Source organism: Lonchura striata, chromosome 1, assembly GCF_046129695.1.
Source record: "Lonchura striata isolate bLonStr1 chromosome 1, bLonStr1.mat, whole genome shotgun sequence".
NCBI lineage: Eukaryota > Metazoa > Chordata > Aves > Passeriformes > Estrildidae > Lonchura > Lonchura striata.
In genome coordinates, this window is record NC_134603.1 from 135,342,755 (window position 1) to 135,631,112 (window position 288,358).

The following is a 288,358-nucleotide window of genomic DNA, read 5'->3' on the forward strand; positions in this document are numbered from 1 at the left end:
AGATTTGCTTTGAGAACAGTAGGCCCCTTCTCAAAGATTTGAGAAGGTCACTGAATAATTTTCAACCTTGGAATTTGAAAAATAACATCTATATTCTTCTATTAGCCTTTTCCCATGCATGCAGCATCTTTATTTTATAGAGATCTATAAAACAGAAAGTGGTAAATACAGTCACTTGGAAGAACAAAATACACACAACAGTCTTTGTCATTGAAAGTCACTTTACTGATGTTACAATATGTCAGTAACATTGAAAACCACAGGCATTTGTATTAAATACTCTTGTAGAAGTGGATACTGTGACGCTGTTATTATTAAAAGTGAGCAGGAATTTAGAACCCCAAATTACAATGATTTGATTTTATAAAAAGCAACGTTTTGTTTAGCTACATGAAAGCCAGATTTATTCAACAGCCCAATGCCTGTAATGTTTATGACAAAAATACCACACTCAAAGCTAGAAAGTTGTAAACTGCAGTGCTTCATTTTGATGTTTGTCAAAATCTTACGCTTTTATTACATCAGGTATGATTTTTAAGGAATTTTAACTAGCAAAGACAATGATATGATACAAATCATTGTTTTTGCCAATACTAGCCCAGCCACAGTGGTGAAACATGATTCTCCTTGCCTCTTTCAATAATGGCTAGTATGAGTGAAAAAATAGCTTTTTTTTTTTTTTACAGCAATGCCCAAGTTAAACATCAGCACAAAATGAAGCTGGCAGAGCCAGTTGGTATATACCACCCCAAAAGCTTTGCTGAAAGAACTTGTCATACAGTAAATAGTGTTTTGTCCAGCAGATTAAAAATTCAGTAATGCTTTGCTATTCTGAAAAAAATATTTTGCATTTATGCAACAATAAAAATAAGTACTGTATTCTATATAAAACATTACCTATTTTAATATATTTTTATCCCTAAGAAAAGAAAAATTAAGTTATATATTCACAGTTTGAGTATGTTCTGGACTGTATTTCCAAGCATAAAGTATGCAGAGTCTACACAGGCAGTGAGCAGAAGTTCTTGTAACAATAATCAAACTAAATGAGCATTTGCTGTTCTACAGAGCCTTACAATATTGCATGATTAGCTGCTCGCACCACTCCACTTACAAGGTCAGTCAGGCCTATATACAGAATTTCTAACATGGTTGTAAAAATAGACTCTTCATGCTAAAGTTAGAGTATATAAGGTCTTAAGGCCTCATGTTCATATTTTTTAAAACAAAAGCTTTATCTTTTTGTTCAGAGGACTAGAGAAGCAGAAAAATAAAAGATTGCTGCTTTGACATTTTATGCTCTAGCAATTAAAAATTGTGTTGACACCTTTACTTCTCCCCTAGATAACATGTTTCTTTTTAACTGCTCTGTGCTTATTTTTCCCAAATTTTCCTCATTCTGAGTTATATGGCAATTATGGCCCCTGTTAAGTAGCAGAAATTTTTAAACAGTTTAAATCTGGTTTAGCTGAAGTGATTTTGAAACTGGTATAGACTGGATTTTAAAGAGCTAGAACTGCCAGACCTGGCTAGGTGTGCCAAGTTTAAAGCCAGGCACATTATCTCAAGTGTTAGCAATATCTGTGTTCCAAACTTATTTTTACTGCTTGTTTTTCTTACTTGTCTGAGATAAGATAGGAATGTTGACTGTTGTAGTGCTTTTCTCTAAATACTTGCAGAAAACTGTTGTGGAATGACAAGATACCGTGTGCACAAGCTTCCAAAGCTGCAATTTACATCAGCATCCATACTTGAGACACCAGAAATAGTTTTCATAAGCTGACTTAGAAACTACTCATGTCAGAGGACATTTTAGCATATATGATAGAAACTATTACTTCCTTTCTTGTTTCTGACAAAATCACACTTAAGAGAGTCCTGTCTGTATTGCAGCTGTGTTTACACAATTGGTTTCACTGTTTTATTTTTTCTTGCCTTATTAGGATAATAGTTATGTGCACACAGGAACCTCACTCCACTGTCCAGTCATGAGATCACAGCCTGCACATATTTTTGCAGTTTATTCAAATTTGTCTTCAGGAAGCACAGAATATTCTGGGGAAGGGACCCACAAGGATATTCCAGTCCAACTCTTAAGGGAATGGCCCATAGGGGGATTGAACCTGTGACCCAGGCATTATTAACACCAAACTCCAACCAACTGAGCATGTCAAATGTGATCCAAGTCAAATCCCATATTGCTGATACATAAGATTTGGGAGCCATGCAAATAGTGGCTCATCAGCTATTCTTGGTATTTCAGTGGAGACTCTAATGCTCTAGCTCTTCAAAAGCGAGGCAAATAACATCATATCGTGGTTAAAAACAGTGGTCCATCCAATCAACTGTTATCCCATGACACAGATACTCAATTTAGAGAAAGAAACATGGGATTTTCAGACTTGGAGCAAGAGAAATGGGAAACAGATCAACTGTTAGGTTCACAGACTTAGTGATTTAAGAGGCTTAGCCTTCAAAAATGCTAGAAGGTGAGAGAGACACAAAATGGCTGAGTCATCAAGTGATTTTACCAGTAGTATTCTGGTTTAACCATAAGTAATTAAGCCCCAAAACAGCTGCTTGCTCAGTCCCCCCCGCAGTGGGATGGCAAGAGAATTGTCAAGGTAAAAGTGAGAAGACTTATGGGTTGACATAAGAACAGTTAAATAATTAAATAACTGTAGTAATAATAATTTAAAAAATTAATTGAAAAGGTAATTAACAGAGAGAGAACTAAAACCCAAAAAAGACAAGTGATGCAAATGAAAACAATTGCTCACCATCAATAGATCAGTCCCTGAGCTGCAGTTCTTCACTGCCAGCTTTCCCCCTGGATTGCTGCTGAATATGGCATCATATGGTTTAGGATATCCCTTGGGTCTGCTGTCCAGGCTGTGTCCCCTCCCAGCTCCTTGTGCACCCCAAGACCAATTGCTGACGGGGCATGTGAAGAGCAGGAAAGGCTTTGGCTCACTGCAAGCACTTCTCAGCAATAACTGGAAAAATCCTTGCATTATCTAAAGTGTTTTCAGCACAAATCCAAACCACAGCCTCATACCAGCTATGATGAAGAACATTAACTCATCCCCAAGCAAAACCAGTGCAAAATCCACAAGACATGAGGCATCATCACCTGATTATAGCACAAGCAAAAGATCACAGAATCATTAAATAGTTGGGTTGGAAGGGACAATAAAGATCATCTCATTCCAACCCCCCTGCCATGGGCAGGACTTTCCACTAGACCAGGCTGTTAAGAACCCCATCCAACCTGGTCTTGAACACTTCCAGGGATGAGGCATCCACAGCTCCTCTGGGCAACCTGTGCCAGTGTCCCACCACCCTTACAGTAAAGAATTTCTTCCTAATACCTCATTTGACCTACTATTATGAACAGTATAGGAAAGACCCTATCCATAGTGTGGAAAGGTGACCAACTTAGCAGCTTTCTGATGTCAGCCAACTCACAGAGCCTGCTAGTGGATGAATGTTTCATGAAAATTCTTTTCAGTAGAAGTGAAAAGGGGATGGAAGAGAACAGGAGCTCACTGAGTTTTATACTGGAGTGTGATAACTTTGCTTACAACTAGCTACAGGATTCAATGTCAAAGCAAGTCCTAAGGGCTAACTGAAGAGTATATCCTTTATTATTATGGAGTCCCATGATTCTTTCACACTACATTCTATCCATTAATCAATTCATTAATTAAGTTACAGCGAATTTGGTCAGAATTTATAGTATATGCATGTCTATAATAGTGTATGTAGCCATTCTTACCTCTGGTTTTCAGTTGTTGCATTAGCATTGACATTAGCATGGACAATCAATCCAAAGCAGCAAAAGGGATTTGAGTAAGAGGATTTCAGTACACTATTGACACAATTTCTTTCTGATTTTAATTCAGGCTATACCTCAGAGGTTCACTTCTTCAATAGCACAATAAACTTATTTCATGAGCACATGAGCTCAGCAGGTTCAACATCTCATAGATCAGGAACTCTGTAAATCATTTGGAAGAAGCCATTTTCCAAGTCAAGTCACACTTAAGGTGACTGGCAAGTTGTGACTTTAGTCACAATTTAAGCAAAGATAGGCTCTATAAAATTAACAGTATTCTTGAATCTACATAATTAAATATAAAAAACTATATATAAATTATCAGTCACAACCATTTCTGGTGTATTGCCTGATATTACTAAAGTTCTTAAGTCAACAAATCCAGAATTAGTAGGTAAATCTTTACTTGTTAAATTGTGGCATCATTGTGCACCATTATTTTTAGATATAATCTCAATTTTCCAGTCTCCATCAGTTAGTCACATTAATTTTATTATAAATTACACAAGATTCTTCTCCCACATTGAAAATACATAAAGGTAACTTAAGTATATCTCATCCTGCCAGTCCTATGTTCATATAAACAATTACTTCTAGTTGAGAACTGATGGCTTCCTCACTTCAACAGGCATCTACAGCATAGTTGGCAATAACTAGTTCATTTATTAAAATAAAACCAAAATAAAAGCATGAGTCTCAATAAGTCAAAATGACTGAGCTATATTAGTGACAAGTACTCTATTTCAGTCTGGATGAGGTATTATGCAGCAGTTTATATTGCTATTGCCAGCATAACTAACTACAGTGGATAAAAATATTTGCAATCTTCAAGGTTATTAATCTGGCAGCTTTCCAAAATACTACATTTTAAAAGTAAGAAATAACAGCTTTGTAAGCAAACAACTTCTCTATCCAACCTCCACGGGCTTGGGAGGCTCACACAGCTCTGCCAGTTCAGGTCTCCCAAGTTACCAACCTGATATAAAGTTCTCTGCAGAAGAATTTTGCTAGAACATAAGTCCTGTGATATTCTCATGCTAGACCACCAAAGTGAAAGTCAACATTTATTTAACTTTAACTTAGTGCCCAGAACTAGACTTCCAGTTACTACATATCTCCAAATGTGAGGGTGACTGTTAAAGGTACACTACACACAGAAGTGTATCATCATATGCAACAAGTGAATTATACACAAAAAAAAAAAAAGCTGGAAGTACATACTACATTGAAAATACAGTCAGGAGGGCCATTTGTTTGCAAAAGAAGCTATGAACATAGCAGAAAGAGCCTGTATGTTATGTCCAGTTCTGTCTGCCAAATCTTGCTGCTTCTTGATAAGGCAAAATGGAAAGGGAGGGGTAAACAGTGGTAAACATAAGATATGCACAGAAATTAATGGGATCATTCAAAACTACATGCCAGTTTGTATCAAAAAAAAATACCATAAAAGGCACATAATGAACAGTCCAGTTGCTAAAGACAAAATATGAATATGGGAGGGAAAACCAGCTTCCAGGTGACAGAGTAACACAGTGATGACCAAGTTATCATAATGTCCTAATGTGGGTGAACCTCTTACGGGTCCTGCTCAAAGTCCAGTGAAATCAACAAAAGACATATTGATTTCAAGTTATGGCTCAGACCCTAATTTCATAAGCTACATGCTATCAACTATCTTTAATCCAGATAGCTACACTCAAAGTAAATCTTTGCAAAAAATATTCTTCAGTGCTGATTGATATATTTACCTTCCACAAAAATGCAGAATCTTTCCCTAAAGCAGTTACAAGTGACTCTTTCCAGATGGTCAGTCTGCACCCAGTTGTGCTCACTGATATTTGTCTTTTTTCCAAATACTTACCAGAACCTGTTGACTGTGAGAAAATAATTTGAATGCCAAGGCCAATATTTTTTCATAATCCAACATACAGCCTAATCATAAAATATAGTGCTTCTAAAAATCTTACATATTTTACAGCTGCCGACATCTTTAAACATTTCTTAATTTAATCTTACATATATCTGACTTTATTGAGAGACATAAAAGTTAAAAAAATACATTAAAAGGCTGCAAGTGTTGGATTCACTTACTAAAGGAAATACATGAAAGAGGTAGAAGATTCAGAAACACCATAGATGTTCCCATTACAATAATATCTAATTAATCATACAGTTGTTGGGTAGGGTATTCAACTGCACCACAGAGTCGGTTTTGGAAAACTAGAGAATTATAAACTGATTTAATATGGTCCAGTTTCTCACTAACTGAAATTTCCCAACCAGAAGGCATTTGCTTTACAACAACCTTTAGAAGTCTCAGGTGTTAGAAATACAACCATCAACTAACAGGCAAGATTAACATGGTAAAGAGTTGTTCCCCCCCACCCCATACTTTTTAAGCTAAATTCATTTGTGCTCAGTTTAATGCCCCAAAAAATTATCAAGGGGGCTTCAGGGGCAGCAAGCATAGCATTCAAGTGCATGGTAAATGCGATTCCAGTAACGAATAAAAGTTGAAAGACAGCAATGAAACTGGCCACTTGCCCAGCACTGTTATTATCTAGTGCAGTGAAATTGTTATGCTTCTCATAAGCCTATGCCTTGCCATCTAAAACAGTGTCTGGAATTCTCTATCAAAAATACACAGCGACTCTCACAGACAGACTTCACATCACCACATCCTGAATTGACTACTTAGAAGTATTCCCAAATGTCCAGTAAGTTTGAGCTGCACATGACTTAAAGACTGTTGTCTGCTGAATCATTCTTGATTACACCTGTGAGAGGATATGGTGGTTATCTAACTAAACAAGGAATTTTGGCTGGTTCCTTTTATGATGATTTAAGACAAAGTGCTGCTGTACTGGTTTCCACAGTCTGCTGTACAATTGAGATTGTCAAGACAGTATAAGATGCTGAAAAAGTTGTATAGATTTTGGTCAAACACCAGTTTCTGAGAGACACAGTTTTACAGTACTGTCCTTTCTGTATTTCCAAGGATGTCTGCTCATAACATTAGAAAATCTGAACTGTGATGATGTTAGTCATGACTGTTTCTTTAGGCATTTGGCAAAATACACATACGTATAACAGCTAATTTTGACATTATTGAATGTTTACATATATACAATCTGTATACTGAGATTATAAACATGTAAGGTAAAAAAAAAAGATATAATCTTTGTTTGTTTGCCTTTTGTGTCAAATAGTTGCCTTTCAAAGCTTGAAATCCTGTCACCAAAAAAATTCCTATATTTTTTACTCCTGCATGCTAATCTCGACTACAGTATGTTGTTTTTCCCTTACATGTGGAAAGTAAAGAACACAAGGTTCATGCATACAGCATACAAGTTTACATCAGCTGGGCTCTCCATGAGGCATGTTCCCAATTCCATTCTGGTCTGACTCAGGAGTGCAATAAACCAGAGAAACACCTCTCTTATACAGGACTGGCAAATGGACTGCAGTTGGGATTCTAGGTCACCATGTGGAACAGCCTTGTCACATCTAGGTTAATTATTCTCTGTCAAATGGTATGATTTTGGTTGTTCATCAAATCCATAAAATACAAGTCAACAAAAAAGAAAGAAAAAAAAAGACTGTTTTTTTCCTTTCCACATGACAGGAGGCTATCACTGCGATATCACGAGCACCTCTGTTGATCTTTCGAATTGTCTGAAGAGCAGATGAATGTGCAGTGACTCAGTGATGCTGAGTTTCTATAAAATCCAAAGTAAACAGTTCTGATGTGACCCCAGGAAAACACTGCAGCTAGATGGATGTCTCCCATAGCTGGAGAGGGGGAAAAGGAACACAGATACACATTGAACACCAGGATAAAACAAGCTGTCGCCCAAACAGTGCAGGAGCTTGTTTGGGGAACTGCATCTACATCACTTGGGTTATCAAATCTCCTCCCAGCCTCTGGTGGGTATGTGTTCACCAAGTGAGCAGACAGTCTTGAGCATTTCAGCACGACTTGCAGTCAGCATAGTAAATGCCCATGGCTGGGAGTTCACTTTTCTTTTTGAAAGAGAAATGTCACTGTAGCATCAAACTTGTACTAGATGGCTTTCACCTTAGAGTTACACTAATATTAGTGGAGAGATATCTTCCCATTTTCATCTGCCTAACTCTGCTTAGAGCAGCATGACTTCCTGCTGTGGGTTTGAGCTGCTGCCAAAGCAGCTCTAGGGCTGAGACACATCACTACAGCCCAGGCTCCAAGCTGCCTTGGGAGACCCTGTGCTGCACCTCACACAACCTTCTGCCCCAAGCAGCACTGGGGGAGCAGCTTGCAGGTTCCCTCAGCAGCACTCCATTCCTTTTTTCTTGGGAAAAAAAAAAGGACAGAGAACAGTGATGAGAATTTCATCAGCATCAGCAACATGAACCAAGGGTATTGCAAATAAAGCTCCTAAATGTCAGGACTTTTTTGCTTATTCAAATACCTGCTATGTCTGAATTGACACAAAGGAAATAAAAGCTTTTTGGAGCAGCTGAAAATCTCTGTATGAGGTGTTACTATCCACCACACATTCCAGGAGCTCCTGGTCACTCTAGGGAGACCAGGGTGGGCTCAGGTCACAGAACAGTGAAGTCCCTCCAGCCCTGCAAGCACTCCACGTGCTGCATAACTGGAAATGTTTACATTTCCATGAAGCTGGGAAGTAGCTATCCCAGCCACCTGAATGAGAGCTGCTGGGAGAAGGGGCAAGAAAGGAGAGCCCAATACATCACTTGCTCCAGGGCTGCCTCTGCTCTGCAGACCAAATTGTCCAGGGCACATTTTCAGCTTGAAATAAGAAAAGTAGTGAAATCTGGGCTTCAAGGCAGCTTTATGAGCAACCTGACAAGCTGTCTGTAAACAAAGCTGTCAAGGCCTTCATTGCTGCCAGTGGCTCTGCAGCTTCAGAACTTCAGGGTGCAAAGGAAATGCCATTCCAGCTCTCCTTGTTGGTCAAAGGTGCTCATCTGCCACAGTTTTCTTTTGAAAAACTACCAGTAAATCAAGACACTGGTGAAATGCAGAGAGAAGAGGGACACATACCCTGGCACTTTGCCTGTTGACTTTTTTCTCTTCATCAGGAAGTGGTGGCATCGGGTAAGGGTATTTTCTGCTGGAAGCAATAGATCCAGTGGATGAAGACGGAGACTTTGCAGGAGACAGTGTCCTGAGATGTTGAAACACATAAAATAAATGTGATGTCTTTGCATTCTAGCACTGCAACAGCAACTGCCATTACTCTGAAGCTTGGTTCAGAGCCAAGAATATAGCTTATTATTAGCTCAATATCAGCAGGATAAAATTGCTTGATCAATAGTCTTATAATTTCATTATATGAATAAAGGTATTTAGAGATTTCAGGAACACTGGAAGAAAAAAATTTGATACTTCTTATTAGAATTGTATAACAAAAATTACTTCTTAAACTGTTTTATATGGTAATGTAATTAATCATTATTAAATTATTAAAAACCAAATTTGCAATTGAATAAATACAGAACTAAAAGATAAACATGGCATTATAAAGCCTAAATAGAAACAGAAATTGTATAAATACAAGCTGAACAAATGTCTTCTCCCAGTGACTAAATGGCAATTATGTGTCTTTATGCATATCTTACACATCTCCTGAATTGATACAAACATAGCAAATAAATCTATTATTGTTGTAACATTAATTTACACAAATGCATGCATTTGGAGGCCAAACTGTTAGTTGTGAAGTAACAAAGGCATATACAAAGTGCTAATAACAAATTGTTATACATGCAAGCATCATACAGTGCATATTGTTCCAGCCAAAGAAAGAGTCTGATGAGAATATACAAAAATGGACTGATTAGTCAATGGCAATCAGCATTTCTGTACAAGGTGAGTAGAGTAAGCAGGAGCAAGTAAATGTTTGTATCACATGAAAGGCATTCTTTTCATGTCAATAAGGCAACAGCACATTATTGACTGAAATTTTATACCCAAGAAAAACTCTTATGCTTCTGTTTTGAGAATCTGCACTTTTCCCACTTGAGAGGTTCCTATCAGACTCTAAATCTGGGCAGAGTAAAATGAAAAAAAGGCCTCAAAGTAGAAAAATTGAGCTATCCTGGCCACCTTGTTCTCTTGTGCAGACCAAGGGCATTTACCACAGGAGGCCTCTTAATACTGCAAGCACATCACTCAGCCCTCCCTGAGCACTGCAATCTAGTATCTTCTGAGTTAAGGTGTCCCTGAAGATGGAAAGTTCCCATAATAATAAGTGAAATTTATTTACCTTTAAATAACTGTACTTTTATTTTGGATTATTGTATCATTTTGTTGTGTCTGTAGCTCCCTACAATAGCAGATCCTTTTGCCCCCCATACAAACAATGACTGATGGTAGCCACAAGAAACAAGGTGTCAATGGAAATTATATGATGAGAGCTCTCCACTCTGGCTCATGATCCTCTAATGCCTCATGTGGTAGCCTCTAAGTTCAACAGCACTTAAGACATCTACATTTATACAATTATCCAAACATGGAAGCATACATCTTCAGTACCTGCACATTGATCACCCATTAAGATGAACTGGACATACACCAATGTTTTCAGGAAGAAAAACCCTGAAACAGTTACTGCAGTATAAAACAACGTTTTTATATGTCCAACATCATAGATCTGGGCATCAAACTGTGCATGGAAGAAAACAGGTTAATTTAAAAAAATAATTCCAGGGAAAGGTTGTCAACAGTGCCCTACTATTCACTGTCCATACAAGTCCTCTCATCTCTGCCCCCACTTGGACTATCACTAACAAACTATTTGTGGATCAAGAATGAAGAATATAAGGAAAAGAGGGAAGGGGGAGAATAAGGAGAGCAGATTTTACATATTATTAGTAATCCAATTATTCACAAATTTTACCCCATTGCTGCAGTAGAATTTTACATTTTCATTTTAAAATTTGTAACAATGCACTTGGAGGTCAGAAACAAGGAACTGAGCTAGTGAAATCTGACTTGGCAAGCCCTATCAGAAAGCCATTTATAAGGTAGCACTACCTGGGGAGTGGCACAGAATGAAGGCATCTCCCATCTCTTTCACCACACTAGTCACAACACTTCCAACATAGCACAAGCTCTTCACATTTTAGATACTCTAAGAGAAGGCCACAGTGAGAGGAAAAGCCACAACCAATTTTCCTGTCCATCCATCTGAGCAGGTGACCCTGGAAGGAGTAATAATCCCCTGAAGGATGGGGCATCTTGAATATTTTCCCTGCACATGCAGGTCCTCTGAGCAGGATCCCTAACTAATCCTTTCAGCCAGGAAGCTTTGCACCATAACTCAAACACAATGCTGCCTTTTCCAAATATTTTGAAGGCCAAGCCTCCAGTGTAGCTGGCTACGTATCCTGCTTCTCAAATGCTCTTTGCACTGCCTGCTCCCCTGCAGTTTGCACACCTGACTGATGTGAGCTCTGCTGCACAGCTGCACCTGCAACACTGCAGCCAGTACATGGAGAATGCAGTTGCACACTTAGAGAAATGACCTTGCCCTCCCCTCACAGGGCCTCACCACTCATTTTTTTAATAGAGTTAGGTGCTGGTTTTTGTCATCTTTAGTGCCAGCTACTGACACTGTGAGCATACACGACTCAGCGTATGCTCACAGATCTTACAGTGCGTCTCCTCTGATAAACAACATTGTTTGAGGTGGTTTTGATCACCTTTCAGGTTGTGCCCTGCAATTGTGTATGTGCTGTGTATCCCAGATTTACATATACTTTAAATGAGAAAGGTCATGTCTGGCTCTTTCTCATTTACAGGATGGAGAGACAGCATTCAGGGACACTTGCAGGTAATGCTGGGGTTAAAGGTAGGAAAACTTGGCAGTTTTGGTCAAGGGTGGGATCCACTTAGCTTTCGCTAGGGTTTCAGTTCTCCTACAATCAAATCCATTAGCTTTCATGCCAAATGTTGCTTCCAGATGAAACTTACACAAGAAGCCAGTACACACCAGGACAGAGATTCAGAGGTTTTACTGCCAACCCCAAATGAAGCCATGCACCTCACCTGCAAAAAGTCTAATTTTTGAACAGAAAGCAAGATAGAGCAACCACTTTGTGTCTTTCTGTCCTGAAAGCTAAAACTAAGAGTGTGTGGAGACCATTCTGTGATTCACAACAAACACTATGGCAGCAAGAAGACATCTGGAAGCAGTCCCTGCAGCCTTGACCTGCTTGGCCTCCTGTCCCTAAACAGCAATGTTGGCACACAAGAAACAGTGCAAAATGTGGCACCTGGTCACACAACTAAACATCTTGCAATTTTGAGTGTCATTTGAACTGAACTCAAGGCAGGTGGCCCTGACAGATCTGAACTGCTCATGAACTGTGAGTGATTCTCTTTTGCAGACTGAAATAATGTAATGAAATTCAATTAACATTCAACTTGGTGAAAGTGTTGAAAGCTCAAATATAGACCCTATCAGCCTAATCTAACCTTTGCTGCCATGGATTCAACTCTTTGTATGACATCATCAGCCTAGATCCTACATTAGGAAGTTAGGATCTTCTAAAAACACTGGTGTGGCTAACCATTTTAAAGTAAGTTCCTTTTAAAGCCACAGATGTGCACACATGTCCTCAGAAAGAGCAGCAGCAGAGGCGAGAGGAGGCTCATGGAGAGGCTGCAGAAGAGACAATGATTATGGCTTGGGGTGTCACTTGGAGCACTGAGCTATGCCTCAGAAGCAGCACTCACATGCTTCAATGCACCCTCCTCCCTAACTCTTGATCCTGCTGACAGCAGTAGGCATTTTTTCATTGCCTGCTAACAAAAACAGTATTTTGCTTTGGTTGTAACAGGAAAAAGGCTTGTTTGGTTGGTTTTTTTACTTTAAACACAATCTAGAGCTGCCTCAGCAAGAGCAGCTTGCCTATGGGCTGGTCACACCTCTGCTTCAGCTGGATGCTCACAAAAGAAGGTAATGGAGATGGTCAGCTGAAGAGGAACTGAGAAAAAATCAAGGACACAAAAGTACATTAGAAATAGGAGGGAAATGGCAGCCTACTGTGTCCTCCTTCCATGCCCCTTCTCAATGCCCTTCTGATATAGGACAGCCATTTTCCTTCTGGGAAAAGTGATCTGGGTCTCCATCTAAAATAACCCTTTGTTTGTAAACTACTTTTGTGTTTAAATAACTAATAAAATATAACTTATTGTAAATACTTGCATTAAATCAAATGTAGGTGGCTCAATGCTTTAGAAGGTGCTTTTCTAGTCTTTTTTGTTTATAATTATCTCCAGAAATGTCATGTTTAGGATTTCTGGCAGCTTGTTTTCTGATTCCATCATGGCTCCATCAAGTCTTTCAGATTCAGTGAGAATTCTGAGTAATTTTTAACAATATATCAGAAGGTCAGCCTGTGCAGTGGACATTGTAATTGGCAGTAACAAGAATAAGCAGCAGTAGCATATTCATAAAATAATGTTCCATACAGTAAAGCTAAAATCAAGGTGAGGCTACCTGCCTGATTTTATTGCTGAGGTTATGTGGTTATTGCCTGGCACACAAAATTAAAATCTAGACTAGGTTTTGAGCAATAAAATGAGAGTTCTCTTCACAGATCTTATTTTCTTACAGATAGGAATCCCACACTAGGGAGATTTCTGGCGCCAGAGATACCAGCTACTATTATTACTATCATAATAAAAAGTAATTATATAGAAATACCTATCGGACTTGTAGACTAGAAAAAAAAAATTACTAGGAAGTCAGATATTAGAGAGACAAATTATGATTTATACAGGGTTTTTTAAGTAGATGGAAAAAATCTTGGTGATGACTAATATCCCTATATTCTGAAAATTTTCACCTTTCCTAGAAAGTGTTTTTTGTAATTTTTCCTTATTCTATTTCAACTCTTCCTACAACATCACCAGTCATCAGCATATTATTCCTAAAACTACAGGAAAACAAGCAAAACAGCAGTATTACTTTCAGGACACATTTAAAAGAACAGAGAAATCAAAGACAGCAACATGAAAATTACTCAGCTAAATATCTGGTGTAAATGTCTTATCCTGGGATTCAGACTCATAAAATAAAGTACCAGGTGGACAGTCTGAATTCTGCCTGATGTTCTAGTTTATCAAGGAGGATCTGTTTCATTCTGTGTGTGAATCACTTCACAGGCCCAGATTCAAAACCCAACCACAAGATGTTCTGACACACCATTCTTAAGAACAGTCTTTTTCTGTCCATGCTATCATTAATCAAAATTGCATCTGATTTTTGTGGAGAAACTGTTAGTTCAACCTCTTGTAAACCCACAGAAACTCATCTCAGGAGATCTGATCTTTTCCCTTCTATAATGTATCTGCAGAATACTTCTCCATGATTGCCTCATTTAATTAGGACAATACAGATTTCTAAATTTATTCTAGTTGCTCTCTGATTTCTAAGGGTAACTGCTGCAGGCAGTGATTAGTAGGCTTCTGTGGTGCAAAAAATTTGATTTATCTCTGCTGATATATAGCCTTTAAAACTCACATGGGTCAGCTTAATCCACATCTACATGCCAAAAATGCTTGGTTTATCTCAAATACAATTAGAAATGTGACTCATTCAGTGGAACAGCTAAATACCCTCAGGGGCAGGACACACTCCCATTAATTTAATCTAGTTACTAAATAAAAATATACTGATATTAAAAAATGAAAACCAAATTATGAGTAAGAAAACAGATTTTTAACTCTGTTTAACTAAACCATTTCAAGTAACCTGTATTAAAACAGTGCTATCTCCATATTCCATCTATGTCTTTGTTTATGGCTACCACAGGGCTTCTGATACAAAAACCCTGAAAGATAGCTATGGGGTTATGTTATGGTGGGCAGATCTTGACCTTGCCTGAACAATAAAGGTCAAGTAGCTATATTTAGAAAAGATTTTGGTAATAACACACGCCTCAATTCTTATGTGAGTTTGCCTAATTTCAGCTTCCAGTGACCTTTGGTCATTATCAGTCTTAGTTTCCAAATCTAAAGGAACCTCCCCACACAGAGATTTTGCTCCATATGCAGTTATGTGGACTTCATGATCAGGTAAGTGCTCAGCTGATCCCTTAAGCTGAACAGCCTGAGTCTCTCAGTCCTTTCTATGGTTTTTCTGGGCTTAGATCTGCCCAGGTCTAGAACGTGCTTGCTGAACTGCAGACACCAACCTGGACCCTGTATCCCAGTGCTGAAGCAACCAGACTCACAATAAACCCTGCTGGAATGTCCAAGTACCAAGACCTGTCTGATACCAATGGGCACAATCAAAACAACCTCCTGTAAGCCTTGGATTCTTGCATCAGGGATCTCTTCTCCCTTTTCAGGACTGAGATCAGGGACTAAAGTTTACTCATTTTTCCTAACTGTTCACTGGAAACCTTTCTCGGTCTGTGATTTACAAGGTGTTGAAAACAAACAGAAATGGTTTTTAAAAGTAACAATTTTATGAGTTTTAAGACTTTGGGACATTTTTAGTTCTAAAAATTACAGAATTCCTACTCTGCATGTAATGTGTGCCAGTGTTACTATTGGAATAAAAGTGTTTCATTAGCACCCCCTGATACAACTCCAATCACATTTTTTTCCCAAATGCACACTGCACACATTTAGTATGTTTCTGCCCTGTTGCACTATAATTAGGTCTACTTGTGTAGCAAAATTATTAAGATGCTATTTACTTGTTCTTACCATCCTTCACTGTTTTAGGTAAAGATTTTGCTTATTAATATTTTGATTTGTGTTTCTGCTACTATCTTCTTTTTTGATAAGTGAGGTAACAGCTTAATGGATTTTGTTCATACTTTATGTTATTTGTCATAAATTGTCTTCCATTCCCTCCTATGCTGGTTCATTTCTTCAGCTGATGCAGAGATCTGTCTCAGCTGTGGGACTGTATCTTTTGGGAATATACTGCAACATTCTCAGTCTCTTGACTCCTGTCCAACAGGAGCCCAGCCTCATGCATGCTTTTTCTCTGTAACTTAGAACATACCAGATAATGCACACTTTTCCCTTTCAAAAACAAGTTATATTTTTGGTTGAACCCTACCTCACTTGTAACAGATTAATTAGCATTTTGACAATTAGAGCAGAGAGTATATTCTCATACATTTAGTTTTCCAATGACAATATATAAATTATTTCATTGCAGGCTGAGGTAAAATACCACTACTTTTTAGTCTTTTTTCATTTAAATTTTAGTATGCACTATATAAGACAGTAGGTAGAGTCAACGTGTTATGAAACCACTTGCTTCAGTAAATTAACATTCTATTTAAGTTAATACTATTTTATTAGTGATAAATATGTCTCATGCCCATAAAACATTATTTGGCATAAAATGATGAGAAAGCTACTACAAGCTATAGATGATGGTGGGAACGCATGCACTACACACACCCTTTTCAATGGCTTCATCAAAACATTCAGAAAAAGAATTGTAAATTGCACATGAAGCCAAAAACAGACATCAAAATGCAGCAAAAGAAGAGGGGCCCTTTGCACCTAAGTAACTTGTATTGATTTATACAAGATAGGAGTCCCAATATATTTGTATATGCTGGAACAGCTCTAAAAAATGAGAATTATAGAATTAATTTACAAAATACCTAAAGTATGGTCCTTCTGTGTTTTTATTCACATCTTCTACCCACTTAGCTACATTATATTCTCTTTTGAACCATGGGTTTAAATACCTGCAGAAAGCAATGGAAGGAACAGAGAAAGCAGAAGAACAAGAATAGAAAATCTGAGAACACACAGCACAAGCTTAGCAAGGATGTCTTCATCCCCAAAATGCAAGTGAATATGGCAAATAAATCAGTATGGATTTGGGTGAGGACTAGGTAATGTGTACAACTGCATGAGAAAATCTGACCTACAACAAGACTCATGTTTGATTAATCTGGAAACTCTTTGGGATACATCATTCATTTAATGTCTTAAGGGTAAAATTCACTCCTGTGCAGAGGGCCAGCATTAAGCTCATGGTTTGAACTCCCTCATGATTGCAAAATAAGGATGAAGGGGCATTTTGGCTTCAGTCGTGACGTTTGCTTGTCAAAGACACACTTTTGCACCGATCTAGATAAATTGTAAGATAATGGCTAAAAGACCACAGAATCCTGGGCTTGACCCTTTTTACAGGAATGAATTTCAGCCTCATTGTTTTAAAAATTTGAATTTTTTGCCACTATAGTGACAATTTTTACACTTACAGGCAAACAAACCTCGAATTTTTTAATGTTCATTTAGTTTGGCTTTAATGGAGGTAGGCTGTAGAGTTATCTCACATTTTACAGAAGCAATATTGACACCAAAACCACATTTTTTAAGGAAAAAAAGTCTGAGTTGTATACTCATATTAATTACATGAAAAATTATGAAATAAAGATGATGTTTAATTATCTGACAACAAATTACCAAGGAAGAAGAAAACTTTTTTGTAACGAATTTTTCCCAATAACAAGATAAGTAAATTCCTCCCCCTCTGTCTTGTCAACAAAAAAAGGAGATGCAGAAAACTGTAGTCTGCCTGGACCAATTTAAAGTTTGTTCTCGTCACATATGAATGGCAACAATCAAATGATTATTTGTGACCACCGTCTTTATACAATAGAAACTAGCACAATGACATAGGAAACAAATTTTAACCAAGGAAAATGGGAAAGAAAATTCCTCTATAAGTTATTTTTGATACTTTTGGTCCAGTTCTTGCCACCCGTATTTATGGGAGTGACTCCAATGACCTCACACATGGGAACAGGCCTTGCAAGTTATTGCTCAGATGAATAAAGGTTGGGCCAAATCATGTCATTCAACCCCCTCCATATTTCAAACAACAATGACAACAAAAGCAGCAGCACTTTTTCAACTTCTTTTGCTCCTTTTTTGCTCTGGAACGTCTCCTCCCCGCCCCGCGCAAGCACAGCCACAGCTCTCAGAAAGTACTCGCCCTCAGCCACAAGTGCTTCTAAGTAGCTTCCTCAGCTTGCTTATCTCTCAGGAAACGGGAGTGCTTTATGCTTTCCAGCTTGGGGTCTTAGAGAAAGAAAACGTCAAAAGCGGTAGCGCAGCAAAACACATGAACCACAAGTGAAGCAACAGGCTGATGCCAGCATCACCAGGAGCTAATAAAGTTCTGCTTTAGCTTTAATTGTACATTTTCTTGTACTTGCTGCAATACTTTAAACTTGCAGTTTTTCATTTGGAAGGGTCTTTTGGTAACCATGAAACACTCCCAGTCTGGCTTCTTGCATTAGAAAACAGTGTACGGTGCTATCAAAGCATGCAATTGTTGCACAACCATGTTGCAGGGATTCCTGGGTCAGGGTGTATTACAGACCATCATTCACCACCTCAATCCATCTGTTACAAAAAGGTTAAACTCAAGTTACTGCAGACCACTACATGACACCATTGGAAAAGCCCTCAGGCTGATCTTTCTGGCCACATGTTCATTAGTAATGGCCAGAATCCACATATTCTTTGGGTGAGAAATTCTGCTTTGAAACAAGGTGTCCTTACGCATAAGCCTAGAGCTAGACCGACAGCTCAATTTGGCTCGTAGCGCAACATGCAACAAGGCAAAAGACCTGGGCTCAAGAGTACTTGTACTCCTCAGGCTGGCGAGGAGGAAGGGTAGCTAGCGCTGCATCAGCAGGAGCACCTCCAAGCAGTCACAGTGTTTTGCCACAGTGAAACTATCGGATACTAGGGAAGGGACTTTTCATGGGACAAAATGGCAGCCCAGAATGCAGGGGCAGGTGAGACTGACCTGTGATCCCGACTCCCTGTTTGGGGGTGGTCAGAACCCCCTGGGCTTATGCCTTGGGCAGAGATTTGGTGGGCGAGAGAAAGCCCAGGCTCAGATGCATGGGTTACCCGGCTGCAAAAAGACAATATATAATAGAAAGTCTAAACCAAAGATGTTTGTATCAGTTACAACAACGAGGAAGACAAATGCTTATGGGAAAAGCAGTGAAAATTAACAAAGGTCTGAATTGCTATCTGTTCCTGGGACCTGTTTTAACACAAGATCCCAATTAAACTGTCAACTTATTCAGGAAACTCTCATCATTCCTGGATAATTCTAATTTATTTTAATAGAGAACTATTTATCAGGCCATTTCATCAGCTATGTTTCTGAAAAAGCATTTGGCCTGTTGGCATTCCTCCCACATGTAATGAACCATCTGCCTTTAGTAAAGAATAATTATTTTGTTATCAAACATCCAAAAACCATTAAAAATGTCTCAAAATATCTTTAGTAGTCTCCTCAGAGCTCTGTGCATAGCATGAGCCTTGTTCATGTATGCTAGGTCTAAAGGTCATGCAAAGGTGTGGGCAGGATATTTTTCAGGAGATGCCCAAAGTGTTCGCAATTTCCTGTTCAGTGCTGCAGGCTGCAAACCTTGCTCAGTCCTTAAGAAATTTTGTTTAAATGATTAATGGCACAATTCCATTTGATTCTTGGCTGTATACAAAAAAAATCCCTGTGCATAATGTTAGCAGTTACTGCAGACCCATGCTTACAAGTATCTTTGTAGGCAAGCACACCAGTGTGCTCCTGCTTAAAAAAAAATTGAATTCTGCACAAAGTGTGCATAATAATAAACCAAATTTTAAAATGGTTAACTACAGTCTGCTAATTACAAGAGACCGACACTGTTATCCTTTTTCTTCCATATCAACAAGCATGCTTTACTGGACTCCTAAAGACCACACAAGCAGATTTTCTAAATACTGCTTCAGAACAGATTCCAACATTATTCTGTATTTCCCAGGCAAGGTAGAGAGGTAAAAAGGGAAAAGCCTCCATGTATTCTGGAGCATCCTCAAAGCAGCTAGTGTCGCTTTTTTTTTTTCCTTAATGACTAGATGCTGGTCACAGTTAGATCATTCTCAGTCCACTTTCTCTCCTTGCAAAACAAGCTGTCCCTCTAACCAGAGAGATAATCGCCCTCTAACAGCCCTAGCGTTCTCTCCATTCCCCGCTGAACTGACACAGCATGAGGATCATTCCGTGGGAGCTCTCCCTCCAGCTGGTGACAGGACTGCCAAGGAGACTCGGACAAGCCATTCAGGCCTGTGCAAGCCTGATCAGGAGAAAGAGCATTTCCCTGCCTGGCAGGCCTCTCCCAGGAACACACACACTGTGCTTCATCCCCAAAAGGTTGCTGCGTGGCCCTTGGGAAGTACAAGCCTCCTCCCTCTAGCATCAGGGCTGCTGGGTTGAGAGACCACCATAACAAGCAGCAAGAAGAAATGCAGAGAATTAGGTGGAAATTCAAGGGCACCTTTAAAAGAGGGACAAATATACAGGGAAAAATATTTCCAACTCACTATATCTCTGCTTATTTAATGCTCCAAAGTTCTCAGAGCAAATCTCATTTGTGTTTTTGGCAGTTTGGCCAGACTAAATTTGATTTTATCAAAATATCTCATGCAAGGAGAAAAGAAAATAAGCAAACATTTCAGAGTTTATCAGCACAAAGGCAAAGAGCACAGAAACTCTTGAGATAAACTCCTCCAAGGGCTAAAATTTCTGATTCCATGATGCCATTTTGGCCATGCAATGTTAAAATTGCAATGTGCACCAAAGTATTGTTTCTGTAACTTGTAACCTAAGGTTTTCTCTAGGAACCCTTTTTGAGCCTACTCACCTCAAGACAGTGCACTGCAGGTGAAAGAAAAGTTTCAGAACTAACTCAAAATCCCCAAACCAAAGAAAAGGGGGCCCAGAGAGCAGTTAGCATTATCAGTTTCCAGCAGGGTTGGTATCAAGCCCATTTGCCCATCAAGGTGCAAAGTTAGTAGTCATGACATGGGGAAGGACACTCACTGCCATCATGGTCAAAGAAGGGGCCATTCATGTGGGGTGGAAGTGCTGTAAGGGCAGGCCAGTGCTTTTGATAAGCCCAGAGGTTTCCAGCCATTCAACACTCATTCAAAAGAGGGGCCTGAACCAACAGTACATAAGAAAAGCTCTTTCTGTGTGGAGAGCCCTGCACACATGGGCTCTTCAGGAAATGTAACCAATAAATCAATAAGCCAACAACTCTAAGCTGTAGTGGAAAAGTCTGGGGATCAGTCAGTTGGTAGAGACTTTAATTACCCATTTATCGCAGGGCTTAGTCAAGACTGGCTGTTTCAGGCTTGCAATGGCAAACTTCAAGGTACTCTCAAAGCAGACAGATACCTCTCCTAAAATCTCCAGGAAAGTATGCAGAGATACAAATCTCTAGCTCTGCAATGGCCCAACCCAAGGTGAAGACAAGGATAGGAAACAGGTTATCAGAAACTCAGTATTGAACCAGGATACACTCAGCAATGGCAGTTTACTGTAGACAAAAGCCTGCAGTGATGGTGCAGGCTGCCACCATCAGTGGGAATTGCTATGGGAACGACTGTGAGGAAGCCTACATAAAAAAAGAAAATTAATAGTTAATTTTTAAAGAATACATAAAAAGAGGTTGAAATACATTAGCCAAGCCATTTACCAGATTATCAGTCAGCAATCAGAATGGGCCACAGAGCAAAAATGCAGCTGTCTACTTTAAGTAGTTTTAATTTCCATCTACAAAACACAAATATGAAAACTACTTTTTGTCTTTGCTTTTTTAAATTCAGACTTACTCAGTTGAATTAGACCGTGGCCTAAATCTTTTGCCTCTGACTTTCTTTCTGTTTCCTCCTATATTACCTGAAAGAAATCAAAGGACAAAGACAGTAAAACAACTTGAAACTCACCTGCCCCATGCCAAACCGTATATTCTTTTTGCATCCATAGCAAAATACTTGCTACCTTTAAACCATTAACCTTTAGCCATTTAAATCTCACAGGTCTGATTCTCTTGAATTACCTCAGACACTTAGGTTACCTTTCTCTACTTTTTGCTACAACTGTACAGAGAAAAAACTCCTTTATTTCAGCTGTTATTTGACAAAATCACTACACTTCAAGAAAAACACTTAACACTGCCTGATAAAATCACAGAAGCTGGCAATAGTGAGTAGATTTCTTTCTCTTTTTCATGTTAGCTCACACTGGAGGGAGAAATTAAGTGCAATTTCTTTGTGACAAAGCACTGTGCAAAAAAGGCACTTATGTAGGGTGCTGCTAAATTCTAATTCCAAGTTAATAACAATTGGCACAATTTTAAGGCATCATGCTGCTGTCCTAAGATCAGCTAAACTTTCAGCAGAGCAGCAGTGGTCCAGAGGCTGGTTTCCACCGTGGCCAGCACAGTGGTTCACACTTACCTTGCCAAGAATTACTCCTAGGCCTCCCATTTTCACAAATGTCTGAAATATGTTTTGTGTCTGGGATCCTTTCACTCCAGGAATGAGATAATCCATTTGACCTGGAATAGGAGGGCTCAGATGCGGTTATTGTTAAGGGTATTGTCTCACATCAATGTTAGCTCAGTGGTTTGGTCACATTCCCGAGGCCGGTGACAAAACACAGCCTAAGGTCTGTCTGCACTAGCAGAGCATCTAGGATTTCTGATTAAACTCTGCACCTTGCAGCTGTCCCTGCAGTGGTTCCATGTGCCCACATTCAAGAGCCAGGCATCCGCACTGCTTTCTCACTCGTCTGCTGTGGAATGCACAAACACCGGCGCACACCAGACTTCCTTTGGATTTGCAGCTCTGCCTCAGTTCCTAGATGGAAGATGTTCTTACTACTGTGCTCATTTCAAGGCTTTTTCATCTCACAGTCAAGCACATCCCGCCTGCAGGCTGCCCACTCCCTCCTTATGCTGCTGCAGGAAAGCTGGGACAGCTTCCCTCAACCCACTGCTACCAGTCTCAGGGGCCCAGGAATTGGTGACGAGCATCCTCCCACCCAGAGCTGGTAGCACCAGGGGAGAGGTAACTCTGCCTCATTTTTGCTAATTTTCAACGTTTATATTTTATCAGCCAATTGCTGCAATATATACTTCTAGTCCTAAACTCAAAGCCAAAAATAGTCTTTTTATCTAGGTGCTTAGTGCAAACTATTTTTTCTTTCCTCTTGCATTCCTTTTAAGAGCCAGAGATGTATGCGGTGATGTCCAACATGTAAGGTTTTGCAACAGGCTGCCTCTTGCTGAACTAGAGCTGCTGCTCAGCTGTTTGCCATGAGATCTACATTTCCAAAAAAGAAGAGGAAGTTGAAAAATCCACAATAGATGGCTTATGTATTACAAACTCTTGCTTAAAGGAACTATTTTCGTAATTTTTAAGTCTGGATACTTGCATTTTTCAGTCTCTGCTTTCCTTGGGGGCATCTGAGAGATATTCTTCAGTTTTCAGAAGCTCAGGCTAATCACAGCCACACTGAGGTGAGCCCAGGGTTTCATTAATTCAAACTTAATCACATCATGAAAGATCTGACAAACAACAGATCCACTGTTTTCAAACACTTCCTCCTCCTCCTCCTCAAGGTCTGTCAGGTTCAGGCTTTGTTGTTTGCTATTTCATAATAGCAAAGTTACCATGAAGTTATGTCTTAATCCTTGAACATCCTCTGAGTACCAGCTAATATTCCATAGTGCTTTCCAGCATGGAGAAGCCCAGGCAGCTGATGGCCCAGTCACTCTAACATCTCCCAAGAGATGCCATCCACACCAGCACACAGAGCAAATCAAAACCCGCTTGGAAGGTAGGAGGTAGCACTCTGGGAATTCAAATGGAAGGACTATGTCAGCTGTATCACAATGTTAATGGAATATTTGTCAGACTTACTTTTCCAGACTTGACAGTGGCACAACATACCTGAACTGGTGGTGGGAACAACAAAACTCTCTAGTACAGACAGACCTTAGAAACCATTAGCTTTTTGGAACAAATAATAAAGAGAGACACATGAAATAAATGAAGTATGAAAAGAAACACAGATACTGTATGAAAGAAGAAACACATTAAATTACAGTATTTAAAAATAACTTCTTTTTAACGGGTATTTAAACCTGATAGACAGAGCTACGAAAACTTGCTTTCCCAAGACTTTATTTCAAAATTTTAACCAAATTAAAAAAGATTCTCTAACACAAACAGTGCATAATTAAAGATTAATGCTTGCTTCTTAAAAAAAAACAAAACAAACAAACAAACAACACACTCATCTAAAAAGCTGAATTTAAATGTTAGAGATAATTAAGTAATCGCACTGGAGTTTCCCTAATAACATAATCATTAGAACAAACTGAATGAAGTTGTCTATAAGATGAAGCTGCTATACCAAAAGATAAAATGTCACTACATATGTGCCCCTTCCATACGTTTTCTTAATTTTCATTGAAATAATAGCAAAGAAAATGGCTTCATCAACTGCAAAGTTGTAGGCTGCTTAGTGGGACAAGAATTAAAACTTGCAGTTTTCCTGTGAACCAGTTCAACACTGTCAATTCCTCTAGGACACAGTGCTTCTCATAGTGCTCTTTTAGAGTGATAGCTGAAGATTTTCATATAAAGAATCTTTAACTGCAGAGGAACAGTGAGCATCATGATCTTAGCAATTACAAATGGCTCTTAATGCTTTTAAATTAATCTTTCCTTTTAAAATGTTGAATTTTTTAGGCAACTGGAACAATAAAGGAATTAGTGAAATTTGATCAAGGGCAAAAGCTATTTCTCTCTAATCTAATGACAGCAAGCAAAAAACTGCAGAAAGTCTTTGTAGAATTATTTTATAAGATAACACTTGGTGACCATTTAGCATACTAGTCTAGTAAGTGGAATAAAAAGCAATCACTATCTTCTTTAATATGAGACAGCAGAAGTCTAAGTCAACACACTGGATTAATGACACTGACAAATAAAGATATAAAAATAACATTTATATTTAACATTTTATGTTTATAACTATTATTGAATAAAGACAATGTTCCTTTTCTTTGATTACATGACATTGATTTAAAAAGTTGTTGGCGTTCTATTTAATTTTTTTTCAGTCAGCAATTATTATTACAGTATACTTGAAATCAATTTTCAAGCAGGGATATTATGAAAATTTTATTAAACAAAAATTGGTTTACAATGCAAAATTTTTTTATTCTGGCCTAATCATACTAATTAGCAACTAGGACACAGGAGAAAAATCAGTAATCAAAGCAAAAAGGATGCTATTTCAAACATTCCACAAAGAAAGAAGAAAGAGTCAAACCTGCTGCAAAACAATGAAATGTTCTGACTAATGGAATAATGGGTGATGGAACAGGTAGAAATCTGAAAATGCGACAGAAAAGCAGACCTCTTCTTAGAACTAGATGCAGAGTTTGTGCTGACTCCAGGAGGCATGTCGCTATAAAAAGAGTCGGCCTCTCCCGGCTTTTTTACATAATCTCCCTGGGGTATTTGTCTGAAGTGTAATAAACATTGTAGAGTCAGAAAACATGACAGGAACTAGAATGCACACAAACATGCATGAACGTTAGTTTAAAAGAAAGAGGCAAGGATAACAATCCTTGAGAAAACCTGTTAACCACACACCATAAAGCTATTAAATAATTCAACCATCTGAGAGAAAACTCACACACGCTTCTGTTATGTGCAGAAGAGTGGATTATGTGGTTTTGGAAAGAGAAAACAAGGAAAAACGTTAACTCTGACCACAGCTTTCAAAGTGAAGAGTTAGGTGATTCATTAGACACTGGATAACCAGTCCAGACATTTCAAACAGCTCATCATGCTGGTTGCAAAAAACAATAGTACTGAGCCTAAGCTGAATACATGCCTGCATCAAAGAGGAGCTCAGGAATAGTGAATGCTTTTTTTCTTCTGAGGTAGATGCTTACCATTTAACTTTTGTGATCATGCTAGAATTTAAGAGTAGCAATCTGTTGAGCTGTTTAAATCTCAGGAGGACAAAAGCCTCCGGTTTGTAACTGAATTCTTGTGTAAAATAACTAACGCCAGTGTCAGAGATTCTCAGCTACTCCTGATTACCACAGTAGTAGACTCAATCTGCCAAGACACATGACAGTAATGTAATAGTTTATCCTTTTCCAGAATTAGAAGCTCAGTTATGGTAAAAAAAAAAAAAAACAAACCAAACAAACAAACAAAAATCTATCTGTGCATTAGAAAGTTCTAATCAAGTTATGCAAAGTTTTTGCAGATGGTGAATTCATTGCCAGCAGAGAATACCTGCCATGCAAATATTCCAGTTATAACTCCACCAGGTTTAAAAATCCTCCCAAGTACAGGTAATTACTTTTACAGTTGACCATTTCATAATATCAGCATCAGTATTTATTCAATCTCACACTTTCCAAGACATTTTTGCTACAGTCTGCTCCAGGTTGATTAATATTCAGATTGTGTCCAACTACAGACCTAAACTGGGACCTCTCTATCCCATATCTGGAATTCTACTGCTTCTAAAGTATGTAAAGTATACAACTATATGGCACATAACTCATTAGTGCAATGCAGTACGTCAATTCTTCATCTTCTAACACCTCTGGAGTTTCAGTTCTTGTCCCATTCCTCAGCTGGCACATGGGTGTGTTCAGAGTTGGCTCAGCGTGGGCAGCTCTGCTCCCCAGGGTTCCTCTACCAAACTGCTCTCTTGCTACTCCATCAGCTATAACTTCTCCCATGTAGCTGTGCCCTTTAAAGCCACACTATTCCAGCTGGCAGAATCCTTGCTAATTGGCTCTACTTACTTGTTTCAACTTGCTAATCCTTATGTCATGTTCAAAAATATTATAATGGCTTGTCTTGTTTTCATTGTTATTGAAGGAGTACTTTTTTTTTTTTTTTTTTTTTAAGGGACTGTCTGGACAATCTGGTGGGTATGTTTTTTCATTTATGGAGCACACCTTGTACTAATCCACAAGTATTCTATTTTGAAGTCAGCCTACAGAACTTCATTTTATGCATGAAGGAGATTTAGTTATTAAATATCTTCCTCATCTTTAAAATGATGGAGTCCTCCATTCAGAAGCCTCAGCTTATGTTGGTTCCCACTCTGCCTGTGCTCTCATATACAGCTGCAGACTGGCTGCACACTCACAGCTCTCTGGCCATAAAGCAATTTCTGGAGATGAAGATATATGAAGAAGTTACATTCTCTAATATTACAATACAAACATACATGGGGGTGGACTCTGTTTCGATGTTTTTTCTGCTCTGTCCTCAGCCAATACTGAAACATCCACAGCAGAATGACTTGATGGCCATGTTAGTCTCCATTTGTAGATACATCAGTTTCCACTAAGCAGCACCAAACCCTTAAATTCTGCCTTCCTTGAGCTCGGTGGCATTTCCTACCCACCAGCCTCTGCATAAAGCCTGACTTCAATAGTGTTGCCTTTTACTTGTTACTGTACCTGTGGCCTATCTGACCCTGTAGCACACAACCAGCACTTGACAGGGCTTTTCCACTTTTTACAAATATTTTGAGCCTGGCAGAGAAAGCGCTACACAAAGGGAAATGGAGAACAAGCACAACGGGTAGCAGCAACAAACAAAGCAGCAGCTTGGAGCAGAAGGCAACAATACAGGCAGAAAACAGGGGAATTCGAGAAATCCGCTTATGTGTTGGGGACTGGGAGAGGAAGGAGCCAGTTCCTTCCCACAAGACCCATCTGCCAGGCAGATGCCTAATCAAAGGGAGGTGGTCTTCCAGGAGCCAAACATAAGTCACTAGGAAAACGGTTTATTTTTGGCCACAAGTTTGAAATGATGAACGCTCAGCCCTGTGCTGAAGCCAGTACTGTGCTTTAGCTATGAATCAATGGAACAGGGTGACAGGAAAGAATGGGCTCTTTGTCCACATAGCAATTTAATTGCATTGTATTTTTAACTGCAAAGAAGCTCCAGGAATTAATTTGTCTCAAAAGGCTCCTGAACATCATGTTAATATTAATTATTCAGTTCTTAGCCTCCCAAGAACACTTTCATCTCTAATAGCTGATTTTCAGTGTCTCTTACTGGAAATATTCTCCTGTTTTCCTAAATGAAACAGTCTATTGCAGAAGTATAAAAAACATTGGTTTTGCTACTGAATCCAGTGAAATCAGGATTTCAAGCAATGCATTATAGAATACTGATTTCACATATTATTTAAAATATGATAACCCATCTCAATATTTTCTTTGTAGCATGTAAATGAGCGAAAGAGAAGAAAAGCTATTTTCAGAGACTTCTAAGATCCATTCCACTACTTTTATCACATACCTCTGTCTTCTGTAGTTTCTTTCCATATAAACAGAAGAGAAAGGAAGAAGAATGAGTTTTTAGTATGCAGGTACACATGGTCAATAAGACCAAAAAATGTAAAAAGAAAAGCACTCTATACAGAATGAAATTTTTGCTCAAAATATTTCTACAAAATCACTTCTGAAATAAGCACATTCACAAATATACTATATCAGAAGTATTATACATTAGAATTAAATAGAAAAATATATTCATGTAGACGGTTCATCAGCGCTGAGTGTAAGGTGCAGTTCATGCTGGGTTTAAACCTGTTCACTGTGAAGCAGTTAGTGAGAGGTGCACTCTCATCCTGAACCTCCAAAAATCAATCCCACTGGCTAGACATGATCTCAAAATGAGCCCTTAACTTTTAGAGTCCAGATTTTCAGATACTGCTAGAAGTTGAGGGTGATATACCAAGACAGTATATCCTGTTTTTCTACAATCCTCATTTTCATGGTTTTTATTCCAAATGCTTCTTTCCTTACGTATTTCTGAGCTGCCCTCAGCCTACCTCAGTCTGGCAAACCAGCAGAGGCTGTGCCCCAGGCACAGCACTGCCTGAAGCTGAGCCTGCAGCTGAGCCTGCCCTGCCCTCCAGGCACAAGGACCTAGGGACAAACGACTTCAAGAGACAGTCTCATCCAAACACAGATGATAAAGTCAGTACCTTGAATATTTTTTTACTACAAGCAAACAATATAAATACCTCTGTTTTATAAGAAATTCATAAAATAATTAAAACAGGAAAAGACCAATCAGGCTAATGTAATCAATTTTGCCTCTGAGTGAGCGGTGACATCTCTACCCCAGGAGAGAATTTGATCCTTATTTGCAAATTGCAGATCTTTCCTACAAAAATATGTGCTTGAATTATTTTCAGGTTAAGCTGACTAAATATAATCATCTATTTAATGAATCCTATGGTTAAATGCTTTGCTGGCTGACTGAGAGCTAATCTTGCTATATTTACTTCATCATGAGGAAAAATTTGTAATTTAATCAGATCATATTCTTGCATTTCCTTTGTCACATACAGCAAAATCATAATCTGATCATCTAAAAAAAAAAAAGAAATTACTAAGTGAGAAATAAATTTCAAATTTGGATCAAGTTCTCTAAAACCACATACAAATGTAAGAATTGCTTGTAAAATGTTAATATGACAAAAATGTTACTGTATAAATATTGTTGAATTTGGATTTTTTAGATTTTTTGAATTGTTATTTTCAAAATATAATCAGCTATCACATGAAATACACATATTTTGAAACTCAATTAGGAAGAACAAAATGTACTTACTTGTAACCCCAAGCAGTTATTCCTAAAACGAGAGCCAACACTAAAATGGTGCCAGCAATAGCCCCTATTATTATATTTGTGCTAACCACACCTGGAAACACAAGAAAGACGAAAAATATACATGGTTTTAGGAGAAAAATATACATGTTTTTAGGACAAAAATATACATGGTTTTAAAAGAAAAATACACAAAAGCAGTAAATGCACCATCTTTCAAAAATCAGCTGGAACAGCTTTCACTAGGCTGATTAATTGTAACCCGTGATAAACTCCTGAAGCATAGCTTGGACATAAAAAGATCACTTTAAAAATTATTTACAAGATCACTTGCAAATCAAGCTTTTACTTCTGTGTCTGTTTCAATTAACTGAATGCTTGTTACATGGGAAATCTGTGCCAGGTATGCCAAAACAGTATTATCAGCATTAAACTGCTGTAGATTACATCCTTACAAATACATGCTTACCATGGAATAAAAGTGACTACTTGTTTGGTTTTTCTCAGATGCCTTCCATAGCTGAATAAATTAAGCAAATGAATGATTCTGGAAGTTTTCTAACGACCAACATTTACAATCTCATTTTCCCACAATATATCTTTCTTTTGTATTCAAGACAAGCGGAATAAAAACTTCCACTCCAAAAATATAAAAGTCAGGCATTAGCTTTCCATCTAGATATGGAACGTCCCAGTAACCTTTTGCTTGTCCTAATCTATCACTATGCCTAATAAGGCCACTCAGATGATTGGAACAAGCATGGGGGAACTGAACCGACTGATACCAGTTCCCAAAGATGCACAGGCTGAGGCTTCATCTACAGACACTGAGTGCTTCTGCTGTGGAAGGAGAGAGGGGAATGAGGCTTCTGATGCTGCATGTTGTGTACTAACTGAAAGAGTAGGAGACCTAGTTTTGCTTAATGAACTTTCTTCAAATCCCAGAATTTTCAGTTGTTGGTAAAAATTTTAACAACATACCTTTATTGATGGCATTTTTATCAAAAAATAGATCGTCTTTGATGTGAGAACTGCAGTCATCTCCTCCCCAGAATCGGTCACAGACACATTTTATTTCATTGCTACAAACCTGCAGTCAAGAGTGTAGCTCAGAAAAAAATCAGATTATTCATTCATTCCCATAATTAATACCTCAAGTATAGGTACAGTGATAAAGCCATGATTTTACTGCTCACAAAATTTTGCTAAATAACTTCTAATATATAGCAATTTTTAATTTATGTTAGGTATAAATGCATTAAATGTGCTATTCTATTTATATAAATAGATGTAATGTTTACTCAGTACATACTTTAACATAATCTGTATTTAATAGAAGCATTTATAATTGCTTTGGGAAACTGATCTTAATGACTTTTTTTTTCTTCAAAATATGAAGAAGTGCATGATTTCAGATAAATAAGGAAGTTTTAATGCGGTGTACAAGATAAAAGATGTTAGGAGAGAACAGCTTCCTTGATCCCAGCTCAGTCACAGGGCCTTGGATGTTGTGTTAAACTATGTCAGGGACAAGGTGGCTCACCAGGGCCACAGTGAAGCCACAGACTGCACACAGAGCAGAGAAACTAGCCAAGAGCCAGCTCTCTGCCCTCTTTTCCAGAGTAAAGGAACTCTCAGCCCACAAAATCCAACATCATCAACAACTTCATGAAACTTCTTGGCTATTTATGTGATAAAGAGGGAATTGAAAAGAACAGGTCTCTGTAAGAACAGAGACCCAAGTTTCTCAGTTCAGAAAACCTCTGTATTTATTCTCCAGTGCATTGCTGAAAAAAATACTAATCAAGTTAGTAAAAGTGAGCAAAATCATTGATTGATACAATTCTGTAAAACTAACACTAACTATGATTCATTGTTTAAGATGCCTGGACTGGAATGCGTTATATTTACTTATGTGCCTCTTTCCCTTTTCCTTTTCAAAAACTTCTCCAGTTTTATGACTTCTAGTCAAACTGCTTGCTTTCTGAAAGGTCCAGCTGGTAGACTAGGCCAGGCCCAGCAAAACCAGCAGAAAGTGTTAAAGAGGGCAGGAACATACGCCGTGTCCGGAGCAGATCTGGCTGTCGGTGGTGCCGGGGCAGGTGCTGAAGTTGAAAGCCTCGGTGGGGAGGCAGCGATGGTCGAGGCACACCATGTCCGGCCCGCACGGCGTCCCGTTCTCCACATAGCCCAGGTCCGTGTCCTCATCCAGCTTCACGTGGCCACCACTGCAAGACAGTCAAGAGGACCCTGGGGACTTGTGCTGTGATTAGATGGGACTGCTTGGGAATCTGGGCCCAGGGCTGCTCCCTGCATTTTGGTACTACACAGTGCCCAGGACAGGTAAGAGTGAGGATTGCCTCAGTGAGCTCATGAAAGAAACCAAAACAGTGTATCTACACCAAAAAAATGAAATCATGAACACAAGGATCATTTTTCCTGTGAAACAGCCTGAGTTAGACAAAATTCAGTTTACTTGTTTAGGACATAATTTCATCTTATGCTTGTGTGAAGCTATCAAAACATACCACGTCTATAATTAGAATTCAGCTACAATATAGCAGTGAATTAGGCTACCAGTTAAGTTTGGCAGTGCAGGCATATGTCTCAAGTATTCTGGGTACATGAAGCACTTCACAAATATTAAAGAATGTAAAATCACAGAGCCTGAGAGGTGCATTACATCTCTACAGGCAAAATTAACTACTGAGGGGACTGCAAAACTGCCCCACAGGCAGTTAATTTTCTGAAGCCTAACAAAGGTTGAACTGAACTAATGGCTATGTGTTAATAAGAAAATAAATTAATGGAAACAGTTTCTCTCCACTTAGAAATGAGAACGCTGCTTTTTCATGCAAGATGGATATCGATTGTTCTGTTTTCAGGATTTCCAATTACCTGCAATTGTACACTTTTCCATAGTGCAAGATTGATGTTGTGATTTCACCATCCAGTTCTCCAAGTCTGGGTATGCTGGATATATTGGAGCACAGAAGGTATCCACAAAGCACATCCCTGCATTGAAAGAATAAACAGATGCTCATAAAAAATAAAATTCAATGAAAATGGACAATCAAAAATATGATCACTAGCTTGGTAACCTATTTGTTATTCCCTGATTTTCTCCCACTGACAATAACTCCCATATGTGATGGTGTTTCCCAAGAAAACTCTTCCCTTGGAAGTTAGATTGGGTAAACTTTTTATAATACATAATCAAAAATGCCCTGAGTAATAACAAGCAGGGAGCTGTCAAGAACACACCACACCAAACTGATTTAATGATCTATTAAGATACAGTAACTGGTCCATAGGGGAGCAATAGATACTAATTCTAAATACACTCTCATAGGACACATATGTAAGAGAACTATAGACACCAAGTTTAATTCAACTGCTGAAGGGACTTCACTACTCATGTGTGGAGACTTTTGCACTGACAGAATAGTAGGGTCTAACATCTCCCATATTACTGAATATTTTTTACTTATGAATTTGTAATGGAGCAGAAGTAAGGTTAGCAAATCTGTATTTAAAAAGTGGGAAGGAGCATTAGTTCACCTGTAGGCAGAACTAGAAATCAAATGTCATGGACAGAATGGAGAAATCTTAAAAAAGAGTTTCATAAGGTCTGGTGAAAGGTTGAGAAATTGGCAGAAATAATAAACTCCATATATGCACAATGTGAAAAAAATGCTTTAGGCAGCGACTTGCAGGAATATACTTGGAAAATTACAATACCATGAAAAGTGAACAAAACATAGCAGTGCAATGGCACAGCATAAAAAGTGAACACCACACTAAGATGTGAAACCAAAGGCTTCTCTCCTCTGCACTGATAACCCTCACTGAGGCCACTTTTGGTCCAAGCTCTCCCAAGCTTAGATGATGCTGTCTTGTCAGGGATCATCTCTTCTTGGCATCCTACTCCCTCCAGGACTTCTTGCACAAAGGTCTGCAGAAATCTGATCCATAGAGGGGCTTTTTGAGTCTCTTCATGGCAACTTAAGAACTGGATCAGGGGTAAGAATCTCATCTAGTAGCTTTCTAAATGGATCGACTTACTGTTTATTGCACTGTATCCAAGAGTCCTTGTCTCTTCCACAGTTTCCTTTCTCAGTCCCCTCAATATTCAGCTTCTCATAGCAGTACCTGTCAGCAGCTGTCACTTCTAAAAACAGAAACAAATCTCTTCTAAGATGATGACTTTGAAAAGCCATGTCATGAGAAATGGGGATACACAATCAAAGCAAGCAGAGCTTCCCAGTTTGTGAACTGACACACTATGATCTGCAGGTGGCCCATGAAACCCTGCACAGTGCTTTTCTCCGTTAAAAGCTTTATGATGCCACCACTGGACTTTTGTTAAATTTTGTTCAGATTAATGAGAGTTTATTGGTCAAAAATGTCCCCACTGAAATAAACTAATGAACATGAGTACATGCTTCCTAGTTGTTATTAATGAGAACTAAAGTTTCAGATTTCAGAACAAATACCAGTAAGTTAACCAACACTAGAGAAAGAGCAGGAAAAGAGGATGGAAAGACAAAATTATGAGTGAAAGAAAGGGAGAGACATACTGTTCTAGATGTTTTCAAAAGTTCTCAGTATGTCCCTTCCATAATTTTTCCTAGCCAAGATAGTCTTTCAAGTCACATGTATTACAACCAACTTTGAAACAGAAACATTCACTTACTTTCACCCCAGATATATTTACATTGCCGGTCCCTGGTTTTACATCTTCCTCCAAAGCAAATACCCTAGAGAGAAAGAAAAAAAACACAGAAAATATTTCAAATTACTTTATTTTCCAAAATATGTATTTCTATAATAGAAAGATTAGTCACACACTTTGAGGCAAAGAATATGTGATTCTATCTTCTTTTTATTAGAAATATGACTAACATCCAAAAGTCATGAATGTTAGCTCAACTGTCCCAAGTGACTTCCAAAGATCCTAAAACAAAATCCATACAAAGCAATCTATAATAGAAGAAAGAATGTAAAACAAACTGAAATCCTAATTACCTGTCTGTTATCACATGAATATCCATCCATTTTATGAATATTAGGAGAACACTATAGAAAGAGAAAATAATTAATAGATCATATATCAGATGAACATGAAAGCAATTTATACAACAAAAGTCATATGAAAAATCATTTCAGTATCATTCTGGTTTTTTTCAGCATCAACTGATTTAGCACAATTTTTATACACAATACTGTACAAAACATTCATAGTGATTTTGAGATTACAAGTGGGGTTCTTTTGTTTCATGAATAGGAGACATAAAAATCACCTGGCTGGAATTTCCTGTGCAGTTCTCTGCAATATCACAATCATTCACTGCTTCTCGACACAAAACTCCTTTAGGTTCAAACTGGAAAAAGAAAGCATAGAAAATTAGTGTCTTAGTTTCTCCATATCTTGTCTTAAATGCAATGCTTCCTTACAGTTCTATCTAAAATAAAAAATGGGAAATATTTACATACCGACTGAAGTGGGAAGATTCTCTTTCCTTGGTGTGTATGCTGCACCACTCAAGCCATTTACTGGTGCAAGTGGTACCCCTCACTCTCTGAGGCACCCCCTCCCAAGGGTGTGGATTGTGGGGCCAAGCAGGAGAAGACTCTCCTGGGACAGAGGACCCCTGGGGGTGTCCAAACCAATACTGCAGTGGCTGGCAGCTTTATTAATTTTCCACTTTTCTCCAAGGAAGTCTTTTTCCTGAACTAGCTGGGGGAGGGGCCGATTTAATCTGCTTTCTACAGGAACCCCTTCAGAGGTTCTCTCCCAAATTTGCCCTAAACCAGGACAATTATCCTACCAGATCACTGTGCCTTTTGTGACTATTTTACTCTTTTTTACAGAGCAGAAAAAGTCATCCTGATCTCTCTCTAGGGATGAAGAATACCACAGAGCTCTATGTATAACACTTTGGTTATTTTAATCCCCCATTATTGTTGCAGAACAGGAACTATTAATAAGTACACTGGATTCTGTACATTTGACACCATTTTTTAAGGGACTGGATATTTAACAATGAAAAGTGTACCAGTAACCTAATACAGACATTTTGGCTAAAGAATTATGTGCTAAGTCTCAAGACCTGGAAAAGAAGGAAGACATCTCATTTGAGGCAATTTTTAATGTTTCTGGTCATAGACATATTACAGATTCCTTATTTTTCCTCAAAAATTTTCTTAAGACTGTGAAACCCAGTTCATTTTGCAAGCCTGTGCCTGTGATTTTTTTTCTTTTTTTGGATCTGCGTGCACATACGTTTTTGGGGGGACAACTGCTAATTCCAAGCTGGTGTGAACAGGCACACATCAGTGGAAGAGCTAGGCTACAGTACTTTCTCAACCCTCAGCTTCTTTTTTCCACCAGTCACTAGAAAAATGCAGACACAAATGCTGTCAGAGACACTACAGGATTCTGGGACGTATAATTACCATGTATTGCTTGTAACCCATTCTTCACTCCTGCTTTCAGGCAGGATATTACAGGGGAAAGTAACCCCAAGTTTGGGAGTTATTACATAGAGTCTTTTGAGTTGTTCTGATAAACACTGTAGTAAAATTCTACTTTTCTGTTCAGTCACTCATCCTTGCCACTCTGAAAGGAGATAAATCCTTCTCTCATTTGCAAAAAAATAAGATAGGTATACAAAAGCTTTGTTTTGTTCTGATAGTCTTTAATGTGGTACCTATGCAACTTTGATTCTTGAGCAAAATTCACCCACACTGGCAATCTGCTGATTTTTAAATTATTACATTTAAAAAGGGGAATGTGCTTAGGGAAATGTGATGTGTTCCAGCATAATCTGTGCTTTTTCTTTTTTTTAACATTAGGATGAGGACAAAGTCAAGAATGTGATCCAGAGTTATTATTAATGATTCTCCTAAGGGAATGAAACCCTCAAATGTGTAGAGACAAAGATAAAAATATCACACATAGTACACCACAGTTTTAACTACATTAAAACTAATTATCTTTATTACTAAACTAGTACAAACAACTATTTGAAGTCATATTTAACAGGGCTCCCTTACAGCCATGATCTGGTTAAATCTCCTTTTACTATTTACTGATGTATCAAGAAGAATAATTTACAGTTTACATAGGGCTTGATTCCCTTTACTCAACGGGATTTCAGTCAGTCCAAACATAAGGAGACACAGGCAGACCAAACTGAAACTGAAGTCAGGTGTTGTTTAGATGAACCTTTCTGAGTAATTCTGCTGGCTGCGCTTTTGTGTTTTTTACTCTATCCTTCCCTCAGACACTCTGTGGTGTGATTTTCCCATTCAGTCTCATGGGGCAAATCCAGAACAACACATATGGATGGCACTGGGAGTGGCACCTGGATAAGGATGTGCATGTTCACAGAATGACAGAATGGTTGGGGTTGGGAGGGACCTTAAAGATCATCTAGCTCCACCACCACTGCCAGGGGCAGGAACACCTTCCACTTGCTCAAAGATCCATCCAACCTGGCTTTGATCACTTCCAGGGATGGGGCATCTGCAGCTTGTCTAGGCAATTTGTTCCAGTGACTCATCATCCTTATAGTGAAAAAACAAGGACTTCTAATGAAACCTTTATGGTTAATTTATTCTTTAAGCAAGGATGTCTAATGAGATCTCATAGAACTTCAATCTGATTCAAACTTGTCTGAAACTGGAAGGATTCAATTTACCTCTGCATTTGATGACAGTCCCTGCCCCAAAAAGCCAAGCCTAAAAGACAGAGTACAGCCTCAGAAAAATCAGATTTCAGCCAGTTTTAAAAGGTAAGCTTTCAGAAGAGTAATCACAACGTCTGCAAGGGAAAATACAAGTGCTGTAGTGCCTGCAGCCACCTGGATGCATTCCCACCAGGCTGCTACAGTGAGGGTCACTGCCCTTACCCGGCACTTCCGACAGCAGAGCCCGTTGCTGCACTGGGAGCCCGCGGTCAGGGTGCAGGTATTGCAGCACTCTCCTCCTTCACTGGCACACTCCTGAGGAGCACATACAGAACAGAATACATGGGAAAAGCACATGAACCCCAAGCTCTTATTACTGCTCTTAGCATGCTACCTGAATGGATTTTTTTCATTCCTTTAGGCACCTAGAGGCAGAAAAAGGCATATACTTGTGGAGCATGAAACTGCTGCTTCCTGTGCAAGACAGAAAATAATTTTTCTAACTTTATATTGTCATTAAATACTAACAGCACTGATGAGTGTTTCCACCTAGGAAAATGCTTTCTTTCTTGCCTCTGAAGGTCTGATTCTGCACAGGCAGCTATTATTATGAATCCTTGGGCACACAACCTTCACCTTGCTTGTCTTCCTTCACTTATCATGAACAGCAGCAATGTGCAGTACCAACTCTTGGACAAATCTAGTACATCACACTTACCGCTATTGTCCCACAGTCACATTCCTCCCCATCTTCCACAAAGCCATTGCCACATTCTGGAGGATCCAGAAGCTGCATGGAAATTCAGAAATCAAAGGACATGTCTCTTTTAAGGGAATTATTGTCATATTTGCTCAGTACAACATGGTTTTTAAGCTAGCTCTCCAAATGCATTAACTGAAAAGCAGTTCCCACAACTCAGGGACACACAGAGTGACACAACACAATTGAAACATATAGAGAATGAGCACTCCTGAAAATAAATACAGCAATGCTACCGAGTCACATGGTATCTTCTGTGCATAGGTGTCAACTTAACAGTAAATTCTGTTTGAGCAGAAGTTACAGTGAAGAAAAAAAAGCTATGAAAATAAAGGAAAAAGAAATAAAGATATGACAATTTCATTATCTTCATAGTGGTTGCAATTGGTGTTGTTCTAGAGTTCAAGAGACAATGACCAAAAGGTTAAAGACTGTACTGTAAGTTCAGAAGTAATAGCCATAAAAAGCAGTCTTTTTAGTGGCTCAGAACTGCTTGGGAAGCAGAGATGCTCAGTTTCTTTGTTAGTTTCTTTTCTTGCAGTTGGATTCTTCTTTCCATTTTCCTCTACCACAGTTGGGAACTTTCACAGTTTTCTGTAAGTATGTATCACACACAGGTAGATATGCACAAGAAGGATGATGAGGATTCCTCCCTTTCCTTTCAGCCTTCCCACTGGACTCTAACTTAAAAGATCAAAATCTTTATATTTTTTATATTTAAGGGACACTGATATTCTGTTCTTTCCAGTCTAATTTTATCTGTCTTCCTGAAACTTTTAAAGGTAGTTCTTCTAAAAGAAAATATTTTTTTTTTTCCTTTGGACATAAGAAAACATAATAGTGTGTCACCAGACTAACATTTTGCAGCTCAGCCTTCAAGTTCTCCAATTAAACTAGGATCATTCCAAAAACCCCTCTGCTCCTGAGCCATCTGCACAAGTACATTGTACATGGTGCAGAGCATTTCTCACCAGCTGCTGCCTTTCTGTCAGGAGTCCACAGGATGGAGCATCACCCCACGTACCTCACTGTGCCACAAACCACAGCCTGGCATAGGCTGATGTGTTATTATTACATCCCCTATTAAAATGGAAATTTGACTACAGCATGCAATGCATACGTAGAATTTAACATAAAATGTATGCAAGCCTTTAGAATTACTAAAGAGCTGCTTAAACTGCTTGTTTCCTATGTATTTTTCCAGAAAGCATAACTTCTTCAATATCTCTTGGTGTGTTGCACAGCAGAGACAAAGAGATAGCAGTAACAGAGAATTCTGCCTTGAAATACTGGGCCAATGTGCTGCAGTACATAGGGACAGCTAAAAATGAAATTGAAGAAAAAAATCCGAACATTAAAAGCAAATTGGATAACCTTTCCCCAAAGTCATATCATTCATCCAATCATTTGAAAAGTGCATATGTTCAATTTGCTCCAGCAGCCATTGATATGATGTTTGAGATTATAGCTGATCTAAGAGTGGAGCACTGCCAAACACTGCATCTTGTCACATCAGCTTTCCTTTATCTCATAATGCTTGAAAAACAAAAACAAGTTTGTGTCTCACCACCCTTGCTAGGAAACACCTTTGACAGCATTGTTAATTAGACAGACATCCATTGACAAAACATTTCAACCAACCCAAACCACAATGCATAAAAGAGACTATATCACCCTGGTTTCCACATCTAACTCACATTTAGGCATGTCATCAAAAAAAAAAAAGCAACCAAAAAAACTAAAGTGCTGCCAAACTAAATTGAAAGGAGAGTAATTGTTTTTTCCAACTCACAGATGTGTAAATGAACACAATCACTAAAATAAACCAAGTAAGACACACTACACTATATAAACAATAAGCTTGGCAAGTAAATAAGTCTACCAGTATTTCTCTCCACCTTTAACGAGATAGAAAAAAACAAACTTCTAAAACTCAGGTACATTTTAAATAAGAAGTTTTACATCTAATTAACGAATTACAGTGTTTTCTCTATACTTTTAATAATATATTCTTTCATCAAAAGGGACCTTTAAGAGATAAGCAGGTTTAGCTTGTCCATATTTGATGTTTTCTCTTTCCTTCTTTAAGTTTTATTGAAATTCTGTGGTTATCAGAAGATGCAGTTTTTCTCATGTTCACCAGAAGGAACATGCATCACTCCTGAAATTACTTTCTTCTCTTTTACATCTGTGACCACTTCAGCTACCAGATAAGTCTTTTTTCCACATTGAACTATCTTACTGCCTTAGCCTCTTTCCCTTTGCTTGTTGAATGACAGACATTAAATACAGGTTAACATTAATTATGTATAGAAAAGAGTCAAGATCATTATCCTGCTTGCTTTACATTTTAACACATGCTTCAGCAAATGGAGCAGTAATATACCAAAACACTGGGGCAAATCCTGCATTGCAGACCTATTTTAAATAAAAAATCATATTGTATTCACAGTATTCAGAACAAATTGTGTGAGGGATGAGTCTTGATCAGAGGCTGTGAATACTCTACTGGATATGAAACCACTTTATCAGAAATTTATTTTAAAGTAATTTCTAAACTATTATGGACTAAAATAATCTACTTACACCCATATGTTACCAGACTAGTTAGAACTTAGAGAGAACCAGAACTATCAAAACTACAGGTTTTTTTCCAACATTATAATTTTCATTTTTCTTGTTTTCATCAAAATCAGCAATAGAATAGAAATCATATTAAACATTAAATTAATGCTTACTTTGGTTGGTTTATTGAAAAGGCAGGCTCCACCTCCATTGTTTAAAAATTCATGATACTCTTCAATATCACACTCAGAGAACTTGCTTGGAAGATAGTACCTAACAGAATAAGGTAGAAGGATTACTTTCTCTGGTGCTTTTTACACTGTTGTTGTTTTTTTTTTTTTTTTTTTTTTTTGAAACAGAAGAAATATAATGTTATACTTCATAAAAATAATGAAAACATGCTGTTCAAAATCAGAGTGACTGTAAGTCTATCTGACTTTTCTATTTCTTTTGATTTAAAAATCCTTCCACTAAATAACAAGGAAATTTCAACAATGACACAAAGCTCATGGCATGTGAGAAGTCTAGAATATTTCACTAAGTTTTTACATGCTAAACAGCACAAATCTGATTAAAGTGTGTAGTTTGCAGAAGTATGACTTGTTCCACTAACAGGCCTGATCCCAGAAATACATTTATTTCCTCCCATGCAAAGTGCAGGAGAAAAAGACAGCTTATAGTTTGTTTCCCTCTTAGAGGAAATGGTTCCCCTGACCCACAGAATTTTTATATAATAGAATTATGCCATTTTAAACATGATTCTAGCAAACACCACCTAACATTTCAGCTTCCCTCTGTCATATGTCCCACTCAGTAAATTTCAATTGAGTACAGAGTGCCCCTGAGGCACTGTGCCCCACCTAAAAATATGTGATGCAGAGAATATTTGCATGGATCCTATTCACAGGGAAATAACTTTTCCCAAGGCAATTGCAGTGATCTTTATATTCAGGTCCATAGTCATGAAAGTACTTATGCTTCAAGGAGATTTTGGAGTCTCAAGGGCTTTCCTCTATCACCTCACCACTGGATATAAAAATATTAGCCAAAGTGCTATCCTGCACTGCTGAGAGAGATAGTTTCCAAAACATAATTGGCTTTTCCACCTGCAATGCTCATTAATTTGGCCTAAACACTACAGAGGCTGTAGATTTCACCAAAGTTCAGCAATAAGCTAGGTAAATACAAGGCTTTTTCATGTACCAAATTATGTGAAAGGTTTGAACTTCAGATAAAGAATTTAAAGGCCCTAACATGGGAATTTATAACTTTTATAAGAATCAAAAATGCCTCTCAGACTGGGTTTTTAACTTACCAAAAACCAGAAAAATCCTACCAGGTATGTTTTCAGGTATTCTAAGATGAAAAGGGCACCATTCACAATTTCATAGAGGTTTGAATAAGACATACTTCTTTGCTCAAAATTTTTCTGATCACAATGCTATTGTGAAAATGTGTGGATCCATTCAAAATTAGTTAAAAACTGAGCCCTGTCTACATCTAAAACTAGAATACAATGTAACTCACATCTAAAGCTAGACTACAATGTAATTCATATGCCTGATAATAGACAGGCCTGTAATAAAAACTATTAGGGTTCAGAAAGTATCAAATTTCATCAACCAGCAAAAATTTGCAGATTCACCAGTCATTGTGTTAAAATCTCACAAGTGACACTACACATGGGTATGAACATACTCAACCTCCAATGGGGGCAGTTTTTCTAACAATATCACACAAACTGTGTGATAAAAAGTGACAGAGATAGATGAAATATTCCAACAAAAACACTGAAAATGAGACATGCCTCAAAAATTTGATTATAGGATTTCAAGAATTAGGGTGTGTCATTGTTTTGGATCTCAATAGCAATTTGCATGAGAAAACAAGCCTGTTTCTGCTTCTCTGCAATGACCTGGCTTGACTGTTGAGCCTTGTGCTTTCCAAGTTAAATCAGCATTCACCAAAAATCCTCACATGGCTGTCTCATGAACTCACTTATTCTCACATTTCTTTAAAGGTGTCTCTATATGGTATGTACCTAATACTTTACGATCTGAAAATTGAGTCATCAAAAATATTCTGCTGAACCACAAAATAGAAAATTTTCCATTATTTCACTGCATGAAAACCATTACTTTTCTCTAGTGAAATGCCTTACCCCATATCTCCCATTATGCATCCAGACCACATGTCCTCACATTTACATTCACCTGCCCAGAAAAATAAAAAGGATAAAATAACAAGTTACATCTTAAGTCTTGTGAGTCCAAAATAATACAATTCTTATAATGAAAAGCACACTGTACTCAATTCTATTTCGTATTTCCAGACAAGTTGAAAAGAATAATTTGCTGGCTTATTGCACACTTTAGTTTATCAGTGCATCTTGCCAAAATTTTTAAAAACTCTACATGATTTTATGCAATCCTGAGCTTTGAAAATATGTCCTGTTTTTCTTTCCTTCTCTTAAAGGAAAATGCAGTGTTTGCCTTCTGAACTTGCAAATCATGAGTCAGCTTTCTTGTCTTCTCCTTTGTGATAATACTCATTTCCCAGATTTTCAGAGCTAAAAAATTTTCAGAGTTTCTATTATTTTTAGTTCTCTTCTTCAACTATGGTAAGGTGATTCTGAAAATCTTCCCTTGGAAAACCCCAAACAATAATTCAGACCAAAAAAAAAAGCATGGAATGATCAATAAACACAAAATAGTAGAGCAGGATCTATCAGCTTCTTCCTCTGCTCTTACTCCCTCCCTTCTTTCCTCCCCTGCTTACCTCCCTTCCCCATACAACTTCCTTCTGTCCTGCCAGCTGGGATCACTTTGCTCTGGTCTCAATCCTCCTTTTTCAAACCTGTGTCTTGCTTTAATTTCAGTAGAAATGCTTTCCACTTGTATGTTCCATAACTTCTCTTACTGTATACATGATCAGTTTATTGCTTCCATTTTAAAAGTACAATTAGAAAGCAAACAAAGCTCTAACAACTGCATTCTCCTCTCTCCCTACCAAAACAGTGCCCTAACCCTCTCAGCCATTAAGAAAGGGAGTTGCCACTATTATAATTTTCACTTTTACCCTGCCCCTACATCCACTCAAAACTATGTGGCTGGAAAATGAATACTGAGCATGTCTGTATGATAGAGCATCGGTCCTACATCTCTGAGTATTTTAAAAGATAGGATTAATCTGAAAAAAAAACCCTTTAAATGCAGCTGTATCTCTGCATTATATATTGTCTTTACAATGCCTGAAAAAAAATTCACTAGTCAATAGAGTAATTTATCTTTTGAAACATAGGCCACATAAGCACACACAGTCCAGTAAGTCCATATCCCAGTTTATTTTCTAAATTATTTCAAAACTGTATTTTTATTTTAATCATATCAAGCTGGGACTTCATATAACACGGAAGGGGGAAGGCAAAGTGCTTGTTCTGGGCACAATGGTGGGGATTAAAGCATTGCAGGTAAACAGGCATAACCAAGGAGCTGAATACCGAGGTTACAGCAGAGAAGTGGAAGCAGTAGGGTAGCAAATACTGGATATTTGGGTAATCTACAAGAGGAAATCAATCAAGGAAAACAGATAAAAGCTGTATTGTTTGAACTGTTCTATATACCAGTACTGAGGAGGTTCCTCATCATACCCTGATCTCATAATGTATATTCCCACACTTGTGTCATAAGATGGCAGCCATTTGGTCTGTAGGTGGGACACCAGTCTCCCTGAAATGAATGGAAGTGGCAGGCACTTTTATGACTTTTATTTTGGTTGAAATGGCGACACCAGTGCCATCAGCAATTACAAGCAGGGGGATACTAGAGCATTCAAATAGAGGAAAATTAGTATGTCAGACCCTTCTCGTGTTACTGTAAGAAATAAAAATATTCCAATATTGTAAGAAACTGAAGGAAAAAGTACATATCAGAAAGATGCTGATAAAACACTGATAAGGTCCTCCACTTTTTAAGATTTTTCTCTTGAGACAGAGTGAAAAAGCAAATAAAATTACCACTTAGAAGTTTTCTTCTGTCTGAGAAAATGCCAATGTTTTGGGCCAAGGTCTGTGCCAGGGTAACTGCCATTAAGTCTGGCTTTCCAAACTGAAAGAAACAAGCAAGGTGGGAAAAGCAATCAGTAACACACAGGTATCTCAGATTCAAGTGAAGCTTTTCTCATATCAAGGCAAAAACATGCAAAATCAGATACACAGTGTTAGAATTCTTGCTTCAGGGTAGCTAGAAGAAAACTAAACACTGGCTTATAGACAAGATAAGTAAGAGAAAATCTGTTTCTCTCTTGGCATTTTGGCTGGAAAGATGAATGACACGATATTGCAGAATTTGCTTAAAAGTGTATTTGAAGTGCATTGGCTTTATTCACTCATCACTCTTCATTGAAGTGTCCCTTCTATAGAATTGCAGTAAGAGTCTACATCAGTAAAAAACAAGCAAAATATTTTGAGGAACAGATCTGCACTGATAAATTCCCTGCAGAAAAATTTCCACCACTTTTTGCTCATACCAGTATCCCCACCTACCTCATTCACACCTCCGCCTTTAAGCAAGGAACAGATTCCACCAGTGTGGGCTACACCACTTCGACTGCTCTGAAATCGACTCCCCCTTTGACAAAAACGAAAAGGAAAAGAAGTTTACCCTGCTCAGTCCACGAGTTTTGCACCTGCCTATTCCAGTATCTACCCCTCTGATTTCCAGATGAGAAGCTGACATTTGCAAATGCTGGATGCCACCACTATGCTGCAAATTATGTAAAACCAAATGGGAAAAACAGATAACCACTCACAAACCTCACATAACAAGTTATCTCCAGAAAACTTCTAACATCTTCCCTCCTCCTTTTCAGATTACCTAATATAAGAAGAAGGGGACTACTTTGCCAAACCACCTGGATCTGCCCAGCCCCTTGTTTCTTGACATTCTACTGCAGCAAGTGCTTTCTGCTGGCACATGCTCCAGGTAGAGTTCAGGAGAGGCCAATGCAGGGGACTAGTGAAACGACACATGTCTAATTGGGCACTGCTGATGTGGTAAAACTCAAGGGGAGATGCATTAGCAGAAGGTGCAGAGGTAGGTGAAAACTCCCTGGAACTACAGCCAATCTCATCCAAGGAACAGATGCACTCTGAGCCTAAATCTAATCACCTCTTTGGTGCTGACCACAACAGTATGAATGACTGCCAGTTACTGGAGACAAAATATACTCTGCTCCACCTGAGAGTGAGTAGTGATCCATCCAGCGAATTATTTTTCTCAGGTGAGAGGAAAAAATATCAAGAAGGGTCACAGTGGGCCTACTGTGCTAAAGGTGGAAGCTCCTTTGTAACCACTGAACCATCACACCAGTTACCCCCACCTCCCTGCTTAGCTGTGCTTCACTCACAAACACAATTTCAGAAACTGCTGATTCTAAACAATCCATGAATGCAATACCACAATAACCATTGCTGGTGGTGCTACGGATAGCACTGGAATTAGTACTACAGTGGGATCCAGAGTCCCAACCACAGGCCAAATCGGGCTTTGTCCTAGTCCATCCACGCACATTCACAAAAACCAGACTTCCCCCTCAAAGACTTTACAATGTCACCAGAGGAGATACACAAAGGATATGAGAAGACCTGATTCCCATTTAAGTGATGAAGATCTGAGACACAAAGAAACAAAAATCTGCAAGCACCACTTGCAGATCTTACTAGCTTTCTTCAAGGCAGAAATCAGTGGCAGTAATTAGATATGTGCAAAAATTCTGAGGGTGGATACCGGGCTTGGGTATCCCAAAGTCGTGAAGTGAGGTGTTTAGGTTAAGTTTATTCTTACAGGCTCCTAAAACAGTCAGCAGAAAGAAAAAAGTACTCCAACAGAGATATTCATCTGGCATGTCATGTGTGGATCAAAAATCTCAGCCATGTATCTCTCCTGTATTTATTATTTCAATCTTATTTTCAAAACAGTTAAAATACTTAGAGAAAATAACATCTTCTCAGTTTAGTATACTTATAGCTCAAATGTCTTGGAAGAACAAACTGTTTTAAGGATCTGAAACACTTCAGTAATCCTGCAGCATGCAGGTCATTCAAAAAAGTAAAGGAGGCCATAGTGCACTTCAGCAGAAAACCTCACTGCTTTCAAAACTAATGTTCTGCCTTTAAATAATCTGTGCTCTACTGCTGAAGAAGTCAACCTCTGAGATGGAACCATGCATGACTCTTCAGATAGCTGCACTTGTGGAGTAGGTGGTTGCACAGAATAACAAAGGATTACCGCACATGCAGCTCAGGATTAGTATGTTAAAACTAAAATAAGAGGCAAACCTCTAGTTTCACTGGCAGTCAGTTTGTGCATTAATTTTTTTCCCACCTCCCCATCCAAAACTTTATTTTCTGAATTATTGTGGATTACACACACAACAGAAAGGAGATGCATCAGCCACTTGTGAGAAGCAACCCCCAAGGAAAGAAAAAACCCCAGTAATATAACATCACACAAGGTTACGTACGAAAAAAGGTGAACTGCGTCACTTTTCTCTCTGATAAAATCCCTCCTATATTTCATAAACTCACGTAGAGTCACCAAGGGGTTTTCAGATATGGTGAACTTGTTATCAGTAGCCCAGGTTTCCATGGCAACCAATACTATCCTCGTGTTAAGTTGTTCTTTATATATCTAGTACATTAACAGAATGAACAAATATGTCAAATAGAACAAAGAGAGGTTTACCCCTTTTTTTAATAGTTTGCATTTTTATATAACTAAATATTTCACACATTCTAGCACACTTTTCATTCTTGCAGGTGATTTTATTTCCCTTAAAACCAACAAACATGAAAACCAGGTTAAACCAAACTTTTAGGCTTAATTCCTCAATCATTTATCTTAGTCTTCTCTCAGCCTACACAGGCAGAGGTACATAGAAGAAAAATGTGATTTTTGAAAAATTGCTTCATTCCAAATAGATCAAAGATTTGAATTTAATGAGTCTTTTATAACAGCCACCTCACCCAATGACACACAAGGGTCCCCTTACATGGAATAATGATCTATAAAGCCATAATTTTTCATTGTTGTATATGTCTACAGGAGTATTTCAACTCATGCTGGCTGAATCACAAAAAAGGGGACATAATTTCAATGTTGTGTTAACACTCCACACCAAATACTTTCAAGCATTTTCTTCTTCCAGTAATACTTTTCTTTTTCTAATATTTTGCTGCGGTGAGATGCAAGAGCCAGCAGCTCATCCGATTTAGCCTATAAATATAATCCACATAGTTCACCTGTATGTCCCTGTATTCTAACTCCTTTATTCAAGTGCACTTTTTCTGGAGAAATTGTAATGCATTAGAATTTCAGGTTGTCTTTTGGGTTTAAAGTTGTCAAAACAGGGATCCTGCGCTAGAAATTGTCCTATCAAAGGTGCTCTTTAAAACTCAGACTCAATCCAGCAGGATACTTAAATGTTTAAAGCCACAAAATAAAACCCCTCTGATGCTTTATGTTAGACAAAGGCTCTATAGGTGATTGATTGCGGTTCTAGATGAAAATTTGTAATCTTCACATATATTACTATTGTTACACTATGAACTGACAACTCCTGCATCTAACACCAGGAGGACAAATAGTAAAAGGACATATAGTTGAGTGATACTTACCAAATCAGCCATGTTCACAACAGATTTGGCATAGCTGTTGGTATGGCCGACTGACAAGCGGTGCTTTTTACACTGTGAAACAAGCACAGACCACTGACAGGTACAGATTTCAGAAAAACAACATCCATTTCCAAAACACCATGAAGTAAAAAGCAATTATATCAACAATAAAGCCCCTGCACAAGGTTTTGTCTCTTGTGCTGAGTGTAATGCTAATAACCAATAGTAGAAAACTGGTCAGAAATGAACATTACTGATCTACTTTACAACAGCTGTTGTGAGGATGTATGAATTCCTCTTTAGAAAGTAGCCTAGACTCTTTACTGGAAAATTACATAAGAACAGAAACATTCTGCTAGTCTCTTCATTATCATTATTGTTGGCAATTTTAAAATTAATCACAAAAGCCAATGAAGAAATTAGCAACAAAAATTTCCATAGCTGAGAGTCCTTAAGATGTGTTATACCAGAAGTGCCTGCATCCATGTTTTAATCTATCAGATTCCCTTATTTTTCCTAATTTTCTCTCTTAAGCTGTTTTCTGGTTTTATTCTTGTATAGTTGTACACACTATAAAGCCATAGTAACTGGTTCAAACCACTTCCGTAATCAGACTCCAATGGCACCTTTACTGAAATTTGAAATGCAGTGTTATAAAAATGGCACTAGAAACAGCAGTCCATGTACTCCTATTTGCAGAAAGAAAAACAATTATGAATGAGCATCCATGGGCATGAAAGCCACATGTATCTCAGAACAATTTAAGACAAAGTGTACAAGATTTTCAGAAATGTTTTGCCATCTTGTGCCCCATGATGCTTGATTTTAGAATGAAAATTGTCCATATTTTCTGGAAGTTAGGATCTTTTAGTGGGCCAGAAGTTTCCCACAACTAGGGCATAGGACAGGCACCCTTTCAAGCAGGAATGGGGGAAAAACCACCAAAAACAAGGAAGTTAAGCCCACAGCAAATCCTTCTCACAGGAGGAAATTATTTAGCTTCTTTGATCACTGGCACTCAGAGAATAAACTCCTAACTGGACTGACTCTTGCACTAGCTGTGATTAGACAAAATTAGGAAACATTGTCCTTGAAGAAAATCAGCCTGAACAGATAAGAGGATCCCAAGAGAAATGCTGTGGCTTCAGGTCTTTATGATTAAACACAGTTACACTGATTTAAGGAATTTTCATCCAATATTATTAATTTTAATCCAAGAATTTATTCCTGTGTTCACCAAACTGAGCTGGTGGAGAAATACACTGTTCTAAGGACAGCGGCACACTTTTTGTACACTTGTACACTCTCATGTCTATTTTTGCCAGTTCAGGTATTGCATGAGAGAATTGCTGCACATTACAGAAGAAGTAGACAAGATTTATAGAAATATTTTGATTTTAAAGCCATAAGGGATCATAAAAACATCTAATGTCACTAGTGGGATGGGCACCACCAGGCTGAGCTTTATCCAGTTACTTCAAGAGGAAATCCATTGTTTGTGTTTGAAGCTACCTTTGAAAACTGCAAGTAATGAAGAATTTGCCATTTCCTTTGATATTTCCTTCATTAGATGATTCATAAATCATCCTCACTGACATAAATCTGTGCTTTTTCCCACTTGAATGAGTTGAATGCATCTGGTTTTTCTTCAATACACTGTTATTATGTGTCTTTCCACTATGTTAAAAACTCTACTGTATTCTCCCAGAGAAAGTATAAAATATTAACAAAATAATTTTTTACTACATTGATTGGGATATATCAAAAAAATCTCATCACTGTTAATCTCCCCATTTTCAACAGCTGCTGCACAATTTAAATAACTGCACTATGGATTGCTGAATGCCTGTAACTAACAGAAATGCTCAGGAAAGCCAGAAAGGAAATCATCAGCTTAAGTTACACTGACATTAATTACTTTCTGACCCTTCTTTCTGATCCTCAGGCCTAGTTACATTCTTAGTGAAATTAACTTGCCAAAATGCAAAACCAACTTCATCAATGAGACCATAATCTCTTCTATTAAGGACATACTGAATTTATTCCTTATATATGCTTTATACTGTTCTTTATTGTTATGCTGTCTGGATAAATTAAGACAATTTGATGCTAATTGTAAGATGTTGAAATGTGTCAGTCTTACCATTAGATGATCATTTACAATCATCAACTCAATGTATTTTGTTTCCTCTTCAACTTTACGTGGAATCTGACGAACCTATGGAGAGAATATAACTCTTAAAGTCTAACAATACAGAGAGAGTGTAACTGGTAACAAACATATGCACTTAGTGGCTTCCCCATTTTAATAAACAGAAAATGAAATCTCTGTTTCGAATATTTATTTTGAAACAAAATAAAGTGAGGTAAAGTAACTACTTGTCACTATTACAACATAAAAAATATATAGGTTTAATTATGGGAGTTTCTGATAAAACTATACTCAAAATTAGCAAGATTATTTTATCTACTTTTTCATTTGCCATGTAACAGTATTTAAAAATGTTCTAATTCTTCAGGTAGGTAATGTCCAAGAGAACCCATCAACGTTCAGCTCACATTAGATACCTTTTTTTGTATTAGCTGTATTGATATAGAGACCTCATGCCAAACCAGCAGGAGCAGCAGGACTCCATCTGGACAAATTAACTCAGCAGACATGAAACAAACTTGACAGTGTGTTCCTTATAAACAAGCATATTGGCACATACCTGCCTTTTCCTTCTTTTGTGTCTTGGCCTTACAACAAAATTCTGTGATGTAGTATTCATCTGCCAGAACTCTAAGTGGAAAACACAGACAAATGCATGGAACGCTTACAAAAATATAGCCCAGCAATTAGTGACCCTGATGCAACATGACAGTAGTATGGCACTCTTCAGCACTTCAGATGCAGCAACAACTCATTTTTTCAAGTTTCCAGATAGAAGGCAGGCAAGACTACAGATGCTTCCCAGTAACAGGGCTCTTATTAAAAACTCTACTAGTGATAATCTGGGTCTGTTGAAACAGATGATCTGTGGGTGTCACGCTTCAGAAAGCACAGCAGATGTTCTATGCCAAAACTTCACCAATACTGGGCATGAAATATTATTAGCATAGTGCTTCCATGAAGTGAATCACATTTTCGGGAATTCAGCAGACATTCACAGAGCTCTTGCAATAGCTACCAAAATTAATAAGAAGAGCATGGAAGGCAGAATTAATGCTTTAAGACGATTATATCCCCAAAGAAAAATATGTCAGAGCTGGGAGAAACCTTACAAGATTTTGGCAATGTTCACTTGCCAACACAATATTCCTCCCTGCTAATCCCTCTGTGTCTTTAACTTCTTAAATCTCTAATCATAAGCATCAAGTAGTCTATTCTTTTGCCAAATCCTTTTCACCAAATCTATTACTTGCCCCTCATGGAAAAGGACACATCATAAACTAAGCAGAAGATAACACTTGCTCTGGCCCTTTCAAATGTCCAAGAAGTAATTTTCCATCTTTAATTTTAGATTCATAGTCCCTGCCTCTCTTTTCCCTATACAAAATAAAGCTCTTTTGTTATCTTGTATAAATGTGTTTGCTATTCACATAACCCTGAGAAGATCTTTTTGATTCATGCAAATAAACATTTCAAGTTTCTGAGTTTGTAATAATGTCTTTCTCCTTTCACTGCTTTCCCTCTTTTGTGCTTTCTGCAGCTTTGGACATCCTTTCAGTTTCAAGGAACTGAAAACTTCATTCAGTGTACCAGTGATTTTACCAGTCATGCAGAGAAGTATATAGTTCTACAGTCTTATACGATGCCCCTATAGTGCTACAGGATTGATGGAGCTGTGTAAATTAAGGGACTTCCAGTTCACATATCTTTGTACACAACTTCTGCTTGTTTTACAAATTCCTGACCAGTTCAGTCTTATTGGTGAGACAGGCAAGCTTATCACAGCTTCACTTCCTGCCGTACTTAATTGTACAGTTTCTGCATAAGGTTCAAAAATAGGACTAAAAACCATGTTGATAGGAATTTGATAGGAATTAGGGCTGCCATATCAGCAAAATCTTAAAACACAAAGCTGAGTTGCCCATCTGACAAGACATTGCCAGGCCTAAGTGATAATCTTAACCAGGAGTGGCAAATTACTAATAAAACAAACCAAAATTAGGGACTATACTGTCATTTTGGTATGTGAGGTTTGCAGATATCTTTTCATGGAGCAACCTGGACAATTACGGGTTCTCTGCTTTAAAATGTTTTCATGGTTACACCAATTCACTTGAGGACTTCCATGAGAAAAAAGACCAAGGATAAATTAAATTACACCCAAGCTTCTCATTTATTGCTTAAAGACTTGCAGACTCTTGAGGTTTAACAATGATGAGAAACTAAGTCTTGAAAACCTTTTTACAATGTTTTTGGTTATGCTTTATGTATGTTAATTAGTTTAGACACAATTAGTTTAGACACACAACTGGATCTCAACCTAGCATTTTTTATTTATAACATGCTTAATGAAACTGGTAAAAACAACACTTTTCAATTAATAAAATAATAATTTATAGTATGTATATAGGGTCTCAGACAATTTTACCAGCACATGTGATTATTTTACTCACAATCAGAAGTCAGTAATCTCTAAGGAAAATGACGCAGCCATTACCATTAACACATTAACACACATTAACACTGCCTTATAACTCACAAGATGGATAAATGCACACAGGTTGCATTTCCAGCCAAGGACCCTCAGGCAAAAGAACATGACCAGCAAAATCACAGGGCATGTTTATAGTTGAGAGAGCCTAGCAGATATTTTGATGGGAATATATTACCTCAAAAAAATGTAATGAAAATTCACAAAATCATAGAATCATCTTGGTTGGAAAAGATTGTTAAAATCAAGTCCAACTGTAAATCTAATACTGCCAAGTCCCACTAAATCACGTTCCTAAGTGTTGTATCTACATATTTTTCATGTGAACCCAAAATAAAAGGACATCTGTTATGTATTATTTGAAAAACAGCACCTTTGATAACATATTGTTATCTAAAACCATGCCAGGGCATTGTAGATCTCAACAGAGAGTGTGAGAAAAAACACAGTCTAGTAAATACAAAGTCAAATGCTCTAAGTGTGCCAAGTCATCTGTCCAAGCTTCCTTATTTAAAATCCTCATTATTCCTCAGACTATTGCAAAGTACAGTACAATAAATTCTTTTCTGCAGCAGCTTGTGGGTTTTTTTAATACACAGGGAGCAAAAGAATGTATAAAGTATATTGCTATTTAACCGTGATAGAATAGTGTGTGCTTTTTCTATCACTGATACTGAGTAATCTCTACCACTTGAATTTTTTCCCTTTCTAACACCAGTATTGAAGCTGGTGATTATCCAGTTCATTCCTAAAGCAGTGAAAAGGCTGAGTGGAAATCTTACCTTACACACACACACTCTTCTAAAGATAAGAGAAAAATCTTGGCTTTGTGCAAAATCTAGTTAGGCCAGTCAAATTGATAAATTATGAGAGTAGCTATGATGATATATGCCAGCACAGTGCTTGCTATTGCTAATAGTAATTTTGTTGTAGTACTTCCAAAAAATCAATCACAACAATACTATCAGTAATTAATTGCAAATGTTAATTAAAGAAAAAAAAGTCAAGAGAGCAGTCTGACCTCTCCAGACTGGCAGGGAAGAAGTAGAGATACTGGTGGAGCTCTCATCCTTCACTGGAGCTGTGACTATGCATGGAGGATGACTTACAGAGAGATAAATTGAATAATCACAGACAAAGAAAAATGGTGGATGTTCTAATGAGGCTAATATTATATCTGTACTGTAATTTTCACTACAAACATCAGAAATAACTTTAGAAACAATTTTACAAAAATAAGTATGGGCATGTCGGAGAGTAGACTGTGAATTGAGTCTATTTCTCTATACATCGGATCCTAAACATAAAGTTATGGAAGATTAACACCTTGTACCTCTCATCTACATTACAAATACTTGCATAACTGAGAAGACTAGCACTCTGCAACTGAATTTCCTTTTTAACCTTTTCTACCATCCTGCGATTCTAATTAAATCTAGATGGCAACCTGTCCCATTATGTCATATTTTTATAGCAAAGCCAGCAACTATTTATTTGTTATCTGTAGTAAAATCAAAACTGTACAAGCATGACTGGATTTTTGAGGGAAAACAAATAAACAAAACAAGGCCATGAAACCCTAGTTCGACAGTTTTTTGAAAATCAAGACGCTTTGGTGGAGGTGAAACTGGGGCATTTACTTGCAATTAATCTCTTCTCATAATTTTAAAAGCAGAAAACTATTTTATTTCATAATTTTGTTATGTTGAAAACATAAAATTCACTATTAAGAAATCTTATAAAACAGTTTATAGATAGTAAGTACCAACACTGGCAGTGTCTTAGCTTAACAACCTGAGATAGAAGATTTATTTTAAACTCAGCATTGGTTGCAGTATTTCCAATCTTTTGAGTTATATGTCCTCAAGAAAAGGTGATAAATGATAAATTATTTATATAATATTTATTATTATGTTCAATCAATTGCTCTCATTCCACTATCATCTCTGCAAGCACAGGTATTAAGCATGGCACGTGTGTAAGGCACAGGAAGTTCACTGACACAGAAGTCGATGCCTTGCACAAAAGTCATGAGCCTTTTGTGCTCATGTTCCTCCATCCCAACATTGCCTCTACCTTGCCAGGACAGGAGGCACCAAGCTGGGACACTGTTTTTGTTTGGATTCAGACAGATTCCTTCTTCAGGACTGAAATAAAGCAAACCAAGTAGCAATTTCCTTTTTTTTTTTTTTTTTTTTTTTTTTTCTTGTTCTTTTCTCATTAGTTCCCTGAATGATTCTACTTTGCTTAACAACTGGCAAACCTGCACAAACTGTGCTCCAGGGATGGACCCATCTGTGTGCAGTACTCAGCACCGTAAGATCTCAGATCCAAATGTTACCACAGGACAAATAGTTTGCAACAAGATAACCAGACATCTGTAATTCTCCTGAAGAAATCAGACTGGAGGTGGTTTCTACAAAAATGTCAGTGTCTACAAATGATAGTTACATTTATTTAGGATATGCATTGTAGGGCAGGAAAACACAACTGTAAAATTGGCAAATCCTTGACAGAATGGGGATATGTCACAACTGCTGCAATTTCAGCTTCAATTAACAAGCCAACCTCTCAGATGAAAACCCATTTTTTTAAAACAAACTTTTCTCCCTCCACATACAATATGGGCATTCATCACTACAAGCACTTGAAACCACTTCTGCCTCCAAATTCATCTGCACTGAAATGCACAGCCCTCATCATAGCCAGTACTGTGAAAGATGCTGATGAGACTGGAGATCAGTCACTGAACAGAAACTACATTGGGCAGCTTCTTGTCTCCCAGACTCATGCCCACTCCATGGTACTCTCCTTGTATCTCAAAACAAGAAAAACCCATGAAGAGCTTTCAACCACCATCAACATGGTGTTTATTTTCATCACCTCTAGGCTACTTCAGTTCTTTCCTCTCTACAACTACCAGCACATAATCCAGCCCACAGACTATATGACCTGTTAAGAGAAACACAGATCACACCATGATGGTCTAGAAAAGGTTTCATTAATTGGATTCAGGTTTTTTCATAATTTCAGATTATTTTCCTGTGCTTTTACTTTTTCAAAATGGGTTTTTTTCAGTGATTTTTTATTTATTTGGGTAAAAGAAACTATAACAAAACAATATACTCTCAGAAGATGATCTATCAAATACAATCAACAAATTTGGCCTTAGACTAAAACATCAAGTCATGAATACTAAAAAATCATACCAGATGGCAGGTCGACTGAAGGAAATTCAAACAACTTGGATTTGTAAACAGAGTGGAAATGGAAGTCATCCTGAAATAGTAAATAATTGCCAATATTACATCAGGAAAAATTAATCTATCTCATGAGCATTAAACAGACAGTTCCAGTTTTTACCTAACACATACCGCAGAGAACATGTTGCAAGGCACTATTACTCTACATTCTCCTTCTCCCAACTGCAATGTGATGGCCAATGCCACATTTAACCACCTTTTATATCTGGGTACCTCAAACACAGCGGCTGAGCACACAGAGCTAGGCCTAAATTAGGCTCCCAGAGCTGCTCAGGGAGAGTCAGTGAAAGTCCCAGGAGCTGCTGAACTGGAGTCAAGGAGGAACCAGGAGGAGAGGGATGCAATAAACCCAGAGCAGGAGGTGCCAGGGAAGGGGACTGGGCTCTCACAGGCTCCAAGGAACCCTCCTCTAGTGCTGCAGTGCTCTACAGCCAAGAGCTACAGACTGCACACGTATAGACACTCACTGTCTAATCTTTGCAGGTCTGCTTTTGCCTGTGCAGATGGAGTCTCACATTCAAGGTAAATGATTTGGGAATGAGAGGGTGACCCTTTGGTCCCACAGCCTTATGCCTACCCTGCACCCACGGGTGACTGTATTCAAAAAACACAGAAGGACTACTTAAGTTCTACTTACATCTGACGTGTAGTTTTCATCTGGTTCAATAAGGTAAGTATGATTTCCATCATAGAACATCCCACTGTCAAGAGCAGGAAATGTAAATACAGATTTAATAAACAAACACTAGTGCAACATAGAAGTAACTTAAAGTTAATATATTTTAAAAATTTAAATATTTGAGAAAGGAAGAGTTTAAAATGGTTTCAGGAACTGAATGCAATTTGGGATCAGTCTTTTTGTTTCTTTACTTCAGAAAGATTTTCTTCTGTGGTGAAGCAGACTTCTTTCTTCCACAAACCTCTACAACACATATAAACACAAATTTAAACTAATTTAACCAACTGAAAATCCAGTCCAAAGCCCCCACTCCCATGCAGGAGATACTACCTGCAACAGATAAATAAGGGACCTCTCTTTAGGAACACATATTTGTAACATGTGCATAGCTTTCCCCAAATAAAAATTGTATTGAATTGAATTGAATTATCCTTAGGTTTTGATGGGTCTTTTATTAACTCTTTCCTTAGCATTTCATTTAAAGAAAGTGTTGATACAACTATTATATATCTGTAAGAGCAGAAAAACAAATGTTATTTCTTATATCAACACATTCTGATCTCCAACCAAACCAGAATATTTTTAAGTAATTTTGCCTTTACTGCAGTGGCATTCACACATGGCTGGGATTAGGCTGTATCAGCACGTCTTTTTCAAAGGGCCACTACTAAGGTGTTTAAGCTTGGTCTAAATATGAGCTGCAAATTCAAATTTGGCACACAGCACATAACAACAACAGTATGAAAGCAAGATTATTTATTTACTTACCTTACGGTTAAAACACCCAAAACAAATGGGAATTACAAGCAAAAAAACAGATCCTTTTCTTTTTTCTTATGCAGCATTTTTTATCAGCAATATTGACTTTCACAGAAGTAACCTGGGTTACTGACTGTATAACATATATCAAGTATGAGCATAACTACAATGTAAAGCCGCTTCACCTTTCAAATTACATGTGCCTATTCTTTAGAAATAAATACTGCCTATATAGTTTGAGCAAAATATTCTAGCATCTGCTAAAGCTTCTTTGCTTGGAAATAAGATGAGATTGGGGAAGATCCCGTAGATCTTTATCAGTCAAATCTTCCTTCTCTCTAATTGCAGCTTTAGTTAAGCAGGGTCTGCAAGTTGAAGTGCTGCCAGCAAAGAGCTTCTCATGAGACTGCCGCTCCCAGCAGCACTGACCTCTCATCAAGTCACTCAGCAGTGACAGAATAAGTCACAGCTGACCTCCAGACCTGGCTTTCACACTCAAGGCATTCATGGCTCTTTTCCCACCAGCTACCACAGACCTAGCGCGCTCGGAATAAACCACACGCTCACGGGTGTGTTAAACAGAAAGCGAAACATTCCAAGAGCCTGCATTTGGATGGTGTGCGTTCTTGGGACAATCACGTCGGTACCGTGGAACCCACAGCAGCGAGGCAGTGCTTGCGCTGGCCGCCAGCCGGCAGCAGGACCCGGCCGTGCCCGCTGCGAGCCGGGCTGCGGGCGCAGCTCGCTCCCAGCGCAGCGCCGCCGGCCCCTGCGCAGAGCGCTTCTCGGGCCGGCTCGCAGGGAGCCTGCTTACTGCACAGCCCACCGAGAACAAACGAAACAAAAATACAGGCCAAATGGCTTGCTCGAAGTCAAGTTTGCAGAGATGTATTTGTCATTAGCCAAGTCATGAAGAAGACATCCGTAATTTCAGATATTCTGTCAGCCAGATGTGATTGATTTAACTAATGGAAGGACGCAGACATTACTAAAAGAAGAACTCGTAACTTATGATTAAAAATCCTCAATATTTTTTCACATGCATGAATAATTCTGCTGTTACTGTCTGAGATCTAGTGGTACTAATATGCAAAAGAGAGATTAGCATGACCTTTAGAAATATAAACCTTGTTATTATCTTAAAGGCATTTGTTGTACTTCCTAAAATTCATTAAAGCAAAGCCCCTGCCCCGCAGACAGAAGACAACTCTGCTCAGCTACCCTTATTCCAGCAAGATACTCCAAAATGTGGTTTTAGCTAAGAAGCTCTGATTGCCAGTGTGCGTAATTACTTATAATTTAAAATCAGCTGTATAGGAGCTAGTTGCAATGATGGAAGTGCAGTGTCAGAAAATGTGAGTTTAATACAGCTCAGGAAACATTACTTTCTCATATTGGATGTTTGAAATACCAGCCTGATTAGAGTAAGCTTGTGTCAAAGAACTCAGCTGAAACTTTATTATATCAGAGGAAAAAATGAAGGGAGGGATGGAGAGAGGAGACAGGGAGATACTTCTCAAGAGTGAGCTGAACTATACAATGAAAAAAATGCATCATCTATCATGTAAGTGTAGAAGTGACCAATTTGGATATCAGGCCATTGAAGAATACAGAGCTCCAGAACAGTCAGTTTTAAGCATAAACTCACAGGAAGAGAGCAGGGAAAGACATATGCAGGCTCTCCTTTGTCCCTGCTTTTTCTCCTAGGAGTTAGCAGGGGCCAAGACTTAATGGATCACTGCTAATGGAAGCCATGCAGTGGCTCAGGATGCATTAGGAAGCTACTATTTTTAGGCTCACTGTCCATGCTTCAAACTGGGCTCAAGTTTCTTGAGCTGCACATCTGTAAATTAGACAAGTGCAAGGATGACAAGTCTTCTGCATGCATTCTCCCCTTCATACCAAAGAATACACAACTATAAAAGAAAGGCACTATTCAAATAAAAGTACTTATATGACTCAAATAAAAGTACTTCTACGACAGAACTACAGAATAATTGCAGATAGACTATAGGCTGAAGATTTCCATCAGCTAAACCCTGCTTCCACAGCAAAAAGTAAAGCTCACGTGACCTCCACACGGGCTCACTTGGTGCCATGACTTTTCAAGCTGATGTCAGCATTAGTAGTGCTGAGATCCTGTAATTCCCAGATGTGACAGCACTTGGTTGACCTGAAAACCTGTCTAGCATCATTCAATAGTGCCAAAAGTAGATAGGTCCAAAAGCTGTACAATCCATACACAACTTCATGTAACCTTCACTTGACAGAGGCTTTAATTATAAGTAAAATTATGCACTTCAAATAGAAATTATTTCACCCTCTTATACTTTTTCTTCTAGATTTTTCAAGATTTTACTATATGAAGGGTATTACTGCATACACACAGCTTAAGGCCAGAAATTCTTTTAACAAAAATGGATAATGCAAGATAAATTCTAAACTGACATTTTCTTTGTAAAGAGACTAGAAAAAAAATAAAGTATACATCATTATAGCAACAAGAAAAGAACACAATTTCCAAATAATTCATTGGCATTGTTTTTATTCTTCTACAATAGGATGTTTTCAACTACTTCTACTCTGCTATCTCTATAATAAATTATCTTAACACAATACCTAGTTACTGCCATTAGTCCTCAGCTTAGAAAAAAAAGGGAAATTTTGAAGATTTTTGATTACTTAATATTGGTGACAAACTGGTAGGAAAATAAATAGCACTTATTTTACTATATACATGTATTATTTTACTATAAACAACTTGATTTTGCTTAAAAGAGTGATAAACAAAAGTCATTAAAAACAAAACAGCAGACTTACTGTAATCCATGGCATGTTGACAAGGCAACAAATGATACAGAATTTCCTCGAATTTTTCCCTGATAATAGCAATGTTCTCCTCCCTGAAATTGGAAATTGAGATTGTAAATCCATGGGACATTCCACAGTATCACACTTCATCCTGTCAAAGACTGCTTTTTCATAAACATTTTGCCAAGCCATTGACATGGCACCAAGGATTGACTATCACTCATAGGGGTGTTCATCCCATCTTCTCTGAGCCTTGGGTTGATACTCAGATAAACACCATCATCTTGACACTGTACACCAAATGGTATATTTCACAATTTCAGTGTGAAATCCCTGACATCCTGAGATGGATTTCAGAGACAAATTACTCCAGAAGTGCTCATCTTTCTTCATTGACTAAAAAAGAGTTGGAAGTAGGGGGTTTAGACTCAGCATCTGCTCTGCACATGACTGCATCAGACAGGATGAACTCTGCTCTGAGGGTAAGGCAATTTCCTTCTTCTAAGGAGAAAGGTATGCTAACAAAATAATAGCAGTGCTTGATTGAAAAATAAAAAAGGCCAAAGCAGAATAGTCCCTAGTACTCCAAAGCTAAAGGAAACTCTAAAAATAACTAAGCAGTAGAGGAATACAGTGAAAATGAATATTTGCCTCTTCTCTTCTACAAATAAAACGTAAATCCTTCAAATAATATCCAGCTGACTCTACTCAAAAAAATCCCCCCTGGTTTCACTGATAGGGCTGTAAGCCCTACTGCACATGCAATAAATTTATTCAGTATTGCACAATATCAATATTTGTATGCAAAATTAGAAAAACAATTCAAACATCCCTTAAATTCTCACTGACACCTACTCTTTATAATAACTTACCTGTAAGTGTCTCACCAAATTCAGCTATGCTGTAATGCACTAACATTGGTTAAAGGACTATGAAGGAGATTTCAGTGCTTTTCTTTTTTCATAGCATTTATTTGCAAATACTTCTTTCAGCAAATGAATGAATAATCTACCTACACTAATGTACCCAGCCCTGTGAATATTTATGTCCATTTACCAGAGGGAGGGAAAGGCATTACAATAAATTGTAATTACAGTCTTTTCAGAAGCCAGCAGTCACTTGCATGATGCATAGCACAGTCATTTTAGACATCTGACATTAAATGCTTTTGGATTTTATTTTTCAAATATGAAAAATAATTAATCAAGATCAGGCTACAGTTAAGAAAATACGTAGGCTATGTTGGCAGTTTTGTGTTATGATCAAGAAACCCTGTTCTGTTTTCTACAAGTTGTGGAAACTATTGTTGAAAGCAGGTACAATGTATGGGTGCCTCTGGTTTGAGGTGCACTCCTTAAGAGAGTACAGGAGCCTGTTTGTCAGGGCACAGCTGCTCACAGGGAAACAGCCTTGATTTCCTGGCCAAAAGAAATCCTTCACACACTGACCTGCAGAGCAACCACCATGCTGCCCAGCAGGGGCACCTCTGCTCAGATGTCTGAAGGGACACTGGTGCCACACAGGTACTGTTTGACTCCTTGTCTCATGTTGGTAAACTGAGGCTGACTCATCCCAGGCTGCACCAAGGAGTGTCTGACAGCAGGTGTATGACCCATCGCCCCTGGGTCAGCTTTCCTCATGACTATCAAGAACTTGGGACACAGATCAAGTATCAGTGAAACAGAGTTTTAATTTCTGCTTCGCACTCACATACATTTTAGTCACCAATATCCTAAGTTAATTTTATTTCAGAGAGACTATATCCTTCTTTGTTTTTCCTGAAACCTTGGCTCATTTTCTTCATTTTATCCTCCTTTTCTACACCTATTTACTTCCTATATTTTGCTACTTTAAGCTCTCTTGACTTGAGTTTTTCTTTCTTTCAGTCGGTAGGGTGTCCTCCACTACAAGATCATGGAACTGCTTAAGGCTTTCAGGTCCCAGTAGCAAATAACAAAGCTATCAATCAAACTATATGGATGGTCTAAAGCTTTATGAGCAATAAAATAGTCTCTAAAGAAAATTCTTGAAGTAGTATTCCTGTTAAAGATATAACTGGAATAAGTGCATGGGTATGGAAATAATACTGAAAAGACTATCAGTAGGGAGTTGTACAGACTCCTGGCAGTGGCAGGAATTTGGAGTAATTATACAAATTGGTTTGTTCTCAGAAAATGTAGTTAATATGTACCAGAAATAGAATCTCAGGCTCCATTAGTTTGCAAAACCATGTCTTTTCAACCAGGAGGAACATTTTTTCATACTAAGAATCCAGTCTATGGCTCAAAAGTGTGTTTTGATCTTCCAAATGAGAATCAAATAAATGTCCCATGACAGTACCTCCAAATTAATTTATTCAGTAATAAATCCATGGGAAAAAATTATGCATACAGATCTAGAAAAGAAAAATATAAGAAAAACAGCTCTAAATTCTTGTCTGGGAAAAATACATTTGAGATACACGAATTCTACTCTATTTAGTCAAATCAATTCAACTCAACAATCTGAGTTCATGGTAATTCTGGTGGAGACAGAAACACAACTATAATATCAGTCTCAAGGACCAGTTCTTATCACTACAAAACATTCCTTGCTATATGCTAACATCCAGGAGATATTTTTATGTATGTACTCATGTTCCTATCATTATAACATAAGTCACTTCAAACCAGTTAATAGAATTAACTTAAGCTAAAAAAAAATTATTTGTGCTTCATTAAATGAAGATAGTATTTTTCCAAGTACTCAATGCATGTGATTACCTGAGGTGGTTAGAGCATGGTGCTAATAACACCAAGGTTCTGGGTGACCCCTGTCTGGGTACTTAAAGCTACAAATTCTGAAAATTGAAGTGCTCAGGAAACCTCTGGATGTGGTACTCAGTGCCATGGTTTAGTTGGCATGGCAGTGTTTGGTTGAAGGCTGGACTTAATGAATTTGGAAGTAATTTCCAGCCTTAATGAGTCTATGATTCTATGGCTCTGTACTGAGAGTCACGACATGAAGGCACTCTACAGGGCAGGTTTTTTCAAGCATGTCTAATTTTGGGCATGAAGTTCAGTGTTGTTGCTTCACTATAGTGCTGAGACTGAAATTTTGCTGGCTTTGACATGCACTAAACCTTTTTTAACAGGTGGTGCCATAAAATGTACTGTATTAGAGGAGAAATCACAGTATGTGAGAGACATAACATCACCAAACACTAAATATGATTATCATATCTATCTTCTTTTACTCTACTCTTGGAAACACTCCCTGAAAAACTGGGGTTGTTGCTCTTATCTACTGGTATCTTCAGCAAAGAGACAAAAGCTGGGGAAAAATAATCTTCATTTTTTTCCTAAACATATTCTGGTCCCATATGATAATTAAGACTTCTCTTAAAAGCTGAAAAGCACCAACTACAGTTCAGTCCAGAACATCAAGGGTCTTTTGTGAAGAGCTATTGGCTTCCCGTAGCTAACAGAGCGTCTCTCTCTGTTCTCTCAAAAGCAAAAATTGCCCATCTCAGCAAATCCAACCTCCACACTGGCCTTTGCCAGCTACTGAGAAATGGTTCAGTGTACGATAAGAGGAAATCAGACTGCTCTTCAATATATGCCAGTCATAAGTCTGAGCAGCACATTTACCCACTTCTGCTCTAAAATTGAACCTGGTCACTCTAGAGTCTGACAAAAAATTAGGCTAAATGTCATCTCCTATGACACAAGGTCAGCTTGGTGATAATGACTGTGACACAAACCTGCAACACACACAGGCAGACCTTATGCTATATCTAAAGGTAGGCTAAGGTAGCAAAGAGAAGTTCAACATTTTTGCCTCCACAAGGTGCACAGCCACTGTTCATGCAGTGGTTTGCATCATGCTAGGCACATTTTCTGCCAATCCCCATAGCACTCTGTCGTCCATTTCCTTAGACCAGTAAGTTATCCTTCCTGCATGAACCTCCTCAATGTGAGGGACAATTTACTGGTGATGTCTGAGGGCAGTACAGAAATAGAGATTTTTAGAAAGAAGTTTATTAATTTGGAGAGATAAAAATATAATAACATCCTACCAAAAAAAAAACAAAACAAAACAAAACAAAAAAAAAAGAAAAAAAAAGAAAAAAAAAAAAAAAAAAAAAAACCAGAATGATTCCAGGGTCAATTAAAACAAGTTAATCATTATGATAGTTGTCAATTCATAACATAATCTTCATCTTGATGCTTAAGTTGGATAATTACAGCAAAATCCTGAATTAGGGCTATTTACCCTGTGAACTGCTACAGTTCATCTCTAACCAGATGCAACCCTTTTGCCCATGTCAGTACAAGTCTTCTTGCAACCTGTTGGGTAGCGTGGCAAAGACACTAAAAAATCGTAAGACACAGGTGTCAGCAACACAAATAAAAACTGTTCCCATTTTTATCCTTTAATATAGTTTGTCCCTGCTTTGAGAGGCATCACCTGCTGAACAGACACAAAAGAGATGAAAAGAACATTAACCAGTACTCATAATAAAGGGTGAAATAAGTAAAGCGAAAGAACAGCCCCAACAGTCATTAATGGCAGCAGTTCACTCTTCTCTGCAGCCACAGTGTCCAAACCATCTGCTGACCATACACTGGCAAGGCTTGTTATTTGCTTCAGAGACACTCTGACCTTCCCAGGGGAGGAAAATAAGGATGCACATTCATCTGTTTTCTACATCGGATATCCAAGGAAGCTATTTTCTGCAATAAAGAGAGGTGCTGGCCAGTAAAACACATGCAACAGTCAGGCACTGGCCTTAAAATGAATGTAAAAAATAGGTTAGAAACTGTTGTAAAATAGTTTATAATTGTTAAGCATGTACTGTTAGCTTGGTTATGATAAAAGGGGTTTAAAGGGGTAGTTGTTAGAAATACAGTACTCTACATACCATAATACACCTAAGTAAAGTGCAGCACTCCCCAGGTGAAACCAGCCATCCTGGACAGAACTGTAATGGGCCAATCAAGCTCCTTAAACCTTCATGCAAATTAAAGGATCCAAAAAGAAACCAATCCAAAAGGACAAAAAACAGGATAAAAAAGGGCATCTGGCCCACTGGATTTGTGCCACTCCACCTGGAACATCGGGGACATCGCTGCTCAGAAGACCCAGCACCGGCGCTGCAGCATCCTCAACAGGAATGCTCCTGCTCAGCCCACGGGCCTCTTTGCTTTAAGCCTTTCTTTTTATTATCATAAATGCTGAAATCACTTAGTACTGGGAGTATGGTCCCATTTTTAACAATTAATACCTTCCTTCTCCTACATATTCCTATTTTAACACTCTTTAATCCAAAGGAAAGAGATTGCTAGTTTAATTCAAATCCTAGTAGCATATCTCCCTCTTTCCTTGCAGCAGAAAGTTCCCAAAAGGCCAGCTAAGGCTCAAGGCACCATTCTGAAAATGCTACATAATGATGAGCTGCCAGATAATGATTAGATATTTAAAGAGCTAACCATTGTGGGGCTACCAGTTACAAAAATACGTAACTAAGGCTGCACGATCAACAGCAAAAGGAAAATGCATCCTCGCTCGCTGACTTCTATGGCAGAAAACAACTTGTTATGAATGGGTTCCTATTAGTAAATAGAAGAGTCAAACGGCACTTTAACCTGTGTAACTGCAGTGAGAGAAAACATCTTTTAATTGACACGTGTTTCAGCAATTGTCAGGGGCCCTGCTGTGGGGCTGTGCTGAGCCCTTAGTTCAGGTCTTACTCAGCTCAGTAACAACTCCAGGGACCTGGCACCACCTCTTTGCAGAGTAGTTCTGGACTGCAGTCTCTTTACAGCCAAATGTTCTGAAATTGCCAACGGTGCCCTCCCTCCGTAGGAGGACGGCTGTCACATGTGCTCACAGAGCTCAGAGCCGACACGCTGTGGTGACATTAGATTACAGTGCTGTTTCAGATTCTGAAATCAGAGATATGATTTCCAAAATTAGGATAAGGCACAGCCTTATCCACAGCCTTCTCCACAAAACGCCCATGTTTAAAGACTGTTGGCAGCATTCTTAACAAACAGAGACACACGTGTATGTGACAGGATCCTGCACGCAGGCGACTCGCTCCCACTGCCATCAGCGACTCGCAGCAGGAGCCTTCAGCAGATGGCACAAGATATCAGCCCAGCTTCCCAGTTCAGAGGCCAAATGAGGGCTGTGTTTACTGCCCAGTAGCTATGAGAGAAGATGCTCCACAAAACACTGCAGGGTGTGGACAGAGAGCTCATGCCAACACAACACCATCTGCTCTGGAAGCTGCCTTGGCATCTGCTTGGGAAACAGACTCCTAACTTGCCTTGACTTACCTTGGTGTTAGGGGAAATAATTTTTTATTATCAGCTGCCAGGCAAAGATGAGGCAGAGGAGAAAAGGTTATCTCTTCCTGCCTACTTTTTTGCTGTCTTTAAGACAGCTCTTGTAGCAGTGGCTAGTGTCTCTTAGCCGTGGCATACAAGCCATTTAAATAACAGTAATTTTCCCTTCTCCTGCATTCCTGTTCCAGGAAAACAGAAGCAAATATTTTAAAGGACAGTATAAAAATTCCTTGTAGTCTATGCATTCTAATGTGCCACATAAGCTCATCAATTTACCCCAAGACTGAACATGCAAGAATGTGATTTACAAGATTTCTATAAACACAACGTAACACCTACATGGGTACAAATCAGTCAGCAGGACATAAAGTTCTGAGGAAAACATAAACAATAAAACTGTGATGTCCTTATTGGCTCATTATTTCTGAATGACAGAACTTTCTCTCTAAGTGAAAATTCACAGAGCTTGAGGCTGTGTCTAGAAACATTAACCTACTCTTTATAATAGAGTGCCAGTTGGGTATCCATAGGGAACAACAGACAAGTCTAGGCAAAGCTACTTAGAGAAGATGAAGAAAGATGTCAAGCTATAGCACAGTGAAGCCTTGCATGGAAGCACTCCTTCAGAAGCAGCTTCTGTTTGCTTAGCTTAATTCCCCCTCAAAGGGATTAAGTTAAATCCAAAAATATACTTTAATTTTTTAATAAGGGCATCTACAAAGTGATTTGATGTTTTTTAATGTTATAGCAGTAATTAATTTCTCTTAGCCACACCCAGTCCTCATATGGACTGAGTCCTCGTATGGTCTGAGATTACAGAACACTTGGTTGCTACCACTTTGGCTGTGCCGTATGTTGTTTAAACATAATTATAATAAAAGCTCATGAAAATAACTCATGAGGTGCACAAAGTCAGACAAGATTTTTCTGCAAGTTCAAGCTGTCTTCCTTCTGGAACAAGAGAAAACTGCAGCAGAGTACTCAAGAGGTGACTCCTGATAGTCACACAGTCGCTTGATTTGTCATTTCAGCAGAACCACCCACCATCACTGGGGTCCACATCTGCAGTGAAATGTACTTTTTAAGCTCTGGAAGACTTCCACTTTCTGACATTCTTCCTCTGCAGGACTAGTTAAACCTACAGGATTATTTTTTTTATGTCACAAAGAAAAGGGAGACAAGATAATTAAACCTGCAAAATCCTACACGAATCATGATCTGGGATTCATTCTAGTGTAGTATATTCAAAATCATGACCTGGGAATGACTCCTAATATGGAAAGCTGTTACTTTTAATTTTCTTCTCCTCAGTAACAGAGGGTATGTAAAAAGTAAGCTAGTAATAACAGGGAGATAATCAGATACAAAGAAAAGCTACTGTAAATGTACATTAAAAGTGCCAGACTGCAGGATCATTAGGTCAGGCAAATGCACTATATATGAGGGCTGATTATCTTGCCCTGGTATTCTATAGAGGACTCTATATTTTCTAAACCCCAAAGGGTGTGCTTCCAGAATTCAAACAATGCTACTACAGGAAAGTGAGGTATTTCTCAATGCCTATCTACTTAGTGTGACAGCATGACACTACTGAAAAAAAGATGTCCAGAATAACTGAAAACACATAGAAATTAAAAATCTTGTCAGCTCTTCATCACGACACATTAATTCCAGTCAAAACCTAGAAGAAGCAATTTGACCAGTATACTCTGGGATCAGTTTGCTTTCATCCTGCCATTCTGTTCCACTGCTACACTCTAATCTTCCCCTTTTTGTGGAACTTTCAATTTATGAACTTCCATTGTACAGTACAAACACCTATAATTAGTCCCTAAGTGTAAGAAGTTGCCATTTCTTCTATTTGGTTTTCTATTTACTTCATTGGTCAAAAGATAGTCAGTTTTCCAGCTGATAATTCTCTGCACTGTAATGCTTCTCAGTTTTGCACTGTTGGCAAATTTCATTAATATACACGTACTTTTTTTTACATAAGTCATTAATGAAAACATTTGATGAGAGCACTCTGAAGATCAGCCTTGCAAGAACCACCTGCTAAACTGCGTCAGACTCAAAGACTCCCTGTCAGCTCTTCTTCAGTTAGTTTACTGCTATCACTAAAAAGTAGATTATGGCCTAGATTTGTTAGTATTTTGCCATAAGGCCAAGAGAGCTTTGTTGAGGGCACAAGAGAGAGGAGATCTGACAACATTACAGGAACCCTTATTCAAAGTCTTCTATCAAACAAGACAGAGAGTGATAATAAAAGCTTCTCTAGTCTCTGGACACAGCCAAAAAAGCTCTGCCAGGAACAGGCATATATAATTCCTGCATTATTTATGATTTGTTCCTTTTCAGTTTTCATCAGCAGGTTGTGCAAGTTCCAGGTAGATGCACACAGAGCTCCCCACCAGCCCCAGGCTCCAGCCTCCCAGAGCTGAGTCTTCCTGAACTCCCATTCCATCCTCTTGCACTCCAAAATTCAGGAGAAAATGCAATCACTTACAGAAAATCCTATTTAGCATACAGACTTCCCTGGCAACTGAAATACCTTCCCCTTTGGTTAAAAAATGGTGAGTTACCAAAACCTGAAGAACAATAAAAAATTATTTTCAGACAGTGAGTGCCCTAACTGGAAGATGATGATTAGAAGCTCCTTGCTATAAGAATGGAAACATAGCAGTCAATTATTAAAATGACATGCTCACTGGTTAAGTGTTTCATCTGGCTGCACCACAAATTATTGTAGACTTATGATCAGTTTGTACCTGTGGAGATAACAATGAAATGTTGGAATGCTACTTGGATAAGGTCTCATCAAGCACAGGCACAGGTGTACACAGACCCACACTGCCCTTGGTCAAGGGACTGTACCTTAACTGCTCGAGCAGACCAGATTTGAAGGAGAAAGTTTAATAGAAAAAGCAATATTGACCATATTAAGGGTATTCAGACTCCTCTGGTCTTTCAAGATTTTAATATTTTTCTCCCTTACGCATGATTTTTCCTTAAAAATGGCATTTAAAGAGCCCTTCAAATAGACATTATGGCACACACTAGCCAAGGCTTTAAGCATAGCAAGGCAATGAAGAGCAGTCATTTCCCCCCTTGTACAGAAGCATTATTGTAGCTCTGTAAGCTACAATAACAGTCATCTTGCTCCTAGTCAAACAATGCACACAACATAATGACCATTTTTGCAAGCTAACAGCTCTGCTTGCTGTACAGCACTAAAATGCATTTTCCCCAAACCCCCCATTGGCCAAACTACAATGATGGCCCCTCTGCTGGGACCGCCACAGAGCAGGAGTGCTGGGGCCCCCCAGCTGCACAGCACAGCTGTGGGTGCTTTGAAGAAAGCTCAGCGGGCACAGTCTGAGTGCCTCAGCACAGCTTGGGACACACAGCCACACAGCACTCCTAACCCACAGGACAAGCCTGGCCAAAGCTCCTCTGGTAATGCTACAACAGGGAAAAACACTGCCTAGCATTTGGTATGTCTCCATTCGTGCTGTTCAGTGCTATCATATGAACATGATGCCAGGCTGAAGCAAAAAGCAGCAGCTTATGCTGTAAGCATTCTCGCTGTAATTTTGTGCCCATAATACACATGCTGTATTTACACCACCACACTCAAGAATTTCAGACTTTAAGGTCTGCCTATGAAATATAATTCCTTCTAAAGTCATATGTAAACATCAAAATTTTCTGGTATTTATCTACCACATCTCTACCTGTGCAAGTTTTCTGACTGAATTATTTTCATGGCTTAATCTTTTTCATAAAGCAATTTCCTAAGAACTTGCAGAAGTGTCCATTGTTTTTGGGGAATACAAACAGAAACATTTATTTCTACACACTCTGAAGAGGAAAACAAACATTTTATTGAGAAAATATCACTGAATAGATATCAGTTGTTCTTTCTGAGGTTGAAAAATCCAGCACTGTGAATTACTCAGCACTATAGCAGTTTTTTGCCTTTCATCTCATTGACAGCATCAGTGACAAAATGACAACCAAAAAAGAGGGAGAAAGAGAGATAAAAGGACACACAAATATATTGCAACAACATTAGGTCTACACAGGTTGAGTATTGATGTGCTATGAGCATAGGATGGTCTGGAATGACACAATCAGGAAAAGGCAATGCCAAGAAGGGTTTTCTCTTTCTTATTAATTGATTATTCTCTTTGTTACCAGAAGGAATTTAGGCCAACTCTCCTGCTTTCCTAGTAGAGACATGATGTACAGTAAAAGAGGGTGTGGGGGGAAACACTGAAATAATTCAAACATCTAAGCTCCTTTTGTTTTTCTGAGGCATTGCACACTGCTGCTGGTTTAATAAGAATGGTTTAGGTGCTGCCTAACTGTGCCAAATTAACACAAAGCCTCTCCTTTGCAGCAGCTAAATGCTGGAACCCTGCAAAAACATGTGTAATATGTTTCACCTTCACAATGGTCAAATGTATTAATAATTATGCAGAAATCAAATGTAATGGAACATCTTATGATAAAAAGGTATGTTAAACTAAGGACTCTTCTCACAGTAAAAATCCCTTTGCTATTAAAAAGTGGTATTTTTTTTATGGTATAAACATTTTTCCCTTCCCCTGCCCCCCTCTCCTCTGTGAAGCATCCTCAGTAATAGCAGAAGATCCATATGTACTTTACAGCACAGGAAGTTCTACTGGGAGGGAAGGAGAGGGGGAGGAGTGGCAAAAGTAGTTATCAACTCCACATCACATATGAGCCAAGGCAGGATCCGCTTTCCAGACGCATTCCCAAACTGCTGCATGTACCTACAGCTGCCTCCACCCCGCGGCTCAAAGCTCCTTTCTTCTCCCATGCTGCTGATGGCACAACAGCAGCACCAATGGTTTGTGTGTCTGGGCAGCCTTCTTGCACAGAGAAAAAGGGGGAATGTGTACAGATTTTAAAGTACACCTCCCTGGTAAGAAGGCCAAGAACAGAGGAGGCCATTTCGCTGTATGAGCAGGCTTGCTCAAAGCCTGCAGCTGGCAGTGGATGGCAGATGGACATTTTCTTTCTCTCACCGCTTCTCCCACCAAAGCAGCAAGAGAGATGTTGCCAGGCCGCCTCTGTCTCTGCCTACAGCCCAAGATAAACTGCACAGAGGTGGGTGAAGAGCAGCACGTTGAAGCAACTGATAGAAACCTGTCTCCTTTCTGAAATACCTCTTCAGCTTCTGCTTTGGAATATGCTGCATAGTGGGGTGCATATTCTGTGATTTATCCTTAAGTTGCACCTTTTTACTGGCTATTTTTAAATAAGTATCTAAGCAATCTGCACAGTCCCTAAAATCCAGTATAATAATTATGTTACCAGTTATGGTAAACAATTCCCACAGTAATCAAAGGTAATAAATCACCATCATGGAAATTTCTTATAGTTGCAATAAGATTTTCAAAACATTTGATGTAAAACCAAAGCAAACAGATATTGCCAGTCTTTCCAGGAATTGTTCAACAGACAAACAAAGCTCTCAAATGAACTTACAGGTACTCTAGAAAATACTGACTGGCCAGAGGGAACCAGATTTATTTTCAAACAGATATTGAGTACTGAAATCAGCCTCACCCAGTGTCTGGTATTAAAGTGCACTCAGTAGCCTGCACTTTTCCAAAAATCTTCTGATATCTGAACTTTTATGAAAATGTTCCCATGACTATGGCCACCAGGCTCTTCTGACATTTTGTCACAGCAGCTGCTTCCCTCCCTGACAATCCCACACACTCAGATGCAACAAAACAAGCAAAAACCTTACATCCCCTCTACTAGCATGCTTCCATAGGACTGCTGCCTGCAGAACTCCTGGAGCAGTGGAACAGAAGGGGCAGAGGAGCCCACCTCTACTGCCTGGCCACCCCTGCACCCCTGCCCATGGTACAGGGCAGCATGGGGAGGGAAACCCACCACTTGAGCAGCAAGCCCTCTCCTTTGTAGTACAGCCTTTGCAGCCCCTTTCACCCCCAATTCAGCTCACCTCAAGTATCAAGCTCAATGCAGCAATGACAGTTCTCTGCTTCAAGCAGATTTGAGAACACTGAGCAAGGCACTGATAGCCATCCCTGAAAGTACCCCCTGATCCTGGCTCAGCATCTAAATCAAGGGGAAAGAATCTCTGTGACCCTGGAGACTCGCAGCTCTTTTACCCAGAACATTTTCTGACCCTTCCTCTGAAAGGCCTGATCCTCCCATCACTTTCCCATTCAATTAAACAGTACTTAGATATGAAGAGCTGCTGATTTCAAACATTTCCTTGCTTGATTAAGGCTTGTTCATCAGAAACAATTCAGTGACGGGCCTTGGATGGATTAACTTAGCTAACTTCCATATATATCTTAATACAGACAAATGGGTTGTTTTTCTCTTATTAATATAAGCTATTATCTTTATTTCTGCTTTGAGTCATACTCTGAACCTCAGTCAAGCAAGACTTCTTGACTGCAGAAAAGAGCTGACTGAGGAATTAATCTTTACAATTTAATGGAACACGTATGTGTTTGCCTCAGTCTGATAAAGTATGCAGACTATTATCTTGATAATAGTGGGAGAGCAGACTTCCTATTTGCAAATGACAGAAGGGAATAAACCAAAGGAAACTTTCATCTTCAGCTATCCCATGCATAAAGGACTGCTTTCCCCATTTCCATTTCCACTTTCACTCTGCAAAGATTAATGTATTTGTTTTGAAGTATTTAGATTATCTCAGATTTAGTAAAACAATTTGGGATATTTCTTTTAATGAAATGTAAACTTCACACAAAACTTTACCTAATATTTACCTGATAGGCAAATTTAGAGTTTGCATTTTGTGCCATAAATAATACATTTCTGAACACTTTATGTAATCTACAGTAATTGATATAAAAATTACAGCTGACATCTACAAAATAAGTCCTAAGAAACAGAGGGTCCTGAAGAAAAATCTCCCATGTTGCATGCAAACAACAGAACACTTCTGCAAAGGCTATGGGACATTTCACACAAGACAACAGCAACAAATAGCATCTTGTAGTCACCATGCCAACAAACACACAGAGAAAGAAACACACAACTGGTGACTAAATATTTGGAAATATTATACAATAAATATTGCTATTCTCAAATATACAAAGAAGCTCATAACAAAAAAACAAACTTGGGATTTAGTACAATGAGAAAATGCTAAAATACTATATACCAAAACAAAAAATATTTTCTTCAATAAGTATCAAAAGTGAATTATACTTACTAGCAAAAAGAGCTACTATGAATACATTTTTCATGGATACCATTTTGATATAAGCATTAATATACCAAATTTGACAATGTAGTGTATTTGCCTTGTTTAAAGCTGAAATTTAGAAAACATGAAACATGCTTCCCTCAGAGTAGTAAAACAAATAGCTTGAAAAATCAGTGTTCCCTCCTTTCACAAAAATATGTGAGTTTTCATGAACATCAAAACCCAAGCACATTAAAAAAGAAAAACATAAATAGGAAATTCTTACTTTAACTTCCACTGTCTTCCCACCTTGCTCGATATGCCTCTCAAGATATTCAGAAGACAGCAGGTCACTGCAAGAAGACAAAAAAAATGAACCGTAAGCCTTGTGCATGTGTTGTACTCCTTCTCAGCAAGCACTGATTAAACATTTACATTTGAAAGGGTCAAAACCTGCAGGATACTTTTCCTAAAATGTTTATAAAAATCACTTAAACAAGCATCTCCAATAGAGTTACACAGTGCATGGGATACACTGATTTTTAACAGCAGAAGGTGGGACAAGGAAAACTGAGGGGAGTTTCTTCATGGAAGGTCGAAAACCAGCCACTGACACCGACTGTAATTCAAGAGATTCTTCTATTTGCTGCTAAAAGTGACCTGCACAGAAGTTAGGTGAACTTCAAAAAAAGAACAAATCAGAAGGATGGGAAGCCAGTTGGAATCTGAGGGAAAACAGCAGCTGTGTAGGCAGGTTTCAAAGGACGCAGTGGCACAACAATGCCATCACCTTGTAAGACCAAGACAGTGGGCTCAGGTCCACACCACACATGCTGGCAAAGCCATAGGCCCCAGGAGCTGCAGCCCAGGCAGGCTCACAAGGCAATGCCAGAGGAAAAGGCTCTGGGCAATAGCAATCCCAGCCTCCAAGTACTCAAGGACTTGGAACAAACACCAAGGAGAAAAAACAATCAGACCTGAGGCAAACATATATAAATTAAATGCAGGCTGTATTTACTAAGCCATTCAAATGCTAAACCAGTCAAATTATCTTTCTCATAGTTATTTTCTAGTCAGGCAAACCACAGAATCACAGAATTTGTAAGATGGAAGAGACCACATTATTTACATCATAAATTTCACTAAGCAGGTTCACAGACTACAAAACTTTACTGAGATTAAATCAGGATAAAGTCTTGCTATTGTTCCACCTCAGTGACAATTAAGCTGGAAGAGATGATGCCTTGGTGAAGAAAGCCTGACAAGAGGCAAGCTGGCCAATGGGGCAGGAGGCAGAGAGCACAAACCTGCTCAGCAGAAGAGGCAAAAATTTAGTATTTCTCCTTCAAATAGCAAAACACCTTTGTGATGAGGGAGGGCAGGATCAGCAGAGCAGCCCCAGGGCAGTGGCTGCTCAGCTTTCCAGAGCTTTGCCCTGGCAAAAAAGGCAGCAGGACCATGGACATTTTTGCTCACAGAGACATTGGTGACTGCCCTGAGTGAGCCCCAAGTAAGACAAAGTTGAAAGAACAGATCTTCCAATATCATCCCTAAAAATTGCCAGCTTGATATTTGCATTAATTTCCTAGGCACAAAATCCACAAGCATTCCAATGAAATATGCTGATAATGTTAAATTGGAAAGCACGGAAAATAAAAAAGATTGAAAAAGACTCCCATAGGAAAGACCTGGATGATCTTCAGGATTGGTTATTAGAAATGGGATCAAATTCAATTGTATAAACAGCAAATTTATGCACTTAAGGGCTGGAGGGAATTTCTATTACATTTTTTGGAAGGCCTGGTTTATAAGTAAGAAAGACATTACCATACTTGTTTCTGGCAAAATGATTTGGTAGATCAATAGAATGTCTTCCTGGAAAACACAACTGTCATCCCAGAATACATCAAAGATGTATTTCCAGTCAAACTGAGGTATGATTAATATCACTGCCCAAAGGAGACCTCTTTTCAAACACTGCAGACAGGTACTGGACAGCTTTGCTTACGAAGTTCCATTACCTGGAAACACAGAGGGATTCCTGAAGTCTACCAAAAAATTGAGTTGTGAGGGAATGCGAATGCACCTCAATTTACACACCACAATGCAGGAGCAACTAATTGGGCTACAGAAGATACTGGCAGAATCTCAATGGCAAAAAGACTGTCAATGAGCCAATGGAAACTGGATGCTAAAAAAAATACTTTGTATCAAAGTCTAATGGATAGAGGCAACAAAATGAGGGATGCTACCAAATTTCCGAATGGAAGCATCCATGGGACACTTGTCCATGGAGGTGGGGTTTCGTCTGACTCAGTGAGTTCATAGCTGGTCGCTGCTGAAAGCTGGAAGTCTCAATGCCCCCTGAGGAGCAAGCACTGAACCTACCTCGTGTCAGCACTAACACTCATCACAACACTCTCAGAGCCAGAGCTAACACTCATCAAAATACTCTTGGTGTCAGCACTGGCACTCATCAAGGTACACACGGGAGGGTTCAACAAAACCATGCTTTTGCTGCATTAGGTACTGAAATCCCTTGAAAAGAGGTACAGTCAGCTCCAGAGCTGATGCAAAGGAGGGAATGAGCAGCTCTCAATAAGGGTGAAAGAAAGAATAAGTGACTCCGTTGGCCACTGCAGAACCAGCACGAACCCCTTTAATTCTGGCCAGTCCCAATATCTACATTGATGCCTGGCACACTGCCTGCAGATGACCCATTACTGAGGAGCACCTAATAGAGATGCTATTGATTCCTGATTACAAAACTCTGATTCCTCTTAGAAGCAAATATTAAATATTTAGAATACTCGTGTCCTGAGGGAAGCTCAAAGACTTCTATAAGGTCTTGTATGCATTTTCCAGATTTAGTAATTTAGACAGATGTTCTCTTAAAATGTATTTTGTTTAGCTTGCTGAAGTTAGTGCTATAGTTTCTTGGCATTGACTACACTCTTTCAGCAGAAGTTTATTGTCTCCCTGATTTTTTAAGATTTTCTAAAGCCTTCTGAGTTTACGTTCTTGTAGCAAACTTTCTCACACAACTTTCTGTAAATAACTTATTGTTTTTGCATTCTTTCATAGAGGAATTAAAATTTGATGTACTGGTAGATTGTCCAGTGTCATTGGAGAGGTGGCACTTTCACCCTCCAATCCACTATCACCTTTGGAAAACTATAAATGTTAGAGTCAAAAATAAACGTCTCTCTTTTACCATCACAAGAGCAGAAGCGTGCATCGTGTTTTCTTGTGTCCTATAGTGACATTTTATGCTTCCATAACTTCAATAAATATTCATTTATAGCTTAAGGCTCTACCTTTACTCTTTGTTATTTCAGGGGGACTCAGTTAAACTAATGTCATCCTCTCTATTGGATGGACACAAAGGTTTTCATGCCAAGAAAGATGCAAGAGATTATAAAATGTAAGATAGTAAAGTAAGTATATAGTACAAAGACTGACATCAAACAGAATGGCTTAACTGAGGAAGACCTTAGAGATGTATTTGGAGGGATGACAAGGAGAAACACAGGTTCTTCTCATGTGGGTCTAGCAAAATTATTTCTTTTTAAAAGACACTACTGTTAATGTTTTAATGTTCTGGAAGATCATGTTATATTCTCAAAAATCTTGAAATTGTGTTTGGCATGAGAAATAAAGACATTGATCATTCTCTGCCTTGTACAACACAAGAATTAGAAGGTAGCAAAAGAGGTCCGTAAGCTCAAAACTATGTAAAAAGAGCCTTTTCTGGCACAGCTGCTGATTACAATGTTCAACATAGTGCAGGAAAGCACTATGATAGAGGTTTGTACTGCTTCAAGCTGGGAATGGACAAGTTAGTGGACATAACTGGGAGCTGCCAAATACACAGACACTGTACCCGACTCCAAGTGTTGGAGGCCTGGAAAAGAGCTCTGGAGAAGCCTCAAACATGCTTGTTCAGCTCTCCCACTTTTCCCTCACCACCAGCCCTGGGCCACTGGGCCTGGGCAGTTGGCCAAACATCCTCTGACCTGGCCTGGGCTCTGCCTGCACCTTGGAAGGGTCCTGCTTCTCCTCAGGGTTACCCGGTGTCCTGCATCTTCCAGCTCCAGGACTGCTGAATGGTCAGTCAGCTGCTCTTCTCCCACCCACCACCCCAGTGATGGGTATCCTCAGACTGTTCAAGTTGTATTTACTTTCAAAGTAGCCAAAAGAACAATTTCTAAACTGGTCCATCAGTTTTTTCCTCCTGTTCAGTCCTTACTTTGAGGACAAAAGGGCTGGAAACAGTTGGGGAGCTGCTGGCATTCCCACCCCTCTCAAGGTCTGTCACAAGTGCCGTGATTCCCAAAATGAGCCTGTCTGGAAGGGAAACACCACAAGGTCACCTGCCTGCACAGCTCCTGGGGACTGAGTCCACAGCTTGCAAACAGACCACAGATTTGAAATGTAGAGACATTTCTAAAACCTATCATAAGTAACATGGCAGGATATGTCTGAGAATATTTTATCAGTAGAAAAACCCATAAATTAAGCCATGTCATGCTTTTTTATTATGATTTACAGCACTGAAAATATCATAAAAACCACAACACTCTTGTAGATCAAATAATGCAACCAGTGCTATTAAAAACTAAGCTACAAACTAACATTATACACAATCTAATAAACTCAGGCCAGAAGGTATCACGTCCTAGGTGGAGTCATGTTCTGTCTGCAGCAGTACAGGCACAGAACTGCATCATTTTAATAGAAGGCCTTCCTTTAAAACAAAAATCTAGATTAAAATACTTGTGAAACATGATTAAAGTTATTTAAGCAATACAAGACAACAACCATTAAAATAATATGCATTTCAACATAAATAAATACACACTTTCCTATGGTAGAAATGAAACAGGAATAATTTAGCTTGCCTGCCAATCTATCCTGGAAATTGTCTTTGTCAGTTTAAGTGGTAGTTTTAGTATAAATTATAAAATAAAACTGACACATTAAAAAAATAAAATTAAAAAAAAAGCAGATTGTGAAAAAAAAATCTTGGAAATGCGAGGGATGGAAAAATTACAGAGAAAAAGCACCAACACTATAATTGACAATATTGCAGAATGAGATTTTCAGAAATATTTGCTGAGGCATTGGTACAAAAGTTTTCAAAAGGCATGGAAAAAACTGCATATGTTAACACCTAAAAAGAAAATATTTCACAGGAAAAAAAGCACATGTGATCTGTTGCTTTTACAAGGAAAAACACTGCTATGCTAATAATGGAAATTCTGTTGTCAGAGGTTTGTTATTTCAGTGTACACAAATTAAGTAATGTCATTTTGTTTACAGCAGCAGCATTTTTTAAGCATTATCTAAAGTTCATATGAGCCTATCCCATACAGATTCAATAGCATAAGGGCCAGGAAAAAAAAACAAGCAAGCTCCTCTTTGCTCTTCCAACCTTCCCAGTCACAACAGTACACAAGAGGCACAAGCTGGGTGAATTTTATTATTTTATTTTATTATAATTTTATTCCTTAGCCCCCAGCTAAGGAAATTATCCTGATCCAAGGTGATGCATATACATGCACTTAAATTCTACCTTGAATCCAAAGCTGGGATTGGGAATCCATGAAAACAGATTAGCTTTGGATACAGATGAGTTCCCCAGTAGAAAGGGGCTGCTCTATGAAGGAAATAGGTTAAAAAATGTGGTGGCAAGACAAAAGAGGACAGAACAGGTCAAGTGTTTAAAGAAACAGAAAGAAAAAACAAGAGACTACAAAGCCTAAAGTCAAAACAAGAAAAAAAAAAAACAGTGATTAAGGATGTTTTAAAAAGGAAGATGTTTGCATTTGAATATGAAATTGAGAAAAACCTGGGAAATATCCCTGCAAATTTAATACAAATTTTCAAACTGAGAAGGAAAATGCTTATCACCAGCTTCTGAACAAAAATTAACTCTCCATATTTAAGAGACTGAAGAACCTAACAGTTACAGAACAAAAAGAGCAGAAATTATAGGGTTCTCTTTAGAGTCCATAGGAAGAATTAAAAAGTTAAGAAAGGTAGAAATAAAGGGAGTTCATAAACATAGTGCTATGAAGTATCCTTATCAGCATCAGTGTTAACAATAAAAGAAATTACTGGCTTCATGATAATATAATATCATTGCTGTGTCTCCTTGAACACTGTAGAAATTCTTTATCATTTATTCACCCTCACTTATCTCCACAACTCTTCATTATGTACACCTGAAATTTCAGATTAAATATGATGCCAGAAAAGAACATCTAGTGAGAGATCTGAGGGAAGATGCATTACTGAAAAGGAAGTCAAGGTTTTAGCTGAAATCAGCAGAAAGGTCCAGATGGGTCGATTGCCAGCAGGAAATTATCAACAGACATATGGAGACCTTCAAGAGAAAAGAACAGGCTCAAGGAAATGATGGAGACACTGGTAAGAGATAGGTGCCATATCAACTGCACAATTAATGCTAGCCCCTGGGGCAGAGCCAGCTGTGAGAAGGAAGCCTACTGCAACATCATGCTTGAGAGGGCTGCAGTAAGAGGAGTGGGCACTGTCAGGGTACCAGGCACATGAAGATGAGGAAGCTTCCCATAAAATGAAATATTTTCCCCAACCCAGTGGTGTACATCCTCTAACAACTATTAACAGAAATATTAGCTATGGAAGAAGTGACTATCAGAGGACATTTTTATTACCGCTCATCTTGTACACCAAGAAATATAAGACAGGTTGATTGTCATACAACAAAGAGCAAAAAAGTGGAAAACTGGATGAAGGGGAACAGAATGGATGTTTCTATCTGCCAGTCAGTAAGAGTATAAAGGACAATTTGTATTATCTTGCATTACACTCTTGTTCTGGAATATTTTCAGTATCAGCCATGAGCTAACTAAAACATACAGCAAGATAAACTCAAAAAAACCACTTAGCTGGCAGATTTCTGTATCTCACTACATGGGACACTTTAATTCTCCTTTATCCTCATGCCTACCCAGAAACCTCCTCTCTGCTCATACATGATTTTCTTTTCACTTCAGGGGGGGATTAGCAATCTCCATACTCCATGAACCAATCTGCTTTAATAGCCACAGCTCTGAAACTTTCATTTCCTCCTTCCCATCAAAAGAATTGCTGAATTTCTTTTTATGTGGATGGTTAATTTAATTAATGACTGTATCTGTTAAGTTAGCCAAATGGACTAATCAATCAGAATTAGATAGCTTCTCATAGATACAGCAACAATTCTCAGTGTCTACTCAGAGGAAGGAAAAAACAACTGAGAAAAACAGCCATTTCTTGTATACACAAATTGAATTTTCACTCCTTTTTAAACTCTTACAGTACTTTTATGTCCTTGTTGCAGTTAATATGAAAGGGAGAATGAAGTAAGAAATTTCTTCGTTTTTCTACTCCTACTAACTGTTTAAGGCTTACTTCGAAAAGAAAATAGGGACTTAAGAATGGGTTAAATTCTCAAAGAATTATACCCAACTGCTGAATAATACCCACTGTAAGTCCCTTCCTGAAGCTCAATCTCACATTTCACAAAATTACACAACTTGAATCTCTGATGATGTTTCTTCCAAATACTAACATTTGCCCACCTTTTTTTCCTCTTCAGGACTTCTCACTTAGACCCCTAATGCCATCTGACTTGAAAATGCACTTTGTCCTTTTTCCCTTAATAGCTACTTTGCCTGCAGGAGAGGATGGTGACTGCCCGGCACCCTCGCACAGACAGCAAACTGCAGAGCAGCTCTGCAGCCCTGAGCAGGGCCTCCACCTCTGGCTTTAGAGAAGAAGTCTCACAGTTCTGGCTTACAAACAGCATGTGTTTCATTTCTGAGCTGGCTTCATTTTGTGATGGGAAGAGGTTTAAGCAGGTTGAAGACATTCTTTTCCTTAGTTTTGCCAGATTCCTATTGCACACATGGCTCTCATTACTACCATAAAAAAGGAGAGAGTACACAACAACAGTTGCAAGGAAAACCTATGAAGCAGTGGTTGGAAGGCTGAGGCTGGTATGACCATATCCTGCTGGACATGCCCCGTGCACATGAACTGCACCTGAAGTACCTCCAGTGCCATTCCATGGTGCCATTCTCCATCTGCTGTTACCACACCATCAACTTTTTGGCCTGTCCTTTACTATGGCTGCAATTCAGTTTGAACTCCTCTATCTAAATGACTGTACAGGCAATTTTGTGAGAATGTAATGATTCTGCTTGCATTTTCAAGGGGAAAAAACTTAAAAGCTTGTATTTCATCTCTGCAGCTAGGAAGAGACATACTTACAAACTATTTACTCATATCACCACAAGTTTCTTACCGCTCTGTTTTAAGGAAATCTGAATAAAGCTCCTTACCACACCAAACTAAGAGCAAAACATACCTAAAGTAGCTCCAAGTCATAATTTCATGTTCTGTTTTTTATGGAAAATTAAGTATTAACAATATTTTAATTCTATTTCTTCCATTATTAAAATATAGAAATTGGAAAATAGCATCTGATATGCTTTATAATGAACAGGTTTTTTTTTTTTTAATAAGGCATAATAAAATATTATGTGGTACAAGCACTGCAAAGGGCACAAATTCAACATGGCAGTTAATTCATGCTGCTGGTGATGGAGGAATGGTGATTAGTCTCTTTCAGACAGCAGAGAGATTTAATCTAGTGTACTAACAAGGAATCTGCACACACACATACCACACACACACACACAAAGCCTTCCCAGTATGCATGGGAAGACATTGCTACTCAAGGTACCCTAGTGCTAAACTAGAGACATTAACAAGCAGAAAGAGCAAACAAGCAGTGTTTGCAAGATTCTTGTCAGGCAGAAAGGTGAAACAGGATTTTTCTAGCTCTAAACTTCTGTTTCACAGGCAGAGCTGAGAGCAGTCTGGGCAAGGTTCACTTTGCTACTTATCCAGGAGCTTTCCTGACAGTAATGATGGCAATGCAAATGTCAATAAAACCTCTTTTTTTTTTTTTTTTTTTTGTGCTGATGAATAATTTACACCAGTATTTCTTCAAGCAATTACTTCTTTTTTTCTTATAGAAACGTCAGAGATCCTATTAAAATGAACAGGTATTTTTAGACCATGTTCATACCCTTACTACAAAGCAGTTTCCTCAATGTTCCTCAATGCCTTTCTGCTCATGCTCATGTTACTTAAAAGTCAGGATGAAAACAGTTAATTTTAATATTTGAAAGGATGGTAAATCATTAAGAAAGGCAAGAGGAATGCACACAAGAAGCACAGGCTATAAATTTCCCTGCACAAAGGTGCTAGTGAGGTCTAATCCTGGTTTTTAATATGCCCCTTCATATAGTCAAGTTGTTTTATACTATATGGAAAATGATTTCTCAAGTAAATTCACTTGTGATTTCAACCACATTTCAATCCAACCCTCTGTGTATTATCCATAAATGCTATCTTGAAAGAGAAAAACTGAAAAATTGAATGTGTAAGTAATATACCTGGCCCCAACAGGGCTATTAAAAACAAGCACACACATTTTGTACAGGACACCTGTTATCATTTAGTGAAAGGACTTTATTAAATATTTGTATTTGGTAGCTTACTTCAAGATTTACCCTCACATTCTAGTTACTGTATACATGGTCTTGCCCTGGAGCAAATTTACAAATTATTCCTGCGCTCACAAACATTTCCATTATTCTCTCTCAAAGTATTTGCACAACACAAATGCTGAGTCCTCCACGTACAGCTCCTCAGGAGAGTTAGCACTTCCCTCACTACTAAATGCTGTAAAGTATCTGTTTGGTTTGGGTGCCCAGCCTGAAACTTGACAGCACATATATTGCAAAAATCTTTTTGATCTTAACACATTTCAGATGTGTCCTGCTCTGTGTTGCAGTCTGGACAGCTCTGGAGCTCTGGAAGCTCTTCAGAGCTGATCCCAAGTGTCCTTCTCATGGCACCTGAAGAACAAGGAACTGTCACCACGGAAAAGGATGAAAGCTTCAATGTGGGGGATGTTTGTCCAGAGCCGTGCAGAAAACCCCAGTCAAAGTGACCAGGCATCACCACGTGCTTTGCACATACACGATGTATAGCCCAGTAACAGGCAAACTGGGCTGTGCAGCAAACTGCCTCATTGCCAGCACAGCCTTGCTTCACTCCAAGACTACTTTACACTGACAACAAACAGTGCATAATTGCAGAAATAAAATTTTTAAAATTAAGATGCAGAAAATGGGAATACAAAGGAGCCAAATTATGCTCTGACTCAGCTTCTGCCTTTCATCACCTTCTTCCATACCTACCTCCCTCTCCCTGGTCACATTCCTTTACTCCCCAGCCCTACTTCCTATTATCTGTATGATGCCAAGAAAGACCAGAAAAGGAGTCAGCATCTCTTCAAGAGAGATACAGTTTGGCACTAACATTGAACATACGCATCTTAACATGTGCACCCTTAAAGACAGCAAAGCTTTCCCCTGCTGTGCCATCGTTTCTTTTATAAGCACTTAGGACAATCATCTCCCTAAACACTCATGGTTACCTGCTGCTTGAACTTTGCATTTTGTTCTGAATATTTGAAAGGTTGCATGCCCCAATAATCTTTTATGTAGTAGTCACCAAGAATTATTTATTTTAAACATTGTGGGTTTTATATATGGAGTACTCACATTAAAAAATTATAGAGATGTTAGGAGTTTTTGGTTAATCTAGTGATTGCATCAACTGTTGAAGTACCTGAGATGTTTCAGTGAAAAAAAGACCAGAAATAAAGGTTACCACTACTTTTGTTTGCTCACAAAATATGTTAACTATAGAAAAGGGTATACCTGAAAATAGTTTCAATTTAGAACATTGAAAACATTAAATCTAGGAAATAGATTTGTTTCCAGAAACTATTCTGAAGAAGAAAATATGTTAGAATTTCAAAAAGACAGAAATGCGCTTGAAACTCTAAAATATTGAAAAAGCCTCTTCTTGGTAGAGGGGCTTAAAAAAAATGAGTCATGACATGAAAAACATCTTCAGTGACAGGCAATTTAAAGAGCAAGAAGCTGAAACTACCCCCTATAGCACTATCATGTCTCTATTTTGATAAAAAAGGCCAATTTTAATAGCATGGGTCATTGTATGGGTCAGAAGTCAAAGGTCTCAAACTTCAGTTGAGGGTGAACCAGGATTTTAGCCTGAAACTAAGCAAAAAAATTAAATCCCACAGAGAAACAAGTCTCTTGAAGAAGCAGGCTGCATTACTGGGAAAATATCCCAAAATATCCACACATGACAAATGACACAAAAGCTTGTGAAATAAAATTCATGGCACATCTTAAAAATGAATGAAGAGTGGGAAGACAAGAGTCCCTTAACCACCAAATCCTCAGGAGCCAGATTCTGAGACAACACTAATCACTTAACCCCAGTCCAAGGAATTATCACAGCTCCCTCAAATTTACAATCATCAATCTTCATTTAGGATACACAACTACAAGAATGCAGCTAGCTTCAGAGAAGCAAAAAAATCCATTTCTTAATGCTGTTCCATTGTCTGGCTTGCCAGATGGCCCTGGCATTGCTGATGACCCAGCAGGTTACTTTGCCTCCCTGTGTGTTACCTACCAATAAATCATCCTCTCTAAACTCAAAAGACTCTTGAGTTTGAAGAGAGGATGAGGTGAGAATGGAGTGAATATGATAGAGGTTTACAATATCATGTGAACCATAAAGTAATGCAAAGCTGTTATTCTCCTAATTCCACATTAGTAAAATAGGGAAGTACTTGAAGAAATTAGAAGACCAATTTAAAACAGGTCAAAGAAAGCACTATGTCACACAGGAAGTTGTGAATCTCTGCACCACATTGCCACTGGAGGCTGCACAGGCTGACAGTCAGAAGGTATCTCTGAAAGGACTGCAGTAATGGACAAGGAGTTCACAAACAGGTGCTTTATAAAAGCACACACAGGGATGTGCCCTCTGGCATCTCCAATCAAACAGTCATGGATGTTACAGGGGTGAGGGGAATGGAGCCTGAAAGTTCCCAGCACATGTGCTCTTTCACAGCACTTCCTATTTCCAATGCCAGGACAGATGGACCACTGGAATGATGCAGTTTTATTTCTTTTGTGTTTCATCACTGTCACTGTTTCTTAGGGTGAAATAAACACAGTAATTTGTTATTTTAAATTTACTTTTCCATCCAAAGTCATTTTCTGAAACTGAGAGAAAATACATTTGTGCTTACAGGATGTAAATTATTTTTTGTATTAGCACAAGGTTGCTTTTAAATACAAAAATAAAATTCTAGAGTTTGCATCTGGTTCAGTCACACAGCATCGGTAGAAGTTCTCATTTGACTGATGCTCTGCTGCCACCATCAATTTCTTCTACACACACGTGCATTTGAATATATATATATATGTCCTATATACATACACACACAGAGCTCCTCTATATGCTATATATCCACATCAATTTATATAGGATAGAGTTTACATCCCTAGGAGGCATCTGTCAACAATACACTATGCATGAGACATCCAATCTGTTTATTTGATTTCTCTTGCTCCTTCATCACACCTTTTTCCTATCCCTTTATTCTCATCTTTCACGTCATCTTCTCTTAATCAGGATCAGCCCACAGTCCTGCAGAACTGTCTGTTAGGAGAATTCTAGCTCAAAATTCTAATGATTAGAAAACCACATGTTCTCTTTCCTGACTCAAACACAAACCAAATTGTTTTATCCTGCATACCTACCACTGTATCTAATGTGCTAAACAGACATTTTCAGCATTTGACATGATTTATTCAGTCATGCTCAAAAATAAACCACCTCTAACTTTTCATGCTTCCACCTAAGCCATGGTTTAAGTTTCAGAATACATATGCCAGGATGGAAAAACTGGCAGGGTCAGAACAGATCAAAGTATACTGAATACTTCCTACTGAATTTTAAATCTGAATCACCACCTCCTTACATCTCCAGAATGCTTGCCACAATGAAGCCGGCTTATGATTCCAGCAGAGACTCAAAATTTTCTATTTTGTGATAATGCAAATCCTTACAACTATTTTGTCTTTTCCTGTACTCTCTCATGTTCCAGCTATGGTATGACTATAGACAGAAATATTATACACCCATATATAATGAGAATAGAGTTCTAAGAAATATCTTATTTAAAATTATCTATTAATCTTATCTATTTTTATCACAAAGTATTCTCTTCAGGATGAAAAGGGATCTTCATACTTGAGTGTGCCAGTTCCAATAACTACTTTTCAAAGAAATAACTTCAATTAGAGGTTACTTATGTATTCCTTTTTCTGTTCCAGGACTGTCATATTTTCTGTAGTTCAGCCTGTGCATCTGACTTTTCAGACCTGGGCATTCTTTGCAATCTGGCAACTATCTGGCATCAAACAGTTACATTTTGAAGGTGGCACAGCAAAGCACTACAGTGATGGTGTAAAGTGCATCCTACAGGAGCAGATGAAGTGTGCAATCAATTCCAGCAGATGCAGAAGTGAGAAGGAACATATTCTGCCATTCTGGCATATGTCTTTTTTTCCTTCAAAGGGCTCCAAGTTAATGTCTTTCCAAACAGTTGAATAAAATCAAGATGAAAACTTAAGTCTATTTAGAAAGGGTTAATTTTTACAAAGCAACTGCATAGCCAGCTTGTCCAGTAAAAAAAGAAATCTAAAGGTGCAGAACAGCTGCAGACCCTTTTAAATGCTACATAGCAGTGTGTTATAAAGCCTTGAAAGAACACAGAACTGCCCTGAAGAACACAGAAGAATTTATTCCCCCTCAGATCCCTTGACTCTAATCCTGAATGACCCCTTCCATGCAGCACCTCATCACAAGTCCTCTAGCAGCCTCCTCAGCAGAGAGACAGGGGATAGAGACCTCAGTGTCACTTCTGAAAGCCACCATTCCTCTTTGCAGTCCTGTCCTTTTGCAAATCCAGAAGTGGGATGTGAAACACAGCTGGCTGCTGGGAGCACACCCAGCATCTGCAGAGCCATCCCCTCAGCCAGGACATGGTCACATGCAGATGGCTCCAGCTCTCATCTGCCTCTGCACGTAGAGCTGCCTCTAATTAAAATTTTAATTCAGTGAATGACGAGTCTGAATTTGAGCAAGCATTTTTACAATAAACCTACTTTCAAATCTCCTGTCATCTTTGCTTGGCAATCTCAGAGATGTGCTCACACTGTTCTAACAAAAGAACTGCTCCAGCTCCACACTTGTCCTCATCCTAAGGTAACCCAGTGTCCTGAAGGAACCTCTGCAGCAGAACAAAAATATAGAAGGACCTTCCTAAAAAGACAAGGAAGCCATCCTCCCCTTGCTTCTCTTGGCTGAGCCATGGGGGACAGGGAAACCAGCTGGGAGGTTGGTCCCTCTGGGATGCCCCACTCCACAATCAGCAGAGAGACAGAAGTTGTTCACAAAGGCAAGACATTACCCTCCCACCAGCCGCCTGCCCTGACCACCCTCTGCAGGAGCTTATGCTCTCCCTGCTGGCTACAAATATCCTGGGAGATTCCCTTCCTAATTTAGGCTCCTCTGAAAACCAGGCAGGGGAATATGCTGGGAATGCAATCCAGCACCTCAGTGGAGAGATCAAGAGCCTCTAACAGTGCTCATCAGTTCTTAGGGAACATCATGTGTGGTTTTGACAACAATAATTTAGATAAAGGGCACCACAGGTTATACCTACAGCTCACACTGACAAGCACATATTCAAAACTGTACTCTTCTTTTCAGCACAAAAATGTACAAGGATATCCTTATTATCATCTTTACTACATATTTATAGAATCTTGCTCAGTACTTTAAATTATTTATGTTTCTAAAAATAATTCTCCTAACATGTCATGTGTTGCTTATAATAAAAGCTGGATTTAAGACTCAAGTTCTAGAGTGCAATGAATTTGATAAGCAATCATCAGGGACACTAATGTGGCTTACAGAACAAGAAAAACCTTCCAAAAGCCCCACATAATACTGTAAAATTTAATTCTGAGCCAAAATATAAATTAGAGCTAACCAACCTCCACAAATTCTAATGGTTTTTAAGTTAGAAAACATACAGGGTTATACATGTTTTTATACATCCAGACTTCTTTTTTCCCCATAAAAAAAACCAGAGCCAGATATATTTACAATTCTACTACCAATTAATCATTTCTGTATGCTTTTTCATGGAAGTATTTTCAGTACATCTGGTAACACTGCTAGTACAACTGAAATCTGAGCACTCATTTTAATATTTGGAGATGAGCATTAAACTGCAATTCACAAAAATAAATATAGTTGTTTCTTAAATGACAAAGACTTACGCATGGATGAATATTTTCTTCCAAGCTTCTTGACTCTGCACATAGCTATCAGTGTTTGGGGAGGGGTTATGTAATCTCAAACACTGATTGCCATAATCAGAAACATACAAAAAAGAGAATTCAGAAGTAAAGTGACTAAGTTTAGGCAATGCTTTTACAGGAATAAATGCATTTACCCTTTATATTTGTTTTCCTTATGAACCAGCACTGTGTGAAGGTGGAATCAACTATGCTGTACAACAGGTAGAGAACTAGAGTGTAAGGACAGATAGCAAGATGTCTGAGACACCTCAGATGCTCTGAAAACATATCTTTCAGAAAGTGCTGGCCAGGAATTTCCAACAAATGGTTTTACACAAAAAAAGTTCCTCCAACTTTTCCAGTGTGAATCCGATATGTAACATTAAACGTTAAAATAATTTTTCCCCCCAGAAAGTACCTCCATATAGCCAAAGAACCAACTCTGTACACTCACATTCAAAGCCCTGATTTGCTTGATTTGGATCAAGGAGTATAACTGGAGTATCTCTAAAAAGATGTGTAACCTAGTAATTGCTTTTCAGACTACACTTGGATTATAATCAATTCCATCATTTCTACTCTGTGCCATGCAAGTGATTCATTGGACCACAGGAAGCAAAAACAAGACTAACTGGAAAATGTTGGCATGTCTGAGATACAACAGGCTTTGCTTTAAGTCTCCTGGACTTACTGTCAGTTCTCTTCCCTTTTCATTCCCAAATTGACATTTTCTCTCAAGAACTTACATGAGATATTTTGAGCTGCTAAGCATTTGTTATATCCATTAACAAAGCACTTTTGAAAACAGCACTTTTGAAAATCAGTTCATTATCCAAAACAACATTGTGCATTTCAGGTTGATATTTTTGGCCAAGAATATTTAAGTGTTGAAACACTCAGAAGGAGAATATAATGTGTAGAGGAACCCTAAAGATACACCCAAGTTTAAAGGAAAGTTATTTTGTGGAAAAACATGGTTACACCAGTGGCAGATGGGTGATGCACTGCAGAACAGGCAGATTCCAGCTCTTCCAACATCTGTATCATCACCTTACTGAGTTCAGACTTCACACAACAGTTTGTATTTTGGTTAGAGTGCAGAGCAAAGACCTGCTACACCTTCTGCATTACAAGAAGTGCCTGCCATCACTGAAATCTACTGATATTACACTTTCTTATGTAATTATTTTAAGAGAGACAAATCATAACAGAGCAGAACCCTTTTCTAAATACAACAGGCTTTCTCTTAATTGAGTTTCACAGTCTCTAGGGTATAGACAAATTTCTCACTGAAAATTCCACCATTTCCACAGCTTATTTTATTTTGGTGCAATAAACCCTTCAGTTTTTTATTGTAAAAGACATGAAAAATAACACAGAATCCATCCAAATATATATGGGTTTGTTTTTTGTATTGAACTTGAGTTTAAAATCTCCTCAAATAAAACTCAATTTAACACCAGAAACACATGCAAACTCCTGAAATGCAATGATATATTAACTAATAAGTCTTCAGCCATATATACAAATAGCATGAAATTAACATTATTTAAACAAATTAAAAGTAAAGTAGATGTGTTCTCCCTTAACTCAAACATCCATTTCACTTTTTAACAGTTTGCAGACTAAAATGCTCTCTGAAGTTCAATAACGCATTTGCAGAACTAATATATAATATCAGCAGGAAGCACACACTAAGGACAAAGTGAAGAGAGAAAACATTTTCATCTTAGAAAGAGGTAACTGAGAAGCAGGAGATGAAGCAATGCTATTCAAGGTATTGTAAGCTGTTTGAGAAATTTTCTGAATACACAGGATGATGATATTGTTCTGAGACATGAAGTTCATATTCCATTCCATTTAATTTGAGCATGCACAAGGTGAAGCTGCCCAATTCCCACTTAAATGAGAGGGAATCAAGGGCACTCAGGCCTGAAAGACCTAGGCCCTCTGAGATGAGGCAACACTCATGCCATCTCAACTTCAGAACACAGTGATTGGCTCTATGCCAAGCATGCTTGGGTATGCCTGCCTGAACCCATGTATGTGCTTTAGCTTGATTCACAGAAAATGAAATAGAAGGTGACACTTATTCAGAAAATGTAGAATTAGACTTGCTCCTCAAAAGCACTGGTGTGCAGCAGAGCACAGGAGTTGCTCCTTCCAGCAAGGCAGAACCCCAGCATCATACTCAACAGAAATGACAGTGAAATAATGATAATTTATACTGTACTATAGCTATTCTCTATATTTATTCATGCTTATAGATTCATTATTATATTATTATTACTTCTGTTGTACTATAATAAAGTAGTATTATTTATACTAACACACCATCACCTCAGAAAGGTGACGAGATGTGTAGAACTGCAAATAAACTAAAATGCAAAAGACAGGAGCAGAGAACAAATCCCATCAGTGTCCCAGGGGTGACCCCGTTCCTGAAGCCTAAGGAAGCCCCCTAAGCTATCTGACTAGCATTCTCTGTCCCCACTATCTAAACACAGCTCAAGTTAAAGGCCTTTCCCCACAGTACACTGATATAGTTCTGTGCAGTATCATAATTTTGTATCCAAAATCCTTTCATTTTATTTTCCAGTGTATCTTAAAACACAGAAAATAACATACAGTAAAAGTTCAGAAAGCTATACTTTGTTATCATCTTTGCTATGCCCTAAATGGACCATAAAATGGCACACAAGCTTTACACTTTTATCAGTTTAATCAGGAGTTTCCGTTCTCTAGTGGTAATTCAACATACAAATAGCAGACTTCTTTGTCTAATGAGAAAGAGCATATGAACATTTTTTCCAAATCAGTTTTCCCCCCCCAAGCAATTTCTTTTTCAGTCTTCAAAGATACTTAAATAAGAGAAAAACATCAAAATAGAATCTTATTCATCTTTTCTAAATGAGCAACTTGTTGTAATGAATTGGAAAACAATTAAAAATAAGCAATTATTCTTTGCTACTTGGCCACTTGAGCCCCAGTAATTTATTCAGGATGCAAATGCATATTTTAGCAGTACCATTTATACGGGTTTATAAAAGGACATGGAAAAAAATTGTGAGTTACTATCCCAGACTTGCACAATATCATTTCCAAAAGCACAATAACACCCTTGTCTTACACTCAATTTTTTCGGAGCTGTACAGCGTAGAACCCTAGACTACAATCAAAGAGACGGCAATGACTGGGTAACAACAACATAGTAATCAGCAAATGAAACACAGAATGCAGTACTTCTTCCAGAGAGAAAAAAAAAGAAAGCTTGCAGAAATAGAAAACAACCAAAATAATAATAAGCACAATAATAAACTAGTTTGTTAAGTCAAAGTTGGTGAAAGTGTTAAAATATTGTATATTTTTTTGATGTAAGTCAAGACTTGAAAAGCTTTTGAAAGATTTTTTAAAGAATGTTTTTGTTTGCCTTTCCTCCTACTGTTGCTGTTTCTCACCCATCAAGAAAAAAAATAAACTATTGCCCAAAAAAAGCCCAAGTTCCATTATTGTTGTTGGTTTTGTTGAAAAAACTGATAAATTGCATGGTATATGGGCAAACGTGCACATTGTTTTTCTAATAGAAAATATTCTCTTTACAGCAATTATTTATTAAAGTTTTGATAAGAAAACAGGTTATCAGTGGCAAGCCTACTGTAGAATTTCACAACATAGTTCTCACAACTCCAGAACCTAATTGGACAGATTTTCAAATGAAATTGCTGAGACTTTGAAACATTTGTCTTACAGGTGGAACATTTCTACCATGACAAGTTCAGAGCTGGCCAGAACTGGGAGGCAGATTTGTACCTCTCAGATCTTCAAGGACCAGAAGGCTTCCCATCTAACAAAAATAAAGACATTAAGAGTAGTTTTTAAATTATTAAAATATTACAAATAACATACAATCTGGAAACACAGTTCACCTGAACAATTTTTAGTGCTCCACGTGAAGTCAGGCAACCTGGAAAAGCCAAAGTGGAGTGTCAATTCTTTATACAGGCCACAGGACGGAGACCACAAGATTGTTGTGTGTCACTTCACCTGTAGCAACAAGCTTGAAGAGAGAGGAAACCACAGTGCAAGTCTCTGAAAGAATCCAACATGAGACAAAAAGGGGCAGGAAAAGGGGGAGAAAAAGCAGAAGTTCTGGGAACAGCTGCAGACCAGCTGGGCATTCTAAAATACAGCCAAAGCTGGATGGGGAGCACTCACCAGCTCCTGTGTCCTAGGCCTTCAGTGTGAGGAAAGACAAGGAAGGTCTCTGTGGGACTGTGAAAGGCAAAACCCACCTATGCCAACTGTTTGAAGCTCCTAGTTGTATATCTGGGTAAATACTCAAAGGAATTTATACTTGCAAAGCTACAAAAACACTACAACATATTTTGCAAGACAGAGTCAAATTGATCCCTTCTTTCCAAGCTGTAAAAAAATGCTTTGTACATAATTGACACATGGATTTTTAACTAGAGCCCTCATTCCTTACTGTTACTACATAAATGAAAGAATATGTTCTCCAATGTTCCACTGAGATTCATCCTGAAACACTTACAAGTTCTCCCCTTGACACTAAACCATGAGCAATAGCCTGAAATTCCACATGTACTACACCCACCACTTTATGCTGGTGGGTGTAGTACATGTAATTTTTCTAAATTAAACAGATATCACAAATTGTCACCCCTGTCAATGACACAAAAGGAAATTACAAATATTCTTTAAAGAATTTGCTGTGCTGGCATAAGGTTGATGATTATTTTTATCTTTTACATCAATTACTGGACTATAACTAACATACTGGTACTACTTTTATTTCTTTAATAATAATCCCTTCATGTCTTATAAACAGATATTTATTAGTAAGTCTTCTCTACTGAATGCAATCAATAGTAAAATCTTATATATACAGATTCTTAAAAATTAAGGAAAGAGATAAAAAAAATAATTCTTGCAGTGAAAGAGTTCCAAATCACTAACCATTTCACCCAAAATATCTCACAAAGCATTAAAATAATGTATTTGAAAACCAGCACAGAACTGTAATTTTTCAGACAACCAGAGTACAAATTATTTCCAAATGTACTTGGGGAAAAAAAAAGAAGTGCTATCTTTCTACCCACATGAATATTTATTACTGTCTACAAGATAATATAAAAGCATTTGGCAAAAGTGAAAGGGAATAAAATTACATTATTGATAATGGATCCCTAAATACTCTACTTCTCCCTCTTTTCCCTTTAAGATCATTAGAGTTCACTTTTTAGGAAAAAAAGGAAAACAAGGATTACTGGAAACTGACATTATCCCTTTCCTTCCGTTAGAGGTCTCATTAGCAAAACTAGATCTGGATGACATGAAAAATGCAGCAGACCCAAATCCCCTGGGATCGCTCTTAATTTCACAGTCCGGCTCCATCTCCAACTTCACTGCTTGAGCCCCTGCTGGGCAGAGCAGAGCAGCTGCACGTCTCCAGCCCAGCCCAGCAACCCTTGGAGGCTGCAGGCAGGAGGGAGCAGAAGCAGCAGTGCAGTCCCTCCCTGCAGGCAGGAGGGAGCAGAAGCAGCAGTGCAGTCCCTGCCTGCAGGCAGGAGGGAGCAGAAGCAGCAGTGCAGTCCCTCCCTGCAGGCAGGAGGGAGCAGAAGCAGCAGTGCAGTCCCTGCCTGCAGGCAGGAGGGCCCAGAAGCAGCAGTGCAGTCCCTGCCTGCAGGCAGGAGGGAGCAGAAGCAGCAGTGCAGTCCCTCCCTGCAGGCAGGAGGGAGCAGAAGCAGCAGTGCAGTCCCTCCCTGCTGACAGGAGGGCGCAGAAGCAGCAGTGCAGTCCCTCCCTGCAGGCAGGAGGGAGCAGAAGCAGCAGTGCAGTCCCTCCCTGCAGGCAGGAGGGAGCAGAAGCAGCAGTGCAGTCCCTGCCTGCAGGCAGGAGGGAGCAGAAGCAGCAGTGCAGTCCCTCCCTGCTGACAGGAGGGAGCAGAAGCAGCAGTGCAGTCCCTCCCTGCAGGCAGGAGGGAGCAGAAGCAGCAGTGCAGTCCCTGCCTGCAGGCAGGAGGGCCCAGAAGCAGCAGTGCAGTCCCTGCCTGCAGGCAGGAGGGAGCAGAAGCAGCAGTGCAGTCCCTGCCTGCTGACAGGAGGGAGCAGAAGCAGCAGTGCAGTCCTTCCCTGCAGGCAGGAGGGAGCAGAAGCAGCAGTGCAGTCCCTGCCTGCAGGCAGGAGGGAGCAGAAGCAGCAGTGCAGTCCCTGCCTGCAGGCAGGGCTCACGCAGGCTCCCGCTGAGCTCCTGACCGCAGAGGTCACAAATCTCTGAGCTGCCAGGATAATTAATCTGCCCGGCGGCTCAGGCCCTGCAACCCCTTTTTTCTCAGAGCCATCAGGGCCAGATAAATTGGTCTGGTGGTGACAATGTTCCCAGCCACCACTTTCCCTTGATCCTTCTCCATGGATGCTTGCCAGCTAAAGAAACCACTGTGTGACCACTGGAAAGTGTGACCACTGCAAAAGCCGTGTGGATGTAACCACCCTGCTGGCCACCTTTCCTAGGCTTCCCTTTTCCACAGGCAGCCATTTAGTGCTTCAGGTTCATGGATATATGAGCTGTGCTGCTTTGGCTGCCTGTGCATGGGATAGCCAAGGAGCACATGCACCACAGATCCGATGTTGCTTGCAAAAAGAAGAGCAACTGCAGTTGCACAGCTCAGCTGAACCATCCATGCTATTCCCAGAGGAAAAGGCTTTTTGCTGCACTACCCATGACATACAAGGGTGCCAAGGTACTTTCACAGTCAGACTGGGCTGTGCTATGCCAAAATATAAAGCCCACAAAGTGGCGTACCTCTCTCAGCAGAGGTTTTATTCAGTTGTTTTGACTGGGAAGGCACTTTGCAAATGAAAAATCTCAGTTCAAAGACAGGAGATTTGCTCTAAGAAAGGAATTTTGCAAAAGGAGTCTGGAAATTGAAGAGACAAGCATGCTCTGTTCCTCCCAGAGACCCTTATGGAAGCAGTCTGGGTAGGATTTTCTGGGTTTTTTTAAGCTAACTCATGTGGTTTTTTCCAGTACTATAAGTCTCTATTGTTAACTTATGCATTATTTAAAAGATACTGAGTTTAAAAATAGCTCTAACCCACCAAGGGAAAATGGAAAAAGCAGTGAGCTGAAAGCCACTGTGTTTCTCTCGCTGATTGTTTCAGCATGCAAGACATCACAGTTTTCTCCCATTTTAATTTCAGTTTAGTAGCTGTTTTTGACATATGCCCACCCATTTTTACCATCTAAGTATCAGATAATAGCTCATTCCTGAGGGTGCATATTACAAGTCTCTGTACACCACTCAGACAGCAAATTAGTACCACACTAGGTCCTAGGAATATATAGAGAGATATACAGATAGATAGATAGATAGATAGATAGATAGATAGATAGATAGATAATTTCAGTTAAAGCCTTCATGTTTGGAAGCTCTGCATTCAACTCCCATGTTATGAATCCACCTAGTAGGTGAGCAGCTTATACTCTTTAACATATTAAAACCCACAACACCCTCTCAAGTTACAGATTGTCTACTCCTCTGCTGCACAACATGGACCGAGTCGCATGAAGTGATTTCCCAAGACTGTGGCTGAAGCAATGGCAGATCTGGGGACCGCCCATCCCAGGGGTGTTTTGGCTACTGGATCACCCTTGCTCTGCTGCAACTGCAAACCATCACTAGACATGCAGGATGGGGGGGCTCCCAAGGCAGCTCAAACACAGGAGCTCTTGCACACATTAACTGTACACTATGCAAACAGCTGCCTGAGGAAGGCATCAATCCTTCCTCAGAGACCTGAGACAAAAAACGTAAGTGGGACCAGAATAGGAACATTCTGGGGCATCAGGAAGGCATTAGAAGTATCTGAGACTGACTTAAAATCAACAATGATCCTGACTCTCTATTTCATTTGTAAATCAAAATCCAGAATAATACAGGTCTGGAAGTACTTAATGATCTTCTGTTTATAAAAGTAGCAGCACTGAGCTCCACAACAAGAAAAGAGCAATCTTCATATGTAATGTCAGAACTAGAAGACTGTTCCACACTGCAAGAGAAACATACATATGTTGATTTTAGTCCAAAACATTTGTCTGGAGTTTAGCTGCATACTGAGCTTATATGCTACATTAAATGGTATTTGTGAATGTTTACTCCCAAAGAAAGGAGAAAAAGGAGAAAAGGAGAGAGGGGGGAAGAAGGCAGGATGGGCTACTTTGTTTAACATAGCAGGTTGTTCACATACTTCAAATTTCGTCATGTGATAGGTATTCCTTCCTTTATGTATACGTAATAGTTGGAAACCTGTATGGGCAAAAATCTGCATGACAAAGGTACAAGAAAACAAAAAAAGCCCATGGATAACAAAAGTTCTAACAGTTCAAGCCATCAAAATAATCCCAAATGAACCCAAGTTCCTGACACATATCTTGGGACAATTCCAGAGAGGTGGTGAGGATTAAAGCACTGGGGCTGCTGCTAAGAAAATTACTTGGTACTCACTGAGCAGAGTCTTAGAGAGTCCTTTCCTTACACAAGTTTTCAAGCTTGGAGACTGTTGCCTTGAAGTAATAGGTGATTTATTTTATAAGTCACCCCTTGTTATAGAGGCAACCCCCCAAATTGTGAGGGATAGCAGAAGTACTGAGCATACAGTGAAAACACCATGAGGCTTCTAAACATAACAGTAGCTAAGGACAAACCAGAACAGAAAAAACAATGTTTGTGTATAAATATGCCTGTATTGTCACCTTGAAATCTCCCTATTTTGAACCCAGAAATATGCTCTGCAGTATTTTGGCAGAATTGGTACAAGACTAAGATCCATACAGAGCACAGTAGCCCCATAGTTCAGCAGATACGACATAGTACCTGAAAATTTAAAAATTAAGAGAATCACATTAAAACTTAAAGCAAACATTGAGGGCAATACAAAAAACTCCTTTGATTACTTAGATCCTTATGTCTCCAGCATGGAGACAGTTCATTCTTTCTAAGTACAAACACAATTTGAAATTAATGTGGAATAAAATTAAGGGACACAAATGTCCTGGACCTGATGTCCTTAGCAAAAATAACAATATGTGAGAAGAGAATCCAGCACGCAAGCTAAGGAGACAGTCAGGCAGAATCCCAAGGGAAAGAGGAGGAGAGAGGGATTGCTGAAAAAAGTCACTTGTGGGACTGCAAGAGCAATGTCATGCTGCTCTTGATGTCAAGCCAAGTAACTGCAGCACTCACACTGGAAGGGTACAAAGGGACACTTGATAAAGGGTATACTTTCCTGCATCAAGTATTCTCATGACACTTGGAAAGTGTCTAACTCCACAGACCCTTCACATTCAGTATCATGGAGTAGAAGAAAAATTTATCACAAAGAATGCACCAGTGACACACTGAAAAATAATGCATTTCCAGGTGTACAGCTCAAAGTGTCACAAAGTGTTGACTGTTGACAAGCAGAAAACAGTGCCTGGGTTAACAAAAAACAGCCAGACTCAGTGTGATACCAAGAGAGTATGTATGTATGTATACATTGTCTCTCTCTAAAAAAAATTAAATCATACCAAATGACTAATTCAGTCAATGGGAGCAACACAGACATAGAAGGGATGCAATGGAAAATGCAATAGCGGAGATAAGTTAATGCTTGCACCAAGTTACAGCAAGGACAGAAAAAGCAATCAGCCATTTTCTAAACTTTTTGAGATCTAGCAATACCAGAGTGAGAAGGCAGATGACAGTATCAATAAGGCAGCACCAGCTGCCTCCTCTGCAGCACAAGTGCACTGATGCTGAAAGAGATCAAAAACTGTGATATTTTGGCACATGATGACATTTTCAAAAGTTGTTAAGCCTCTCCTAGTTTCTTATCAGACATTTAGCTTGAGATTTTGGGGGTGTTGGTATTATTTTAATGCTGTTTTTTCGTATCTGTATTTTGTGTTTAGCATCTTTTTTATTTTAAAAAAATATTGTAAAAAACTTTTATAAAATGCATTGCAGTTAAAACCTCCAATAACCCCAAAGACATAAGTTTGTTCTAAGGTAGAAAACTACCTTTATAGAAAGGGGACTAGACAGGACTACTCAATCTTGAACTTCATGCACACAACTAAAGCCAGCTGTGGAATTATATTAACATAATCTCATTACTCATTTATTATACAAACTGGGAATATGACCATTTATTTGCAAGTTACTAAACAGTTATTTCACAGTTTGAATAAAAACAATTATTTCAAGTCATAGCTGTTGTATCAGTAAGGAAAAGCAAAGCAATAAAAATATAAATATAAACATTAACAGTTTATCTGTTCACACCCTCCAATGTAATGCAACTTTTGTTAGTCACTAAAGCAGAAAATTCTTGTTGTTCTTCAGACTGATGCTAACATCAGCTTAATCATTAAACAGCTTCCAAAGATTCCTGAAGCATTTCTCCATCTCAGTTCAGCACCTACCCACTGTCAATTCTCACACAGTAACAGCCACCTAAGGAAACAAGACAGCTAGCAGACCTGTTTTTAAAATCCCTACTTGGGCTGATTTGCTGAAAAAACCCTCAAATTGGGTTTCTCACATCCCAGGTAGAAATTCTAAAGACTGGGTAGTTGAACAGCTTTTGTTTTCTATACATGCTCAACAGCCATGGAGCCCAAAAGGCAAATTCCACAGCCAACAACTCTGGTCCCCCAGTCAGGATGGCAAAGTCGGTCCAAGTTCCACATCAGACACTGGGAATTCTCTTTCCCATTGATGAAGAAACTTGTAGAAACACAGAAACATTTCCTATTCCAGCTTCAGTTTACTGACAGCTGTGTCTCCAGTTTACAAGCAAGCAGGCAATCCCACTATACTCATTTAAAACAGCATAAAAATACCATCAGAATCTGCTGCACAATACCTAACACAGCTTCAGCCTTTTAACTTCTCCAGGGGGTTTCTCTGTATATTGATTATTCCTAGCTCTGGCTTAGTCTTTCACTGGCAATTTAAATTCCTTTATCTTATGGCTCCTTTGTAATGAACTGGAAGATTTTGGTTGCCATATGGTCTAAGTGGAGGGGAAAGGATTCTTGATTTCTAAAATGCTCCTCTGCCAGCCTCACTGCTGACAGTGGTGAGGTGCCTCCCACAGATTGGTCTTCTGCCCCTTCCTTAAGTAACAACAATAAGCCAGAGCAGAGGCTGTCAGCTACATTCAGAAACCCCAGGGAAAACTTGACTGCACAGTTACAATGCAATAACAATAAAAATACAGCTTAAAAACCATACAGGCATTTATGGTGTCCCAGTAAGCATATCCACAGCTGGTGTTTAAGACCACTGTGCTCTGGTTAGAAGGTTAATTGTCCACACAGACTTACAAAATCATAAATGCTTTGGTAAGGTGGCAGTGGATTTCAGGGCCTGGGATCTCAAAGGTGCTCAAACATTGGCCTCTTATACCCACAGTATTTAGCTCCTTCTCTATGGCTTTCCAAAGAGAGTTGTTAATAATTCCTGTATTTCTGTACTTTGAAAGCAGGGAGATGCACATTCCTGGAATATGCAATGCATCAAAAGATGATTTAGGTCTAAAGTAAATTTTTTTATTAGGATGTTTGCTTGCAGCTCCTGCTGAAGTCAACCAGAACTACTAATGTTCACCCAAGGGCAAAATTTGACATATAACATTATTTTAAGTTATACACAAGTCTAAATAGAGATAATATGAAATCCATAACTGAAAACCAGCAACTAGATTTGGATAAAGCAAAGCTGAAATGCAGCAGTTGTTCAAGTGCAGGAGCATCAGTTGTTCAAGTGTGGGAGCATGGCAGTTTGCCATAGCCCTTGTGCAATTCCATTGCCATTCTCTTTTTCTGCTGGGTGACACAGCTGAAACAAGAGTATTAAAACATCTTTCAGTGTATTTTTTTCTTGAATAACACACACAGATGAGAAATATTGAAGGAGCAGCGGGCCAACAGTACAGAGAACAACTCATGATTTGTTCATTCCCCAGCCATTCCCCTAAGACCTACACTATCAATTAGACAGCAGCATGATGGTCTCCTTTCTCCCTGTGTGTGTAGGAAGGAGCTTATGCTATCAGCAACATGAGGTGAAAGGATTATGTCCTCAGTGGTTTACCTGCAAACAATTCTGAAAACAGTTTAAAGCTGCTTCCCATATAACAAAAATATTGAAAATGACCACATAGTTTCCTTGCTGAATGTCAGCTTGAATACTTTTCTTTTTTTTTGCTGGCACAGTAAAGCATCAGCATGTTGCTGCTTTCATTTCTCCATAACAGAAGGAGGTGCAGAGAGAATTAAAAATAAATCTCAATCATATTGTGCTAAACTATTGTACTTAAAGGCAAGGGCAAACCCTTTTTTGACAGGCTTTGTAAAGACCAAGCCATAATAGTCTTCTTTAGCTCATGTTAATTTAGTGAAATTGTCTGCATGATTATCAAGGTGCAAAAACTGAAACCAAAATAAAAGCACAGTATTTAATTTTAAAAAGTCCCTCTAGAATTCATCTGCAAAAGCAATAAAAGTTGCAAAGATCTTACTCCTCCAAAGTGCCAAAGTGCCTCTTGTTCAGTCTGGTGGGGAGTGGGCCAGAAATGGAAAGCAGAAAATTTGAAAGAATCCCACTAGGAGGTAAGTGTTCGAGTTCATCTCCCATATGAGAAGCCAAGTCCAAAATTTGCATTACCTACCTTACTCTACTGTCTGCACACTCAGACAATGTCTAGACAATTCTATTGTAAGTATCAGCCTTTCTATGCTGCTATTAGGAACACGAGCCACACATTAATTACTTAAAGCCTTAAATGCATTCCTACCTGTGGAGAGAGGGAGACAGGGCAGAAATATCTGTATTTATGTATGTGTGTATATGTACCTGTATGTGTGTGTGTGCGTGTGTGTGTGTGTCTGCACATATTAATTAAAACAAAGCACAGAGAGAGTTACTACAGATACTGATACAATTCACTGTGCTCTGTGTGAAGAACTGTCCAATAATAGATGCTTCTTTGGACTTTCTGACAGCTTCCACCCATTGCAACTGAATTATACCATTAGCTAATAGTGGAACTGTACTGGTGTAATCCTGTAATCCATGGGCATTATACCATGCACCAACATGAAACCTATCACAACAATTCCAGTATATATATATATATATATATATATATATATATATACACTATCTACATTTTGCTTTTTCTCTTTGCTTGAAGATAATTTTCTGTACAAAGTCCAAAAAGCCAACAGAAGCAGCAAGTGCTCTGTATCCCTGAAATTTAACTTAGGGGACAGTTTAAGGGGACATTAAGTGAAGTTTTCTCCCTTGTTTGTACTTACACAAAAACCATGTTTTAGTGGGTATTTATATGAGATTTTAAGGAAGGAGGAAAAGAAAATAAACTGTACAAATGTTTACTGTCAAACACCTATTGCTATATTTCAGCAATGAGTTCACCCAGGAATAAGAGTAAAAAAAAAAAGTTTGCAGAAGTTTGCAGAAAAAAAAATTGAATTTACCAAGCCAATTGGGAAGAAATGCAACAGGATGTCAGTGAAATCTGGATTTAAAAGGCAGAAGTGGCATCAGACAGGAGACCTATATGCCTGGGCCTAAAATTCTGTTTCTGTCGTGCAGACAGAGCAGGACGAGCTTCACAGCTGAAAAGCCCTAAAAACACATGCAAGAGCCTGGTCTCCAAGGGAAAGGCAGAAATTCAGAAGTATCAGCTCCTAGTCTTTGAGATTCCCAGCTGCAAAATTGTATCAGTCATACCACCAAATGTGGAAGACAAAGACAATCCATAAGAAGTGATGATTTGCATCTCTTGAATTTCCACAGTCTAGCTAAGAGACAGGCAAAGGGGAAAGCAAATTATGATTACAGCATAGCTGCCTAATTCAAGAATCAGTACATTACATATTTACAGGCCATTGGAATATAATTCTATCTGGCTATTGCAAAAATTCTAGCACACCAGAAATCCATTAGCAGTGATGTTCTGGCAAGCCACCAAAGAGAAATACATCCTCTTATAGCAAAAAAGAAATGAAGATCAAAGAATGATTATGGATAAGTAAGGCTAAAGATCAGCAAGCAGGCTCAGAAAATACATTGTAATGCAAGATTTAACTACTCTACCAAAAGAAAAAGACAAAAGAAATCATCTTACTCTGTACCAAAGCAAAGGCTGTGCACATATATATTAATAGTTCCAGCCATCATTTTTCATTAACACTGGAAATGTATTTATATTAATCTCTTTAGCTGGACTTGGCAGCTTTGTTACAGTATCATATTCAGCTTGATCTTGCTATTTCTCTACAGCTTCACATTTCGTTATTGCCACTTAACTGATGAGCAGCTTTCTGGAGTGAAGTACAATATACTAAATTTATTCCTTGCTTAATTTCTAGGAAATTTCCTCTGTAATCAAATTGGCCACCTGACATAGGCAGAAATGGATTGATAACCTGATGCCTTTGGATGGATTACCATCTCTCAAGTCACTGGGAGAATTCCCCTGCTTTTATAGTTAAGCAAAAATAGAGGTGATGCTAAAACACATGGCTACAAAACAAAAAGCTTTTTGTCCCTTCAATGATATGTGGAAATAGCTGTTCCTTTAGGAAGCGGAGCTACATCACAATTTCCTCACTTCTTTGCTCTGAAAACATGCATAATTCTATTATAGAAATCTTACATCAAGCTCATTTTTTCTCCTTTCCCTCATCAAAACTTCATTGAACAGTATCTAAATCTGACAGGCCAAATGGAAAGTGTGATTCATTACAAGAGCAATAATAAGCAGTTGGGCAATTGTAACTTCACTGTCGCCACCAAGGCTGTCCCTGTGAAAGGAAGGCTGAATGGCTGCCACAGGGAATTACCACATTTACAGTCAGAAAGAGCACAGTTGTGTTCTAACTGAACTGCTTTGTAGAGAGAAAATCTTTAGGATGAGGTATTTAGTTATCTCTACCACGATTTAGTCTCAGAAACCTCTTATCTGATAACACGCAACCAAGAGCCAAAAATCTGTCATGCCCTTTGGACATGAATGCTGTAATGTTGTTCTTTTGAAGCAGATTTCATATCTTTGATTTTTAGGCCAACCTTTAGTATCTCATCAGGAGGGGTTTTTACTTTGGGAGATGGGTACAGTCCACAAGCTTGCAATTCTTCCTGTATGTTTATACCCTCCCCAATAGATTCTTCAGCAAGAACAAGGAGATTTGATATGAGGTAAACAACACTGGGTAAAAATAAATTCAGCTATTATAAAAGCTAGATTTTATGTGGGTCTGTTTCTCTGGAGAAAGAAGTGAAGAAGATCAAGAGAAAAAATTCTTTTTCTTTTCAAATGACCTTTTACATCTCAAAAAAGGGCAGAAGCCCAATTTAGAAGAAATATGTCTTTGCAGGTCATCTTTAATAAAAATACAAGATGATTCTTCTTCATCATCTCACTGTATATCTCACTAGATGACAGCATTTTATTTCCTTTGGGATGCTAGAAATAAAGTAAATGGAACAGGAAAAGGACAAAGATAAATACTTTTTTAACATTGTTTTGTCATTTATTTTTTTAAATAAATAAAGCTATTATCATATAACCAGTACTTCAGTCAATTGACAAAGGGGTTATTTTTGGCTGACATTAATTTATTTTTATTTCACAGTAATACAAGCAGATTCCATAATCCTTCATTAAAACACTTGAAAAGAAAGAGAAAAGCTAAAATGGAGCTCTTTTGATAAGGTGTACAAGTAAGGTATTATCTCTCACTGCTTTATTCATCTACTACTATTTCATCATACAACTTGGGCAATAAAGAACTAAAATCAAATAGGAAACAATTAGATACTTGAAGAATTTTAGAGACATAGAGAATTCTGTTCAAATCAGAAAATTATTTAAGAGGGAAATTTGAATTTAATGTAATTGAAAAAACAGATAAATAGATAGGCCTTTATGGAAGAATCACAATAACAATGAATTACAAACTGTTAAGTACAAAGACCTCAAAGTAACAAGACTCCAGGGGTCTGAATTGTGAGAGTATCAGGTTATCAAGCAAACTCTCATCTATAGTATGTAAACAGAGTAGTTTTTGGTCATACTGAAGAAATAAGAGGTTTACCAGTAGAATATTTGTCTATCACAAGCCAGTCTATAATTCCAATGCATCCTGCAGGGTGAAACAAAAGGCCATGTCCCTGCCCCAGCCCAGCGAGCTGCTGGGAGCAGTGGCACCAGTGGGACAGGACCCAGCCCCAGTGGGTGAGGGGAGCTTCTGCCTGCCTCAGCCACAGCATCCCTGGGAAACAGGCAATGAGCAGGATCAGTATTTCCTGCCAGATTTGCATTTGAGAATTGGTGCTTTGGGGGCTTGAAAACTTCATTTTTGTGCATATTTTGGAAGAGGAAAGAAGTCTACCCACATAGAGGGGTTATTATGCTGGGGTTATTACTTGCTGCTTCTCATGCTAATATAGCCAGGGAGAAAATTGCAGCACTGCGTGCAAAGCCTTTCAAACCAAAGTGCAGAATTTGATTTGCTTGTGGTTTTCTCCAAGGAAACTCTTTCTGCACTAAGGTGACACAATTGTCTGCAAATGCAGTTTTATGCACTAGCAGGCTCCAGACAAATACAAACAATTACATTAAAGACCATGCCATACAGAATGTCTGGCCTGTTCCAGCCACTGAGTGAGGAAACATGGGCACACCCATCTTGCATCTTACTAGCAAAACACATTAAAATGCTATATAAAATTCACACAACTGCAGAAAAAAATAGCTGTGGGCTTCAAAGATGCCATATCTGTAACAGATACTGCAAACAAACCAAACAAGTCTCGTGCTTAGGTACAGCAGAGTTTGTGTGCGCAAGCTGAGCACTGCTATTTGTTAGCTAAGATGTTCCATATGTTAACAACACATTGTTTTAATACCACCTGTTGATTCAGTTTCTGGATTAAAACACATTTAAGAAGAACCACTATCCTGACTAGAAAAGGGCTGAATAACCTATTCCTCATATAATCTTACAGAATTAAAGACCAAGAGTCTGAATGCTGATGATTTTTCCAGACATCCATTAGGTCCTCCAATTCCCCAGCAGAAAGTGCAATCATCTTTACTATTTCTATTCTTCATATCTTCATTCTTACCTCCATGAATCCCTTGACTCCTTGTCTAGAAAAATAAATTTCAATTCATTTCACTGCTTAGCTGAGGAAAGTATTTAAGCCCCAAGCTAAAAGTCCTTCAGCACTTCCTCTGCCTCTGTAGGTGCTATATTTATAGAAGGTCATGATGCCAAAGGAGTTCTCAAGGAGAAAGTAAAAAACAAGGCAAAGTGGATGGACAGCACCAGAAGAGGCCTATGAAGGAAATTCTATCAGCAGGAAGGCTGCTGACTCAGGGAAGAGATGCCCTATAAATGATAGTAGAGAAAATACCTGCTATTCACATTCCACTTCATGCATTTTCCTCTTTACTAGCCTCCTCCTGTGTTTTACTCTGCCTGCTATTTATAAGTACCAATTCATAGGGCCATAGTAGTGGTGTAGCTGTGGTGACCTTTTGTGGAGGCCTTTCGTGGTGGCAGAAAGCAAGTAAGAAAAAATAATTGCTCCTATTAGACCAACTTGTATGGATACTACTTGCCTTTGTAAACATGAATTGTATTCTAGCTGTTAAATAATAACCAAATAAAGAAATAGCTGGAAAGGTCAAGGGTTTGTTTTGTATTATTTATGGCTGTGGTAGAAATCTAAATACAAACCAAACATTCAAGTAAAAACTATGGTGATTAAACTGATATTAGCATATAAGGACATAACTCCATTTCAGAGGAACAGTAAATCCAGAAATTATGCTTTGACTATCACAGCCCCTTTTACAGGCTAAATCAAAAATAGAGTTTTTCTTGTAAAATCTCTCACAATGGCTAAAGGTTATTTGACAGTTAAAGTTACAGTCACTTGGAGATACTTGACACTTAGAAGATAAATTCTTAGGTGTTGAAACATTACTTGATTCTTTCCCTAGTTTGAGCCATTTTACTTAAAACAGACTCTATATTGCACTGATACATGACTGATCTGTAGCTATGAGGTATCTCTGTATATGTATGTGTGAAAATATATTTCTCCTAAATGACTTGGTAATCTAAGGTATATCATCAAGAAAGAAAAACATTATGCTAATAGAATGATAATATCTCTTCAGGACAATTTCCCTACACAAACACACACTCACAAATATACACTAATACATTCTCTATAATTACTTTTGTGTCAGAAGAATTCAGACTATGGAAAAAAAATTTACTTAGTGCTGATAATTCCATATGTTTTAATCACACTAAACAAACAAACATTGCTTCTAGTAAATGCAATTGTCTAAACACAGTAAAATATTTTTTATCACATCCATTGAGGAGAAAACAAAGGAACGGCCTTTCAGAAAAATTTTAATGGGTCAGGGAAGTATCTTATGAGGGGATGCACAGTGACATACTTGGAATTAAAAGGTAAATTAAACAAATTACCTTTTGTTCTCACTTTAACCAGGATGTCAATAAAGCACTCACTGGAATTTCACAGACATGACTTAAACTTTTCATATCCAACTGAAGTCAGCAGCAAACGTGTGCCAATTTCAACGGTGTTTACCTGTAGTTTTTACTAAATCAACAAATCTATTGTCAATAATTCAGAAATAATAGGTAATAGAAATTTTTTAACCTAAAACTAAATTATAATATAAGAAATGTAATTGAGCTATCAAAAGCAATTTATCCTTTCAAGAGATGTTTTAAGCATAATAGAACTGTATACAAAACAAACTGAAAAAAGGTAATAGACTTATAGATAATTAACATATGTTTATTGAAAATTCTTCTTGTCCAAATTTGCCAGGGATTTTTTTTACAAGGGATTCCGAATTCAAATGCAATAGTGATTATACAATACGACTAAAGAACATTGTTCTCAAGAACATTGTTAATATTTACTAAATAGTAAACTCTATAGTGAGAAAAAGGAAGTTGAAAAAATAAAAAATTTAAGTCCTGGGCAAATTTTGGGAACAATGGAAAGAAGGATTTCACTAAAAAGTGCAAAAATTATGCTGCCTTTATACATGACACAGAAAAAAGGCAGTAGTGAATGTACAATTCAGCAAAGATACTGATACCCTGAGCGAGTCATTAAAAAGGCAAAGCAATTATTAAGGGTCCTAAAAGATGCCATTTTGCCAGAGATCCAGGAGGTCAAGCTTTGAATATAACAAAAAGAGCTGATATGCTATACATACCAAGGTGGGAAGAGAACTCCATGCTACACAGTTTTTTCAGACTGAAACTATGGTTCGAATGTTTATCAGTTAGGTTCACTAGTAATCAAAACAATTTCTATTTTGATGAATTTTTAACTCTCACACTTCTTAAACATAAAAATTAAAAAGAAAACAAACAAGCAAACACAAAAAGCAGAAGCCCTGAGTGATGATGCTACAAACAGGTCTAACTGCATAACCCCAGGCAACTTCCCCACTCTCAGGATGTTGAGTGATACACTAGTAAAACCCTGAATTTTTTCCTCACCCTTCTTTGTCCTTCAGCCCAAACAGAATCAGTTGTCAGAAATCTCTGCAGAATCAACATTTTTCATTAAGCATTAAAAAAAGTAAGTCATTCAAAACAGTTTGTACAAAATATGTGTTAACAACAAACAGAATAATTGCCTCCCAGACAACAAAATAAACATTTGAAATTAAGCAATAGTATCAGCAAGAAAGTGTTTCTCAAGTCTGCATAACTTTGCAATTATGACCATAGTAGCTTTTTCATCACAGAGTGGGATGGGGAATGACTTCAAAAGGAGAAAGACAGTCCTGTTGGGTCAGCTGGGGTCCTGATCACAGAGTACACAATAAACATTACTTAACAAATAATTCAAAGATAATGTAGAAGACAATTCAATACCTTATTCAGAAGACCTGAGCCCAGTCTATATCATGCTACACATAAATTGATAATAAATAAAACAATTAAAGTGAAAAGGCCATTATTTTAAGTAAGAATCAATTACTGAAATGTGATCATACCCAAGTGGGTATGAACACAGCATGAACAAGGAAAGTGAACAGAGCTTGAATTCCTTTGACTCCAGTAAATTGCAGCCACTTATGAGAAAAGTTGGGACTGTGTGCAACCAAGACATTCACTAAAGTAACTAATAAGGTATCGAGCTGGAACTTAGGGAGGCCCAAAAATGCTCAGAAGAGCTTCTGATGTGACCATCACTTACAGTTAGCCAAATAGTTACCAGGCATCACTACAACAGTGACAGAGCAGAAAGCACAGAGCACTTTTAGAGGAGCAAAGGCAGATGGGTTCTCTCACTCCCCTCCTGCGGGTGACCAGGAGAAGCACGAGACTCACAGGGGCAGCACAGGAGAACGACTCACCAAAAACTGCAGTAGTTATAAACAGTGCAACTGCATTTTTTAAACCACTTGGGGAAATTAATCCATTTGAATTCCACAGAATGAAATGTTTACAATTTAAAGCAAATTCAGGAATATGTTTTTCATTAACAGCTTACATGACACATTGATATTAGTGTTGGAGACCATTTGCCAAGAGAAATTACAGACAAAGTTTCAGCAGTTTCTCTGATGAAAAAGCTGACACTTGTCTGTCAAGATGCCTTTTATTTTGCTTCTCTTTTCAGATCTTTTTGATGAAGTTTACAATCTGATCCTGTAAGGTTTGCAAAACCCTAGTTAAAAGACGTTCCTAATAAACATTCCCCACAAGGCATGAGGAATGTCTGCATCCTTCTCAGCAGTAGCTGCAAAATACATTCAGTGGTAAAGCAAAACAATTCAATTTCCGGGCTGCCAGGAACATTGCAATATCACTACCCAGAAATAATTTAAATTAAGAATGACATATACAAAAAATCTATTCATATTTTCTGAGAGTTTTTAAAAAATGCCTCATATGTAACCTTTCAGCCTTCTGAAAGTAGTTAATCATGACAACCATCAATTTATACAGTGTGCTGATCCTCCTTCAGGACATGGCCAGGTGCACAGTTGGAACAGATGATGTATGAGCTTCCTAAAGTTGCAGAGTTTCTGATCACATCTCACCCAGCCTACTACTTCTGTACAGATTAACTTCCACTAAAACATGGACCAAAGGAATTAAATTTGTGTTGCAGGAAGAGAAAGCAGCTGATGGTTTTGCTCCATCCTAATGAGTGACTGTCACCAGGAAGGACAGTGCAGTCCTGAAGCACTGAATATAAGCATGAAATCTTTATTTATGCTTGTGACCCTTCAGAGCACTTCCCCCCCACCACAAACCTGAAGATCCCAGGCCATCAATGTGTTCACTCTCACAAAAAAAGGACATGATCAGGGAGGGCTCTTCTTGTTATTACATGAGAAGCCAAGTCACAGACTGGTGGTCGGTCAGATGCTTCAGGGATCTTTCTGAAGACCATACTGCATCTCAGAAGTGACCACATTTCAAACTCACACACAAGAAATACTCTGCTTGTCTCCGTGATTGAGACACCACAGCCTTTATACAAAGGGTGATGCTGCAGCATCATCTTTCTTGCCCATCGTGGTTTCCAGTAAGTGAACATGGGGTGATCCCATGTCAGAGCCCATCCAGCCTCCAGACAAGCACAAAAACTACAGTTTTTCCAGCTACCCATCCAGCAGCACTCTCTTTCCAAACCCAGCCCACAACCACAGCTTGTTTTGGGCCATTATCACATCAGGTCTCAGCTGCTTCACCCATGAGCAAACATGTCCTGGCTCAGATACTCTAAGACAGATACATGTGAGCAAAAAGGATTCAAGGAGGCTTTGGGAAACGCATCCCATGTCCTGATAAGCTCTGCTAATTAATCACATAGTTACAATACAAGATGAGAGTGTAATTGATTGCATGACTACATTTAAGAAGAAATATTCTACACGAAAAAAGAAACAGCCATTTGCTGAGCCACAGATGCCACCACAGCATTAAAAACTTCAAGAGGAAGGAACTAAAATAAAGAAATGAGGAAGCACGTTTCATTGCTGCGGGACTCCTGCATAGGTCTGGGTCAGTGGCTGGAGCTGGACACCTGTGGAGGGTGGGAAGGCTGGATCAGCACCTGTCTGTGCTGTTGGGCAGCCCTGCCCTGGCTCTCCCATTGATGGAGGCAGCACTAATCAGGATAGCCAGAGAAAACAGCTCCGTTAGATGCAGCCCAGAACACATACAGATACTGAGGCAACAGACTCATAAACACACCACAGTCACTAATGCATCCCTAACCTCTGCCTAAGGCATTCAACCTCTTAAAAATACAGCTAATTTGATCTGAAAGCTCCTTTTAAATGCTACAGGCAATTGAATAGGCAAGAAAAGTTAAAAAGAAACACTGTATCTTAGAAAAAAGCTCATTGTAGAAATACTATGGCAACTCAGGGGAAAAAAAGGAGGGCAAAAGAATAGCAATATATATGGAGAAAATACCACCATCACTAAGGAAAACTAAAAAAGGGACACTACACTATCATTTTAACAGCTTATTATTACTTTCTATTATCATTACAGGTTATACTTCAGGATATTTTACATCTGCATTTAATGTGAACAAATGTGCATTCACAACTAGTTGAGATCCAAAACAAGCAAGAAGAAAGCACACTGATTTCAGTGTTAAATGACCACACTTTAATGCCAATTGGAAATTTTTTTCATTTCTTTCCTCTCATTTGCATCCAGGACTTGCAGAATGCTCCTGTCCTGAGCCTCAGCTTTCCTGATGTGTGAAATGTTGATGTAAGGTTCACGTCTTTATTTTCCTGCCCAGCTCCTGTACCTTTGCTGCTTGTTTCAGTGCAGAAATCAGTGAGCCTTTGGTTGCAGGCCACTGTTCTGGGAGGTGGCAGAAGAAGGGAAAGTTGCTTCAACTAACACCCCAAATCAATAGCAGCAAGGGAAGTGAAGTGGTAAAATCAGGCAATGGGGGAAGAGAGAAAAGTAGGACACTGAACATTTCTGTGAGCCTCAACTGTGAGTGTACAGAAAGTTGGCAAGGAAACAGTAAAAGAAAAATCAGAAATTTGTGCAGTACCTATGGTGGTGGCTAAATGGACAACCATTCCTGATAGAAAAAGTTGACTAAGAAATGTGTGACTCTAGAGAATTGAATAAGAACAGAGATGGAAAATATACCAACACAACAGAATCTAAAATAAAATAGGGTACACAACACGAGTATGTATAAAACAGCACAGGCAAATGCAGCAGAGGGAACAGAGAATCTGACAGATAAAAATACGGATTTGAAAAGAATAGAGAAAACAATACCCACATGGAAAGCAGCAAAAGAAGAAAAAAATATTTGCAAAAAACATCTGGAGTCAGGAGCATATTTTAATTTCTGATTTTTTTTAAGCTCCCTGTTTGCTAGTCTCATTTTAATTTTGAACTTTTTTTCCTCTATAAGTTGGGGCACATATAGGAGAATGAACACTTTCACTGGACTGACCTTCCACTGCTATTGTAACTACAGATGATGCTCATGTATATTCAGGTACAGTAAGCTGTTAACAACATGAAGACTGAAAGAAAGGAGGCTGACATAGACAAGGAGTGGCCCTCCTTTCTGAAAACCTATGTATTTTTAATTATTTCTCCTCCTGTGTCCCCCATACCTCCTTTATCATTTCTCAAATGCATATTGCACATAAGAGCTAAGTTTACTACAGGGGCCTGTTTCAGCATGCTTTAGCCATCAGCAGAGGTTCAGTTATGAATACTAAACTGATATTTTTTTCAGAGGAAACTAAAATCTTGAACCTAGCTGCTTACAAGAATTTAACAACTTTTCAACTATAGAGCTACTATGGTCTAAACATACACACAGGATATAATATGGAGAGTAAGAACTGCAAAAGAAAAAAATATTTACAACCTTCTGAATGAAAGATTTTTTTTTTCACAGGAATGATAATTAAAAATATGTTTTAAATATTTCTCTGGTGTACCTGGGCCTCTTTTTCTTTGATGATCTGCAAATGATATTTCAGAAGTAGTTTAAAAGTGATTTAGATATCATGATAGCAGCCAAACATCTTGATTTCCTTGCAGCTTTCTTTCTTTCATTTTGCACAATTTGTAATAGAACACCTTTCACATTATAAAAAGTGAAGCTCTTCAAGAAAAGTTAATATTAAGTTGGATTCTGGCACTCTTAGGAACAATAAGAAAGAATTTTGACAGCCTCACCATACACATACTTGTGCAATATCATCTAAGATAATAAAGGAATAAAAATGGCACTCAGCTCAAAATATAAAATGTTAAACATATGTTTCTGTTTCTATGTACATATACAAAAATTCTACCTACAAGTTTCCTTACACATACAAAGCTGCAGCTCATAAAATCAAAGCCTTAACTTCTCTTCTCATAGTAAATGTGTTTACTTTTTTTAAGATGACCTAAAATTTATACTCTAAGGACAATGCTGATATTTTAGAAACCAACTGTGACCACATCATTAACCTGCCAAATTAAAACAGGTTTGTGCAGACTACTTTCAGTATGGTATAAATATGTATACAAAATTTCTACTTCCAAGAAACATTTCAGTGTCAAGGATTTGGTGCTTTTCAGGAGGAAATTCTTCCTCTATAGCTGTTTTAAAATACAGTTGTCATAAAATCATACTTCTAAAGGAGCCTCTTGCCTTCTCCCTCCAGCAGCAGAGTGTCTCCAGTGTCTGTAACCACCAGAGATTCACGTGTGCTTTTTAACTAATGTCAGTGCATGTAAAGAAATTGCCACTGTTTCAATTTTATCTACAAGTGAAATTTTAGTGGGTGTCACTGCAACCTGAACAGGTCATCTTTACAGCAGAAAAACTTGCAGCAATTGCATGCAAACTCTTACACCAAACCACAAAACATTATGTTCAATTATTAGAAGATTAATTACTTAACAAAACATTTCTATTTACTCTATTATTTATTCTTGTTTCACTTCAGGACAGAAAAGCAAAGCAACTCCTATGTTAAAACAGCTATGCTGAAAGACTACTTCCAAAACTCATTAGTGAAAGCCACACACTGTAAGTTTACTATTATTCAATATTTCCTCATTAAGTTCACAGTGCTACTGCCTTACAATGCTTCTCTGTTCCAATAGGCTGTAAACACATCTGGAGAAACTTCATTCCCAAGTACTCATTGTTTTTTGAGGATTAGCTGTTGTGTAATTGATGTATCTTCAGTATTTTATGCTTGGTTATTAAAATGCTCAGAGCTACCAGTTATTGGGAAATCCACCTTTTAATATCATGTGAAGTTTGTCATTTGCCTTTACAGTAAACTGGCAGAAGCAAGGCCATACCTGGAGTGCTGTGTCCAGTTCTAGGCTCCTGAGGACAAGAGAGACATGGAGCTCCTGAAGCAAGTCCAGCAGAAGGAAACAAAGATGATTAAAGGACAGGAGCATTTCGCTTTGGAGGAAAAGCTGAGAGAGCTGGGCCAGTTCAGCCTTGAGAAGAGACAAGGAGAGGGGACCTCACCAATGTCTCCAAGTATCTGAAGGGAGGGTGCCCAGAGGATGGACCAGGCTCTTGTCAGAGGCTCCAAGCAACAGGACAAGATGCAAATGGCAGAAACTGATGCTCAGAAGTTCCACCTGAACATGAGGAAGAACTTCTTTACTGTGCAGCTGACCACGCACTGGAACAGACTGTCCAGAGAGACAATCCAGTGTCTACCTCACTGGAGATATTCAAGAACCACCTGGACACAATCCTGTGCCATGTGCTCTAGGATAACCCTGCATGGGTAGGGTGGTTGGATGAGATGACCCACAGTGGTCCCTTTCAACCTGAACCATTCTGTGATTCTGTGAATTGAAATTATGCTACTAAAATGTTAGTTATACCAGAATAAATACCAAGTAGTAACAATGGCAATATCAAAGCCTACAATGCTACTCAAGAAAGTAACAGAAGAACCTAAAATATTCCACTACAAATTAACTCAATACCTAATATAATATTTTTGCTATAATACATCCTCTTAAAAACTCCACTGGAAAATTCCATTTCACAGACACCAGGTCTTGGACAAATGTAGTTTAAGATACGGTCACTACTTACTGGTTTAGTGTCACATCTAAGATGAAAGATGATCCAAAAGCATCAACCTGGAAGCTGGCTCGAGCAATGTGGGTAGACTGCAATATGGAAAAGACTGGAATTATTATTTAGTCATGGTAAAACCTTTTGTACTGGTTTGAGAATACAGAAACAAAATATATACAGTAAGTAAAAATATGTCATTAATCAAATAAAATTGCATTGAAACAGACAAAGCATTCTATGATAATTAATAAAAGATCTGTTTTCTGAATCTATAAGACTTATTCAAAAATTACGAACAAAACAATATATGACTCAGAGCAGCCCCCCATCTTAACCCATCTCTGCCATAGGAAACAGCTCTTCAAATTCCCATCCTGGGCAAAACCCAGCAAGGGGAAGTGAGACCTGCCCTGGCTCACATGTTCCTTACACTGACTCTGGACACAGACCAGAGAGAACAGCTGAGACATTATGGGCTTGGTCAGACCACTGTACTCTCATGGATCTCACCAACACTGCCTGAAAGAAACTGTTCATTCACGCAGACTCTCACACAAGGGATAGCAATGGGCTAAAATATAATTGGCTGCATTTTCTGTAAAGCTCTGACTCACAAACCTCTAAAAGGTTCCCAAAACTCCAAACTCTTGAGCAGCTACAAAAACCAAAGAAAAACGAGTGGTAGAGAAACAGTGTGTTTGCTTGCTTTTCTTCTTTTCTTTACCATATATTCTCCCCAAACTAGTTCCTTTAATTCAGTCCTATAGCAGGCAAACATGGGAACACTTCATAACTCCCAACTGCCAGAAACAAGAGTTTTTTTCTAGTAATAGTGGAAGAAAATACTCAGCTATCCAATAGAAAGCAACACTTGTTTCTAGACTTGAAAACACCCAAGAAACAGAACAGCCATGTTATTTAACTAATTAATTAGACAAGCTACTTGAAGACATTTTGGAACAGTATCAACTTTGTTCCTATTTTGTTTCCATTGAAATGTGCACATTAAGATTTGAAGCATGTAGACAGAGGACTTAAGAGGAAATGCTGAAGAGCCACTTACTACTCTAAACCATACTTCTCCAAATAAATATAATACAGGATAGTACGACTGTAACAAATTATTTCTTTAAAACTCTGGGAAACACGGGACGGGATAATGTGAATCATCAAGTTAACTCTTTCTAAAACTACTGGCAGGCTTTCAATAGGCATTTAATCCAGAAGAGCTGAGAAAACCAGCTTCCTTGGAAAAGTACAGCAGCAATGAAAAGGAAAGTTGGGGGAATCATGACATTTTTGTTTATTACATCTTTTAGTTGCTCTACAACATAATTTTCTTGTTATGACTACATATATAAGCCTAAGTATTAATAAATAAAAAAGAAAACAACATGAATACATATACACAAACAGATGAATCCTTTAAAAAACCCAGAAGTCAGAACAGTTTCTCTTACTAGACAATGCTCAGGCTGAAGGCCCTCTATAAAAATGCCTGGCTGTGTCACTACTGTGGAGATGCACGCAAAATTGCATGACAAGAAAGTCTACACATTTACATCACACTTCAGAAGGATGCAGTAAAACTGGAAAGCTCTTTAGAAGGCACCTCAATAGATATAACTCAGTGTCAGATATCCTTTTGTGAATCCCCACTACATCTAACCTGCTTTGTAACACAGGCTACCAGGTCTTTGCTAAGTGGTTCTTGTAATTTCTGGATAATTTATCATCTTTTATGAAAAATGTACCATTTTTGACCAAATGAATATATATATGTATGTATATATATGTATCTATAAAGCATAAAGAAATTAAAAAGCAAATAAACAAACAAAAAAATACACATCCAGCTGGCATCTGTAATGACACCCACAGAATGTGCAGACACCCACAGCACATATGGCACCCACATGCAGGACCATCATTTAGCTGGTTTTGGCCTGCAGTAGCTAGTGCAACCATAAATACAGCAAAAACAACCATCAACAAATTATCACATTACCATTGTTGTTTCTTTTCCCCCTCTCAGGCAACAGAGTCTGCTTTGAGTGATTTTAAAATTTCATCTTCTTTTGCTAGATGTGAATTTTCAGGCTGCTGTTCACAGGATGTGACAGGCCAAGAATTAAGTAAGGTACAAGGGACCAGTGGCAGTTCTGTCATTCCCTTGTTCCACTGCAGCCCATTTGCTGACCTTAGCTAACCTTCATTCATCCACCTGCACTGCAACAACTGCATTCTGATCAAAGGAGAAATGAGAGCCCAGTTTTTTGATTCTCATCATTACATTATTAAATGCAAAGAACATTCTACAGCATTTTATTATTCCTGCTTGTTAACAACATAGTTACATATGCCATCATTTAGATCTCTATATAAAGTATAACCAAGTCTTCTATATGACCATATGCTGGTACCAGAAGAGAATTAGTGAGTAAGAAAGAATATAAAAAGCCTAGCTTGGATTTCTAAATGCACATATATTAAATGTAACATTTGTCTTTAAACTATATCCACTTCAGAGACTATCAGAGTAAAAAATATTCTATTGTTTCAGCTTGGTTTGGCTTTTAACTGCTAGGTATATTGCACCATATCGATTTGGTCTGGGAGATTTCCTCTCTTGAACACTTCTCTAAGATAAACAACTACAAGCTAATGTATTTCTAAGGTGACCCTGGACCACAGTTGTTTCCTGACAGAAACTGTTAATGTTTTAAGGGAGAAAAGGTATATGAATAAATTAATATGAAAAACATTACACAGATGTAACCACTCCCCAAGACACATGATGCAAACACAGAAACTTACCATTAAGTTTAAACTCAAGTGCAATCAAGTGTATTTCAAAGATATTTCAGGCCTACCAAGATACCAAGACACTCTAGATAGGCTGAGAAACTCATCCCTTTCCAGAAATTGCATCCCTTCCTGATACATGTTTCTAAAGCACTGTCACACTGCACACTGTGGGCTGCTGCTGAAAGCAAACAGTTCTGCCCCATCCTGGCAATGTCTTCTCACCAACTCTCCCTTGTCAGCTCATGTGGCTAGCCAGCAAGTCAGATCAGCAGCAGAAAATTCATCACCACTTGAAGTGGGCCTGGTTTTCATCAGACAAATAAACTGATCTAAATAAACCACAAGGTAGATGCAATAGTAACAAGTCAAAGGGGACACTCAAGAGAGAATGAAGAGGAAGACAGATTCCCCCTTTCAGCTAAAAATCTCATCTACCGTAGCAAAAAACTGCACCTTAAGAATTCCAGACAATGCACTTTTTAGGTTAACAGTTCTTCCAAATATCTGGTTAAGAACCACAAAATAAAGAAATGGATTTCAAAAAGTCTTGGGTCTGTATTATCTTTAAGCACATCTACCTGCCTGCTCAGTGAATAGGTAAAATGGCCAGGAGCTTATGTTCATGGACATACATCAATAAAAGAACCCAAAGAGAGGAAATAAGTACTTTTCCATCTACACCACCTCAGTCAAGCAGAAGTAACAAGAAAAACACCCGCAAAGCCTTCTTTAAACCACAAAAGCAAGACAATCAATTACATCATTCAGTTCTCAAACCCAGGAAATTTCTCAGAAAAAGTGAGGCTTTTGCAACAACCATCAGCTTGACACATCAGGGGCTGACAACTGAGTCATGAAAGGGGAGGTCCTGGAGACCAGAAGATGCACTCAGTGCAGAACATGAACAAGAGCCAGGAAAGGAGAACTGAACACAATGGAAGAGCACAATGCAATGCCTCCGACATGATCAAAAGGTTCTGAAATTTTTATGTCATGCAACTGAAGAAGAAAAATACCAACAACAGCTCTGAAATTAGCTGTTTCAGGTGCAGCACTTAGTGGTGCATAAATTGCACTGACCTGCAAGGCCCACTACAGAAAATACTCAGCACCCCATGCATCTAATGCAACTATGCAGAGCTAACTTCTGTTAAAGACTGTGAAGTTTGAGCATGTCAGTGAATGCCTGAACGGAATCAAGAGTAAATGGAGTGGAAAAGATCATTTCAAATCACTAAGCACAAAAAAGTGAAGATTAAAAGCTTGAATTCTACAAAAACAAAAGTGGTATGCAAACCTTCCTGCCAAACCAAGAGCAATGTGATTCCAATTATTTTAAATCACCTGCTCCATGCCTCAGGGATCACTGCAGCAATAGAGGAGATGGACAACCAGTACCAAATATGGCTATTTATTACTATAAAGAAACAACAGGATAATGATGTCCCTTCGGTACTCCTGCTGGGGATCAGCTTTCCCCAGAAGCTGGCCCCAAAGAATGAGCATCTGTGAAGGGAACACGTGTACATCAACTACAACACATTTCTGCAGATCAACATCAGTGCACTGCTCTGGAGGGGACCTTAAATATATTCCAGTGATTTTCATTTCAAATAGGGCAAATATCTTAACCACCAGTGAAACATTTACAAGCTATGCACTTTTTTGAATAATCAAACTAACAAGAATTTGAAATGGAAAAATTTAGACATTTTCTTCACATTGTGTATAATTAGCTGAGTATTGAAAGCAGCACAGCAACATGATGACTAATATTTCTCCTCAAAAAATGAGAAAAAATAATTAAAAATGTGTTGTGATGCAATGTACAATTCCTCATAACATGTTTCTTCCTTGAGAAGTAGCCTTAATAAAGCACTTGGATGCTTTTTAATAAGTTTTGCTGGAAGAGATTACAAAAATTTCTGTCAAAAAGGAACATTCTCATAAAAACAATTGAGGAGAAAATCCTATTTATATGTTTGCCCTTTGATGTAAAAAAATTCTATTTACCACTATATATAGCATTTTAGTTTCTAATTAAAAGATTCTTATCAATTTTTTAGACTTGAAAGAAAGGCATCAAGAGAATCTAGAGATAAAATAACACAGGATGTTACAGGAAGAAAAAACTTTAATAGTGTGCTTCAGAGCTTGTAAGAACAATGAGATTTTATAGCAGACATTTCATGAGTCAGTCACATTTACAAAATAATAGATTCCTTAGATATTAATTTCATTTCCCCCCCATTTAATAGAATAGAAACCTGAGCTTCTTGACAGTCAACAGGCTTAAGTTTGTATGAAATAACATAAGTTATCTTAAGTTCAGTAAGAACACAGAGAAGCCAATGGGAAATCAAAATAAATATATTTATGAAATTAAATGAAAAATACAATAAAAAATTAAGTAGATTTACCTACATTTGCTGTTTTAAAAATAATCATTACAAGTAAAGTTACACTAGAGTAGAAAAATAGTGTCAATTAGCACTCTCAAATAGGACACATAAAATCTACACACTCTAAAAAGACAATTTTCAGCCTCAGTTTTGTTCTAATAAATATTGTTGCTTTATGTAAAATAGAAAATCTCTTCAAAAATTACATTTTCACATGTACTGGGAAGAAAAAAAAAGTAAAACTTTGCTAAGAGACAAAAATTGAAAATAAGCCTATGTATCCTAAGTCAAAGAATCTTCTTTCAAAAATATACAGTAAAATACAACTGCAACATTATTTCCTCAGGTCTTTTCTATTGCCATTTAGAAATATCTAACCTTAATCAAAAGTTCAGGATCACTGAACTAGATTCACATATCATAGCATATTAAACAACTGTAAAATGTCTTTTTTATTTTCCCTAACATTCTCTTAATATTTATAGGCACTCATTTACTGTATGAACCATCAATATTTGACATTCTTCATGCAAGCTCTCTCTTATTATCCAATGCATAAATCTAAGTATCTTTGGGGCACTTGGCGGGGTGGAGTTTATTTAATGAAGAAACTGCAGAAAAGGATTGTGGTTTGATGAAAACATTTTTGCAACTACCTCTTTGGAGTACGTTTAGTAAATCAGTTTTTTATTCTGAGGAAAAGCTAGAAATAAGACTATATTTTAATAGATGCATGTTCATTTTTAAGTCCTGGATCACACATCTGTTCTCCATGCCAAGTGAGGGTGGAGCACAGGGAGAGCTAAACACCATCAGCTAGAGTGTAGTGCCAAGGCCCAGTCCTTGTGGTCTTAAACATGACCTAAAATAGCTTTTCTCCATATAAACATCATCGTACAAATGGACTCAAACTCAGAAGCAAGAACCACTTGTACCTCTAAAATGTTAGTAAATAGTCATCCCAGTAGGACAAAAAATCAAAACAAACCCCCCTATTTTGTTTATTTGTGTATTTGAACACATACACTGTTTGAATTTACTCAATATAGATGGGGGAAGAGCACAAGGGGAAAAAGCCCTGAGCACAAAGCGATGCAAGATGTGACACAGGTGTCACTGCTGCAGAGTCAGTGCCTGGGTAGCAGCATGAATCCTTCTGAGGACCCTTGAAAGCTTATCTTCCTGCTCTCCTTCCTCACCTCCACCTCATCTTTCATGAAAATTCACCCAAAGTAAAATGTTATCTGGAACAATGAAGATAGGAAAACTATTGGGCTGACACTGCCAGCAAATTTAGCATGAGCTAACATTTGATCTCACACATCTAATAGGACAAATTTGAGCAACTGAATGGGCAAGATGCTGCTTCCCAAGAGGTAATCTAACACTTGTTTCCAGCACCAGTAAAGCCCTGTGGCACCAGATCTCATACTCATTGTGCTTTTAAATGTAGAGTATAATGTTAATTTGATTCTGAAATTTTGTTTATAAGTTTTGATTTCCTATGAGACTAATTACTACAAATCTTCAAATCACTGTGAAAGGAAGAACTGCAAGAATTTATGGGAAGTCTTTTTTTTTTTCCCTTTTTCTGAAAGGGAAATAGCAAGAATACATGTATAAAAGGTTACATCCAACTACAGTGCCAGAGGTTTTAAATATATCACTACTGGGGCAAAACCAAAAAACTGGTGACTGCTCAATCTCATGTTTTTAAAATGCACTCAAATGCTAATGGCCAGGGGAAATATGATTAAATAGGTTGTTATAGCTGTGATTAATCGAGTACAGGGTTACATACAGAAAACAAAGAAAAGTCATGAATGAAAATTTGAAAAGTTCAGAATCTTTTCCTGCCATAATTCACATAAAACTCTGATGACCATTGAAGATCACACTCCTTAAACTAAGACAGGGAGCAGAACAAAGAAAGACTCACCCTGTGACCCAGAAACACCAGTTTCCATTGCTCCCCGCAGTGACTGTAGTTTTCAGAAAGCCAGATCTAACAGGAAAAGCAATCTACTGGCATGCCTAGGAGTCAAAAAAAATACTACAGCAGCAGTAGTGCAATGTGTTCCATCTGTATCACTCAGCAGCCCAGGACCTGGCGCAATCAGAGGGGGAAACTACTTTGGGAAGAAACATGAGATGAGAGGGAAAGGACTCCAACAAGGACATCTATCCTCAGTAGATACCCATCTCCCTGGCAGTTTCAAGTGGGAAGAACCCAAAGGAGACGTGGCCCGTGCACAGCTGCAGTGAACAAGGCAAACAACCCGCGCATCGCCCGTCTGCAGGGGACGGGACAAAACAAGGGCAGCAACGCACGCGCCGTGGGCAGCCCTTGAGCATGAACCCATCTGCATCTCTGTGTCACCCTTCTGGAGAAAGGACTATTGTCCAAGAATACCATTTAGGCAAGAAGGAAAACTCAACGGATCCAACAGACAGGAGGAATGAAGGCATTTCCTTTGCTGAAGCAGATGGCGCCTTGAGGTCATTTTTAGCAACATGTTTTCCAAGCTCTGAAAGGAATCAATAACATTTAAAGGTCCCCTTTTCAGCATCTCTTGTAGTCTTCAGAAATGAAGGAACAGAGCTCCACTATGAGAGAAATCCACAAAAACCCTCCATTAAGCTGCCTTTACATTACAAATAAAGCACTAAAACACAGTAAAAAGAATCCACACTAATTTTGCTCCTTTATACCAGTATCAGTGACCAAACCTTTTTTCAGCAACATAGTGACATATTCCAAACATTTTCAATTGGTTTTACATTTAGTTTACATTTAGTTTACATACAAATGAAAGCTTACCACCAAAAGATTAGTTCTGCCCACTGGAAGTAACAAGCACTCTTTGACACCTAAAGCTTACCAACTTGGTTAACTTCTCCCAGGAATGGACTGGGCACCGACAGAAAGTCTACCAACATCCTGTCAGTATTAGCAGCTAACAAAAGCTTGAAAAACTTGCAGAGTCTCAGGCATGCCAATACATTGCTCAATCAATTCCACAGATAATACTTTTTAAATATGACTCATCCTCTACATTCAAGTATCAAAGTCCTGCTTCAAGTTGAAAAGTGCAAGAAAAGCAAATTTCAAAACTCCTTTTCCCCTTGATACAGTCTAAGAAACCAAAATGGATCAACATTCTCACTGTATATATTTTCTGAAACAACTGATGGATGGAATTTTTTTTCATTCCCACAGAATTGCAGGAGTTGAAATACTCTAAGGAGACATTTCTGGAACACAGTGTATTCCTACATACTGCTACTCTTCTGGGCAATTTTTGAGCTGTAAGTCAAGGCTCTAACCTCCACATTCCTCCACATCACATTTTCATTAGAAGCCATTTACCCACACAAATTTTTATAAACTTTATATTAATACCACATTCTGGAGTACCCTTTTCTAAAGCATGTCCTTTGCTACAATTCTCTGGTCTGTTAACACCCATTTCATTTAAAAACAAGGAAGAAAGAGAGACTTAAGAGTGAATTTAGCATAGAGCTGGTCAAATTACTGGATGAATCACCAAATTTCATTGTCTGGGACAAATGCGCAGCAACAATGACGTGTTTTTAACTTACTTTAACTGTAAGATAATTTCTGTCAAAAACTGGATAAAAATCCATTTTTCAAGGTGGACTCCTAGTGACTCAAAAGTTAAAACTGTTCTACGTTATTTGCCACTTTTTGTGATTTCTTCATAAATCACAAAATATTTTTTGTGATTTATGAAGAATAATAATTATTATTCTTCATAAATCTTCAATTTCAGATAACACTGACTTTCCACTTGAACTTATCCAACCAGCCAAGCCCCACTATGGCAGTGCATGCCACAGCCTGGCAGAACACAGCCTGACCATGTGTACATGCACTTCAGCCACCTTTCTGTTCAGCTTAACAATAAAGTTTCTGGGAAAAACACATAATCCTTCCTTCACACAGTCCTCCCACTAAAGTATTAAAAGCTTGCACAGATGGAATCTTCAGTGTCCAAAGCTTTCATCTGCACAGAACATGCTTCCATCTGAGGAGAGTGATGTCGTTCCACATCCACGCTTGGCTGTGGCTCAGCACAGCTGCCACTGCACAGTTCACCCCTGCAGCAATGATTTCTCCTCTGCAGATTAATGCAACTATTGCAGTGGCTCCAGAAGAGCACTACCAGGGAGCATCTGCAGCTACAAAGAGCTAAATTTCATGCGACAGATCTCTGCGATCCTGCATGTGCTCCAAAAGATATTTCCAGAGAACAGCATATCCACACACTATCCAGGAGACCACTGGCAAGCCAAAGGAAAGAATGTAACTAGGGGTGCATTGAAGGCTTTCTTGTCTGAAAGTTTTCCACAGACAATTATAGCAAATTTGGCATAGTTTAAAATTAATTACATAAGTCAAAACCAAAGAAAAGGAAGACAGGGTAGGAGCCACGGTAATTTTTGGAGACACTGAATACAGCGGGTTTGGTTAACATGCAAGAAACAATTACAATATTTCTAGAAAAAACAATAATGAAAAAATATTATCTAGTGATGAAAACACTGAACCATGTCAGTAGATGACAAGAAAGATAGATTGTATAGGAAGATACCAAAATCCTGTGTGCCCAGTCTTGATCCTCTGACAGTATTAGATTTCACCCTCTACAACCACAGTTATCCAGACTGAGAGAATATATATGGGCCTGGGCTGGAAACTAAATCATCTGACATGTGAGCTACTGCCCATGGAGAAGAAGAGCAGTCTGCTTGGGAGAGGCAGCCTTGCTGAAACCCATGGGAGTGGAAGACAAGGATCCTCGTCGTCCATCCTCTCCAGGGGAGAAACATGGCAGAAGGCAGCCACAAGTGGAAGGACTACAAACCTCAGCAGAGCTAATTGGAGAGAGAAAAGCACTGAGCCAGTGGAAGGACCCACAATTTACAGACCTGAACCTTGTCAGGCTTTTGAAGGTTTTATACAGTTTGATTGACCTTTAAGCAGTGTTTGACAGGATAACTGTGATAATGTTTTCACAAGCAGAGCCCTAAAAAAGTTGTTCATTTTGAGTCACTTAAAGACTGGTATGATTATTGGGAAAACTACAAAAGGGACCTGGACTACCAGAAGTACTACCATGACCTTTTAACATATAAGTCCATAATGCTCTTGTGGCAAACATTTCGGAGTGAATCTTAACTTCACACGTAGTTCCTCCAGAATATGGATAAATCTCATCAAAGTTTATCATGACACTACTCAGGATGCAACACACTTCTACACTCTGCATGTGTTATAGCTGATCAGCCACGGCTGGAGTCCCAAAACAGGTACACAGTGAAACTGTGGCAGAAAGAATACTCAGTGTGATCCTGCACTCAGGGGCACCGACACAGACCAGGAGTGAACACAGATACATTCCTCAGCAGAGCTGGAAAGCACTCCTCTGTCACACTTTGCAGTCACTACACTAATCATGGCAACAAGCAAATGTTGGGAAAATACTTTCTATACAAATTGTTATATCTGAGCCTTTATGATCCTTTTTGGCTGTATATAAGCCTGTTTTATAAGGCTAAGCCATAGCTTTAGGAATTATCTCTCTTTTCCAGTCTGCTATGGCACAAACATGAGAAGATGACACAAAACAACATGAAGTCTGAAGCAGTAACTACCAGAGACTTTTTTTCTGACTTATACATTTACTGTCATAACAAATCTCATTATCAAGCAGGGGAAGACTTTTCCTGATATGAGCTTGCAAAGAAGGATGAATTAGGAATTTGAAATATTCTTTGTCTATAAAATACCAAAACACACTTTGAGTACTTTATAAAAAGGTGTACGTGAAAATGCCTCCTACATCAGAAATCAAAGGACAACCTCAATGCCCTTAAATCATTCAACACACAACCTATAGCAAAGTTTAGCTTTCAGCAGTTTTTTCCTCTTCAGGAAGGCAAGACCTTCAAGAGTATGACTATTTTAACCATTCATATATTCATAAAATATTGCCATGTTGGTGAAGTATCTTGTTGCAGAACTGCATACACTGAATATGCTGTAAAATATCACATTTTGCCTAATGCCTTACAAACCTTAAGAGGCAACAAGGCAGGAAGAAAATAAAATTCAGCAATAAACCAAATGCATGTTATTACCATGTATAAACCCTTTCCCAGTTTAGCCTCCTTCCCTTTGGTTTTATGTTAGGATGATCAAAAAATGTCCCTGTTTCTTCAAGAGACAGAAATAATTTTATTAAGTGGGCATAAAATAATTTTTTAATCAAGCAATATCTCATGACACTTCTCTCTTCCAGCAGGCATCATCCTTCAGACCAAAACTCTAGAGATATTTTATAAGCCACTCAACAACCAGAGCTCTTTTTTAAAAGAAAAACAAAATACTATTCGTTGGAACTATCCAACACAGTAACTCACAATACCAACAGAAATTGAGAGCACCAGAACAGAAAGCAAGAGTCAGCAATTTCAGAAGCACCTGCAAAGAAGTGGGATATCCTGTTCAAAGACTAGAGTGAGATAACAAGAAATCAGAGAATGCAATAGCAAAGACTAGGCAACATTCAAATAACTAATGAAAATTTCAAATCCAAAAGCAAGCAGAGTTAAGTAAACTCAGCAAGACAGAGCAAAGCTGCTCTGAAACTCATTATTAGCAATAAGAAATCATTTAAGAAATCTGCAAGCCGTGAATCCAAATAGGTGTACGTAATTGTATGATTTGGTTACAAAAAATGCAGGCTGCAGAAGACAACTAAGTTCTTTACTGAAAATTACTGACTCTGGACTACAAACAACATGCACTTCTGTCTCCAGATGTAGCTCAGTCCTGAAGTCCCTTCAGGCCAGGCTCCTTACAACCAGGTCATCCCTTTTACTCTCTTTGAAAGAATCCAGTGTATCTTCATCACAACAGGAAATGAGCAAGTGAAAAACAGCTTGAGAAACTGAAATTGCTATATCATGGATGTCCTGCACCATCAGCAGAGATGAGTGAATCTCTGTCCATAGCAGGTCAGAACTTTGCTCCCACTGAAAACCATAGCAAATCTCACAAATTTCCATGTAAATACTTAATTTTGATACTTAGATGTATCAACAATGGATAATGATAATACAGGCAGTGGGGAGGGACACTTATATATTTCCACATTCTAACAAAGAATATGCCTGGACAGTACTGGCTAAAGGAAAATATTACAAAACTTGTGGTTTCTCATGTGCTTCTTACAATACCAAAATATGGCTTAAGGCACAGAGTTAAAAGGTTCCTTAAAAATGTCCAAGTCCTTCTTTCAAACACAAAAATAGTATATTAGCCTTCACTGAATGCCCCTGACATAGAGGACTCTCATCTTCTAATACACTTATTTATGCAACAGTAAATTAGGTGCCCATTGCTAAGATCCTGGATTGCATAAATGATAATACAATATTAGTGTACTTTTAGCTGTATCTTATCTTGATTATTCTATACAATAAGTGCTGTGCAGCTACTAACAGGCGCCCTTTGAGGAACAGAGAAATTGAAGTACAGGAGTGTCACAGATACCAGTAATGTCTCTATGCTGCAATGGAATTAAAATTAAAAACGCAAAGTCATGTGAATTCTCCAATGTCCACTATACATTGTACATTAAGATATTAATGGCATGAAGATGTAATAGCCTACAACATTTGCCTTGTGCTGTGTTCTGAGGTTCAGCAATCCTGGACAACTACAATTTTGAGCACATTAATTATGTTTTTTAAGCAATTACATTCTTGGTTTCTAGGATGAGTATATAGACTATTTCCTTTACTATTTAATAGTAAAGCATGCAGGTATAGAAGTCACTCAACTCTGATGGCAATGGCCCAAAAACCCCAAAACAAACAAAACAAAGGAAGTTGCTAGAGAAAAATCTCAATAAATGTTGAAAACAAGCCATTACTTTTTAGAAATCTGCCATTCATCACATCTAAGTCACTTCTGCCTTCAATTATCTCCTTTAACCCCCTATACTTGTATTATCCTCTGGCTGAACTCCATCATAAGCCTGATCTGCAAAGGCCACGCTTTTTTTTCTGCATTCCTCTGCATGATCATCTTCATTTGCCTTTGTGCAGTTCTGAATTCAGGCTTGCATCCTTCTTGTTCAACTCCTGCCCTTCCTGCAGCTAAAGCTTTCATCCAGGAATTAAGGAATCCAATCCGATTTAATGCAACTTCCTTCTCTCCAGCTTATCTCTCTCTCTCCCCCCCCAACTTTTATCTTTATCCGATTCAAAACACAACTACATTGTTTTACATAATTCAACTACAGCCTTGTTGGCTAGTCCTCTGAATGCACCTTCCCATTCAGGTATCTTTGTTTTTCTAGTTATGGCTGCTAGTCCTTCACTCACCAGGGATTCTTCTTGAATGCTTTTACCTCCTCAAAGAACCATGCTCCCTTAACTAATCCAGAAGGCTGTTAGCTTTGGTTTGAAATCTCTATTCGAGACCAGATTTTTAAACTCTCAAATACAGCTGTTCAAAGACTATTAGCAATGGATAGAACATGGAGACAATAAGAGTGTATTTAATCATACAACAATCAAATATATATGGAAATGTTATTGATGAGGAGGACACTTCTGTTCCCCTACTCTTTATATGCCACTGACTGTTAACTCTTCAGGGCAGGCATGGGTGTCTCTTCATGTACAAGCAGAATCCAGCATCTTTATACTTCATGTGCCATTCACTAGACACCCAAAAGCACCACAGAATTTCATTCTGTGAAGTTAGTCCATAACTTTGATAAGCATCTTCCTAAATGCAGCTCCTACACAACTCCAGCTAAGCAAAGTCAGCCACGCTGCTGGTCCATTACCGGCGAGCTGACTCAGATCCCTGGGCAAGGGATGCAATATCCTGCAATCAGGATGTAACCATGCTCTGTGCCAGAATCACATAAAGTCTCTTCTGCTTGACTTGGTTCGGCCTGCTTGGCAATTTTTTTTTGTCCAAAGCACTGTATCCTTCCATGAATAACAACAGTCAGATACCATGGAAGAGGTTGGGAATATTTTAAGCAGCAGCAGGGAAACTTCTTGATCAGGAAGAAAAGTTGTAGTAGCTTTCACGTTTACAGCAGAGCTTTTACACATTAACATTGGTTTACTGTGGAAGTTGTTGTGAAATAAACGTATTTAACCCTTTTCAAACCATCCATGTTACTATTAACTTAAGTAGATCAGGATGACTTGAAAATTTTATGAGCGTAAGATTTGGTAAATAAAAGCTGAGACATTCAGAAAAACAAAACCCATTAATTAGCAATTTGTTCTGTAAGACCAGCATTTTAAGCCTAATATTAAAGCTAAATGCAACCACTACTAAGTTTAAAACAGACATATCACAAAGTGTTTGAACTTGTGACTTTTTGAGGGTCTTCAAAGAATCCTGAAATCCTGAAACTCTGAAAGGAGTTGTTTTTTGTTCTTTGAACAAAGCATTATGAACTTTGAGAACAGTATTTTATTGTACCATAAATATGGTCTTCATATCTGAAAAATCTTTATGTTGAGTAAGTTACATTCAGAGGCAAATACATATACTGTGAAGAGCTTGTTTATTATTTAATGAAACAAAGAGAATGCAAGATGTCAGTTCTTAAACTTCATGGATTATAAAAAATAGAAATATGAGACAATTTTTCACGTATTTTGTTTCTTAAACACACAGTAGTCAATTAGAAAAGGAGGAAACAGAGGCCTGCAACTCATCTTGTATGTCAGCTCAAATGCTCAGATTTTATGTTCTACGTCTATAACAATATGGACTCAATGTTTCTTTCCTTTAGATGTAACAGCCACGTGCCACATCAAACAAAAGGGGTCAAGATGAAAATCACTGTATTGTAATACAAAATTAGGTTGTTAAAAGTTATAAGTATTTGGCTTCATACAACCAAAACATGTTTTTTAACACAAACAGAGCCAGATTAATGGTCGGACTAGATGATCTTAGAGGTCTCTCCCAACATTAATGACCATGAGTCTATGGAATTTGAAAATATACCCCGAGTTGGGTAGCAGGCAATATGTAGCGTGTTTAGCTCACATGTTACATTTCAAGTAATTCCCTTCCGATATACAATTTCTATTTTTAAAAACACATCCGAGTCCACAGAACACAAACCCACCCTGCCCACGCTGCAGCCAGAAGCCGAAATTAAGCCGCAGCCCCGCTGTCGCAAAGGCAGCGCAACTTTCATTTTGGTGCCCCGTCGCCGCAGGCAGGCAGGGGGCTGTGCCCGCGGGCCCCGCTGCCGGCCGAGGAGGGCATTAGCACGCACGGGGACCATCCTCACCGATTCCAGCGCCCTTGCACAGGGCTGGCGCTCCCCGCGCTCCTGCGGGAAACCGAGCCGCGCGTCGGGCCGAGCATCGCTTCGCACCGAGCGTGCCCTCGGCGGTGCGAGCACCCCCCGTGCAGGGTGCGGGGGCTCCGCGCCGCGGGCCCTGCTGCGGGGCCGCTCTCCCCCGCCCGGCGCTTACCTGTGCCCGCGCCGCCTCGCTCCGCACCCGCGTGCTCAGCGCCGGCCAGCGCGCCCCGCCGCCGCCCTCGCCGGAGACCAGCCGCAGGGGCCTGATGCTCTCTCGCTCCGCGAAGGGGCTCTCGCCCCGCCGCCCCGCCGCCGGCCCGGCGCCTCCTGCGCAGGGGAGAGGCACTGTCACCCGGCTGCGCCCGCGGCGCGCAGGCTGCAGCGGGGGCTCCGTTTCCATGGGGCTCCGCAGCAGCCTCGGCGCAGCGTCCCCCCCTCCCCGCCGCCCCCGCCACTCACCTGCGGCCGCTGCCAGGGCGCCGAGCGCCAGGCAGAGGAGGCAGGCGGCAGCCCGCATGGCGCTGCCCGCCGCCCCGCTCGCCGCCGAGCGCCGCCGGCTCCGCGCCTGCACGGGCGGGGGGGGCTGCGGAGCCGCGGCTGCCACGGGGCCGGGGCTGCCGAGCTCCGCCCCGCCGCCGCGCCGAGCCCCCTGCCAGCGAAGGAGATGGCGAGAGCCGCCGCGGTTCCCCGCAGAGCCCGCTCGGAAGAGGGAAGTGCTGGGAAATGTAGTCGCTTGCCAGGACGCGAGGGAGCGGGGCGAGACCGGAGGGGAAGCCCCGGAGCCCCGGCAGCGCCGCAGGGATTCTGCAGTCGCCCCCGCCCCGGTACCGCACCGCTCCGGGGCTGAGAGAGCGCCCGCCGCAAAACTTGCCGTCACTGACAGCTGCGGGTGAGGGCGGCGGCTCTCTGGGGGGGCAGCCGGGGCGTTTTCCCTCCCTCCCTGCCCATACCGCCGTCAGCCCCGCTCTCCTCTTTACGTGCTCATTTTCTGAGCAAACCTTCATTTCCTTCTCTATGACATTTTTTGTTCCCTTCTTAAATTTCTACTCTCTCCTCGCTCTTTTAACAACGAGAGTAGGAAAGGATTACAAGGCAGAATCATTCCTTTCACGTCACAACATGCTCTCCTGGACTAAGCAAGAGGCCGAGGTGTCAAGGAGTCCCCACGATGTCCATTCCCTGAAACGCGAGAATAATTCTCCCTCAGCGGAGGGATTGGCTTGCATCTGCAACCCAATTCTACACTCCCACCTACCGGGAAGCCGGGAGCAGCGGTGCTGCCTCTCAGCACGGTGTATCTCCCCTTCCCTAACTACATTTCTTTGGGAAAATGGGACAAGAGTGGCGGTCGCCTGAGGCACCTCTCCTCGCCGTTTTCGGAAGGGGCAATAGCAAGGACGGCCATGGCACGCAGCTGAGGTGAGCGGAGGGAGGAGGAGGGACCTCAGGGCAGCGGCAGCTGCAGCTCGCTACAGATCCAGGCAAGCGAATACGAAGTCTAACTACCCTCTGCAAGGCTTGTACCAGTTGTAAACATATAATAAAGGAGGAGATGGCATCACAGATTAATGCCACTGAAAGCTGCTGCTCACTGTAGTCTCAAAGATTAAAAGAACAAACAAACAAACAATCAAAATATCTTATAACCATGATGCAGATCAATTTTAATTGCACTGCTTGCACCGACAGCAGCCAGGACACCTGGCACCTCCATTTCTGCTCTTCGGAGCGTTTCCACCCGCCGGGCTGCCTTCTGCCTTCTAGGGCTCCCCACGGGAAGGAGCGGGATCCGGGCACAGCGGCTCGGCGGTGCCTGCCTGGCTCCCCGGAGCCGCCCGACAGGGAATGCCGGCGCTCCTGGCCCGATTTCTCTGTAGGGCTTATCTTACTTACATATATAAACTTATTAAAGGAATCAATTAGAGAATAGATGGAGGAAATACAGTTTCTCAGAGTTTGTTTCTGTGATATGAAAATAGACAAAATGACAGTCCAGCAAGCTGAAGATGACAGCAGAATATTGCACGTGGAAATATATAGTAACTTTGAGGAGAAAGTGGTTAGTAAGTTTTGTGCTGTCCTGATTATACTGTTGTCAGGTACTACAGGCAAGATACAATGCTACCTCAAAGCATCCATTAAATCCTGAAGCAGCTTCTGAAACAGTGCAAAATTAGCTTATAAAACTCTTGTGTAGGGTGTCAAAAAGACCATGGGCAAGTTGGGTAAAGAAAATGAGAAAGTGCTATTTATAGCAAAGGAAAAAATCAATATTATAATATGATGCTTCAATCTTACGGAAGTCATAAATCCTTACATTTCAGGCTGCAGCCAACCTCTACAGTTATTTCAGTTAGACCAAACTTTCCCCACTGGCACACTATTTCACAGCTGCTTCTGTCAGTCTTTCTGTGAGAATTCATGACATTGGGTATATATTACATAGCAGATACACAGTACAGTTATACACTCATTTCCTGGATCAGTACATCACAGAATTCATTTTTCTCTTGCTCACCAGTGTTCAGATTTAGTGTAGGTGGGTCACCAACCCAGCGCCAGCCAAAGCTTGGCTGCTTTAAGCTAACTACGAGCGCAGAGTTTTATCCAGTCTGTGTCCTCAGTGGATATGGTGAGGTATGATACATATGTTTCATAAATGCAGTCCTGTTTTTAGCATGCCAACTCTATATTGGTCAAACCCTTCACTAATTTTAAGAATAATATTTATAACTTTTTTTTTTTTTAAGAAATACAGCCAACTAATACAAAGATAAAGGCATTTTAAGTGCGTGTGCTAGAATCAATTAGCCAAAACACAGCTGAAAAAGGTTTTACACTCCTCTCCTTGCAAACCTCTCTCATTTATATCTTCAACTCTTTGGCTTATTTATTTATCACTTCTGTGGTAAATACTTAAGATTATGCTAAAGAGAAAACTTAAATTGCAGAAAAATTCCATGTTATGCTGAAGGATCCAAATCACAAGGATGTGATTTGGATCCTTCAACGTAATATGGAATTATCTGCAATTTAAGTTTTATGTATGTCCAAAATCCATTCTAATTGTACACATTGATTAGAAAGGAATGATTTGACAGGCTTAATTCTTCAGAGAAATATTTAAATTTCACTGATGGTGATTTCACATTCATTTAGGAAATCAGACAGCGAAGAACGAGATTCACCTCCTAGTTTTACTTTCCTGGTACATTCTCAGAATTGCTGAGAACTCTCTGAGCAACGAGTTCTTTCACATCAGGGGACAGATTTTTTTCTTCTTCTAGCAACTCATGGAATATATCAGGTTGGAAGAGATCTGTGAGACTCATAAAGTCCAACTCCCTTCTCTTCATGGAACTACCTAAAAATACATCCAGTCATTTAACTCTTGACATGGGGACTGCTTCCCTGAGGAGCATGTTCTGGTGACTGACCACCCTCTCAATGAAGAACCTTGTCCTGATGTCAAATTTACCAGTTGCAGCTTCCCCCCATTTCCTTGTGTCCTATCTCTAGTTCCCAGAGAGAGGAGACCAGCACCTCCTGCTCTACTGTCTGTACTACTGAAGGTCACAGTGATAGTCTGGGGTTTGTGGCCAGCTATCCACATACTCAACAAGTATTTAACACTGAATCTTGAAGTGAGATCTCCACTCAAGAAAACCAAAATACAGCAACAAAAAACCAACACAAATCAAAACAAGAAACCAAAAATACCACCCCCACCAAAAACAACCCCAAACAAAAATATTATAGACAGCACCTGAATCTACAACTTCTTTATCCCAAGTGAAATTGGACTACACCCAAACACCTGCTTTCTATCCTAAATCTTTTTATAGTGCTATATCCGGGGTGCTCAGCATTTATTTTGGATAGCTGCACTATCTAAAGCAAAGAACCAAAAAGTAGAATTTATGGTAAAAAACCCTCAAATTATTAATCTCATGTCACCTTCAGAGATGGTAAACTCATTAATGGACTTTACTCACATTTATTTTCACCTGCTTCAGATTTATCAGTGGTGACTCTGGTATTGCCAACAGGATTTACTTCTGGTTTTGCTATTAAGAGCAAGCATCAGTAATCTCTTTACAGGGTCCAGAGGACTAGCTATGCTAAGAAATGAATTTTGGTATTCATTTTCTAGTCCACCTACATATATTCTGTGTAAGTAAGTTGTACAATTGCTCTGGATCAATTGGTTGCTAAAATTTCCTCTCATTTGTCTTCAAGAGTGGTGATTAGATGCATATAGAGGTTACAGCTAAATCTGAGTGGCAGTAAGCACTTGAAAGAAAATAGCTTATTTTTCAGAATACTTACAAGAGACGAAATATAATGGAAAAAATGAGAGGGATAAAGGGGAGACCATTTCCTGCTGTGATGCAAGTAACATCCAAACTAGTCACGTAAGAAGGATATGAATGCTTGATCACATTTAATTGTAGTTTTATCTTACACTTCACTATTTCAGGAATTTCCCATAATTCTTTACACAATCTAATTGTATGTCTTAAAGTTCTCAGAGTCGAAGCATCTAGAGAATGGAACTAGGGCAAGGAAGTGCTTTCTTCCTTTTGTAAGACCAGTATAAGACCAAGTTAGGCTGTGATTTGATGCTTCTGTGGTATCAAATGTCAACATGATCAAAAAGCCCAGCGTGATCAGTCTTTATCAGCCCCTTCTTTATCAGCCAATGGCCTAGAGGCCATGGAAAAAGATTGTCCAGCTGGGGAACATGGAGGGATTAATATTTTTATCCTGTGTCCACATGCCCACTGTAATTACACTAATTAGAGCAGCTACAATTTTTTTCAACATTCCTTCACTCAGAGGCTGCCACAAGAGCTTCACAGACACCATCACCAGCTACATTAGCTGAGTGCATCAGAGCTGAGCCTCATCAGATGTGGGATGAAGGTGCAAACACCCTCACAGGTACATCTAAGAACGGGAAAGCCAGCCCTACAGTCACCTCTTGCTGTGTGTCAAGTGTTCTGCAGCTGGACATCGTGCAAGAGCTGCCCACAGGAATGCTGCTGCAGAGCACAGGGCTTACCTGAGTGCATCAATCTCAGAAGTTCCTGCAGAACCTCCCTATGTGTGAGTGGTGTTTGCATTGCTAATCCCCACAGGAGTGTGTATGTACACCCCCATGTACACATACATGGATTGGGAACTGTTTCCTCTCCTTATAGCCACACTATAGTTTACCTGAATAGAAACAACAGTTCTGGCCCTCAAAGTCACAGAAAGCGAGACAATTCAAAAATTAAGTGCATTAGAAAAAATCCTTATGAAGAAAGTTCAAACTGTAATTATATAATATCTAATTATTGCAAATATATAAAGAAAGGTTTGCTATAAGAAGTGCAGTTTTAGTGACCAAAGAGGTAGTCTTTGTTTCTCACAGTCACTACCACATATTTTGAAAGTACTCAATTCTCTTCTCTTCTCTATGAGGAAATTGGAGAGACACAGATGTTCTAGTAACTACCCATCCACATTTATTTTTCCAAATTGTAACATAAATACATTTTAAAAACTGTGGTTTGGGTTTTTTTAAACAAGCTTAAAAGATAATAAATACATTAAAATAATTAAATATGCTGAGTAAATCTGTTTTGGAAATAGTTAATAGGCTTACTGTGGCTTGTAATACCAACTGAACATATCCCTGACAAAGGGGACTCCTTAACACACACTAAAGTGACCAGTGAACAAAACCTGCATCATGACTAGAACTGCTTTTTGCAACCAGTAGCAGTGACTCTCCTAATCTTGTTCTGCGTTACAATGAATAGTCTTCATATTTTAATGACAAACCTCAGATTCTTTTTTTTCCCTTTAAGATTCTAAAGCCAGATTCCAATGTGTTCAAAACTTGTTTTAGCAGTGCCTGTTGAACTTACATGTTATGGGACTGCATTTAATCATATGCAAATCACACACACAGTTTATCTGATTTACTAACAGTGACCTCTTCCACTGTTCACCCTTATCATTACAGCAATCCTTATGTGTCTCAATAGCCATGTACATACATCCCAGGGGGAGGCCACCAGGGCAGCTAAGGAGTGTGTGCCCAGGGATGAAGCAGGCAGAAGCAAGATACTGGCAGATTTTTGCAATGCTTTAGGGGAAAATGCGATTTTTCTTTAATTTTACTTTCAAGACTGAACCAGAAGCTAGAAAAAACCCCCACACAAACTCCAACCAACTAAAAAAAAAAAAAAAAAAAAAAACCTACAAAAAATCCTCCAACCCAAGAAAATTATTTCAATAGAAGAAAAACAGTCAAAACACTTGTTCCTAAAATATATTGAACTCACTGAACCAGAAAGCAATCACTAAAGTGTCATTCAAAATGAAGAACAAAGTAATTGCTTCAATCTTCTAAGTCCCAGTCCTAGAATATTATATATTGGTAATTTGCAGGCAAAAAATAAATAGAGATATGCACATTCAAGATCAACTCTTTAAAATGTTAATTTTGCTCATTTCTGTAATGGCTTTCTATATTTTCTGGATGTGAATCCAGAACAGAATTAACTATAAATCAAGCCAGAAGTAACCAGTAAGATGAAGAAGCCAAAAGCAGTCCTCACCAGACTGTACATGCAATTACATTAACAGAGGAATAAGGAATGTCACCTTTAAAAGGTGACAGTAACACCCTAAGCAGCTACTTCCATCATTAAGCTTCCAATTCATATCCCTGTAAAGGAAAGTAATTTTATATCATTTTCCTCAACCATTACTGCATTCCAAGCAGCTCTACCTACCCCTCACAGAAAATAGCCTATAAAGGACAGACAATAGCTTGCAACATAAAAGCACTTTAACTGTAAGAGCACCAAATTTGAGAATATTAAATAGGCAAGAAATGAAAATGCAAACAATTTATACAAAAATTAATAAAAGTAATATCTGTCATTGAGATCTCTTATATGACCTTAAAGCACTCTACATTTATTAATAAAGCTGTGCCTCTTTTAATTTCATACTTGTGCCCTCTCGTGACTTACAGATACAGAAATTCTGAAAGAAATCAGCTCTGGTAAAGAACTGCATTGTTAAAAAAAGTCTTCCCAACTCTCACTTGTGTCTTTCACTCAGATTCTGAGTAAAGCCAATCTGACAGGCTGACTACTCTGAAAGAAAAATCAAACAAATGACTTAAGTCAATCAGAAACCTGCCAGTCCTGCTGGTTTCCTGTTCATTTGTTTTCCCCAATGAAAATATATGCATCTGCTTTCTTATTAGCTGAAATACACAATAGAGGTACTTTTAATTTAAGTATAATACATCTTTGTTAATGTGTTCTCTATTAAAGCAGCAGAAGAAACAGAAAAGGGAAGCAACCAAATACAGGCAAAACATCAGTAATCCATGAGTATTGGGCTACTTACAGTGGAACATCCATTATTTTTAATGTGGTTACTTGGAATGTAATCATAGTCAATGATTTTAGGAAATTATCTAAATGCATCAGTATCATTCTTTGCCTAGCAATTCATTTAATCCAAATGTGGGGTCAGAGCCACACCAGACACAATAAAGCAGCATCTTTAAAAAAAACCCAAAACACATGACCAAAGTCAAACTTAGTTTTATTTTTCACATTTATTTACATATACAGAAGCTTTTGTGTTAAAAAACTTGAAAACCAAATAATCTGTACATATAATACAGCAATTTAAGTCTTCATGAATAGAATCTTAAATTTTCAAGTCAATTTAAAAAAATCATTATATTAAATAAACCAGTATTAAAATCCAAAAAATTGGGATGAGGATGAAGAGGAAAATAATGACCACAAAACATTTGCATTCTGCCCTTCACATGTATCATTTATGCTTATTGAGCATTTGTTCTCAGTGTAACTTGAAAAACCTCCAAATTCTGAGTTTCTTTCACTTGTCTGAAATAACTCCAATAGGGTCTGCAGTGATGAGCTACAAGCACTTCTCTTCTCTTCAGGAACAGACAGCCCATCTGAAATCTTTGCACATAACTCCATATTCCGTGTCCGGGTTTCTCTTTTATTCTTTCTCAAATTAAGCTTCACTTTTCTGTGCAGCTTTCCAGACGGTGAACTGTGGGCAGTGCTGGCAGCTGATGCATTAAGTTCTTTGTTTACAGCAGTATCAGATACCTCAGCCTCCAGAACGACATTGTGCTGCATTTGTTGATGATTATCACATAAATCGTGATGTTTCTTGACAAATGTAGGATTGGCATCTGTTTTTTTCAAACACTTTGCTGGTAGAACTACTGAATTATTTAATTTTCTTTTCTGCTGCAGTAAGTTTCTGTCTTTTTCACTAAAATCTATAACTTGGGTATGAGAATATAAAGCATCCATTCCTTCCTGAAAACACTGCACATTTTTTTTACTTACATCTAGTTCCATTATTTCCTTGCTGAACAGCTCAGAAGCTCGAGACAAGCCCTCTGTGTACACTTTGTCAGTTTTCTGAAGGGGTGGTTGTATGGAATTTGATGACACAACAGTCTCTTGTAACTTCACAGCACAGGAGTGATCAGTCTTAATATTTCCATTATTAATTCTGAACTTACTTTTTAGTTCTGAACGCTGTGATAGGTGACAATAAAGAACTGAACAGACAGATGCAGAAACAGGGGTAGGTATTGACACAGAATTTGGTCGTACTTCTGCAGGCTGGTGATCCAGTTTGAGAGCCTGCATTGCAGTATCCTTCCAGGAGTAAGTTTTCAAAGCAATGCGTTGCTTTTTCAGTTGTTCTTTCAGCTCATCTGGTCTGGTTATCCTTCCAATAATAGGAGAAAAATATCCTGTGCTACATTTTGTCCTACAATGAAATTGTTTAAAAATATTAACAAACATAAAAAGCCCCACGGAACATAACTCCATATGCCACGAGTCTAGAAAAGCAACTGAACTGACAAAGGAGCTTTTTTTGAGTCCTCAAGGAAAGATATGTTTAGAGTAGCAACACACTATTTCTACAGGACCAAAGTGCCTTATAGTTTTGATGTTTTCTTACTGATTTCTACAGCTCATGATATTTTAAAAACACAGAAAGCAGTCTAGTATTTCATAAAATCTCAATTTAGAGTGGCATTAGGAACAAAATAAATTAATTACTATAATGCAATGACTATAAATACTTACAAATATTCTATGATATTTACACACAAAATTAACATGATCTTCTTGACAGGATTTCAAGCCTAACAACTCTGAGTATTTTGAAACCACGAAAGAAATAAAGGCTTGCATTCATTAGTCTATCAGTTGTTTGATTCTATTTCCATTTCCTTTGATTTCATTAAGAATATCTTTATTTCTTCATCACTTGCCTTTTTTTTGTAAATAAACAAGGAAGTGATTCCTTATCTCCTGACTCATTTGCAAAAAAATCAGAGCAACCTTGAATAATGTTCCTGCTTTACATAACAAAGACCCTGGTGCCTACAGTCCGATATACCAAACAAGCCTTTCCTGCCTCTCAAGCTCTTGAGCACAAAGAAAGGAATATTTGCTTCCTCTGTCCTGCACAGGCAGCACAGATGCAAAGAGGTTTAGAGTACAGGTAGAAGTTCTTCCACAGGTAAGGAGACCAGATTGATTAATTTGCTGTCCTTAGACTACTAAGTATGACAGAAATCATTCAGAACAAGATGTCCAGACATAGACATTGCTCTCTTTCTTTTAGCAATATTTCAGTGCAGTAGATTTTGTGTTAAGAGGAGCTGAAGATAAGTAGGACAACTTGTGGCAACTTTCAGTCTCAACTTTCTCTAATGTCATCTGCACTTTTGATTTTTTTTTTCCCAAGTTCTGCTTTACAGAACTGATTTGCCACATACAACCTCACAGATATTGTCCATTATTTATTTCAGCCTTAAAAACATGAATTAATCCTCTTCTATTCAGATCAGGAATTTCAAAACTATGTTCAATGTCCTGACTCAGAGTCTTTAGAATTTACAACATGTAACTCACCTTTTTATTTTTCCTGTATCATCATCTTTGTATGCAACAAACTCATTAACTAACTTTGAGATTATATCATCAACAACTTTATAATGTGTGCTTTGTGCAAAATTTTGGTGCCGCTCACTTTCAAGATGCTGCAATAAAGAAAAAACATTAAATAAATCTAATATTACAGATATGAATACACAAGTCAACAGCACAACAAGGAGCCAAGTAAATATCATTAATTTACTACCAGCATCACTAAGACATGAATTACTATTACCTACAACTGATAGGTACTATCAGATAGGTATCTGATCTATATCTCTGATAGTTACTATCAGAGATATGTTAGAAGCAGCAATTAACTAAAACCTAGGAAAAAATACTAATTTGCTGGTTATTCAGAAAAATACTTTAAAACAAAAAAATACAGAGAAACCTTTGGTGATACCACATTAAAGAGATATTATGGTATCAAAGCATATATTTGACACTTCACATACTGTTTGGAGATCTTCATATTTCTTCCCACAACATTCACAATATCCTCTCTTTTTTTTGTCCTTCTGAGGAAACTGAGCAGGCATTCCACAGTCCTTGTCACTGTTTATTTTGTTTCTGTTAAGAGAATATTAGTAAATTTTAAACATGGAACTGAGTGCTCAACTTGCTCTTCAGAGTTATGTTCATTCTTACTCACTTAAAAAAACAGCCCCAAAGCAAACCTTTATTTCCCCTTAAACTATTTACCTTATTTCAGTCAATGCTCAAAAAAAAAAAACCCAACCTGAAGAGTTATGCATAGATTTAAAATGAAACAACAAAACCCAGAAACATTTACTGCAAGAAGACAGGCAGACCCATTGAAATTATATGTAATCTTAGAACATCCAGGTTAGTGTAGACGTACTACTATCATTGTCTAAGATTAAATAATACAAAATTGCTAAACAAATAAAAATCAAAGGACATTTAGAAGTCTCTGTGCATAGATGATAAAACGCAAACTAGAAACAGCAAAAAAAAAAAAAAATTAACACCCACTGTTGGTTGCATATAATTTTTAATATGCTGACCAAATGCCGTTTTGTCCTGTTTTTCTAGGTAAAGGCTAAGCGGGAATGCAAAAAAATGAACCTAAAGTTCTTCCTGGACATTAAAACTTAAAGAGGTTTTCAACAGCTTCTCCACCATCTTCAGAATGCTCATCTGGGAAGAGCAACTGCTTGCTACAATCCACTATTAAACCACCTACAGTTGATATGCCAGCAGTAAAGCAAAATCATCAATCTCTACTTCCTTTTGACTTTGAAGGAATAATTCCATCTCCTCATTTAGCCAAAAATCACTGACAGATTTTACCAAGTATCTGCACAGATGTAAGCTCAGACTTTACATCTAAAAACCTGTCTTGAAAAATCACTAGCTTACAAAACAATAGCAATGTACTGTTAACACCCTGCCCCAGCATTTCTTGGGTTCCCCAGGACAGGGCACTCTAATGTGTGCTATAACTGTTACACCAGCCTCCACACCTTCCCTCTGGAAAAACACAAACCTCACAGAGAACCAGTAAAGTGGGATAGAAGCAACAGATGGATCATCTGAAGACTGAGTAAATCTGCAGGCCTTGCCCAGTGCAGAAGCAAGTAGAACAACTTCACTTCAACAAGTTTTTCTCCCAGTTAAACACAAAACAAGTGATTTATTCCCCTCTCTCTCTGTCCCCCAAAACTGACATTGGTCACATTCACTTGCTGAGTATGAAACATTTATTTTCCCACCCAAAACATCTCTTAGGTATGTGCCCATGTGAAATACTAATTAGGAATATGTATTCAAACATAAATCCTGAAGTTTTTAATCTATCCTATCCCTTAATCCATCTAAACAAAAACTGCCTTTTTGGTTTTTTAACGCTTTAAAAACAATGGGCCTTTCCAACATCCTCTGAAGAAACACAATCATAAATTGCCTTATTAATACAGCAGTAACCCCTTAATCCCTGCAATATATGTTTTTTACCTTTTCACTGCAATTTAAAAAAAGAAAAAAAAAAAAAAAAAAGCTTCATGGCAGTATCAGCTGAAACCTCCAGCACTGTATTATGGTCAAGACTGTACAGAACTGTGGAGAAGCCATTCATAAAGAAACAGGTATCACAGCTAAATAAGTCTTCAGCCTCAAAGACAGGAAAGTAGCAACTTACAGTAAGTTCCACAAACAGCAAAGCTACCCTCCACCTAAATATATTTAGTCTCTCACATAAATTAGTTTTTAGTAGTCAATGAAAAAAGCTAGGTAGAAAAAAAATTTAAAACCCCACTGATTCAAAAGACAGTTAATTTATACTCTTAAGTAGTTTCCAATCATGAAACTGATTTGCTGAAGTTCTAACTGCATCTGTAGTGCTCAAATCGAACCTGAATGCCAAAATGTATTACATAAACACTTGCTGTAAAGCCAGCTGCAATTCCACTGGACAGCTGGCATCCACTTTTTATCTTTGAAGAGTTGAAGCAGTATTAGCAGTCTAATTTCTATAAATTATTAACAATATACACTCTTTATCAACAATGGCTAGGCACTGTAATTCAATATCACTGCTTTCAAAAGTTCAACTACTTATTTCAGCACTATATGGACAAATACAAAAGAAGTCTTAAAAACGCCATTTTCTGTGAAATACTTACTGAACAGCATCCAAGATGAGGACAAAGAAGAAACCAGTAGCAGAAAGGAAAAAAATATCTTATGCTGACCCACAGTGAAAGGAGAAGGCCACATTTTTGGATGTATGCATCTGTATGCCCAAAAAAAGGACTAAAGACAGGATAAAGAGGGTACAGATAGACACCAACAGAGCAGTAGATAACATGGATGAGACATGGCTATAGTATTAAATAGCACAGAAATTTAGAAGTTGAGAAATTATTTTAGAATACAATTAGTCATGGAATAATTCAGAGACCAACTCTCTCCTCTACCCACACCTCAATAAAATAAAATTTTCAACAAACCTTTCCTTAGACTGAGATTGCTTTTGACCAGGATACTTCTTATCCACCTCAAATGGACTATATGGCTTTGGAACACAATAGCTCAGAAATGGAAAACTCGGTAACTGCAGATAAAACGGTCGGTACTGGCTGTATTAACACAAGACAAGTGAGTGAGAACCATCAAAACGGAAAAAGGGCCTAATTGCATACATTACTCCAGGTCCAAAATCTTGAAAAAGTGTTTCTCCTTTACATATGACACACACAGAATGCTAGACAGATAAATATCTTAAAATAAATCATTAATTTCTTCCTTGATACTTTCCTTCATTTCCTATAGCTGTTTTACACATTCCTTGTGATATGACTTGTGTGCCTATTAATTGTTCTGAGTTGGGTAACCAATAAACCCAAGAACAATTCGGACAACAGTGCCTTTGTGCTCCTGAGAAGTAGCTACAGCAGTCTCCAACATCCAGTGCTATTCTTAAAAAAAAATACTCACTACTCATAATATAAAAACTTTTTCATTTTTTAGAAAAACAATATTCCTGTACATCACTGGACTTTTCAGAGATAACCAGAACTAGCAACCACACCAGTGATCTGAATAGGTTAAGAATTTCCAAAATAGGACATGTCAAAAGTACACATACTGAATAATCAGTTGACTGAAATGCTGATGGCGGAGTTCAGTCTGATTTTTTCCCCACATTACTATTATAAGCAACACAGCCAAAACTACAAGAGCAAGTCTGGAAACTATAATACAACAGTGAAGCATCACTTCTGCTTCTGAACTGTTACCTTTGTTGCACAAACATTAAAAAACATTATGTTACATAAATATTTAGAATAAATATTTCAAGTGTTTTCACTACACTGTGAAATTCACATATATTTAGATGTGAATTTCTTATCCTTACAACTCTGTTGGGTCCAGTTCTCCCCACTATCCCCATGTCCCTCATACCTATTGCACCAACTCACAGTGTACAACCAGGTATAGATCTCTTGCTTAAGGATCAGAAAAAGTGTCAGAGAAATCATGTCAAAGAGTTTAGTGCTTATAAACAACACCATAACTCAGAAGTTAGTTAGGAATTTAAAGGTGCAAATTATGCTGCGCAGAACCAAACTTTTTTATGATTCACTGCTCTCTCAACTTCTGGCTAACTGGCATTTTCTTACACAACAAAGACTGATTATAGGACCAGAAAGATGTGAAATTTTTCAAGGCTGAAAGTATCAAATCTCATGCTACTATGGATACTGAAACCAGATTACGAGCTTATAATTTTTCCTTTTAAAAATAAATGATTGAACAGGAAATTAAATCTAGTTTCAGTTAATTATTTTAACTAACAACTTCACTTTCCTTACATCTAAAGAGTCTCAGCAGGCGATGAATGTAACTGAGTTGGAACTACAGGAGTGGAATTCAGTATGCAAAGTTTTAGACTACAAGATTTGGATCTAAGGAAAGATGTAAGTAAAGGTTCATGATTCCCTTTCATTCCTTGGCAGGAAATAACCCAAAGAACCCATTCTCATGACCTACAAACTGCAGTTACCTGTTAACTTGCCACTTCCTTTACCTACTGCAAACATTCCCTACTATACTTCTTCAATTTCATTTGGTGGCTAAAGACATTTGTATTTCATTTTAAGAGGGCATTACACTTGACATCTGAAGTCAGGAAGCTGAAAGGAATTGAGATTTAAGGACACACTTCCTCAAGTAATCCTGATTTACTCAGTTTGAGAACCACATTACTAAATGCATGAAGAGAACACTTACCGACTCCTGTCTTCTACCCTGATAAATGGACTTTTCAGTCTACCTGCTCAAAGGGAGAGAAAAGGAAATCAACAGAAAAATACTTTTCATCATTTTCAAGTTGCTCCAGTAGCTTAATAAATAATCAGACTTTATTTTAGAACTCATTATGTACAGGTTTTGACAAATTCTTGATTTCCACAAAGTTTCTCTACATGCTTCTCTTGGACATACAAATTGAAGTACAGCACTACATTTGACCACAGGAGAACTGTAGCACATTTTTAAGCATTCAGAAAATAAATCAAGCCAGAAACCTCTACAATTATTGAAGTACTTACTTTTTGACTTTTGAGCAGTAACATGTTTTCCCTATTGAAAAAAGAGAGATGGTATAAAATCCCTGTGAGTATTATTCTGCACTGTACTTGAAGTTTTACCTGTAGATAATTTAAGTTATCAGAGTCTCCCTATGTTAATCATGACTTCATATATTCATTATGAATTTTCAGGAAACTAAGCTCATTAGTACTTTGAAAAAAGGCAACATGTTTCCTAAAGAACTATTGCTTTCTACACTGAAAGAAGTACCCTCCTTAAGATGCCTCAATTTAATTTTTCTAAAAAACAAAGAAACCCAGAAAGGTAAATTTATACACTTACTTTCACCACCCTGAAAATACCTTGCCATGGTTGAAAGTTCAGTCTTTAACACAGACAACATTTTTACAACATTTTGTAAATCCTAATTAACTGCAAGCTGCAAAATGCCACCAAAACCTGTAGAACAGCAAGTATCTCCAATTAAAACAATTCTTTTCATTTGAATGGGTTTACACAGGCTGAATCTTTTACAGTTTTTCGCAATGAAGACTAAAGTTTAGAGGAATATTTTGTCTTCAGAAAAAAGGGAAGTCTACATTCAAGCATCAGCTGTTAAATGAAATTGATTCTGGTAAAAGTACAAACCCATTTTATACTATTTCCAAAAACACCTCACCCGTTACCCATAAACACAGTGATGATTTGGCAGAGGATTTTATGTGGCCTCAAGAACAAGCCAATACGACATTCCAAAACAACGTAACACACGCTGGATAAGTTTGGTTCCATTTCTTTTATTTATCTAGCTCCATGGCTAAACAAGACAATTGTGCGAATTACAAAGCAACTGCAGATGGAGCACACAAGAGCTACAAGCTTTAATGTCTCACTACATCACAGACTAAAAACTTGAGAATAGGGGATTTTTCACTTGCCAGCTCCACATATTTGGCAAATTAGCTTCAAGATACCTTATGTTCATTCTCTATTAGGAGTTGCAGATTCCTTATAGAGACAGCTTCTCCAGGATACATAACTACGATTTTTTTTAACGGCCCATGAAAATGAAAGAATTTCTAAACACTGGGGAAAATTATACAAGGCAAGTTAGCTGCCATCTACATCATACTAAAACAACAATAAATTTTATTAATTACTTTTGAGGCAGGCAGAATGGAAATTTCAGACAGTTCTGTACATCTGACTCTTAGATATCCTTTGCAAGAGCACAGCTCTACACTATGAAATCAATACTACTATTAAAGTTATTTTTAAATAATGTTGAAATATACAACATATACAGTATTATCAAAGATGGTTTTTAAATCAATTCACAAGACATACTAGTCTGTGAAAACCTGAAAATGAGCAATCCCTTACTAAAATAAAATCTACAAGCTTCACAGTAGGCAGTCCTCAGTACTTCAGTACTTAGTGTTTTCTCAGCTAATGAAACAAATGGAATTTTATGTAATGGCAGAAAGGTACTTACCACATCTTTAGAACTGCCTGCTCTTTTGATTAGATAGAGCTCCCTTTTCTTTTGGTCAATGCAATTCTTCAGATCTGGCAAAAAGTGGGAGAATTATACTCAGTTGACTCAATTTTGTATGTTTGACATAACTTATATTATTTCAAATTCAACAAAAGAACTGTTGAATGAATGCTACACATTGAAGTCAGGCTTCATCTAACAAAAATATTTACCATCAATATGAAGTATCTTCACTCCCCAACTCAAAGCATTGGATAGTATACTACCAGAGGGGATTAAGTCCTGCAAGCAATAAATGACATTAATAATCTTAAACAATACACAGTAATTACTTTAAATAATTCAAAATATAGCATGTAATATGAAAGCTGAGATTAAAACGCAGATGCTTTGCTTCTAGCCAAAAGAATACCAGTCTTCTAGACCCCTCTTCAGTCTCTCTATTACTGCACCTCACCATCAAAAGAATACATTTAACTTTCACAAAACCAAAACTGGTTTTAGTTGTCATATTTTATAGTATGATCTGAAGACTGAATATATACATTAACTTCATGAGCACCTCTCAAGTGCTAGTTATATTAGCAATCCTAAAAAATGTTACTACTTCTCCTAAGACACCAGACTCCTAGACTTTCAATTCTTCAGGAAGTACCCAGAAGACATACCTGACACTTCACTTAGAACAATCCCTCAACTTCTGCCTGAGTATTCCGTGACTGACTTCTCTCTAGAACTACTAAAACCACTTATGCTACTGCTTGTTTTCTAGAAAAACAACCACCAAGGTTCTGAAGCACAAGTTTGTTGATTATTTGGCTTACCTGTTCTTTGATTGCTTTTTCAACCAAGGACTTTCCTCTGCTCATACGTACCTACATTAAAACAGAAATACATTTGTAGCAAAGAGAGAATTTACATCGCTCTTAGCAAATACACATGTAAGCTATGAGGGTCTTCTTTTTTCATTCTACTGCTAATTTTTCAATAACGTGCATCTTTCTCATAGGGTTATAGTTGATAAACTTTAAAAAATCCCAACAAGTAATAATTTTCAGCCAAAGAAGGCCACTGCAATGATAGTGCTGGAACAAAGCAGATGGTGGGAATAAGCAGCCAATGACACAGACACCAAAAGATGAGGTTACATCAGCTAGGCTTGTGAAAATTATAGTCATGAATACAATCACAGCTTCTGTCTTATTCCCTGCTTTTCAATCACCATTGCATTTCCTTTTTCTACTTTTTGCTGTTTATTCATAATGAGCTGCCTTTACCTATCCAGGTTGTTTGCAAAATGAGGTGACCTCACCCATGCAATACAAAGACCAGCCTGCAGCCTGTTCAAGTTTCTAAATAAGCACCATATATATATAGAACAGTTAATGATTTTCAACTGTATTTTGAAAGGACACAAGACTTGCCCATGTAAGAAACTTCACATAAACCTGCATAAATTCAGATACTAACTGTTGCAATTAATGTGATCCCCTAAGAAAGAGGTCAGAAAATTTTAATATTCATAATGCTCAATTTTAATGATCTCCTACTACTAACAGTGTTTCTGCATTAACAACATCAAATCAGCCAGTTTTTAATAGGCTGTGTTGCTAAAGAGACAGGAATCACCGGATGTCATCACATGCCTGATCCAGCTGTCAAACATGACATCAATGTTGTAAGTCAGGCATAGTAAATTATAACATATTTTAGTGTATTCTTTTTATTTGCAAGAACGGATCCTTTTTAAAAGAAGGTCCGAAAAATATGCTGAATTAGTTTGAGCTAGTTAAGTTTAACAAGTTAGCCTGAATAAATTTAAAAGAATGTTTGCAAGAAAAACCCTTATTCACCCAAGGAACTGCTGCCACCTTTAGGAAAAAAAATAGAAGAAAAATTTTTAAGAGCATATCCCATGGATCACACCTGATTTGCAGCATTATTACTAAGAAACTTACTGTATCTACTATCTTAAATGAGCTTCCATCATGTCGATCTTTTCGGTTGCTAGGATGAGGTGAACCATTTCCTCCATTAGATGCAGATTCTGGACTAGGAACAGGAGAAATCTGGCCAAGAGTTGGTGCAAATTTTGCCTCCTTTTTATTAGTCACCAGATAGTTGATATCTTTACTAAGAAAACTCTCCACTCTCTAAATATAAAGACATAAACTAAGTAATTATTTCAGGACAATAGATCAGTAACTCAATTTTACATGAAATCTTTTAAAGGAAAGAGATAAAATTTCTAAAACAATTAAGTTCAAACACACTGAGTTAACAAGAAAATATTTTCTAAATATCTGGATGACAATGACAATTAAGTTGTACTAGTATCTTACCAGCCACAAATTCTAATTTCAATTTCTTAATTTTGTAATCATCATTAAAAGAGCTTTGCTTTGTTATGATTGTTACAATTTTTTACTACCTACCTGTAATACGTTCCAATTACAAGAATGCAAACACTGCATTAAGGAATAACATTAATTCAAGGAAATTACTCTAATTTTAGGTAACAGGAATTATACAGAAGTGTTCAGCTAAACATACAGGCAGGTATTTGCAAATGTAATTTACAGTCTGCAACAAGCTATAAATTTACTGAGTTTAGAACCAGCAGAAAAAATAAAATTTCAGGATAGCTACCATGTTTCACACCTACAGTTTTCATAATATTTCTCCAAAAAGTAAAGTCTTAAGTAGATTCATATTCTTATACTCAGCAATATAAAAATGCCATCATTCTGAGTCCACTCTTCAATTTTGCTCCTTCAGTCTCTTTCATTGCCAACTTCAGTTTTGCTATCTGCCTTGTTATTTCATGTCAGATTGTATAGTTTGAGGTATTTTCCTCTTTTCCACTAATCAGTGTGGAAAGAACAAATCACACAACTTGAAACTGTGCCTTTCAATTCTGTTTGTGCATCTTTTACAGAACCAGGATATACAGAGAGAGGCATTGCTAAGTGCCCTCCACACAAGCATCCTGTACTTGCTTGTATCAGAGTTCCTTCCATATAGAAAGGAGAATTAGTAAAAAAATTAGTAAGATGCTTATAAAACTTATTGTTTAAGTAAGAGTATTCAAAAACACTCACTAAGATACTCTGTGCAAAATGCTTTTAGTGAAGTTTCTGACTTACAGAAAACAGACACAAAACTCTTTCTTTAATCTCTTCCAGGTTCAGCTAAGCACTGTTAGTTGCAACATGTAAACATGTCAATATAGTCAGAAGCAGCAGAAGAAAAATCGCCTCAAACAATGAAACCTAGTAAATTTGGATTAAAATTTAAGCCAGGTGAATAATCAACTGAAAATAAAACTTCCTAATAAGAACTTTTGTTCCAATCAGGAAAGCAGCTTCTCTTGAAAACCCACAGAATAATTTGTTGATAAGCTCATTATTTGGACTAAAGTTTAAGACAAACATAGAAAAATAAGACCCTATCTCAGCTAACTACAAATAACATTAAAATGCAGTTACAAAGAACACAAAAAAGGCATTCCACATGTGCACATTTCCTTCTAGGATCATACATGACTCTTATTAACTTACCCCTCCCAGCTCTTTGAGGTCCTTTCCTAACTTTTCAGAGATCACATTTGATGGGATATCGAGGTAAAACACCTTCCCAGTGAGCGGCTTAAATTTGAGTTTCTCTGGCTTTTCTGTGTCTTTTTTCACATTCTTCAGGGAAGATCTTATCTTTTCTGTTTTTGCTTGTATTCCATCTGCTGGGGAAAGCAGAAAAAAAAAACCAGGCAATTTAAACAGAATTGGATGTCGGCTTTATTTTTGAAAGGGAAAATTCCTAAATTAAGGAAATGGATGGAGCAAGCTTCCATAGAAAGGCTTGGGCTGGAATGGACCTTAGAGATCATCTAGTTTCAACCTCCCTGCCATAAGCAGGGACACTTTCACTAGATCACGTTGCTCAAAGCACAGTTCCACATATTGGCTTTACATTGGTTCTTCTTCCTCACTGACTTACTCCTAGCTGCTTCTCTTTTGGAGCTCAAGACAATGAGAGCTGCCACAGGAAGTGAGCAGGCCTCTTCTGGAGACAAAAAGGCAAAATGCAAAACAGTCCCTCTGTTGAAAGTATTCCTTCCCTCCCTGAAACAGTCCCAGGTAGGATAGAGAGCAGAACCACTACTCATGCTGCAAAATCCTCTAAGGTATATGAGCACACTAAAAAACGCAGGAACAGCAGTCAGTTTCGTACGGTGTGGAAGACAAAAAAACCTAGAGAAATAAGAAAATTAAGAGATATAGGTTGGTGCAACTGATCCAGAATCTGAACAGAAAGGATGGATGATAAGCAAGTGTGCAAGGACAATTCCGTAGATGATCACGGATAAAATACAGTGTAAAACTCACCACACACATGCCAGGGCCGTTTAGAAATTAACTGGAATTAATATTGGAGCACGCAGATTAAACGGCTCAGGGATAATCAGAAGTTTGGAGCGCATTAGCAAAACTACAACAGCAATGAAGAGTTCTCTTCATTGCTATGGGGGTGCGTTCTCACCCCCTGGGCCTAAGGAGCCCTTCACACAAGTACCAGCGATGCCAGCCCGGAGGGAGCAGCGGCCCGGCCATTTCCCACACACCAGGAACACGCTTTTACGCGTAACTCCCCAGGGCACACCAGGGCCCTTCCAGCCGCCCCCGCCCGCAGCGCCGGCCCGAGGCTCGGCCCAAGCGCGGCACGAGGCGGCTGCGGCGCCTCACAGCCCCGGCCGGGATGGCGGCCCCGGCTAAGCCAGGCCTGCCGGCGGCAGCTCCCCGCAGCTTACGGGGACGCGCTCCTTTGTCGGCGGCCTCGGCAGCGCTCGGCTTCATCTTCCCGCGGAGTCACATCGCGCCCCGCCGGCACGGCACCGCCGCTCCGCTCGGCACCGCCGCTCCGCTCCGCGCCGCCTTCCCGCCTGCGCCGCGGCGGCCCCGGCGCCCTCACCAACCGCCCGCGCGGCCGGCCCCGCCCGCCCCGGGGCGGGGAAGGCGGGCGGGCAGGGAGGCGGGGGAAGGAAGGCGGGCAGGGGAAGGCGGGCAGGGGAAGGCAGGCGGCTGTGGGGACCGAGCTGCGCGGGCTCGGCGCGGGCGGAGCAGTAGGAGTGGCGGCGTTCTTCCCCCCTCGCCACCGGCCGGACCGTGCCTGAGTGGCGGAGACCTTTGCACCCGTCGGCGCCGCTGATAATCGGGTATGTACGCAATTCTGGGCTGCGGTCCCCTTCTGAGTTAGAGATACCTGAAAAATAAACAATATCCCCACCTGCCGTTGCAGTTGTTAGCACCTGAGAGGACAGAGCCGGTTTGTGCTACTTAATCCTTTCTAACTTGAAGCGTAGTGAAAATAACAAAACATTCTTGTGAAGCCAGTGAAAAATTTAGATCAATGGTTCTAACAAAGTTAGGGCTGCACTTAAGCGCAACGATGCATTTTGACAGACACTCCTCTATTTGAGGATTTTATTTTCTGAAGTATTTTTATTATCTTCTCCTGTCCTGGCTAGTTGCAGATATTGTGAATGCATTCCTAAATTGCTGGAATTCGAGGAATTAGCATTTGCTGGTAGCATTATGAGTAGCTAGTCCCTGCCTGTTACAGAGGAGTGCCAGGGCACACAGTCATCACTAGCAGGCGGTGGGCTCAGCCAGGAGACCTTTCTGGCTTCTCTCAGAGGAGATGGGAGCAAGAGAAGGGCTGAGTCAATTATTCTGCAGTGCTTCAGTTTATGGGCTACAGGCTGGCAGTTTATCTTGGTAAGGATTATTTGCTTGTTTGTAGACACTTTGTTGCAGTTAAAGTCAATATGTGGTAAACGTTTAATGGGGTTTGCAAGAACATGTAAATGTAATTCATTTAAGAAGAATTTTGAAGATTTATTGTCTTTAGAAAACTTACTTGCAAAATATGGCTCAAATAATCTCAAAAATTACTGAGATGCTTCTATATAAGTAGAAAAGTAATATTGCTGGTTCTACATAACTTAGTAATGAAAATTGAAAATATTTATCCCTTGACTTTTTTTCTGCAAATTTTGAGCGTAGTCTTACAATATGTTTTTCTGTTCCTTAACAGGTTTTTCTACTCTGGAGATAAAGCCATGGCTGAAATGAGTGATATCAATGTACAAAAACTAACCATTGCTCAGCAAGCAATAGCCTCTTGTTGTGGAGCTATAATTACATCATTATTTGGTAAGGCATACTATGAAGCTGGCCACAGAGAGAATCTTACAAAGTGATTACTCTTCAGTTTGACTCAGCATGAGGTCTCCTTATGTATGTTTCCACGAACATGTGGAATCGAGCCCTCAGCCGACATAATCAGAGGAAGATGGCCCAGCTGCCCAGCCACTGCAGCGTTCAACATGTCTCAGCCTGTGACAGCTGTAAGGGCTGCAGTGGAAGCAGTGAAATGTTCACTAAACCTTCACTTTTCAAGAACCCAAATGTTTTACATATTGGCTACATGCAACAAGAAAAGAAAAGTACAAAATGAATTTAACTTTTGTTTTCTTGAAAGTTGTATTATGGTCAGTTTATTGAAAAAGAACAAACACATGAAGAATGTTGTGCTGTTTTATATGCCAGAGGCCAAAATTTGATTTTGTTTGCCTTACGGTATGCTATTTATAAAAGCAATAACTGACAACATGACACAGTGGTTTTTGAATGAGCTTTGTGTATCTCTAATATTTCATGCCTATGCAGCTGTTGGTAAATTAGAAAAGATAGATCTGATATCTTGCAAACCATATAGGGTGTGTAGTTGTCCTTTGTCTCTGATAGCATTGTCTCTGTCTGCTAACATCCCTTTTCTCTCTGCTTGATAACACTGTAAAATCTGTTAGGTGGGGTTCTCTCCCTACTCCCCGCCCCGCCACCCCGAAACAAAAAAAAGGTTGTAAAAGTTCATGATAAAGCCTCTGTAGACTTCTACATTTTCAGGGCATACTGAGTGTTTCTAAATGACTTCTGTTTTATTTTAGTAACTCCTCTTGATGTTATCAAAATTCGACTGCAAGCCCAAAGGAATCCATTCCATAAAGGTAAACAAACAAATACGTAGTGTAATGGGGGACACAGTTTGCTTTTTGCTCTTGTATTTAGCTGATAGTTGTCATAATGCTGTGCTGAGGTGCAGAATGTTTGATTTTGTGTCTCTAATATAACTGGGGGTGGGGGCAGGGGAAAGCAACAGGCTAATATGTACTAAACAGAAAAAATCCCATACATCTATACCATTTTTAACAGGCTTTTTTTTTTTTTCTGTCTTAATATTTTTATTATGGCAGAATGTACAACTAATACTAAGTTGAGTCAAACAATAAAAAGCTGTTACTAAATGAATAAATATTTCATCAGAGGGCTTAAGTGGTCAGGATGTTATATCAAAGTTCATCTCCTCCAGAATCCAGAGATTTTTGAAATGGACAAGTCTTAACAAGTCCCTTGTCTCTTGGGTTCTAAATAGATGAAGATATTGTGCTCTCAGAGATGTGCTAATGGTTCCTACTATTTACTTGTACTTAGTAAATAAGATTTAAAAGGAAAGAAGATGATTGGTTTTTCATGTTGAATGTGGAGGTATTTGCAGTCACACTTGCAAATTAAATTAGGAAAAATACTTGTGCCTTCTATCCTGGTTTTGAGTAAGTTCTAAAGCCTTCAGCAATCTGCAAATGTGAAGCTTAAAGTATGTTTTTGTAATGGCAATAATATTTTATCAAACAGGTTGAAAGCACATAATGTAGGAGAAATGAAAAACAAATGGAGGGGATGATCTAGTATAAATACAGACCAAGATAAGATATAATAATAACAATAACAAGATACAATACCTCCACTTGAATTGGATGCTGAGGCTACTTAATAAAAGATTTAAAAGTCTGAAAGATGTTCACAGTTACATACAGTAGTGATATATAGGTCTTCTGTTACTTTTACCTTTCAGCAGATGGTAATATAACCTGAATATGTCTCTTGGAGCCTTGTGAAGGCAGTTCCATTTACTTGGGCAGTCTGAGTGGTACATTTGTACCCTCTTTCCTTTGACCTAATCTGTCATTACTGACTTACCAAATTATTTTGCCCCTCTGTAACTAACCAGAAATAAATCTGTGTTGCCATTATATCCAATTTGAAATTGCTGTTGCCTAAAAACAATCTTATAAGCATTAACTATATTCTTATACACCATTTTATTAGGAAAGTGTTTTGTATACTCCAATGGCCTTATGGATCATGTATATGTTTGTGGAAGTGAGGACAGCAAAGCCTGGTATAAAAAACCTGGACATTTTAAAGGGACATGGGTAAGAACATTTTGCATGTATATAAAACTGCATTTTTAAGTAGCATACTCTAAAGTTTTCAGGTTTTTTTGGGTTGTACTGGAATCTGTTATCATTTGAGAAGGTCTTCATGTGGTTACACTGCTGATTGATGAGATTGGTTACACTGCTGTTTGATCATACCTTCTACTGTCTGCAAAAATATACATATTTCTTCCTAAAGATGAACAAGGAGGCAGTTGCACAGCTCTCCTCAAAGGTTTCTGGCTTTATTATTTGATTTTCCCCACTTCGGCTGTACTGGCAGTAGTTCCTGATTGCAGGTAATAATTTTCTCTTTCCTGCTTACAGCCCTTGTGCCCACACATCTCCCAGTGTGCTCCTCAGCTGAACTAATGGTGCAGGTGGTGTTTAAAGTTAAGTCCATGTGTCAAGTTCTCTATCCAGAGAAGTATCTATCCTGTCAAATATCTAGACTTGTAGGGCTAGCATTTTCCTAAACACTTGAAACAGACTTGCTGGCAGATACTGTCATGCTGGTTCATTAGACAATTTTTTTTGACTCTGCCATGAATTAAAATCTTGAGATTAATGCATAAGGTGTCTTCAGCAGTTTAAGAGGTTTTTGGTTTTTTTTTTAATTAAGAACTTTACAAGTGTGATTTTTTTCAGTTGCATTTTCTATATAATTTTAGAAAGTTTCTTAGTTTTCTATTTGACATGAATTTATGCCTGGTTTTGCCAGAACAAGTTGATTCTCAAAGAAGAATGACTATCATATAACTTCATCTTCTTTTTTTTAAAAAAAATTAGTCTTATCTATTACCTTCCTGTTTTGTAAACTTGTTGAAACTGGGTTATAAAGATACTAACCAGCTAGTATAAATGTGTATTTTTTGTTAAACCATGTTTGGACCTCTAGGGATGCTTGGCTTCCTTTCAAAGCTAGTCAGGTTTGTTGTAATGAACCATTTCTTTGTTTTTTCCATTCAACTTTTTACCTCACAGGATTAGTTCATCAAGGCTGTCTCCTCTAAAGCTATTTGCTTTTTCCTTCCTCTAAGTCCTTTCTGTGATCTGCCAGACTCTCTATCTTTTGAGACTCTGTAATAATGTCTGGTCTTAGGTGTATTCTAATCCATTGAATCCCAACCTCTTTCCCCAGATGTTTTAAGAAAATTAGTATCCTGACATTACAAAGTTTCTGTCTTTGCTTGTGATTTCAGATGAATGATCTTCAAGGTTTAGTGTTGTTCTGCTGTCAGTCTCCTGAGATTATACAGGACAGCTGTAATAATAATAATTGAAAGCTTGTATACACACTGCATGTATGGGGTCATGTTGTCAGAGAAAGTATTGAAGAATCTTGGAGAATCAGTTGCTATTTCATGCCTAGAAACTCTGATACATATTGAAAAGAATATTGTAGTGGATTTTTTGGGAAGTTTCCACAAATTGCTGCAATGCTATATTAGTACTGAAAATAGTTATTCACAGGGCTATCAGTCACTGATGAGCACTTAGTACTTTGGCTTTATAAAGATGGAAGGAAATTCTTAATTTCAGTCACATAAATTATTTTGTTCCACTCAGTGGAACTGTTTGCATGATTAAGTGTGATAGCTTGTGTAAGCAGTTATAAAATTGGGATCTTACAATGATAAGCCATTTTAGAAACATACTTTTAAAGACCTTAGTTTTGTGTTTTGCCAACTAAAATGTATTACTAACTACAGAAGTTTGTAGCTAAATATTGCTCTTTGCTGGGTTATATTTTTAGGATGCATTTATGAAAATTATTCGAATAGAGGGAATTAAGTCACTGTGGAGTGGGCTTCCCCCAACACTGTAAGTTGAATGGGTTTTTGTAGTAACATGCTGTAAGTTATTGTTAAAAATTACTTAATTATTTTTGACAAAATATTATGCTTATTTCTAAGTGATTTTAAGAATTTGGTCAATTCTGAAGTTACAGACTAATCAGTTTGATCAGAAATGTCTATGGACAGTATAATTTTTGTCTGGTTTTAGAATTTCCTGATACATTCTCTGTAGTTAAGCAGGATCAGTAGAATTTTCATGCTTTGTTTTTTTTTCCTACTATAACCATTCCTTTGATAGTGTCATCGAATCTCGGGATGGGACCTGGTCACTTGAGAGGGTCAGTCTTCGACACATTCTTGTTTTATCTTGTTACTTAATGTCTTGCTATCAGCAGCACAGCTATTTCCAGATACTCTGGTGTTCCACCTCATTACCCTTTCTTAATTTTTGTAATCATCTTCTTTATTTCAGAGAACTTTGGGGTTTTATTCTGTCTGGATAAACAGATCATTAATTTTCTCTCTACAAGAGCAATTTACATATTTAAACACTGCAATCAGATCTCCTCCTGGTCTTCTCTTTAGGCTTAACAGCCTCAAAGTGTTTTATCTTTTTATTCATATTAACCCAGTACAGATAGAAAATAAGACCTCTATAATAAATCAAGCAAGTTTTCAAATTTAAGATGTGTATTAAACTTGTATCTTGTAAGGCACAAAGTGAGAAGTACTCAGTGAGAAGCAGATTTTGATTTGCAGACAGTGCTCATTGTATAGGCACAAAAAAAGCAAAGTGTGGTGGAGTTCAGTCTTGTTTACCCTCCAGTATGTGGCAATTTCAAAATATAAAGCCTAGGACCTGACTGAAGTGTTCCAGTTAATACAGTTTTTTACAAAGCATGTGTTCTGTTCTCCAGCAGAGAACTAACTTCTTTACTGGAGAAAGTCACACAAATAGAAGATATAAACTAAGCCATGTTGTTTTCCAAGCATGATGGTCCTTGGTGATTTTTGATAATGGTGGTACATGCTGTATTGGCACAGACATAACACAGAAGTGTAATTGCCAGATTATAGTAAGATGTGGTGCTTTTCCCCTACACTGAATGATTATTGAATCTATCTGTTCCTACTACAGTCTGTACTATACTGGTATGGAAAAAGCATATATTTGTGCATACTACATTGGCTATTACATTGTCTCTTAAGTAGTATCATGGCTTTTGATCAAGAGCATAATATCCAATTGTTACATAAATAAAAATTAAGGTTAATAGTACTTGTGTAATATTTTGTTTGAATTCTTCATTTTCAGATCTTTCACTTCCCATTCTTTATCAAAACAATTCTGTAACTGGTACAGAATAAATTTTGACTGAGATAATCTACCATCATTTTACTTACGGTTTTCCCTAATGAAATTAAAACCTGGAAAATGTGTGGGTTTGAAATTCTGAACTAGAAGCAGTGAATCAAAGCTATGGGATTAATGTTGGCTTTTTTATTAATCCATTATACACAGCTGAAAATTTAACTTTTTAAAAAATGTAAGTAAAATATCAATACAAGACAGTTGATTTTATTTTCCTTCTTTCCTGGTATTAATGTAAATTTCCTCTCTTATATTTTAGAATAATGGCAGTTCCTACCACAGCAGTCTATTTTACCTGCTATGATCAGCTGTGTGAAGTTTTGAAAAATAGACCAGGAAAGCATGATGAGCACATTCCAGTTATTGCAGGTTCCTTAAGCAGATGTAAGTTGTCCTCTGTTTAAAGAGAAAACTGGAACATAATACTTCTAATGTTGTTTCCTTGGGTTTGTTTTCTTGACTTTTATTTAAAGTAAATATGCTGTGGGTTTAAATGTGGGCTAGGAAGAAATACTGTCATTACCCAGTATTTCTTGGGCAGCAGAACCCTCTAACCTGGAATAATGAGATCTGGTTTTGCTGAAACACTTTCACAACAACTGGTTCCAAATTTTATATTTCTAGATTTCTACCAAGGACAGTTTAATTTAAGTCTGTTCTGCCATCAATCTAATAATAAACATTATCATTTGGTCTAATGGAAGGCACATGTAATTATAATAAAGATGAAAATTGGACTTGTACTGGTTTTACTGCTGTATGATGTGGATGGAATTTATATACTTTCTTACTTTTGTTTTTCCTTTTCTCCCTCTGTTTTTGTAGAATTAACTCAGCTAATTTATTTTAGGGATTTCTTGGGAGGGTCTGATGATGCAGTTGCATGTTCTACCTGTGACAACCATGGGGGCACTGACAGACTAATGGAAAAATAATTGCTATTTTGTGGTACACTGTTTTTATCAAGGCTGTTCCATATTTTAAATTCATGTGTGAAACCATATTCTGGCAACAGAAGAAAATTCTTGGATCTAGTAAAAATTTTAATGTCTGTTAAATGTGTGATGATAGCTTGTTGCTGAATGATGACTCACTGACCATTGTGCAAGATGCAAGAGTTACTCTATCAGATAATCGTTCTTGATAGTTTGAAATTAGAGTGGCAAAGATGCTTAGAAATCAATAAAAGCTTAAATCTTTAACCACAATTCTGTCCTTAACACAAAAAGAAGCCTTAAACATCAAGATCGCTTTCTTCAAGTTACAGTTTAAAATGGCAACTAATGAAAATAATTGAGTGTAGGTACTTGAAATTTTCAGCCTATTTATATGTTAAATCTGAAAAATGAGGATTCTCAACATGCTAGCATTGAAAAACAAAAAAAAACCTAAACTGGAAATGTAGGTACTGTGAATAGGCACATTTTTCTTAGTTGGAAAGGAAACTTATTTTGGGAATTAGTTCAAGGAAAGTTTGAAAAGAATCAAATACATAAAGTAAGGTGAGACATGACTGTTCAGGAAATTGTGCTATTAAATATTGATTTTTCTAATAAAGCCATGTTTCCTTTGCAGTCAGTACTGCCACTGTGGTGAGTCCGCTGGAGCTGATCAGAACTCAACTGCAGTATCGCAGGTCGTCCTACAAGCAGCTGTACCGGGGTATCAGCACCAAAGTGGCTGCAGATGGGTGGTTCTCCCTGTGGCAGGGCTGGACTTCTACTATTCTCAGAGATGTTCCTTTCTCAGGTAAGGTTTATTCTCCATGCAGGTTTTTATGTTTTATATTATTTTTCTGTCTTTTTAGGTGGTTTTAATAGTTGGCTTTAGGAATGACTGAGATTTACTTTTTCTCTTTTGAGTGTTTTTATTTATAAATTCTCTGAAGATGTGATTTTTTTTTCCCACCCCCCATTTTGTTTGTGGACACCAGATAGGATTCATTGTTACATTCCCTTTCTCTGTACTTAGACTCTTTCTTCTCATCTTTAGCTTACACAATGACTGCTTTTTAAGAGTTTCAGCTGGAAATTTTCTCTGTGATAGAAATAGTAGCTGTTTTCTGATAACCATGCTGTGTCTAAGTGTTCTGTTAAATAATTTGGAAACACGTACAGAGAGTGACACAATAGTGTCTTCAAGATTTTTTTTTTAAGTCAAGATGAATTTGTTTGTATAACTGCTCCAAAAAACTCTTTAGCAAGACTCGAAAGCTGAAAGCCTAGAAGAAGAGTCTGATTCAAAGCATAACTAGTCCTAGGCTATTCCTTAAGGTAACTGGGACAGATGCTACAGGGGAGACTGCTAAAGCACCAGCAAGCCCCTGTCCTTTTACGGTCTGTTTTTGTCAGAGTGATTTTGGATCATCAGACATCAGTTGTCATTGAAGCAGTTTCTGTCACTGGGGTAGTACCTGGGATCTTTAAACACTTTATGTTGGCCCAGAAAAATTCTTCAAGCCTATTTTTGGAAAGATTGTTATTCAAACCTGATTTTGAAGTCAGAGAACCTTTGAAGTATTTGACCTGCTATCTCTGTTGTCTTACTTCACTCTTAAGGTGAATCTTCTTTTCTGAAGTGTTTCCTGTTCAATATTTATTCTCAATTTACTTTATTTTCTTCTCTGCCAAATGCAATTTTCTTGTAAGCTGTTCTCTAAGTTTGTAAGGGAACTCTCAAATTATTCATCTAGTTCCTGCTGTCTGACTTCAAGTAGAAACTATCATTCTTTTATTGATTTTCGTCTGTAGCAGTGTGGTGGAGCAGGTGAGCTTCCTTCCCCCTGCTGCTTTTAACAGAGTGGGAAAATCAGAAGGAGTGCACAAGGAAGAGGGCATTAAGGTGATGTGCATTCTTCTCAGCCCTGTTCAGATTCTTGTGTCCATGCCTGCTGTTCCTCCACTGCTCTGAGCCAGGCTTGTTGATTTTTAGTCAGTTTCCACACTGCTCTGGCATGCCCTGGACAGGCAGTGGCCACTCACTAACCTGTGCCCAGTGCTTTGTGGGCATGATGGTAGAGGCACAAGTTAACCTATAAGGCAGTAGCTGCATGTTGAGAACTACTCAACCAATAGTGAGCAGGCAAGTAGAAGCATGAGTAAAGGAAAATGTATTTTAAAAAAACCCAAATACCTTAACATTCTGCTTATGTAAAGCTAAGGTTGTTTAATACTGTTTAATGCCTTTTCCAACAGTATATCCTGATAATTTATTCCTCATAACTGCTCTCTATCTGCTATGATGTGTTCCCTTTATGCCTTCAATCTGAGCTCTTCAGTTTGAATGATGCCCCAACAGCAGCTGAATCTCTGGGGTTCTCAGTTTGCACCTTTGCTGCAGGGAGTTCAAGTCACTATCTCAAGAGTAAAAATCAGTGTAACACAGAGTAGAGAAAGCAGGTCCTGTTGAAAACAGTCAAACAGCACAGCATGACCCAAGAAGCACAGGATTATTAGAATTCCACTCTGTTCCTAGCCCAAGTGTTCATTACGTGTTTCAAGCATGTTCCTTGGGATGCTAGCTAGGCTGAACAAAACTTAAGTTATGAATGCTTATAAACACAAAAACTGGTTTAATAATAATATTTGAGTCCTTCTTTTAGCAGTGTCATAGGCAATATAAATGTGAATGGTGTTCAGGGAGATGTGTCCTGTCGGTGCTTAAGAAAATGCTGGATTTAGATAATTTATATTAAATTAGGGTTTTGTACATTTCAATAGTAAGTTCTCCTCAAATCCTCAGAATGCCTTCTGAGATACTGCCTACTTTTACTTTTGCAAAATGTTGGAGGCCAGGAATGTAAACTGGTAGTCTTGATGGCAAGAAGATGCTTTGAAATTTTTCTGCTGGCACAACCTCCAGAACTCGGTGCTGAATGAGGCATTGTTACCTTTCAGGATATGGAGCAGTATTTAGTATTTGAAGTATTTAGTTGACCAACTGCCATGAGGCATTAATCTCTAATTCAGCCCAGTAGTGTATTGTTTGAAGTTTTAGTTAGCAGAAAAAGTGCAGTTTAGCTCAGCAGATAGTCACAGAAACAGATGTTATTCCTAAAGGTTGTTTGACAGTCCCCACAGAGGCATTTCCCTATTAGTACAGGGAGCAAAATCATATTTTTTTGTTCTCTCGGAATTAAATTTTATACAGTGCCTCAAAAAAGTATGAGGCAGTCCGGAGCAATTTTCATTTTGTATAGAATTTTGTTTTTATAGAATTCCTGAGATGTATGAAACACAGAATATGCCTGAAAATATAGCGAATAATTAGAAGCCTACATTTTGATTTATTTTAAATTGAGTGAGTTTTATATTGCTGGGTTTCGATTGTATGAAGGTAGGGGTTGCCTAAGAGAAAGACAAAATGACTAGGCTAATTTGTATCATGAAGAAATTGGGTATATGGAGAACATGGGGAACACAGCCATCTGTCCATAGGTTATCACATAGAACACTTATTATGCTTTCAGCTCTTGTTTCTGTTTGCATTTTTTGCCACAGTAGAATTCTTATATCTGGATTTGATATAAGAATTTTTGTACTTGTTATACAACCGTGTTGTAATGCAAGTTTATTTTTTTGTAATCATAGCATTGTATTGGTATAATTATGAACGTTTCAAGAAGATGATTTGCAAGAAAGTTGGTGCAAATGAACCTACATTTTTTGTTTCTTTTACTTCAGGAGCAGCAGCTGGCTCTGTAAGTATATAATTTCATTTTTAGTACTATTCTTTATTATTAGCACTAATAAACTATTTTTAAAAAGTATGATTTTAGATTTTTCTCTCAGAAATGTATATTTTGGGGAATTTGTACTTCAAACACATATGTGGCATTCAACCTGATTAAATAAATCTGAATAAATTGCAATGTTCTGACACACAAGACTTAAAAATATCATGTGCTTGGAATATCAAATCTAGTTTTAAATTGTATGTGCACTTTAATTTAAAAATTTAGGGTTAAATTTTAATTTTTTGTGCAGTAACATTAAAACTGATTTCCTGATAGATTGCAGCTGTTGTAACTCAGCCATTTGATGTAGTGAAAACACATAGGCAAACTCAACTTTGGGAGAATGAGACCTTAAAAAGTAAGTTGCTGGTAAGACTAAAAAAAAACAAATTGTGTTTCAAAAAATAAAACCTAGTATTTGGGTATGGCTTGTGGTAGGAATTTTAAATAATTGCCACTTCTAAAGTATATGTAAAGATATTATCACTCAGGCATTTTTTCTTCCCCAAATTGTAGTATCTAGATAAGATAAAATTTAGGAGAATAGGAGAATACCATATTTTATTAATGGCATGGAAGAGGGAAAATGTATGAGTTCAGAACAATATAGCTTAATAAGATGGTATAGATTTGAAACAAAGGACTCCAAAGTTATTACATTTAGGCAGACTAATTTCAAATTTGAGATGTCCCTGCTTATTGCAGGGATGTTGGACTAGATACCTTATAAAGGTTCTTTGGTTCTTTTGAACCCAAACTATTCTATGATTGAAGCAAGTTATATTTAAATAGGCAAAAAAGTGACTTCATAACAAACATTCAGGTGAACGGTGATCAATTGAAGAAGTCTTCAGAACAACACTCCTACCATAGCAATTTTCTTATGGTAAGTATTAGACTAGAAAGTATTGTGCTTAGGTTGTGTATTTTTCACCTTCTTTTCATGTGATTTAAAAAAATTATTTTGGAGGACATGTTAATGAATGTTCTAACATCTTTAAAGGATGAAAGAGGAAGTTTCTGTTTTGCTTTTGTCAGTAGAGCACTGCTCTGTTTTATCCAAATTGAAGTGGTATATAATACCTTTTTTTCTATTGCTTGGAATGTGGACCAGTGAAGAACTTACATTAACCTAAATAAATATTATTAAATATTATATAATGGCTTTAAGATTACAGACCATTAAAAAGGCTGAGAATCCAAATAGTTTAGAAAATGAAAATAAAATAAAATAGTTTAGAAAATCTAAATGCTTAGAAAATAAGTCCTCACTTTTTGGCATGAGGTTTCATTCTCTCAGGTAAATTTTTATTTCCTGGAGTAATTATTGAAAAAAATTATTATCATTTGATTGCAGAACAAGTATTGAAAAAGTTTTAAATATAAATAGTTACTGGTTTTAATTATTTTCCTATGCTGATAAATATAAGAATTCCTTCCTTACACCACTTTGAAACATGTATCTGCCATACATTTATAGGTTAATATTAACCAGATTGATTTATATTTTTAAAATTCCATTATGGTAATCTTTAATTTGTGCCAGTTTAATTTTTCCCAAATCCAGTTACTATTAGACTTGGGCACTGACTATGCATCTGTATTTTGTCTCTCTTTGACTGCAAAACTATTTTTTGGCTTCCCAGGGCTGTGGGATATTCCTAATGAATGTATTCTATGAAACTGCTTTGGTTTTTTTTCATCTGTATCAGCAATCCAGTAAAGACTGTAGAAGTTGTTAATTTATCTTACTCTAGGTTTTACTACAGTTTTTTTCCATGTCTTGCTGTTTCAATTTGTCTATTTGCATACTGTATTAATTTAACATATTGTATAAATAAGATGGATAAATTTAACAACAAAAGGAGTTAAGTCTAACAATTACATCTGTGACTGTCTCCGATTTCTAAAAATATCTTTCTGTGGCATTGCATGGATTGCCTAATTCACTGTTGTCTTGTACTATATTGAGTTCCACAGAGGGACAGTAAATCAACCTGGGCAGTTATGAGGAAAATTGCTACTGGAAATGGAATTACTGGATTATTTGCAGGTAATTTTTTTCCTATCTCTAAAAAAATTCAGACTAGAATGTTCTTAATTATAGATGTTAACATGCATAAATTATATATTTCCATTTCTGTGAAAACTGTCAGCTATGCAATAGTTTGCATATATAAAGCAACAGACATGCAGACATTGGCCTCTCCTGGGATCTTCTTGGTAGAGTACCATGGGATAAACTCCTGGAGGGAAGAGAGGCCCAAGAAAGCTGGTTAATATTCAAGAATCACTTCCTCCAGACTCAGGAACAATGTATCCCAGCAAAGAGAAAGTCAGGTGAAAACTCCAGGTTGTCTGTATGGAGGAAGGAGGAGCTCCTGGACAAACTCAGACACAAGAAGGAAGTCACAGAGAAATGGTTCAAGTAGACAGAGATTGGGTTAGGGAATGAACCTGGCCAGGGATGTCAAGGGCAACAAGAAAAGCTTCTATAGGTATGTTGGTGACCAGAGGAAGACAAGGGAAAACATTGGCCCTCTCCTGCATGACTCTGGCAGCCTGAGGCAGAAATGACAAGATACTAAGATTAAAATAATATTGAGATAAAATCCTATTGTAGTTCATGCTAAAATGACCATCAGCAAGAGACATATCCTGCAAATCCAGGATACTTACTGGCCTTCACCACGCTGCACTGGCTCATTCGGGGCCCTTGTGTGAATGGCTGCACAGGTGATTAGGCTTGCAAGACTTGTTAGCTGAAAGAGATTAAACTGCTTTCCTCACTGTACAGTGATGGCATACCTGGGTAACAGGATCTGCCTATTTCAGAGCACTGTATGCTAACAGAATGCAAGACACCACAAAGTATCGATAATATTGATACTGTATTCAGTTAATGGATTAAAACACACTTCAGTCTTGACACATGGGTAGCAGAGTTTAGAGATAGGCTTGATGAGCCAACCCTCCAGTTCAGTTGGCCACACACAGCTGGGATGACTGGGGTTAGTCTGCCTGGCTCCTTGCTGCTGTTCCAAAGCCACACAAGTTCTCTATGGGTCATGTGTCAGCTGTGCTGGCTCTCTGCAGATGTCTTTGCATTTCAAGGGGAAGTAGAGGCACTGGCTGTGTGTGGACAAGGGGATATTCAGCCTTATTTCCGTTCCTCTAAACTGAATCACTTTCTAACCTCCACTGGCAAGATCACAGTTGACTATAATGGGAAACATTTAACACTTAAATTCCATAATTTATTAATGTGACCAGGATTCTTCATCTTAGTAGAGGCCACCTCTGGTGTGCTGGAGCACAGGAGCCCTGCATGTCCAAGTGCTCCAGTTGCACAGAGTCAGAAGGGGCAGAGACACAATGAACTTGAGGTAGGCAGACCACACAAGACAGCAGAGGGGAGGGCATAAGCTTATTACTGTGGTAATACCTACAGCCAGTAAATTCAGTATTTTGAGGCATGTGAGCAGGTGGAATCCCAGCTCTAAACTGATATACTATGGTATCAATATATTGTGATCAACACAACGTACTGCAGCACTTGGGTCTGAAAACAAATAATAGTGAATTGTGAGAACTTTGGGTTTATTTTGGGGTTGTGTGTGGTGGTGAAGTTTTTCTTCTAACTTGTGCATTTAAAGAAAAACTCTGCAGCCTTTTGATGTTTGGTTTTAAGGCAGTTTATTGCTAGTTATCTAAAAGATTGTCTTCATGGGCTGCAGCCCTTTGGTCAGTGGCTTAGGTAGAGGCATATTCTCTTGATACCCTAATTGTTTGGTGTCGTCTTTTTCTTTTCCCCCACTTAGGGCTGCTATCTTTTATATGATATATTATGTATTACATGTTTACAGTTATTCCCTAATACTTACTACCTATATTACTAAGTGCTTTTCTACTTTAAACTAATTTGTGAGTGCTAACATTACTAAGAATATGGAGGCAAGGAAGAAGAAGGAGGAAGAACAGGATCAGCCCACTTTTTTCTATCTTAGAATTTCTGACTCCTATGCACAAAATAACACCCCCCCTGTATAGGTGCTAAAACCCCCCTGTACAATACTAAAAAATTTCCCCTCTGTTTTGTTTTCTTTTACTATACTATCTAACCCTTTGTGACTGCTTGTTCCACCTTCAAAGTTGGTAATTTATTCCATGGCTCAAACTCAAAATCACAGCTGTTTCCAGCTGCTTGCCATGATCTAAAATGCTCCTGACCAAGGCCTGGAACCTCTAAAAATGTCTGAGAGACATTTTGAGTTCCCAAAGTGAATAATTCCCTTTCTCTTCTGGGCAGGTATTACTCCACGGCTGTTTAAAGTTGCTCCTGCTTGTGCCATAATGATCAGCACCTACGAATATGGAAAGTCTTTCTTTTCTCATTTAAACGAAAAAAAGAATCAACATCCATAATTCTTCGTCCGGTTGTATGAAGGCGAAGTATATGATGGAAGTTGTGCCAAATTTAAATCTATGAAGATGCTTTTTAGAATTCCAAGTGAATTTCTACTGTTACATTTGGTAACTAAATAAAGCTTCATTTTTAACTTTCACAAAGGATTAATTCACTCTTTTTAATAAGAATAAGAAAATGCATATCACCCTTAAACTATCATTGAAGATTTTATGACTTCTCTTGCAGCTGGAGAGAAAAAAGAAAGGAAGGAAGAACAAAAGAAAAAAGAAAGGAGAAAGAGAAGAAAAATTGAGGCTGGACATAGCAATGAAGAATGACTTCCACTGTGTTAAATTTTAAGCATTCATGATTAAACATTTTATTTGGGTTTTAAAATTATGTTTAAAAACGTTTTGGGTTTCTAAGTGTAAGATGTATTTATTTCTCAGCACGGAGGTTGATACAGAGTGAATTCAATAAATACTTATTTATTCTTGCTGCTTGTTATGTGTTTCATTCTGTACGTTTGTTATTTGCAGCTCTGTATTTTGTATAAGTGCGTATTATAAAAGCTTCTCAGGTTTATTTTAAATGAAAAATTCTGTAAAACTAGAAAAATACTTATGTTCATTAGACACTGAGAGAGCATGGTACATACACTGATGGGGCAGCAGGTGCTTTTTGTTTAACGTAATACTCGAAGAAATGAAAGCACACCTATGCATTGAAGCCAAAGGCCTGTTCAGGTGCTCTGCAGGAACACACATGTTTCGGGGAGGTGCAAGTGGTCACTGTCACACTGCTCCAAGGCAGGGCCAGGCCATGCACACTTGCTGTGGGGTCACCTGCCTAGGAAGGCCCAGGTTGCTGGCGTAAGGAGAGGCGATTCCACGCCAGCCTGGCTCAGCCCTGCGCCCCTCTGAGGGAAAAGCGTGTTCAGGTTGCTGCCACAGGCACAGCCACGTCTGCCCCAGTGTGCTGCACTGCCGGCAGGAACAGCTGCAGCACTGCGCTCACCACGGTGAAAATTCCTCACACACTGGAAAATGCTCTACTTGGAAAGACATCAGGTACCACATTAGGCAAGAGTGCTGCCAGAGGAGGTGCTTAACACCGTTCTTTCACTGTGACTTTTGAATGTAAATTTACAAAATAAGGCCTAAGAGAACATAGTAGCAGCAGATATTGGATGACACCGAATGATACAGAGCAAGAAAACCAGTCTCCCCCTTCTGCAAGAAAAGTATAAATTCAGTAACACTGTAATTTACAGAATGGTCTTACTTCATCCTCTGTGATTAAAACAAAGACAATAACTTGTAACTAGTGATGATACAAAATTTTTAATTTACATGCAACATTTATGGAACATCAAGGCAACAAAACATACAGTTTTGGTAGTTTAAAATTATTTTTTAAAAAATGGTTTATATTTAGAACTGAGAAAGATGCACATAACTGATTGCCCATGCACAAAATGACACCCAGAAACACGTGTCAGACTACATAAAAGACTTCAGCTAAACAACACATTTAGCTCTAAGAAAAGAGCCAATAGTGAACATGACTGAAGATCATGATTACTGCCCCCTCCAAAACACTGATGTGACACGAGAAGTGTTTAACAGCAAACAAGACAAATTAAATCACTGTATATTGATGCAGAATGTTAACTTGTGGAATCTGGATTCCCTCATTTTATTTGTAGTAAAAATGCAACTCTAATTTACAAATTTATATTTAATAATGTTACTCAAGAAACAGGTGCTTAATGTGATAACAAAAAAAAAGTTCCATGAAGTAATGGACATTCTGAAGGTGTATGAAAGGATTTAGTGGTCAGAGTTTATTACAGAGAAATTACCTGTGTGGGTACATAAGGGCTTGAAAGACCTGGTGCTTTTGTTAAACTGCTTTAAAATTCTGCATTAAAATAGCATCAGCGATTGTGCACCCTGCCATGGATGTAGTGTCCTTCAGCAGCATGCACTAGAGTTGAGGAGACGGATTCTTATCCTCTAGCTAAATCCACCAGGGCCTTGAATTCTAGAAATGCATAGCCTCCTACTTAAAAAGACTAAATATTTCAGTTAAAGTAAGAATTAATCTTTCTTTCAAGCCCACCATATGATGCAGTTTAAAGTAGTAGTGCCAAGGTACCATCACAAGAGGCAAATCAACTAAACCTGTACAGTGTAGTAACATACTGTAAACACCTAGGAGTAAGCAATAATTAAAAATCTGTCTTGTATTGCAGCTACTCATGTAAACAATTTATGAAACTTCTTTGGCACAAAAAAGCATTTTCCCTAGCACTTATAAATACAACATACTTACATGCATTTCACTTTTGTTTAAAAAGTTACTAATCATACTGATAAGCATTACCTTGATTAGCAAAATTCATAGATAAAGGATCCATTGTATCTTACAAAGAATTAAGAATATAGTTTGCAATTCAAAAATTATTTTGCAAACTTTGAAACTGTAGGGTAATCTGGAAAGTTAGTTACATTTAAAAAAATGTCTCCTTTTTTTTTTTTTCCCCTCCTATTAGTACTTTAAATCAGTGGCAAATAATTGGAGAAAACTGACTTAAAAGAATTTCTGCTGTATTACCTAAGCAAGAAAAATACCTACTGCACTACTACAGGGATGAGAAAAGTATTTTAACACACAAATACAGTCATTACATTATTTCCCCTTTTTCACTCTCCTTGGGATCTTGCCAATAAACAAAGAATCCAAACTTCGTAAGATGCTTACGCCCATCATCCATAGCCCCCATCTTTTCAGCAAGAAACTTTTTGTATAATGTTAGATTACCCGTAACCCAGGCCATTTAACAGCATTTAGTGAGTTTGCTCACCATTTACAAATCTCTATGTATACTTGATTTATATGACCAAGTTACATTTGTTATTCACATGCAATTTCAAGTGTTTGTGTTTCAGTGTGACTGGGACATCTCCTAAGTACCATGATATTAAGTGGAAAACCTAACACTGAGTCAACTTGAGAGAAGCTGTTGATAGGTTAAATATGCTATTTGAGGTTCTATACAACATACACAGATGAAAAGCTGGATTTTTAGGTATTTATTTGCCTACAAAGACTGGTGTTCAGGATTCCCTGTCTCTTCCACAGGAGTTGATAAATATTTAAAGCACTGCAGAGTACAGTGACTAGAGCTGGTCCAGGCTAGTGCAAGGAGAAACAAAGCTGATGGTATTTAAGTATGGGTCTGATTTCCAACCGTTTCATTTTAAAAACTAGTCATGAACATCAGATTATACATTCTTTATCTGACCAAGAGATTTAAATAATTCCAGACTAAAATAGAATATCTGAAAAGTCCTCTGGGGGGAAGAAAAAGCAAATGAAAACTGACCAAATTTGTGAATTATAAAGGTATCCATGACAAGAAAAAATAAAGCAGCTTATTTTTTTAACTCGGAACTAGTAGTCTTCACTGCATGTCATCTTATGGAACATAAACCTAATGCATACAACAGAAAGCTCTTCCTTCTTGTGTGCATCTCAAGATGGTGTTAAGCCTGGACTTGTCATCTCTGTTGTGGGACTTGCAAGGTATTCACTTGATTTCAGGCTTGTGAGAGACTTGTAGCTTGCTACTGATGTAAGAGAGCCACAAAGACCAAGCAATGATGGAGTGTCTTCCTTTCCTGTGAAGAAAAATAAGAATCAAGCTACTAATTTTTGCAGCACAAGATTAGTTGACCATAAAAAAATGAGAGATCAGAAAAAGCTCTTTCATCTACACTGCTGTGAATTCCATGGTATACTTCAGCACAGGCATGTTCCATAAATGTGACCGGCAAGACAACTTACACCACACTTTCCCTATCCAGGTGGTACAGAGATCCCTACCCAGGCCGGGCTGAAATCAGTCTTGAATTAAATTAATTTTAATATTGTTTACAATTAAAAAAAAACACAATTTTTTTATCTTTGATATTTAAAAAAAAAAAAAAGAAAGTTTAATGGTTACATAACACTAAGGCTTTGTATTGGCAAATCTATTTAAAACTTTTAATTGATGAGATACAAAAAGGATTATTTTATAAGAATTTATATTCTATACCCAAAATACTACTATTTCACAATTCTTCCAACATTTCCCTGCTTTTTCAGAATTGTCCACAAGATGGAGCAGCTAAGCTTTAATAAGCATCCAGGGGTGCTTTTGAAAGGGGTGTATGTATATAGTACACTTATATAGACAGTTCATATCATGTTCCTCTCTCTATTTTACTGGAAACACTGCATCTCCAAATAAATGTTAAATGCAAGATGCAAGAAAGACATTGGTAGCTGCAAATCCAGTGCATTTAATCATTCTTTTAAAACCAAAAAGAGGAAACATAAGGAGTTTGCTATAGCAGAAAGATGTCAGCAGATCCTCCTTGCAGTGAAGCCAACTGGTTCTGTGATGGAGAAGGAAGAGATGTACAAGGCATTCTAAGCTTAGCTTTAAATACAGAGGAGAAGGGTGGGTATTTTCATATATCCAAACTTATTTGAAACAGAGTCCTTAGGGAAACTGAAACACTTCATATAACAATGAAAAATATGCTTTTCAATGTGTATTTTCTTCACACTGAAAATTTGTCTCACAGGGACTGAAGTTCAGAGCTATGAAGAACAAAGTTAAAGGAAACCATTAGACTGGCTCTGTACCTTCATTTAACAAGTTAATTCCATCTTGCTTCCCATCCTGTGAGTGACCTGGATCCAGAGAGGATTGAGAAAGACTAACTTCTGCTGAAAGTTGGTCCAGACTTTGAAAACTTTTCCTGCAAAGCAAGCAATATTTGATAGCAACAAATATAAAGATCTAACTAGGTATCTTCAACTCTCCTTAAAAAGTTTTCTAAAAAAAACCCTACACAGTTAATCTTTCTTCTCTTAAACACTATTTTTATTTCTTTCCAAAGCCAGTTCTTTCTTAAAGCAATGATTTCTTTTCCTGCCCTTATTAAAAAAATTAATCCAAAGGAAGAAAATCTTTATGGAAAACAAGAGAAACTGATTTTAGTTACCAGTGATCTTTCACGCTACAAATTACTCCAATAGGATATGTTCCAAAGCTGAGGGAAATTTTCAGTTTCCCTGCTCTGCTAAAGGGGAATCAAAATAAATATGAAACTTACTCATCCCATTGTTGAATGTGCTTTCTATAGAGTAGAGTGTCCAAGGCAACAGCATTGACATCCAGAGCTCCTGGGGAAGGCCACTGATTGGTGAGGTGAGTAGTTAATTCTTGTCTTGATCTCAAGTCATTATTCTTTAGCACAGTTCTGTGAATACAAAATAAAGTCTATTAAATGCAATTCCTCAAGGACATAGATGATCATAGAACCATCATGGTTGGAAAAGACCTTATTTGAAGCAATGTCCTGGACATCACCCAGCACTGCCACTGTAACTCCTAAACCACATCACTCAGTGCCAGACCCATATGTCTCAAACACTTCCAGGAATGGTGACTCCACCATCTCCCTGAGCAACCTATTCCAGCCTGACCACCTGAACAGTGAAAAAAATTTTTATAATATCTAATCTGAATCTTCCCTCTTAAGTCTCATTTTGAAGTAATTTCTTTGGGTCCTGTCACTGTAGCCACAGCAGAAGAGACTGACCCCCACTCACTACAAACTCTTCTCAGGAACCTGTAGAGTGATGAGGTCCCTGTTGAGCTTCCACTAGACTAAACACTCTCAGCTCCTCCAGATATTCCTCACAGGATGTGGTTTCTATACCATTCACAAGCCTTGCTGCCCTTCTCTGTACAGATTCCAGCATTTCAATGTCCTTTTTGGAGTGAGGGGCTCAAAACTGAATGCAGTACTTGAGGTGCAGCTTCACCAGCGCTGAGTACAGGGCAATCAACACTATTCTTCACACAGGCCAAGATGCCATTGGCCACCTGGGCACACTGCTGGCTCATGTTTAGCCACCTGCCAACCAGCACCCCCAAGCCCCTTCTGCCAAACAGCCCTCAAGCCTCTCCTTCCCCAGCCTGTAGCACTGCAGGGGTTGCTGTGACCTAAAGGCAGGACCTGGCACTTCACCTTCTTGAACCTCATGCAGTTGTCTTCAGCCCTTGATCAGATCTGTCCATATCTCTCTGCAGAGCTTTCCTACCCTCCAGCAGATCAACACTCCCACCCAACTTAGTGTCATCTGCAAATTTACTGAGGGTGATCTCAATTTCCACATCCAGATCATCCATAAATATGTTAAACAGGACTGACCCCAAACCCAAGACTAGGGGAGCACCACTAGTGACCATGTTCTATTTCAAATGACCAACAGACTAATTTTCACAAAGCATCTTAAACTGTTCACTTTTCCTAAGGGAAGCAACTTAGAAACATACGGAGACATATTAGGAACCAAAAAAAAAAAAAAAAAGTGACATTTGAGTGCTTCTACAAAAGCAATAAAGGCAACTGCATTTTAAAAGTTCTTTCTGCCAGCATAATGGTACTTAACAGGCCAGCTATTTTGCAAGCCCACTATGGGAATGTGATGTGCTTCCCCTTGACACCAATTTTTTTCTGCAGTTTCAACACCCTTGCATCCCCCCTTAAAAATTTTTCTGGAATGAACTAAAAACCAGACATGTTAATTCCACTGTATGCTTTCAGGCAAAATATAACACATAGTTACTCTGTTTTCTATCACCTTACAATTTCTAGTAACTATGTCTATAACTGATATAAAGAAGTATAAACTGAATACCTTAAATGCTCAAATTAGTTTTGCCTCACATTCCCAATGAAGTAAATCAGTTCTCTAAAATTCTAGAAATTAAGAAGCTAATATGCCAGTGTTGGAAATCACCTGCCAAAAGTCATACTGAAATAAGAAAAGTACATAGTTTTTTGGGCTCCAAGACAAGACCAGTCTTTTTCCAATAGCACAAGGCAACCTTTGATCTGCCCTTATACTGCTGTAGAATAACTAGAAATAGTAGCAATAGCATTTTGTAATTGGATTTTTTAAGTCCTCCATTCCACAAAATAATAGACAATAGTAAAATGTTGCTCTACAAGGAGTTTGACTATCTCTGGCCTGAAGCAAAAAGCTAATTTACTCATATCCATACCAAATGTACTCAGAAGTTCAAAGTCAAATGCCATGTTGCTATCCAAAATGCCAAACTGCACAGCAAATTAAATAACTATTCATGGCACACATACATTTACTTGAATTTTCCAGTAACATTGTCAACAAGCCTATTTTTACAATACAGTTTTTATTCTGGTGGTATTTGAGCTGTTTAGACAGTAACTTCTGTTAAGGGCAAATAACAGTGCCCAAAGAGCCAAAATTTCCCACAAAACAAAGTAAAGCAGTAGTAAGCTCAGTAAGGAACTTTTAGCAGCTGAGTTTCACAGAGGAGACAGATTCAGAGTTTTATTGCAGAAAAAAAGGGATGAAGCACAGCCGTGATTAAAACTAGTTTCAAGAAACTTCTCTCAAGATGACTAATTCCCTCAGCATTCATACAGGTAAAGAATCAACTTTTCTACCCAGGGATCCACACCCTCACTCTCCTAAGAGGTCTACAGTAATAACCACTTTGCTAACCCAAAGCTCTCAATAATTTCAAATACCTTGCATGTCATTCACTTCCCCATGTAATTACCCTAATCCCCGGGAGAACATCAAGCATTACACAGAGCTGTCACAGGTTTGTTGATTTGAGCAAACTGAAACACTGAGATAGCAAGTTTTTGAGTTTTGCCAGGTACATTACATCACCTCCTTATTCAGAAGGACATCTTGAATGTTTTCACAGAAGTTTCAAAACAGGACATAGTTTATATGAGCAACTATGCCCACAGTGCCTAAATGCAAATTCACACATGTAACAGCTACACACAAATTGCCATTTGGACAACGCCTGTAAACTATCACAGACACACATCTACAGACAAGCTGCTAATAGTGGAATTTTTGCATTTGACATAGATTTCTATATTGAATATATCTAATATTTATATATTCTATATTCCACAAATCTTTACACCCTACTGTGTGAACAAAAAATTCTGAAGCAAACACTCTTCAAACTTTTCCAGGTATTTTAACATAAAATTTAAAGATAGTTTCAGTTAATCACTTCTTAAAACACTCCACCATGCTCAGAAAGAAAACCATGCATCAAGTAGGATGCAGAACTAAATATTCTCCTCTTAAAGCTTTTATTTTGAATCTTTAAAAATATGTTAAAAATAGATTTGAAATTATAAAATCAGTTCAAGCACACTATCAAATAGATAGTAGTACATAAAATAGTAAAAAGTAAAAAATAGTAGTATAGACAATAAAAGTTAGACAAAATATTCACACCTGATGCTATTAGTTACCACCTATTTTATCAGCTTTGTGGATAATTTAGCTCTTAGCTCTTTTGCAGACATTTTTCAAGTTTTCAAGTTTCCACTGCAGCAGAGAGTCATTATACAGGCATTGCCTGCAGACAGCAATTTCTTGAGATGCAGAAACTAGCACTGCTTTTGTTTAACCAAACTTCTTTGAAGAGTCAAAGTATTAAACTGCTTTGAAACATAGAACCATTTAGGCTGGAAAGGATCTTTAAGATCATTGAGTCCAGCCAAAAGCCCACCACTGCCAAGTCCACCACTAAACCATGTCCATAAGCACCATGTCAACAGCATACAGAATCACCATGAAGAAAGATGATCCTGCTACAAGTATTCAGAAATAGGAAAAGAGGTGAACACAAAAGCATTTACACAGAAAAAGTTTAAAAGTACAAAAACACGGTCAAGTTTTAAGGAAAAAACAAATACAAATTTCAAAGCTCAATGTGAAAAAACCTGTGTGAAACTATTGCTGTCCTGCTCTTGTTCAGACAAGAAAAACATTTTCTAGAGGTTAAGAGCTCTCCAAGGACAACAACTTATTTTATCCAAGGCATATTGAATTTCTACAGTAGTGCTCTTGCTCCCTAGAATGCAACCACAGTAACCAGGCTGGCCAGCACTGCGCAGAGGTGCTGCAGGGTATCAGGCAGGACTTCATCCCACAGCAGGACTGTAACAAGTATGCAGTTCTGTATTTCAGTAAAGTTCAATAAAATATGCTTCTATTGGTTTTGCAGCTGTGAGGATTTAAGGATGATACAAGATAAGGTTTGTAGGCAGTATGTTATGCCATTTAATATAGGAATAAAAGCAAAGACACACCAAAAAGAAAAGAAGGTAAGTAAGAGAACAATAGGATTTACTAAAGGAGGAAGTTAAAAAACAAGGAAATACAATTAAACCCGAGTAAAAAAAAGCATATAAAAGCTGTTAATTCCTTTTCTTCAGTCTGGAAAAGAAGATTAAAAGAGTGGCTAAAAGCAGTAATCTCAGGAAGGCAGCTGGTACACGGAGAATACAGTGGATCTTAGTAAGAGATTATATGGCTGTGTTTTGGATGAAAGACAGGCAGTGTGTGAGACAGGGCTGAACAGGGTATCCTGGGTTAACACAGTGGGACTGCACAGGGCAGAGGTTTTGTGCAGTGCAGGAAGATTATGTAAAAACTTATGATGAGAGCAAGGGGGTTAAACTCATTTATGGCACATTCTCTAATCTAGGCATGAAAAAAATTCTTGATTGCCTGAGAGCCTGTGAACTTCCCTTCTCTCATCCAACTAAATGGTATCCTCAGTGTCTACAATTAGTTCCATCTTTTTACAATCATGTTGGCAAAAAAGTAGCAGTAGCTGTTCCATAATCTGCAGAAAGTTAACAGATGTACCCTTAGCAATCCTTACCCCAAACAACACTTCTGGTAAGATAACTTCATATAGGGTTTTAAATTCTGCAAACATTATAAAATAAAGAAATAGTGAAGAGATAGGCAGAGAAGAACATTCAACAACAACCAAAATATCAGTCTACTACCAACATTAACCTCAAACTGAATCCAAAAAACAGCACTGTATCAGCTACTAGGAAGAAAATTAACCCTATCCCAGCTGAAACAGGGTATTTCTTTTAAAATTACCAAATACCCTTTGTACTACTTCACAGCATAGATTTTTCTATAGTGCATAAATATATATATAAGGGAAGTATAATATACAAAGTCTGGCCATGTTGTCCTAGGATAACATTTAGGCCACTTGAATTGTGCGATTTTTTTTGTATCTGAAAAAAAAACCCCACACAAATTGAAAATACTACTGCAAGTAATAATTTTCTTGGCAAAACAATCAGCAAATGAGATGAGAACATCATAGTACTAAATTATATGATTAATCATAGTACTAAATTATATTATTAAAAACAAACAAATATTTGCCTTACATTTGTAATTTTTTTCTCTATACCAAGAACTATTATTAAAATTAGGCTCCTGTTCAAAACCAAAAAAAAAACCTGTTCAGTAAAAACATCCTGCTAAAGAATTCCTGTGTATTACAAAAGATTACTGATGAGACTAATCAATACTAACAAACTCTCAGTGTGAAAATAAGTGTCTGCAGACACATCTGCTCCCTCCAGGCCTGTAAGTTTACTTACATTTATTCAAGAATAACTGAAGCAGCCAAAGCATTCATCAGGTTTACACAGCTATTCCCAGAAATATCTCTGAATGCTCTCAACCTTCAGTTCTTTAATTGTGCATTTCAGAAGCTAGGAAATGTGAGATTAGTGAAGTCTTCCAATAAACATCCTCCTCCTCCACTGTTCACTCACCCTGCATTTGTCAGGTACTCTCCAGAATATTTACTTGCAAATTTCCCCAGCTTTTATTATTCTGAGATGTTTAGATAAGCATTTAATATTTTGAGAGTATTAAGCACACACAGGATATATTTTTGCACAGTACACACAAAAAAATTAAAATGCAACCGACAGATTTCTGCCCATTTCCATCCGTGCTGCCTTTCAGCTCTGGTACAAGCATGTTAGGGGCCACTGTGTAAATGAAGCATCAAAAATAGCTATTTTAATTTTTTTACTAAGCTGCTTTTTTTCTTGTTTTGTTCGTTTGTGTTTATGTTTTAAAATTTATTTTTTAAGATGAACACACAAACACTTCTGTTTGCACTAGCATTGCTTTTGGCATCTTAACTGCCTGCCAAGAGATTAAGAAATTACTGCTTTGAATTAACACATCTAAGACTTCTATATCTTGTTAGTGTGACCCGAATTAACAGTGAGACAGAAGGACAAAAGACAACCTGTATATTGGATTCCTGCATGCACAACAGAAATTATATAAATGATTATAGCTGGTCACTTACTATACTGTAACTATATTACCTCTGGGAATTTAAAAATAAATAAGTAAATAAAATGTAATCCAAATTTGGCCCAAGTTAATATAGAAAAGCCTTTCCTGCATAACCACATAGAATTTCTGGTGTCATTTCAGCTATACCAGATTTTCAGTTTCCCTTGCATCAAATGTAGTCATTGGAAGCCTACTGCAAAAGTTTCATTTACATAGTTTTGTGGTTTTTTTTTTTTTTTTTTTTTTTTGTTCAACAAAGCAAAAGTCAGTTCTGTTTCCAATTATACCTATGAAAAACCAGTAATTTCTTACCTGCAAGTTTAATTTCTCCAAATCCAGAAAATGCCAGTCCAGTTGGCAATTTGCCCTCCTACCAGCAGATGAAGACAGGAAATAAACCAAACAGACTAATTCCCTAAGAAAGGGAATTACATCAGATGAGTGTTCCAGTTCAAGAACTACCTGAGTAGTGAAAAGTAAAAGTGAAAATAAAAGCTTAAAAAAATAAAAACATTTTCATAAGAACAAGCTTTAAAAACTTTTATTTAGGACAGGGAATATGGAATGCAAACTCAAATTGATAGCATACATGAATATAACTAAAATCTGTAAAAGCAACTCCAAAATAAAAAGGAACTCCCAAGCTGTCAGTACTCTAGCACAGCAGTGAGCTGTCTGGACTGGTATGTCATTGGACTTTGAGAAATTAGATCAGCAGGTGTGAAAATGAGTTACTTACCAGTAGATTTTGATGCTGCAATATAGCATCTCTCTCAGATTTGTGCCCTGTATACTAACACACTATTCCCCAAACTAGATGCCAGAGCAGTTAGATGCCAGCAGACTTTCTAAAGGCAGTTGCTGCAGTGAAAAAAAAACCCAGGAATGTCCTACTGCAACACATTTTCTTACTCTGACTGACCAACAGATCTTCATGTGCCACAGCCATGGCACTACTTGTGCCACAGAACAGATACCCTTGAAGCTTCTCCAGCAATTTTTTAATCCTCCTTTATTGTCTCTTAGAGAGAACTTTAACTATATCCTAATGAAATTAATTATCAGTTTTATACAGGCTTCGATTTTCTTGACCTCTGGATAACTTGAGGAAGTTTATACTGTCAGAAATACCAGCAGCTGGACTCCTGAGTTCTAGTCTATCTGCAGTGGTGACTTTGTTTCTGAACAGAGACACTCAGAATGGTTCAAAACATACCATAATATGTTAGCTTTGCATATGCTAGCTAAAACAGCACTGCAGCATGTGACTGACACTCTTCACGTCCGTGGACAAAGAACCAGGCCTGATTCTCTGGAGGAGGATAACAGGCACAACAGAACCAGTTTTCCCAGATAGTAGGTCTTGACAGAAAACAAGAATGCTGAACTGGATCAGCAACCAAACTACTGAAAAATAAAGAGCAGATTTCAGTTCTTCAGCTATCAGAATCATCTCTGCTGGGAAAGGAAGGACTCTTAGCAAACAAGCTTTTTTTTGACAGACTGTCTAATTTCCCTTCTGTAAATATCCTCTCAAGCTCAGTTTGTCATTTAAGGATTCTTATTCCCTTATGTCAGTGATGTAAATACAGCATATCTGTTTATAGCTGAATTCCTCTTAAAAAAACATTTCTACAAGGGTATGGAAAAAAATAAATCAAGATCTTTCTTTTTAACTTTTTAATCTTAATCTTTTTCCTTATCTTTTAGATGAGGAAAACTGGTATTCTCAAGAACTTTATAATTTTAACTTGATTTCCTTTGATTTCCGTAAAAACAGGAGAAACAAGTGCAAAATGGTTAAATAACTTTGGACTGACTGAAAGAACTTTTTCTTTAAAATCCACTATCATATTAAGGCAGCAAGAGTTTCATGAGAGATATCCAACAGGGAAGTTGGAAGATTGATCTTCTACATACATAGGCAAGTATTCACCAAAACTAGCATAAATAAGCTCTTTCAGAATGCAAAGTTTTTAATTACAAACAAGAAATTAAATTATTAGCAGCAAGCCTTGAGTAATATAAGTCCTTCTTGGCAGTTGAATGCAAATTAATAGAGCTGCCAAACTACACAAACAGTAAGGCAGAGCTTCATAATCTTAGAAAGTGCAGAATAAAAAAAGAGGAGGGCAAAAGTCTGATCCAAGGGCAAAGGGGTGGAAAAAAAAACCCAAACAAAAATCCACAATCAGAGATTACACCAGAAACAGAATCTTTGCCAATGTAATTTGAGTTAAAATTTGGATAACAACATAATGAAAAATTGCAATGTTAAATGGTTGCATAAGAACATTTCAATGGCCAACAGAAAAAAATACCTGTCTATAACTCAACCACTTGCTAGCCAAAACAGGACAGCAGCTAATATAAGCATCTCACTCAGGAATCAGGGAGCACACTGATTGTATTTTCTTGGTTACAACTTCAGGCATTTAACTTTATCTATTTAAAGCCTTTCCAGAACTCATTTAGACTGTGCTTTATTTTAACAAAATATTGAAGAAACACAAGACACAAATTTAAAACTCGAAAAACAAGTTGTAAGCTAAATTTACAAATACTACCCATAATTTAAAAAATCTCCAACATTTCTGCAATCATGTCTATGCACACTGATTTGTAATTCACCTTACTTCTGAACAAACTATTTGTATTTTAGAGAAACTTATAATTCTGCTATGAAAGTATAAAAAGAATTGACTAATCTTTTCCTACTGGATGAAACTTTAATTCCTGATCTGCTTTATTTAAACCAAAAAATCTAGTAAAATAAATCTGAAGTTTAGGATGATTTAAATATCAATTTCCTTTGTATGATGAATTTTGAGATACTCCTTCAGTGTAGCAATGATAAAGTAATGCCTGCAAATACAGAATTAGCCTCTCCCCCCCATTCTAACTTGATACTGTTCTTCAAAACTTAAAAAATTATTTTTCCACTACTTGTCATTTAAAGTCCATTTTGTTTGGTATTGAACTTAATGTATATTGCATTAAAAATATTAGAAAAAATTAAATTTGCTCAACTTTTCTCATTTATGTATAAGCAATATGAAATACTTGTTTTTCCCACCAGTATGTTCTGGAATACAGAATCAAATGTACAGTAGATGAGTATGAAGGTTAAGAAATGAAGCACAAAATCCTGTGACCCTCAGAAGCAAACGGTAATACAAGGTTACTTATCTAAGCAGATAAAGCGCAAAGAAATCAAATCCAGGTTCTGTGATTGCAATCCAGCAGTTTATGATTATGCACCATGATTAACTTACCATAATTTTTAGCTGTTTCTTTCTAATCTCTCCATTTGCAGCATCAAGTTATTCAAACTGTTTTATGACAACAAAGCCTCAAGGTCGCCTGATGTTCCAGACATGAGAGAATTCTCATTGTGAAATGAGAAGAAGAAGACACTGATGTCTGCTGTATTGCTATGCCAAAGCAAGTACTCTCCTTCTGCCACAGTTCAGGTATAGGTCAGGTATAGTGACAGAGGAAGAAACTCCTAATCCACACAATCTGCTTTCCTACCATGAGTGCACATCATTTGCAACTGCATTGCACTGAGGCTTTCAGAGGCTCAATACTTGTCATTATTATTATTTTGAAAGGCCTTATTTTTCCCTGTTCCCAATCTTTTAGTTCTACATTGGACAAATATTCTGGAATTTGAAATGCATAGGTGCTAACGTCCAAGTAACTTATTTAAAGCTTTCTTGTTTGGTACTTCTATGCAATACCTTTATCCATAAAAGTGAAGCTATGGGAGAAAAGATAACCCTATAAAACCAGAATTTAGTATTGCACATTAGACTCCTAGAAGGGGACACACTACCATGCTAATGTCACTGAGTATGCAAAATGGTGAAAGAAAAGTCCCTGTGGGTCTCTAACACGCCAAGGGAAGTGAAGGGCAGAAGGGAGCAGAAGGCAGACTCCTTACAAAAGTATTTTTCATTCTGGAGTCAGAAAACATTTTCCTGTAAATATTCCAACATTTGGTGTTGAAGACACCAATAGCTTCAAAAGATTTAAACTTTTTTTAGAATGTTAAGGTTTATTTTAAAATAAACCTTTTAACCCCCCTTTTTAATAGTTTGGAAAAAGATTTTAAAATACAAGGGGCTAAAAATAAATGCCTCCCTATCTACTGCATCTTGTAGAGTAAGCCCTTTCCTTTAGGCTGCTGTCAACCCAGAAACTTTTGGCTTCCACTTGCACAACAAACCCACGTGGATTCTAAGAACAGAATTATCATGTTGGAGGCTTGATTGCCAATTGTTTAACTGTGAATAGTTCTGTACCTTGCCCTATGTTCCTCTCTGAATTGCAGGAGTCTCTCTGTCTATGTCCTACGCCCAGCTGAAATTCTCCTAGTTATATTTGCAAGAAAGGAAACACCCATGTCTTCTTGGGTTTCCACCTCACTAAAAACAGAACTTCCCTTCTTGCTGTCAACTCACACCCTTGTAAAACAGAATGGGATTACAATAGTACAGTGAACTTGAAAAGAAAAAAATTGCACAAGAAAAAAAATTCAAAACACTGCCTAAACAGAAGTTTAAACATCTCTCAGAATATGTAATATTTTCTATGCTTAAAAAAAAAAAAAAAAACAAAACAAAAAAAAAATCCACGACACACAGACAAGTTTTTAACATCTCTTAGAATATGTAATATTTTTCTATGCTGTAAAAATAAAATACCAAAAAAAACCCCAAAAACAAAACAAAAAAAAACCCCACACAAAACCACAAAAAATAAAAACAAAACACAACAAAAAAAACTCCACACACAGACAAGTTAAATAAAAAAAGCACCTGAAAATCAACCAAACTCTAATACTAAGGATTTCAAACTGCTGCTCAAACCTGAGGGAGAAGCAGAGGACAGACAGGAAGCATTACAAAAAAAAGCATGGCTAATGTGAATTAGGGTTTGATAGCAGGATCCATTAAAGCTTTAAGAGGAAAGGATTAGCATTCTCAGTTTTCACATTCTAGGAAAGAAACTTGCCAAGATCAAAGATTAAATTTTAATCTTCAACTTCCTTTCAGTGAGGAAATAAAGCAGCTGCAACAAATTGGATTTACTGTACTTAAGCAGTTGAGGAATTCAGTTTCTTTGGAAAAAAGCCTTAAAAGAGGGACTATCTGAAATGAAGGCAAGAGGGCTGAAGCACATTGATCCAGCTTTCCTATTTATCCAGATGATTTAGGTTTTGAGCTAGGATTACAAAGCCAGGCAACCCATATTAAAGTTTTACTCACAAGGAGACACAAAACACAATCTACATTTCAAAGCTTTGGTCAGACTCTCCTGCTTCCATTTCCTTGGAGAAGCTTTTCTCTGCTTTGTCCCTGACAGCCCAGCCATAGCCTGCATCCTCGGCAGCCCAGCCAGAGCATCCTCTGCAGCCTTGTCCCTGACAGCCCAGCCAGAGCATCCTCTGCAGCCTTGTGCCTTCCTCTCTGACCCTCCCCTGCTGCACAGTGGCAGCACGGTGCAGAACCCAGAGCATTTACAAACAGCATCCTAACAAAGTGAGGACAAGCAGAGATACTATTTTCATAAGAAAGTTTTTTAACCAAATGGGGCATGGCCATTCACTGAAAAGCAATCATCTTTGCTACAGAGAATACAGTGTATCTTCCTTTACACAGTCCATAACAGACCTAATAGCTCATGGTGTGTTTGAAACAGAGAAGCTAATGTTGCCTGGAGTTAATTGCGTCCAAATTACACATTGTTCTCTTTACAAATACAGCTGTATTATTCAGATAGAAAATGTAGTATTGCTGGATATTAAATAATTAAGTATACTATAATAAAATGTTAAGCTATATTAAGACATTAAGAATGAAGGAAAAGCATAGTTTGGACCTTGGAAAGGCTAATTCTGAAGGAACAGCCAAACAAATTAAACCTATCTTTAAGATTTGACAACACATGAAAAAAAATTCTTAATTACACAGTCAAGCTTAATTCAGTATAAGATGTGAGTGCCCCTACAATTTAATTTGATGCTTATCTATGCATTAACCAGTAACAGAATTCCAAACATGGAAGACTGATTTTTTTCCCCCCCAACTTTTCTTCCCTCCATAGAGAACACCATATCAAGATGGGGATCTAGGAAGAAACAGTAGAGGAAGATAAAAAACAGAGTGGTATAAAATATAGCATAGTCATTGAATATACAAAATACATTTCACATAAATGTGATAAATTGATAAAAAAATTACACCAGTGGGGACAAAGGGGCTGTACCATCTTACTCCGGGCACACTAACCTGAAAGCTGAAGAAATTCTTTACAAGGAAACCTGTGGTGGCAAACCTTACACAAATCAGTTTTCATTCCAACAAAAATCAAACCAAAAGAAAAAACTTTTAAAGCATTTTGAGAGTTTTTCTGCTTTGCATAAAATGCTTTCCTTTTTCCTTTCACTTTGTTTAAAAAGATGTTTTATGTTAAAGTGATCAACTTTTATAAGATCAGTGAGATCAGTTTTTGGAACATCAGTAGTTGAGTCAATATGCAGGAAATGAGCCAATCAGGAAATTAGAGGACTCTCTCACGTAATCATCATCAATATTTAACATATATAAACATAAATATCAAATTTAACTGAAATTAACTGCAGAATCTGAACTTGAAAGTAATAAAAGCAGAGTTTGTCATAACACAGATAAAGGTGTTAGTCAAAAGAAAGACTAAGAATCACCCTAAGAAGGAAAAAAGTCTGTTTAAGCTGAGCTAAAGAGTTTTAGTGCAAACATATTGTGGGCCAATGGTTCCAGATTTTGCCCAGTCACATCTTTGACTGAGCTAACTAGTCCATCAAGGCAGTGGTCTCATTTTTTTAAAATGTAACATTTTGTTTATCTTATACTCTTCAATTTCTATTTTTTTACATTTAAGATTGCAAATAATACATTGGCACAATAGTATATTTATATAATTTATAAATAATTATACATATATTGTGGGGGTTCTTAGAATTTCTTTTTACTGATGAGCTGTGCAATCAAATGTCTCTGTGCTTCAAGAGACATTCAACATTTCTTTGCAGAAACATAGAGAATGAAGGAATGTCTACCTCTGTACATTCTGAATACTCCAAGATGCAGTTCCTTGATGATTTGGGATCCCTATCCCATCAAATTACAATTCTGTAATTTGAACATTACAGAATTCAAATTATTTTCCTCATCTAGACATTCCAGATCACAGGCTTCTCCTGGCTGTCCTCCTGTGAGCTGTTATTTTCAAGCACTTAAGAGCTGTTAATTTTACACACATTAAGGCCTTTAGAACTGCCTCACTGTCACTGTAAAAATACACTATTCTTAGAGAAGACTGGAGCCAAAAGCACTGTTCTGTAGTGTTCAATTCAAGTCCTAGGAAAAACAAATCACAGTGATGACATCCGAAGAAAAAACCTGAAGGCCCTGAGTGGCTCATTATTATTACAATTCACACAATGGAAATGTTTCCTGAACACTGATGGACTGGGGGCATCCAGGAACACCTGTCCAGGAAGTCTATTCCAGGGTTTGACCTCCCTCTGGGAAAAGAGATATTTCCCAATGTCCAGTCTGAACCTTCTTCCTGATGAGCTGCATATTAGCTTAAATATGCTGAAATAATAATCAGGTTGCCTATTACAGATTCACTTCTCCAACTTGATTTGCCATCAGACACCTGCCAACAAAGTAAGAGGTCCAATCCCTAGATTGGGGGGGCGGGGGGGGGCATATTGCTAAGAAATGCAATTAAACTGAGAGACAAAAAACCTGGTACTCTTTTGAGAATAACAAATTGATAAATTTTCAGCTCCACCATTTTCCAGATACTGGTATTCATGAGATCTGTAAATTGGCTTTTAACTACATTGGAAACTATGTTGTTCATTGTAGTTTGAATATTCAAGTGTGTGAGACAAAGTTAAGAATACTGAAAATTGTAGAACATGAAGCATAGCAGCTGTAAAAGAAAAATTTCTTCCAAATTTATCTGAAGTCCTGTCCCCATATTTATTTCATGCTTTGCAGAAGACCCCCTTAGTAAAAGTGCATACAGAAAAGTTTCTCTGTAGGAAATCTAATGTTTAACCTGAAGGTCTTGTTGATCTGTTGATCCTGGATTAACTGATTTCCAAGTTTCAGTAACAGCCTATACTGTCAACAAAGTCAGACCTCTATTCCTCACATTACTTTTTTTTTTGGTGGGGGAAGGCAGAAATAGATATTGACTCAGATTCTGTCAAGTCCACTGATGAGATACATAAAACATTTTGCTTTGCATGCCTGTGAAATATCATTTTGGAAACCTCAACAAAACCTTACTCAACAGAAGTTTGAAGTCGTAGACCTTCCTACCTTAAGAACAGCAACCAGTAGAATAGAAGAGCATCATCAAAAAGAAAGTACAGAATGTTTATTTGTAATAGTTTCAATTATACATCAAACAATCCTAAACCAGATCTCTAAGTGTTTTACAAACAGCAATGCAGTATGCCTTGGGCAGAATTACAGTCCCAAACTTGCTCTTATCTGCTGATGTAGAACTCAGATTACAGCATACATTCACTGCTTCAAAATGCTAGTAATGGTAGGCGAGCAAAACACTAAGTTTTGGTATTACTTTAACATCATTCTAAAATGGCTGGACCATAAAAAGCAATTGGCCAAAACTCATGCCTCATTACAGATACATTACTGTCAAAACACATTCTGCTGCCAGGTCACCTTTGGTTGTAATAAAAAACCCAACATAAATACCAAATATGATTAAAGTAAGTTGATTATGACTGATGTTGACCATTAGAAACCTGCTAGGAATATTTCTTCCCCTCCCTCACCTGACAGGCACACTACACTCACAGCAATAAAAATGTAAAATTGTACCACTCCAAATATCAAGAGTACTTCAGACTCCTGACTGCAGTGTCTCACAAACAGATATACAAGAACATTGTCAAGATACAACAGAGGTTATTACACAATTTGAGCCTTTACACAATAAAGCCACCAAACAAAATCAAACCTGAAAGACTGAGATTTTCAGAACAGTCTGACTGCATACAACTCAGTTAAAAATTAACAGCAGGTATGAACATTCAAAATTGCCAGTATCAGTGTAGAAGTTTAAATAAGTTTACACCTTGCCCCACCTCCCCCATGTAACCAGGGATGCAAAAGCAGTATAACATGAATCATCAGGCATATGAGTAAGTTCAGAGAAGAATTCAAGAACAGGTATGCCTCAAAACCTTACAGTCAATCAGAGGAAAAAAAAAGAAGCTTGGAAAAACATCTTTTCCTTACTCAACTCTACATTTGGCCTAAAAAAATGCCAATTCTGTACTCCTGAACATTTTCATAAAATCTATTTAAATCACTGGCAATTAAATTATCTATCATGAGAGAGAGCGAGCAGCAGAAAAAAGAAAAGCTTTGCTTATGAGCTTGAAATATTTTACTTTGTACTAAAGACCCTTTTGGATGGTGTCTTCATAGATTCTCCTTATCATGGATCTCCGATGGCTGCCATGTTACTCCAGGGCTCAGACATTTACCAATTAATCCAGATTTAAGGCAAAATAGTTTGGTTTGTATTTGTTATGAACAGAACATTCAACTGCTGCAGGTGCACCCTATGGCAGTTTCATGGCAACCATCCCTGAGTCTTCCACCTGCCTGGGTCTTCAAACACGGAATTACAGAATGGCTTGGGCTGGGAGGGACCTCACAGATCATCTCCAGCACCTGCCATGGGCAGGGCCAGCTTCCACAACACCAGGCTGCTCAGAGACCCATCCAAAGTGGGAATGTCTCTGCAAAAGGAGAGCACCTCCCCACCCAACAGATAGGGCTGAGAGGATAAATTGCATAATGATCATAAGATACTCAAATATTTATCACACTAGAAATCACAAATGCTATTAATAAAAAATAAGCCTTCTACTGTTTTAGCATTTTGCCTTGCATTGAAGAAATGGTGATAGTGAACTGTCTTGCCAGTTTGAATAGTTTTAGGACTACCAGACAAACTGAGTCATCACAAATAAATTAAAATCTAGACAAAAAAAAATAAATATTTTTTTACCCCTCTTGCCTAACCTTTAAAAAATGCTCTTCAAAAGGTAGCTGGTTTCAATACTTTTAGGGGTAGCCTTAAAACTGGAAGTAATAAAATATAAAGAACATTTTATAAAAACATTTAAAAAATTAAGCAAGTTACTGTAAGCTATTTCAGATTTTAAAAAATTTAAATATTCAATCTCAGAATTATTCTGATTTACACTACTACAGTTACCAGGGAACCATTCCCAAATCTAAGACTTGTCAGATAAAAAAGATCTAAAATACATCAATTTCTTTAAGAAGTTGACTCATTTCCACAGGATTAGGAACATATTGTATAGTTATATAACTTAAATAATTTAAGTAATGCTGCTCTAGCAATGCTCCTCCATTATACTAACTTACAACTGGTCTTGCAGTTCCACAATGATATATTCCAGCTGCTCCTTCTCCATTTTATGGGCTAGATCCATATCTTCAATTCTTTGTAACAGCAGTTTATTCTGTGAGACAGATTCAGACAGCTGGTTTTCTCTGAGTCGTACCAATTCTTCAAGATAACCCTGAAACAAAAAGTTATCAGAAAACTTTAAAGAACACACTATCAAAACTTTCGATTATGCACGTTCATATTTGTTGGTTTATGATGTACACAATTTTATTTTGGGTTTGTTGTAGGTTTGATTATTTATTTTAAACAGACTAATTTAAATTGACTTTAGATTACTTTGAGATTTCCTAATGGGTAACAGGAAAATCACATATTTATTTATATTCTTGCAGAGTAGAAAAATGGATGAAAAAACAAGACAGGAAAGCCTCTAGCATGAAAGACTAATTCATTTTCAAAAACAACTGTCACAAGTCCAAGGAAGAAAACCAGAATTTTACAACTGAACAGATACAAGATGTTAGATAATACACAAGGGCAAGAGTAGAATATATCTATGTGGATCTTTATAGTTAATGAAAGGGATCCAGAATTACTATGAATAAAATATCCAATGTTATTTTAAAGTTTCTTTGAACTTTTGAATCATACATTACAATGACAAAGAAGGTACTAGCATATCAGATGTTAGTAACTTAGAAAGAGTCAATTAAAACCAAATATAGTAAGTCTACACTACATAAAATTGTGCATATTCCTTGAAACCTGTGGAAAAATGTGCAACTGTTTTACATGTGCCCACATTTTAAAAAAGATATTAAAAAAAGGTAGTTCTCAAAACACAGAAGGGGTGTGTCTGTTCTCAACTCTTGTTAAGAAAACAGGTATTAGCTCATAACAAAGTGCAATTCATCACCACAAAGACTGTTAAGGGTCTGAAGCATCTCTGGTAGAAGAAGAAACAGAAGGAGATGGGATTGCTCAGGTCAGGGCTGAAGAGAAAAGGGTAAGGAAAAAGAATCATATCAATGTGCATCTGTATTAATGGGAGGGTGTATCAATGATGGAATCAGATTCTTCTCACTGACAGTCAGTGAAAAGAGGCAATGGGCACAATCTGAAATACATGCATATAGGAAACTATTTCAATATAGGAAAACTTTTCTTTCCTCTTTCCTTTTTTACCCATTAAATAAGCACTGGGATGGGTCATCCAAATAGGCTGGAGAATGTGTATCTCCAGGATATTCACAGCCTGAGTGAAAAAGGCCTTGAGAAACTGGCTGTAGTCTACCTTTTCCTGAGCAGGGGAGATGGACAAGACAATCTCCAGAGGTGCCATGTGACCACAACTATTCTGTGATCTTATAGTTAAATATAGTTCTATCCATTAGATATATTTATATTTGAAAGGGACTTTATAGTTTCAGTACAAGTTTCAAGGACTCTTGAGAGCTTTACACTATGCCTAGTTCTGCTTCATCAACTAATTCTGTTATCTTGACTCCTAAGATATTCCTTGGAGTTCTAAGTAGCACTTCAAAAGCACTAAATGATGCATAACAACATAACAAATTTCCTGCCTCTCAGAAACATAAAAGACCCCAAAACAAAACGAAAAAAATCAAACCATTTTGCAGAAGTATTTTAAACCTGAAGCACCAGTATCAGAAACATAATCCATGTATACCGTAAATACCTCTATCTATAATGACACAGAGATGCACATCCCACCAGTATACGTATATAAACTTCCAGTATAAACAGTACACAAACAATTCAGGAGTTTACTATTCAAAAGTGAACAGTTTAAACCATTCCAGAACAGGGAAGGGATAATTTCTACATAAAAAACAAATGTGTAAAGTATGACTCATTGATCTGGACAAGATACAACTTGGAAAATACAAAGTTGTCATATTTCCAGAGTGGCCTGGGCAGGGCAGAAAGTAAAAGACAGTTCCTAACTTATTAAAAAACAAGAGCTAGGCATGATGAAGTCAGGCTCTTAGGAGCCAGATTCAAAAGACAGAATAGCTTTTCACACAACAGATGGTAGATTCACAGAATGCATTGCCAAAAAAAAAAAAAAGAGTTTGGATGGTGAAATTTTACATGGAATCGAGGGGTTATTTGACAAGTATTTGGCAGAGACATCTATCCTGGGTTACTAGATTGACAAACCTTTTAGCTTCAGGCAGCCCCTCAGGTGATACACACTGGCTAAGAGTACATTAGAAGAAAAGCAGTGCATAATCATGTGCTTAGTGTTTATTCTTCCCTCCACTTCTTTGTTCAAGTACCCAAGATGGGATAGTAGCATAACCAAAGAGTCTTGATGTAAACCAGTAGAGTGTAGCTGATTCAATAAAGGAATGCTAGTATTTAGCTTGCTAAAGTAACACCTGACCTGATCCTACCACTCAAATGGCTCAGAACTGAGACCTTTCTCTTACCTGCAATCTAATTGCTTGTCACATTATGACCTGGTGCTATTAATGGCTGCAGCACACATACTTACTTGGGAGGCACAAAAGGAGTTTACCACTGTTTGGGCAAAATGAATGACAATAGAGCAAAAGAAGAATCTATCAGACTTACTGTATCAGCTACTAAAGACATTATTTTTAACTTGGTCTTCTTGTTGCAAACACTCAATTTTCCAACACACAAATGTCAGAAAGCCCTTTTGTTCAAATAAAAAGTCTCTGATTAACTGGTACCTACTGCACTGAGTGCAACTCAGTCATTGGTGCAACTTACTGGCATGAAAAAAGGGAAGGGAGAGAAACACTTGGGAAAGGAGTTCTATTACATGGTCCATCTTAATGGTCATTTGTTCAAGCTGTAATAGAGCAGATGCGGTATAGTTGAAGTGAATCATATAAAAACTTGGCAGCCACATCCCAAATAAAAATTAGACAACAGAAAATTTTCTGACTGTAGGAAAAAGAAGTTATTTTGCTGCTGCAATTTTAAGTAGGCATTCCAAAGGAGGACAACCAGGAAAGTGTCAACAGGAAAGTGTCAGAGTAGCCACCATTTTGAAAATTGCTTAAATGCACCAAAGTTTCCAAAGATTTATCCCACAACTGAATTAAATTCACCCCTATATTAGTTATCTATAGAAGTTAGCAATTCATTAAGAGAATGTTACCAGAAATAACTTCCATGGAATGGGAATGGTTCTAGATCTTGGACTCATGAATAAACCAAAATCACCATTTGCTATCACAGCCATTGACAGCCTTTGTGCTTATGCAAACAAAGGCTCCTAGTGATTCTGACTGTGGCTGTGGGTTACATGTTTCAGTACTTTTTCTACACATGTATGTCACAACTTTGATGGAGTATCTCTGGAAATGAACTACCTGGATATACCAAGAAAAATAAGCATCCACCTATTTTGTTCTCTCCAATGCTTCTCCAGACTGACAACTCTCCTCATTGTGGGGAAAAGTGTTCATTCAAACTATGTTTTTGTATGGCAAAAATGGGAATTCCTTCTGGAGGTTCAAGATAAAGGTTTCCATTTATATATCTGAAGAGATTCCTTTTGACCAGCATGCTTTGTGCAGGGAAAATGCCACCTGTACCAGAGAGGACCCCAGGAACACAAGTTCTTTCCTTATGGAAAGTGATACCATACCAGCTGAGAAGATTGGACCAGAGACCTGGATGCAACAGTTCAGGTTATATTTCAAAAACAAAGTCTAAGAGACCCAAAACACAAAAGCAATAATTGTATGCATAATTTAAAAAAAAAAATATAAATAAATAAGTATCTATTATCCCATAGTAAATCTGACTCTTTCACTGTTACTTAGAAAAACTCTAGCTATGTTCTTTCAAGTGCATTAAAATAAACCAATTTTGATTCTACCTATTCTGTATTCAGGGAAATAATTACACCTCCAAGCATCCTTGTGTGGTTCCAGCCCTTCATATGGTTTACTCTATAGTTTCACAAAAATCAAATTCTTATGCTAGGAAAACAGAATACTAAAAATACTACTAGAAGTTATTTTAAAAAAATTAACCAGGTGCATTTATTTTTTTTTCCTGTAATTTTTCCTGACCCCTTCTTTCTTTCTTTGTGCACTAGTTCTTTGGTGTGTATGAACAGTGTGCCCTCTTCTCTCTCTACTAGCTAATATGCATTGTAATTACTGTAGATGTAATAACGCTGTTATAAAAAACTGAAAAGTACTTTGCTTGGAAAATGCTAAATTTCTAAAACGTTTGGACATATATTTCACTTCACCTTTAACTTCAGATATGTTTGGTGGTAGATGGAAAACCACCTTCGGTATCTGTAGTTACATTCAATATGCTACCTAAATTAAAATCCAACACAAACACATCTTTTCATGCTTTCTTTTCCCATTCTGCTTCAATCAAGTTGTAAAACTACCTATTTTCTAAAAACTCCTCTCAGTATCACTGAGAAGATAGTTTTACCTTTCATCTAAATGGATTACTTTGCTGATCCTTTTTGTTTAGTTTAAGACTAAGTGTTAAAGTTTAACATCACTATCATAATAAAAGCCTTCAACTGTCAGTATACCTACAATAAAAATCTGTGACTCCTAAGGAACAGAAAATTCATGTGAACTTCAAGCTCACAAACTAACAGCATTAGAGATACAGTGTATGTAACTACCAAGATTGGAGTTAATATATTTTCCTGCCTTTACTTAGATGGATGTATCACCAGTTGGCTGGTGATGAGCTTTGGTCCCATAGCCCCCACACAAAACTAATCTTTTACCTTCTGTTCCAATGCAAGCCGGTACTTCTGTTCTACCCTTTTGCATTTGTTGTACCAACTGTTTTCATCTGTGATGAAAGGAGGACCAATGTTCTCTGGAGTACTGCCTTCACTGCCACTACTGCCCAGCGTTCTTAGCTCTTCTTCATCACTGCTGATGCTGTCAGAACTGAAGAATCATACTTATTAGCCAAGTCAAAAGCTGTGCTTATAAAAATGCAAATTCTGGTTGAAATTGAAACATTGCATTTCTTACAAAGCTCTGCAAACAAAAAAAAATTGAAACATTGGGTATATGATGGATTACTAAACAACTTGTATTTCAAGCTTTTGTTTCTACAGCCACCTAAAAATGGACAAAAATTTGCTTGCGATCATTGCCAAGTTAGACAACTGTACGTGGGCTACTTTCCTTAGTACAAAGGGTAAACGCATTACAATATATTTTGCTTCTTAAGAAAAAAAAAAAAGCAGAAACCCAAAAAAGTGGTTTTCATTACATCAAATCAAGATAAATCAGAATGTATATCTATGTTTATAGCAAAGATCCTGTGTCTGTTACTTCACAGAATGTATCTCCCTACACAGTAAGCAGACTCATTGTTAAAATATCTTCACATCTTCCAGAATCAACGCATGCTAGAGAATGCAGACATCTGTCTCAAAGACAAGAATATATTTTAGTCTAGAAAAACAGAGGGGATGTCATCAATGCATATAAATATCTCAAAGGGAGATGTCAAGAGGATGCTGCTAAGCTCTTTTCAATGGCGCCCAGTGACAGGAGGAACAGCAGTGGCAATAAACTAAACCACAGGAAGTTCCACCTCAACATGAAGCAAAATTTCTTTACATGGAAGGTGGCAAAGCACCGGCGCAGGCTGCCCAGGGAAGTTGTGGAGTGTCTCTCTCTGCTCCAGGTGTCACCTGCTACAGGTGACACTGTCTTGGCAGGGGCTTCCAACACTAACAATTCTGTGATACTGATTTATCCCAGTGCCCATATGAAAACTGTACCTTACAACTATATCTCCCCCTACATTAACAGAATTTGCTAGGTTTTTTTAAGTAATGATTTCCATAACCCCATGATCCTGCCATGCTACAAACTGAATCACAATTTGTCACTAACATCATGTCTTCGAGAGAGTAACAAGGACATTTCATGTTCAGTTGTACATATTCAGGACTATTCCTAACTGCTTCTCTCCTTTTGGTAAACATAATAACAGAAAACATGTCATTAATTTCCATGCTTTTTGGTGATGCCAAATTACTACTTGATTTATTAGACAGAGAGAATTCTTTTTATTATTAATCACAAGACTGATCAGAGGAGCAGGATGCAGCTAAAAAGTCAGTTTACATAGCCACTGGTTATGACTTTCTGTTATGTGCTAATGGTTTATATTGCCTATGTCATATCTTATATTTATCAGGGTATGTATTATTTTTATTTATAAATAACTACTTTTTACTAGTTATTGGTTATGCAGAAAAGGCCTAAGAGAAAAGACAGCTTAGTCTGGTGATCCTCAAAGTGATCATGCGGAATTTGTTTTCCACTGAACTTTTATTCTGAATCAAGGAAACAAAATTTTGATGACTCATATTTCATGAATCATGTAACAATTCCAACAGTGTGAAAGAAAGAGGTAGCCAAGTGTACAGGTTTGTACTTAGAGATAAATATCATTTTGCATATGAAATTAAAAATAAGAGGCCAAATAAACAGTAAAATTTTGCCAATGAAATATAATTTAAAAAAGCACAGTAAAGCTAAAAAGTACCTTTGAGTGAACTTCAAGTATGGTGTATAATCTATGACAGCTGGATAGCTTCCATCCAATCCCTCACCCTTAAGACAAAAACTGATAAAACAGAGCAAGAACAGTAAGTTTATTACAAGAAAATTAAATTACAGTGACAGTTGAATATTACCAACCTGAAACTTCAGTTTTTCTAATTTTTTGGTACTATAAACCCAAATTTTTAAATATTCACTTTTATTCTTAATAATACAGGGAGATGGCAAGATAATAACCAGAAAGCTAACTGAAGCAGCAGAAACAGAAGAATTATGGACAAGCTTGAAATTTTCCACATTTAACATCATTTAAATGTTTTGCAGAGTGATTATATAACCATTCTACTAAGTAAAAAGTAATTTTCTCAGAAATATTTCAGGGTCTTTCTCCTTTCAGACATTTACAGGTGCTGAGGTGCACCAGGCTGAAGAACATAAATCAACCGAACTTTTGGAAAATATTCTTAAATGGCTGTAGCTTTATAAAGCTCTCATTTACACTGTATATTTTTTACTGGAAATAAATGATTGCATTTCAACTATGTTTAATTATCACAGAAATGACAAAATTATCATGCTTTCACAAGGCTCATATTCCTCATTCCTCCTCTCTCTGTTATTGACAAACAGATTCTAGTAAGTCACAGCTATTGCTAACTGAATTGCAAAGTGCCATTTTTGACAATGCAGTAATTTAAGTGCTAATTGGGAAGTACATCTAAAGGGTTGCTGGTCTTTTTTCCCCAAAATAAAAAGAAAAACAAACTAAGTTAAAAAGCACCCCCCAAGACTACAATTACCTAATTCCATATTGCTGTGAAGGGAGAGAAAAAAAAAAAAATCAGATGATGTTCTCACGCAAGCTCACTCATCTCCAGCCCAAACTCGTACTTACAGCTCCACATAGATAAGCTAGTCAACATTTATAAGAGACACTGAACTGAAAACAAATTTCATATACAACATGCAAAGAATGGATACAGCTTCTCAGCCATTCAAATCACAATACTATGAAGGCTCTTCTCAGTGGTTCCAAGCACTAGGATAAAAGGCACAGGGCAGAAACTGATGCACAGAAAATTACATTTAATATGAGGAAGAGCTTCTTTACAGTGCAGCTGACCATGCACTGGAACAGACTGTCCAGAGAGGTTGTGGAGTCCCTCACTGGAGACATTCAAGAGCCATCTGTACACAATCCTGTGCCATGTGCCCTAGGATAACCCTGCCTGAGCAGAGAAGTTGGATCAGACAACTCACTGTGGTCCCTCCCCACCTGAACCATTCTGTGATACGTGGCACAATAAAAATGCCCCTGTAGTACTAAGCTCCCATTTTACATAGAAAATTCATAGACTTTTAAAAGCTGCATTGACAAAATGCAAATGTCTTCAAGAGCCAACCAGCAGTCTGAATATCATTAACAGGTTCCTTTATATTACAAATCAGAGGACAGAGAAAGAGCAAGTAGTCATGCAACTACACACTCATACTCTAGTATGTACCACCGAGGCTTTTGAGACAAACACAGTCAATTGATGATTATTTATGAGAGGATTTACATAATGCAGACCTAATCTTGCAATGCTTATTTATATATGGCTGTAGTCCCTCCAAGTACAGGGTTAATACAGAAGCAGTTTAATTTCAGATTATGTAAAGCTTAAACTAATAATATCTGGTAAGATTTGAATTTTGCTGTAGACAAGGCTAGACTCTTATCATCCTGCAGCACACTTCGGTTCTTCCAGAACATATGTTGAGGATGTAGTTAAGCCATTCTAATGAAACAATGCTGGAAAAAGAAGCTATCCTGTGTTTTCACCCTCTCCCTCCTTATTTTTTTCCCTTTTTTTTAAAATGCAAACATGACATTCCCCTCCTTACACTGGTATTAGCACTTATCTGACTCCATGATGGTTCAGCAGCCATCAAGACTGCATTTATAGGTTGTTTCAAATTTTTTTTCTTTTCCCCACCTAGTTGCAGTTCCACAGCCAGTTGAACTAAATGCTCTTTACCACCAGAAGGGGAAAACACTGCTCGTTCCTTATTTGTTCCTTTTCTTCTCTAAGCATTATTCTCCCTCCCATAATTTCTGTCACTAATAGGCTTCTGTGAGGCTTCTGTGAATCAAACTAGCTAACAAAAAAAGAACTATCCAGTCCTATTACTCGGGATGCTTTTTTCATTTTTCAGCAATTTGGCTGGTTCATAGAAGGGTCCAAGAAGCCTGGCACAGAGGTACATAAACAGCAGTAAATCTCTGAAGAGCTTTTTGGCAATGGTCAATCACTCAACGCATTCTGTTTTCTGGCAGTTTATCTCCAATATTGGTTTGTGACAAGCATTAATGCTACTGCAAGGTAAATACTAACAGTGAATTGGCAGAAGAATGAAAAACAGTATTATCAGTCTCCTTTCCCTTGCACTGGATTATGAAACTCTCTACATATGGCTCTGCCCAAGGCTAAATTGGCCCAACCAGGCATATTAACAAGGTCTTGCACCAGCCAGGTTCTATCTTTTTACAGGCACTGTAATCTTTAGATATTGCTGATGGGTTTTTTAATATATGTATATATATAGACATGCCGTGTTGGTTTTTTTTATTATCTAGGGTGTGCTTGCACTTTTGTTACCTCAAAACCACAGAATTAATCATATAGGAAAGCCCACAAAAGCCTGGATACAAATTGCAAAGGTCAATTAATTTAAGCAGCTCAGCTGCAGGTAATTTTAACATAAATTAATATTAAATTGTCATTTTAGATTACATTTTTCAAATTTAGAAGTGATAAAGTTAAAGATTACCTTTTACACATGCAGTTCCAATGCTGTCCTCGAGTACCAGGACACAACCAACTATTTAATCACACAGCTTTCCTTACAGTCTAAAAATAACTTTAATAGATGTCATGTCTATACACTTCATTTAATAGGTTTGAAATACCTTCAGCAATTATACTTCTTTCCTCTTAGGATTTTGATATCTGAAGAAACTACCCCATAATCATGCAGTTACATAAAAGCACAACTTGGTTCTTATCTAGAAGAGCCATTCAAGGTCTGTGTCTTGCCCTCTGCCTCAACCTAAGTTTTGTCTCTCAAACTACCATGGGAATTTAAGAATGTTTTCCATAATACATTGATTTGCAAGTACTTTTCCTGAGCATTTTGTTACGAAGAACACAAATACAGTACCTGAAATCAATGGCATTGAGTCCCAACAGCATGCCAGCAAGCATATTTGCTTCTTCACCAAGAACAATTGCTCCATCTTCATAAAACCTCCTTCAATAAAAAAGAAATTAATTCAGCCATTTTTCATATTTAGCAAAAAACTGAAGAATTACAGTTTAAATTAAAACAATTAATGAACCCCAGAGGCATTCATATTTAGTTTCAAATAAAGCAGACTAATAGACTACATAGCACAAAACACCACAATCTTAAAACACAGAAGAATTTAGACATAAGCAAAAAGAATTTTCAATATTAGTCCTATGAACTAGTAGAACAGGATGGCTAAAATGCAAAAAAATTATGAAGGTATGTTATTTTTTACCTCTAAAAGGAAGAATTTGTGTCACGTACATAAAGAAGTAATGATTCCATCACATGAAAAGAAACTCTCTCTTACAATTGTACTTGCAGGTTCTTTTAAAGTTTAACATTCAATTTTCATTCCTAGTAGCTGATATTTTTAAAAAAAATATTTTCACAAATCAGCTGTTTTTCAGGTAGTTTACCTTTTCTGAAAATACTGCATGCTGGGAAGATGCATGCTGGAAGGTCATCAGAATTCACCTGAGAATTACATATGGTAAGAGGGAAACCAAGATGTTCAGTACCAAAGACAAGGTTGAAATGTCACTAAGTGAGAACTGAGAAGCACAGTTCACCTTTACGTCCTAGCAATGAATTAGTGCAAGAATGTGCCAGATTACTGACTACAACCAGACAAGTACCAGCAATAATGCCCTACCAAAACTCCATCTGCTTTAAGAATTGCATGAATCTTGTGGATAGTTCAGAGAGCTCCAGTTGGCTGCATGGTGAACATCCAGAAAAGACATGTTTTGAGGCCCAGCTCCAGAAATTGAAATGTGTTATAATGCATGCTGTGAGAAGTCCCACTTTTGCAGCTTTGTAACAGACACCCATTCACTACAGAGAAATGAGTCATCCAAGACCTGGGATGTTCTCAGTAGAAGGAAGAAATCTGTAAGACTTCTCTCAGAAGACAGAGATTGTAGTCCTGATAGTGAGGCTAGGAAGTACAAACTCAGCTCTGTACTCTTTGACTTCAAGAAGGGCACTAGGAGGCTAAACTGGCTGAGTCAGAGCACTGAGCTAGAGGGATTCATCTGATTCAGCACAGTGACTCTTATTTGTGAACAAACAGCAGTGCTCCCAGTACATGCAGATTACCAGCTATTTCACTGGCATCTGTAGAATCACTGCCAGGTACCAATCTGCACTGAGTTCTTGTAAAACAGTGCCTAGGGAGAAATCACACAAAAAGGACAAGGCACACTTTCAATGGTGAGATGCAGAAGTTAGACTGATATTGCCAGGGTTAAAGACAGCTGCAGCAATCCAGCCAAACCAACAGCCCCCTTGGAAAACCCACAAATCTTCATTCAGTGCTATACACTTGACATCTCACAACACAACAGTCTGCTGTAATTTAAGAGTCTGACCAATTAGTTAGAAATATAATTCTGTGTCCATGCTTAATCCAACCCCTCTTCCAAGTTTAATATGCACATGAGCACTAAGAATGTGCTGCTTCATTCAAGGACTACCTTCAGGCCCTTCAACACAACAGTGAGGTTTTAAAAAGAGCTATCAGCATGATAGATAATCTTGTGTTCTACATTCATATGTAACACAAGAAATTTATAGTTTATACTAATAATTATTCAATATGCATATAGTAAAATATATGACTTAAAATGCTAAATAAATGATGCAAAGCATTAGCCAAAAATCAGATCAGTTATTAGGTATCTGAAATCCCACATGGGAAAGAAAATATGCCCATTGTTGCTAGGGGCTTTGAAATCCACACAACCAAAACCTGAAAATGTAATTTTTATTTCCATTAGATGTATTTTAAAATATTACTTCAAAAGAAACTTTGCACTTACTATGTTTGGAATGCAAGAGAAGTTGTTTCGAAAAGATATACCACTGAAAGAACATTCAAATATATTAAACATTAACATGTTCAAAAGAAAAAAGAATTTGAAATTGCTAATCAAGTAAGACCATTGTTATCCACTAACAAACTACACTATCAAAACAGGGACAAAGAATATACTATTTAACTACATAATTTGTGACCCTACTCTTCCTCATCTCCTCAGAAACCCATGTGACTTTTCAGTTTGAAGCAGTATTAATCAATCTTTTCCAGATTTTCTTTCTTGTCCACTGTAAATGCAAGTAAATCTGGGTAAGAAAACAGGTCTTGAAACTGCAATGAAATGGGATGTTTACCTGGCTGTGTTTCAAAATCAGCTTAATACTGGCAAACTATATGGAAATCTCTGGACAAAGAGTATTAAACAAATAATATGCTAAATGAACAGAAGTCCTTACAGGGAAAATTATTTTTGTTTTAAAGCCCATTCATTATGTCTAAACTTCCAGAGTTCAACACAAAGTACATGTTACAGATCCACTTGCATTCAGACGACTTCATGAAAAATCTCTAAGACATACTTGTTAGGAGATAAACTAGCATCTAATAATCAGAGTATCTAAAACCAGTCCAAAACTGCAAGAGTATTCTCTATCACATATTCTCATCCCTGATTTTATCATTAGAAGTTAAAACAAGAATCTGTTATACATTTTTCTTATTATATCAGGAATTCCAGCTATGCCTGATTACTAATTCTGCTACTCTACAGCTCTCAAGAGGTTGCTGGAATTCTCTTCTTTTTTGCTTCATAAGAAGTTCTATAAGAATTATTTTTCATTGAGTCCTTATGCTTTCTATCAATTTTGAAATGAATACTACATCTATCCTTACTACACCACAATTTCAGATTTAGTTCCTACTTCAGAGAGGTTTTCTTTGCTTCTGACTTTTCAAGAATACCAGGCTTATTTCCACATTTTTTAAATCACAAAAAGATTTTCAATTTTGCAGTTTTACCCATACTAAAACCACATCCACACCAGCCTTTCACTAGGTTACAGGTCTTTCCTTAATGACATCCTTTACTGTACAAATCAAGTGCACCATTCACTCTCAAGTCCCTCATTTAAACAGCATTTACTAAAATATTGCAAAAATAAAATTCTTGTAGACCTGGTTGTTTTGAAGTCTCTCAGAGCTGTGGAAATGTATTCAGACAAATGTTTTTCCATAAGTGCTACTCTTATCCATGCTCGACCCTGCAAGACAAAACAGGTATCAAATATTTAAGCATTACAGAAAGACACAGTTTTACAATCTGAAAACTAATACCACTGGTTTACCTGAGTAAATGACTGATAAACAAAACTACCATTAAACAGAAACAGTTGCTAGGATGTACTTCTTTACAGCAATAATGAAAATAAAAAATGCATTCTTACAAAGACACAAAGTTTATTGTGAAATAAAGTTATCCAAAAATTTAAGGAGAGAGTGGAGGGTTTTTTCTTTAATTATATGCTCCAGCCTTTTGAAAAGCTCATGTATGTGGGAGGCAGCAGATCAGGTCAGAAAGCTTCACATTTTAAAATCAATGGTATTGGAAGCGTCCAGTTGTTTCCCCAGTAAAGTGGCAGAAACTTGTCCTTCAAAGTGATTCTCTGTATTCATTCAAATCTTTGAGGGATTTACATAAAAAAATGAGTTGTGCAATATTTTTTCCCCTCAGTAATAACATTATTATAGAACATGCACATAAAACACAGACGGGAAATCAAATCCAAGAGGCCTAAATCTTTTAGAGTCCAAATGCAAAACTTCACTCAAACAGTTCCATAACCAACAACAGTAACTTGAAAAAATAGCCCTTAGGAAAGCATGTTGTGCTGTGTTTGCAGGTCTGGCACACAGGATTGTGGTTTACAAGAGGGAGACATTTCAATGGATGCCACAGTTATGACTGTGCTTCTGTGAACACCAGGAACATTTCTTGTAAGCCATATAAACTTACAAACACTTAGGTAAGTAGTAAGATGCCTTTATGCTTAATATATTTGGTGCTTACTGGCATCTAATATCACTACAGACTGCTGAATATCACTACAGACATTCTACCAGAACCAACAGCAGATTATAATTTTACTTCAGGGTGACCTAACTGTGGCCTTCTAGGGAGCCTACAAGAAAGATGGAGAGAGACTTTTTACAAGAGCATGTAGTGACAGGACAACGGGAGTAGATTCAAGCTAAAAGAGAGTAGGAAGATGTCTCTGCCCACAGCAAGGGGATTGGAACTAGATGGTCTTCAAGATCTCTTCCAACCCCAACCATTCTATGATTCTATTAAATGCTAAATGAAATTGCTTTCATAAATACTAACAGCACAGCAAAAAATTTAACATAGAAATTAAATTAAATCCCACTGAAATTAAAAGGACTTTTACCTGGATAGCTGCCTTTATGTTGCATTTATTTAGAATGTGACTGAAGTCAAGAAACTGATGATGCTGCTTAGTTATGGACTAAAGCCTATGTATCTCTAGTGAAAGCAGAGCCAACTAGCACTGGCAAATCCTTGCTGACAGATTCCAGGCTGAGGAATTATTATTTGGACCACCAGTCAAACTGATGCACATGATTGGTATTTGTGTCAACATGCTTGCTGTCTTTTCATATCCAGATATTCAAAATACTCCCCTATAAAATGAACACTGTTCTCCACACTCACTGCACAAATTACTCACTGCACAAATTAGGTTGTCTGTCTACTGTTTGGGATAAAGCATTCCACAGAGTAATAGGAAGTTTTTATTTATTTATAAAAATATTTCATAAAATAGACTTGCATAATCTTATCTACTGAATTTAAATATTCATATCTATTAAAAATATCAGAATTCAGAAAGACCTATAAAATAAATCTTAAGAGCTGATCACACCTATTCTATCTGTGCATAAATTCAACATGAAGTAAAATGACTAGAAGGGGAAAGAAAAAAAAATCACCCAATTTCTACAATTTCACTATTTCTTAGGCATGTCCACAAGAATTTAACTTCCCTTAAAAAACTGTGTTTTCAAAATATTACGTAAAGTAAAAAACCCGAGGACAATCCTTTCATAACATAACACAATCACTGAATTGAGAATTTTTCATACTGAGAAAGCAATCTTAAAGAAAACACATTTCAAGTTAAAAGTGGGGGCTTAAACTGGGGGCTTTTAAAAGCAAATACTTACCAGTATAATACATAAATTTAAAAAAATATTTCGAACAATGAAAAGATGTGTAGAGCAAGCTAAGTACTATGGTTTTTTACGGGTACAGAAATGTCATAGCAATGCAGTAAGAGTCACTTTAGCCTTTCTCCTCCCTACCTTAGCTCTAGAAGAACTGACATTCTCCATGTTCTCAATGCTGCAGATGCAATTGTGTGAGACCTTTCGGCACGCTACGCGAATGTAGTCCCAGAAACTACGAGGGCTTTCATAGCCGAACCAGGTGATCTGACCTTAAATCAAAATACAAGATACATCAAGATCTGCTCTGCTAATTGGAGATAAATGTAATTAAATACTCCCCAACATGCTGCCTTTACTGAAAGGATTTTCTACAAACAAGTCCATGAATTCCAACTGAAAACTGACTCATAGATGTAAAAAAAGTTGCATTATGCAGCTCTCCCTGTTTTCAAAGTGATGCACAAAGAGAAGTTTAGGGCAGGCTCTGTGTATATATGTGTACTTTCTTGGGCTTTTTCTTGTTACTATGCTAAAATAATACTCACAAGTCCTTCACAGAATTCTTCCATCACAACAGAGCACAAACTTGTGACTTAAAAATATGAGGCAAGAAGTATTTATGCTATTTCTATAGGCAGCATATACATTTCACTAACACAATCAAGTAGAGAGATTGTTATTCTTAAAAATATTATATAATTAAAAATATAAAATACCACTTTGCTTTGGTAGTGTTATCTTTATTTCAGGAACAGATTGTATTCTTTCAAAATGTACTTCGATTTGAAGAGAAACTGATGCATAAGCAAAAAAGTTTTGCAATCACAATTTCTTTTGCGTATACAGAGAACATTCCCTCAGAAGCTGAGAGAAAATAATAGAGGAGATCATTACGTCTTCTGGAACTACAACCAAAATCCTTCACATTTTTTTCCAGTTTGCAATGTATTGCACTTAGAAAACAAAAGGCAAAACTACATAGCACTTGCAACATCTCCATGTAAATTTCAGCAGCAGCACAACAGCTCAACCCGTTTTTCAGAGGAAGCAGCAAGCACAGTCCTCACTTTGGACATACCTGCAAACAGGTATGGAACAAGTAAGGTTAATATTGCCCTCTGGTGACTGCCAGCACCGCTGTGTGCAAAAACTTGTCCCCATACAAAATGAGCTCTTTTTAAGCTAATTTTTTCTTATTTCAAGTCTTGAATTGCACTTATGAAACTTTACTAATGCATGTGAAAGACTTCTAACGCTTTTTCTGTAGCAAGCTCAGATTTTAAGAAAACATAGATTAAAGGGATACTGCAAATCATACATACTGCAAGTAAAATTCAAAATACGAATTTTTATCTGACATGACTAGGCTTAGCTTCAAGCATAGCCAAAGTAGTGTCAAAGATCTATCCCCTATGAGCTAAAGAAATTCAAGTGGCAGGTTCTTCTTCTCCTAGAGGTGCACGATTTTGTGGTCCATCTGCTTCCTTCACCGAAGATATATTTATTAAATTCAAAGCATGATAAAGGACTTTTAAAAATACAAAAAAAAGGCATAAGCAGGAAGAATTAATACAGCTTGCTCAAATTCTCATCCTTAGGGCAATTCAGATTGCTTTTAATGTCAACAGTGGCCTATTCCTGACTGATACTTGTTGGCAGTACATGCAGCTGTAAGGTAGTGCCATAGCTTATTATGTTACCTTTTTGGAACTATTTTGGTGTCATATGTGCCAAGTCTTCTGTATCACATGAACAGATACATTAAAGCAGCATTTATAGACCTCTGTTGTGTGATCTAATTTGCTTCTGCCAATCAATCTCATTTTACTACTAAGCAAATACTTATACATAAAATATTCTTAAAAATATGAGCAGCTGGGCTAAAAAAAGCACATTCATGGGGGAAGCCATCAGTTTTCTGCCTGTGCAACTTCTCGGTCTGGCTCACTACCGCGTGAACACCACACAACCACAAAAGGTTAAGTGCAAAGTCTAAGTTGGGCAGTAAAGTGGGAAATAAAACTGCAAACTGCACTGAGTTTAAGAAACATCATGGACATTTTCACTACAACTGGACAATGTCATGAGTAATCTGTGACAGCCCTACTTTGAGCAAGAGGTTGGATTGGATGACATTCTAAAAACTTTCCAAAATTTAATTATTCAATAAGAGTGAATATAAAAAAATCAAATCAACAAAACCACTCATGGTGGTTAAATAAAAAAATGCTATTTCATGACCCTTTTGCTACCAGGAGCATCAGATTGGGTACCTACCAAAAATCCATTTTACATGGTCCTTGTGTTTCTACAACAGCCATTTTTTCCAGAACACCTAAGATAAGGCTTGGACAACTACTATTACAGAATTTTTTATTGCAGTGGTTTTAGAAGAAGTGCAAAATTCTAATCCCTGTAGCTGAATTCTTTTCCCTTTAAAATAACCATCCTTCCTCCTGCCATTTTGGGTTTGGGTTTTTGTTGTCTGGATCCTAATCAAGTATGAAACCAATAAACAGAAACAGTCACTATATTCCATCAAGACTATGCTTTGCTCCTTAAAAATACATTAAATATAATGACAGAAGAGTTACCAGTAAAAGTTTTCTAATAAAAGCAAACTTCATACTTTATAACATAAAGTAAGTGGGGTTTTTTTTCTTTTTTTTTCTTCTTTCCTCAGCCGTGCTTCCAAAGGAAGCTAAAGATTAAGAACTGTGGTTTGTCATGGCCTTAAAGTAATATACTTAAACTCTCAAATCTGGATCATCCGTTTAGCTACATTGCCATGAGATTATCCTGACAGCTTCAATACAATGAAGCTCTTTATCTAAGTATACATTCAGAATACATTAGTCAATTCCATCAATAAAATACAATTTCTTTCAAGTCCCAAGTTGTAGAATACATACCCTCTTAAAATTTTAAGTGCCATAGTACATTTCTTATCTCAATTTTTGGTTTATTATTTTAAAATCTTTAAAAATTACAAGCAGTCAACTAGCTTATTATCAAAACATTCTCAGTTTGCAACGCAATCCACAAGTTCCTGCCTTTTTCTGTAATTTTAACTCTGCAAACTTAGAAAACTATACTAGCAATTACAAGGGGAAGACTGGAACAAAAATTTAGCTATTTGAATTTCTCAGTTTCTTACTTGAAATTATTTTTTACTTGCAAATTCCATTTGCCAGCTTGTCAAGGCTTCTTCTCTGTACTGCCTGTCCTGAATAAAAGACTGCAAAGCAAAAGAAAGCTGACAAAAAAAAAAAAATTTACAATTACTTTTGCACAAATATTGCTGAAACTGGAGGAGGAGGAGAAGGAGAAAAGAGAGCAATTTCCCTGCAGAGTCAAGCTGCTAAGTACCCATAATCAGTCCAAAAATTTTTGTCACAATGTGACAAACCCTGTGTTTCTACCATACTGTGCACCATTTTTTACCTCCTCTGACAGAACCACAGCAGGTAGTAATTGTGCTATTCAAATGTCAGCCTACACACAGTATTGTTCACAAAGCTTGGTTATGAATATTAAAAAGTATGAAAATGAGTAGATTGTCATATTACACATCTATATTTAGATGATTATGATGTTTTTCATAATCCTGAAATCATTTCAGAAACTGTATACAGAACTGAGAGAAGACTTTTCCAAGGTCCTCTGCTAGTGGCTGTTACTGCTAAAGCACACTCTGTTCTCTGAGCAAAACAGTTTCCTCTAGAACAGTTGGAAAATGCAAGCAGACATTACCTGCAACTAGAACACCTGACTTGATACAAGAAGAAATCAACAACTGACCTTTCTCAAAAGTAATCTGTTTCAGGACATTCCAGCAGAAAAAACAGCTTCCCTAAAGGGGTGGGGCAATAGAATGGATGGACCTAAAAACAATATCTGGAAAAGAAGGCAACAAAAGGAAGGGAGGAAGAAATGGGAGCAGCACCAGATACGCTCTGTAGCTCCTACTGAAGCAGATAATATAACTGTCTTTTAGACTCTTAGGACATAGCCTTATCATAAAGCAGAAAAGCAGACAGAGCTTAGCACCATGGCAACATTCACTTGCTTAATTACCAGCCCAGAAGGCTTCCAACAAGATCATTGGAAACATGTTTCACAGAAATACTTGCTTTCACTTTTCCATAGTAATGCAGAGAATCAGGAAGGTAACAGCAATAGGACAGACACACAAAGAAAGCCATTGCTTTCATTCAGCATTGTCTGTACAGATGCACATTGCTTTTGTATAAACAAATTCTCATGCCAAAATCATCACCAATAAGGAAGTTAATTAGCATACCTTTCAGTCGATGACTTAGAATTTGTTCCAGAATGGCTGCAAAATTATTAAATTCAGGGGAAGTATCATCGATAGTTTCAAAACAGGAACGGTCAATCAGAGTCTTGACTGAAAACCTAGAGCAAAAAATATGGGACAATCATAAATTGTATGAATAATTAGTGGTTCTCTATAGCAGGGCCATAACTTGTATAAACCAAAAGAGCAAGGAACCAGAATCCACCTTGATGATATCAAGTTCAGTGACATCAACAGGCACACACAGAATGTTCAGATACAGCATGTAAGTGCAATTGGTATTGCTGGTTTTAGGCATAAATCCTTAAAAACAGAGAGAAAACAAAAATCCCCACCCTTTCCACACAGAAATGAGTCAATTATTTTTCTCTTTTCTAAACTATTTTAATGCAGTTGAAGAAAAACAAGCACTCAAAAGCATCCAACATCAGTTTCTCTTTGTAATCCTAAACATAAACATTTTTTGCTTGACATTTTGTCAGTGCTCCTTTTATTCACAAAATCCATGTCCAATAATCAGAAATACAAACTTTATCCTATTATGAGAACACTTTAATCTCATCTAATGCAAAAATAATCTAGACATATTATAAAACAATTAATTTTTATGCATTATTAACTCTGCATTCACTTAGGCTGATTTCCCTGTGAATGGGGGTAATCCTTATTCAGCACTATATTATTTCATTATTATGTTAGAAAAGCTTTCAATTTCAATGATCCAACATTTAAAATTGGAAAGGCTGAATCAACTCACTGTAAAATGCAGACAAGATGCAATTACTCAGCTGGCCAGCTTGCTGTGTTTAGTTACTCCTACATTTATACAAACTTTTATTCTTATTCACAGGATAGTTTAAACCTCAACAAATGTGACAAAAGACTTATTTTTCTTCTACCTTCATAATTTTTATCATTATCCATTACTTTCCTTTCTTCAACTTGTTCTTCCAGTTTCAAGTTTCAAGAAAAATTTCTTAAAAGTAGTAAATGCTTCAGATTCATTATGCTTTTTTGCAACAATCTTATTTGTATTAACAGAGCCATACTGCAGCCTGAGGAGATAGTTTTCACAACACTCAAATGTCAACAGTACCACCTCAAGATGTTCTCACTCTGCCTGCTCCTCCCAGATCCTACACCTGAGCGAGTGCTGGCTTCCTCAGTTTTGCCAGTTCTACTTTTTATGGTGCTCATTATGAACTGTTCTAGATTTTCAGTCCTGGAAAGAAGGGAAGAAGTGACTCTTAAATATGGATACATTCATAAAAAACATCCTTTACAGCATCTCAACAAAAGCACTTCTGTGGCACAGTTGCAGAAGCAGCACAGCATTATAGGCATGGGCTGGAATGAAGCTCCTTACACTGGTACTATTTTGAAATGCTCTGTACTACAGATGTAACTGTCTCTTTAGTGGAGTCAGCACAGCCTTCTGATGCACAAAACTAATGTGCTCAAACTGAATTGGCACACAGCTCAAGAGTTTCCACTCAATTATATGTTTTACTCAGTAAACTTCTGAATAAAGACTCCCTATTTTACCTTTCCTGCAGGCTTCTATTGCTGTAGTGTTTTTTGCAGAACAAGAATTAGGAGTGAATTAGGGTGGAGGAGGAAGCTTCTCCTGCAGTGCCAAATTATGACTCAGTTTTGAACTACTCCATATTTTAAACCAATTTTGAGTAAGTGAGAGACATTCATGCCCACCAGTCAACTGCTATTAACTCTTCTAATGGCAGAACTTATTGCTTCCTCAAAGCTATATCAGAGTTGAGAAATTTTTGATTAAGAAAAAACCCTTCATTTTGAAAAACAAATGCCTATAGCAATGCCATGACTAAGCTAATATTAACTGTAACAGGATGAGTCCTCCCACACCATGCAGGTCTGAAAAAGATACAGTGCAGCACATCACTCACAGATCCATACACAAGATAGACAGTGAGTTAGCAGTGTGATGTAATGCCCTGTATACAGGAATATCATCATAAAACTCATAAGATAGGATCATCCATAAAATGCAAAATCAAGTAGAGTACAATATAAAGCTACGTCTATTTTTCCTGTATTTAATGTCATACTTGAAAGTTCACTACTTAATGTTGTATAGAGTACCTATTCAAAAATAGAGATATATTCAAGAAGAAACACTTAAGAGCAATTTCACAACACTTCTAAAAATCAGAGATAAGCTTTATTTTCTTTTTATTTTTAAAGCATTCTGCAACACAACTGAAGAAAAAAATATCTAGCATTTAAGGAAACAAAAATGTTTTATATACCTAGGGTCTGATTATAAAATACAGTCTAAGAGCTCATCATCAAAATAGTGTTCTTTTTAAGTGCTCCTATTACTGCCATAATGTCAGAAATGTTAATTTTCACATGTCTACCCTTTCATCAAAAAACTAAACCTTTATAGTAAAGTTGGGTTACATTTGCTTTTAGGAGAACTTACAGGGAGTGCAAGTATGTACTTACTTCTATAATCCAGGAAGATAACAGCACTACCAAGCAAAATTTGTTTCACTAGAAATATTCTTTTGATATTTAAAAAAATACTCTTAGGCAAATACTTGTGTGTTATCTTTTTTTCTCCAAATACTACAAAGAGGCAAACATATATTTAAGTGCAAGTTTAAAGTCATGAGTGCGTTCTGCATATTAGATATTCACACTTCACCATGTTTACCATGTATACTGGAAAAAGGATTAAGGGTATATAGAAGTTATGCCTTTGAGAATAAGTTATACTGTAACTAAGTTACACTGTACACTAAGTAAGCAATTCTCCTCCATCATTGAAGTGGTTTCCAGTGTATGGGGCCCCAGACCAGAAATTCTACGCTCTTGCACAATTATGTGGAGCCACACGGAGACTGAAAATCAAGAAACAAAAGGTCAGGTCTGAAGAACACAAGAGCTATGAAGAAAAAAGGTCCAAATAGCTAGAGCTGTTCCCTTGGCTCCCTGTATTGCTCCCATCTTCACAGAATCTCTAAGGTGGGAAAGGACCTCTATGATCATGGAGTCCAATCGTTAACAGTGCCAAGTCCATGCTAAACCATGTCCCCAAGTGCCACATCCACACTTTTTTGGAACGCTTCCAGGCATGGTGATCCTACCACTTCCCTGGGCACTCTGTTCCAATGGCTGACCACTCCTTCCACCAATTAATTTCACTGAATACCCAATCTAAACTTCCCTTGTGCAACCTGAGGCTTTGTCCTCTTGTCCTGTCACTTGCTACCTGGGCAAAGAGCCCAAGCACCGCCTCACTCCATCTCTTCTCCATTGGGCTGCCACAGCAGCACTGCACTCCAGAGCAGCAGTCTGCTTACAACCAGAGGTTAACTTCCAAGTGGACTGTAAGAGCAGATGAGTAATGTAGCTTCTGTTGCTATTATACCAGTTGCTTCAAGACTTTTTTTTAAAAAAAGTATTTTATCCAACACTTCCCATTGTGTTACTGCAACAACTTTTACTCCCTGACTTCTGTTATTTTTTTTTTCTACAATAACTGCCATTATAGAGATTCCAATATCAATGTTGCTAAATGACCTTTAACAAACTCTGATGATTTGGATTATTACATAATTTTCTGTCACAAATATATTCTCGCTTGAGCCAAAAAGAAGATGTAGAAAGAGTAGCATTCTCCCAACCTTAACAAAACCTTACGAATTATGTAAAATGGAGACATTCTTGAATAAGAAAGACTTAAACCAATCCTTTTAGGGTAGGTTGTTCCACTGTTTTGCAAGATGGGCAAGAAGTCTCCCAGATTTCTTAACTAACTCCAAACCAAAGCCAAATATTTTGTGGATACATCCCACACCCCATAGGCTTATTTCCGAAAGAGCAACAAGTCTCTCACCAAAAAGCAAAAAAGTGGGAAATCAGACTGATGTATTAATCTGTCCCTTTTCCTTGTTGGATTCTGCATTTTTAAGTTTTCAAATGACTGAAAGGATTTTCTCATGATTATTTAGCTTGCAATTTGGGAAGTGTCATTAAAACACTATTTTAAAGAATTCAAATGATTATTACAGAATAATCCCTAAGATTATAATACAATATGCCTTATGCTAAACATGGCAATCATGAAACCAGACAGTTAAGCTAGGAGACAATGTCACTGCAACAGATCTTACATGTATTAGCAAAATCACCGTTTTAAAAGCGTATTTCCTAATAGTTGTTCGAGTCTGTGCTAACAGAAATTCTGGGTTTCAGCTACGAACATCACTTCTGACACCTGTCTCAGTTGTTCTGTATCTATACGGATCTTTGATCCATGAATCTTATCAAAGACTACATTAAAACAAGTGGAAAAATAAAACCTGTTCCTTCCAAACTGTAAATATAAGAAACTACCCACATCTGCAGGAGGAGTTAGACATCATCACTGTAAGAAGAGATTAAAACCTTAACATGTGGTAAAGCTATTAAGTAAAAATATGCTAAATTGAAGCTTTGACAAAAACAATTCATTAAATTATCAAAGACTGTTAACAGATGGTAACTCAGATGAGTATTTTCCTTGTGATCTTTCCCCTTCACTGGGGAACAGCCCATACCATCCAAATTTGATTGAATCAATTGACTGGAGCTATTTTTTACCAGAACAATTTCTTATTTTCAGAGAATTCTGATAGGAAAGGACTATTATTTTACTCTTTTCAATACAAACTTGGTTATTCCTAACAAATAACATTTTTCTATAAAAGAAAATGTGCAATAACTACAGTAAAGCACAGACATATTTTAAACATTTACTCTTACACTGGCAAAACAAAAATATAAATCAATGTACATACATCATAATAATGCAAATCCTTCCTCCTCAACATTCTCTCCAAATTTTAATGTGTATTCACAAACGAAGAACTTTAGGTTTTGTGAAGAAAAGCAAAATTAAGTCTCTTTCCTGGAAATAATAAAAATACACCTCAAGCAGTTTCTGCAGCAGCTCTTTGTTTTATATGTGTTTAAGTGAATTCCCTCAGATTTCTAAGCATTTTTAAATATATTACACCATCACTTCAACTTCAGGACAAGGACATCAAATAAACCAAAAAAACCAATGTAACAGCACAGAGCACAGAAAAGTTCTTCTCAAGTGGGAGGCAGAAAAAAACCCCAAGTTCTATAGAATACAATATATTCCTTTAAAAAGGACTGTTTATATCCTGTACAATTGTGTGATTACTTGATAAAAACAGTGTTTTCCAGAGCACATGGACTGGCAATATCTGCAACAACAGTGAAAATTTCTATTTCTATTTCTATTATTTAAGCTACTTCAGCAGGTTTGATAAAAAACTTTGTTTAAATTTTTTTTGTTGTGTATCTTTTTCACGGGTAGGAGCAGAGATAAGCATACAAGCCCAGGAAAAGACAGAATAGTACTGATGCTACTCAAACACATATACTATGATTTGAAGGAATACTGAAGCAAATTCATGATATGAATGATAAAGTCACACTTTGTAAAACCTGCTAACAGTATACCATAAAAGAAAAAAAAAAAATAGGAAATACGACCGTGTATGGGTTTTTAAAAATCCTGCTGCAGCATTAAGTGATGATGGTACAAAATCATCTAATAGTTGTCCTGTCACTTTAGTAAAGATTTGCAGGAACTAAAACTATATCATAACCCTCATGAATCTGTTGAGCTATTATTCGAATTACTTTAGTAACTTCAAAATTGAGCAACTGAAACAAACGACCGAATGGAGCCATTGCTACCAGCACATCCATGTATTAAAAGTTTGCCATGACGTTACTGCTGCACACCTGGAAATGCTGCATGAATTCCACACTGACAGCAGTGGAAACGCTTAAATGGAACGTCATAGATCTGCTACTAAGCTTGCGTAAGCTCAGCACTAAGATCCTTTAAAATAAAATAAAATTAAAAAAAAAAAAAACGAGAGAAAGAAAATTTGAATACAGTAGCTCTAGTACTGCAGATTTCCTGATCTAGATTTCGTAGATAAAAATATCCCGGAGCGCAGCCTCTCCGGGATGGTCCTGCGGCACCGGCGCGCTCGCAGGAGGAGCACACGGGCAGCAGCCCGAAGCTCTTCCCCCGGACCCATCCCATTAACTCCAAAGCTCACCGCACGAACTCCGGCCCGGGCCCGCGGCAGAGGAAGGGCAGCTACAGAGCTGTGCCCGCACGAGTCCAGCGCTCATCCTGCCCTGCCCGGCTCCCGCGCCGCCGAGAGCGCAAGCACGGTGCCGGGAGCAAACCCGCCAGTCCCCCGCTTCCAGAGAGGCCGTTCGACGCCCCGCAGCAGCGGCATGCCCGGTGAGCCCCTGCCCCCGCCGGTGCTCCCGGGAGCTGAGTCAGGATGGATGGAGGAGGCTGCTCTGCCCCCGCGGGAGCCGGCACCGGCCCCCTGCCCCGGACAGGGCTGCGGCGGGGCCGACCCCGCGCTGCTGCCCCCGGCCCACCTGTGCGGAGCGGGGGCGGGACGGGCCCCGCGGGCAGGGCAGGGCCCCGGCCCGGGGCTCACCTGCACACCGTGATCAAGTTCCGCCTCTCCACCGCGGCGTTGCGGGACGGGACGCTCTTCCTGCGGGCGGAGACGTTGAGGCCCCCTAAGCCGAGGGACGCCATCTCCGCTGGGCAGGGCAGGTGGAGCCGCCGGGGCTGGCGCGGAGCCTTTGTTCCCGGCCTCCCGCTCTCCAGGATGCTGCGCCTGCCGCCGCCGCCGCACGCGGACGAGAAGGAAGCGGATGAGGAGGCCCCCGTGCTCCTCCCGCTGCCGGTCCCGGCGCGCCCGCGGCAGCGGCGGGTCGGGCGCGGATGCGCGGGGCGCCCGCGGCGGGGGCGGCTCGGCCCCCCCGCTCCCGGCAGCCGGGCGGCCACGGCGCCGCAGAGCGCCGGCGCCGCCAGCCAATCAGCGCGCGGGGCCGCGCCGCCGGTGGCGCGCGCCTCCCGCGGGAGCCGCGCCTGAGGTCGGAGCCCCGAAGGACCCTGCGGCTCTCCGAGCGTCCGTAAAGTTGCGGTCTTCCTTTGATTGTTACCAGTTCTGCCCCTTCTGAGCCCTTTGGCGATGTGGGAACTTCCCTGGCTGTAGCTTTCTGAGTTTCAAATGCTGTCAGCCGTTCATTTGGATCATATAATCACAAGGTTGGAAAAAACCTCTGAGACCGACGAGTCCGACCTTTCACTGAGCACCGCTATGTCAGCTAGGTGCCGCTAAGTGCCACATCGGTTCCTGAGCGCCTCCAGGTCATGACTCCATCACCTCCCTGGGCTCTGTTGCAGTGCTGGACAATGCTTCATGAAATAGATCAGCTTTACAGTTTGTGGGAATGCACTTTGCCACCAAACTGCAGGTGACCCAGCTCTTAACTAAGGCGTGCTTGGAAGAGCCCTGGCTGTAGCGCTTTGCCTTGGCATCACGATACAGAATTGCATGACGTTCATGTCACTGGAAGACGGGAAGACAAAGCACTGCATGTTATAAATTGTGACACGGCAATTTGAAGTGTCTTAATTCAATAAAGCAATTTTATTTAAAATTAGCAAGCGAGTAAGGCAGGCAAAATTCAGCGCTGGGCGGCCGGGGAGTCTCCTGCTCCACCAACGGCGCGCAAAAATGTTCTGTCCCAACCTTCCTTTTATCCCCCCCCCTTCTCCTTGCAGGCGTGACTCTCCAGATGTAGTCTGAGTCTGGTCGTTGTGATAGCTTCTAAGTCTCTTCTTTTGAGATACAGCAAGCAGACTAGATACACACACACCCAGGACTGTAATCTCAACCTCCTTATCACCTTGTAAGCAAATAAGCATTTCAAAGACACACTAGTACATTCTTAGCTACTATCTTATGCAAAACAAATTAGGTTAACATATCACAGTATATTCTTATGCAAACTAAAGTAAGCAAGCATACTACAGTGAACAAATTATCTTTTACTTATCTCACTGCAGAAGAAAACCTAGCAGTAAACTAATTGTGGTTTGTGGCTGTGAAGGAGTAGATTTGGCTGGTTAGTTGGGGAGGTGTGAAACGGTATGGATTAATTTGATTTGCTTCCTTTATGGGAGGAAGTTCCCTTTCAGCCTAAGAGAATAATTTTGTTTGATTTACCAACTTTATCTGTTTGCAATGAGGGCGAATGGTGAAATAAATTTTGGCACAACTCTTCCTTTTACTGAGTTTGCACATAATACTCCTAAATGTTTCTGTTAAACTCCAACCTACCCATTTCTATTAATGAAACATTAAAATTTCTGTTTACTGACATGCAAATCCCCATTAGATTATGGTTTCTTTGGTGAATATCCTTTGTAGATATGAAGCTATTTCTAACAGATCCTATCAAACTAGAAGTGTGTCCAGCACAATTGTGTTACATGAAGAGGAATTTTGTTGACATAAGAAGTTTGAAAAGTAGATTACCATACAGATGGCTATTTTTTCAAACATAGTAGCATATAAACTTTTTTTCATCAGAAGATAGCTCATAAATTAATTCAAGTATTACCACTTAGCAAAACTTCCAAGATCATCATATATGACTGTATATGTATACTGTATATGTACATATGCTGTATTCTCACCTCAGTCAATATGTAACTGAGTAAATTTGATCTAGTCTTTATCTTCATTGGATTTGATATGAAATGGTAAGGAAACTGTTTTGCCTTCTCTAAAGTAAAGCTGCTTCTTTGCTTGAGTGTTTTTCTTCCCCAAGTATATTAGCATTCAAATTCACTATAAGATAGTTCATTATTGTGTTTCTGCCTCTCTTCCTCTCTGCTCCAGAAACAAAATAAAGACATAGAGGCACAGGTAAATCTGAAGGAAGATATCCTTTCTACATTGGAATCAAGAATAAAACTTTTTAAAATTCATTTTAGGTGACTTTACTAGTACAAGATTGAAACAAACTGTTGTTCTTTACTTTTTCTTTCAAACTATCAAAGGGAAATGCTGCACATGTTACTTGTTGCCTCTCAAAGATTAAAAGCCTGTCTTCAGGTTTCCTTCTCTTCTCAGAGTTTTTTTAAGGCCTGTTGTTTCAGTAGCTTCTGTTAAGAGATTTGTGCAGATTGAGTAAACTGTCAATTAAATTCAAGCTAAGGCTGAAGTAGATTTAATCTCTGCAGATGAGCAATTTCAGCTGCCAGGTTTGCTGTTCTTGAACTGATGATAAACATACTGGATAATTACTAATATTTAACCAAAAAAAAACCAGGAGAACTTTTCCACATATAACAAAAACAGAAGTATCTTCTCTCTTCACCTTTTCCCCAGAAACTGCAAGTTTTTGTTTTTTATACTTGAAAGAGATTTAAGATTAAATTAGACTTATCTACTTGGACCAAGCCTTAGGTTTTAATATTTATAAGTTTTAGTCCTCAAGTAAATGGACTTCCTCAAAAATAGTTGCTTTCTTCCAAATATACTTTATCTTCCACTACTGTCTTATCAAAGTAGAAAATGTAAAAATGTTCTAGAAGACTTCAAAAGAATAAAAAATAATAATTTGAATATCATCTGCTGCTTTGGAAAGCTCAATAAGTTTATCAGAAAATATACTGTGGTAAGTCTTGAATTTTTAAAGCCTTTCTGTAAGAAAAATAGACTAAGGGAAAATCTTACTGCCTTCAGTTAGCCAGTGGGAGGATAGAGGAAGAGGTTTTCTGAGGAGTGCAGAACAAACAGACAAGGAACTATTGCCAAAAGCTGCAACAAATGACAGATATTGGGAAAAATTCTTGATGCAAAGATGTTTAAGCACTGGGGATATGCACAAAGCTGTTAGGGGACACATCCAAGATAACAGATTCCAGCTGATAAAAGGAACCATACCATATGGCATTGTGTCCAGTGGTAAAAGCTCAGGGAGACAAGGGAGAAGCAGGGACACTTGAGTTACACCGTTTGTCTTCCCAAGTACTTGTTCCCTGCTTTCCTGGAAATGGCTAAAGATCTGCCTGTTGATGCAGTAAATGTATTCCTTATTTTGCTTTGCTTGCATATACTGCTTTGTTTCACTTATTAAACTGTCATTAACTCAGCCCACAAGTTTTGTTCCTTTTCCAGTTCAATTCTCTCGCTCTCATCCCACTGAGCACAAGGCTGTGTGGGCCTTAGCTGCTGACCAGGACTAATCCACAAGTTGGCACTGTATTGTCATTTATAGTAGGAGAAAATGATCTCAAGCTATCACATAAGACTCCCTCAGTTAGGAGCAAAACACAAATTGGTGTGAGATGTGATATATTTTACTATTGCTTTGAGTGTACTGATAGTACAGCACACATCTCATAGATTCCAGTCAGCTGCCTAGCTTCGTATATGAACCACAACTAAACCACAAGATGTTTCACCTCAACGTAAAGGAAGAACCTTCTCTATGTTGAGGGCAGCAGAGCACTGCCCAGGGGGTCAAGGAGTGCCCCTCTCCAGGGACATTCAAAATTCACCTAGACATGTTCTGGTGTCTCTTGCTCCAGGTGACCCCGTCTTGGTAGAGATCTGGACAAGATGATCTCCAGAGGCCCTTTCCAACATGAACAGTTCTGTGATTCTGTATAGGTAGGAGGCATACACACTTGCTCTTTACTTGCTCTTTTTAATGTCATGGTTTGAAATAGTTTGGGCTTATTTTTTGCTTTGCTGGGCTTTTTTTTTTTTTTTTTCTTGGCATCATATCTGGGTATCTACAAATATCTGATTTACCAACATCTTTGTACATGATAGGTATAATTTGAAGTTGTAGTTGCACTTTTCCAAATTGCTCTAACCTACAAGAATTCTCGGAATGGGTCCATTTTTCAGGTTACTTGTAGATCTTGCACTTTGGCATTATTGCTTATCCTTATGTCTTAGAAAATCTGTACAGAAGCCTTTAAAAGAAAGATTTGAGGGCGTGTTAGAACATGGAATTCTACTCACCTTCTTTTTTTGGCATACTGCTGATACTTATTTCTGTGGAAGGAGTGAAAGGAATTGAGGAAAGCAGAGTACCATATGCCGTTTTAGAGCATACTTGGTGACAGTCATGAACAGAAGGAGAATAAGAACAAAACCTGAATTTTACAAAATTATATCATAGTAGAGTTGGCCAAGGAAAGTAATATGAAACACTTAAATATGAAGCATGTATGTGATTTAGGATTGGAAGGATGTAAATTTCAATCTATGAGTTTTAAAACTTGTTTCAAGTTGGTTTAAGGTTGCTTACCTGAAATGAGTAGGAAAGCAATATTTGAAGACATCATTACTTAAACACTTTAGCTTTTGAAAGTTATGCTTGTGAGATTACTTGTGAGATAAATGAGATTACTGCTTTATGCCATGGCACATAAAATTTGATCTGTGTTCATTTCTCTTGATTATTCTTTCTACATATTCTAAATTTATGTTACTAAAAGTTATTATACTTTTCATTTGTGACTTAAAATATTTACATTGCCACTTGGTGGCCTCATTTGATCAATAATAGAAGATAAAATAAATGTAATTTAAGATCCTTTTTCTTCATGAGTGTGCAATTCAAACCTTGACTTGATTTTTCTACATGTCCAGGAGCAATATATCCCTTTTTGCAATGAATGTGTGGATGCTGTGGTGATTGCCATGCAGTTCTCAAGGGTCTGAATCACTGATGTTGGGGTGGTCAGATTTAAGAGCTCTTCAGTAAGGGTAGAACTTAAGTGAATGATTTTTTCCCCATTCTTCCTCTCCCATTCCTGAAGTTTTAATGTTCCACACCCCTTCTCAATCAAAGCAAGCAGAGGATCTTGTCTGGTGCCAGTAATTTAACTTATCTTTTTTTTTTTTTTTTAGGACTAGAGTTTGTTATTATTTTGCCAGGCTTCTTTCCTGCTTGTTCTGCATTCTTAGTTCTTATTTTTCAGATTTTATTACTTCAAAATGTTTTTCTGTATCACTTTTGTGAAACTATACCCAAGTCTCTGTCCCTCTGTGGTTCCATATTATTTATATTATTAGATGTGTTACAAAATGCTAGCTTGTTGTTGCTGGGTCTGCTGGTTTAGTGTATTTCTGTCTGGGTTCAAAGCAAGCAAATATTGATTATATGGTGCTTAGGACACTTATTCATAGAAACCTTCTGCCTTGGCAAGCTTCTTATCAATTCTCCATGCCTTGCAAGCTCAGGAAGAGCGGGCTGGATGAGTGGATGGTGAGGATTGAGAACTGGCTAAATGGCAGGTCTCAGAGGGTGTTGAGTAGTGACACAGAGTCTAGCTGGACAGTCACTAGTGACGTCCCCCAAGGTTCAATACTGAGATTGTTTAACTTGTTCATCAGTTATTTGGATGAAGGGGCAGATGTCTCCTCAGCAAGTTCACTGGTGACACAAAGCTGAGAGGAGTGGCTGATGTTCTGGAGTGCTGTGCAGCCCTTCAGAGGGACCTTGACAGGCTGAAGGGATTGGCAGAGTAAAACCTTTTGAAATTCAGTGACAAATGAAGGGTCCTGTATGTGGGGAAGAATAACCCCACACATCAGTACAGGCCAGGAACTGACCTGCTGGGAGGTAGCTCTGAGGAGAAGGACCTGGTTGTCCTGGTAGACAACGAGCTGTCCATGAGCCAGCAGTGCCCTTGTGGCCCTGCAGGCCAATGGAATCCTGAGGTGCATTAGGAAGAGAATTGCCAACAGGTCAAGGGAGGTGATCCTGCCCCTCTACTCAGCCCTGGTGAGGCCACATCTGGAGTGCTGCGTCCAGTTTTGAGATTATCAGTACATGGGAGAAGTGGAGCTCTTGGGTGGGTCCAGCAGAGGAGAAAGAAGATGACTGGGGGACAGGAGTATCTCTCTTACAAGGAAAAGCTGGGAGAGTTGGGCCTGTTCAGCCTTGAAAGGAGGCAGTTGAGAGAGTGCCGGAGCTCACCCTAGGACAGGGGTGGCTCTGTGTGGTGGAAAAATCTCTCCTGCAACCCGTGCTTTCAAAATAAGGCTCAGAAGTCTTCCGTTGTTTGGTCTCAAGGTAGTTTATTGCGAGTTATCTAAAAGATTGTCTTCTTGAGCTGCTGCGGTTTGCTCAGCAGCTCAGGCAAGGGCACACACACATCCCTGACATCCTCTCTGACTCCCGTCTTCTTCTTTTCCCCCCCGCCCAGGGCTGGTGCTATCTTTTATATGGTACATTACGTGTTAAATGTTTATAGTTTTTCCCCTGTGAGTGCCTATTACCTATATTAAATAGTGCCTTTCTACTCTAAACCAATCTGTGAGTGCCAACATCACCAAGAACATGGAGGTAAGGAAGAAGAAAGGGAGAACAAAGCAGGCCCAAATCCCTCCATCTTAAAACTTCTGACCTCCATGTACAAAACCAAAACCCCCCTGTACAAGACTTAAACCTCCCCCTGTACAGCACTCAAAAATTCTTCCCTTTATTTTGTGACTACTACTATAATATCTAAACTTTCGTGACTTCTTGTTCTTCCTGCAAGGTTGGTAAATCATTCCATGGTTCAAATCCAAAATCACAGCTGTTTCCAGCTGCCTGCCAGGGTCTCAAATGCTTTTGACCTGGACCCAGAACATCCAAAAATGTCTGAGAGGCATTTTGAGTTCTGACAAGAGGGGACCTCACCAGTGTTTGAGCATCTGAAGGGAGGGCGTCAAGAGAATGGACCAGGCTCATTTCGGTGGTTCCAAGCAATAGGACAAGAGGCAATGGGGAGAAACTGATGCACAGGAAATTGCACCTTAAATATGAGGAACAACTTCTTTACTGTGATGATAACCGAGCATTGGAACAGCTTTCCCAGAATGATTGTGGAGTCTCCTTCTCTAGAAGGGAAATCACGTATTCAGAAGCCATTTGGATGCAATACTTGGTAATAGGCTGTAAGGGACCCTCTGTAAGCAGAAAGATTGGACCAAATGACCTTCCAGCCTCAACTATTCTGTGATTCTGTGATTCGACAGTCTCACACTCTGCTGGGTCAAGGCTATGTACTGCCTCAGGGCAAGTAAGCGCACTGTCACCTTGCTTGTGGTTTTCTTGCAAAATCTATGTACATCTTTCTGCAATTGCATAACTTCAGATAGATCCAGGTCTTCTGTCACACACTAAAAGACATACTGCAAGCTGTAACAAAAAGACATCTAGTTAATACACAGGTAATGATTTATAGTGAAAATAATGTAACTTGTAACAGTGCTTGACTGTCTTCTAAAATTACCATAGTAGATTCAAGGTTTCTTCATGCTTTCCTGATCCTAGTGGTTGTTGATTCTCTGAAGCAATATGTCCTTTCACTGCTTGGTGCTTACTCATGACTTTTTTTTTAGCTATTTGCTTAGTTTTCTATGATTCCTTGATGTTTTTAGTATAAAGATTCAAGTTAGCCCCAGGGTGCTGATGTTCTGGGTATTGTAATTCTGGTGGTGTAGGTGAATTGCAAATGTTTACCCAAAATTTTATAGATGTATTTCTCTACACAGAGCACAATCTTCTGACAATTTCTACTGAAATACAAAGAAGCAATTATGTGCATCTGTATCGGGTATCATAGATCCTAGAATCATGAACTATTTGGGTTCACACTCAAGTAGCTACTGCTATTGTAGGAGCAATACTCTGTTTCTGTTGTGGACCCTTCTTCAGGCTGCATTTCTGTGGGACAGGAGCAGTGACTATAACCCTGTTTTTTCCATGCCTTCCTGAATCTGTTAATAGCCTGCCAGTAATGCCTCTTGCCTTCCAGATGGTATCATCTCTTCAGGCAACAGCAATGCGGTTTGTGTGTGTGCTGTTTATAATAATCTCTATCCCTTCTTCAGTATAGGAGATTGGCTTTCATTTCTCCTAAAATTACAGCTCTATTCCATTTCAATAGCTGGCACTTTGGTCATCCTACACTCTGATTGGCCCATAATGTGTATGTTGGTGATTACTGCTTAAAGAGTCTACTGATATTAGTAGTTTAACAATGTTAATAGCACTTTCAACTTCCAGTGCCTTTTTTTCTCTAAAACTTTTCTTTTTGCTACTTCTATCCATATTTCTATTCCCTCGTGAAATTGTTGCATCTCAGGTAAATAATATTCAATTATTTATTTATATTTATTTTAATTTCATGGGGTTTGAATATTGCTTATAATACGCTCCAGTTTTGATAACTCACAAGTCAAAGTTTCTATAAAATTCTGTTCAAAATTCCAGTTACCATTTCTACTCCCTCTAAAATGGTACCCATAAAAACTCTTGGCTTGTTGTACTCAGTCACACAAAATCCATTTCTGGGTCAGTGTTGGTCAGGAAATGACCCTTTAATAAAAGCAGTATATCTGCTCTGCTTTGGGAGAGTCAGAGTAAATGCTTTGTTTACAGTAACATGCACTCTAATTAATTTGTTGCTACTATATAGCATTTGTATACAAAAAATTTTGAATTTTCTCTCAACTGCAATCTTTAGTCAAAAAAGTTAACCACACCAAGAACAAAGTGCTGTGAAGTTAACATTTGACCTCTTTTTTTTTGTTTTTTTTTTTTTTAATTTTGATTTATATTTTACTTCTGGTTTTCACACTTCGCTTACTTCACTTCTGGTTTTCGTAATCTAACTGTGTCTAGTGTTTTTAACTTGTGTTTCAGTTACTGAGGTTGTCCATGTTCCATCACAATTGTTGTGCATTACTTTGATTTTTATCCAAGTAAATGGAAAGAAAATATGCAAGTTAAATTTGCATGCTGCTTCAAGCGCCCATAATGCATTCTCTTAAAATCAGAGACATTGATTAAAATCACAAGTTTATTTTTGGTATCATGGAACATAGGTGCTTGTGTTTAGCCCTCACACTTGTTTCCCACAGTTTTAAAGTAGTGGAGACATGTATCTAATGTTTTCATTGTCTTTGGTACCAAAGAGTTTTCCACTGTCACTACAGATAAGGTCTATTATGAATAAAAAGCAGGGTGCTTAATACTTCCCTTGTTATGCAAGCAAATATTCACAATTTTGAACCTAACATACTTAATAATAAAAAAAAAAACAGACAAACTTCACTCAGACAAAACTTAATAATTAATTTATACTGCTTCTTTTAAAAGTCTTTTTGCTGGCTGTAATTCTGGTGAGACTTCCTTTATGTACTCTTAAATTTTATTAGCAACACTTATAACATAGCATTCTTGCTTTTGTTAGCTTATTTACCTTGCATAATTAAAATTGAAACTGGAACTATTTAGGCTATTTTCTATTTATTAGTTTATCTTGATATACATAAAATCCTCTTTTGTTTATAATTGGAGCTAGTTCATCCTATTTACAGTTCAGACTGTAAACTTGCTTGGAAAATATACTTACCATCCTCCTTGCCATTCTGCAAAGTAGTGGTTCGTTCATGCTTGTTTATTATTGCATTGAGCATTCCTTCCCATCTGAGTTACTATAGCAACATTAATCTCTTTCCATGTGTTTAGATAGGGTCAGTAGCTATTCTTCAGTTAAAACATTGGGTAGACTTTTTTTCTCCCAGGCATAGGTCTAAATCACATGAAATTGGGAGAAGCGGTGGCTCACAGGTTGTTACAATGAAAAGATGATGCAATATCCCAAACCTTTCTGTAATTTTTCACTTTTTGGCTTAGTGCTATTTTTATAGTCCCATTGGACTGTTCAGTTTACCTTGAACTGGAAGTTCACAGCAACATAGAGCTTTCCTTTTGTTCACAGGCTTCCACATAATTCCTTGATGATTTTCCCTGGAATGTACGTTCCTTGTCTCAAATAAATTTATTGGCTTAAATTGCATCTGGAAAATACAATGATAAATGCCTGCATGGTGGTACATTTGGTTATAGTTTTCTTTACTGAAATACCTTAACCCACTTTGTCAGTGAGTCAAGAATTAGGAAACTGTGCTTACTCCCACTTTGCATGATACGTGGGACTAAGGTGGGACTGCACCAATTCTGGTGTAGTTTGTTTATATCCTACCCTGTTGTCTTGGGTTTGTCTAGGATAGAGTTCATTTTCTTCTGATGTTTCTCACTGATGTTTTGGCTGTTGCTAACTAATGCTTGCCCTAAGTCAAGGACTTCTTAGTGTCTCATGTTCTGCCAGTGAAGAGCTGCACAAGAAGCTGGGAGCAGGGGGAGCACAATCAGGACAGCTGACCCAAGATGGCCAAAGGAATATTTCCTGCCACAGAACGTCCTGTAAGGTAGGGGAGTTGGCTGGGAGGAGCCAATCGCAGCTCAGGGGCAGGCTGAGTATCGGTTAGTGAGTGGTGAACAACTATCTTGTGCATCACTAATTTCTACTGGGTTTTATCTCCCCCTTTCTCTCTTCATTATTGTTGCTACTATTATTATTGTTGTTGTTCTGGTATTTTACTTTGCTTCAATTATTAAATTTTTCCTACATTAACCCATCAGTTTTTACTTGTTTCCAGTTCTGCTCCCCATTGAACTGGGCAGAGAGTGAGCAAATGAGTGGCTGTGTGGCATTTAGTTGCCATCTGGAATTAAACCATGGCAAAAATGGTCCATGAATTCTCTAATGTTTTAATTTTATTTTTCTCCTAGTGAGGGTATTCACCACAGCACAAATGAAGCAATTATGTACCCATCCGTCTTCATATTTGGGCAACTAGCTGCCTTCTAATATTCCCTTTTGCATTCAAGCACCCCCTGCATGATCTTGCTCATGCATCTATTGAAACAAATCTATTTAAAGTGTATATAGTGCTTGTTATGTACAAGTGCTTTTTTACCTGGCCACACTCTATGCTTCATGTGTCTACCAGCTTCTATAGTAAACAACCCTCAATTTCCTCATTTCCATGTTGGAAAGTTGCTCTATCTTTTTATACCTTACTTTATATGATTTTCTTAGGTTTGTTTGCAAGCTGGGTGTTTCCTCCAATGTCAAATCTACTGGGACTACCACAACCTTGGCAAGGGTGTGTGCTTGGTTGTTATTCCAAGATTGCTACCTCTATATGTTTCTTTTTGGTAGGCTTTTACATGACTTGCATTTTTTTTTCCTCTCAGCTTTTATTAACCTATGTTCAGGATTTCTTTTCCATGATGGAGAGGCTACCAGATTTCCATCCTGTGTTTGTAGATAATTTTTATTCTACTTTGGTAGCCAAATAGTTAAAGCTTGATGTATCCGGTCTGAAACTATGTATGAAGCTAGGTCATTTCCTTAGAGTTTCTCTTTTGACATCATTAGCAGAGGTTGTGGCTCTGTTGCTTGTGCAGAGTGAAAGCAGACAGCTATTTTTTAGTTTCCCAACATATCTAATAGAGGATTTTCTATACTTTTGATAAAAACTGAAGCCATTTGTGAACCACACAGAATAACCTGTGTCACGAAGACAATAACAGAGCTTTTATCTGGCGAGAGACACATAAAAAGGTAAAGTGCACTTCTATTCTTTCCAGTGGTTAAAAACCCTATAGAGCTAGTGATAAAGTCTTGCCTCATTCTACAGAAAGCTCTTATTTATAAAAGCCAGTGTGTATCCAGCTAGCCTAGATTTGATATATATGCAGTTTTTACTTTTCCACTGATTATGTACTTCAGTGGAGTATGCGTGTTATGTTCTTTAGTGGAGCATGTGTGATATGGACTGCTGCAAAGCAGCCTCTAGTGATGTCTACCCAAAGCTAATTGCCTATACTAATGCTAAACCTGTTTTTTAATAAGGAATACCGTTTTTCCCCACAAATCTTAAGAATCTCAAAGCAAAAGCATTTTATTTCTGTGTTCTTTAAACAGCATCATGTAGATCAGTAGTGACCAGCTGAACATGTAACAGCTTACAGTAATGTTCATCCAAAGGCCAGCACTTGAACTAGTGCAGTTTTACTTTTTTTTTTTAACTTCCATTCTTTTTTGTGAGATTTCTTTACTATTTTGATTAGTGGCTTACTCATTTCTACAAATATGAGTTGCTTACAAAAATGTAAGCAACTGCAAAAGTGAAACAAATACAATTTTTACATGCATGGACTCTCATAGTCGGTTCTACCCTTTGCTGATGCCAGCATGACCATTCCTTTGACCTATAACTATTACTGAATATTTCACTTTAGATTGTACCTGAGTTTTGTCATTATAAGCTTTGAAGCCTTTGTACTTGAGTTTTGTCATTATAAGCTTTGAAGCCTATGTGCTTGAGTTTTGTCATTATTAGCTTTGAAGCCTATGTTTTGAGTAATGCTGCTACTTCTTGAGTGTATTCCCAAACATTCAGTTTTTCCATGTACTGACATATCATTCATGTGTGGTATGACATAACACATTCTGATGATAATTTCATGCATCTGTATTATATTTGATCTGAAAATCTGGAGGAATGTGGATAAAACATTCCTTTTATAAATTATTTATATATTCCTTTTAACATACTTTCTCTTGCAGCTAAATATTTGTTATTATCAGCTCTGCTCTGTTAGTGGAATTGCAAAGAAAGCCCTGGTTAAATCAGTAACAAAATAACAGTCAAATAATCTCCTTAGTGTTGCACAGATTTCAGGCATACAAAAAACCTGAGAGATGACTATGTTATTTAAGTGTTAAAATCTCACTTTTAGCTTTTTTCTTGGTTTTTAACCCTGGACAAATAGGATGTTAAAATAATAGGTCTCTGTACTAAAATCTTGCTTACCAGTAAATTTGTTGATCGTGGATTGGAGTCCTTCCTCTGCCATTAAAACACAATTTCTATTTTTTCACATTTTAAATTACCAACACACAAAACTTGAGGAAATTCTGTTACCCAAATATCCACTGTTTTTGCTTCCTCCGGATTCTTAGTAACAAAACATCAAGGATTTGCAGGAATCACTCCACCCTCACCTCCTGCTGGTCAGGCCCAATTTCACGAACATCCGTAGCAAAATCTGTAGCTAATCCGTTTTGTTTCAACAAGTCTGTGCCAATAATTCCCTGGTGTTCCTAAAAGGGATCCTCCCATTCCTGAAGGAACAGGAGAAGGAGACTCCTGAACTTGGCAGCTATTTAACTGCAGGTAGAGATATTAATACAGGTACATGAACATGCATACAATGCAGTAAGTTTTATCATTTTCCATCTTTCTTGGGCTATAGCTGGAACAAATATTTGTTAAGGAGAATGGTTATTGACACTACAGTATCAATTAACATCATGGCACTAGTGGTAGTTAATGCTCCTCTCTTGACCACCCAGTACTGCTATGGTTATTGGCTATTTCCACTGGTTATTTTGTAATTTTACCACTAGACCAGGGGCAAATAGACAGCAGAGTCTCCCTAGTCTTTGTTACTGAGACGAGGAGATGATGTCTGAGGGCTTTGCTGAGAGGGTCCTATTATTTTCTGTAGTTTTTATTCCTCGTGATTTTTTATTTGCTTGACAAAATGAGCCAGCAAGGAATTTATGTATTCTATTCCATTTTCTAATATATTTACCTCTTTTTCTCATATTTTACTACATTTTCTTCCTGCAGTTTCATTGGTGTTTCAGGAGGTTTTTATCATATCATCTAAGGATATTTTGCAGTTACCATTACCACCTCTTTTTACATAAAGAGCTTAACCCACACTGAACACTGTTTTTCCTTTTCTGTTCCTTTTTATTGTTATTTTAAATGGAGACTGTGGGTTGTTTAAGGCTGTATTTCTGAAAATTACAGTCTATAGACCACAGGACTGGGATTTCCTTATATTATTTCTTACCTTCATTACCTTGTCCATTTTCCTTGTCCATACCTGCTGAAGCCAAATTTGCAGCTCTTTCCATTGTAGCTCTGCTTGATTCACAGGTCTTATAATTACTCTTAAGTCTTGTACCACTGCTACATGAAAGACAGTGGTTCTATTTGATCAGATACATTCCCTGATGCCAATACCAACAATTATTCCAGGATTCACAGTATTTTACAATCTCATAGCATTCTAGGTGGAATAGAAGGTGACAGCCATGTCTCCTGTCATTGATTGCTCAGACAACTGTTCTGAGACATTTGCCTACTAAATTTCTTATAGGAAATTGTTCCTGCAGTAGAGCTGATAATCAAACTCCATTCTGAGGCTGTGCAATCTTCACTAGCTAAGGAAAGCTAATCCTTTAACCCCAAAATCCCCATTTTAAAAGTTTCTGAATTCAGTGGCCCCAAATTTTAAGAAAATACTCTTGCCTGCTCTGCAGTCAGGTCAGCTGCTATTGTTACAATAATCTCCCACATTTTAGGAGCAGCACAACCCAAACAGGAGTAACCAGCAGGGTGCATTCTTTTTTTAACATTGTTTTGGTTTTAACATCATAACTAGATCATAAAAACCTATTTTGTTGTCACTTTAACCTGAATTTTCAGTATAGTTGTGGTCTGAGTTTCCCTTATATCCCTGTATATATAGTTGACAGTTGTGTTCTGGTAATGAAGTAAAATGGCTTTCTGAGCATACAGAAATCCATCTGTGCAGTAGAGGTTTCAGGGTGTGTCTTCAAGTTAGTAAATGGTTCACTGCAGAATCTATAAGGTAAACCTAGCAATCAGAAACTGAGGATCTACTTTTAAGCACCATTAGACCAGTATTATACACCCAGATCCAAGGAGAGACAAAAGCCTGAATGTTCTTATTATCAGCTAGATCAAAACTGATGCAAAATAGAGGTAACATTTTTTGTAAGATTTGCCATTATTTTGCTGATATAGAAGATATACATATATATTTTTCCTTTTCCGTTCACTCCTCTTTTTTCATATATTCATCTAAATATATATGAAGAAAAACAGGATTTTCAGAGTTGAACAATGTAATTATTCTTTTCCTCTATTTCCTATCATGGTTCAACACTGATGTATGTATGAGTCATCTGATATAGCGTGACAATCAGGTCCTTATCTGTATCCATGTGATTCGTTGGGAGGAGATCAGTTTGCTTAGTTTACCATTATCAGAATAGTCACTACTATGAATATTGTGGTAACACAAAGGATGTTTTAATGATTGCTATAGTGGTGGCACATAAAAAGGAGCAAGATAACTTTTACTGTTCTTGGGTTAAAATGTTTATGGGGAACATTTTACTATGAAACCTTGAGGTAAGCATTATTCTACCTGCCCAACTTCACCCTTTTGTGAAACAGAGGAAATGTCAGTTCTAGTCCTGGATTTAATGGAGCAAGGTGAACTCTGCAACAAATTAAATGTGATAACATAAAGTGCATGAAAAGATCATGATTACTTAGACTTCATTTTTAGGCCTTAAGGAAACATCTACACTTGCTTTCCCTGAGAGACCTACCATTCTTGAATAGTTCTGTTTACTTGGTGTATGAATACAGTTGGAAATCTATTAGGAAAGTAGGTTGTAAATCTACTCTGTGAAACAATGCACCACACCAGTATTCAGAAAGAGATTTTTGGAACAAATATGTTTGGAGCAAAATAAAGTACTGTATTCAATAATATTTGTTCTTGTAAACATACCATTTCATATACACATTAGATGATGCCATTAGTGTGTGAGAAATTTTTCTGGTCCTGTCACATACAGTAATAAACATTTTTCTTTGCTAATGTGTTACTAGGGTGTTCCACGAATAACCTAGGCAGATACCTTCTCCTCCCTCTTGTGCACCATACCATGGAATCAGTTTCATTATAGGATTTGGCCTGGTTCTGCTCACACCTGCTTATTACTTCCAGCTCAGTGGATGTCTTCATGAACTGATTGTCAGCCATGTGTGGTCACTGCAGAAATCATCGGTCTTCTTTAGTATGTGGGATAATTTAGCAATGTATCCATCCTCAGACACTACAAAAAATCCTATAATGTCTTTTGCAAATGGCCCATGAAATGGAGTCACTGCCAGGTTTTTTCCTCTATTGGTTAGATAAAAGGTTAGATAAAAGACTTTTATCTAACCCTAACCCATAGATACTCACCAGAGTTAGTTTTAAAAAATTTTGATTTTCTAAATCAATCTAAAAAATCATTTTTTTCTGCTTCATAGTACTGATTATTCAAAGAACTCCAGAGGGTACTCCCATTGAGGAATCTCAGTAGCATTTAATAATCATACTTTGCACACAGGGAATCTTTCAATCCTTAGGATATTTGCCTTAGGTTCTCTAATTTCTACTGGAACAGCATTCCTTGTGTGCCAGCTTCTGACAACGAATGCAAGGAGAGTAGATTTCTTCTTACAGTAGGAGGTATCTTGGTTTGACTAAGTGCTTGAATAAGATGCTGAGAGCATCATGCTGAGATTCCTTGAATATTTTCCATACTAACAAACTCATTTGCTCTCAGTGAATGGTGTTATGGAAACAGGACTGCTCTGAACACCTTATTCAATCAGGGTGAGCTGTTAATCATTCATGATTTATTGTTGACTATAAAAAAGAAATCAAGGAATTACATTTACTATCGTGGCACTCACACAGGGTCACATGTCATTGCATGCAAGCAGAATGTAAACTGCGGAGAGGTCATGACCAAAGGCTGAGTCACAAAGGAGGATCTCTAGGGTGCAGAGTGAGGAAGTTGGAATATGAGCAGTGATCACTTTGTTCCTTCAATTATCATTTTGTGCTGCTGCAACACTCACTGTCCAAAGCCCTGTGATTCAAGGGTCCCCATGAATATCAACATCTGGGGAGGTACCTACCTGTCCTGCTGGCTCTGCCTTCTACCTGAAGCTTTATCTCCCATGCTGTCTGGGAACTAAGAAATCATGTTGTGATTTCACTGTCCATACAGTAAAGGGGAGGAACATTGAGGAGGCTTGCTGATTAGTTAAATATCTTATATGGGTGCTTTTTTCTGTTTCTTGGCAGGAAGGTCTGAATTTACTAATATTACTCATATCAATTTGGCCATGATTAGCACTGACGAAGTTTCATTGATTGCATTACTATTTAATATGTTATGTCACTTTTACACAAAGTTTATACTTAGATATCAGGATGAAATAAATAAGAAAAACACCCTGAAATCTGGATTTGCAATGCAAAGTCTAATACATTCCAGTTTCAGTGGAAAGTGTATGGGGAAATGTTGTTTTTCCCTTAACAAGGATAATATCTGCAGATAGAGCTATAAACTTTGCTGCAATTGAAATACATTTTAATGATCTTATGATGAGTTTATGGAAATTAAGATTAAAGATCCTTTATGGAATTAGGGAAATGAGGATTTGGAGAAGATGCTGGTAGATTAATTAGACATGAGAGCATCTAATCCAAGTCACTAGAAAGACTGCAGGTAATTGCCTTTTCAGTTACTGTAACCACAATGTAGATGGCCACAAAACAGACAAATCTGATTTTCTAATTGCTGAAGTCCTGCGTGGTGAAGAGTTATTTCCTCCAGTCTCTTTAGAACTGCTTCCTGCAAAATGATCACATGCAGACATATATTGATATCATAACTGGAATTGTTCTGGTGAGTCTCCCTGTATTGTTGTGAGGTATCACTGGTGTTGACATGTAAGGTAGAGGTGTGGCACATGGCAGATGTTTCTGGAAGCAGAAATTATATGATGGAACATTACCTCTATTGTCTATGGTTTGAAAGGTTTGGAGCTTGTGAACATGTGTCTGCACTGTATCCAATTGCCCGTAGAAACACATTTACCTTAGAATGCACAATCATTTGTTTTACAGTAAACATCAAAAAGGAAAAAGGCAATTTGACTGTGGTTAAAGATATCACACAGAACGTGGTCACAGTGCCATAATCAATGTCTTATGAGATTATTATTTTTGGCCATTTCACCACAGCTACGAAATCCAATGTCTAAGATCAAATAAAATAAGTAAATATACTTCCATAGTGCCACAGAAAATGGAAGTCAAATTACTTACAGAAATTAAAAGTACTTGCCTGTTTTTGATATAACCCCTACTTTGGGGCTATTTTCCTGAAAAAACCCCAAATATTTGAAATAGTTTGTGTCAAGAGGATAGTAATGTCAAAGATCAATAGCACAAATTCTGCCAAGAGGGGTTATAGGAACTAGGTAGGGCAGGGAGAGGTGTTTGTTTCTTTTGGTTTGGGGTTTTGTTTTTGTTGTTTTTCTTGGTCAAGAGATGGCAGGCAACACTTGTGAAAGCAGCATTAAAATTTTGAAAGTTCTGTAAAGTGAAGTGTAAGAAGAAGTTCTTCCTATTTGTTGTGGACAGGGAAGGGGTAACTGGTCTAACTTGTCTCAAGAATGATTCATTTTAGACATCTAAAAAAACTGAGTAGTTCACATAGTCTGAAGTTCTCCATCTTTGCTTTTGGAAACTAACAGTGGACGTACAAATTTCAAAAACATGTTAAGAATTTAATGTGACCTGAAGGAAGGAGGATGAACAGGATAGTATTTTGACATTATATGTCTTCCACACATAATGAACTGTAGCTATAGAAATAAACAAAAACTTGAAATTCAGTATTACTGGGAAGAAGCTGAATGAGAGGTTTTTCAGTCCCATAATTCCCTGTGTGATCTAAACATTTCACAGATATTAAGGAATAGAATGCAAGCATTTAGAAACTATGGCTTTGAATAGTATTGTACAAGGAAATAAGTCAATAGCTTTGATTTCTGTATAAAATATAATATCAATGCTGTTATATATTTCATATGAAGTGGGTTTGTAAACTACTTTCCTTTATTCTCAAGTGTTCAGCTGTCTGTGATCCAAGACAGAAGTGTAACCATCTTTCAGACTTCTGAGGAAATTGCTTAATTTGGAGCAAGAACTGCCAAGAAGTTGATAAAACTGGGGTCCTGCAAGGTAAAAAAGATTGCAGTAAGTCTCTTAAAATTGAGTTAAGCAGCATTTTAGGAATTCAAGACAAAAAAAAAAAATAATCATGAAAATAAATAAAATCCTAAGGGAAAAGCAGGGCTCTGGAAGACAGAAATTCAGACCCAATGAGGATCAATTTCAGGGGCACTAGAAACCAGCTCACTGAGGACTTGGCCAACAAAGATTTTCCCTGTTTCTTGCTCAGTATTTCATTAATTCAAGTTATCAAAAACTGGTAATGTGTAGTAACTAATCAGTAACTGCTGAATACTTTTAAGATGTGGGTGTTCAGTTTACAAAGGGCTCTTTGTGTCTGGCGAAAGGTGCCTGTCCAATCAAAGCCACTTGGTGACGGAAGGATTATTTGTACTGTTACAATGTTACCAGGCATATCCTTGTCCAGAAAAGTTATATGGACAAAAATTGGACATGTCGTAGGACTACATATTTTATTCAGATTTAAGTAGGAAAAATGTTTTCCACCTGCACAAAAAGTAATTTTTTTAATCTTTTTCCATCAGTTTTCATTTAAAGCACTGAAAATTTTTAAAGCCCTAATGTTCTGTATTATATTTATTTAAGTTCATTTTTCTAACTGTAGTAATAATATAACTTTAAATGCAACTATCCAGCAAATAATGGGTATGTTTTCAGAAACAAGACTGATTTTGTAAAGCTGAAAACTGGCACATTAATAGTAGGAATCCAGTGACATTAGTTTGTGGCAGTCCTCCTCATGAAATGAAAAAATTAACTCCAAATCAAATCACAGATAATGAGTGGAGTTTTGTAATTTTAAAACATGCTTTTCAGAATAGACTTTCCTTTTAAACACAAAAGAAGCTTGATGTTTACATTAACTTGATTTGTCCTCACGCTTCGTCCAGGAAAATAAAATGTCCAGCAACTACAATAAGCATTATTCTGTAGCTGAGCATACAGCATAGTTAAAGGAACACAAAATTGTCAGTTTCTGACAGCATAATCATTGCCTTCATATAGGACAATTCTCATTGCTAGAATGGTATTCAAGGTGGCAAAACTCCTTTACAAATTATTATTCTTTTCCAGCCCTGATTAACAGGCTGCTAAAATAGAGCAGGAGTTCTAGTACCATAAATCAGAGGTTCTTCACAAGTGTTCTGTTCTATGCTAGGGTTGAATGTCATTGCAGAACCATTACAGAATTCCTGCAATCCTTTCTAGAATTTTGCCTACCTTCTTATTAGAAAATCCAACTTTCCATCTTTAAAGGAAATAGAATAAAAGATAGTTTGTATGGCTTTCTCTGGTCACAGTATAGGCAGCAATTGAAATATTTGCTTCTGTTTCTTGTCTTTTTTGCTAGTTTTGTTAATAAGTATATTAAAAAAGGTTAACTTTTCTTGATATTGTTGAGAAAATTTTGAAGGCATAGTGCCATCATTTCACAACAGTTTGTCTCTGATATCAAAATTAAATTAATGTTTCTGTGTCAGTAGTTCAAATATCATCTGTCAATTTGTGATGTGCTGGCCTGCATCAGATAAAAAAAATGCATAGATCCAATGTGTGATTTGTGGGATGAGATTTTCTCAACATAAATTATTTTTTAGAAGCATAAGTAGTTGAAACTTCACCACAAAATCTGAGAACCCTATTTTTCAAATGCCTTTTTCTGCAGTTTCAGAAACTCATATCTCATAATCAGTTTGTTAATAAAATATCAAGACATTTTTACACAATAAGGGAGTTAGATAAATAAATTTAGATAGTTAAACACATTGAAACAACCTGAAATAATTAAGAGTGGCTATGGTACAGGATGATCTGTATATAGCTAATTTAACCACAGTCCAAAAATTATGTTATGATCATGCAAACTACAACTTAAATCACAAAGTTATACTGAAAAGTCTGGTGAATGGTCTGTAAGAGCACTGGCTCAAAGAATGATTTAAGGTTCAGTTTATTGTGCCAATACAATCTCTCATTGTACTGGAGTGCCCAAGAGAGATTATTCAAACCATGCATTTATAACATAGAAGAGAAGGGAATTAACTGTGCTTCAGTCTACAAAATCAATGTTGACAGAATGTTTCAAGGGGCCTATGATCATACTCCAAACATGTAAAAAGTATTTATGCTTAAAATTCTAAAAAAGATGTATGAATATAATGCAGAAACAATAAAAGTATGTTAGGCAAAGGGAAAGTGGCTACTATCGTAATAAAGAGGGGATTGAGTAAACCTTACGAATATATGTAAGTATTTTCACATAAAAAATATATCTGATGATGCAGAGCTTCACAAAAAGTGTAATATCCAAGAAGTATTGTTCTATCTTCAACTAAAAAATGTGTGTAACAGAAAATGGAGCATAGAAACTTACGACCACTTGAAATTTTTAGCATAAAATTAGAAGTTTTCCACTTGTATAGGCATTGCTTTAGACAAGACCAACTTGCCTGACCTCATGAATCACTTTAGTGTACTTTGAACTGGCTAAAATCTCTTAAAACATTTACTCCTTAACTCAATAAAGGTAGCTCTTTGACATGCAGTTGTCATTATCTTTATAAAATCCCACTGATCCACTCTTGGATAGGGCTGAAATGGACATGCAGCAGAGCTTCAGACACTCCAGGTGGGTGAAACTTAGCAGCCATTCTTTACTTGCTTCTGCAACAAGGGATTTGAATTGTCCAACAGTTCCCATATTACCACATCTCTGCTTCTTCTAATCATAGTATAACAAACTTGGTTGAGAAAGAATTTTAAGTTGTTTATGAGCCTTAAATAGCTCAAAGGTCATAGATTGGTCATCTCTGTTTAAGTCCCTCTTCTGTGAGAAATTTTGTGATTAGTAAGTAGAAGTTGAAAAAAAAACCCATTTTCTTTCATCTTGAACCATTAAATGATCAGGACACTCTGCTTTCAAGGCATCCTTACTTAGCTTCTTGTCAATGTCTACTTGAAACAGATAATGTCTATACAAGATTTCATTCTTCAAGTCTTTAAAAATTCCCCCTTGATGATATCAAAGATTGGCTAAAGCTGAGGGTAAGCTTTAGTTGAGGTACCTAAATAACTGATCTGAGGGAGGACAGTGTTTTTCAAACACTGGTTTTATGAATCCTGCTAATGTATTTAGGGCAAAACCAGACTTTGGATGAAAAAGTATTTCTACTTGGATTATGTTGGACGGCACCCATATTGTTTCTAGGTGTTTTTGTACGTTTTGGTTGTAAATCAGCTACTATATGCACCCACACGATTTTTATGTACTCAGGTAATGTGCAGTGGTGATGCCACAGATTCTGCTGTTGTTGGCTTATTTTACAGGCTTAATCTCTCCAAGGGTGAAATTGTATACTCTCACCCAAATGATAGGTTTTAAACAAGATATAAGAGATTAGAAGAAAGATTTGATGATCTCTGATTTCAAATTCTCTGCAATTGTGCAGTTATGTGACTGAACAAGCTACAGAAGCTATAGTTACAGAATTTTGCATCTAAATAAGTAGATGTAAAATCCTGTATGTCCCAAATTTTCCCACTTTTTAATATCAATTTAGTTCAGCTCCTAGTGTGATAAAACCAGATGTCTTTCATTTTCTTTGAATTACTGTATGCAGGCAAGAGAAACTGTGGTAAAAATTGCTCTTGTGTTTTATTTCTATTTCTGTTTCTTATTATGATTGCACTGCAATAGCATTAAGACATTGCAATGAGATAACAGAACATTCTGACTGATTTCATAGTTTTCTCTATTTTCTATTTAAGGCAAAACAGTTGTGGAAGAACTGCATATACTATTCATTTTCTGTTGTTTTTTTTTTTTTAATAAATTGACTTTTCTTTAAAGATTTTTACTTTAGTTTTTTTGTTTCCACTGAAATAATGGGATCAGTCCATTAAGATGGAGTCCAGGAAAGCATTTAGGCACAGAAGTTAAAACCCAGTATTCCCAGTGACTGCTGTGGATGGACTTCTATATAAATATATCACAATGATTTTTGATAAACATAAAATACTTACTAACTCTTTATAGTCTGCTTGACTGGCAATGATAAACTACCCTTTCTAAAGTAATCCTCAGTCTGATAAGACTATCCAAAATGTTATAAAAATACTGGTTCTCTAACATTTTGAATTTACAGGTGTGCATGACAAAAAACAAAAATAATTTCTTCTGGGTAATTATCAGATTAAGTAAATCTTGTGTAAGTAAAATGATAGAAGACCTACAGAAAAATTAGTATAAACCTACTTATCTTCTAGAACAAGTATTTTTAATTTTTTTGTAAATTTTACTTCTGTAAAAGTGTTGAACACATCTACTTTAATACATGCATTGAAATAGGGGTTATGAAGTGCAAATAGTTTTTTTAAGTGTTTAAAATATTTGTTACTTTCATTAAAGTAATGCCTACAGATACTGAGAAAAACAATACATTCCACAAAAAAAACCCAACAAAACACAAAACCAAACAAATGGCACATTTCAAACAGTTTAGAATATAAACATACATTCAAAAATCAGAATTAAACACATTTCTGTTGACCATAGCTATTTCCAAAACACTTCTAAACTGAGTATGAAACTCATCTCACTGTTCTGCAGTTTCTCAAATGAGGAACTATATGCACTGTAGTAAAACCCTGTTTTCTTTCATGCTAGATGGGTGATGTTCTCCTGCATTAGATTTAGAAGATGGGAAAGGAAGCAAAAGATTAAAACAATGTTTTGGTGTTACCTGGTTTCATTCTCACTGTTTATTCAAGAATGGATTCATCCTTAAGTGCAACAGTTACTTCGAGCATTCAGCAACATCTCTAATAAGGTAAAGAGGAATTCCTTTCAGTTTTAGGGGCATAGTTAAAACAACAATACCTATAACAGGGAACTATTTCTGGTGGAAAAATAAAGTATTCAGACTTGTTTTCCCAGGGGACAATGAAATATGCATATGTTCAAGGACTAGTATTATTCCCTTTAGGAAAAGGGAGGTACAGTCCAAAGTGCATACACTTTACTATCCAAGATAAATGAGGCTATTGGAGTGGGAAAAAATCCAAGAGAAAGCTATTTGTTATGTCAGTCTTACATAAAAGGAGCAAAGTCCAATCATGCTGCATGTCCTTAACCACATTAATTCTGCTCAGGTTTGAATAATTTTTCAGAAGAGTAGAAACAAACCGGGAACAACCTTTCACGGTATGTCAGTAGTTTGGTGGTTTTTTTAGATCAGATTTATTTTATAAATTCACAGATAACTAAAACATATCTAATTAACTTCATAGTCTTTTAAAGACACATTTAACTTTTCATTTATTTTGTATACCTGTGCTGCATTGCAGAAAATATTGTCAGAAATTTCAAGAAATACTATTATTATTGTTGTTGTTGTTGTTGTTGTTGTTGTTGTTGTTGCTATTGTTATTGTTATTATTGTTGTTGTTGTTCTTATCATCATCATCATCATTCAAATGAAATTAAATGAATGATGAAGTTATCAAATGGATAAATACAGAATATAAATGTTTGTAAGGAAACTTCAAATTTCTGGACTTCTTTCAATATGCTTATACTTGTGAATTATGAATATTCACTTTGCAATATATGATATTAATAACTTTACTGATAGTAATAAGTATCCATATTTTTCTTTCAAACAAATGATTGTTGAGATTACTGTCCTCAGCTTAAGAATGTGTATTTCTCCGTCAAATATTATTTTACAGGAAATTATCTTCACTAAATTCAAAATGCATTCTGAAGATAAGAAGAAGTATACCGAAGATGGAAATAGTCATGAGATCGCTGCATCCAGCCAGGGTCATGAATTAGAAGACAAAGAGTAAGATTTTTAAATATAGTAAACATTATGTATTGAAGCTTATTAGACTCCATTACTTTGGTTTATATCTTATTTTAACTTATTTTGCTAGGAAAACTTAGTAAGAGAAAGTTTTGTATCAACATAAGAGTAGCATTGGTACATCCATTTCATGCAAAGGGACTATTTATTTTTTCTTTTAAAGGACTAAGTGTCCACAGTATTTACTAGAAAAACAATACTAAAATATGACACAAGTTATGTTGGAATGGAAATATTGGATACATTTATGTCATCTGCTAAAAATTATCTTAATATTTTTAGTACAGAGTCAATCAATATTTTATGTACCTTGAGCATGTTACCTATTCCCTATCCACTATGTACAAAAGTTTTCCTCTCTTTTGTTTTGAAATCTATACAGTGCTTTAGTTCACAACTTCCCTGACCAGAGTGGAACCACCAGCCCCACTGGTGTTGTTTCATCCTTGAAGGGGTGAACTGAGAAGAACATGACTTAAATTTACGGAAGTTAGGAGGTGATGCTACTTATATTGCTGACGATTTAAATAGAAACATCTCAAGAATGCTCAATAAATCATGTTCATTTCACACAATTGTTTAATGTAAAATTATTTCAATATTATAATCTAATTGAACTTCATTAATATGTTGAATTAGTATTTCTGCAAAGTGTGATCTGTTTTTAAATTCACTAAAGTACCACACTTTTTTTAGAAAGACAGAGAAGAAGCAGAAGAAAGGAGAAAAACCTAAGGTGGTCAGCCCTTTCACACTGGTAAGGTTTATTCTCTCTATATGTGTGTACATATATATACACACAGGCACATTTTAAAGTGTAACAAAAATGGTTACAGCTATGTTAGTATCCTGCATATTTGCCAAATATGTTCATACTACAGAATATTGGCTATAGTATAGAAATCAAGCAGTTCTTTCTGTGGATGCAGTTATACTAAAGAAGCTGCCTTTTACAGATAAGTATTCTTAGGAATGTTTCCTTAGTAAATTATCATCTTAAACACACCCATACCAGATATTTGTTTGTGAAAGATAAGAATTTCCATGTTCACAGTGAGAAACGTGACCACATACCTACACCGAGTCTGGTCTTGTCCTCTAAATTACCAGAGTCAGGTGTTAAGCACATTAATTATCCCCATGAGTCATTATTCAATCACCTGAGCCAGCAGTAAAGGGAAATTCCATGCCACTGATTAAAATTAAAATTAAGAACTGTATGCTAAAAGGTTCCAGATTCTTTAAAAATCTCTGTAGGTTTTTTTCAAAGACAACCTTTTAATATTTAATCAAGTACATCCTAGATCCTCTTTTAGTCATACTGAAATATCATAGATTTTGTAGCTTTAGTGTGTGTCATACACAGCAATGACACTGCAAATAACAAATATAAAACTATAGCACATGATGGTGGACAGTGCCTAATTTCTTTGCTTTGCTATATCTGTTTACACTAGTACAATTACAATTATATCATACAACTATAGTTTACATCAGCAAACTTAGTATTTTACCGTACAGAATTAAACCAATGATTTTGTAATAGATGAGCTCAAACTTTATCAAGTTCAATGGCAAGAGGATTTAAGATTTCGATACCTATTTATGATGTCTATGGTACATTAGGAATAGTTTTTCTGGCTGCATAAAAATGAGTTTACAGTAAAAGCAGTTATTGCCTTAGTTATCATAATGCCATTAAATTTTCCAATAATTTGAACTTTAAGTGGCATATTTAAAAAGCATAATTTTTTTATGCCTTGTTTTCCTATGGTCTTTCTTATGCAGGTGTAGATACTAGTGTATTAAAATGCCACATCTCTCTGGTTTTGAGAGTTTATAGTATAAAAATGCTTATACAGAAAGGATTTATTCCTGTACATTAAAACTGTTTTTAAACTGTATTTCTAAAGAGATAAAATTGTAGGTTTGGAACACCAGGTGCACAATGGGTGGTTTTTTCTTTGCTTTCTTGACTTTGTACACATAGCATTGTTAGCTTTCTAATACAACAGTTAGAATTAATTTCTCTTCTCACTCACAGTTTCGATACTCCAGCTGGTCAGATAAATTATTAATGATACTAGGCACTCTGCTGGCAGTAGCCCATGGAAGCAGTCTCCCTTTTGCAATGATAATTTTTGGTGATATGACTGATAGCTTTGTTGCATCTGAAGACAAAAATTCTACAGGTAAGAATATATCTACTATGGCAAGAACAATGGCTCCTATTTAAAAAAGAAATGGGAAGAATCACACATCTTGACAGGAGATACAGATGTCAGAAACCACAATAATGATGTGGTTTCTGACATCTGATGCTCATGTTCATTGTATTAGAGATACACTATTGGGGTGACATTGCAGTGGGAGTCTCCTACAGGCTGCCTGAGCAGGAAGACTGAGCATATGAGCAGATGAGGTCCTCTATAGATAGATTGAAGCAGCCTTGCATTCACAAGCCCTGGTCTTCATGGGGGTCTGCAACCACCCCAATAACTGCTGGAGGAACAACACCAGTAGGCATAAGCAATGAAGGAGCTTCCTGAACTGTGTTGATGATAACTTTTCAAACGATAGAGGAGCCAGTGCAGAGAGGTGCTATGCTGGATTTGTTCTTGCAAAAAAGGTGTGGATGTGAACCTGAAAGGCAGCCTGGGCTGCAGTGACCATGAGATGGTGGAGTTTCAGGTCAGCGAGGAGGTAGGACAGCAAGCTCTCTATCTAGAATGTCAGTAGAGTAGACCTGGACCTCTTCATGGACCTGCTTGGTAGAGTACCAAGCCTTGGAGGGAAGAGGCACCCAAGAAAGCTGGTTGATATTCAAGGATGACCTCCTCCAAGCTCAAGAGCGATGCATTCCAACAAAGAAGTCATGCAGAAACACCAGGAGGCCTGCATGGATGAACAAGGCAGCAAACTCAAACACAAAAAGTGAGCCTTGAGAGGTTAGAAGCAAGGACAGGGAGCTTGGGAGGAATACAGAATACCTGTCCAATCAACCAGGGATTAGGTTAGGAAAGCTAAAGCCCTGACAGAATTAAATCTGGCCAGGGTTTTCAAGGGCAACAAGAAAAGCTTCCATGGGTAGGTCAGTGATCAAAGGGAGATGAGATAAAATGTGAGTCCTGTCCAGAAGGAAATGGGAGACCTGGTTACTTGAGATACAGAAAAAACTGCGGGACTCAATGATCTTTTGCCTCAGTCTTTACTGGCAAATGCTCCAGGCACACTGCCCAAATCACAGAAGGGAAAGGCAGAGACTGGGAGAATGAAGAATTGCCTCCTGTAGGAGGTCAGATTTGAGAATATCTAAGACATCTGGAGGTGCACAAGTCCATGAAAGCTGATGATATGCATCTGTGGGGCCTGAGGGAACTGGTGGAGGAAGTTGCTAATCCCCTGTCCATTATATTTGAGATGTTATGGCAGTCTGATGAAGATCCCACTGACTGAAAAAGGCAGAAACATAACCCTCATTTTTAAAAAGGGAAAAAAGAAGATCCAGGGAGCTCCAGGCCAGTCTATCTCACCTCTGTTCTCAGCAAGATCATGAAGCAGATCCTCCTGGAAACTGTGCTAAGACACATGGAATACAAGGAGACAAGTGATGATGACCAACATTATTTTTTTAAGGGCAAATAATGCCTGACAAATTTGATGGCATTTTACAATCAGGTTACAGATTTTGTGTGTAGGGAAGAGCTTGGACATCACCTACCTGAACTATCTGCAAAGCATTTGACACTGTCTTAATCAACATTGTTTTCACTAAATTGGAGAGGCATGAGTCTGATGGATGGATCACTTGGTGGATAAGAAATTGGCTGGAGGGTCACACTCAAAGAGATTTCCAAGTGGAGACCAGTGATGAGTGGGTTCTTTAGAGGTCAGTATTGGGACTGACACTTTTCAGCAGCTTTGTCAGTGACATGGACAGTGGCATCAAGTGCACCCTCAGCAAGTTTGCCAACAACACCAAGCTGTGCAGTGCAGTTGACATGCTCGAGGGAAGGAGTGCATCCAAAGGGAACTTGATAGGTCGGAGAGGTGGGTCTCTGCAAATCTCATGAAGTTCAACAAGGCCAAGTGCAAAGTCCTGCATGCAAACTGGGGCAATCCCAGGCACAAATAAAGGCTGGGAGAAAAATGGTTTGAAAGCAGCCCTGAGGAGAATGATTTGAAGGTGTTTGTTGACAAGAAGCTCAACATGAGCCAGCACTGTAGGCTTGCACTCCAGGAATTAGTATCATGGGCTACATCAAAAGAATTGTGACCAGCACATGGAGGGAGGTGATTATACCCTCTCTACATCTCTCTGGAGTGCTGCATCCAGCTCTGGGACCCTTATGGGTCCTATCCTTATGGAAGGATACTTGTTGGAGTAAGTCCAAAGGAGAGCCATGAACACAATCAGAAGGCTGAAGCAACTCCCTTATGAGGACAGGCTGAGCAACTTGAGGATGTTCACCCTGGAGAAGATTCCTGGGAGACCTTGTATCAGCCTTTCAGTACCTGAAATAGGGCTACAGAGAGCTGGAGAGCTACTTTTTACAACAACCTGTATGACGAGGGGTAATGGCTTTTTAACTGAAAGAGGGACAATTTAGATGAGTATCAGGAAGAATTGCCTCACTGTGAGTGCGATGAGAGACTGGAACAAGTTTACCAGAGATGTTGTGGATGCCTGATCCCTGGAAGTGTTCAAGGCCAGCTTGGATGGGGCCCTGAGAAACCCAGTCTAGTGGAATGTATCCCTGTTCATGGTAGGGGGTTTAGAACTGGGTGGACCCCTTAAGATCCTTTCCAACCCCAAACATTCTGTTCTTCTATGTGTGTATGCTCAGGAAGACTTCTTAATCTCAAATTACTGTGATGTAGTTTTGTAGTCAGTGGAGTTATAACTAACCCTGTATTAGTAATGTTCATTCATGCACATTAAAATTTCCTCCTTTCTCCCAAATCATCTTGATTCAAAAGGAGTTGTAGCAACTCCAGATATACTGAACAGCATGTAGGAAAACTAATTTGTTAAATCTTCCTCTATTAAAAGTATTTACTCTTCTCTTCCTTTCCAAGGAAAATTTTCACAGAATTTCACTTCAGATATGCTTCACAAGCTGGAAGAAGATATGACAAGGTAATTAAAAATTGGTATTTCCTCTTCTTTTTTTAATGTAGCCACACATTTCTAGTCAAGCCATTCTTCTCCCAAGGATGTTTTGCACACTTTAAACAACACAAAAGAAATGACCTAATAATATATGTAGCTAAAGATTGGCACAAGGGATTATTTGAGGCCCTGGTAAGATTCTTGAACTTTCCCAGTCATTCCCAACAATTTCTCTGTAATCTTTTGCTCTGACCCATCCTGACACATTTCAGGGGTGCTCTGTATCCCAGTGAAATCTGCATTGCCTTCCTTTTTTCTTCTCTTCCTCTGAATTTATAAAGGGCAATTTTTATGATAAAAAAAATTATATGGATTATCATGTGTTGATACATTGAGCTATGGTGAGTCACTTGCAAAAAAAAGTTGAGTTGTCAGATAGTACCTACTTTGCTGCCAAAGCATCAAGTTCAGCTAAATCACTGAGAAGAGATTATAGCAAGATGGGGTTCAGTCTCTTCTCTCACCTAATAAGCAACATGGCAAAAGGAAATGGCCTCAAATTGTGCCTGAGGAGGTTGGATGTTAGAAAAAATATCTTTGTGGAAAGGGTTATCAAACATTGGAACAGGATGTCCAAGGACGCAATCCCTGGACTATTTAAAAGACCAAGGCACATGTTTTAGTGATGGACTTGGCAGTGCTGAGTTAACAGTTGGATTCAAATATCTTAAAGGTCACTACCAACCTAACAATTCTATAATTCTGTAACTATCTAGACTGTAGAAAATAGAGATTTAGATTATATGCTACCTTAAATCTAGCATTCTAGAGGTGGAAACAGCAGAAGACAATAGCCAGTAGGTGCTTCTGCTACAAAACTCCATAAAGAAAAGATCTAATAAGAAGAAACATAAGCTGCTAATAGATGTGTTTTGTTAAGAGGCTTTATTAACCATACATACACTTGGTTTATGCAGGATTTCTAAAGTCTGTGTGTTTCTTGTAGCATTTCAGGTTCTTTTCTTCAGGTTTAACTCTGTTCCTCATCAGATATTGAAAAATATCTGAGGTACTCTTCAAGGCAATTGTCTTTTTTTGAAGAGAAGGAAGAGATAAGGCATTTTCTGTAGTAACTTTTGCTGTTTTATATCAAAGTGCATTATAATTTTGGATAACAGCGGACTGTAAACTTATGTCGCTTCAGTCATTAATTTTTGCAATTAAAAAACCTAAAACTATTTACACCAAAAAAACCCAAATCAAAACATACTCAAACAACTCCTTTACTGTAAAATAAATGAACAAGTTAGGAGAAGGCTTAGAAATGAAGAACCTGAATGTAATGAAAATGAATCAAGAGGGAATTGGCAATTATGCTTTATAGGAGATTTCTTGCTCCTGCAATATTTCTGTCATTCTCTGACATAAATGTAATGCCCACAAATATTCAGTGGCATATACTTGTTCCCAGTAATTTGAAAACAATTTTGAAGGCAGAATTGCAAATTAAATAATATGTGCATGATTGAAGTTACCCTAACTGTTCTGTGTTTAGTAAATACCTGATGCCTAGCTGCACAACATTTTCAAAGTCTGTCTCATGTTTATTCCAAAAGAACTTTAAAATTAATTACTAAAAAATTGCTACATATGAAATTGTAGAATTTGTTTTGCCCATTATTTAATTGGTGAGTGATCTCTCCCTGCCCTTATCTTGAGCTACGAGCTGTGAATTATACTTTTCTCTTCTGAGTCTAGCTGAGGAAGGAAAGTGGTAGTGTCCTCAGTGAGCACCTGGAATCCAACCAGGGTCAAACCACCATAAATTAGCTCTGAAAGTACAAGCAAGAATAAAAAGCAGCCCTAGTTTCCCTTTAAAACAAATTGTTTACCGATAAATATATTAATAGCAGCACAAGAATAGGTGTTCTTTTCCAAAGTTTCTGGATAGAGCCTTGAGTTGGCATTTTCACTGGTGTGACAAAGCTCTTTGCACCAACTCCTTGTTTTTCTAGGAATGCCTGCCAGCAGGTCAAATGATTGAAACAGTTTGCAAGAACAGAGTTCTCACACAGGTGTGTTCAAGTACTGAACTTTACACATGGACTTAGTCAAGTTTGTTACTCAAACAGGTTGCCTAAACTACAACTATTTCTCAAAGGAAAAAGAACTATTATTTTTCAATGCAATGTGCATTTACTCTCTTATAATTTGCAACAGTGAATTTACAGAATATATTTCATGAGCATGGAATTTGGCAAAGATATTAATCCCTTTGGATATGATTTGTCAGTAAACAAAGTCCAAGCATAAATCAATTCATTGAAGTGATGTAGCATCATAAAGCAATTGTCTAAAGTAATTACTGCTGACTTTAGAATTGGTGTTCTTGGGTTTAGTTTGAGAGGCTTTTTTTGTTTGTGGAGTTTTGATGGAGCCGAATGTGATTGAGGTCAATATTCAACTAACCAGATTTCTGTTAGGCATTAACCTGATTTTATTAAACAGTTTTGACTAACTGAATTTCATAATAAGTATAGTTTCAAAGTCCCTAACTGACCTGTATTATAGCCACAAGAGATATTGGAATAAAATTTGAGAAGTTTAATTTGTAAAGCCATTCTCTCTTAGAGCAGAGCATTTGCACACAGATTACTGCAGTTGCTCCTGCCAAATTTCATGTTAAAATTCTATAAAATCAATAAAAGAGTGAAGGTCACAAGAGTTCACAATAGGTCATGAGTCAAGCTTTTTGCTAATGGTTTACTTTTATGTAGATACATTATTGTAATAATTGCAGGTAATATACATTTTAAATATTTAAGCATTGATTTTGGTTGCGTTTTGCAAATGAAATCCACTAAGTTATATTTTTTTAATTCAATTCTGGTGTAAGTTCAATTATAACTGATTCTTTATGTAATTCTTTATCAAATCAAAATCAATTTTATTCTTTTTAAATAGTTCAAAGTTGTGACTCAGCTTTACTTCCAGTTTGAGAAATATCATGGTTCACATACTCCTGGTTTGGATTTGACACCCTGCTCATAGCGCAAGGTTGAATTAATGTAAAAATAAAATATGAGTTATGAATAAGAGATTCAAAGAATTTTTGATCTAATGGCATTTGTTTTCAGTAGCTGTAAATATAGTAATGCTGTATTTTCAAATGAGGACATATTTACTGCATTTATTTATTTATTTATTTATTTATTTACATGGACAGGCATGTTTATGATTTAAATGTGTGTATAACATATATGTGATTTGGTCTGTCTATGTGTGTTAAAAATGCTAGGCTTTGTTTGGACATGACAAATTTAGGTGAAAAGAGTATTGTATCAGAAACACAGTTCTAAAAGAATCTAATGAGAAAATACCTACTGATTCTAAAAATAGGTTATTCTCACGTTAAATGGTATTCATGGAAAACTCAGCAAATTTTGCAGTGAAGTATAAGTTTTAGTATAAGCATATAAACCCTAATTCAAGTAAAGCAGAAAAAGTAAGTATTATGCTAAATTCACACTAGGAAGGTAATTAAAACAATTTTAACCTGATTTCAGAGAATCTTGCCTTTTTATTTTTTACAGATATGCATACTACTATTCTGGAATAGCAGCTGGTGTTCTTCTTGCTGCTTATATTCAGACTTCATTCTGGACCTTAGCAGCAGGTCGGCAAATAAAGAAAATTAGAGAAAAATTTTTTCATGCAATTATGAGACAGGAAATTGGATGGTTTGATGTAAATGATGTGGGAGAACTCAACACTCGTCTTCTAGAGTAAGTACACCATAGCTTTCCCAGTGTTATTTTATCTTGTTAAACATGCAGGACTCCGAAATTTTTATTTTTATTTTAAATTACTTCACTGTTAAACAAAGTTTTCAAATTTCCTCATGGAGAGGCTCAGGGACTGAATTTCTAATACTTCTGATACAGGACTGTCACAAAGATGTCAGAAAAGCATTTTATTAAGTTCCCTTGAACTCCGAGGATGATTAAGGCCCAGCCTATGTTATTACCCCATGAAGAGAAAACAGTTCATTTCTAAGCACACTGAGGTCTGAAAAAGGTGCTGGCTCAGGCCAGCACTGTGAACAGCTTTAACTGCATAACATTTCCTACATGAAACCCTTTATGTTTTATTTCCAAATAGCCCATAAATACTAAACTGATCAAAACTTTAGAATTGAGAAAGTGAGAGTAGTTTTGCACTACAGAAAGAATTTAAACTTTTTCACACAAAAGCAGGTTTATAGCATTATGTCTTCACAAGAATTGTGAAATTTTCCTTGGCCACACTACATGATGATTTATCTTGAAGAAAACTTATTGGGAGCAGTAATTGAATAATACAGATTGTCTTCCACACGTAACAAAACTGGACACCTTCCTTGTGCTTTCTGCATTTTTCTTCTTCTCTGTATATAATTTGTTTTTCAGTGATGTCTCCAAGATTAATGAAGGAATAGGTGACAAGATTGGATTGCTTGTTCAATCACTAACAACATTTGTGACAGGATTTATTGTTGGTCTCATAAGAGGATGGAAATTAACCCTTGTAATACTAGCAGTTAGCCCTGTCCTGGGACTTTCAGCAGCCCTCTGGGCAAAGGTATGTTAACATATGTACAGTGTCAGGTTTTATATGAGTGACAGATAATGAAATAAATCTACATTTCTGTAAGTCTTAGAATGTGTTGCTTAGAGTAATTATAGCATTAGATAATACTTAGGTACATTAGCTCTTAGATGAACTGTGTATCAATTCATCTCTCATTCAAGGCCAGGTCAGATGGGGCTCTGAGCAACCTGGTCTAGTGGAAGGTGTCCCTGCCCATGGCAGAGCAGCTGGAACTAGTTATCTTTAAGATCTCTTCCAAGGTCATTCTACAATTCAATAATTATATGCAATTAGAATATTATAATTCCTGTAGATTGGGCAGACTTGTTTGATTGAAGCTGTTTCTGCTAATATAGCACATACAGAGAAGAAAGCAAGATATGTGTAGAATCCACACCTGTAACTCTTTAAGTGTATAAGTACTTTTTCTTTTGAAAGAAATAATTGCACCTCCTGGAAAATAAGAGAATAGAAAAATACTTTGTCTCAGACATAGAGTTTTTTTAATAGTTGTTAAGAGATTGGTAAGGAAATCTATACAGACCTAGATGAGAGAAGGTCCAAATTTCCATGGGACTAGAGTGACTTACATTTTCAAAATCTTCAGAATTTTATTGTATTTTATTTCCCTTTTATTTCAAAAATCATGAAAGCTTTCACTGTCTTGAGTATTTTGCAGAAAATGTAAGATTAGAGATGTATGTTCCACATATGTCAGCTGGCTGAGTCTTCACAGACTGTGGCCACTTCTTCACAGTCTAAGCCACAGGGTCCTCTGGCTAAGGCAGCCAGAGATGAGCATGAGCTAAGGAGGTCTGCCTGGGGAGAACCACACCAGCTCACTATGAGTACTCTTCTTATCTCTTGCACTGGGTAAAATCAGAAGGGAAAGTCCAGGCCTTAGTTGTTTACAACGTGTAATGTGGAATTATTTTATTGAATTCACAGCATACTAAGGAATTTGGATATTGAACATTCTGTGCCCATGCCTAATATAGTCAAAAGGATGTTCATTTTGGAACATACTAATTGTGATAAAAGCCATTTTGTGTGCTTGAGCTTATTCTGGTTTTCATATGTCAAAATACTTGATTCTGTATTAGGTTCTCTCTGCATTCACTGACAAAGAACAGGCTGCATATGCAAAAGCAGGTGCTGTTGCAGAAGAAGTTCTGGCAGCAATCCGTACTGTAATAGCTTTTGGAGGACAAGAAAAAGAAATTAAAAGGTAAGAGCAACATTTGCTTTCATCAGTGGATTTTAAAATACTCACTTCAAATGGTTTGAGATTTTCTTGTATATTTTCTGTCGACAGTCTTGTGCTTTCTGCCTTTTTAGTTAATGAGAGATTGTTAGACGCTGTCGCTGTCACAAGGTTTGACCATGTTGAAAGACAATTATTTTTCTAGAGTTGATATGTTGTCTCTGCATTAAAAGGTATGCAAACTACTTCAAATATCTCACCGTGAGAGCTTTAGACAAAAGAAGACCCTGTTCTGTGAAGAGATGATGATATCCTTGGTAATCTAATCTGATTACTCAGTAATTGAGAAGGTGCTAACGAAGAGTATCTCTATTTACACTGTACTGTAAAATATAGATCTGGTGATGTGTTTTAACCTTTAATCTAGAGTGGTTCCCAATCAAAGTTCACTGATCTGCAGAAGCAACTTAAATGCCAGTCCCTAACTGGCAATGCCCTTTATTTCTATATACCAAGTTGACTAATATTGGCATTTTGAAGTGTTACCTTAGAAAGTCCATGCCTGACTAGCAGTCTTGCCTTTATACATTCTTAGGGTTAGATATTTTTTATGCCTAACTGCTGTACTTTATAAACATTCTTTTTCTAATCCATCCACAGAGCTTTTGTGGTGTGTGCCATGGTACAAGTGTGAGTCTATTTTGAACATCTATCTTTCTTCCAGATACCATAAAAATTTAGAAGATGCTAAACGGATTGGAATAAGAAAGGCTATTACAGCAAATATTTCTATGGGTGCTGCTTTCTTACTGATATATGCATCATATGCACTAGCATTCTGGTATGGAACTACTTTGATCTTAACTGATGATTACACTATTGGCAAAGTTCTTACAGTAAGTATTAATGAGTAAATTCTCAGTAACAGTGAGAAATAATAAATAACAAACCTTAAAGTGTGTATTGGACTGTAATGAGAATTATGTCCCACAACTGGCAAAGTCGCATCCCTTCTTAACGAAAAGATTCTCACCACAAAAGACCATGTGTTATTTCTATAGGATCTCAAAATTTATATGAACTCAAATAAAATATATATGATTTTCAACTGTTCCTATATATTTTCTGATTTTTATATGATTAGACTGATAAATAAGCAGTTCAATCAAAAACTGAAGTACTTTCTAGTTCCTATTTGCTTTCTGAACGCTGAATACATTTTCGGGATGCAGAAACAAATACTTCTTTCTTAGCGATTGTTTAATCTAAGTAGATAATTTTCTCAATGTTTTGATTACATTTTGCACCATGAGAGGTTGGAATCATTTCTCAGTATTTTTAGAAATTGAGGGGGACAAAAACATACTTGTGACTAGGAAATATGTCACCATATAATTGAAGGAAGAAAACCATAACACTTAAGTCATAACTTAAATTCTTCTCTTGATGTGGGAACCATTCTAATTTTGTATGAAACATGAAGTAAACAGGTTAAGAAGAATAATTTTGTTAACCATAATGAAACCCTGCTAGTTGACCATATGCATATATTGTATATTTTTTAAACTACCTGTTTCATTTATGAATCACTGAAGTTTGTGAAAAAAGTCTCTGATATGTGTTTTGGCTCTTTTGAAACTTTTGTACAGATTGGCATATGGAACCTCTCAGTGAAGTTCATAACCTTATGTGTAATTTATTCTGTTCAAAGTATTTCCAAATTCTATTGCAAATTGTCTGTGTTGTAGTTCACCTAAGGATGTTTTTGCAACATGGATGATGCATTATCATGTGTAAAATCTGTGAATAACCCCTGTTCAAGAGGATGAGTGTGACAGACTTTGCTCTGACTACTATGGCTATTATGTTCTCTGAGCAGGGTGGTTTAATTGCTTTTGTTTTGATACTAAGTGAAAGCAATAAACTGCTATTCTGAGAAAATTATTATTTTTTCTCTTCTGCTGCTGTTTCTTCCTTGCTTGCACTTCACTTTTTCATTGAAGCAGAGGGTCCTTTATTACTTTTCAATGAAGAACTTGTGCTTCTCAACTTCTATTTCACTGTCTCTTTGAAAGCAGAATGATAGTGTTTTGCATTTCTGTTGTCCTGTTGGAAGAGACATAATACATTTTACAGCCTTTGGCCAAAGAATGCATTAGTACAATAAATCCTGAGACATCAAGTGCAATTCTAAATTTTGTCACAGGTTTTACAAGTCTGAGTCACTTTTTCACTTTTTCTTAAAAGTATTTGCAAAATTAATGTTGTACAGCTTCTCAGTTCTGATCTGAACCTTAAAAAGCCCTTTTCTTAAGGTTTTTCTCTGCTTAAGAGAGACCTTTTCAGTTTTGCTTTAATTCTATATTCCTTAAACTTCCCTTAATAGACATGGAACCTCCTTAACCAAAAACACATAACATAAGTAAGTAAGTAAGTAAGTAAATAAATAAATAAATAAAATTTTCTGCATAAATAAGAATGAATACATGCCTCTGTAAACATTTCTTTCAGGTCTTTTTCTCTGTATTGATTGGAGCTTTCAGTATTGGACAGACTGCTCCAAGCATAGAGGCATTTGCAAGTGCAAGAGGAGCTGCCTACACCATCTTTAATATAATAGACAATGTGAGTATCATTGCCCTCACTAGCATTTCAAAACTTCTTTTGAAGGTAAGAGACCCTGCTTTTCAAAGACAGGAACTAAATTCACACAGAAGCTCAATGGAAAAAATTTATAAGTATTCTTGCATGAGCATATCATCAACGTAGCAATGAGGGAGCAAAACACTGTGCAATTTAGATCTTTCAGAAATCTCACCTAAATTACTTAAAACACATGTTTAATGTTGATGCACTCAAGGACTTCCTTATTGGGTTTTTTATTTTATTTTGCACAGGAACCTCAAATTGACAGCTATTCAGAGACAGGTTACAAACCAGACCACATAAAAGGGAACTTGGAATTAAAAAATGTTTACTTCAATTATCCATCCAGACCAGATGTTGAGGTACTGTAATTGAAACTTTATATATATTAAAGTTGAACATATGGATCACATGTTGGGAAAAAAATCATTAAAATGTCACATAAATTAATTTTTTGTTGAAAATCTAACAATTTCAGATTGATTCTCTAATGTATATAAAACTACCTTGTCATCACAGTGATTTATTTCCACCTTAGGTAAACATGTTAAATTTCTTGAATAATTTTTTGTCTAATGCCCTAGTTATTGTGGCTATGCAAAAAACTATAAATATATATTTTTATCAGAATCTAAATTTACAATCCTAACTCAAGTGTTTGTGTATAGTAATGATAATGAGCTAATAAGTTTTAAAATAATTGCAATGCAGCTCTGTTATGACTGTGCCTGAACCAGGAAACAAAGAAAGCAGCTCCAGCAAGGACTTGGTCTATATGGAATAGAGATCAGAATCTATATTTGTCTAGACAGAGAATAAGTTTCCTTTTTAAAGCATTGTCATATATTCAGAATCTCAATGCAGTGATGATAGACAACGTATAAATGATTCCTGGAAATATTTCCATGGAGTGTCTTTGTGTTACATAACTTTTTCCTTCCTTACCTTGGAGGAAAATCACTGACCTTGATAAAATGACCTTTCTTACTTTTGATAGGCAGAAAGGAAATACACCCAGCTTTTAAGCATGACTTTTATATAGCTTCCCTGTAGTCAGTATGATGAATTAAATAAAGAGGTGAGGCAACATAATACAGAAAGTTTGCATTTTATTGTTTCTATATTATATTTTAGTTATGAATAGTAGTATTGTTATTATTTTGTTATATGAACTGGTTCATGAGACAGGTAATTGAGAAGTGTGTTGTATAATACATTGATTATGAACCAATTGTGATGTAATTATAAAGAAAATTAAGCTGAAGTCATCAGTAATTGATTTTTACCAAATTCTGCTAGAAATATAAATATTATTTTATTCTAGTCTTTCAAATTTACCTTGACGTTTCTAAATACTGTTATGTTTTTGGTCGACCTTCTTATATGGACAGATACTGAAGGGCTTGAATCTCAAGATTGATTCTGGCCAGACAGTGGCCCTGGTTGGTGGCAGTGGCTGTGGGAAAAGCACAACTGTTCAGCTCATCCAGAGATTTTATGATCCCAAGGAAGGCATGGTAAGATACCTCAAGTGAGATGACTGCTCTGCATGTCACATGTGCTGAAAGCCTAGTTCCAGCCTCACTGCTTTTGTCAATTTTCCAGTGACATGGTGAAGTCTCCCCTAAAATGGCATGGAGAGAGAGATTCCTTGATCAAAACAAGTAGTAAACAGTTTTTGTCTGCTCTCTTTTGTTTAGGTTACCATTGATGGGCAGGATATTAAGACCTTAAACGTAAGGTATCTGCGGGAGGTTATTGGTGTGGTGAATCAGGAGCCCGTGCTCTTTGCCACTACTATTGCAGAAAATATCCGTTATGGCCGTGAGGATGTCACCATGGAGGAGATTGAAAAAGCCACCAAGGAGGCAAATGCTTATGACTTCATCATGAAGCTACCCAATGTAAGCAGATAAGCTCTCCTGTTGAAATAATTCTAAAAGTTCTTGTGCCAAATAGTTCCTCAGAAGGAATGCTTGTTAAGACTCAGCTATCCCTGGACCTGTGAATATGCAGAGATATGCAGAGCTATGCAGAGCTTCCTCATACCTTTTGAGAATAATGTTAATTTTATATCTTCAGGCAATTTGGCTGTCATTTGAAGAACTACTAGAATTCCAGGAACACAAATGATTAATCAGGTGTATCCAAGTAGGTGTTTATTCCTGTAGAGAAAGGAGAAGATGTTACCGGCATTTCTGCCATTACTGATATCTTTAGTGAAAGGATTGTGGACTGAGTGTTTCCAATACATGTATTTGTCTTGCAGAAATTTGAAACTGTGGTTGGAGAAAGAGGGGCACAGCTCAGTGGAGGCCAGAAGCAAAGAATAGCAATTGCCAGAGCTCTGGTTCGCAATCCTAAAATTCTTCTGCTTGATGAGGCAACATCAGCTTTGGATACTGAGAGTGAATCAGTTGTGCAGGCAGCACTGGACAAGGTCAGTAGTGTTTTAAAATGAAGCATGTAAGTAGGAGCCTAATATTTCCTTCTTTCTTGGACTTTTGTTGAAAATAGAGACATATAAAAACACAAAATGTAAACTTTGATCTGCCAAATATTCTTTGTACAGAGAATTTTTGAGTTCCTGCAGGTATTACAGAGAGAAATCTTATTTCAAATTAGAAGGTAGAATCATATTTTCTGCATTATTAAGATTAAATCAACATTTTCTTGGTGTAATACCATCCTCGTCCATTATCTGTCTTACTGCCCTTCATATTGTTGTCAGTCACCTGTTCTCTTTGAGCCTCATGAGGCTCTCCTGGGTCTGCTCCTCAGGCCTGTCAGAGACTTCCTGAATTCCATCCCGTCCCTGAAGTGAATAAACTGCACGGCTCAGTGTGATGTCACCCCTCAACTTGCTGAGTGTGCTCTCAGTCCCATTTATCAGTATCAGTGATGAAGACATTGAGTAGTATGGGTCCCAGTATGGACCTCTTGAGGGACATCACTGAAGATGAACTCCATCCGGCTTCCTACAGAATTCCACTGCTTGGGATCATTACTTTCATTATTTAAACTGAAATTTGCTTGATCACTTTGAAACAGCCTCATAGTTAAAATGACAAGGTGTAATGTTTGAAACATGAAGTGTATTATGCTTATAAATATCCAAAGAAAGGTACTTAGTTGACATACAATTCATATGAAATTGTAGAGAATTTTATTTTTATTGCAGTCACTTGAGTTAGCAATGACTTAGAGCTTAAAACTGATATCTTTAAAAGTGAGTGTAAAATATTTTCTAGTGTTTCTATGTTTAATGTTTATAATGTTTCTAAATATAAATTCTCCATGGATTTTAAGGTTTAAGTGGGCAACTATGGGTCTAAATATAAAAATTACAGCATTTAAAATTTTTATGGCTTTTAACATTCTAAAACTTTATATATTAGGATTTTTATTTAAATATTTTTCATCAAATTTGATGTATTTATGTGCCACAGTGAAAGATGATCTTTAATATTAAATTTAAAGCTTTAAATTACATTTCTGTTTTAAAGGACTCATCCAAATATCTTTAAAAAAATTTTTAAGTTATATTTTTCTGTGAACCATTTTAATGTTTCTTTTAGGTCCTCTTCAACTTTGTTATGAAGATGAACAGTTTTTGCATTGACTTATAAATACTCACACATATTGCTGCTTTCAGGCAAGGGAAGGACGCACCACGGTTGTGGTAGCTCATCGACTGTCAACAGTCCGAAATGCAGATGTGATAGCTGTGTTTGAAGGTGGAGTAATCACAGAGTTAGGCAATCATGCTAAACTGCTCGAGAAAAAGGGCATCTACTACAAACTCGTTAACATGCAGGTACTTCTGTCTCTAGCTGTTGCCTCATTTCCTTTTTTTCCCCACACCCATAGTCATTTTAGCAGAAGTATGAGAAGTTCTGCAGCATATTTTGATAATAGCAAAATACTCATGTACTTTTAAAGGAGAGTAATAATTTGAGAGAGACCACTAGTTTGGCTACAAGACCTGTTTAAAACCAGGATAGTACATTTTTAATCCTCTAGGTATTTAAACTTAAAAGATTATTTTATGTTTTCCTTTTATGCAGTTAATGTAGAGGAGATAACTATAGGAGTTTGGTATTCCATTTCTTTTTCTTAGTCTGATAAAAGGTAAAATACAGTAGCTGACTCTGAAGGAATACAGCATACATATTTTAATACTGAATTCCTTTCTAAAGAAAAAAAAAGTGTTGGAATAGAATAAAATTTAAAAAATTCAGCTATGCCAAGAGCAAAAATGTGTTCTTAACCTATATAGATATAAACAAAAAGATTGCAAATGATAATAAATTTCTGAAATGTGTTAGCTATTAAATGAAGACCAAGATACTTTGATACTTACATCCCAATGTTCCATGTGACCATTAGGTTATAGCAGATTTTCATTGTAGCCTTTGTTTTACTGCATAACCTCTATGTCCATTAAAGAAACTGAAACTGCCATCTCAGTATGTCACACTGAAGAGGTTAACCAGACCAATTAAAATATTTCTTCATAGGAGAATACATTTGGTTACCTTAGATTCAAAGTAACTTTGTATCCAAGTAAATGCAAATATGGGGAAAATGAGGAAATATAAAATGGAATTAAAACTATTTAAAACAATTGAAAGCAAGCAAAAGGAGATATTGTTATTAGTAATTTGAAAAGCAATAAGAAATTTAAAAATTCTGGAAAAAACAAAACACAAGTTGAAGGCAACTTTGAATCCAGTTGCTATAAAATACCTCAGGGTGGGTAGACATTTATTTATTCTCTCAAAGAACTAGCAATAGTACCACCAAGGGTAAGGCTCTTTTCCAGTCTGCTCTAATTTTTCAGTCAAAATCTTTTTGACTAGTTTCATGCTGAACTTCCTTATTCTATTTAGAGTCAAGAACTGTTCAGTGTGTTTTCCAGTAAAGGCGATAATGTTTTATCACTTAATAAATAAAATGTATATTCCCCCCCAGAACTCATTCTATAAGATCCCAAGAGGAGTGCAAAGGGTTTACTCTCAATTTAAAACTTTTTGTTTAATTCATTAAAAAACAGAGCAGCTACTCTCAGTCCTCATCTTCCACTTACAAATTTTCATGAGAGATACAAAACTCATATATCACTAAAGCTCTAATAAATATTATACAGATTTTCATACCTCCTTAAGGCATTATATGTTGTTCCCCCATATCTCTTTCAGCCGAAACAAAGTTACTTCTACTTTTTTGAAAGTTTAAAGCAATATATGCATGTTTAATCTTAGCATAATGTTCTCCCCACTTTTAGGCAATAGAAGCTGAAGTTCCATCATCAGAAAATTATGAGAATGTACTTCCATCATCAGAAAATTATGAGAATGTATATAGTATCAAAAAGAGTGAATTTGAACCAGAATCTGAAGAATCCTTAAGTAGGGGATTGAGAAGACGATCAACTCGGAGAAGCATGAAAAAGCCAGGAGAGCAAAATGATAGTCCTGATGAGGAAAAAACTTCACCTGTAAGTATCTTTGCAGACCTGTTAGTGAACTTAATTCCTTTAAAAAAGTTTGCCAAATTCATTCTCCTGCTGAAAAAAGGTACAGGAAGGCATGAGAATTTTTGAATACTAAGTAGCCTTTGACTGATAATATTCATAACTTGCTTCTTTAGTCTCAACATAAATGATAATCGAAATAAAATGGTAATTTAAAAATGTATAACAAAGATGAATTTATTATCAAAAATAAATTTCCTTGAAAAGAAATATACTTACATATATTTACATATGATACCAACATAGTCTATATGGGTTAAACAATAATTTTTGTATAAGAAACAAAATACTTATCTCAATATTAGCTACAACTTACAACAAAACCTGCAAGATCCCCCCCCAAATATGATTACATTCCTGTTAAAAGCAATTATTTTACTGTTATAAATTGTTTAATGAAGAATTACTTTAATTAATCAAGCCATGGATTACACACAGCAGTATGCCCAGAATGAGTAGTTCAGTTAGCACTGACCAAAGTATTCACTAACTAAAATTACATGGATAAACTAATATAAAAGGACAAGAGCTATAATAGAGTGTACAGATCTCCCTTGTTAGAATAACAAAACAAAAAAAAGGTACAATCATTTATTCATGTTATTAAAAACTTTACAGTTTTGCTTCTCCTGATAGATTCTGGAAATAGTAAATTGATTATTAATCTCTCCTTTTCTCCGTATTTCTCCAAATACATTCATGTTTGTCCTAATGCAGTTCATGTTTTTTAGGCTGAAGAAGTACCTCCAGCTTCATTTCTGAAAATTATGAAGTTGAACAAAACTGAATGGCCATACTTTGTAGCTGGAACCTTGTGTGCAATTATCAATGGAGGTTTACAACCTGCATTTGCAGTCATATTTTCTGAAATTATAGGGGTAAGTTGGAATAAAATAGCAAAAAACTACAAGCCCACAATATTTATTTCTAATAAAATTAGGTTAAAAACTATCATGGCACAGTGAAGCTGAAGAGTGGATGAAGTATTCTTGCAAAAATCTGAAAAATTGTATGACACAAAGTGCTAACAATTTGCTACAACCTGAAATATGCTTGTTATACATTAAATGTTTTGTAGTATATGATCAGATTTCATATTAATGCAATTGATTACCAAAAAAAGTTACTGAGAAAGATGAGAGTATTTTAGATTGTTAGTTAATTTTGAAACTTTGTTTCAAATTTTATATTATAGATTTTTTCAGAGACGGACAAGGATGTCTTAAGAAAACAGAGCAACTTATATTCACTGCTGTTTTTAGCACTTGGGATCATTTCCTTTTTTACTTTCTTTTTTCAGGTATGTTTTAATATTTTAACCTTATTTTAATTGTTCATCATGTTTTAGAAACCAGACCTGAAATATACTAAAAATTTGCGTCTTCATAATATGTCTCCAACTCAAACCAGAACCTGTATTTATGATTCTAGATATGTCTTGTGCTGAAACTTTTTTGACCTAGAGCTGCTTGTGTTTAAGGGTATTTTGAATCTATTCAGACCTCTTAACTTTATAAATTCCCATCTTGTTCACCAGTCAGACACTTCTCAGCACAAAACTCTGGATTTTCTCACTCATTTTCCATTGCCAGCTAACAGGCAACCTCTCCAGTCCTGACATTTTACCACTCCCCTCTCACCTCAAGCCTTCCTATTTAAATCTCTTAAGTAATTGGAAATCTATCAATCTCCTGCCTTTGTTCTCCAATTTTTTACTTCCCTAGCCCTTTCCTTCTCCAAGGGAACATCCCATATTTCTCCTGTGGGAATCCCCAAAGACTCCCAGGCCCAGTAAGGGTTATACCTGCTACAACAGTGCCACTTGAAAAAAAAAAAAACAGTAATTATATTAAATATTTTCATATATAGTCCAGTTTATAATTTAGGAACATGTTGGTATAGTTTTACCTATTAAATGAGTCCACAGAGTGAAATAACGTGCTTGGGACAGCAGTATAAACAGCCTCTTGCAGAAACCTGGTTTGCTTATGGAATTGTCTTGTTGCACAAGTGAAAAGGGCCTTGAGTATGGAAAGCTGCGTAGTACATGGCTATGATAGATTTGCTCAGTTTATAAATGTTCAGGTAATTTTTAAAATTTTACTGATGCATTTGACTGAACCCAGGTTACCTTACAAAGCCTTTAATCTAAAATGAATGACCTAAATGTTTAAATCTGGAAATGTACTTGTTTAAATCTGATTTACATTGACTTAGACAAATGAAATCAAAGTGTTGATTAGCAACCTTCTCCTTAAAGCATGCTGGTAAAGCAGTGCTAGGAAATGTTGCTATGCTCCCTATATTTTTTTTTCATTAATAGTATTTGAATGTCAGTACTGTGAACCTACTAGAATTTACGTATATTAAACCAGGTTTTACATTTGGTTTCTGCAAACAGGACCACAATATTTTTACTTTGACATTGTAGAGGCAATTTACCTAAAATATTTCTTGAATAAACACAAACGGTGTAATACTATACTAAGCATTGTACTTTTTCTCACACAGGGTTTCACATTTGGCAAAGCTGGAGAAATTCTTACAATGAGGCTTCGATTCATGGCATTTAAAGCAATGCTTAGACAGGTAAAGATAATAAATATTTTGATTTCCAGGGTTTTAAAAATAATTGATGGTATTGGTATAAAAGAATTGTATTCTGCATCACTCGATCATACAGAGAAGATTGAATCAGACTAGAAACCAATTTGATTAATTACATGTGGTTATGGAAAGTGTGCTTACAGGGAGAATCTTAAATCAATACAAGAGCTTTTTATGTACTCCTTGCAAAGATTTAGTTTTACAGGCAAGTTACAAGGGCCTGACAAGTTGATTTGCACCAGCAGTATTCCATTATCTGTTCATTTGCCTGCTTTGCTTTCTTTGGGCCCTTTCTCCCCTAAAGAAATGCAATACAACTTACACTGTCACTCTTACTTCAAATGTCTGATTTAAATTGTGATATGTACAGATATGTGGGGTTTTTAAATTTATTGGAAGTCTTCATACAAGCCCTCAAATCTATAATTTAATTGTTTGTTAATGCAACAATAAAATTGTGTACTGGAAAGTAAAACCACTTTCAGAGAGTTAAAATATAAATAGAATGTAATGTTGTGCAGTAATTCTAAATTTGCCTTAATTTTGCATGATTTCAGGATCTGTATTTTAGATTTTGAAATACAAAGTATGATAGATATGGGGTTTTAAGTCTTGCACATAAAGCTACATGAAGATACAAAATTTAATTGATCTGAACATGACTATTTTAAATGTGACAGAAAACTGTTGTAGTCTGAAAAATCACAATTTGTAGATCAGCCATACTAAAAATCTAATGAAAAGGCAATCTTACAATTGAGTCTTGAGGTTACAAATGCCTGTAATACATTACCAGGACCTCATTAAATGCATACAACGCATTACAGTTTAAATCAGATATTTGGTCACATGGTGAATAAATCATAAACTGTGTACCTGATCCCAACAATTAGCTTTGGTCAGGTAGAAGAGTTTGATTTTTCATTTGGTTTGGTTTGGGGATTTTTTGTTGTTGTTGTTGATTTGTTGGTGTCTCATAGCTTCCAAATAAGCCTCTTCAATATGGGAAGAAACAAAGCAAGGAATATTTTATTTTTTAACCTAAAAATGCTTTACACTTAACTCGTCCCCAAATAGCTTTGCAGCCATGAGGGAGTGTGACCAAAGAGTCCTCTCTTCCAGGCAGATCCAGTGATGGAGCAGCAGTGAGGGAGGGTAAATTTTGCTTTTGGGAATCTCTCAGCTGCTCCCCTTCCTTCTCAGCAGTGACAATGAATACAGCAATGATTCACAAGATTACACTTCTTTCTAAATATATGCAATGTGCAAAGATGGAATCAAACTTATTTAAATATGTAGAACTAAGGCACTGGCACATACCAGATTTACTTAGCAGTTTATTTGATATGACCAAAATCTGGCCTTAAAAATAATTTTTCTTATTGTAGGATATGGCCTGGTTTGATAATCCTAAAAATAGCACTGGAGCATTAACTACAAGACTTGCTAATGATGCCTCTAATGTGAAAGGTGTAAGTACAATTTTGGGTTGAAAGTTTTCCTATATAGTTTGGCATGTAATTAAGTTGCAGATTAGGTTTGACTAGCTTGATTTTGAAAACTAAAATATATTATAAAATAGTATATTTTATGAATAAAAAATTATATAAAAATTATTATTCCAGCTATTGGTGCTATTGGTATATATATAATAATTGTATATATACCAATAGCTGGTAGAGAATGCACTGATGCACTTTATGAAAATTATGGTGAATATGTATTTACAGACTAATTTCCAAATACATTTTTATTAAAAAAATTATTTTGCTGTATTGTGATCTTTATTATTAAACAAATTTATTTGGAATATCCTACCTAAGAAGTCTTTTTAACGAGGTCTTATTCACCTAAAGACATGCAACTAAGTTTATTCAGTTTACAATCTTCTGCTATTTTTTTGGTTGTACAGATTACCTATTAAAAAAAAGAACTGTCAGCAATTAACTTCCTTTTCTCTGTTACCTTATGGAGATTCTTTATAAATCAATTATGTACTTTCAGGGGTCTGAAATATCAAGCTAAAGCACACTGAATGTAATCATTTGTGTATGCTTAAGTAAATTTTTACTGCTACATGAAGTTATATGCTTGCTTTTTTTCTAAACTGGAGGATTCTGAAGTATCTTTGGCTTTATTTCCATAGGAAAAGTTAAATATTTACTCTTCTTCTTTATTGGGCTCTGTGTGATGATGTGTAAAGTTAGCTCTGTGATCTAGAAAATATGACAGATTTTAATGTTTAGATGTAAATGTGAGTATGTAATGAGGGCAAAGCTTGTTCAGTGTCAAGAGCAGAATTTAGAAATTGAAGAGTAAAAATTGAAGTAATCAGGATATGGGGAAAGAAGAAATAAAAATGATCTAGATAATTTTTTACAAAAGCATTTAAGAAACTGCCATTTTGTAAAATAGCGAAACTGAGTTGAGACTTCCTAAGTAGTGCTTTGAGAATCAGGAATTTTGTGGTTGAAAATGCTTTTCTTATTTAAATTGCAGTTATGTTGGTAAGAAATGCCTTTTTTCCTTTGTCCAGGCAACTGGTGTCAGACTAGCATTAATTGCCCAAAACATAGCCAACCTGGGGACTGGAATTCTTATATCATTAATTTATGTCTGGAAGCTGACCCTGCTACTTTTAGCTGTTGTGCCCATCATTGCAGTGGCAGGAATGATTGAAATGAAGATGTTGGCTGGGCATGCTAAGAAAGATAAACGAGAGCTGGAAGCTGCAGGAAAGGTGGGTCTAGAGAAATCAATCTATTTCTGTATAATGTATACAGTCATATTTACCAAAGCATTGTTAATGGATGAATGACTTCTGAGTACAGAAAATTTCACAATATACAAGTTCCAAAGACAGCCAGGTACACTAGTAGACCTACAGAGCATCAAACCTCTTCAAAAACGATTTAAGACTTATGGTATTAACCAATTAATATTTTTGTTGTTAAATGCTGGAATGTGCTAAAGACAATTCAGGCATATTCTCTTCTCATTCCTTTTCAAGACATCTTTGTTTTCCTTATTTTGCAACCACTCTCATTTTGACATTCTTTTTTTTTCCTGTCATCCCTTTTTGCTATCTTACATTTATTACACTGCTTTTTTTTTTTTTTTCTCCTTCTTCATCTTATTAATGTTTGCAGTGATAATATGTATATATCCACTGGTTTCTGTTTGCCATTCCTTTGTTTCTTGAGTGGAAGAGTAAGATGAGAACTGAAAAGCAAGAAGGCTAGACTCTTGTTTAACAAATTAAATGAAGGCATTTAATGTCACTTCATTCCAAAAATCCTTTTGGGACAGAACAACTATTTCATCACTTCCCAGACACTGCTTTCTTCAAGGTAAAACTTTTCTAAAATCTCTTCCTCTAAAATGTCTTACTCTATTTAAAAGTTGCTGAAAAGAAAATCCTTTATCTACAGTCATGCAACTCCATTCTCTTCCCTTCAACTAGGTACATTTCTTCTGCTTCTCTCGGAGGGATGTGCATTTATTTTATGTTGTTTGGTTGTAAGATATGATATAAAATAGATGGCAATTCTTGGAATAAACAGTAAAGACTTTCTTAATGCAGCATATTTTGAAGAATTAGCCCAAGCGCTACGAATATTTATGGGTTTTTTTTAAACTTAAAAAAATATTTTCTTCAAACTTAAAAAAATATTTTCTTCTTATAGTAATGTAAGTTTACCTTCTCAAGACCACCTAAGCATGCGCTGGACTACAGGCATTTTATTAAATTCTCATTTTTTAAAAAATATGGGATTCTTTTTCAGTAAAAATAGTGTTCCACCTGGAAAATTTGCTTTCTGCAAAGAGTTGCTGAACTTAGGTTACTAAAAAACCTAACTTTATGGTCTTAAATTAAAATTACATGAAATGTGTACAATAGCAAAATGCATTAAAGCCTTGAGAGTCTTTTGAGAGAATCATCAAGGTTGGAAGAGACCTTAAAGGTCATCAAGTCCAACCATCAAGGCAGCACCAACAAAATGACCCCTAAACCACAGTGCCACATCCATCTCTTGAGCACTGCAGAGACAGTGACTCCACCACCTACTTGGGCAATCTATTTGAATACCTGACCACCCTAACAGTGAATTTTTTTAAAAATATCTAATCTGAATATCCCCTGGAACATTTATGCATACAAATGACTCAAGTCTAAAGAATCTGCAAACTAAAAGAAGGTACCAGAGTAAATATTTACTGCTGAGATCTCAGGCTCAAAGGCACCTAATTAACCTGGACATTTTGATTATAGCCCAAACTCTGCAGACTGGAAGTTGAATGCTAATATGCCATTTTGCATGTTGAGCATATTTTCTATATTTGTTATTGCTGTCTAATAGTTTTTCACCATTTCTTTGTAGAATATTAAAGAGGTCTTGTCAGAAGATTCTGAGCATTGTAAGAAAATCTCATTGTCCTAAAAAGAAAAATGTAAAATGCTTATTTTATATCACAGTCTATGATTTTAATAACCAGTATAAAATATAAAATTATACTCCCACAGAATCTTCTATTAATTTAGAATAAAGAATTGCAGCATACTTTTGATTAAAACATTTGTTTTTCTATTGCAGATTGCCACAGAAGCAATAGAAAATATTAGAACTGTTGTTAGCTTGACACTAGAAAGAAAATTTGAGTTGATGTATGGAGAACATCTGATTCTACCCTACAGGTATAATAAAAAAAAACCTAAACTAAAAAAACCCCTATAATAAATTGCAAATATTTACTTCAACAATAATATTTTTAATAGAGTGTATGATTTAATGTATAATTTCGTTATCTCAGAATTGATGTCAATGTTCTGCATATTTGTATTGACAAATGCAACCACCACAACTCAACATTTTTAAAAATTTGCTTCAATTAATTTTTTGTTATAATGTTGGTATCTTCTATTACAATGTTACCTGGTTTGGTAAAATATTGGTTTTAAGTGAGCTTTTGAAGTGTTCCAATCTAAATTTCCACCTGATTTGTTGGATATTTATTTTAAACTATTTAAATGTAAATTTAATATTACATTAAGACACTATTTAAATGATAGTAAGATGAAAAACATTTGAACAATTACTTACTGGTTTGGGGTTGAAAATAAAGTAATATAAGTCTGTCTGGACTGAAGCAAAATTTAAACATCTTAAAGTAAACAACTAAATAGATTCTATTAATTGAAGTTATATTTGTTCCAGAATGGAATGTTTCATTTTCAGACATCTATGAGAAAAGTAAAGGAAATGAAAGTACATGTACACAGATATAATGGGAAAGAAGCAGGAGTGCCACTAACATATCTACCATAATAAATAAGTTGTTAGGGCACAGTGCAGGACATAAAAGATATTATTTAGCTTTTTTCCCAGGCTGCTGGCTTTTGAGTTCATATCTCGTGATTTGCAGAACAATTCCTAACCATTCTCAGGGTTGACATTGATGGGATAGCTGCAAGACTTTCATCTTTCTGTTGTTCTAGTATAAATAAGAACTTATTGCCCTACAAGAGAGATGTGTTTTTGGTTAATGTTTCAGTCTGTAAACTTTCCATTTATATCAGTATCAATTGAAGTAAATTATTTTTTGTGTACTAGGATTTCAGTATGACTGCACACTTTGATGGTATGCATTCTTTCTGTACAGAAATTCTGTGAAGAAGGCACATATATTTGGCTTTTGTTTTGCCCTTTCACAAGCAATGATGTTCTTCACCTATGCCGGCTGCTTCCGGTTTGGTGCCTATCTAGTGGTAAATGATCACACTGAGTATAAAAAAGTATTTCTGTAAGTATCTCTTTTGCAATCCCTTTTCTGTCTGTTCAGGAAAATTATTTGTAATTTAAGTGCAACAGTTCAATACAGGGCTTTGGAAACAAGTATGATAGACTGAGATCCTACCAGTGTGGATATCAGTGACCTGAATACCTAAGGTCAACCACACTGTTTTTTTGTTGCCAACCTAATTAAAGATAGTTAACACAGCTCATTTTGACCAGAAGATGTTAAAAAGTGACTGCATTCCATCTGCTAGCTGAACATCTCTAGCCAGCTGACTGAATTTTCAGTTAGATTTGAAAGGGAGGGTTTGAGCAAAAGCTGTGTGAGCCCTTCTTCACTGCTCAAACACAGAATAAAACAGATCACTCTATGTAGCTCTGAAGAAAAAAGACAAAGTTAATAAAAATGAATCTATTTTACTTTGCCTTAAAACAGGCTAAGAGGTGTCATATATCAAATAGCTGTTCTTGGTGATGATTTTGTTTCTATGGTGTGTGGCAGTAAGTAATAGCTGAAGACAACAGGGTCTTAAACTATTCTAACGTAGCCTATAAATTACATCAAATTCCATAAAATGCCATGAAAGTCATCAGAACCAAATAAAAGCACAGTTTTCAATCTTTGTCAGTAATTGTAAATTCAAATTTTCCAGCAGAGATGTGGTAGAAAATTAAATATTTATTGTCATCTTGTTACAAGCTTGATTTCTTATTTTCATTGATGCCTTAAAAAGTGAAATTAATTCCTAAAGGTCATTGAACCCTACAGAGGAAACCACAGTGAGGATGGAACTGCATTAGAGTAATAATGATTCCATCCATTGACCCCTTTCCTCATAGCCCCAGCAGAGACTTAATATACTAACTAGAATTAACTAAAGAAATTACTGCTAATAAGTAATGAAAAGACTTAATTTGGAATGCAGGCGTGTTTATCTCATGTCATTAAATGAGGGTAAAAAGAAATTTCTGGAGCTAAGTGAATAATTAAAGCATTAATAGTTGATTACTATTTTATTCTTTCTAAATTTAGCCTTCTTTTTTCTCTGACTAGAAGTTGAGTCCAGCCACATTTCCACTGTTCTTCTCTTCATTGTCTGTTGATATTTTTTTCCTGATTTCTTTATAGAGTGTTTTCAGCTGTTGTATTTGGTGCAATGGCACTAGGACAAAGCAGTTCTTTTGCTCCAGACTATGCCAAAGCCAAGATATCAGCAGCCCACTTGTTTCTGCTGTTTGAAAGAGTGCCCTCAATAGACAGTTACAGTGAGGAAGGAGACAAGCCTGTGAGTAAGCCATGTCTGATGGGTGATGCTATTTATTGGTGACATGGACAGCACTCTTTCTCTTCAAACTGATTCTTCCTCTCCTTCTGATTACATCCTTATCACAATGCATCTTTGACACTATCTGAACACAGCATGGACCAAGTTATCTATTGTGAGTCCAGCTTTTGCACATAGAGTCAAAAGGGTATTTGTTTTGAAAATCTCTATTGATTTCTGGGGGGCTGGGGATACTTCTGCAATTCTAATCATCTGTGAAATTGTCTTAAAGAATAACAGTGATAATATTTTCATTATAGGAAACATTTGAGGGAAACATAACAATGAAAGATGTGGCATTTAACTACCCAAACCGACCAGAAGTCAAAATCCTGCAAGGGTTGAATCTAAAAGTAGAAAAGGGACAAACCCTGGCTCTTGTTGGCAGCAGTGGCTGTGGAAAGAGCACTGTTGTTCAGCTGCTGGAGAGATTTTATGACCCACTTGATGGAGAAATGGTAAGTATTTTTGCAAGAACAGGTCAACAGCTTAAGGGAGGATGTTCTTCATTGGTTTTCTGTGATGTTATAAGTACAATAGGTGTTGCTAGTTTTATTTTTTAAGTATTTTTAATGTAAAGATCAGCAGAGACTCATTGGGTCTCCTTAATTAAACTAGATGTATGTAAGTCCCAGTTTCCCACATTACAATTATTGAGGTTTTTGTAATAAGAACAGTTTAAAAACTAATAAATATATGTATCTACTTCTGTTTGATCTAGTAATAGAATTTTCTATGTTCTATCAAAAAAAAAGGTGAACATTGACAAAAGTATTTTTTTCATAATTTTTACTTGTCAGAAACATCTTTAAGAGTATGCCTGCTTATTAAGTGATAGATTGTAAATATTTTTAGTAATTCTGGTTTAAAATATAGGGTTTCCTTTACTACTCATTCAGCAACTTTACAACTTTTTTTTCACATAGTGGTACTGTTAATTGCTGATAATTGTTCTTTGATGTAAATGTGCTCAGAGGTTTTGTCTGAAACAGAATAACACATTTTGACCTTTATGAGGTGAGAATAAGAAGGATTTTAGAGCTTGTCTCTGCAGAGATACTCACAAAACATAAAACTATACTTAAATAAAGCCTAGATACAATTTAAATTTTTTTTTGAGGTTCAAAGTGCCCAAAAAGGTTCAGTTTAGCAAAGTGATGTGTAGAAAGAAGCAGCATAGTTGCTCCAAAAGTGTGTTTAACAAAGTGCAACTTTCTTATCAGGGTTTCTGACCTTGTGTCCATAAATAACAACAACAGTTTACTGAAGGGTAAAGCACAGACCTGTGCCATAGAAACCACAAAAGTGCTGGACTAATTCTCAAGATGAGCTGCACTGTGAACTGAGTGACAGGGGTTTAGCTTAAAGCAGAAACTGTCAGAACAGCTGTTCACAAAAGTTCCCTCATTTCATTGGATTTTGAATCAGGTTCATTATGACACCTTTTCCATTGAAGAAAAAGTTATATTGGCTGAAAATTGACTGTAGAGGACCAGCTGTAGAGTTAGTAGAATAATCTCCTCCAACAGCCATGTTATGAAGGGGGCAATTCTTCAGCTACCCAGCTGATCTTGTAACCCAACACGAAGCCTAAGTGCTGCACTGGATCACTCTAGTGGAGATTTAACAGCCCTTTTAATGTCGTGGTTTATTTGTGTCCAAGTTAAGGTGACTTGTGCAATTATGAAGCTGATGCATAAAAAATAAAAATAAAATTATGTTTTTATTTATCTAACAAAAAATGATAGCAATTCAACAGCCATATTTAGCAGAAGTATGAGAGTTGCCAATGAAGAAAACTGGCTGAAATGATATCTTAGGAAATAAATTTCTTCTTTATAGATGCAAAATAGAGGAAAATTTTCCTGCTGAAGAAACAATTGAAAGAACTTTACCCAAAGTTCTTTGACGTTGCTTCAGCATACCCTATCTTCCACTGTCTTCAAAATCCTAAATTAATATTGAAGTAAAGAAAAGGACTGAGGCAGCATTCACTTTTATGAATTAGAAAATTTTGGAACAAGAAGGAGGGGAAGGGATTATGTGGGCTTGCAATAGGTAAGAAAGAGCTAAGGAAAGAGCTGCACAATTGCACAACTTCTGTGTATGGATTTACAGTAAGTCTCAAATTCATATATAACCATGTGACTAAAATTTAAAATGTTTGCTTTCTCAGATTTTTGATGGCAAAAATGCAAAGGCACTGAATATCCAGTGGTTGAGAGCTCAGATTGGTATCGTCTCACAAGAACCAATCCTGTTTGACTGCACTATTGCCGAAAACATCGCCTATGGAGACAACAGCCGGGAGGTCTCCTTTGAGGAAATTGTTAGTGCAGCAAAACAAGCCAATATTCATTCCTTCATTGACTCACTGCCAGATGTAAGTTATTCCCTTTCTTTCCTTCTCAGAACTGGAGGTGAACTTAAGTAGCAGGGAAAAACTCTCTGCTTACTGTACCTGGGGTACAATAATTCTCTGAGATGAAAATAAATCTGAAACATTTTTTAAAATATTTTCCTTACCTAATTGTATTTACCATACTTATTTTTACTCTGGGAGATTCCTTTGTCAGGTGGAGAGTGGAATTTTAAGATCTCAAGGAAGAAGACACACAATTATAACTAACAGAGAGCTGCTACTAAGGGGTGGGGTTTTAAAGTTGACGATTTTTTTTTAAGCTCCTGTCTGTCTCAAGCATATGTAAAAGATTCTGCTAGACTGATGAGTTTACACTTTCTTACAGTTATACCTAGCCAGAATTTGAATTTCAAGTATTCCTGTGGTCTGATAATTACTAAGAAATTTTCACTTATGTGCATGAGGCAAACACATAATAATATAAGACTGAGCATCTTGGGTCAGATAAAAGGTCTGCCATGCACAAAATCATGTCCTTATGCAGTGACCAGGAAGATGTAATTACAAGTATTCAGAAAGGCTAAAACTTTAATCAGATTTCCCCTGAATGCTCATCTCACTTTGCATGATTTTTAGAGTTTGAACCCCAGTATTGTCACAGACTTTCACTGACCTTTGGTGTTGTGTTGTCTGATTAAGAATAACATTGTCATTTCAACTTTAGAGTAGCTTGTTGCTTTGAATTTATTAAACATTGGATGTTATAAAGAAGTCTACTAGTAAATGATCTATAGATCTATGGCAGATAGAAATTCTGGTCAGCTGTTTCCAGAAAGCTACTGGTATGGAATATGCAGATTATGGGAGGCTGGTGTCAGAATTTATATGCTTCAATATACATCCAAACTGATTTTCATTCACAGCCTGAAATTATTACATTTTTTCCAGAAATACAATACCCGTGTCGGAGACAAGGGAACCCAACTTTCTGGTGGCCAGAAACAACGCATCGCGATTGCCCGAGCTCTTGTACGCAAGCCCCAAATTCTGCTTCTGGATGAAGCTACTTCTGCCTTAGACACAGAAAGTGAAAAGGTAACTTAAGTCTGAGCCAGAAATCTGGAATCTAAACTTTTTTTTTTTGGATTATGATTACTGTTTTTATTCCCACAGTTTAAAGCCAAAAGCTGGAAATATGGTGTTTTATGCAAATTACATATTTAGGTAAATAATAGACAAATATAAATGTCTTACCCCTCCTTGGGGAAAAGAAAAGTATTTTTTACATCTGTATGGCAGTAGGCAGATTGAAGTTGCTATGAAGTAGCTATTCCTTAGCCTAGAAGTCTTCAGGCTTCAACTGAGAAAATGCTATCAAAATTGAATCAGGACACTCAAACTACAGAAGCCAAAAATATTGAGGATGCTGCCAGAGAACATAGGTTGTTTTTTTTTTTTTCCTGTGAAACTGTGATATGTGGCTTTATTAAGTTTTTTTCCTTTGCCCATTGCTTTCTGATTCTTGCTACATGTTCATGGCTAAAATTAAAATTTTAGGTAAAAATTGGTAAAATATTTACTTATATTTCAAGGCCAGAACTGTAATCTTGATATTACAACAGTACAATCCAGCTGTAGAGAATTAACAGAGAGTCTACAAAATACTTACTATTAATGAGCAAATATTATATCATATATTATAATCTGGAAAGTTAAGATTTCTGCTGAGTTTTGATCAATTGTAGGCACGAAAAAATGAGGTTTAAGGGGGAAATGCCATTAAATAATACTATGATTTATTGTTTTCTTGATTATATGTATTTAAATTTATTATATTATTATATTATTATAGGTATTTAAATTTAACCTCTTACTTTCTTCTGCATTAATAAGCATAAGGAATAAATACAAGAAAGCAGAGATTGTTTTTAATATCTTTCTGCTAGTGATAGCTTTAAGAAAATGTGATTCATGAGACTCCCTGTGAAATCATGAGAACTAGTAGGATACCAGTTGGCCCAAGAATAGAGTTCCATATATAATGAATCAGTCATGAAAGGAAGCTGTGGAGGTCCCCAGTTAAACCTCCTCTTCACGTAAAGGCCAATACTGAACTCAAATTTAGATTATTTTACGCAATGTCTGGTAGAGTACTTGAAAATCTCAAGGAGATTCAGTAAAGATGTTTTTGTCCCTGTTCCAATGCCTAATTATCCTTGCAGTGAATCCTTTTTATATCCAGTCAGAACATCTTCTACAATTTAAAATAATTTTCTCTTTTTTTCCTGCCATGCATCTCAGTAATGAGCTTGGGTCATTCTAATTCTCTTAACTATCACAGCATTATCCACTCTAACAGACTGGACTCTGCCAAGACGTAAGCTAATTCTAAATCAAGATACTTGAGCAACAGATATTCCCTTTCCTTCACTGCCATATTAGAGTTTACAGATGGCAATTGAGGTGTATGTCATGGCAGCTGCCAGAATGGCTCACCTTTTGGTTTGTTCATTGTGCAGATTGTCCAGGAAGCGCTGGATAAAGCTCGAGAAGGTCGCACGTGCATCGTGATAGCTCACCGCCTCTCCACCATCCAAAATGCTGACAAGATCAGCGTGGTCCAGAATGGCAGGGTCGTAGAGCAAGGCACCCACCAGCAGCTTCTGGCTGAAAAAGGCATCTACTATTCCCTGGTCAATGTTCAAAGTGGATAATGCAACATCTCAATTCAAGGCAGTACTTATCTCTGAATTGTCACTGTGGCTACTACTTTGTAATTATTTCAGTATCAATAGTCAGTCTTGATACTTTTGGTTTTCTTCATTCCTTTCATAAGTTATACAAACCCAAGAAATACTAAGTAAATGTGTACCAGTTTCTCACTACTAGTTTTCATTATTCAATCCTCTTTTCTATGTGGCCAAAGCAGATGCCCATGGCACTCATGAAAGTAGAAGCATGCTAAGCCAAATATAATTAATATTAGCTTGCTTTGAACTCTTTCAAAAATCACACTAATTAGGTGTAAGCAATTTGGAAATATTTTCATGCTCATTAAAAACAGTTTTGTCAGAAATAAACCTCAAGCCTTATTCTTGCTGTGCCTGTGTAACAGTCAGTCCTGGCCTATTAGGCTTGTTACCATATGTTATGAGAACTTGCAGGTCAGCTGAAGCTTTATGCCAGGTGTCTCTCGTTATGATGTGGAGTTTTAGCCTGGGATGTCAGTAAAGGCCTTGAAAATACAGGCACAGACTGAAAACAAAGGTCCCAGAACTGTAAATACCTTACTGATCATTAAAGAGTTGCAACCTTAAGAGAAGGAAAAAGACTACTTGAAATGAAACAGAAATTAAACAATAGGTAAGGAAAAACCCAAGATCATAACTGATGCACAAGATAAGGCATCTGCTGCAGCCTGGGAAAGTATTCTCTTCAAGTCTCTCAAAGTCCTAGGAGTCAGAAGTCAAGGACTAAGAGCTCTCTGAAGACTGCAATATTTTATACAAGGTAAAAATCCTGGATTTGGACTTGGAGGAGGGGGAAGGAAGACATCCTTTTCATGTTGACATCCTTGGCTGAAGAGCTCTTGAGTCTGAGCAGTGCCGTGACTGAGACTCTCAAGGACTGTAACCACTGGTGCTGAATCCCTGGCATCGGCTCTGGGATATCGGATATGGTTTGCTAGTACAGGATGGCTGTTAAGGGCTAACTGCTTCAAATATGGAGTAATATTGACTAATAATTATTAATGACTAAACAGTAGAAATGTATTTTGTTAGTGAGTATTTATGCAGTAAAGTTTTGTTTTTAAGTTTAAACCTGTCTTGATTAATCAATCGTCCTCACTTCCATCATAGCAATTTCTCATTCCCTGAGATTTATACATATGGTGTGTCATACCTACACCTAGATACTTACTCACACAGAACCAGTCTGTAGGCAGATAGGCATACCAATTAGGCTCAACCATGTACTAATTACATTCCACAGAATGTTGATTGATGCAGTCTCATTGTATTCCTCTTGAATCACATATCTATTTTCTTTTGCTTCTGTCTTAGATGGAAAACCAGTTTGACTGAAAATTTTGTTTGTTTCCTATTTATGCATTACTTGATACAATAACTTTCTTGTCCATCAATAAGGATATTACTCTGCGTAATACTATAAATAAGTTATACTTGAGACTGTAAGAATGAAATAGGTACTCTTCAACATTATAGTCTGAAGATTCAAGTAAGAACATACCTAAAGTGATTTTTTTTAAATTAAATTCTGGATGATAGTATTTAGTTTTTAAACTATTTTTAATTGTTGATGATACATTTTCTAATTATTGGAATAGGAATGATTGAGTTATTTCCCCAACTTATTTCAAACATGCCTGATTTACCAGAATAATTTAGCTCTTCATAAAAATCAATATAACACTGTAAATACTTCACCAGAAGCATCTGAAAACCTTTATTTTTTTAAATTTTGGCCATATAGTTTAAAATACATTTCAGAAATTCACATCAAATGCAGAAACTTTCCAAAACCATTTATTTTCCTCCATTATTTTATTTTACATTTTCAAAGAAGTATTTGTTGAGATTTGTGCAAAAGTTTGTATAATAACTCCAAATCCACTATAAATGCTTGAACAGCTATGCAGCTACTCACAATTACATCCTTTTCAGATTTTTTTTACAGAAGACCATGACAATAGTAGTAGTTTATAGGCACAAAGCCAAAAGGACAGACAAAGACACCTCCAAAAATGTGTTCGTCATCATATTCCATTTGTACACCTTTAAATTGCAGTGGTTTACCCAAAGGAAAGGCTGACTGAACTAGGAGAATTCTGCTTTAAGGACCATTATTCTACCACATCTTTCCAAGGGGCTTAAGAGGTCTTACTCCTCAGCTCTGCCTTTTCAGCTAGGCTGTAACCATTCTGGTTCCCCTTGATGTCACAAGACACTTGTCTGAGCTCTAAGTACTCCTTGTTGGAGCAGTCAGCTCCTGTCTTTGCCCATGAGCACGATATGTGTATGCTGTTATTCTGAAATAATAGGTCTTTTTTCCTCTGTCTTTGAGAGCTTGCAGCAGTTTCAAGCAGTACACACTGTTTTGAGGGGTGATAATTTAATGTTTTCCCACACATTTCTTCTGCCTCTAGACCCATTATCTCTGGAGCAAGTCTTTAGAGAGATGTCAGCATTGACACCACCTTGGCAATCCTAACCACTTTGCAAGCAAATGCCACTGACTATGGGGAAACAGAAAGTAAGGACTTATGTTCAACAGTCTGATAGCCATTCTGCTGAAACAATTAATCAAAATAGAGTTCTCAGAGGAAAAAAAGGATTTAGGTCTAGAAAGTCATTCTTACTGCAGATTCTTATCTGGCTGTTAAATACCAATGTCCTATTGCCCAGCTTTTTCCAGCATATTGCCTCCTGCAAGGATAATTGATCCTTTTGCAACAAGTATCTCGTTTCTAAACCCTTCTATAATTTCTGACACCGAGTGAGAGCATGAGTAAACTCCATCATTCTCTGTCACCTCAAGAGTTTCTGAAAGAGTATTTCTCACCAGCACCATAGACCATGTACCATGTCCAAAGAAAGACTATACATCAGTTCTGGATCCCCACTAGTCTCTTCTTCAGGCATTCCTTCAATGTTCTTCTTGAACTATCCCACATATTGGGAGAAGTTCAACAATCTTCCTCACTAAAACTGACTCCCCATCAATCAAGATTTAGTGGAACCAGATCTCCTTTCTTGCAAGTAAATCCTTTAAAACTGGTGTGTCTTTCCTGTTGCTATAATTGTCTATAAAATCAACCTTCCTGGTAGCTTAATTTCTATAAGACACTAAATATCTATTTTAAGCATTTGTTAATGAGTAATACTTGTACTTATTCATAGCACAAATAGACATAAACATAATATCTTCCTCAAGGTGTATAGTCTATTTATAACTTTATAACTCTTTGTCATACTCCTCTCCCTCAAAATCCAGTCTAACTTGTAGATTTGGTCATTGAAAGGAAACAAGACAGCTTGGCAAAAGGGAGAAACTTGATACACTGCTTATGAATATAGGGCAAACCCATTCAATTGTTGTGCAGAAAAAGCTACATTATAATTGTATCTATGGACAGCCTAAATAACTGTTATTGTCAAGTATTCAGTCTTGTAGGCAAATTGTCTAGAACAGTGTAGCTTAATTATAAATTCATTCAGTATTTCCAGGAGATGATGGTATCAATATTAAATCATTATCATTATTACCTTAAGGCAGTTACTTGAAAGCTGAAAGTAAGAAATAGGAGTGACAGCAACTTCAAAGTCATTGCTGTGAATTTCATGGACTTTAGAGCTATCAAAAGTAGAGAACAAGAACGAAAAGAGTAGAACACACAAGGGCAAATATCTTTAGCAATAGCTATTGAAAGGTGAGTACATTTAATTTTGTCTTGTGTGCTTATTCCTGTATGCATTTCATTCTATTAAAGATGGATATTGGTATCCAGCTGCTGCTGTAGAGATCTAGCACAGTGAGTATTCAAACCTAAGTAATTTCTCTAAGCAAGTCTGTCTTCTGCAGGGTTAACAAAGGTCTGGTACATTTCATTCTGTTCTAGAGCTGCTGTCACTAGCAGGTCACATTAGCAACAACTGTGTATTCTAGCTCTTCATAAGATGGTGCAAGATGATTATCATCAGTACCTACATTGTTAATGCCTTGGCACAGAGTAAATGAATCACACCTTGAATGAGTGATCTACTAAAATTAGCATTACGTAATGTTTTATAAAAGTAGATCCATAAACAATGGCTGCAGCCTTGCTTTCACCAAGCCAGAGACATTTTAATGGAAATAATATAAGTTGTATGGGCTGCTTTAAAATGTCCCAACATTTAAAGTCACTGATGTTTTATGTAACTTAAATATAAATATCGTGCTTACGTATAAAATCTCTCAGTAGAAATGGTACCATTCATTTGCTTATTAAGGGAGATAAATATGTTAAGAATCTTTTTTGAATACACAAACACTTGTTCTTAGATAAAAAACTGTGGTACTTATATCATCTAGCAAACAGAAATTCTTTTATTTCCACATTAATTCTGATTTGGTTCTTGGTTAATCCAAGAAAAAAATTCAGTTCATTATATACAAGATGTTAAAAATGAAGCAATGTTGAGGGGAGAAGGAATACATATCTATATGACACAGGAACCCACTTGCACTTCAAATGTCCATAATTAGAACAGCTTTAATTACATCAATATATTGAAAAGCCAGGACAGAACTTAGAAAGAATGATGCTACTATAGAATCATAGAATGACTTGAGTTGGAGGGGACTTTAAAAAACATCTGGTTCCAACTCCTCTGTTGTTGACAGGGACAACTTCTACTCGACCAGGTTGTTGTTGGCTTTGAACACTTCCAGGGATGGGGCATCCACAACTTTTTTGGGCAACCTGCTCCAGTGCCTCACCACACTCAGAGTAAAGGGATTTTTTTCCTGGTACCTAATCTAAGCCTGCTCTCTTTCAGTTTGAAGCTGTTTTCCCTTGTCCTGTCCCTACATGTCCTTGTAAGCAGTGTAGGTGCACTTGACCAGCACTCTTTACTCTCTTTACTGCTGGGGCTATGACAAGCTGTTTGGTTAACACTGACACCACACTGTTTTTCTTTCTTGGCACTCTTGTCTTTCCCCATGATTAACTTCTTCTTACTTTCCCTTTTATATATATGATATTTTGTACAGCTTTCATTTTTGATTGTGCTTGCTTGTGGAAACTTTTCAGTCATTCTTTGATATGCGTATATTTATTACTGTTGAAAAGCAATACATCATTATTCCCATGTTGCTCAACAAATTAAAAATAAACAAATAAAATTTTTTGCACACTAAGAGTAGGAAAAGGCACTATGGAATTATGACAGATTTCTCTATCCATCAGATTAATTCCTAATCTAAATTAAGTTTTCCCAGGATTTTCTTTTGGATAGCTCTACAGAAGATTTATCTACATGTATCTGTCTATTTTTCCTTGTAAAATAATATGAGTTATTAAAGATCAGAGTTATTTATATATCTGTTGAATCAAAAACAACTTAGACACTACTCCTTATGCATATTAGAGTTGTGAATTACAGTTCTGGATGCTAATATTTCCCTGTTCAGCTTGTTAATGGTACATTCAATGAAGCATACAGCAATCTAGTTTTGCAGATGCTTATAATTTTCGTTTCCTGCAATTTCCTGAGGAGTTTGATAAATAATCTGAAGCTTGGTTGCTCACTTGGTGCTTGTATATAGACATTTGAAATCTTTCCTCTGAAGATATGATTATTCCCTCTAGCTCTAATTTCCACACTACTACCTATGAGACTTTAGCTGTAGAAAAAATGTATATGACTTCCATTTCAAAATATCATTCAAAATTTCCCTGAAAGTACTTGTGGAAAATTGAAATGCTAGAAGTTATTTCAGTGATTGAACTTTAACCCCAGTTTCCTTTGAGTTCATGATGAAAGATGTGTATTTTCTTATTTATTACTCTATTCTGTAAGTCAACAATTTTTCTTCCTAGGGCCATGTCTTTAATTTGCCACATGATGGCCACATTTGTTCAGAAAATAGTTAAACTTATCTGCATTGTCTTTTTGTCTTTTTACTTCCTCATGTATGTCTTGTTTGACTCAATATATGCAGTATTCTTCTAACCTAAACAGCAATGTTCTCTTCCCTGCCTAAGGGATTAACACATCAAATTTACAGTCCTGACAGCACTGCTGCCATGTCCTTTAAAGTCAGAATTCCTAAGACCTAGACTAAGGCAGTAGACACTAACTGCTCTTCCCAACTTCTACTACATCAAGCAGACCTACTGGAGGAAATCCATGATGGTAGATAATGTTTATCTTCACATTCAAATCAAAGGCCTTTCATTTATTTCTTCCTAATTTAATCTAATTTTCCACAAAACCTATTAAGATAAAGGAGAAGGATAAAGTAGAATCTTCCCATGTAAAAAGTATTTCAGAGTATTACAAGAGCAAAGAGGTTTTCATTTAGTCTGTGTAATTTGATTCCAGATACAGTTTGAGTTCCATTTTTTTGAACAAATTACTTCTTTAAGAGAATTCTCATTCAACACCACTATCATTCTACATTGAATTTCACATTACCTCTAAATTTTACAGAACACATACAGGAATTTACAAAATAGGGTATTAAAATGCCACATTTATGTTGAAGTGACAACTGTTCATCTGTGAGACAACAGACATTTAACCACCAACATTGGTATTTTATACTAGGTGAATTTAGTATTGCCTGTTAATAAAGGCAAAAAGCATTTCACAGTAGCTTGATTTTGCAGCTGTGGACAGGAAATTCAATATTTGGTTCAATTTAATATACCACATACTTTAAAACAGATGTTCAACGCACTTTCATATGACCTAAATGAAAATAATTTTAAAATAATTTAACTGTCTAATTGGTTAAACTGGCTGCAATGAGAACACAGAGATGGTTGATTGTTTTACACTGAGAAAATTCTGTTTCCAGGATGAGATTGGTTCACAAGAAGAAAATAATCCTCAATAACACACCAATGAACTTCTCATTGTGGGTGATTATCTATATGCACAAACACTTTTCTTTTTTGAGTCTAGTAGCAGAAGAAGAAGAAGTGATGAATCCAATTTCAATCTGAACACAAGAAAATAGTTTATTATTGTGAGGGTGGATGAAGACTGGAACATGTTGCTTATAGAGGTTGTGGAGTTTACATCCAGATATCCAAAACTAAACTACTTATAGCCCTAAACTACTTGTTCTACTTAGCCCTGCTTTAGCTAGTCTTTGGACTAGACAATCTCCAGAGAAGATTGTCAACTTCAGCTGTTCTGTTTTTCTATGCAAGAAAAAATGGTGGTCAAGTGTATGGATCCAACCAGTGAAATATATCCACTCCATATTGTGGATTTCAGTATGTCAAAACCATTCAATACATTACAAGTGTATTAAGAAGTAAAGAGTTATGAAAAAATGCTTGAGCAGAACTTCATAGACTTCTGTACAAAGAGTACATAAAAGTCTCCCATGCCTCAAAGATGACTATAACACAAAAAAAGGGATGTTACAGAAATACTGCATGATCTCTGCTGACAGCCTGAGGCAAAGAATCAGATTTGGGTTGTGTCTGTCAAAGGAGAAAGAGGGTTGTTTCTTTACTCTTACCAACAAACCATTATTTCTGACAGAACATTGTTTTGACATCATGACAACAAGCCATGGCTTTATTCAGTGAAAACCAGGGACTGGCAAATCTTTGTTGCTAGGAATTGCAAATAATGAATTACAGGATAGCCACAAGAAGCTGGAGAGTGGATGCTCAAGTACTGCTTTGACTGCTTCTCTCTGCTCTTCTGAGAGCAGGCTTCCCTTTCCCCTCTGCCGCCTCCTCATTCTACTGCATTGATGTAAGACCCTCAAAGGCCATCCTGAGAACTCATAATGAAAGGAAAAGACTGAGTTCCTCCAAGTTTCTAAGAGATCTCACATTATCAAACCTCATTCTGATCAATTTTTTTTGTTTAACTTTTTGAGCTTTCATCTCTTCTCAACCAATGCTATCAAACACTAAAAGACAACATTGATTTTCTAGATATAAATACAGCCATCTATTAAACTAATTATAGAAAGAAAATATAGCATAATTTAAAAGTTATTATAAAACTTCGTGGCAATTTTTTCTTTATTTGTACATCAATGAAGAATTTTTCTAAGAGATTTTCCTTACACTCTGATGGGAAAGCTGGAGGAAGAAATGTCTGGGCAATAGAAAAGTTTTCAGTCAAGTCATGGCTGTTCTTTTTTATAATAGAGATCCCAAGTGAGTGTTTTCTAAACATTATTGTAATATTTTGTTAATATTATTATAAATATTTCACAAAATTCTAGGAATTCAATTTCTGTTATGTCTTTGATCTAGCATCATTTTATGAGTGAGGGAGCACCTTGCATTTTCCCACCCTAATACCAGATCACCTGTACTCTTCCTTCATGGCCACATCTTTCCCTTCTCATTGTCCCCTTGCACTCCTCTCTTCCCATTTTGCCACCAGCCCTGCCTGATTTGCGACCTGGTTTCTCTTCTTCCTGCCACAACTTTCCTGTTCATCCTTTTTCCTCTTCTCTGGTGCTTTCCCTCCTCTGTCAGTGGGTCAGGACCACAGGAGGGTGAGGCACAGCCCAATGCACAAATTGCTGCCACACGTCTTGCTCTGAGGGGGGCCCTGGGGAAGGGATCTCTCACAGCTGGGTTTTTTTAGTGGCATCTCCAAGATTACAAAAGGAATAGGGAAAAAAGTGCAATGTTCATTCAGGTGGTGGCTACCTTTTTCGTTGCATTTAGAGTTGGTTTCACAAAAGGCTGGGAATTGACACTTGTGATTCTGGCCTTCAGTCCTGTTATGGAATTCTTATCAGATCTCCATGCAAAGATATGAAAAACATATGAGTTTTCAATAAAATGGTGACCCATATCTTCTGTAATCCCATTTGGTGTCTGTAAGATTTAAAAATACAATCTGTCTCTCAATGAATTTAGATCTTGTGATATAGGTGAGAATAGCTGCATGATGACACTGGTGCAACTGAAGAGCAGTGCCAACAGCATGGACTCAGATATAATGCTGCAAAGTTTCCACATGTTGGCTGTTTTTATAACAGTGGCTAAAAACATTTTTCATTTTTCTAATATATTTTTGTTGTTGATTTTTTAAAATTTCTTTTTAGTAGTTTAAAAAAGCATCACAAAGCATGTAGAGATGGAGTCCCTTTCTTAAAGAGAATATGGGGTTTTTTAAGAGGTCTTACAGACCTCTTAAACCCAGTGAGAGTTACAAACTAAAAGGAGAGGCACATGGCAAAAAACCCCCGAGTATAACACTAAAATGCCAAGGTCATGCACGTGTTTATTCGTATTACATTATGAAGTACCAGCTTGCCATCTTTTTGATCCTTTATCTAAATATAAACAGCATGAGCACAAAAACCAGCAAGTTTTGAAACTCAGAATTAAATAACAACTGTCATCCACAGAAAACATGTCCATCCCTTTGTGCTCCAGCTGCCACTGTTACCCAGCTCAGCTAAGGAACCTCTTTGGGTACCTTCACTTGGCTGCCCATTTCAATACAGCAGCTCTCTTTGGTCACCCAGTGCTGTTCATTACTCTCATAACTCTGATGATCTCGTTTTCCTGCTCATCCTCAAGGCACTGTTTGCCAGCCACTTCCTGCCACGAGTGCATTAAACCTGATGTAGGTTTTTTCTCACGGCTCAGAAGCAGAAATACCTTCCCTGTTACTGAAACCAGGTCTTGTTTTTGTAGAAAACAAGTGTATGACCTGAGCTTTATAACTCCACTGCTTCAGGAAGGGTATTCTATCTGTTTGAAGACTGAACATCTCTTTCCAACAAAATAGATGCACAGTTCCTGTATATTAATTTATTCCTGGACCAGCATTGAGCACTTGCTTTAGTAGCTCCCTTCGGTGGGTTTACTTCCCCGTGGTGTTTAGAGAAATAAATCTTTGATTCTCTCAGATGGCATTTTGCTAGGCAACCAAATTAAGTCATTTTAGTTTTCTCATACAGTATACGTTTTCAGTGATCATATTTTTTTCATTTTGTCATATTGTATTTCTCATAATTATGGTTCATCTGCTTCTCCTTGTACTACTCTCCAATATAATTTACCTAATTCTGTAAGATATTCTGGTATTCTTTTGTCCTGGTCTTCTCACTGGTTTTCTGTACTGATTGCCTCAGTTTTGTACCATCACAAAATTTCATAATCATGAGTATTGTTTGCATGTCCAAGTAATTAATTTAAGTAAGAGCAATAAATCCCAAGACTGAGTGAAGAATTAATGTTGTCAGCTCCCTTGGGTATTATTACATCTCCATGCTGAACACCTCTGTCTTCCTTCAAACTCTTTTACCCAACTCTTCTTTATTACTTCACAACTATTGTTTAATAATTTATCTCATGGTTTTAGGATAAATTTGTATTAATGAAGTCCCAATGGATTAGTTTTACTGGGTCTAGCCTCTCTAGAAATAGAGTACCAAAGAACTGGGTTAATTCTTTGCTTTCCTAAATCATGACATAATTTATTGCTTGTTTGCAAGATTCCTTTGTTTTTTTAGTAGAGATATAAGTGCAATTTCTCAGGTTACTGTTTCTGTTGTAACTCTTCAGCCTCATGTCTCTATCCACAATTTTAAAATAATCACTAAAAATCTTTGATACTGACCCAGTATTATGTGAGAAGCCACATTTCCTTACAATTTTCTCTCTTAGGTCAAATGTGGTAATTAAGATACCCCAAATCACGTTTGTTGCCCTGCTTTTGGCACAATGCACTTTTGTGGCATTTTTTTTCTGAAAGTTAAGTCTGAATGACAGTTTCAAGGCCATCCCTGGTGCAATTTTCATCTCAATGCTTTTTAATTTCCAAGACACATTAAATGAAAACACATTGTTGCAGAACTTTTCTCTGTTCATCTGTAATTACAGGAAGATAAAATTGCTCAGTATATAACAAGTATAGAGGGGCAGTCAATACACTTTCTTCTACTCTTAGCAAGATGTTTATTGGGCTTGGATTACTGTGTACAAAAATATTTTATACATCTTCAATGTATTTCAAGGGAAATTTATGCATATACACAATGAAAGAAAGGGTAATTTCTCATATGCTCTGGGGGCTTTTTGTGGGTTTTTTACTTTGAGGTACCAAAAAAAAGATGCCAAGCATACTGCTATCAAACAGGCTACATCAGCCAACATCTCCATGGGTACTGCTTTCTTTTCAATACATAAATCATAGGTCTTGGCCTTCTGATATGGAATCATTGTGATACTTTCTAATTTTAACAGAGTTCACAATCCCAAGATTCTTTGCTTGATGAGGCAACATCAATTTTGAATGCTGAGAGTGAATCAGCAGTGAGGGCAGCACTGGACCAGGCCAGTAGTGGTCAGTGTTGAAGTGCTTTTGTCAGTGCCTATGGAATTCAATTATAGGTAGAACTGAATAGCAGCAGGCTCCCCAAACAACCTTTAGTTCTTCAAGCATCAGAGAGCTCAGTGTGTTCTGAGACCTAAATATCCACAAGCAGTTTTGGGGATCCCTGTGGTCTTATAAACACCCAGCGAAGTAATGGAAAAACAGCTCGGGGGTTTCTGCTAGAGCAGCTGCTACATGTTGACTGCTGTCTGGACTTGTAAACCACCCTGACTGTTCAAAGCAATAGCCAATCCTGTATTTCTTGCTGTCTGCTCTAAGCATGTCTGTGAACCATTTACAAAAGAATTCCACCTATTACCCAGTCTGATTCAATCATTTGCTGATTTATTCCCCCCTCTGTTCTCTACATTACTACGCACCTATGTTTATGCTCTGGAGGAAGACAAATTCTCACCATTGTATAAAGAGTTTCAGCAATGATTACAGTTTCTCTATGAACAAAATGTTCAGAGAACATTTTTCACAATATACTGCCAGAGGAGAAGTACCTAATCTACCTTCTAATTGTCAAAGAACTTTTAATTCCTAATAACACCTAATTGCCACTAATTTCAGCAAAATTGGACTCTGTCTTTGTCCAGAAGTTCTAATTCCTGATAAATCACACTACTTTGTGAAGCTGTGCACGCTGGCACACACAGGGATCCTTCTCCCAACCTGTGACCTGGAAAGTGAATCCCAGAGACAGCAGGGCAGAGAACTGATGATGGATGTTTGGTGGGATTCCCAACTAAGTGCTGCAATATAAAATTTACAGAGCTTGTTTAAACAAGACACTTAGCCTCTGACCTCCCCCACAGAACTTTGAAATATATTTTCCTATTGACATTTCTGGCAAAGCATGACAGAAAGGCTTGTTGGGACTAGACCAACTCTGATTGCTGATGTTGAGCAAGACATAGCTAACCTGTTGTCTGTCAAGCATTCATTTGACTTCCTCTTGCCTAATTTTTCTCTTCCTCACTGTGCTGAGCATATACCTCCACAGAAGGTTTGCATCCAATGTAGACAAGACTCTTTTCCCTACAGGCTTTACCAAACCTCTGATGAATCTGTTTACTCTTTTTGTGAATGGGATGTTCTGCTTCTTGAAATGAAGGATCTTAACTTGATTTTCTTCTACATTTTGGTGTGGTTTTAACTTTTTAGTATCACCTCAGACATTGAAGCTCTCAGACTACCAAGAATGATCATACATTTTTTAATAGAATGGTTTGAAGGGCTGTCATTTCTAGTTCTTAAAATCAGGTTCCAATATAAAGATATCAGGTTTATCTAGAAATTCATGGGCAACATCCCATACATTACAATTTAATCTTTTATTTCCTAATTCTAAAACACATGTTAAACCACTTATATTCCAGCAGTTCAAAATGTTCAGTGAAGATTTTTAAACTGAATCATATAAAGTTTGTACTAATTTCTTGGATTGTTATATATTAATACAAAGTCATCCCAGCAGACACTGTCACAATGTGCTGTAAATACATCTGTGTTGCAACAAACTACATACTTCTAAGATTCAGTTTACTATTTTTTAGTAATTTAAAAGATGGAAAAAACAATATGAGTAGCAGAAGTATGATTTTAAGTAAAATTTAGGTAAGTATTTTTAACTAATACAAATAAGTCCTTTAGGGCAAGTAAAATTGTTAAGTGATAATTTTTTTTGTATTTTTGAAGTGTTCTGAAATAGAATTATCATGAATTAATGGTAGTCTTTTTTCCAGGGAAAACTCAACACCTGCCTGGGGAGGATATTGAAGGAGAAGCTCAAAATATAAACTTCAGATATTTGTGTTTAGAACATAACAGGGCACGAAAAAAACAGAGTACCTTAGCATAGATTTTCATTGCAACTATATTTTGCAATATCTGATTAAACTTACATTATTGCTTTAGTCTACCTTGAAGAAACCTAAAACTATTGTGAAGTTCAAATTTCTCAGCTGCCCATTTTAACATTTACCAGAACACCATTTTAAAATATTTTGTTCAACTCTAATATGAAGAGAGGAAATATTATACGTACCTGAAAATTTTTATCTGGAGCCACAGTTTCACTGTTTCCAGGTCAGGAAAGGATGATACACA

The 288,358-nt window shown here is 37.3% G+C and overlaps 5 protein-coding genes across 12 annotated transcripts; 2 read left to right on the forward strand and 3 right to left on the reverse strand.

Annotated features, from left to right (window-relative positions):
• Window positions 1-203: 203 nt before the first annotated feature.
• ADAM22 (ADAM metallopeptidase domain 22) lies at window positions 204-131,536 on the reverse strand. 6 transcript variants are annotated; one of them, XM_021551750.2, is made up of 32 exons: window positions 131,443-131,536; window positions 131,156-131,310; window positions 115,404-115,480; window positions 74,068-74,134; window positions 60,234-60,316; window positions 56,613-56,676; window positions 55,922-55,991; window positions 50,781-50,851; window positions 50,213-50,287; window positions 48,070-48,141; window positions 46,917-47,083; window positions 44,938-45,022; window positions 44,410-44,500; window positions 42,556-42,607; window positions 40,568-40,667; window positions 37,788-37,859; window positions 37,292-37,384; window positions 34,679-34,759; window positions 34,404-34,454; window positions 34,072-34,135; window positions 33,441-33,546; window positions 32,274-32,390; window positions 31,435-31,603; window positions 30,357-30,465; window positions 29,379-29,469; window positions 28,056-28,073; window positions 25,123-25,230; window positions 22,149-22,249; window positions 21,522-21,588; window positions 16,493-16,579; window positions 8,889-9,012; window positions 204-7,630 (listed from the first exon to the last, which is right to left on the reverse strand). In XM_021551750.2, exons 1-32 carry the CDS (start codon window positions 131,498-131,500, stop codon window positions 7,610-7,612), a joined length of 2,766 nt encoding a protein of 921 aa, XP_021407425.1. In that variant the 5' UTR covers window positions 131,501-131,536; the 3' UTR covers window positions 204-7,609. The 6 variants fall into 6 exon arrangements, with proteins under 6 accessions (XP_021407425.1, XP_077644304.1, XP_021407428.1 ...); XM_077788178.1 differs by lacking the exon at window positions 16,493-16,579 and adding an exon at window positions 18,661-18,771; XM_021551753.2 differs by lacking the exon at window positions 25,123-25,230 and having other exon boundaries at window positions 131,443-131,535.
• Window positions 131,537-138,586: 7,050 nt separating this feature from the next.
• Window positions 138,587-152,510, reverse strand: DBF4 (DBF4-CDC7 kinase regulatory subunit). 2 transcript variants are annotated; one of them, XM_077788205.1, is made up of 12 exons: window positions 152,372-152,510; window positions 151,125-151,300; window positions 149,523-149,717; window positions 148,389-148,439; window positions 147,777-147,846; window positions 147,562-147,635; window positions 146,087-146,117; window positions 145,767-145,809; window positions 143,984-144,112; window positions 141,467-141,581; window positions 140,985-141,112; window positions 138,587-139,827 (listed from the first exon to the last, which is right to left on the reverse strand). In XM_077788205.1, exons 1-12 carry the CDS (start codon window positions 152,415-152,417, stop codon window positions 138,762-138,764), a joined length of 2,124 nt encoding a protein of 707 aa, XP_077644331.1. In that variant the 5' UTR covers window positions 152,418-152,510; the 3' UTR covers window positions 138,587-138,761. The 2 variants fall into 2 exon arrangements, with proteins under 2 accessions (XP_077644331.1, XP_021407432.1); XM_021551757.3 differs by having other exon boundaries at window positions 151,125-151,303.
• A 214-nt stretch (window positions 152,511-152,724) lies between these two features.
• Window positions 152,725-168,534, forward strand: SLC25A40 (solute carrier family 25 member 40). The gene is made up of 12 exons (XM_077788217.1): window positions 152,725-152,776; window positions 153,658-153,776; window positions 154,571-154,630; window positions 155,790-155,896; window positions 157,656-157,723; window positions 159,330-159,454; window positions 160,646-160,819; window positions 163,660-163,769; window positions 164,082-164,174; window positions 165,786-165,858; window positions 168,115-168,338; window positions 168,460-168,534. The coding sequence occupies exons 2-11, from the start codon at window positions 153,683-153,685 to the stop codon at window positions 168,228-168,230; spliced, it is 1,020 nt and encodes a 339-aa protein (XP_077644343.1). The 5' UTR covers window positions 152,725-152,776; window positions 153,658-153,682; the 3' UTR covers window positions 168,231-168,338; window positions 168,460-168,534.
• Window positions 168,535-169,537: 1,003 nt separating this feature from the next.
• Window positions 169,538-216,119, reverse strand: RUNDC3B (RUN domain containing 3B). Its single transcript, XM_021551740.2, has 11 exons — window positions 215,818-216,119; window positions 209,270-209,385; window positions 205,102-205,235; window positions 202,897-202,982; window positions 199,773-199,862; window positions 196,552-196,632; window positions 194,762-194,930; window positions 190,005-190,162; window positions 173,388-173,534; window positions 172,915-173,030; window positions 169,538-171,899 (listed from the first exon to the last, which is right to left on the reverse strand). Exons 1-11 carry the CDS (start codon window positions 215,919-215,921, stop codon window positions 171,754-171,756), a joined length of 1,347 nt encoding a protein of 448 aa, XP_021407415.1. The 5' UTR covers window positions 215,922-216,119; the 3' UTR covers window positions 169,538-171,753.
• A 24,042-nt stretch (window positions 216,120-240,161) lies between these two features.
• Window positions 240,162-275,953, forward strand: ABCB1 (ATP binding cassette subfamily B member 1). Of its 2 annotated transcripts, XM_021551649.3 has the most exons (28): window positions 240,162-240,257; window positions 240,785-240,900; window positions 241,618-241,678; window positions 242,966-243,113; window positions 246,001-246,061; window positions 249,628-249,819; window positions 250,483-250,654; window positions 251,767-251,891; window positions 252,592-252,763; window positions 254,379-254,492; window positions 254,765-254,875; window positions 255,905-256,030; window positions 256,214-256,417; window positions 256,783-256,953; window positions 258,169-258,330; window positions 259,801-260,013; window positions 260,781-260,927; window positions 261,245-261,349; window positions 262,561-262,638; window positions 264,045-264,128; window positions 265,193-265,396; window positions 267,252-267,352; window positions 268,318-268,458; window positions 269,581-269,737; window positions 270,037-270,234; window positions 271,953-272,159; window positions 273,087-273,233; window positions 274,658-275,953. In XM_021551649.3, the coding sequence occupies exons 2-28, from the start codon at window positions 240,809-240,811 to the stop codon at window positions 274,850-274,852; spliced, it is 3,888 nt and encodes a 1,295-aa protein (XP_021407324.2). In that variant the 5' UTR covers window positions 240,162-240,257; window positions 240,785-240,808; the 3' UTR covers window positions 274,853-275,953. The 2 variants fall into 2 exon arrangements, with proteins under 2 accessions (XP_021407324.2, XP_021407325.2); XM_021551650.3 differs by lacking the exons at window positions 267,252-267,352; window positions 268,318-268,458; window positions 269,581-269,737; ... (2 more) ...; window positions 273,087-273,233; window positions 274,658-275,953 and adding an exon at window positions 265,806-265,907.
• Window positions 275,954-288,358: the final 12,405 nt, after the last annotated feature.

Excerpts from the sequence above, each read along its gene's own strand:
- RUNDC3B (XM_021551740.2), bottom strand. The coding sequence starts at position 215,921 with ATGGCGTCCCTCGGCTTAGGGGGCCTCAACGTCTCCGCCCGCAGGAAG. Across the intron at positions 202,983-205,101 it reads TCAGTTCTTCTAGAGCTAAG|GGTCGAGCATGGATAAGAGT; the intron begins GTAGGGAGGAGA and ends TTTGTCTTGCAG. Across the intron at positions 190,163-194,761 it reads GGCTTGCATTGGAACAGAAG|GGTTATCTTGAAGAATTGGT; the intron begins GTAAAAGATTAG and ends TTTTTGTTTCAG.
- ABCB1 (XM_021551649.3), top strand. The coding sequence starts at position 240,809 with ATGCATTCTGAAGATAAGAAGAAGTATACCGAAGATGGAAATAGTCAT. Across the intron at positions 243,114-246,000 it reads TGAAGACAAAAATTCTACAG|GAAAATTTTCACAGAATTTC; the intron begins GTAAGAATATAT and ends TTCCTTTCCAAG. Across the intron at positions 246,062-249,627 it reads CTGGAAGAAGATATGACAAG|ATATGCATACTACTATTCTG; the intron begins GTAATTAAAAAT and ends TATTTTTTACAG.
- ADAM22 (XM_077788178.1), bottom strand. The coding sequence starts at position 131,500 with ATGCGGGCTGCCGCCTGCCTCCTCTGCCTGGCGCTCGGCGCCCTGGCA. Across the intron at positions 115,481-131,155 it reads GCGAGGCGGCGCGGGCACAG|TCTACCCACATTGCTCGAGC; the intron begins GTAAGCGCCGGG and ends TCCATATTGCAG. Across the intron at positions 9,013-18,660 it reads ACAGGGAGTCGGGATCACAG|GACACTGTCTCCTGCAAAGT; the intron begins GTCAGTCTCACC and ends TCAACATCTCAG.
- SLC25A40 (XM_077788217.1), top strand. The coding sequence starts at position 153,683 with ATGGCTGAAATGAGTGATATCAATGTACAAAAACTAACCATTGCTCAG. Across the intron at positions 159,455-160,645 it reads TGCAGGTTCCTTAAGCAGAT|TCAGTACTGCCACTGTGGTG; the intron begins GTAAGTTGTCCT and ends TTTCCTTTGCAG. Across the intron at positions 165,859-168,114 it reads AATTACTGGATTATTTGCAG|GTATTACTCCACGGCTGTTT; the intron begins GTAATTTTTTTC and ends TCTTCTGGGCAG.
- DBF4 (XM_021551757.3), bottom strand. The coding sequence starts at position 152,417 with ATGAAGCCGAGCGCTGCCGAGGCCGCCGACAAAGGAGCGCGTCCCC. Across the intron at positions 149,718-151,124 it reads ACCTCAAAGAGCTGGGAGGG|AGAGTGGAGAGTTTTCTTAG; the intron begins GTAAGTTAATAA and ends CTTTATATTTAG. Across the intron at positions 147,636-147,776 it reads GAAGATACTTCATATTGATG|ATCTGAAGAATTGCATTGAC; the intron begins GTAAATATTTTT and ends ACTTTTTGCCAG.